A 272,747-nucleotide genomic window follows, 5' to 3' on the forward strand; every position below is an offset into this window, starting at 1 on the left:
CTCGTTAAAATTTCTACGGTAAAGTTAGGGGCTGTTTGCATCATTCGGAAAATGGCTGTGCTTTGCTTTGCATGCACATTTGTTTAGTAATTAGCTTTTTATAATACCTTTGCATACGGTTTTCATTTGTTGCTACTGTGACGTGAAAAGAGCTCACAGAACCCTTTTGTGCATTTCTCACTGTACTCCGTGCTTGCTAAACTGGCTAGAACCAGTGTAAAAATCACTTTGCTGGCTCGTTAGGTTTTGTGCATTTGGGTCTCTGTCTTTCTCTGGCCATCCCCCCCCCCCCCCTTCACTCCAAGGGTGAAAAGAGGCAAGGGCAGGAGAGAGCAGAGCTGGCCAGCAATGTACACAGATGCATAAGTACATAAGTATTGCCATACTGGGAAAGACCAAAGGTCCATCAAGCCCAGCATCCTGTTTCCAACAGTGGCCAATCCAGATCAAAAATACCTGACAAGATCCCAAAAAAGTACAAAACATTTTATACTGCTTACCCCAGAAATAGTGGATTTTCTCCAAGTCCATTTAATAATGGTCTATGGACTTTTCCTTTAGGAAGCCGTCCAAACCTTTTTAAAATTTCACTAAGCTAACCGCCTTTACCACATTCTCTAGCAACGAATTCCAGAGTTTAATTACACGTTGAGTGAAGAAAAAATTTCTCTGATGCTGATGGTTTCAACTGCACACTCAGCCCTAATTTACTAATGCATGTTAATAACTCACTATGCATCAGTGCATATTAACACACGCTAATTTGTTAAGTGCATAGGGGACCCTTTTATTAAATGGCCTTAATGCATGAATGGTGGGAAAAAGGTCAGGCTATCCAAAGGATGGAATCAAATGTTTTTTATAAAAAAACAAAGTTTATTAATCCTTAAACGAATGAATGATATAATAATAACACATTAAAATTGACTCGACACAAACGTTGTGTTTCGGCCAAAAGGCCTACATCAGGAGTCTATAAAACATAAACAAACGATAAATAAATGAGTAAATTGATAAATAAATTAAACATATAAGAATATTAAAATGAAAAATGTTAAAAATATTGAAATAAAAAATATTAAAAGAATTAGACTGAAAGAGGAACGTATATAGATTGTCAAAAAATTATATATTATACAACACAGAATTATACTGAAAGGAGAACATATATAGATTATTAATAACATATTATTGCCACAAATAAAATTATATAATCAATGCCACAAATAAAATAATAAATAAAATTATATAAACTTGAAGCTTATTAAAAACTATACATTTAAATGACCTTTATAAGGAAAAAACATATATATAAATATATATACATACATGGGAGTAAGAGGTAATATATTAAATGACTTTTGCAAAAAAACAAATATATGTATATACCTACATGGGAATAAGAAATTAAGTGAAAAAAACTGACCTTATTAGTCAAATTGAGATTAAGATTGTAAATTCAAAAGTAATCTCGTAACGCAGCTAAAAGATTCCAAAGATCTGTAAGTAAGATCTTAGCAATGGTCTGTAGAAAACAAAGAAAATTTAGATAGAAAAATAAACCATATAGAAGTATGAGTAAACATTTATGAAAAATAATAGACATGTATGGCTATTAGGTAACACTAAACAGTCTTGATTAGACAAACGAAAAAACTTAATGAGACAAACGAAAAGAACGAAAAAAACGAAAAAGACTTTTTAATATGACTTGCCTAATCGAACCTTTATAACACTGGTTCGGGATTAAAACATCACAGTAACCCAAAATGTATATAAAAAAAGGTAGTTAAAACGTGGCAAAAATTATTATATAGAAATAGCCATTGGGACACACCGGATAAGAACGTCATTGCGTGAAGAAGTGAAATAAACCTTTATACCTCCCCTTTGGGTAGTCCTTGTTCCCGTCCCCATCATCTGGGTCACTCCAGACATTCGTCAGCACATGACACCCCTTCAGTACAGCGACAAGAATTTCAATCAGTATCCCGTACTAATCTTTTTTTAGAAGAGCTATGGAAGAAGGATACCAATCCTGCACCACAAAGAATGTTTCAAAACAGGTCATTCCAAAGAGGAAGAGGAAGAGGAAGAGGAAGACCCGGTCCATTCCAGCGGTACCAACACAGGGATCAATCCAACAATCGATTTCCCTACCGAGATTAGAAGAATCGACTCCCATTTTTAATTTATCCAGTCATGACTTATCAGAGGTTGAAGAAAGTATTCTTAAGAAAGGGTTATCATTTGTACCCACAGCTGGATACAATGCTTTCAACACACGTGTTGATCTTTTCAAATTCCAACGTAAACTACAAATCATACAAACATTTTCTAAATCCATCACTCCTTACCAGGATGTATCGGTGGTCAAGAAACCATCAACATGCCTCCAGGACAATTACACCCTCTGATAACAGCGTTCCATTCATGCGTAGAAAAAGATATTAAGAAATTTGAAAGGAACAAAAAACCACGACACTACAACATTAGTACAACTGAACATCGGGTTATCAGAGAATTAGCAAACAATCACGACATTGTCATTAAACCCGCCGATAAAGGTGGAGGAATTGTGATCATTAACAGGACCGATTACATTAATGAAATCAAGAGGCAATTGAATGATCGCGAGTTTTATGTGCCTCTGGATAAGGATCCCACGATGGACATACAAAAGGACATTAAAGAACTTATCGATATTGCATCCAGGATGGGTTTTATTACACAGAAAGAGAAGGACTTTCTACAAGTCTTACACCCAACTATTCCAACCATCTATGTATTGCCAAAAATACATAAATCACTCATTAACCCTCCTGGGAGACCAATTATTTCAGGCAATGGATCAATATTAGAACCCTTGTCCATATTTGTTGATTTTTTCTTGAGACCGTTTGTACCGTTAATACCATCATTTATTCAAGATACTACTCATATGATAAACATCTTGCAGGATTATGAGGGTCCACTTATAGACACTATACTTGTCACCATGGACATAGAATCATTATACACTAATATTCCGCAGTTGGAGGCTCTCAGAATTATTGAAAATACATTACAAGACAGATCTACACACAGACGCATTCCAAATCATTTGATTTTGACATGTGCAACTATTGCACTGACACAAAATTATTTTGGTTTTGAAAGGAATTTTTATCAACAAATTAAAGGCACAGCCATGGGCTCAAGTATGGCTCCCGACATAGCCAATCTTTATGTCGGAGATTTTGAAAAACAACATTTGACATCACACCCATTCAAAGAACATATTAAGATCTATCGTCGATACATAGATGACATTTTCATTCTATGGCAAGGAAGTGAAGATACTCTACTTTCTTTTTTTGACTGGATCAATGCCCAGGACCCTAATCTCAAATTCAAGTCTGACTACAATAATCACCAGATCAATTTTTTGGACCTCACTATTCGAAAAGATGATTATTTATTCAACACAACCATATATAAGAAACCTACTGACCGGAATACTTTTCTGCATTATTCCAGCTATCATAACCCCAAATTGAAAAGTAATCTACCCTTATGTCAGTTTCTCCGTCTTCGCCGGATTTGCACAGATTTTGAGGAATTCAATATACAAGCTGCATCCATGAGCAATAGATTTTTCGCTAGAGGGTATCCTCAGAAACATATTGAAGCTGGATATACCAAAGCATTAGCCCAGAATCGTGAAGAACTGCTTCAACCCAACCGACAAAAGAAGAACCCAGATATTGTATGTACACTCAAGTATTCTTTTTTATCTAAGCACATTGCCAAATCTATACGCAAACATTGGCATATCTTGGAGGGCCTTGATTGCTTCAATAACAAAGATTTAGTAATCGCATATTCAAGAAACAGAAATTTAAAAGAATATTTAGTCCCTTCTACTTTGCCAGATATAAGGGATCCTTTAGATAGCCTCTATTTAGGACATAGAAGATGTGGACGATGTAGTGTATGTGACCTATGCATGGAGACCACTTGTTTCATTCATCCTATCACCAATAAATCTTTTGTGTTAAAACATTCTTCAAATTGCAATACTTCTCAGGTTATTTATATCATTCAATGCCCATGCTCTTTGTTATACGTGGGCAAAACTGTTAGATCCATTAAAACACGCATCATTGAACATAGAAGCTGCATATCTAGGAACATCCAATCTGCACCTCTAGTTCAACACTGGCATACGACTAATCATACCATAGCAGACATCAAGTATCTTGTGTTTAAGACATTTAATAACAAATGGAGGGGAGGTGACCTTGATAAACTTATACTACAGGAAGAACAAAGATTAATCTATGATCTTAATACCCTTAGTCCCAATGGCCTAAACAATGAGATAGACTTTCGTCCATTTTTATAGTCTGAACACCTCTCTAATTTTAGCTTGAACACCTTCTTTAATTCAGTCATTGCCTATGTTTTATTAATGTAAATATAGATATGGTATTATTATTATTATTTTCTCATTTATATAGTTTTTCTAATTATAATATTTATACACAATGTACAAACATTTGGTTTCATTTCATATTCAATATTGTTTAGCCACAATTGAATTATTATCTTGTGCACATTTTTTATGTTTGTGTCCACATATTTATTGTATATCATGCTTTCTTTTATATGATATCATTTATTTTGCCACATATTGTATATCATGCTTTCTTTTATATGATATCATTTATTTTGCCACATATTACGTTTGTCATGATATCATTTATATTTTGCCATCCATTGTTTTTGATATTATACAACATCCTATGCATTTATTATCCTTATTGATTTTATCATATTTCTATACATACATGGGACATAGTACTAATTCTAAATTCATTTATTCAAAAAATATATTCACCCTTTTTCCTTATTTTTATCTTTGTTATATATGTATATATTTCATTTAATCTCTCTCACATTTATTTCTATGATGTTTCACAGCATTTTCATCCATTCAATTGACTTACATTGTCTAACTCACGCATGCGAGATGCTTGGACGGCTAAATAGTATGGTTATTTCACCTTTTCACGTAATGACGTTCTTACGTACGATAGACGCATGAATGACTGTAGAGCGATCTTTTTCCTTTCGTTTATTTCACTTCTTCACGCAATGACGTTCTTACGCACGATAAACGTATGGATGACTGTAGAGCAATCAGCTGGTACCAGCGTCATCCATGACTTGCTAGTTTTTTTCGCGCCTTTTTTGTTACTTAAACTGCCATGGAATTTAGGTTTTCCCTTATTATTTACTTTGAGATCACCACGCCAGACGGTCCATTCACATAACGGTCTTTCTTAAGGTATGTGACTTGAGCTCTTTTCTCTTTTTTAATACATGCGGTTCGCGGCTTTCACACCGCCGCGTTTTGCCACACATTTTTTTATTATCACCTATATAATGTGGAGTTTTATAACATAAAATATGGAGGTTCTTTTTCAATGTATTTGCAGCCAATGTTATGGTTTGAGCTTCCTGGATGTTTCAACCCCGGAGCAGGTCTGCATAAACGGTTCAATAGGCAGATCATAGACTTTCTTTTTCTTTCTTTTTCTATCTAATTATATTATCCGGTGTGTCCCAATGGCTATTTCTATATAATAATTTTTGCCACGTTTTAACTACCTTTTTTTATATACATTTTGGGTTACTGTGATGTTTTAATCCCGAACCAGTGTTATAAAGGTTCGATTAGGCAAGTCATATTAAAAAGTCTTTTTCGTTTTTTTCGTTCTTTTCGTTTGTCTCATTAAGTTTTTTCGTTTGTCTAATCAAGACTGTTTAGTGTTACCTAATAGCCATACATGTCTATTATTTTTCATAAATGTTTACTCATACTTCTATATGGTTTATTTTTCTATCTAAATTTTCTTTGTTTTCTACAGACCATTGCTAAGATCTTACTTACAGATCTTTGGAATCTTTTAGCTGCGTTACGAGATTACTTTTGAATTTACAATCTTAATCTCAATTTGACTAATAAGGTCAGTTTTTTTCACTTAATTTCTTATTCCCATGTAGGTATATACATATATTTGTTTTTTGCAAAAGTCATTTAATATATTACCTCTTACTCCCATGTATGTATATATATTTATATATATGTTTTTTCCTTATAAAGGTCATTTAAATGTATAGTTTTTAATAAGCTTCAAGTTTATATAATTTTATTTATTATTTTATTTGTGGCATTGATTATATAATTTATTTGTGGCAATAATATGTTATTAATAATCTATATATGTTCTCCTTTCAGTATAATTCTGTGTTGTATAATATATAATTTTTTGACAATCTATATACGTTCCTCTTTCAGTCTAATTCTTTTAATATTTTTTATTTCAATATTTTTAACATTTTTCATTTTAATATTCTTATATGTTTAATTTATTTATCAATTTACTCATTTATTTATCGTTTGTTTATGTTTTATAGACTCCTGATGTAGGCCTTTTGGCCGAAACACAACGTTTGTGTCGAGTCAATTTTAATGTGTTATTATTATATCATTCATTCGTTTAAGGATTAATAAACTTTGTTTTTTTATAAAAAACATTTGATTCCATCCTTTGGATAGCCTGACCTTTTTCCCACCTTTTTTATTTTTCCTTTTATTTTTCCTTTCACTACCCGTGGGATCTATTGAGTTCTCCACTGTATGTGGATTCTCTTTAGTCTTAATGCATGAATAGCATACAGAAACAGGCTACCAGAGAAACACATTAGTGTTTTACAGTATTTTACCTGGTTTAACACACTAACCTGCAAGTTACCAATTTTTTAAAAATATTTTTCAGAGGGGGGCATGTAGAGGAGGTGTCCCTGTGTTATCCAGCTAGCATGTGTAGAATTATGAGCACAGTCATGCACTGTGGAAAGGGTCAAAAGGCCAGAGATTGATAAGCCTGTGTGACTCTGGAATGAGCCTGTATGACACTGGAATTTGTGATCTCTGGAATTTATGATCTATTATGATACCCTTACAGGCAAGCAGGCTTGGGAAAGAAACTAGTAAAAACAACAGGAGAATGTGGATTAGCAACTTAAGGGAAAATAGATGGTGAGAACAGAGAACAGAATGATCTCTGAGGAAGATAAGTGCTAAAGTAATGTGAAGCATTGTTTAACATAAAAGTATATAAGCAGCTGAACCAGACCATTACTTTGGAGAGACAGGTTCAGATAATACCTTTGTATAGCAGAGCCCGTTCTCCCATGAGAAACTATTAATTATATCTGTACCTTTATATATCTGTACTTTGGTAAGTAAATAAAAAGAATTAACTCTCTCATATGCACGTAGCCCTGGTTTCTTTTATCCACCCAAATTGTTGATGGCTGGTACATGCTAATTTCGGAGGGGTACAAAGGGCCTAAAAACACATGTACACTGGATAACACAGAGTTAAAGAGGGAGGTAGTAAGTTCTCCTGCATTAACTCTATGCAGGTACAGCGCACTAATGACAACTAATGATCCAAGGTAGTACATTTTAGTAAGCAGGCTCCATGGATAATAGGACTTGCCCTATTTAATATATATTAAACCATACAAACATGCATTATTACTTTAACATACATTACTAAATGAGGCGACTTGTGATGCTGCAAATAGGTTTAAGCATGAAATGTTTATTTATTTATGACATTTATACCCCACATTAGCCCGAAATAGTCTCAAGTTCAATGTGGCTTACAAACAATAAAGTGAATAAAACAACAATGTACGGAATATAACCCAAATTACAATAAGTTCAAGAAGCAAATAAATACATGTGTAGTAAGTAACCAGGGATTTAGAATCTCAAGGACAAACAACCAATTAAGGGTGGATAGGTGAGAGCATAATTAGGCAGGACTAGATGAGAAAGAAGGAAAAAGGATGAAATGAAATTACGAAAAGAGAATGGATAAGATTCAAATAGAGTTCTTTGCATTCAGAAAGGCCAGACTGAAGAAGTTAGGTAATCATCCGTAAACTTGATTGATTTAGGAAGAGAAACGGGCAGGCTGGTGGGCAGGCCTAATGGTGTCCTATCCTAGTCCCCTCCCCTTACCTTACTCTACTGCCCTGGTGGTGTAGTGACCTCTATGGGGCAGGAAAGGGGCCCTTTTCCCTCCCCGGAGCGCTGCCCTGCATTCTGTTCCCCTTGCAATGCTGATGGTCCCAGTGCCGATTCAAAATGGCCGCCGAGAGTTGAATCGGCGCCGGGACCATCAGCAAGGGGAACAGAATTCAGGGCAGTGCTCTGGGGAGGAAAGAGAGGGCTCTTTCCTGCCCCGAAGAGGTCACTAGACCACCAGGGCAGTAGAGTAAGATAAGGGGAGGGGAGGATAAGTTAGTTGCATGTGTAATATTCTACGGATGTTACTAGAGCCTACAGTGTTTTCAGAGGCCCTGGGGGGGTGGGGGTGGGGATAGAGGCCCCTGCCAGTGGACTGGAGAATTGGGATATCCCTGGGTGGGAGGAAGCTCAGCCCAAGGGGAGCAGTGTTGAAATAAGTTACAGAAAGAAGGTGTTTCCCTGTGGAGGGTGACCGCAGGGGTGCAGTTGGAGTTTAATAAAAGAAGTTGTAAGGACTCTGCAGACTGTGACATTTTGCAGGAAGACCTTAGGAAATTGGAAGACTGGGCGTCCAAATGGCAGATGAAATTTAATGCACATTGGAAAGAATAATCTGAATCATACTTACCTGATGTTAGGGTCCACCTTGGGGGTCAGCACTCAAGAAAAAGATCTAGGTGACGCTGTCGATAATATGCTCAAATCTTCTGCTCAGTGTGTGGCAATGGCCAAAAAAGCAAACAGGATGCTAGGAATTCTTAGGAAAGGGATGGTGAATAAGACCTAAAATACTATAATGCCTGTGTATCGCTCCATGGTGCAACCTCACCTTCAGTACTGCGTTCAGTTCTGGTCGCAGTATCTCAAAAAAAAGATATAGCGGAATTAGAAAAGGTTCAAAGAAGAGCGACCAAAATGATAAAGGGGATGGAATTCATCTCGTATGAGGAAAGGCTAAAGAGTTAGGGCTCTTCAGCTTGGAAAAGAGATGAATAAGGGGAGATATAATTGAGGTCTACAAAATCCTGAGTGGTGTAGAACGAGTAGAAGTAAATTGATTTTTTTTACTCGTTCCAAAAGTACAGAGACTAGGGGACACTTGAGGAAGTTACATGGAAATACTTTTACAACAAATAAATTGGAGGAAAAAAATTTTCACTCAACGAATAGTTAAGCTCTGGAACCGGAGGATGTGGTAACAGGGGTTAGTGTATCTGGGTTTTTAAAAAGTTTGGACAAATTCCTGGAGGAAAAGTCCATAGTCTGCTATTGAGACAGACATGGGAAGCAACTGCTTGCCCTGGGATTTGTAATTTGGAATGTTGCCGAAGTTTGAGATTCTGCATGGAATCTTGTTACTCTTTAGGATTCCAGAATCTTGCTATTCTTTGGGGTTCTACATGGAATGTTGCTACTATTAGAGATTCTGAATAGAATGTTGCTACTCTTTGGGGTTCTACATGGAATGTTGCCGCAATTTGGGTTTCTGCCAGGTACTTATGACCCGGCTTGGCCACTATTTGGAAAACAGGATACTGGGCTAGATGGACAATTGGTCTGAGCCAGTATGGCTATTCTTATGTTCTTATGTTATGTTATGCGAAGGCTTTGGTTGACTGTACCCTGGCCAGGACCCTTGGGAGTATTGGGGGATCCTGGAGTGCAGGAAATAAATATAGGCTAACTATAAGAGACCTTGCTGCCACATAAGTAGTAACGGAGATGGGGAGTGAGTTCCAGGTGGAGAAGGGGATTCCAACCTGGAAGCAGGATTAGGACAGAGGAAGCCTGTCCAAGGCCGGAGTGTAGCCCTGAGAGCTGCACTGCTGGAAGGAGGACAGTCTAAAGAGTCTGTGCCTGCAAGGAATTGGACTAGAAATCAGGAATATTAGAAACAGCCTTGGATTTATTCCTGTCACGAAAGAATGGGTAAAGGACAGGAGGGATGTAAATATGTACTGCTGTGAATTACCTTGAGAAGGAGGAAGAGAGGTCAAGATTACCGCAACTGATCTTGAACAGAAGAGTTTGAAGTGCTGACTGCTGGTTGAAAAATGTTTCAGTAAAGTTATTTTGCATTCTACAAACTCCTGGAGTGCAGCGTGTTACATAAGTACATAAGTATTGCCGTACTAGGACAGAACACTATAATCTCTACACAGTCCGCACAGTCTTAACAAGATAAACCTGCAAAAGCTAGAAGACAAGGAGGTTCTAGCAAGAAAACAGGGCAATTCAAAGGTTCAGGAGCTCGCTGTAGAGCGAACCAGTGAGAGAGCCCAAATATTAAGATTTTTTTAAATTTTTTTTATTTTTATTGCATTTGTATCCCACATTTTCCCACCTATTTGCAGGCTCAATGTGGCTTACAGAGTTTGGTTATGACATAATCATTCCATGATATCAGATACAATTAGTAATGTACAAAGATTAGGTGAGGGAGGAAAGAAGGAAGGTGTTAGGCAAGATATAAGGTGGACTGTAATAATTGGGTGAGTTGGTGAGGTTGTTTTGTAAGGCTATGGATTCTCTTTGTAGGCCTTGTTGAATAGATGTGTCTTCAGAGATTTACGGAAGGTAGTTACTTCATCAATAGCTTTCAGGACTGTAGGTAATGCATTCCACAGCTGCGTGCTCATGTAAGAGAAGGTGGTGGCGTGTATCAGCTTGTATTTTAGTCCTTTACAGCTGGGGAAGTGCAGATTGAGAAATTTGCGGGATGATCTTATGGCGTTTCTGGGAGGCAAGTCCACAAGGTTTAGCATGTAGATTGGGGCGTCTGCGTGGATGATTTTGTGTACAATCATGCAGATAAGATAAGTGCGAAATCAAGAAATTGTTACCTATCTTAGTACATAAAAAGAAACAATTTTGAAAAAGTGTATAAGAAAGATATTCGAGACTAATGAGGATTTCCGCGTGAAACCGCACTGGGAGAACAATACCCAGCGGTGTAGCGGAGCGGTGCAGTTTACAAAACTTCATAACAGCACCGGGGATCTGAAGTCTAGTTTATTTTGTTAAGACTGTGCGGACTGTGTAGAGATTATAGTGTGCTTTTGGGTACTTAAAACATTGAGTTGAGCTGATTAAGCACAATTGTGGTGGAGTAATTCAAAACGTACTAGGACAGACCAAAAGTCCATCAAACCCAGCATCCTGTTTCCAACAGTGGCCAATCCAGGTCACAAGCACCTGGCAAGATCCCCAAAAAGTACAATACATTTTATGTTGCTTATCCTAGAAATAAGAAATGGATTTTCCCTAAGTCTATTTTAATAATGGTCTATGGACTTTTCCTTTAGGAAGCCAGTCAAATCTTTTTTAAACCCTGCAAAGCTAACCGCCTTTACCACATTCTCTGGCAACGAATTCCAGAGTTTAATTACACATTGAGTGAAGAAAATGTTTCTCCGATTCGTTTTAAATTTACTACTTTGTAGCTTCATCTCATGCCCCCTAGTCCCCCCATATGTTTGGAGAGAGAGTGAAAGCGTTACTTCTGGACTGAGAGAGGTATCACCATAAAGGTCTCTTAAAACTCCCAACACCCTTGACCCACTGCCAATGTTAGCAGATAAATTTAGCTAGATAAGACAGGCCACCAAAACAGCTGCCCTAAAATTAACTACATAAGTTTAAACAAAACATTTTGACCCGTGGTATTCAGCAGTCAGACTTAGCTGATTAAAGATACCTGGATAACTTTAACCCACCATGTCCCAGTAAATACCGGCTTAATGTTTTATTCTGAGAACTGTAAACTACGTTGGTATTATGAAAAGGCAGAATATTGTAGTCCAAAGTGGCACAGAAACAATTGTTCTTATCACTAGATTCTACTTAACAGTATAAAAATGGCAGTGATAAGAATAACCGTATTTTAAGACATGCAGTTATCTCTGGAGCTTCTATGTGCTCATTCTTTTTCAAGAAACAGATAGAAAAGTTAACAAAAAAAAAAGTGATGGTGCTTTAACTGAACTTATCCAGCTGATGGAAACTAAGATACCCTTCCTCAACAGCATCTTTACTAATTAGTAGGAGAATGATTGGCTCCTAAGAACAACTTTAAAAGCTTCAGTGTATTTCTTCCTGGGTAAATAATTATCTATTAATGGGCTACGAAAAAATGTATCTAGTCTTTAGAGGACTCTTTCTTTAATACTAGTAATGAAGGCCCGTTTCAGGGAGAAATGAAACGGGCGCTAGCAAGGTCCTCCGCTCCCCCTCCCCCCCGACATAGGCCCCACCCATCCCCGGTACGTGGATGCTGCCCCCCCCTGCAAAATCGCCAACCCCCCTCTACTACCCTCCCCTCCTGTTACCGGAGTCCCAGCCGTAGAAGTGAAAGGCAAGGTAGTGCAGAGATTCTGGTGCCTTAATCCGTTGTGTTCGCTATGAGCTGTGCCCTGATTGGCTGGTCCCACCCTTGAGGGCGGGAGCAGCCAATCAGGGCACAGCGCTCATAGCGAACACAACGGAAGGCAGCAGAATGTCCGAAGTACGTTGCCCTTCAGTTCTGCGGCTGGGACTCCAGTAAGAGGAGGGGAGGGTAGTAGAGGGGGGTTGGCGATTTTGCAGGGGGGGCCGACGTGCACGTACTGGGGATGGGCGGAGCGTATGTCGGGGAGCGGAGGGGCGTTGGGCGGGTGGAGGCATGGGAGTGGTTTGGAGTTTTTGGAGGGGGGTGATGTGCACGGCCTTGTGTGAGAGGGGGGGTGAATTTTTTTGGGGGGGCAACGCGTGCCTCATTTAAAGACAGATGAAGCAATGGGCTTCAGTAGCTTAGTGTAGTTGTGTTCATTATGTCCCGCCCCCGACGTCATAACGTTTTGACATGAGGGCGGGGCAGAGTTAGATGGTTTGTAAAAGTGGTTACAGAGCTTCAAACTTACGAACTCTGAAGCCACAAAGTTTAGAACGTTGAGGTTGCTTTTTATGTGCAGATGGGGCGTGGCTGAGGGCGGGTCTATGAGTGAGGGTGAGAGTGAGTGGTCCACATAGCCTAGCCTACAAAGAGTACAGGAGTTCAGTACTTCACTGCCACGGAGTGAGCTTCAGAACGTTTGAGGGGGGATTTTATTTATATAGATTTTTCCTAGCAGCGTAGGCTTGGAAGGTTACCCTCCACAGCTAGACCCAAGACAATAAAATGAAAAAGTCTCCAGAGCAGTTATGTTTAAAAGAGGAAGTTTCAGCAATGGATACTGGCTTGTGATGAAAAAAGGAAGTTCTGTCTGTTAAAACCGATATCTCTGTAATGAAGAGAAATGTGATCTGCATATTTATTTTATTTTATATATTGGGATTTATTAACCGCCTTTATGAAGAAAGTCATAACAGCAGGTATATGCATCTAATTATCCCAACTGCCTGTGTACCATGCATTTGTTCCCATCATATATCTTCTCTTGGTCCCTCAGTAATATGGTAAGCTGCATTGTAGAACATCTTTAGAATCATATCTATATAAGAACATAAAAGTAGCCATACTGGGTCAGACCAATGGTCCATCTAGCCCAGTATCCTGTTTTCCAAACAGTGGCCAAGCCAGGTCACAAGTACCTGGAAGAAACCCAAATCGTGGCAACATTCCATGTAGAATCTTAAAGAACAGCAACATTCCATGCAGAATCTCAAAGAATAGCAACATTCCATGTAGAACCCCAAAGAACAGCAAGATTCTGGAATCCTAAAGAGTGACAAGATTCCATGCAGAATCTCAGAGTTGCAACATTCCATACTACAAATCCCAAGGCAAGCAATTGCTTCCCCTGCTTGCCTCAATAGCAGACTATGGACTTTTCCTCCAGGAATTTGTCCAAACCTTTTTTAAACCCCGATATGCTAACCGCAGTTACCACATCCTCCGGCAAAGAGTTCTAAAGCTTAACTATTTGTTGAGGGAAAAAAAATTTCCTCATATTTGTTTTTAAAGTTCTTTTTTGTTACATTTGTACCCCGTACTTTCCCACTCATGGCAGGCTCAATGTGGCTTACATGGGACAATGGAAGGTTAAGTGACTTGCCTAGAGTCACAAAGAGCTGCCTGTGCCTGAAGTGGGAATTAAACTCAGTTCCTCAGGACCAAAGTCCACCACCCTAACCACTAGGCCACTCCTCCACACATGAATTTCCTTGACTGTCCCCTAGTCTTTGTACTTTTGGAACGAGTTAAAAATCAATTTACTTGTATGTTAGTTGAATGTTCTAATTCATGCTTATTAGGTGTATCATTAGTGTTATGCTAATATTGTATTATATCTCTGGTATTTGAATTTCAGTGCTGTTAAATGTGTATATTTTCGATACTGTTTCACGGTAGTTCTATTATTAGGTTTCAATGTACTGTTTTCAGGGGTTTTTTTTTCCCTTATTGCATTTATATTTATTCTTGGTTATTTTACTATTGTTATGCTGTTAACAAAATTGTAAGTTTTATGTTAAACTGTACCTGCTGTACACCGCCTTGGGTGATTCTCTTCTTAAAGGTGATTAATAAATCCCAGTAAACAAATATGCTGCAAACATATTATAATTAGAAGGCCAATTGGAGGTTAGTGGCCATTCCCTTGGGGAAAAAAATAGAACCTCCATGTACCTAATTCTTGCCATATTTAAAAGCAATCTAAGAGAAGTGCTGGAAGCCCCAGAGGCTGCATGACATTCTCTAAACTAAAATGGGGCTTGTTTGTGTAGGAAAAGTAAAGCTGGGTTTAGGATGGGATTATTAACAAGCCTTCTGAGAATGCCTTGTTTTTTTTGTTTTGTTTTGATTCCTCATTGAGGGGCCCTTTTACAAACCTGCGTAGGGGCCTTTGCATGTCCAGCGTGTGCAAAATCGGCATTACCATCCGGCTATCACGTGCCCCAGGGGGTATTTCTGACTTTGGCATTCACCAAAAACATGCGGTAGGAAATATATTCTACTTTCTACCACAGGGTACTTACCTGGCGGTAAATGGCAATGGGCGTGTGCTGCATGCTTACAGCCCGGACAGCACGTGAGACCTTACCGCTAAGTCAATGGATGGCGGTAAGCAGGGCTGCCGAGAGACTGGGCCAGGCCCGGGACAAGGCCGCCCCCGCCCCCCCCCCTGAGGTCGCCGGGCCCCCCCTCCACCCGCCACCGGGCCCTCTCTCCACCCCCGGGCCCTCTGCACTGACCTTAAGCGCCTCACCTTCGAAAGCGCAGCAAGCAGCAGCAGACCACTCCTTCCTTCTGTGGCCCGCCCTCACGGAAGTTACGTCAGGCATGGGCGGGGCACGGAAGGAAGGAGTGGTCTGCCGCTGCTTGCTGCGCTTTCGAAGGTGAGGCGCTTAAATTCAAAGCCAGGGAGCGACGGAGGGCGGGCGGGCCGGACTGCGGCGGTGGCGCCGGGCCCTCCCCGGAGGCCTGGGCCCGGGGAACTTTGTCCCCCCCCCCTCTTGGCGGCCCTGGCGGTAAGGCCTCAGGCCGAAAATGGACGCACGCTGGTTTTCATTTTGCCGAATGTCCATTTTCCGGCCCATTTTAAAAAAAGGCCCTTTTTCCAGGATGAGTTAAAAAAATGGCCCGGTGCGCACCCAAAAGACGAGCATGCATTGCTGCAGGCCACGTTTTGCCGCGGCCTAGTAAAAGGGCCACTAAATGGAGAAAACTACTTAGTTTTTGTTTTTTTTGTTTTAATTGAAAGAAGTCTTTATTAAGAATTAGGTGACAAAACCACTTACAAACATTTAAGAAGCAGCAATCTCTTTACAAGTAACCATTGAAGCAGGATTGAAATCCTTTAAAGCCAGTATGGCGCATAAGAAGACTCACCCCCAAAGTAGGTCACATTACCCAATAAACTTCCGTATTTATGCAGTTTATCCTGAGTACCCCTCCCAACTCGCCAAAAGAAAACAAGCAACATAATTTTTTTTTTTAAACGCCCCAATTTATTTATAGACCTCAACAGGAACAGTTGGCCAAAAAAGGGTGCCAAATAGCTTCCCATTTAGATAACGTTTTACAGCGTTGAGCCCAGAGCCTCTCCATTTCACACATATACCAAAGCTTATTAAGCCACTTAATAATTGAAGGAACCTGCGGAGATTTCCATGAAGCTGCCAAAGTAACCCTGGCCGCCAGCATAGCGTGCCAGACCAACAAAGATTGTGAAGTGGTCAGGCCAGGTGGTTTCTTTGGAAAAAGAAAAAACTCAGGAGACCACTTTATTGGCTTAGAGAGCCACCTCTGGAGACTGTATTGCACCGACTTCCAGAAAGCACGGACTTTAATACAAGTTCACCAAAGATGCCCCATGGTGCCTTCTTGCCCACAGCCTCTCCAGCACAATGAGGACACTTGAATCTGATAGAGACTGGTCACTTTGAATTATTCTTAATATGATAAAGAGAATTCTTGCATGACGGTCCATATGTTATATGTGTTTTGATGAATCTGGAGTGTTGCCACGATTTGGGTTTCTGCCAGGTACTTGTCACCTGGCTTGGCCACTGTTTGGAAAACAGGATACTGGATTACATGGAGCATTGGTTCGACCCAGTATGGCTACTCTTATGTTGTTATCAGTGGCGTACCAAGGCAGGGGGGGGGGGGTGCAGGGAGCATCTGTGCGGCTGTCAGCTCCGCCTGTTCTCTTCTCAGTCTGATGTTACTTCCTGTTCTAGGGCAGAGGGAGAAGGGAACCAGAAGGTAGGAGCAATGCATCCGGGAGGAGGTGTTTGGAGGTGATGCACCGGGGGGGATGTTGCACCCGGGGGGACGATGACACTGCATCCGGGGAGGGGGTGCGCAGCGACGATGCACACCGGGTGTCAGCCCAAGGAACACCACTGGTTCTTATGATGTTTCTGACCAGGGTACAGTGTTCTTGCTTGATTATCTTTGCAGGTGCAAAATTATTCATCAATGGAACAGCTACTTATTTTGTGATCCTTATCAATTAGAGTCATGTTTAAGAGGTTATCAGCCCAGAGTCTCTAGGGGATTAGGGCATTGTTGTTGATGTTTTTAAGGTTCTTCTTCTGGCTTTCCAGTATAGTAGGATTGCTTGTGTCCTTTTTAACTTTCCATTTTATTTACCTTGAGCCTTTTCCTCCCCTCTCTGCCCAAAGGTGTATTCAGAATAGGATATATCCGGTTTTTGTTCCAATTTAATATTGCATTTATTTAGATTTTGCTCACACTTTTTTCAGTAGTAGCTCAAGGTGAGTTACATTCAGGTACTCTGGATTTTTCTCTGTCCCAGGAGTGCTCACAATCTAAGTTTGTACCTGAGGCAATGGAAGGTTAAGTGACTTGCCCAAGATCACAAGGAGCAGCAGCGGGATTTGAACCTGCCACCTCTGGATTACAAGACTGGTGCTCTAACCACTAGGCCACTCCTCCACTCTACTTTCTTACATTCAAGAGAAATTTCAATTAAGGGGAAGCTTCATGCAAGCAAAACTAAGGGGTCCTTTTACTAAGGCGCGCTAGACAGTGACCGGCGCTGCAAGTAGCACATTTGTTTGTCGCATGCTCTGGTCACTTTCTAGTCCAGTTTATAAATGGCTGCGATTGGCTTTTTTTTTAATGGCCACACGCTAATTTCCCCATCAGCGCACGGCTATTACTACCTTACAGCCACCTAAGGGCTCCCATGCTACTCTTGTACTAATCATGTAGCACACAATAATGTGCCCGTGTTATCCAATCAGCATAGGCACGCCTACTCTCTGCCCCCCACATGCCTCCCACACTGGAAAATAAAAAATACCTCAGTGCATCCCGCGGTAGTGCCCTTTTAGCACACGGTAGGCCTACCACGGCTTAGTAAAAGGACCCCTAAGTGTTAATCTTTTTCCTGTTTTGGAGGGGGGGAGGAGGAGCAACAGAGGCGGAAGAGGAAATGCATGCCCACCCAACCTACCCATTGGCACATCCAAAAATTGTGTTTGGCTACCCCCTGACTATTAACTAACCAGGGTTGCCAGATGGGCGGTTTTCCGCAACCCGCCGTGGGAAACTTTTGCCCGCAGCGGGTTGCGTTTTTTTGGGCTTGTTTTTTTTTTCCGTGCGGCTTTTGGGCGGTTTTTCGGCCGGCGGGGGTGGGGCTAATGTCGACAGAGGCGGGGTTTGGTGACGTATTGGGCGGGGCGATGACGGTGGGGCGGGGCTGATGACGGCGGGGGTGGGGCTGATGACGGCGGGGGCGGGGGTGGGGGTGATGACGGAAGGGACGGGAGTGATGACGTCGGGGGTGGGGTGTGTACGGTTTTTGGGCGGGTTTTGGGCTGTTTTGGGTGGGAATTTTTTGGGTGGCAACACTGTAACTAACAACTAACCATTAGATCACGAAGGAGCAAGAGGGGCACTCAGGGAGGACAAGGCCAAAGCAGACAAAGTAAATGAATTCTTTGCTTCAGTCTTTATGGAGGAAGACGTAAGAGATCTACCTGTACCAGAAAGGGTGATGATGCAGAGGAAATGAAAGCAATCTCGGTGAACCTGAAAGACAAACTGAGCCAAATTAGCAGTAGTAAATCACCTGGACTGGATAGCATGCATCCAAGGGTACTAAAAGAGCTTGAACATGAAATTGCTGATCTGCTGTTAGTAATATGTAACCTGTCATTAAAAGTTGTCCATAGTACTTGAAGATTGGAGGGTGGCCAATGTGACTCCAATTTTTAAAAGGGGTTCCAGGGGTGATCCAGGAAATTACAGACCGGTAAGCCTGATGTTAGTGTCGGGTAAAATAGTGGAAACTATCAAACATATAAAAGGCAAGTGACCGACTCACTTGCAAATGCGCAGTAGAGTCACTCAGAATGCTAAGAGTGTAGAAGTCCAAGCCCCGCCTCCACCAGCACCCAATAGGGAGGAGGGCTTGGACATGGGCGTGGAAATCGGAGGAGGAGGGAGCAGGGAGGGAAGAAGGGGGCGGAACTGAGGGAAACACGCTGGGGGGAGGGCAGGGGAGAGAGCAGGGTTGGTGGACCCGGGGGGGGGGGGGCCATAGGAAAACAAAAAACTAGCCCGTTGTTACGGGCTTAACGGCTATCAAACATATAAACGGCAAGTGACCGACTCACCTGCAAATGCGCAGTAGAGTTACTCAGAACGCTAAGAGTGTAGAAGTCCAAGCCCCGCCTCCACCAGCACCCAATAGGGAGGAGGGCTTGGACATGGGCGTGGAAATCGGAGGAGGAGGGAACAGGGAGGGAAGTAGGGGCGGAACTGAGGGAAACACGCTGGGGGGAGGGCAGGGGAGAGAGCAGGGTTGGTGGACCCGGTGGGGGGTGGGGGGGCCATAGGAAAACAAAAAACTAGCCCGTTGTTACGGGCTTAACGGATATCAAACATATAAACAGCAAATGACCGACTCACCTGCAAATGCACAGTAGAGTCACTCAGAACGCTAAGAGTGTAGGTCCAAGCCCCGCCTCCACCAGCACCCAATAGGGAGGAGGGCTTGGACATGGGCGTGGAAATCGGAGGAGGAGGGAGCAGGGAGGGAAGGAGGGGGCGGAACTGAGGGAGGGCAGGGGAGAGAGCAGGGTTGGTGGACCCGGGGGGGTGGGGGGGGGCCATAGGAAAACAAAAAACTAGCCCGTTGTTACGGGCTTAACGGATTCAAACATATAAACAGCAAATGACCGACTCACCTGCAAATGCACAGTAGAGTCACTCAGAACGCTAAGAGTGTAGAAGTCCAAGCCCCGCCTCCACCAGCACCCAATAGGGAGGAGGGCTTGGACATGGGCGTGGAAATCGGAGGAGGAGGGAGCAGGGAGGGAAGGAGGGGGCGGAACTGAGGGAGGGCAGGGGAGAGAGCAGGGTTGGTGGACCCGGGGGGGTGGGGGGGGCCATAGGAAAACAAAAAACTAGCCCGTTGTTACGGGCTTAACGGCTAGTTATAATGAATAAAATTAAAGAACACATAAATGGGTTTAATGGGACAGAGTCAGCATGGTTTCAGCCACAGGAAGTTTTGTCTCACCAATTTACTTCATTTCTTTAAAAGACGTGAATAAAAATGTGGATGAAGCTGGGCAGGTTGATGTAGTGTATCTAGATTTTCTGAAAGCTTTTGAACAAAGCTTCTCATGAGAGACTCCTAATAAAATTCAAGAGTCATGGGATAGGGGGCAATATTCTGGTGTGGATTAGGAATTAGTTATTGGACAGAAAGCAGAGGGTAGGGTTAAATGGCCATTGCTCTCAATGGAGGAAGGTGAATAGCGGAGTGCTGCAGGGAACTGTACTGGGACTGGTGCTATTTAACATATTTATAAATAATTTGGAAATTGGGAATGAGTGAGGTGATTAAATCTGAAGATGATACAAAACTCTTCAAGGTTGTTAAAACACACGCGGACTGTGAAAAACTGCAGGAAGAGACCTTAGGAAATTGGAAGACTGGACATCCAAATGGCAGATGAAATTGAATGTGGACAAATGCAAGGTGGTGCACATTGGAAAGAATAATCCGAATCATAGTTACCTGATGCCAGGGTCCACCTTGGAGGTCAGCGCTCAAGAAAAAGATCTGGGTGTCATTGTAGATAATACGCTGAAATCTTCTGCTCAGTGTGCGGCGGTGGCCAAAACATGATACTAGGAATTATTAGGAAAGGGATGGCGAATAAGACCGAAAATACTATGATGCCTTTGCATCGCTCCATGGTGCGTCCGTAGCTTGAGTATTGTGTTCAGTTCTGGTCACCGTATCTCAAAAAAGATATAGCGGAATTAGAAAAGGTTCAAAGAAGAGCGACTAAAATGATAAAGGGGATGGAACTCCTCTCGTATGAGGAAAGGCTAAAGAGGATAGGGCTCTTCAGCTTGGAAAAGAGACGGCTGAGGGGAGATATGATTGAGGTCCACAAAATCCTGAGCGGTGTAGAATAAGTAGAAGTAAATTGATTTTTTACTCGTTCCAAAAAGTTACATGGAAATACTTTTAAAACAAATAGGAGGAAATGTTTTTTCACTCAACGAATAGCTAAGCTCTAGAACTCTTTGCCAGAGGATGTAGTAACAGCAGTTAGCGTATCTGGGTTTAAAAAAGCTTTGGACAAGTTCCCGGAGGAAAAGTCCTGGCGGTAGACATGGAGAAAGCCACTGCTTGCCCCGGGAATGGTAGCATGGAATGTTGCTACTAATTGGGTTTCTGACAGGTACTTGCAGGGCCGGTCCTAGGGTCTCTGGTGCCCCCCTGCAGACTATGAGTTGGCGCCCCCCCCCCCCCCCGCCCAAGCATCTCCTTTCTCTCTTCTCCCACTCTGCCCCTGTCCAGCGATTCTCCTTCACCCCCATCCCCCTCCCATTTATGGCCACCTGCCCGCCCTCTTCTCCTCCCAACATCCCCCTTTTTCTTCTTGCCACCCTCCGTGGTTTAAGTCGTTTTTAATTTAACTCCGTCCCAGCGGCTGCATCATTTCAAAGCCCTGCCCGTCTCTAGCCTTCCCTCCCTTCGTGAATTCATTCCCTCAGAGTCCCGCCCTTGAGGAAATGACGTCAGAAGGCAGGACTCTGCAGAATGAACTCACGAAGGGAGGGAAGGCTAGAGACGGGCAGGGCTTTCAAATGACGCGGCCGCTGGGACGGAGGTAAATTAAAGATTTTAACCCCCCAAGGGCGGCACGGTATGGCGGCGCAGTGGCGCCCTTGAAGGCAAGCGCCCCCCTGCGGTGCTTACCCCGCTTACTGGGTTTGACCAGCCCTGGTTACTTGTGACCTGGATTGGCATGGACCATTGGTCAGAGCCAGAATGACTGTTCTTATGTTCTAAACAGCTTCTTCCAGCCTCCTATAGGCATTACTTATATGCTGAAATATTTTTCCCATTAAAGGGATTGCTTCTTTAGGAGATGGAAAATACTGAGAGTGAGTAAAGGCACACTGCATTGCTTCTGAGAGAAAATGTATGTGTTCTCCCTGACCCCTCCCCCAGAACCACCATCACGTCTTCCTCTGATTGAAATACCACATTCTAACATTAACCAAAAGGGGAGCAGTGAAGTGGAAAATAAGGGAGAAGAAGCTGAAGAAGAAAAATCTGACTGATGAGCATCACAGGGACTTTTCTGTGCATCACTGCCATGGCCACACCGGAAAGCTCATTTCTTCAGTAGTTCCCACTGTTATCAAGCTGTCTTTCAATTTACTGACTTACACAGCGCTTTTTCATTTCCTCTTCACCCCTCCAGTGGTGGAGGAGTAGCCTAATGGTTAAAGGAGCAGGCTGGGAACTCAAGGAAGCCCAGCTCAAATCCCACAGCAGCTCCACTGAAGAAAGAGAGTTACCAACCTCCATACCTTTTACTTCCTAGTGGTTGTTGATACTACAACTTCAGGGTTTTGATCTCTGTTAGGATGCTGTCACCTCTTTCAGTTCCAGGGATTCGATACAGTTCTTTAGTTCTAGGGAAGGTGGAGTTGGAAGTGTCAATTCTGCAATCTCTGGAAATCTGTGTCCAGTTGTCATCTTTTTATAGTGTTATCTTTCCTTCAGCTGCGTTGATGAAAGAAACATTTCATCAACGCACCTCCACAAGTACAAAAAACTTAGATTGTGGTCTCACTAGGGACAAAGTACCTGTATATAACATGTAAACTGAAGAAAGATGGTATATGACCACCTACGCTTCCACCTTTTCCTACATTAGCGCACAACTGTGGAATGGTCTACCTAAATTTGTGAAAATCACCCCTGATCATCCGACCTTTAAAAAATACCTTAAGACCTTCTTATTCGGGAAAGCTTACGCTCCTGACCCGCCCCGCACTGCTGTCTATTTCCCCACCTCTGCTATTACTTACTAACCTCTTTCACTACAATACCATTGACTGTTTGTTGTAGACTTGATGTATGCGTTCTGTAAATTCCTGTAAGCCACATTGGGTCTGCCCTTGGATGGGAATATGTGGGTTATAAACGCTATAAATAAATAATATCAAGCACTGGTGCAAATATATAGCCTCCTGCATATACAGTATGGAGTCCCCCTGACCATAAGAATTCTTTACGTTACTGTCTTATCACTATTTCTAGAAGCATAAAATCTGTGTTTTGCTATGTGCTTTTCTGTCCCAGGTCCAGTATAATAGAAAGACTGCCATATGCCTCTCCACCCTCGTCTCTCCCTACACTCCTTCCCAGGAACTCCGTTCACTAGGCAAATCTCTCCTAGTTGTACCCTTCTCCTCCATCGCTAACTCCAGACTCCGTTTCTTTTATCTCGCCGCACCTTATGCCTGGAATAGACTCCCTGAGCCATTACGTCAAGCTCCATCCCTGGCCGCCTTCAAATCCGGGCTAAAGGCCTACCTGTTTGATGCTGCTTTTAATTCCTAGCTTGTCACCTGCTCGTAACATGTCCTATCTGTCTGTCCTACCCTTATCCCTTATTTGTCCTGTCTGTCTGTCCTGATTTAGATTGTAAGCTCTTTTGAGCAGGGACTGTCTTTTCTTAATGTTCAATTGTGAAGCGCTGCATACGACTGGTAGCGCAATAGAAATGATTTGTAGTAGTAGTATATAGAACAGAATTATTTTCTCATATTTTTTTTTTCAGTGGCTTAACCATAACATCTAAGGGGGTCTTTACAAAGGTGCGGTAGCGTTTTCAGTGTGCGCTAAATGCTAGAAACATCCATAGGAATATATGGGCATCTGTAGCGTTTAGCACATACTTATTTTTAGCAGACAGTAAAAACGCTAGCGCACATTTGTAAAAGGCCCATTAAATTTGTTAACCAACTGCCTTGCTAGATAAATGAATGATGGAAGCAGGCATCTGAATTTTCTTTTATTAAAAGACTAGTAAAAAAGGCCCATTTCTGAGACCAATGAAACAGGCGCTAGCATGGTTTTCATCGTAGTGTTTATGTTTGAGAGAGTGTGTGAGTGTGAGAGTGACTGTGTTAGAGAGAGAGACAGAGTGAATGTGTGAGTGTGTGTGTGACACAGAGTGAGCCTGTCTGTGTGAGAGTGTGTGTGTGAGAATGAGAGTATGTGTGAGAGAATGATAGTGTGTGTGAGAAAGAATATCAGTGTGCGGCACAGGGCCCCCCTCCGTCTCCCGCCCTCCTTTCTGCCTCCCTCCCTCCCTCCCTCCCTTCCTTCCAACGTTTAGGCTGGCTCGTTCGCTACCTCGCTCCCACATTCAGGCTGCTTTTCTCCCTCGCTTCGTCCGGAGTCTAAGGGCTCCGCCCTCGACGTCATCGCGTTGTGACGCAAGGGCGGGGAGTTCGCGATTCGATTGACGTCACGTTTGTAGCTTAGGAACGGGTTGTGTAGATCGGTCCCTTAATTTGCTGGTAGCGATGCGATGCGTCAGCACTCCGTCCTCGACATCATCACGTTTGACGCAAGGGCGGGGCAAACCCTCATGGGTGAATTTCCATCAACAGTGATCAAAAACAGCGAAGATGACGCAAAAAAAAGAAAAAAATAAGAAAAAAATATGTAATTAAAAAAAGTATCCAAAAACAAAAAAGAAACAGTGGAAGATAAAGAATAAAAGATAAAAATTAAAAATAAAAAATAAATAGAAGGAACTGCAAAAAAACAGAACTGTGGACGGATAGAAAAAATGAAAAAAAAGGGGAAAAAAAGAAAAAAAAGAAAAAAAGACGACACACCAATAGTAAAAAAACTGAATGGATTTATTATGGTAATATGACTCGACACAGCTGTGTTTCGGCCCAACTGGCCTGCATCAGGAGTCTAAATAAAACAAATAAAATTTAAAACATATCAATTTCAAACAACATTAATAATATATAATAAAAGACAGAAAATTAAATGAGCTGCAAACATCGATTCACTGCATTTTCTAGGTGTGATTTTAGAAAGGAAACAAAAAAGGAAGATAAATGGGAAGGAACAAGAAAAAATGCATGTTTTTAAATAGACTAGTCGTGTAATTAAAATTGCTCATCATTGAGTGCTTATTTCAAAATCAATTTTATATTGTTGCTGATTGAACAAAGATATATATCTTTAAAAAACTTAATACATAAATGAAATAAATATAAGGATTATTGTCTGCTTTTATCAACATCAATATGCAATTTACGACAGAATTAACACAACTTATCAAGGTCCCAATTATTATGTATATATAGTTTTTATATTAATCATCAATCGTTTAAATAATAAAATCCTTATAGAACTTAAAGTGCTATAAAAAGCCATAGTATTCAATCCTTATTTAAAAATAAAAATGGTTTTAATTTTACCTGTTACACCATGAATATATTTTCTGGTAATATCAGTATTTCTTTGAAGAGTATTCTATTGACCAATCCTTTATACGAAGACACTCTACCTTTAAAACGGCTGTGTGCACGATCTGACAAAAATCTATATAACAAGGGAAGGAAATATTCAAGCCGTAAAGGATGATCTTATCGATCTTGCAGTTTTATATAGAGAGAAAATAATTAAAACAACCTCCATCTAAATCTGAAGAGTTTACTTATGTAGGTAAAATAGCTTTCTTTGGCTATACAACAAATAGCTTGGGCTGAAGCCTCACTGCTGACTGAACTGCACAGGGATTTATTTGCCGACTCAGAAACTTTTCCAGCTTCACATTATTTATTTATTTATTTATTTATTATCCAATTTTTTTTTCCTGCCCAAAATGCTCAGCTCTGTCAAAGAGGCCGCTGGTAGCACTGGGAATTCATCAGGAGCAGATATAAAAGTCAGGATGTTTTATAACCACTCTCCAGCCTTTCCTGCTAGATGTAAATATTGCCATTATACTGGCAGGGATTTCTTTTTCCTTTTGCTTTTCAAACTCATAGGTTTATTGTATTTCTAATAACAAAGGAAGGAAAATGATAATTTGGGAAGCCTGTTTAGGATAGGACTGATGACTTTGCATAATCAGGATCTTTCTTCCTGTGTGCACACTGCTGTTCAATAGAGTTGGCCACACAGGCAGCAGAAGACGATGTGTGCTTACATGTTTCTCCTCCGTGGTGTACCGAGGGCGGGGCGATGGGGGCAGTTCGCCCCGGGTACACACTGCAGGGGGGAGTTGCAGAAAGGAGCCGCGTGGCTGTCGGCCCTGCCGGTTCCCTGCTCCCTCTGATGTTACTTCCTGTTCTGGGGCAGGGAACTGGCAGAGCCGACACAGCTGCTTCCTGCACCCCCAGGAGGTAAGAGCAATGCACCCGGGGAGGGGGTTGGAGGTGATGTGCAGTAGGGTTACCATTGGTCCGGATTTTCTATTTTTGAGGGCATGTCCGGGGCGTTCGGCGAGTTTTGCCCGCACGCATGTTTGTCCGGATTTCTGGACAAACGGGTGGGCGGGCAAGCAGCGCCGTGGGTCTTCTCTCCCCTCTCCTTCCCTTACTTACTATCTGCCCTGGTGGTCTAGTGACCTCGTCTTCGGGGCAGGAAAGAGCCCCCTCTTTCCTGCCCAGAGCGCTGCCTTGCCCTTCATCCTTCTCGGTCTTGGCTGGGGATTCAAAATGGCCACTGAGAGTTGAAGTCTCGCGAGGCTGCTTCAACTCTTGGCGGCCATTTTGAAACCCCAGCCGAGACTAAGAAAGATGCAGGCAAGGGCAGGCAGCGCTGTGGTCCAAATGAGAATCCTCGTTTACGGGCCTGAAGCAAGCATTCTACCAGGGGGGGACTGCCCCAGATGCTAAAGATCTAGAATTTGATGACTTCCGAAATCTTTTTGTGAAAGGTCTGCCTGACCAACTTAAATTGCACATTGCCTACAGGCCTCAGTCCTCAGGACAAGTGGAAAGAGCTAATCGCACCATCATTACCATTCTGAAGAAGTATGTGTCATCTTCAGGTAAGGATTGGGACATGAAGTTACCATTGGTCCTCATGGCTATTCGTGCCACACCCCACCGTTCTACAGGAGTGTCACCTTTTGAGATGATGACAGGTAGGGAAATGATGTTACCAATTCATTTGCTGTACAGGACTAATGATGTGAACTTGTCCAGTGCTGCTACCTCTCATGAGTATGACACTCATTTGCGTCAACATTTGCAGAGTGCATTTGCCTTTGCCCAAAAGAACTTGGAAAGTAGCGCTAGAGGTAGAAAAGCCTACTATGATCAAGGGACTACCTCCAAAGAATACCAAATTGGCGACAAGGTATTCTATTTCAATTTTGCCCGAAGCAAAGCTAAAGAAAAGAAATTTCTGCCCAGTTGGTATGGTCCATTCCCTATAGTGAAAAAAGCTTCACCTATGGCTTACCAAATTCGCCTCAAGAAAAATTCTCAAGGTGAAGATGCCCTTAAATGGGTCCACATCAATCAGTTAAGACTGTGTCATCCCAGTCATTTTGCCCCACATGCGCGCATTGTTGAAATGACCCAAACTAACCATGAAGCAAAATAGCTTCTTCTTCTTTTGTTTTTCAGCTACAGAAACAATTTTGAAGATTCGGAGCTGTTGCCAACCTGATTGACCCTGTTCCCATACCTGATGTCATTCTTCAAGATGTTCCTGACTCCCTGCTTCCCAATCCATTTGTGGTTTTGAACATTTCTTCCCTTTGTTCCTCATGATTTCCATTGTCTAGGCATGACTATTGGATTTTCTTTTCCCAAGAAGTTTTCTTCTTGTTTGGGGAGTTTTTTTTCATTTTTTTATTTTTATCTTGTCAGATCCAGTTGTTCCTGAAATTGAAGTTCTGGATGTGTTTCGCGGACATTTTATTGACTTTCTTTTGAACTGTGTCCAATTCTTATGTTTTAAGACTTTCTTCATCATCACCATTACGTGGACCATTTTGTACCTGTTTGTTGTCTTCTTGGTGCGAGAAGTTGTCCATTTACACCTCATCATTCATCAAGGTCCATCACCATTGACTTTGCTATATTTTGTGGAGGTCAATCATGAGTAACTCTCCACTACGCAACATCTTTGTTTAATTATCAAGTTCTGTACTAACTTTTGCTGATGCTTTTGCCATGCATTATGTAGTATAATAATTCGATGTTGATTATAGTTTCATGTTTTAAGACCTTATTACTAACACCATATTATTTGTTCCAGTATTCAGTAATTTGCTGTATTAGCATTTCTGAATTTACTTTTGAACATTGTTATATGATTGCATGAAGTATTTGCTTCTAGTTTTCATTTTTACAGAGTGTTAATTTTGAGTTGCTGATATTTACTGTTTAAGCTTCTCTCTAGTCTGACCATGAGTCCTGGTTCTAACCTGTCTAGTTGTATTGTTTGTTAGGTTGGAGAAGGCATTTACTCCTTTGTAGTAATTTCCATCTCCAAGGGGGGGAATCTGTAGGAGTATTTACCTGAGATCTCACCTTTGCTGGTCGGCCTATATAGCCATTGGACCAGAGGTACGCTTCCCCTAGATACGTCCAAAATAATTGCTATTTAGTAGTGTTCTGTCAGCTAAGTACCTCTGGATATATTAGGAGTGGTCCCCCTGTATATAGCATACCTACAGTGACAGATGCTGAGTTCTTTCTCAGCTAACTGAGGAAACGAAGATGCCATATGAATAAGATGCACAATATCTCTTCTGAGCATTGTCTATGTCGAGAAATGAGAGAAATGCTAGGCTCCTAAGTTGCTTTCAGGCACGTTAGTAGCAAAAGCAGTCATCTCTGGGCAGATCTCCACGTCAGAGTCAGGATCTATAAGTTTGAAGAGTTTCTCCACTACTGGAGATATGTGGTCAGGTTTTAGAACAAAGTCTGGTCCTGACAACCACGTGGTTTCTGCTAGACAAGATGCTGGCACAGCTCTGGTGGTGCAATCTGCTGTTAAGGCAATAGGGTCCTTTGTGAAACGGATCAAGACTCCTATTAAACTGTTAATCATGTAAAGCCCAGAAAGCAACACATTGTTTAGTGAGATTCCCTGAAATTGAGCATTGGAATCGAACACAATACTGATCTGGCCTGGTTTTTGTGAATGATACACACCAAAGGTAAGTAAGTATCACCATTCTTAATTGTCTTTTAATGGTGGAGCAGGCTCTACATGGCTATTATCCAACATGTCCTGCATGAACATTGTAAAATGCTGTTTTCTCTCTGGTTTCTTTCTCAGATTCTGTTGTAATGAGGTGAGACAAGAGAGAGCTTGCTCTCTGTTCTGGGTATCTTTAATGGCAACAGAGCCACCCAGCTGTTGGACTCATCCTTGTAGAATTCTTTATCCATAATTCCCAAGAACTCTCGGTCTTCTATTGAGAGAACTGGTTTATCATCATCCTTGGTGACTTGGAACACCGAGTTCCCCAGATGTTCTTCCAAATCTGGCGGAGAGGTGTCCTGACAACTGGTTGTGCCGGGGGGCTAGTTCTTCCCAGTTGTAAACCTCTCTCACATAAAGATGGTCGTGACAAGGTTTAAAAAATGTGGTGCGCCCATTTTCTAAGACGCATGTTTTGTAGACATCTACATGTGGAAGGGAATTTTCGAAAGGGATGTCCAAGTTGCGATTTGGACGTCCTTGCAAAATGGCGAAATCTAGGGGCGGGGAAACCCGTATTTTTGAAACCAGATGGACGTCCATCTTCCTTTTCGAAAATACCGTCAGGAACATCCAAATCCTTAAATTTCGCCGTCCTTAGGTTTGGATGTCGCTAGACACGGACATTTCTGATTTTCGTCGATTTTCGAAAGCAAAGATGTCCATGTCAAACACGGCCAAATGCAAGCCATTTGGTCGTGGGAGGAGCCAGCATTTGTAGTGCACTGGTCCCCCTGACATGCCAGGACACTAACCGGGCACCCTAGGGGACACTGAAGTGGACTTCATAAATTGCTCCCAGGTACATAGCTCCCTTACCTTGTGTGCTGAGTCCCCAAAACCCACTGCCCCCAACTGTATACCACTACCATAGTCCTTATGGGTGAAGGGGGGGGGGCACCTAGATGTGGGTACAGTGGGTTTGCGGTGGGTTTTGGAGGGCTCGCTGTTTCCTCCACAAATGTAACAGGTGGGGGGGTATGGGCCTGGGTCCGCCTGTCTGAAGTGCACTGCAGTACCCACTAAAACTGCTCCATGGACCTGCATGCACTGTCATGGACCTGAGTATGACATATGAGGCTGGCATAGAGGCTGGCATGACATATTTTTAAAGATTTTTTGAGGGTGGGAGGGGGTTAGTGACCACTGGGGGAGTAAGGGGAGGTCATCCCCGATTCTTTCCGGTATTCATCTGGTCATTTCGGGCACCTTTTTGTGCCTTAGTCGAAAGAAAACCAGGTCAGGGTGAAAACGTCCAAGTGTTCGTCAGAGGCATCCTTGTTTTTTTTTGATTATGGGTCAAAGACATCCAAGTGTTAGGCACACCCAAGTCCCGCCTTTAGTACACCTCTGACACGCCCCCTTGAACTTTGGACGTCCTTGCGACGGACTGCAGTTGAAGACGTCCTAAATCGAGCTTCGATTATACCGATTTGGATGTCCCTGGGAGAAGGACGTCTATCTTCCAATTTATGTCAAAAGATGGACGCCCTTCTCGTTCAAAAATGAGCCCATTGGTCTCCTCAGTCTGCTGAGGTAGATATCGCCTAATCACCCACCCCAGGGCAAGTCGATAGGCATATGGAGCATCAGGTGGTCCTTCACGTACCTCACATAGTCTGATCAGTGGTGGTGCGTCTCTTCCCAAAAAGAGTAAAATCTTGGCATTTGGGTCCAAAGGCTGCAAATACTCTGCTATAGGCTGGAGATGACTATGGTGTTGCGCAACCTCTGGTGTGGGAATTTCCTCCCTATTATTGGGTATTTGATTGCATTCAATGAGAGTCAGTAGATGGGTCCTGATGTTGCCATCCATTGCCTCTGTCACATATCCACTTGCTCTTTTCCCTTCACTCGCCATTTATATGTTTGATAGTGATATTTTGAACTTTGGAGTCTGTTTTGTTTTTGTTGGGGACATTATTTGCCTTTGAGTATGGGATGTTCTATTATTATTGAATTACACTTTTACACATTGTTACATCCCTTATTATTGTTTGGAGTTTTGGAATACTATCTTTGTTATTTTATTAACTTCTAAAGTGAAGCATTCTACTTCTGCACTACACCCATTTCTGTGGGAGCCTTGCTGGTTGGTCTAGGAATGTTCCATATGAATGAATAAGCCCTTCAATCCGTTCAGAACGCTGCCGCACGTCTTATATTCCGCCAGAACCGATATACTCACATCACTCCTGTCCTCAAGTCACTTCACTGGCTTCCGATCAGATACCGCATACAATTCAAGCTTCTCCTCCTTACCTACAAATGCACCCGGTCTGCGGCTCCTCACTACCTCTCTACCCTCATCTCCCCCTATGTCCCCGCCCGTAACCTCCGCTCACAGGACAAATCCCTCCTGTCAGTTCCTTTCTCCACCACTGCTAACTCCAGGCTCCGCTCATTCTGCCTTGCCTCACCCTTTGCCTGGAACAATCTTCCTCAACCCCTACGCCAAGCTCCCTCCATACCCATTTTCAAATTTCTGCTTAAAACTCACCTCTTCAATGCCACGTTCGGCACCTAACCTCTCGTGAAATATAGTATTACCTACCAGACGGACTCTACACTTGTCTTTAGATTGTACACCTGTCTTTTAGATTGTAAGCTCCTTGAGCAGGGACTGTCCTTCCATGTTAAATTGTACCAGGTCAGGGTGAAAACGTCCAAGTGTTCGTCAGAGGCATCCTTGTTTTTTTTGATTATGGGTCAAAGACGTCCAAGTGTTAGGCACACCCAGGTCAGGGTAAATTGTACCAGGTCAGGGTGAAAACGTCCAAGTGTTCGTCAGAGGCATCCTTGTTTTTTTTTTATTATGGGTCAAAGACGTCCAAGTGTTAGTGGTAGTTTTAGTAGGTGGCTGAAGCTGACGACGGCTAGAATATAATTAGAAGTGGCCAATTAAAAGACAGAGCTCAGTGGCCAATCAGAGCTGGGTTTGAATATCCACTTTAGGAGTTGACTAATGCCCTATGATGCTTGTTATCTTCTAATGGCTGTGGCTGCAGCTAGCTTGCAGACGTCAGATGCTGCAAAATCTTCTTTTTGAATTGTGTGGACAGTAACCAGATGATCTCATTTTGAATTATTTTCTGAGGTAGGTAGCGCAAGTTATTGCATTAAACAAAGAAGGCCCTACTTATTCAAGGGACTTGTTAAAAACATATGAGCCATCAAGAAATGTGTTTGCTTCTCAGAAAGGCCTTCTGCCTGTGCCAGGGGACATTAAACTTCAAGTAACATGATCAAGAATGTTTAGAACGATGGGCCCAAAATTGTGGAACGTTTCTACACTGGAGCTGAGAGTGGAGGAGTAGTCTAATGCTTAGTGCACTGGCCTGAGGAAACCAGGTTTGATTCCTACTGCAGTTCCATGTGACCCTGGGCAAGTCACTTAACCCTCCATTGTCCCAGGTACAAAAAAACATTGTCAGCCCACTAAAACTGGAATTTTAATGTGCTATCAGCTGATGAAGCACAGGTAACAACAAAAACAGTATGTCATACTAAACACCAACTTACATAAATTGGGATATCCATTCCTCCTGCTCACATTTCTTAAAAGTCAAGGCTACTCAGGGTAGGCTGCTGGGATTCACGCAACTGTTAATTACAGTTCAGTGATATGTTACATTTATGCAAGTTGATTGTCACACAATTTAATTAAATACCTCTGCTACTGTAGCCTGGTACAGTAAAGATGTTTTCTCTTTCTTAAATTTCCTCTACTCTGCTACTGCTATAGTGTCCCATATAAATGCACTCAATCTGCAGCCCCTCACTACCTCTCTACCCTCATCTCCCCTTACGCTCCTACCCGTAACCTCTGCTCACAGGACAAATCCCTCCTCTCAGTACCCTTCTCCACCACCGCCAACTCCAGGCTCCGCCCTTTCTGCCTCTCCTCACCCTATGCTTGGAATAAACTCCCTGAGCCCATACGCCAAGCCCCCTCCCTACCCATCTTCAAATCCTTGCTCAAAGCCCACCTCCAATGTCGCTTTCGGCACCTAACCATTGTACCTCTATCCAGGAAATCTAGACTGCATAAATCTTGATTGACTGCACTTTTTGTCCTTTAGATTGTAAGCTCCTTTGAGCAGGGACTGTCCTTCTTTGTTAATTGTACAACGCTGCGCAACCCTGGTAGCGCTTTAGAAATGTTAAATAGTAGTAGTAGTAGTGTATGGGCTGCCTGGGTGGTAAGGCTAAGCACCCCGAAAATCTCCTTACTTCTTTCCAAAGAGACTATCAGCCTTATTTTCGAAAGTGATGGGCGCCCAGATTTTGACCCAAATCGGGAGATAGGCGCCCATTTCGCAAAGGCGCCGAAATCGGTATAATCGAAAGCCGATTTTGGGTGTCTTCAACTGCAATCTGTCGCAGAAATGGGCAAAGTTGATGGGGGCGTGTCGGAGGCATGGTGAAGGCGGGACTGGGGCGTGTTTATCAGCTGAGGAGAGATGGGCGCCTTCGGCCGATAATGGAAAAAAGAAAGGCGTTTTTAGCGCGAATTTGGGTCATTTTTATTGGACCCTTTTTTTCACTAACAAGTCCCAAAAAAGTGCCCTAAATGACCACATGACCACCGAAGGGACTCGGGGATGATCACCCCTGACTCCCCCAGTGGTCACTAACCCCCTCCCAGCATAAAAAAAAGAACTTTAACAACTTTTTTTCCAGCCTGTATGCCAGCCTCAAATGCCATACCCAGCTCCATCACAGCAGTATGCAGGTCCCTGGAGCAGTTGTTAGTGGGTGCAGTGGACTTCAGCCAGGTGGACCCAGGCCCATCCCCCATACCTGTTACACTTGTGGTGGTAAATGGGAGCCCTCCAAACTGCCCCCAAAACCCACTGTACCCACATGTAGGTGCTCCCCTTCAGCCTTAAGTGCTATGGTAATGGTGTAGAGTTGTGGGTAGGGTTTTGGGGGGATTTGAGGGGCTCAGCACCCAAGGGATGGGATCTATGGACTTGGGAGGTATTTAATTTTTTTTTCTAATTGTTACAAGTGCCCCCTAGGGTGCCCGGTTGGTGTCCTGGCATGTGAGGGGGACTAGTGCACTACGAATCCTGGCCCCTCCCACGACACAATGCCTTGGATTTGTTCGTTTTTGAGCTGGGCGCCTTCGGTTTCCATTATCGCTGAAAAACAAAACTGCCCAGCTCAAATCCAATGCATTTGCCGGGCACAAACCGTATTATCGAAAAAAAAGAAGGGGCCCATTTTTTCGAAAATACAGTCTGTCCCGCCCCTTCACATACCCGTTCTCGGACATAGACGCCCATGGAGATGGGCGTTCGCATTCGATTATGTCCCTCCACGGGGCCCATTTACCTAGGCGCGCTGAAAAATGGCCTGCGGTAGTGTGGACGCATGTTTTGGGCACACGCAGAATCATTTTTCAGCGCACCTGTAAAAAAGGCCTTTTTAACATGTTTGCCGAAAATGGATGTGTGGCAAAATGAAAACGGCCACGCATCCATTTTGGGTCTGAATCCTTGCCACCAGCCATTGACCTAGCGGTAAAGACTCACGGGGTATCCGGGCAGAAATGACCTACGCACGTCAAATGCCACTTGGCATGCGCCCAATACTCACATCAGAAAATAAAAATTATTTTTCAGACGCACGTATCGGACACGCGCCAAAAATGAAATTACCACAAGAGCCATGTGGTAGCCAAGCGGTAACTCCATTTTGGCGCACGTTGGGCGTGCATAGACGCTTACGCGGCTTTGTAAAAGGGCCCCTATATGGGGTGAGAAGTATCCCACCTCCTCACTATAGCAAGCCAGCAACCGGGTTTTGGGTCTGTCACTTGCCCCAGTCTCTGAATCCTTGCTCTTTGCAAGCGCCATGAATGTCTAACTGGATGGGTATAGACGGGCTGATTCTCTTTCCTCGGGGCAAGCTGCAGGCATTTGGCAGAAAGTGGACTCTCCCTTGACAGGTATCGTCACCATCAACTCACTCTTATGGGCTGACAGAAAAGAAGGCTGCTAGCCACCAGCTAGATACAGACACTGATTAGGAACAGCAAATGCTGTATATTTTCCCTTACTGTTGCATATTATTTTCACTTGCATGGGCTGAGAGGTAGTCAACGGAGATTAGCTCTGTCACTGACTTTAAAATAATAGAAGGGAAAAAGGATTCATTATGTAGTGGGGTTGTCTGTGGCATTATTCAAGATTATTACTGAGCAAAATAGTGTTCTTTTTATTTACAGCTGGAAAAGCAAGGAAGAAATATGAAAAACTAGTAACTCAGCAAAATTCTGGTGTATAAAATAAGGCAGCTGAAACTAGAATTTATATATTCTATGCATAGCAACTCTAGAAGAATTATCACAATTGCCTACAGATATCAATAATATATTTACGTTCATTCTATCAATCAAAATAATAGCCTGGAGATCTCAAACAGAAGGCTTTTTACATTTCCTTGGTATCTACGTGGTAATGAAAAAAAAAAAGTGCATAAGTATTGCCATACTGGGCCAGACCAAAGGTTCATCAAGCCCAGCATCCTGTTTCCAACAGTGGCCAGTCCAGGTCACAAGTACCTGGCAGAAACCTAAACAATAGCAGCATTCCATGTAGAACCCCAAAGAGTAGCAACATTCCATTCAGATTCTCAACTAGTAGCAACATTCCATGTAGAACCCCAAAGATTAGCAAGATTCCATTCAGCATCTCAAATAGTAGCATAAGTACATAAGTATTGCCATACTGGGACAGACCAAAGGTCCATCAAGCCCAGCATCCTGTTTCCAACAGTGGCCAATCCAGGTCACAAATACCTGGCAAGATCCCGAAAAAGCTCAATACATTTTATGCTGCTTATACCAGAAATAAGCAGTGGATTTTCCCCAAGTGCACCCAGGGCGGACCGCACCCACCGCCCCCCCCCCCCCCCTAGGAACGCCACTGATGAAGAAAAATCTTTAAATGAAGAGTCAGCTTACCAGGCACATCTGAAAGACAGACCTGGTTAAAAAAATGTCAGACCTTCACATGTGATTATAATCCTTGTGTTACTTTTCACATCTAGATTTAAAAAGAGAAATACAGTCATTAAACTAGCCCTTCGCAACCGTCTCCTGAAGGCACACCTAGCCACTTGGTTTGTCAGGATCCCACAATGAATATAATTTATACAATGAGTCTCCAAAATTTGCAAATTTATTTCATGCATATTTATTGTGATAATCCTGAAAACCCATCTGGCTAAGGTTGTGTTTCCAGGGAAGAGATGGGAAGTGCTGATGTTAAAGTATCAAAAGGCTCTATTCTTTCAAGGAACTTTCCTTACTTTGTAGTAGCTCATTTTATTGGGAGATTTTGCTCTTATCTATATTTCCAAATCCCATCTAACCCAAAATCCGTGGGTCTTCATCTTTCTGCATTGGCATAGAAGGGTGTGGAACTGGTCAACAAAGGGTTAAAGTCTTTAAAATTGAAAAATAGTAGAAAATGTTGTTAATTTATATAAGGCTGACTTGTTCTCTCACCCTTCACCCTTAACTTTAGGATTGTCCAGGCACTACAGGCAATAGCTAAAAGATAAGCTGACTGTTGAGGATTATTTTCTTTTCACCTTTCTCAGGCACCAAAGTGACCTAAAGACCTACCTCTTCAGGAAATTCTATGAGTAAAATATTTCTTTATTTATTTATTTGTACTTGTATCCCGTAATTATCCAAAAACGAGTTTCGATTCAATGTGGCTTACATTTAACAGTTGTTAGAGATTATATTGATTCAATTTACATTTATCAGGTTGTATGATGCTGTGTTTTACAGTGGTTGGCAAGATAACTATTAGTGCATATGGAATAGTCATTGGGTTTCTTCAGGGCCGGTCCTAGGGTCTCTGGCGCCCCCCTACAGACTATGAGTTGGCGCCCACACGCCCCCGCTCCCCCCCCCCCCCGGCATCTCCTTTCTCTCTTCTCCCACCCTGCCCCTGTCCAGCGATTCTCCTTCGCCCCCATCCCCCGCCGCCCTTGGTGCTTTAAATCTTTAATTTAAATCTTTAATTTACCTCCTTGCCCCGTCTCTAGCCTTCTCTCCCTTCGTGAGTTCGTTCTGCAGTCCCGCCCTCAAGGAAATGACATCAGAAGGCGGGACTGTGGAACAAACTCAAGAAGGGAGGGAAGGCTAGAGACGGGGCAGGGCTTTCAAATGATGTGGCTGCTGGAACTGAGGTAAATTAAAGATTTAAAGCAACAAGGGCGGCGCAGTGCCGCAGCACCACAGCGGCGCCCTTGAAGGCAGGCGCCCCCCTGCGGCGCTTACCCCGCTTACCGGGTTTGACCAGCCCTGGGTTTCTTGAGAACATACGTCTTAGTTCATTTCTTAAATGAAAAGATGCGTTTATTTATTTGCTGCATTATACCCCACATTATTCCACCTATTTACAGGCTCAATGTGGCTTACATTGTGTTGCAAAAGATATAATTATGAACAGAGTAAGAGGTTTGTTCTAATTTAACATATTACCATGCAAGAATTGAGGAAGGTATGTCTGTAGAATGATTTACATAACTCATACGAAGAAGCAGTAAAATATAATGATCAAAAATGATAATATAATTAATATAATCAATTCAGAGGGATCAGTAAGTGGTTGGTTTAGATATGGAATAATTACGTCGTTAAGAAGGATTCTTATTGTAAGTTTCTTCGAACAAGTGCGTTTTTAATAATTTCCTGAAATCTGTCAAGTCCCGTGTTATTTTTATAGTATTCGGTAGTTTATTCCATACTGAAGAGGTAGGTCTTTAGGTCACATTGTAAAAGGACCCCTAAGTGACTTGCCCACGATCACAAGGAGCAGCAGCGGGATATGAACTGGATTTCCCTTACGGACATGAATTATATCTAGGTATCAACTCTAGTTCCTTGTCTACTACTGCACTCATGAAAATAGATTTATTTAGTTAGGGGTCCTTTTACTAAGGTACGACGAAAAATGGGCTGCGCTATTGTAGGCTTCTATTGCAGTGTTTTATTTATAGCGAGAAAAGGATCATGACAGCCTTGTGATAGTCTACTACTACTAATAGCATTTATACAACGTCATAGGCGTGCATCCACTGACGTCACAGTGTTTTTCTTTTGGTTCCACAAGAACTTTTTAACACTACTGTTACGAGCAGGACACGCACGTGGCACATTTCCCACACATGTGCAAATGCAAGCAGACTGCTTCACTGAGAAGTCTCCCCCATGCAACGACAGCTCCAGGCCTGCTGGAAAGTATTGAACGTTGAAAGGTAGGTGCTCCATTCTGTGCATTGCACAAAAGCGTTTCTGCATCGCACGGAATGCTCATTTTAATACTAATGAGCTCGTTGTAATACATTTGCATAGGATTATCGGTAGCTGCTACCATGAACAGTAAAAGCGACGCAGAATCCCTTTGTGCAAGACGCTGAATAACATGCGTGCTAGACTGGCTACCACCAGTCTAAATGAAACATTGCAAACACGGTAAGCTTTGAGCATGGGAGCCTGGGTATGGCTGCTTTAAACTTTTTCACCTCCCCCAAGGCAGTGGGAGACCTATAGTGAGTCCTAAAGTGCTGGTAGACCACACCCATTCAGTGGTGTCCAACCTATTGGCATAGCTCTATAATTAACTCCTCTAACTCTTGCTGCTCAGCTGTGATATCTTTATGCATCTGGAAGAGGTGTGGTTGCCTTAATTGTTGTTTTTATTTATGTATTTATTTATTTATTTATTTTAGGACATTTATACCCCGCCGGTTTGCAGCCCCAAAGCGGCTTACAATAAACCAACAATTACAGTTACATTTCAATAGGGCGGGAGAGCAGAATGAGAAGGGAAAGGTAAGGGAGACAAAGATGGGCAGCAGAAGTCCAGGTGGGCCAAGAGGGATGCTGGAAATCCAGCCTAACAAGAACAGGTCCAGCAAGGCGAATGAAGATCTGAAGAAACAGCAGCAGCATGTAGAGGCAGGACGATGCTGGAGGCAGGCTTCCTCTGCGACGGAGTCAGTGGCGCAGGAGTCAAGATGGCGGACCAAACGGTCATCCTCCGCAGCACCAACCGCTTTTTCTTTCTAACTAGCATTTCTCTTCTGGTTATTCTTAAACACTGTCTCTGATCTTTTGGAAGAGGTAAAATTCTGCAGAATAGTTCTGAATAATAAAGGACAAAAATTAAATAAGCAAGGAATTGCCTAACACATGGTTCAATGAGCATTCTTAATGACATGATAATTCCTTACTTTGCCTCTTCTCAGGTTTCTTTTTTTTTTTTAATATAGATGACACATGAATACTTATTAATCTGAACTTATCTTGAATTGCAGTACTTTCGAAGCCTGTTTAATTGGGCTGTCATTAAAAGATCTTTGCAAAGTTAATGCAAACACAAGGGATCATAAAAAGTGGTATTCATGGATGTTATTGCATAATTCCACAAAAATGATTAAAGACAGAAGCAGTCTATCAAACTGAAAATCAAAATAATATCTATTTCTAGAAAGCTTTTAAATGTGAAGGACAAGCAACATTCCATATTAATCTAAAATCCTTCAACAAAAACAGCTTGACACCAGTACCTTATTGCATCTTGGAAAAATGCTTGCTGAAAATAATATGCTTTTTCGTTTTGCATGAAATGTTGCAAAGTGAGGGCTTCTTTTACAAAGACGCGGTTAGCGATTCCACACGGCAAATGAGAGGAAGCCCATAGGAATTGAATGGGCTTCCTCTCATTTTGCCACACCGGGAATCGGTACCACAACTTTTGTAAAAGAGGACCTAAGTAAATTGCTTTCAAATCATCTGGAAAGGAATTCCAAATAGTCGGTCCTGTGATAGCAAACACCAGGCACAAGTCTCAGAAAGGCACATTTGATAAAAAGATGGAAAAAACAATTCAGATCTGATGATCTCAATGCGCAGGGAAGTCTATAGCAGAACTGATACCGAATTGCTTAGCACCTTAAATACATGGACAAGATTTTAAACTGAATCCTCCAGAAAACTGGAAGCCAGTGAAGTTCAAAAGATACTGGAGAAATTTAGGGGCCCTTTTACTAAGCCACGTAGGCACGTACGCGCATCCTACATGCGTCAATTTGGAGTTACTGCCCGTTTATTACATGGCCGGGTGGGTAATTTCATTTTTATGCGCATCCAGTACGCGCGCCAGAAAATTATTTTTCTTTTTCCTGCGCGCGGTGGAAACCGGGCGGTAATCGTCTTGCTACGCATGTAGATGATTACCGCATGGTACTGTGTTGGACCTTACCGCTAAGTCAATGGGTGGCCAGTAAGGTGTCAGAACAAAATGGAGGCGCGCCAATTTTTATTTTTGCCGCATGTCCATTTTCAGCAAAAATTTTAAAAAGGCCTTTTTTTTTACAGGCGCGCTGAAAAATGGATCTGCGTGCACCCAAAACACGTGTCTACAGTAGCGCAGCCCATTTTTCGGCATACCTTAGTAAAAAGGACCCCATTGTCTGTTCTTACAAACACCAGTCAATGCGCAACACTGCTGCATTTTGAACGAGCTGAAGGACCTTCAGGGAAACTGTTGTAAAGCCCAAACGCATGTTTACTGCAGCAAGAAATGGCTTACCACGGGGCGTGCTGAGGTGTCCTATGCAGTGGCGTACCAAGGGGGGGGTGGGGCAGTCCGCCCCGGGTGCACGCCGCTGGGGGGGTGCCGCGCACCTGTTGGCTCTTCGTTTTCATGCTCCCTTTGCCCCGGAACAGGTTACTTCCTGTTCCGGGGCAGAGAAGAAGCATGGAACAATGGAGGACAGGCGGCGGCGGCACCCCCCAGCGGCGTGCACCCGGTGGGGGGGGGGGTTCCTTCACGGGGGTGTCCATTCGCCGGGGGGTGTCCGCGCTGCATCGGGGGGGCGCTGCACCCAGGGGGCGGGGCGCATCGGCGATCCGCCCCGGGTGCCAGCCTCCCCCCCAGGAACGCCACTGGACAGAGCCATCAGGTAGCAAGGCAGTCAAGCTATGCTGAGAAGGAGAAGAGGTTCAGGCTACATTACATCAATGATAACAGTTTTTAAACAAACAGACAAGTGTGTCTGCACTAGCTGTGAACTATATTACACATAATGCATTGCTCCTCTGACTTACAGACAGATCTGCAGCAACGCATTAAACACATTTCAGGAACCTACTATAACTAAGGCAAGGCTGTCAAAGGACAGAACACCAGCGGAGCCGACAGCCACACGGCTGGTCCCAGCATCAGGTAAGAAGAATGTACCCGGGGGGGGGGGGGCTTGGAGGTGATGCGCCAGGGGGGGATGATGATGCACCAGGGGGGGACGCTGCACCCGGCGGGGGGGGGGGGGGGGGTCGTGCTGCACCAGGGGAGAATGGACGACACTGCACCCGAGAGGGGGTGCGCAGCGACGATCCACCCCGGTTGGCAGCCAACTAAGGATCGCCACTGATTGAGGAATAAGGACTGGATCCCTGGTCTCCTTGGCACACAGTCTTTTGCTCTAACTGCTAGGCCACTTCTTCTCCTCTGGTAGCTTTTGCTGGAGGATAAGCAGACATTTACTCAGCTTCAATTCTGTGTAGTACTGTCTTTCATAAATTTGGCCCATTTCGAACACACTAGACACCTCATCATTGCACTGAATCAATGTGGGATGGATTGGTAGAGTGACAGAGCAATAAAGAACCATCCAGCCAGTAATAGCAGTCGGTCCACAAGATTTACTTGCGTTGTATTCTAGAGCCAGGTGACTGCAGCGTTCAACGATAAAACAACTAGCAGTGGACAGGAATTTTCTCTCTACTTCAATTTTTTTTTCCTGAAAGCAGCTGTACAATGCAGAAAATAAAAAGTCCCAAACACTCTGAGCTACATTTCTACCAAGAATATGTAACGGTACTGTTTAGACAGCTGTTGTGACAAGACAAAACCTTTTCAAAAATGCAACCATTTCTTTCTCAGCTTTGCTGAGCTACTGCTTCATCAGATCCTCGTCTTTTGCTCTTGAAAAACCTATATATCCCCAGAAATGTATAAAGTGGGTCAGGTATGGACTTAACACACACTAACGATGGCCCTCTGAGAAAAGTTGCATTGGCTCCCAGTCAAAGAACGGATCATCTTCAAAATCTGCACCTTAGTCCACAAAATCATATACGGCGTAGTCCCAGAATACATGACAGACCTCATAGACTTACCAATAAGAAACAAAGTCAGATCGTCAAGATCCTAACTAAACCTACACTACCCAAATTGCAAAGGACTGAAATACAAAACAACTTACGCAGCCGGCTTCTCCTACATAAGCGCACAACTATGGAATGGGCTCCCAAAAGCTGTGAAAACAATCCACGACCACTTGAACTTCAGGAAATCACTAAAAACCAACCTCTTCAAAAAGGCCTACCCCAACGACCCCACGTAGCCCTCTTCACCTACCAACACAGCATGACTATGATCGAACAGGACATAGTAACATAGTTACATAGTAGATGATGGCAGAAAAAGACCTACACGGTCCATCCAGTCTGCTGAGGAGGAAGGAGGTGTTTTAGAGAGCTCTGCTGACTTCCAGTGGAAAGGGAGTGAGACCTAGCTCCCTCCCCAAAGATGAGGAGGGTCCCTGGGGAGAAGGCCTCAGGAAAGTCCCAGGCTATGGGGCCTCCTGGGGCCCGGGACCAGAAGGCCGAAAGGAGTGGCTCTCTCCCTGGTTTGACTACCGGGAGAAGGGAAAGGAGTCCAGTGGACCGAAGGGAGAAGCAGCCCAGTGGAGGCCACCAGAGCATTTCCCCCTCCATGGCCCAGCTTGCGGAAGGTAAGCGAGAAGACAGTGGAGGGGGGAGGAAAATAGTACAGGCCCCAGAAGGGCGCTTCCAAGGAAGGGAGAAGGAAGGGCGATGGAAGTTTGCCAGAAGCCTTTGCTGGAGGCAGCTGAGAGTGAGAGTGAGGAGAGTGGATCGTCAGATGAGGAGTTCCTTGAAGTGAGCTATGACCCTGATGATCCAGCAAGTAGTGTGGTAAATATTGTAAGACGAATTAAGCTGGTGGAAAAAGAAGTAGTGGAGCTAGGAAAACGTCTGAAAATGGCAAGAACTATGTGTAAATTTGCCCCAGCGGAGCACAGACAAATGTATGTTAAAGAGGAAGCCCACCCCTAGAGTGACATGTCTTATATAACCTCCCTATCAACCCACTCATTACTTTACCTCACCCATTTCTATTCTTCTATCACCTTCTCCCACTACTCCAACCAGAGTTACACCTAATCACACTGACCACCCTTCAACATCTTCTGTGACTGTTCTCTTGTGCTTGACTGCTTAAATATTTTAAATTTAAATGCTTTACTTTTTGTCTATTAGATTGTAAGCTCTTTGAGCAGGGACTGTCTTTCTTCTGTGTTTGTACAGCGCTGCGTACACTTTGTAGCGCTCTAGAAATGTTAAATAGTAGTAGTAGTATATCAAAGTTGTTGGGGAAAAAAGAACACTTGTTGAACTGTTTAAAAAAGGGCTCTGTGAATCCTTTGAGGGAGCTCTATGTTAACCGAGAAAGGATGGCTTCAATACCACAGTCTGGGGGTTCAGGAACACTACAGTTGCAGCAAGCTTCAGTGTCTTCAGCAGCATTAGACTCAAAAGAGTTGTCTGGGTTCAGAGGTGACCCCACTTTAAAATACATGAGACAGTTGGCAACACAGTCCAGAGCACTTACCCAGCAGCCAGAGGATAAGGAGGCAGCGGCAGGACATGGCTCTGAGGTGGGGGCTGGAGTAGAGATCCTACCTGTGGAGGGGAGGACAGAACTCAGTAACTTTTCAAAACTCCAGATAATGGAGGCAGCAGAGGGAGACGCAGGTAGCAGCCTGTTTTCTACAGAAGTGGTGGTCGAAGTCTCAGAGGGCTTACCTGCAGTTGTGCAAACAGCAGAGACAGTTGCCGTGAAGGAGGCCCTGTTGGAAAAGGGTCAGCAGAGGCAGACTCCGGTATTTTTGGCCGGGTCTGCAATGGCTGAAGTGGAAACCGAAGCAGCATGGCATCTGGAGAAGCCCCGCCCACGAAGTCCGGGAGCAGGGGAGGTCTTCCCTGAGCATGGAGTAGCTGGCGGTTTACAGGAGAGGGGTCGGAGAGAGAGGAATAGGAGCGGGCAGCAGCTGGGAGCTCATTTGACCAGCTGTCCATTACAAGAGGTGAAATCGGGGGGTGCTAACAGCCAGCCTGTGGCGGAATCAGGAACAGACAAGCCATGCCCCCGGGAAGCGCCAGCCATTGGGAGAACGCAGGAGGGACTGCACCAGAAGCGGACATGGCAAGTCTAACAGATGTGCAGCGGGTGGTGGAGCAGACCTGCCAGCAGGACGGCTGGGAGCGAGGAGCCAAGGGGAGTGGCGGAGTTCCGGAGGCTTCGCCCCTGGTGCCGGAGGTTGGAGGGAGTTCGGGGGCAGAGCGAGCAGGGAGTCTGGTATCGCCAGCTGCAGACCTGACTGGGCAGGTGCCAGAGTATCGCCAGGAGACAGAGGAGAGGAGGCGATTAGCCCAGAGGCTGGAGCCTGCAGTGGCAGGGACGAGCAGGGACGTTCCAGGAAGTGGAGATGGGCAGGACAATCAGTTGGAGGCAGCCCAAGCCGCAGAACTGACTATGGACGTTGCTGGATGTTTGTCTGAGAGGGAAGGGGACGGGGGACAACGGGAGGGGGAGGGGGCGGTGGATATTGAGGAAGGGAGAGGGATGAGGGGAGGGGCAGAGGGACAGAAGGGGGGGGAGGCAGAGGGAAGGGCTGGAACAAGTGTGGAGGGGGGGCGGGGGGGGGCTGGGGTCCAAGTCCTTTGCGGCAGTAGTCCAGGGAGGGGGAAGGAGGGAGGGGGGAAATCGGGTGGTTTTGAGGGCCCAGGGAGGGGTTGGGGGGGAGCGGGGACAGGGGGTGGACAGCTGCCTAAGCGGCGAAATGTGGTACAGCTCAAATGGATAGGGGAGGGGGCAATGCCCTCCAGGGATCGGGTCTTGAGGCTGGTGATGGGGATGGGGTTTATACCCGAGGACTTTTACGCGTGTATACACCCCATCAACATCCCAGAATATGACTTGAGCTTCATGACCCAGAGGGGGATGGAAATATTCTGGGAAAGGTACGAGGGGGTGAGGGGAAAGGGGGAGTGGCGGGACCTCAGGGCCATTCCAGTCAGCAAGCCGGACCTGGTGCAGATCACCCTGCTCGTGAGAAATGAGTCTATCTCTGGGGCAGATTTAGCCTACTGGCTACAGAGGTACGCGGAGCTGAGATCCCCACTTACAAAGTTACCGGATCCAAGCAGGGTTTGGGCAGGAGGTTGGGGAGTCCTGGTCAAATTGAGACAGGAGAGCCATGTGGTCCAGCACATTCCTTCGGCTGCCTTTATCGGTCGTGACAGGATACTGTGCTTTTACAAGGGGCAGCCGCGGCAGTGCTTCAGATGTGGTTCGTTTAGGCACTTCAGCATGTCATGCCCAGTGGTAAAGTGTGGAAGATGCGGGGATCAGCATGCCACAGAGGACTGCACCGCGATCAGGTGCAACCTCTGCGGCGGGTTAGGCCATGCATATCGGAACTGCCCTAGGGCGGCCCATAACGAGTGGATATGTGGGGGAAGGGACGGGGAGGGGGGGTAATGGAGGAGGGGATAGGGCAGGGGGTGATAGGCAGGGAGGGGCAAGGGGGGGAGAAGGAGGGGATGCAGGAGGGGGGGCGGCAGGGGGCTGGGTCAGGAGTGGAGCAGGGGGGAGAGGGGGAGTGGGTACAAGTGCCACAGAGGAAAGGGAAGTTTCGGAGGGGGGGGGAGACTAGGGGTGGGCAGGGAGGGGTCGCTGCAGGGGAAGAGGGGGGGGAACAGATTTCAGGTGTTGGAGGAGGAGGAGGAGGATAGGGAGGTTGGGAGGGAGGAGGAAGAACAGGGGGAAGGAGAAGAGGTGGAGTTAATGGAGGAAGAGGGGGCGGCAGGGGGGATTGGAGAGGGCAAACGGAAATATGAGGAAGCACTGGAGGAGGGTACTGGTGGTAGGAAGAAGGGCGGGAAGGCTCGGGGGAGGGGGAGGGGTGAGGGAGGAGGAAGAGGGAAGGGAGGGAGGGAGGGGAAAGGGGAGTAAGAGGAAAGCTGAGGGGGCCGGGCAGGTGGTGAAGGCCCAAGTGCAGGCTTGGGGGGACAGAGTGGAGCTAGAGGAGGATCTGGAGGACTTGGAGGACTTGGGGGAGGTGGAGGACTCGGAGGAGGAGGTAGGGGGCGGGGGTGAAGAGGGGAGAGGGAGGGATCAGGGGGTGGGTCCGGATAGAGCAAAGAAGAAAGGAAGGAAGAAAGGGGGAGGGGGGGGTAAGGTGCAGACAGGACGGCTGCGGGGGGGGGAGGGGGATCTGGCAGGGGATGATGTAGACCGCATAGCAGAGGACCTGCTTCAGGGTAAGAAGGGGGTATCCCAGGAGATAAGGAAAGAAGTTGGGAGTGAGCAGACCCGTGACTCGCAATGAGGATGACAGGCTTAGTGTTGACATTTGCCACGCTGAATGTGGCCAGCATCGCCTCTCCGAAGAAGCAGGGTTTAGCGTATGACTGGTTCGCGAGGGTCCAAGCAGATTGCTTCCTGCTCCAGGAGACTCGGCTGCGGTCCATTGAGGTGATCAGGCGGGCAAGGCGGGCCTGGAAGTGGGGTCCCTCGGTGTGGGGGTTGGCGGGGGAGAGGTATGGTGGGGTGGGGATCTTATTTAAGTCCCACCGGGTGAATATTCAGCGAGTGGTGGAGCTGGGGGTGGGGAGATGTCTTGTTGTGGATGTGATTTGGGAGGATAGAGCACTGAGGGTGGTGAATGTGTACGGGCCCCAAAGCAAGAAGGAAAGGGTGCTCCTCTTTGGGAAGATCAAGCCCTACCTATACACTTCGCGCCAAGTAGTCTGGGGGGGAGATTTTAACACCATATTGCGGAAAAAGGATAGTGGTGGACGATCGGTACAGGTGGGCTATGACGGGGTGAGGCTGGCAGGGATCATGCGGGAGGCGGAGCTGGTAGACGCGCATGTGGCCTTCTGTGAGGAACAGGAGGGGTTCACGTTCTTTCGAGGGCAGTGTAAAAGTAGAATCGATAGATTCCTGGTAAAGAAGGGGGTTTGTCTGGGGGGTCCACGAACCGTGGACGTGGACTTTTCAGACCACCATATGGTCCTCCTTCAGGTGGGGGGGGCGGCAGCGCAGAGGCCAGGGAGGGGGTTATGGCGACTAAATTTAAAGTGGTTAGGTAGCGAGCAGGTGCGGGAGGAGTACCGCCGGTTTTTGGAAGATCAGGTGTCAGTGCAGGGGGCATTTCAGTCATTGGGGGAGTGGTGGGATACAGTGAAAAGACAAACGCGGGGATTCTTTCTCAGACAGGCGAGAAGGGAGGGGAGGGAAAGGACAAAGTTGGGCATGGCAATAAAGAAAAAGAGGGACACATTGATTTCACAAGGGGGGAGGGAGGAAGAAATACATGATCTCCAAGCACTCCTGGAGCAGGTACAGTACAACCGCTACACCTCCTTGGTGTATGAGCGGGACTTCGGGAAAATGTGTAGCCCGGACCCCTTCGCATGCTGCCGGGAGCGGAGGGCGCGCAGGGTGATGGAGGGGGTGCAGGATGCACAGGGGGTCCTGCAGGACACCAAGGAGGGGATTCTGGGGGCAGTGAGGGACCACTTTGCGGCGTTCCTTTCAGCCCAGCAGATTGATATGGAGCAGATGGAGTGTTATGTGGAAGGAACCCCGGGGATAGGTCACGGGGGACCCCAGCTTCAGGCCCTCTTGAACCCGTGGACAGAACAGGAGGTGGAGGAAGCCATCGGGGCGCTCCACAGGAAGACCTCGCCGGGGCCGGATGGGCTAACAACTGAGTTCTACCAGGCCTTTAAGGAGCAGCTGGTGCCGATCCTGGTGAGGGTATGGGGGGCAGCCCAGTTGGAGGGTTCCTTGCCTAGTTCCTTGACAGAGGCGGCTCTTATCCTACTAAGTAAGGGGAAGGACCCGGCGATGCTGGCCAACTGGCGGCCTATAGCACTGCTTAATACGGATCGAAAAATCTTCGCGCGAATGCTATTCCAGAGAATGAGGCAGGTGTCTGGGGATTTGCTAGCAGCCTCGCAAGCATGTGGGGTTAAAGGGAGAGGGGTCTTGGAAGCTGCAGCGTGGGTGCGGGAGGGGGTAGAACGCAGTAGAGTGGGAGGGCATGGTAGGCTGTTGGTAACACTCGACCAGGAAAAAGCGTTTGATAGAGTGCAGTGGGGTGTCCTATGGAGCATTCTGGAGCGCTATGGGTTTCCGAAGGGTTGGATAGAGCAATTACAGCTACTCTATCGGCATGCGGGGTGTTTTCCCCTGGTTAACGGGTGGAGAGGGCAGGGGTTTGAGGTAGGGGCAGGGGTCCGACAGGGGTGCCCACTCAGCCCGCTGTTGTATGCATACGCCATCGACCCTTTTATAAGACGGCTGGAGAAGGGGGGGGCGGAGGGGCTGGAAGGGGTGGAGGTGGGGGACAATAACCAGTTAAGGGTCGTGGCGTATGCAGATGACGTTACAGTGTGGGTAGCGGACCAGAGGGAGGGAGGTAGTTGCAGAACCTGATCCAGGAATACTCGCAGGCAACAGCGTCGCAGGTCAATTTTCAAAAGTCCAATAGCCTGTGGGTTGGGGATCAGGGGCTGCAATTTGAGTTGGGAGGTAGGTTTCCTACAGCTGTGGAACGTATACGGGTCTTGGGAATATACTTCGAGAAGGGGGATTATAGGCTCTACAACTGGGATAGGTGTCTCCAAGAAGTGAAGGGGAGGGTGGATAGATGGAAGGGGTGGAAAATGACCATGGGGGAGCGGGTACAGCTCATCAAGGCACACTTAGTTCCTTTGTTTCTGTTCGTCAGTTACATCTGCCTGCTGCCGGAGAGCCAGTACGCGGCCTTGTATGGGGTGTTCTTCCGGCTGCTCTGGGGCAACAGGACGAATCCGGTAAAACGGAATGTTACCTATCTGCCTAGGAGGGAGGGGGGGGTGGGCATGATAAACCCAGTCCTGTTTTTCAGCGCTTTGTTCCTGCAGTTCAATCTGGGGAGGGCGGTAGGGCGGGAGCCACCGGGGTGGGCTAGGAGTGTCCTGCAGTGGTGGCCGAGATATTGGGACCTATGGCGGGAGGGGGGGAGGGTAGTGGCATTGCGAAGGGGGGCTCCGGGGGGGGTGAGTTATTGCAAGACCCTAGTGAAATTGGTGAGGGTGTGGGGGCTGACGGTGGGGGAGGTGAAGGCAGGACAACGGGGGGTCTGGATGGACAGAGTACGGGCGCAGGTGTTCTCAGCTCCTCTGGCGCTGAGGGACGCGCCGGCCCCACGGATGCAGCAGGGGTTACGGTTGATTGCTTCGAACCGCATCCCGGTGAAGTATAAAGACCTGGCGTGGCTGTCCTTTCACGGTAGACTGTACGTCCGAGGAAATTTGAAATATCGCAATGTGCGGGATAGAGGGTGCCCACGGGAGGAATGTGCTGGAACTGAAGAGACGATGGAGCATTTCCTGGTGAGGTGCCCATTTACAGTCCAGGTCTCTGACCGGGTTTCCTCGTTGCTGCAGATCCCCAGTTTCCGCAACTACAGCTATGCGGACTGGGTGTATGGCCCAGAGGGTGGAGAGGGACGCGGGGATCCGGTAACACGCTTTCTGATTTCGGTGATATTGCGGTACTGCCTCTGGATGGCGCGCTGCAGGGTGTCCCTGTACCAGGAGGTCCGGCCGGCGGAGGTAGTCAGCTGGGATGTGGTAAGGGCGGTGCAGGAAGCGGCGAAGTGGGAAAGGGTGGAAAAAGGGGTGGGGGTGGCTTCGAGGTGGTGGAGACACGTGAGGCTTAAGCCGCCATGAGGGGACATGCTTCCCAGGGGATTGTGTGCCAGTTGTCTGAAGGGGTTGTGGGGGGTCGGGGGGGGGGGGTTGATCCATTGTATTATTGAGGAGGGGGTGTACATAGATAGGCAGACCATGTCTAGCTAGGAGCCTGGGGTTTGATTTGCATGTCCGGTTTTTTTCTTTGGTCTTTCTAATAAACAGTTTCCACTGTACTATTGAGGAGGGGGAGGGGGTGTACATAGATAGGAGGACCGTGTATAGCTAGGGGCTTGTTTTTGATTTGTATGTTATTTGTTTTTAGTTTTTTCCAATAAAAAGAGTTTTCCAGTCTGCCCAACAACATAACTCATATGTGCCAATTTTGTGTATACCCTACTTTGATTTGTACCTGTGCTCTTCAGGGCACAGACCGTATAAGTCTGCCCAGCACTATCCCTGCCTCCCAACCACCAGCCCCGCCTCCCAACCACCGGCTCTGGCACAGACCGTATAAGTCTGCCCAGCATTATCCCCGCCTCCCAACCACCAGCCCCGTCATGCAATCTTCATCCATTTCGACCCGCCACTTATACCTCATACGATCACTATACAACTTTGTATTTGTTATCCACCGACTGGGCAAACGCCTTCGACGGTATATAAGCCACACTGAGCCTGCAAATAATTGGGAAAATGTGGGGTACAAATGCAATAAATAAAATAAATGCATATTTTGCAATCTAAGGAATAATCTTATTCCAGTTAAGGGCCCCTTTTACCAAGCTGTGGCAAAAGGGGGCCTGCGATGGCATCGGTGCATGTTTTTGAAACACACTGAAGCCCCCTTTTACCGCAGCGGATAAAAGGTAGGTCTTTCTTTTCTTCAGGAAATGGCCGTGCAGCAAGTGAACGGCCATTTTGGAGGGGGGGGGAGTCCTTACTGCCACCCATTGAGGTGGTGGTAAGTGCTCCCACGCCAACCCAGCAATAACCTGGCAGCGCGCGGCACTGCCCAATTTCCGCCAGGTATACGAGACATGATGGCCCTCTGGGGGTAGGAACTACCACTGGGCAGCTGCGGTAGCCCCAGGGCCGCCGAGAGGGGGGACAAACCTCCTCGGGCCCGGCACTGCCGCCGCAAACCAGCCTGCTCGCCTTCTGTCGCTCCCTGGCATTGAATTTAAGCGCCTCACCTTCAAAAGTGCAGCAAGCAGCGGCAGACCACTCCTTCCTTCCGTGTCCCGCCCTCGCCTGACATAACTTCCGCGAGGGCGGGACACAGAAGGAAGGAGTGGTCTGCCGCTGCTTGCTGCGCTTTCGAAGGTGAGGCGCTTAAGGTCAGTGCAGAGGGCCCGGGGGTGGAGAGAGGGCCCGGTGGCGGGTGGAGGGGTGGCCCGGCTACCTCGGGTGGGGGAGGCCCGGGGGCGGCCTTGTCCTGGGCCTGGCCCAGTCTCTCGGCGGCCCTGGGTAGTCCGTCAGTACTTCCTTTTTAGCAAGCGGTAAACCCGCTTTTTAAAAGGGCCCTTAAATGAGCAGGTAAAAAACCATGCATAACACTTAAAACAAAATACCTGCTGACGGTGGAAATACACTTCAAAATGAAGAGAGAGTGGGACAAGAATGCAAAAAAAAAAAAAAGTGGCATTGAACAATAAAATCAGTCTAAAGGTTCTAACAAAAGCATTTTGTGAAACTTATTGTCTCTGCAGTAAGGTGCACTTATATCCAGAACAGTAGGGATGTGCTACGCCAAGGGGGTTTCCAAACCCCATTTGATTCGTCTTTGGATATGCAAACATTCTTCACCTTCGTTTCATTTATCCCCATTGAAGTCTATGGTACAAGCAATTTTACAATATACCAGTGTGGCTTTGCATCAGTTTTCATGGAAACTTGCAGAGAAGTTGAGGTAGGTGTATGTCACAGAGGCAACAGCACTACAAGCAATCAAAAGAGTCACCAACATCCAACAGCACCAGAAGAGGGGCAAAAGGTATTAAGAGTGACAGGAAGACTACAGACTTCTATCAAAAGGGGACAGCAGCACAAAGAGCCGAATGAAGACCCCAAAGGCTTTGGAAGAGGGTACAGCAGTTCCAAAGTTGGTAGGAACAAAGGCACCTTAAGGGGAATAAAATGTCAGGAATACACCAAGGCACTGGCAGATGAGTAAAGCAGCCAACCCCGAAGGCAGTGTAAGTGCGTTAAAGCATCAATTATATTGGCTAGAAGGCGCAGATGATCAGAACAGGGCCAAAGCAGAATCTGGATTAGCTGGAAGACCTGTCAATTGATTGACCATAATCAATTATTGAAGTTAATTGGCACTAATCTGCTCATTATTCTAGAACCCCAAGCACCTAAATCACATTTACTATGTTACTCTTTGGGGTTCTACATGGAATGTTGCTACTCATTGGGACTCCGGAATCTTGTAACTCTTTAGGATTCCAGAATCTTCAGAACTTTTAGTACAAGAACAGTGCTGGGCAGACTTCTACGGTCTGTGCCCTGAGAAAGGCAAGGACAAATCAAACTTGGGTATACATATAATGTATCACATACCATGTAAAATGAGTTTAGCTTGTTGGGCAGACTGGATGGACCGAACAGGTCTTTATCTGCCGTCATTTACTATGTTATGTTATGTTACCAAGATAGGGAAAGGGAATGGGCTTGATCTGCTGCCTTTTTGTGGTTACAGTCTTGGTGGTTTACATACAGGTACTTATTTTGTACATGGGGCAATGGAGGGTTAAGTAACTTGCCCAGAGTCCCAAGGGGCTGCAGTGGGAATTGAACCCAGTTCCCTAGTATCAAAGTCCACTGCACTAACCATGAGGCTACTCCACTACAAGAAAGGCTGAACACCTTAAAATAGTAGAGGAGGGTCAATGCAGTAGAAGAGCCCAGATGGCAGGAATGGGGTAGGTCAGCCAAGATGTATGCTTCCAAGTTATAGTACTGACACTGAGGACCTTTGTCCCAGCATAGGAACCTGTAGTGAAGACCCCCCCCCCTGGGCTAGGAGAAGAATTCACAGACTGCTTGCATAAGAGCCAGTAAGATTTGGATACAGAGCAGAGGATGCATTGTCTTGAAGGCACCAAAAGCAGTGAGATGAGTTGAAAGGGCAGCCAGAGATGCCAAGGGGAAGTGATTTTTGAGAGGGAGATGTTAGTGCATGCCCCCAGCCCCATCCCACTCTGTCTCAGCCTCACCCACTCCACCCCAGTCCCCCTACTCTGCCTCCTGGCTCCAGCCCCGTCCCACCTTACTCCCTCGGCCATTTTAGGACATGACAACAGGCATGTACGAGAACTAAAGATTTATTTTTATTTGTTTTATTTGTCATACCGCCAATCACCACAATGGCAGCAAGGCAGTTTACAATAAAAGCTTGAGGTGAGCTATGTAGAGAAAGAGAAAAAAAAAACAGAGAGGATGCTGAAATGTTAAGTAGTAGTAGTGTATATCTTCAACATTACAAAGGAAAGGCTTGATTGAAAACCAGAGCTTAAAAAGCTTTTTAAAAGTTGAGGATGAGAATTCAGATTTCAGTTCAAGCGGTAGAGTGTTCCAGAGTTTAGGTCCAGCATAAGTGAAAACTGTAGCACAGGTGGTATCGAGCCTAATAATGGAAGGGGAGGGGAGGTGAAGGACAGTTTGTTTGCTAATACCGGGAGGAAACATAGGGACTAAGCAAACTGGAAATGTATTCTAGAGTTGACAGTATTAGGCCCTTATAAACCAATGAAAGTAACTTGTAGTTGATAACAACTTCAGACTCGGAGCCCTCCCCTTTCTGCTGAAGATTTTGCCATAAGCTTCTGTTTGAAAATTCAGATATGGTTTTCCACCACTGTCATCTCTGGTCCCCTCCCCTCATGCTGACAGCACCACTGTGATTAAAACACCAGTGTCTTCATTCTCTGCATTTGATCCCCCTTCTATGTCACAGGTGGCCAAGGTCACTTCTTCCCTTAATCCATCATCTCCCACAGATCCCCTTCCTGAACATCTGCTTATATGCCTTTCCCAGCCATTGCTACCCTTTCTTTAATCAATGGTATCTTCCATTCTAACCGCTGGAATTTTTCCTGACTCCTGGAAGCAGACTGTGGTGTGTCTTCTACCTACATAAGTACATAAGTATTGCCATACTGGGAAAGACCAAATGTCCATCAAGCCCAGCATCCTGTTTCCAACAGTGGCCAATCCGGGGCACAAATACCTGGCAAGATCCCCAAAAAGTACAAAACATTCTATACTGCTTATCCCAGAAATACTGGATTTTCCCCATTACGAACCGGGCTTCAACTTCCTGACAGTCAGCTTCAGAACGTTGGAGGTGCAAATTATTATAGTAAATGAGGTAGAGATGCAAAATGATTACTAGCGATAATGATTGTTAGAGGGAAAGATAGATTTCGAGTTAGTGGCGAGAGTCAGGTTAACAGGTTACATTATGGTTGATATGTCTGACTTGGTGATCCCTGGATTCTTTGTAGAAGAAATTTTTGAAGAAGTTGGCTTTGAACTGTTTCCGGAAAATCAGGTAGTTGTTTATATTTCTTTTTTTTTGTTTTGAGTAATCTTTTTATTAATAACAAGCAGAACGTTCCAATACAAACAATAAGCATATACAGTCAAAGTTCAAGCTGTAATAATACTAGCTCATTGTCATCTGTAAGATACCTTGCATTTGTTGCTCGCTCTAATGGAAATATGGTTGCCCATTTCCCACTTAACACATCAAAACATAATTGCGAGCTCTAATCTCCTGCTCATTAATTTTCCATTTTATTCTTCCTATCCCCCCCACCCCCAGTCCCCACAACCTCACTACTCCCCGTACCCCTATACTCCCTCCTCCCCGCCCTCCCCCTGTCCAGGACTCATTTTCATTAAGAAGAATTAGGACCCACAGCAGAAGAACCAGCAGAAGTACTATTCAAAGGACGATCCGGAATGCATTCCAAGCAACGCTTCCAGATACCATTGTATTCCTTAGATGCCCTATTTACCAAGTTCGCTGTTCTTCGAATCATCCACTCTGCCATCTAGTGTAGATGCCCATACCATTGTTCAATGGGTGGTGGGAGCTGACTTGTCCATTGCTGTAATATTACCTTCTGTTACATGTGTCCATGTCCCACAACCCCATTGCTTTTCCCTTACTTTTAGTAATGTAGGCATTGTGGAATATTCTGTATTGGATCTCATGTTTGGCGTGACCTTAAAGGCCAGTTCGTAGCATCTAGACAATTCATGTTCAGATACTTCTCTCCCCAACCGCGTACTCCATTCCTCCTACTGCATACTAAAAAACCGTGAAGGCCTACGTTCCCTTCCCTCTTTGTACCATAGCGATAGCGAATTTTGTACACCAGGTATTTGCATAAACCATTGATCTAGGGCTGTGAAGGAAGCATAGTTGCCTCTCCTGCTCTTTAGGGATTCCAAATAATGCCTCAGCTGCAAAAAGGAGTAAAAATACTTTTGAGGGATGTTCCATGCTTTTTGACACTCAGAGAAAGTGGGACACCCACCTTTTCCCAGTTCGACCACTTGCCCAATATATCTGCAGCCCCCTCTTAACCAACCCACAAAGGGAGGCCCTGGCAATGAAATTTATTTATTTATTTATTTATTTATAGCATTTATACCCCGCTCTTTCCCACTCGATAGCAGGTTCAGTGCGGCTTACAATGTATGGGTACAAAGTGTCGCAGAGATAACACAATCTATGGGTACAAAGTATCATAGAGGTAATACAATATATGGGTAAAAAGAATCACAAAGATAATAGGATTGTATAGAGAAGGATGGGATGAAGATAGGTGGGGGGGGGGGGTAGAGGCATGTTTAATGTTAGAGGTGTGGATTTTGATCGTAAATTAAGTTGGGTTGTTTGGATAGGCTTGTTTGAAGAGGTATGTTTTCAGCAGCTTTCGGAAGCGTAGGTATTCATTTGTTGTTCAAATGAATCTTGGTATGGCGTTCCAGAGTTGACTGCCTATAACGGAGAAGTTGGATGCATAGTAGGTTGTGTATTTGAGACCTTTGCAATTAGGCAGGTGAAGATTGAGATATGTTCGAGAGGATTTGGACCCGTTCCTGGCTGGAAGGTCGATTAGATTGGTCATGTAGCTTGGAGATTCTCCGTGGAGGATCTTGCGGATCAGTGTATGGGCTTTGAAGTTTATTCGTTCTTTAATCGGGAGCCAGTGGAGTTTTTCAGAAAGAGGTGTTGCACTATCGAACCGTGATTTTCCAAAAATAAGTCTGGCTGCCGTGTTTTGGGCGGTTTGGAGTTTTTTTAGGATTTGGGCTTTGCAGCCAATGAAGACATTAAAGACCGAAACTGCCGCCCCTCTACCTTCCCAGATCCCCGCAGGTGCAAATTTAAAGTGTCCTGTATGAATTTCGTGGACCCATCTCATAAGTGCTGCTACATTATACAAATGTAGATCTGGCAATCCTACTCCCCCTTTTTTACGGTCTCTAACCAGTTTGTTATATCCTATTCGTGCTCTTCGGGCTCCCCATATAAAGAAAGATATAACCCTTCTATAATTCAATCCATCCTTTTGTGTAACCCACAACGGCATCATCTGCAGGGGATATAACATTTTTGGCAGCAATACCATTTTTGTCAATGCTACACGTCCCAAGAACGAAATGGGTAAATCCCTCCACCTATTACATAAGACCTTAATGTTGTCCAACTTCTCAAGTACATTTTTTTGTGTACATTATATTGGTGTCTAGATGCAAGTAAAACCCCAAATATTTCACGGCTCCCCGCGTCCAGGCTAAGGGGAAATCAGGCTGCTGCCTGCACCTGCAGTTAGTTGACAATGCCATGGCTTTGGACTTGGCAAAATTGATTCTGAGTCCTGAGAAGCTGCCAAAACTTTGTATTAGCTGCACCAGTATAGGTACAAGGGGGCGGGGAAGAGGGCCACTAGACCACCAGGTTGGGGAGGCTTGATTTGCAGCCCACTGGGTCACCAGGGCTTTTGGGGGAGGTACGAGGGGGGTTAGGATCTCCAGCCCCCTGAGAACTTGTGTCAGGGGGGTTGGAGGGACTGGAGATCCGCCAGTCCTCCAGCCCCCATGTTGCTAGCTTGTGGTTAGGGTTTGGTGGGGCACTAGGCCACCAGGACCTTGCTGTTTGGGGTCTTGTGGTTCCACGGATCTCCAGCCTCAGTGTTTGACAGATCTGGGCTTTTGACAGCCTGGACCTGTCAAACAAGTATGGGAGATGCGCTCAGGCACAGTCCTCCCACGCTTTACCTTACGATCAGAGATAATAGCGCGCATAAATTTGCCTGCTATTATTTTTCATCATAGGGGTGGTAAAGCCCTGCGCTGTTCCAGAGTTATTTTTAGAATGCTGTTTGGAACAGCGTGGTGCATTAGATCATCTGGGCATAAGTAAAGTTCATAGCACTTTAGATAAGGGACACGTGGCCTTACCGGTAGCATTAGATCTTTCGATGGCTTTCGATCTTATCATCAACTTCTCCTCTCTCATTTAACTGAACGACATAGGCAGCCAAGCTCTAACATGGTTCATATCTTTTTTGCATCATTGACACTGACCTGTGGGGTCCCACAAGGCTCAGTTCTTTCTCCACTATTGTTTAACATTTTCTCAAGTCCCTGGAGTGGAGGAGTAGCCTAGTGGTTAGTGCAGCGGACTTTGATCCGGGGGAACTGAGTTCAATTCCCACTGCAGCTCCTTGTGACTCTGGGCAAGTCACTTAACTCTCCATTGCCCCTGGTACAAAATAAGTACCTGAATATATGTAAACCGCTTTGAATGTAGTTGTGAAAACCTCAGAAAGGCAGTGTATCAAGTCCCATTTCCCTTTCCCTATTTGAGATTCTACATGGAATGTTGCTACTATCGAGATTCTGTTGCTACTATTTGAGATTCTAGATGGAATGTTGCTACTATTGGAGATTTTAGATGGAATGTTGCTACTAATGAGATTCTGTTGCTACTATTTGAGATTCTACATGGAATGCTAATGTTGCTATTCCACTAGGAACATTTCATGTAGAAGCTTGCCCTTGCAGATCAGCAACGCGGCCGCGCAGGCTTCTGTTTCTGTGAGTCTGACGTCCTGCACATACGTGGAGGACGTCAGACTCACAGAAACAGAAGCCTGCGCGGCCGCGTTGCTGATCTGCAAGGGCAAGCTTCTACATGGACTGTTGCTAGTGGAGGAGTAGCCTAGTGGTTAGTGCAGTGGACTTTGATCGTGGGGAACTGGGTTCAATTCCCACTGCAGCTCCTTGTGACTCTGGGCAAGTCACTTAACCCTCCGTTGCCCCTGGTACAAAACAAGTACCTGAATATATGTAAACCATGTTTCCCATTATCCTTTTTGCTACCCCATATCCATTCCTTTCCATCTTTCTACGCCTACCTCCCAACACTCATTTCCTTCTAAACCCAATTCCTCCTATGTTCAACTTACTTATCCGTTAAGCCCATTAATTTTGCGTTTACCACAAACTGTATATTCTTCTTCAACGTTCTAATTCTTTATATTGTTACTATGTAAGCCGCATTGAGCCTGCCATGTGTGGGAAAGTGTGGGGTACAAATGTAATAAATAAATAAGTATAAGGGTCTCTTTAGTTGCCTGCTGCAGAAAAATCAGCATGTCATCTGCGAATAAGTTAATTTTATATTCTTGCGCTCCCACTTTGATGCCCTGCAGTTCTCGTGATTGTCGTATTTTACACGCTAGCGGCTCTAGTGCCAGAACAAATAGCATGGGGGATAGGGGACACCCCTGTCTTGTGCCCTGCTCCCACCGAAATCTCTCAGTAAGGCTCCCATTAACTAATATTTGTGCTGTTGGTGACTTATACAAAGCCCTGGTGTCCATCAGAAATTCCCCGAATATGCCGAACTGGGGCAGGACCCAAAAGAGGTAGTCCCACAATACCTTATCAAACGCCTTTTCAGCGTCCAGACTAGTGATTATGGCGTCTCCTTCCTTCCCTTTTGATTCCGGCATAACCTTCAATACCCGTAGAATATTGGTAGAGGCATATCTCCCTGGGTCAAAGGCCGTTTGGTCCCCCTGCACCAGAAGTGGTAACACTTTTCCCAGTCTAGTTGCCATGACACTTGCAAAAACTTTCACGTCCTGGTTAAGCAGTGATATAGGTCTATATGAGCCCAACTGTTCCTCGTTTTTGCCCGGCTTTGGCAGGACTACTATGGTGGCATGCGTCAACTGGCCTGTTTGTTGATGCAGTCCAAAAAGGGCGTGGCCAAGCTCCGCAAAGGGGCCAGTTATTTGATCTCCCAAAATTTTGTAGAATTCTGCTCCCAGTCCATCTGGCCCAGGTGCTTTCGCCAGTTTTAGCTTTTTTGATAGCTTGTTGTATTTCAGCTCCCTGAAATGGGACATTTAAAGATTCTAGCTGCTGAGACGATAGCTTTGGTATATTCAAACCCTGGAAGAATTTTTCTCTTTCCCGCGTATCGCTCTGCCCCGCATCATACAAGGCTTTATAGAAATCCACAAATGCCTTTTGGATATCTTCCCCTTTTTTTTAGTACATTACCAAATTTATCTTTAATACTTGCAATTATTTTTTTGGCAGACCTGCTCTTTACCATTGCTGCTAGCAACTTCCCTGTTTTGTTGCCCCACCTATGCAGATTGTATTTGTACAGCTGCACATCTAAGCTAGCTCTCTGATTCAGTACCTCGTTAATTTGTTTTTTAAGCTGCCAGAAGTTTTCTCTGCTACTATAGCTGCCAGCCCGCGTTAGCTCTGCTCTCACTACCTGGATCCGCCCTAGTAAATCAATTAGCACGCGATCTCTCTCTTTACGAGTACGGCTAGTGTATGCTATTATCTTGCCCCTCATTACTGCTTTCCCCGCTTCCCAAAATATCACCGGGTCTACCTCGGACGCACTGTTAGCCTGCAAGAACTCCTGCCATTCTCTTACGAGATATTCCTGGAACTTCAGATCTAGATATAAGGCAGGATTCAGTCTCCAACTAGCTGCCCGATTCTGCCCCTTGCAACCTCCCCAATCTACCCATACCATGCTGTGGTCCGATACTACGCCTGCCTCTATCCCTGCCGCCCAAATTAGGGACAGTGACGAGGCAGGCAGCAACACATAGTCCAGCCGCGCCTGCACCTTGTGCACCCTGGAATAGAAAGTATACTCATGAGCATCAGGGTTCAACACGCGCCAAGCGTCAAGGACACCCAGCTCCTGTGTCAAAAAATGTATTCCCTTTCCACTCGCTTCTCTATGCCTAGGTTTAGGGGGGGCTGCAGTCTATAAGTGGATCAGCTGTGATGTTACAGTCTCCGCCCACTACCAGTTTATATTCATTCAATGGCGCCAGCGCAGCCAACACTTCCGAAAAAAATTTATGGGAGTACACGTTTGGGGCATAAATCAAAGACAATGCCATTTTGACACCCTGTATCGTCCCCACCCATATTACATATCGTCCCTCCGAATCTTGAATAATTTTGTGTTTAATGCACACCAAAGATCTATGGACAAGGATAACCACTCCCCGTTGTCTATTATTGTAAGAGGCAGAGGCCAGATCCCCCACCCAGCCTTTTTTTTAGCTTCATATGTTCTGGTTGGGAATGGTGCGTCTCCCGCATAAGCAAAATATCCACCTTCAGGCGTCTGCTATAACTCAGTATTTTCGTGCGCTTAATGGACGAGTGTATACCATCTACATTTAAGGTAGCTATCCTGATACTACTCATCCTTTATCCCATACTAGTAAAAAAGGCCCGTTTCTGACACAAATGAAACGGGCGCTAGCAAGGTTTTCCTCGGAGTGTGTATGTTTGGGAGAGTGTATGTGAGAGTGACTGTGTGAGAGACAGAGTGAAAGTGTGAGTGTGTGTGTGTGAGAGAGAGAGTGAGTCTGGGTGTGAGTGTGCTTGTGAGAGAGTGTGTGTGTGAGAATGAGAGTGTGTGCAAGTGTGTATGTGAGACACAGTGTGAGAGAGTGTGTGTGTGTGTGTGTGTGTGTGTGTGTGTGCGAGAGAGAGAGTGTGTGTGAGACACAGATTCTCTGTGAGAGTGAGTGTATGAGACCAAGCGAGTGTGTGAGTGAGTGTGTGGCACATAGAGAGTGAATGTGATACAGTGTGAGACAGAGTGTGTGAGAGTGAGAGTCAGAAAGACATTGTATATGAGAGAGAGAGTGTGAGCCCTGCCCTCCCAATCCATGCCCATCTATCCCCTGCCCCCTCCATTCATCCTTTTCCAGCAATTCCCTTCTCTCCCTGAGCCCTGCCCTCCCAATCCATGCCCATCCATGCTCCTCTGTCACCTGCCCCCTCCATTCATCCCTATCCAGCAATTCCCCTCTCTCCCTGAGCCCTGCCCTGCAATCCATATCCATCCATGCTCCTCTGTCACCTGCCCCCTCCATTCATCCCTATCCAGCAATTCCCCTCTCTCCCTGAGCCCTGCCCTCCGAATCTTGAATAATTTTGTGTTTAGTGCACACCAAAGATCTATGGACAAGGATAACCACTCCCCGTTGTCTATTATTGTAAGAGGCAGAGGCCAGATCCCCCACCCAGCCTTTTTTTTAGCTTCATATGTTCTGGTTGGGAATGGTGCATCTCCCGCATAAGCAAAATATCCACCTTCAGGCGTCTGCTATAACTCAGTATTTTCGTGCGCTTAATGGACGAGTGTATACCATCTACATTTAAGGTAGCTATCCTGATACTACTCATCCTTTATCCCATACTAGTAAAAAAGGCCCGTTTCTGACACAAATGAAACGGGCGCTAGCAAGGTTTTCCTCGGAGTGTGTATGTTTGGGAGAGTGTATGTGAGAGTGACTGTGTGAGAGACAGAGTGAAAGTGTGAGTGTGTGTGTGTGAGAGAGAGAGTGAGTCTGGGTGTGAGTGTGCTTGTGAGAGAGTGTGTGTGTGAGAATGAGAGTGTGTGCAAGTGTGTATGTGAGACACAGTGTGAGAGAGTGTGTGTGTGTGTGTGTGTGTGTGTGCGAGAGAGAGAGTGTGTGTGAGACACAGATTCTCTGTGAGAGTGAGTGTATGAGACCAAGCGAGTGTGTGAGTGAGTGTGTGGCACATAGAGAGTGAATGTGATACAGTGTGAGACAGAGTGTGTGAGAGTGAGAGTCAGAAAGACATTGTATATGAGAGAGAGAGTGTGAGCCCTGCCCTCCCAATCCATGCCCATCTATCCCCTGCCCCCTCCATTCATCCTTTTCCAGCAATTCCCTTCTCTCCCTGAGCCCTGCCCTCCCAATCCATGCCCATCCATGCTCCTCTGTCACCTGCCCCCTCCATTCATCCCTATCCAGCAATTCCCCTCTCTCCCTGAGCCCTGCCCTGCAATCCATATCCATCCATGCTCCTCTGTCACCTGCCCCCTCCATTCATCCTTTTCCAGCAATTCCCCTCTCTCCCTGAGCCCTGCCCTCCCAATCCATGCCCATCCATGCTCCTCTGTCACCTGCCCCCTCCATTCATCCTTTTCCAGGAATTCCCCTCTCTCCCTGAGCCCTGCCCTCCCAATCCATGCCCATCCATGCTCCTCTGTCACCTGCCCCCTCCATTCATCCCTATCCAGCAATTCCCCTCTCTCCCTGAGCCCTGCCCTCCGAATCTTGAATAATTTTGTGTTTAGTGCACACCAAAGATCTATGGACAAGGATAACCACTCCCCGTTGTCTATTATTGTAAGAGGCAGAAGCCAGATCCCCCACCCAGCCTTTTTTTTTAGCTTCATATGTTCTGATTGGGAACGGTGCGTCTCCCGCATAAGCAAAATATCCACCTTCAGGCGTCTGCTATAACTCAGTATTTTCGTGCGCTTAATGGACGAGTGTATACCATCTACATTTAAGGTAGCTATCCTGATATTACGCATCCTTTATCCCATATGTTATGTATGTATTCCAAACAATTTCCTGGAAAAACCTTTCTGAGGGCGGTCTCCCAGCTCGCCCCGCTGTGGCTGACATAACGTGTCCCGGACATAAGAAATCCCCCTTCCCTCCCCTCTCCTAATCCCAACCTTTTTCCCTGCCCCCCCCCCCCATCCCCTCCTATTTCCATATCTTCTACACATGCGCTTCCACTCACCCACAAGCACATTATACAGCTCCATAGTACCCTGCCCATGCCCCTCCCCATCCATCCACACACTCCTATCTACCTTCCCTTCTCACACCCCAACTGCTATGTGTACTCTCCACAGGCCTAAATGGCACTTCTCCCCTGAATCCCCAACTCTCCCCCCTCCTCCCCCCAGCCCCTTAGTTATAGTATCCCTTATTGTTACCAGTCCGATCTAATACATGTTGAAAACACAACTAGATTTAACGTTACTCAGACAGAACACGAAGTCCTTAACAAACTGTGTCTTCCAGCACACCTGTGGACATAACCTGTTTTCTGCCAGGAGTCTGAGCTGTTCTTGAAAGACGTCCGCGTACATTCTGCTGCTAGTCTCCAGTCTCGAACAGACGGCTTATATGACGTTTTAACTCTTTTTGATCAGACTCCAGTGGCTCAGTCCTGCACTTATATCCACTGCTCTTAACATCCAAAATGCGCCCCTCACATCCCCATTAGCACTCTTCCGTTGGAGGCAGCTTTTCCACAAACATCCGCAGTTCCTCCGCTTTAGTCAGTGTGAGTGTTCGATTTTCGTGGGTTAGGCGCACTCTGGCAGGGTATGGAAAGGTGAATTTTACTCCTCTCGAATACAACTGGGAACAGTAAGGCGCCAATAGTTTTCTGTGCTCCGCCACTCGCGCTGAAAAATCCTGAAATAATAGCAAGCGAGCTCCCTTGTATTCCACTGATCTGTGCTTTCTGAAGAGCTCCAGAAGTTTTGATTTTACAGCGTAATTTAAGAATCTCACTATTACCGGTCGGGGTCGTGTGGCACCATCTTTCTTAGGTCCCAAACGATGTGCCCGTTCCACATGCACCGACCCCATTTCAGCGCTAAAACCCAGCGCCTGTGGCAGCCATTTTTCAGCAAACTCCGCAAGGGCAGAGTCAGACGGGTCTTCCGGCACTCCTACGATCCGCAGATTTTTCCTTCTGCTTCTGTTCTCTTGGTCGTCTACTTTCTCAGACAGGGTTCTCGCTTGCTTTTCCAGCTCGATGATTCTTACCGCCATCGCTTCCGCCCTGTCCTCCTGTGCTGCCTGTCCAGCCACCGAGTCCTTGACCTCTTCCACGCTGGCATGTAAATGCCAGCTTTTTATCGAGGAGCTGCGATAGGTTCTTCATTGACACCTGGACGCTATCCTCAGGTCTTGTTCGCTGTTGCTCCGGTGGGGACCCGCTCGTCACCATTTTGCCTGGATTGGGTGTTGTCGGGCCTCTTCCTGATCGAGCTGCTTTCGTCTCAGCATATCACCACATTTTAACCACCAGTTCTCACCAGAAAGAATGGGTTCCTTTCCCTCGCGATTTGTGTAATCGGTTCCACCGTTAATAGGGCGAATTTGCTGTATTAGCAGGCTTGTTTAGCCAGGAAGGAGGGGGAGATGAGCCAAAGGCGTCTTCTCAGGTCGAAACCATCACGTGACCCCCCGTTTATATTTCTTAAGGTCTTCGGGAGTATGTTCCAGTTTTGCTTGACTTGTGAGCTGATAAGTACCGTAGACCTTTTCAGTTGGGGAAGTGAAGTGTTAGGTAGTTCTTTGATTCCTGGTTGATGTTGGGTAGTGGTAGAATTAGAAGGTCTGCAATGTAACTGAGGGCTAGACCAAAAATAATTCCGTATGCTAGTGTACAAAGCTTGAAAGTTATTCATTCTTTCACTGGGAGCCAATGTAAGGCACAGAGTAGTGGGGTGGCTCTGTCAAAGCAAGATTTTCCATGACTCAGCCGTGAGGCAGTATTTTGTGCAGTTTGTCGTTTTTTCAGGGCCTTATCTTTGCATCCAGCATAGATCCCATTACAGTAATCTAGGTGTGCCAAGGTTAGTGTTTGCACTAACATTCTGAAGATTTTTCTTGGAAAGTATCCTCTAATGTGTCTAAGTTTCCACATCTCAATGGCATAGGAAGGGGGGGGGGGGCGGGAGGGACGGTCCGCCCCAGGTGTACGCCGCTGGGGAGTGTTGGCTCCGCTAGTTCCCTGCTCCCTCTGCCCCGGAACAGGTTACTTCCAGGGTTGCCAGGTGGAAAATTTTTTTCCCACCCAAACCAGCCCAAAACCCGCCCAAACTCAAACCCCGCCCCTGACACCCCCACCCCCGCGTCATCACCCCTGCCCCCGCCGTCATCAACCCCGGCCCTGCCTCCCTCATCATCGGCCCCGCCCAGAACATCACTAACCCCGCCCAAAACGTCACTAACCCCGCCCCCCGCGGCCGAAAAAACCGCCTGAAAACCGCCCAAAAGAAAAAAAAGAAGCCCAAAAAACCGCAACCCGCCGCAGGCAAAAATTTCCCGCGGCAGGTCACGGAAAACCGCCCAATTGGGCGGTAAAACCGCCCACCTGGCAACACTGGTTACTTCCTGTTCCAGGGCAGAGAGAACAGGGAACCAGCGGAGCCGACGCAGCTCCCAGTGGCGTGCACTCGGAGCGGACCGGTCCTCCCGCCCCCCCTTTCCTACGCCACTGGCGTGAAGAGCTCATAAACTCAGGTACTCTGCCAAGAATAACTCCGCCTCCTCGGGGGAAGGGGAGCGAATAGAGAAGTCACTTTGAGTTCCGGGAAAGGCGGATTGGCTGAAGTGGCTGTCCGTTTGGCCGTCGGAGGCGGAGCCTCGGGAGCTGGGAGTGCAGCTCTCGGCGTCGCTCTTCGGGAGTACAGCGCTCTGCCAACTGTTTCGACAGCGAGAGTGTCGATGTGCCGAGGGGGGTGTCGTGCTGCACCCCAGGGAGGGAGGGGTGCACAGCGGCGAACCGCCCCGGGTGGCAGCCGCCCTTGCTACACTACTGCCACATCATTCAGAATATTTTCATGACTACATTTGTTATTTGTTGTTCGAAGGATAGGCTTTGATCAAGTATTTATGCCTAGGACTTTCAAACTGTCAGATATTGGATGGGTAAACCTATTTAGAGTAATGCTGGAGAAGGTGTCCATGCAATAGGTAGATGTGAGGATTAGGAATTGAGGGTTTTTTTTTCTATTTAATTTGAATGCAGATGCCCAGGATTCTAGAAGAATATTCACTCCTTGGTTTATTTTGGTTTTGATTTCTTTTGTGTCCTTGTCAAAAGGGATGTAGATCAATACATCGTCCACGTAGATGAATGGCTAGAAGCTGTTTCTTGCTAGTGTGTTGGCTAGTGGGGTCATGATCATGGTTGAAGAGTATAGGGGAGATCAGTGATCCTTGTGGGACTCCGTATTCTGCCGTCCACAGGAGGGAGAGTGTGGTGCCCATCTTTACTTGGTAGGACCTGGAAGTCAATAATCCTCTGAACCATTTTAGCACTTCTCCACCAATACCGATTTTGTCCATAATTCTTATCAGGATCATATGATCAACCATGTCAAAAGCGCTTGATAGGTCAAATTGTAGCAATAAGATTTTCCTGCCTATGCTGATCTCTCTTTTATAGTTGGCTAGTAGCTATGGCATGGCCTGAATCCCGATTCAGATTTCTGGAGTATGGAGAACTTATTTAGGTATTCCATGAGCTGTTTGGCTACTAGGCCTTCTGTGACCTTGGTCATTAGAGGTGTAGATGCAACTGGTCTGTATTTTGAGACCATTACTTTAAAAAAAAAAAACATTTATGTTGTCCAGGGCACTCCCCACCCATTACCCCTCTCTCAACACACCCACCTCCTGACTAAAGAATCCCAAAATTCCCAGAATGCACCACATAGGGCAGAGTGCTGCCATTTTGAGGATGAGAGCTCTAGAAACAGGAGTGAGCTGGCATGGCTCCTACATCATTTAAAAGCATGAGGTCTGGGGGGCTTGGGTAAGAAGTCAGGGAGGTCCTCACTAGAAACCAAGGACTATTTTTTTTACCACATACAGCTAGATTCTATATATGGTGCCTGAAAAATCCATGTGGAAAAAAAATATGCCTAAGTGTATTTTCTAAAGTACACCTAAACTTTATATAATAGGCTTAAATTTCCACATGGTATATAGATTACGCTGATTGTCTCTCTATGAGACCATATTTGGTCACTTCCATTTAGGCCATGTTTTACTTGGCGTAAATCCCGATGCCTTTATTAGGAGCATAGTGGATGTATTCTATAATAATGCACATAGATTTTAGAAATGCCCATTCCACGCCCATAACCACGGCCCCTTTTCAACTAAATGACTTGGAATTCACATGCATCATGTTACAGAATACATTTGGGGGCCCTATTACTAAACCGCGTTGGTGCCTACACGTGCACAACACGTGTCAATTTGAAACTACCACCTGGCTACTGTGCAGTTAAAGCGTGAGATCTTCCCGCTAAGTGAATGGGTGGCGGTAAGGTCTCAGACCCAAAATGGATTTGCACTCATTTTTATTTTGCTGCACGCCCATTTTCGGTAAAAAAAAAAAAAAAAAAAAGCCATTTTTTTACTGGTGTGCTGAAAAATGGATCTGTGCGCGCTCCTACACTAGCGCAGGCCATTTTTCAGCGCGCCTTAGTAAAAGGACCCCTTAGCAAACTGTGCGTGTAAATCTTAATTAGTGCTAACTAGTGCTAATTGCTTGTTAACATCCAATTGACAGCACTGATTAGCTAATTAACCAATTAAGTTACACACATTATAAAATATGCTTCAATTTCCGCGTGGAAATTAAGGCACAATATATAGAATTTCAGGGAATATGTGCAACCTTTTCTGTTTGGCTAAAGATACATAGATAGAAAAGTATTGTGAAGAAACAGTGTGTTTTAAACTTGTAAAATGTATTGGATATTTTCCTGCCTAAATTAATTCTGAACAGTATTTCTTTAGTTTGGTCAGCAGATGGTGCACGTTTATGCTTCTCGTTCTTTTAGTTGGCACACAGATAATAGGAAGACAGTGTTGCCAGGGCTGCGGGTTTCTCGCCCAATTGGGCTCCTTTCCATGAGCCGCTGCAGCATTTTCACGCCGCATGCGGGTTGCGGGATTTTGGGCGGCTCTTTTCACCCACTGCGGGGTTTCCCACAACCGCGGCCAGTAGAAGCCCCACGGAGGCGGGCTTAATGACGTCATTTGTATGCAAATGGCCTCATTAATATTTATTAATGATGTCATTCACATGCAAATTGACTTTGTGCAGTTGTGGGCTGGTTTTGGGCGTGACAAATTTTTTTCCATCTGGCAACACTGTAGGAAGTGTCTGTAGTGATGTAGCAGAGGCGTAGCCACGGGTGGGCCTGGATGGGCCTAGGCCCACCCAGTTTGGGTTCAGGCCCACCCAGCAGCGGAGCGGAGGGAGCAGGCAGCGCTGATCCTGCATCTGCCTCCTTCTCTCTGACGGCAGCGCTTCCCAGACGCTGCCTCCGCTGCCACGATCTACCTCCTCCCTCTGTCTCACTCAACAGCAGCGGTAGCGTCATGATTCAAACACGCTGCCTCCTGCTTCTAACCCGGAAGCAGAGGAGACGCTTCCGGGTTAGAAGCAGGAGGTAGCGTGTTTGAATCGCTACCGCTGCTGTTGAGAGTGAGACAGAGGGAGGAGGTAGATCGTGGCGGCGGAGGCAGCGTCTGGGAAGCGCTGCCATCAGAGAGAGGGCGGGCAGGTGGAATGGGAGGGAAGGATGCATGGGGGTGAAGGAGAATCGCTGGACACATGGATGGGAGCGGGAGGGGAGGGGAGAGAGGAGAGTCACGGGATGGATGGATGGAGGTGGGGGTCAGGGGAGAGAGAATTGCTGGGGATGGAGGTGGGGGGCAGGGGAGAGAGGAGAATTGCTGGGGATGATAGATGGAGGTGGGGGGCAAGGGAGAGAGGAGAATTTCTGGGGATGGATGGAGGTGGGGGTCAGGGGAGAGAGGAGAATTGCTGGGGATGATGGATGGATGGATGGATGGATGGAGGTGGGGGGCAGGAGAGAGAGGAGAATTGCTGGGGATGGATGGATGGAGGTGGGGGACAGGGGAGAGAGGAGAATTGCTGGGGATGGATGGATGGATGGAGGTGGGGGGCAGGGGAGAGAGGAGAATTGCTGGGGATGGATGGAGGTGGGGGGCAGGGGAGAGAGGAGAATTGCTGGGGATGGATGGATGGAGGTGGGGGGCAGGGGAGAGAGGAGAATTGCTGGGGATGGATGGATGGATGGAGGTGGGGGGCAGGGGAGAGAGGAGAATTGCTGGGGATGGATGGAGGTGGGGGGCAGGGGAGAGAGGAGAATTGCTGGGAATGGATGGATGGAGGGGACAGGGGCAAGAACAGAATTGCTGGGGATGGATGGATAGGGGCAGGGGAGAGAAGAGAATTGCTGGGGATGGGTGGAGGGGAGAGGAGAGTTGCTGGACATGGGTGGATGGAGGGGAGGGAAGAGGAGAGAGGAAGGTTGCTGGACATGGGTGGATGGAGGGGAGGGCAGGGGGCAGAGGAGGGTTGCTGGACATGGATGGATGGAGGGAAAGGCAGGAGAGAGGAGGCTGCTGGATATGGATGGAGGAGAGGGAAGGGAGAGAGAAGAAATGCTGGACATGGATGGAGGGGTGGGAAGAGTGAGGAAGGAGATGAGATGAGGGAAAAGGAAGAGAGGAGAAAATTGCACATGGATGAAGAAAATAGGCAGAAGCTGGATCCACTGGACAGTCAAGTCTGCGGAGGACCCAGAGCAAGAAATGAAGAAGAAAGGCGGAAAGTAAAGAAATAAATGGAAAGGAAGCCCTGGAAACGGAGTAAAGAGGACAGATAGCAGCAGAATCAGATACTGGGCCAGTATGATCAGAAAAACAAAGTCACCAGACAGCAAAGGTAGAAAAAAATCATTTTATTTTCATTATAATGATTGGAACATGTCCACTTTGAGAATCAGGTGCTCAACATTAAAAGTTTATATTTATTTACTTATTTATGGCATTTTATCCCACATTAAACATGAATTAGATTGGAACCTGGGATCATTTAATGTTTTTTTCCTGGAGAGAGTAATGCATTGCCTCCTCCACCCCCCAGGCTCTCTCCCCGGCTATAGCCAGCTCTGCAATTTTGAAGGGAGGTGCACAGGTGGACAGGGGGGGGGGGCGCAGAAGTGAACCGGGGAGAGAGCCTGTTGTTAAACATTTACCAGCACACCACTGTCTAGTGCCCACCCATCCAACCTGTTGGCCCACCCAAAAATTGACTTCTGGCTACGCCACTGTGATGTAGCCTGTTTTTATTTCAGACTTGACTGTTCTGGGTTCTGATTAGCCTGGAGTTTGAAATTACCCAGCAGATGCTGTCATGCTGTTAGCGCATGCTAAGCTTTAGTAAAAGGGTCTCTATGTGCATTACTGTTGGGTGGCTTAGTGAAAATTAACCTCAATATCACTCCTTCACAAATTCAGAAAATCTTTCATTTTGTAGTGAAAGTATTTATGACTAACTAATTTTTCCACATCTAAAGAAAGAACAAGCAATCAGTTGGCTGAATCATGGAACAGACGATTTGTTTATTCAGTTTGCATAAAATTCAAATTTTGTCTTCAGTGATGAGAGATTTTTCATATGTCACGTATCACAAATAAAAAAAAAGCTATAACTTGCACGCTGAATTATGTGTTGGTGAAAAGTCTATCAAACAGAAAGCTTTATTAAATATTTACAATATATTTTTTTTTAAATTGTAGTAGTATGTTTCAATATAAGATATAAAAATATAAATGCACGTGATGATCATACAGTACTTGGAGGGCTTAGTTAAATCACCAATTAATTACACGCCTTTGGGGATTTTATTTGATAAATATGAACTTTTTGTTTTCCAGCAGCGGGGGGGGGGGGGGGGGGGGGGGCCCACGACAGTTGATACGCAAGGCCTGCTTGATGGGGAAAAAAGTGATCATACAAGGGTGGTTGAGCGTGGCCCCACCAGACTTCTGGCACTGGAGGAACAGATTCCACGAGCTGTTGTTGCATGAGCGCAGGGCGGTGGGACCCTCCCAAAAGAAAAGAACACGTTTCCTGGAGATCTGGGGTCCTTACATTCAGTCCTTGTCTCCGCGCCCGCGAAGTTTGGTATTAAATGGTTTATAATAGGGGGGGGGGGGGGTTCTCTTTCTCTCTCTCATGGGACCCATTGCCGCAAGGATACTGTGGCAGGGGATTATTAGTTTGTGGTGTATAATTGAACGGAAAGTGTGGTTAAATAAGAGAGACTGGGAATGTAATCTAAGCCAATGTACTCTTTGGTGTTGCTAAAGGATGGGGGGATGCGGAGGGGGGAGGGAAAGGGAACATTAACCATGAAAGTGGCAAGCAACAAAACGAACATGTTTAGTTTTTTGCTTGGGATGGGAGACGGACAATGGGTGGGCTGGGGGGTGAGAGGAGGGTGGGGAGGGGGGGCATAAAACCCCCCAAAAAATCATTGTTTTGTTAATTTGTATTTGATTGGTGTGAACAAGTCTTTAAACCATATTTGTTATAAAAACAAGCTGTGAGTTGTTTGCACTGTGTTCTTTAATAAAAACCATTGAAACATAAATGCACGTGGTTTCTTCCAGATCCAATATTTTGTCTTGAGCGTTTACAAGACATTATAAAAAGTAGGAAAGGAAGATATGTAGGAAGCAAAATTATAAGACTCAGAGTGGAAGCCAACATCTGAGAATAATTCATGTTGGGCCTGATTAATGACTTAACTTCATTTCCAAAGAATCTGGTTTCACTTTCAAAAATACGTAAAGAGGATAGAGTTGGTCCAGAAGGTGGCTACTAAAATGGTCAGTGGTCTTCCTCATACGGCATATGGAGACAGATTTAAAGACCTCAATATGTATCGCCGTTACGGCATAACGTAAGCCGCATTGAGCCTGCAAATAGGCGGGAAAATGTGGGATACAAATGCAACAAATAAATATTTTGGAAGAACAGTAGCATAGAGGAGATATAATGGAAACATTTGAATACCTCCTTGGCATGAATGGCACAGGAGGTGAATCTCTTTCAACTGAAACGAAGCTCTGGAATGAGGGGGCATAGGATGAAGGTGAAAGGGGATAGACTCAGGAGTAATCTAAGGAAATAATCAAGGAAAGCGTGATGGATGCATGGAACAGCCAGTGGCGTACCAAGGGGGGGGGGCGGTGGGGGCGGTCCACCCCGGGTGCCTGCCGCTGGGGGGTGCCGCGGCACGCACCTGCTCTGAGTTCGCTAAACTTCGTCGCTCATTCGCTGCAGCTCCCTCTGCCCCGGAACAGGTTACTTCCTGTTCCGGGGCAGAGGGAGCTGCAGCGACGCGAAGTTTAGCAAACTCAGAGCAGGCGCACCGCGGCACGCCCCCCCAGCGACATGCACCCGGGGGGGGGTGTCATTTCGCCGGAGGGGGGGGGAAGGTGTCATTTAGCAGGGGGGGGCGCATCGGCGCTCCGCCCCGGGTGCCATCCAGGCCAGGAACGCCACTGGGAACAGCCTCTCAGTGGAGGTGGTGGAGACGAAGACTGTATCTAAATTGAAATGGAGAGAAAGGGATATAGACAGTATGGCTGGGCAGACTTGATAGACCATATGGTCTGTATCTGCTGTCATTTTCTATGTATCTCCAGAACAAATGAATGCACTAAAACTCCGCCTCCACTACGTACCAATGTATCTCATATATATTCATTGTAGAGTGGACAGCCTGAAAAAAACTTGCTGTCCCGCTTGGGCAGGTTTGGGAACTAGTGACTTAAAGAAATGTGGGGGAAAGTAACAAAAAGAAAAACAGAAATATTGAACAAATGCTTTTGAATGGTAGGTTCATATCTGAAAAATATCAAAGGGGCCCTTTTACTAATCTGCGTAAGGTTCTAGGCGCGCCCAACGTGCGCCAAAATGGAGTTACCGCCCAGCCGCTGCGTGGCTCTTGCAGTAATTTCATTTTTGGTGCGTGTCCAAAAAAAAAAATTTTTATTTTCGGGCACGCATATCGGACGTGCGCCAAGCGGCATTTGACACGCGTAGGTCATTACTGCCCGATTACCGTGTGAGACTTTACCGCTAGGTCAACGGCTGGCAGTAAGATATCAGACCCAAAACGGACGCGCGGCGATTTTCATTTTGCTGCACATCCATTTTCGGCAAAAATTTTAAAAAAGGCATTTTTTTTGCAGGTGCGCTGAAAAATGATTCTGCGCGTGCCAAAAACACGCACCTATACTACCGCAGGTCATTTTATTTATTTATTTATTTATTTATTTGCTACATTTGTACCCCGCATTTTCCCACCTATTTGCAGGCTCAATGCGGCTTACATTATATTACAAAAGATATAGTTATGAACAGAGTAAGAGGTTTGTTGTAAATTAACATATTACTACGTAAGAAATAAGGAAGATATGTCTGTGGAATAATTTACATAACACATAATAAAAAAAACAATAATATATGATGACCAATAATGATAATATGGCTAATATAATCAATTCAGAGGGATCAGTAGGTGGTTGGTTTAGATATAGAATAATCAAGTTCTAAGGAGGATTCTTATTCTAAGTTTTTTTCAAACAAGTGTGTTTTCAGTAGTTTCCTGAAGTTTGTCAAGTTATGTGTTATTTTTATAGTGTTTGGTAGTTTGTGCCATGCTTTTGTGCAGAGGTATGAGAAGGTAGACGCATGTATCGATTTGTATTTGAGTCCTCTACAATTAGGGTAGTGGAGGTTCAGGAAGGTACGCGATGAACTGTTGATGTTTTGTGCCGGTAAGTCAATTAGTTCTGACATGTATGAAGGAGCTTCTCCACGGATGATTTTATAAGTCAAGGTGCAAATTTTGAAGGCAATACGATCCTTTAGTGGAAGCCAATGCAATTTTTCTCTGAGGAGTTTGGCACTCTCATATTTCGCCTTACCAAATATGAGTCTAGCTGCGGTATTTTGTGCAGTCTGAAGTTTCTTAATAGTTTTTTCCTTGCATCCTACGAAAATGGAGTTACAATAATCCAGGTGGCTTAATACCAATGATTGCACCAGCGTACGAAATACTTCCCTTGGGAAAAAAGGCTTCACTCTTTTCAGCTTCCACATCGCAAAAAACAATTTCTTTGTCACATTATTCACATGTTTGTCAAGGGTGAGATTTCGATCAATAGTAACACCCAGGAGTTTCAAGTTGTTTGCAACAGGGAGAGTGTGGGATGGTGTGTTTATATCAGTGGCGCGCGCCTGCTCTGAGTTCGCTAAACTTCGTCGCTCGTTCGCTGCAGCTCCCTCTGCCCCGGAACAGGTTACTTCCTGTTCCGGGTCAGAGGGAGCTGCAGCGAACAGAACGCGCGAAGTCAGGGAACTCTGAGCAGGCACGCGCTGCGGCACCCTCCCAGCAGCGTGGACCCGGGGGGGGGGGGGTCCACGCTGCATCGGGAGGGGGGTGCTGCACCCGGGGGGGCGGGGCGCCGCCCCGGGTGTCCGCTCCCCTAGGAACGCCACTGGTTTATATTAGTGTAATTAGTCTTGTTAAAAACTGCGATGATAAGATAAGACATTGGGTTTTTTCTGTGTTGAGTTTTTCAGCGCACCTTAGTAAAAGGACCCCTAAGTTTGCAAAAAATTAATGCTAGAGTGTGTGGTGCACAAATTAAGACCCGCATATAATAATAAAAAAAGGAAAACTCAAGGGCCATCACTTCTAATCCAACTATCGTCCATATCAGAGCCCAATACTATAATTGGTTTCTCATATAGACACTGGGGGAAACCAATACAGTGAGATAAAATTCCATACAAAACGTTTTTACTTGGAAAAAATAACTCACTGTTCAGCAACCACCCCCTCCCCCCCCACGGCAAACTAAACCACTAAAGCAGTGATTTTCAACTTTTTTAAAACTCAATTCACACTGACAAGGTGTTAAAATTGTCAAGGCACACCATCGGTTTTTTAAGTGTTTGAAGCTTGATATCTACTGACAGGGCCGTAGCGAGGAGGGCTGACACCCGGGGCGGGTTGCCACTGCGCACCCCCCCCCTCGGGTGCAGCACGGCGCGCACCCCCCCCCCCCTCCGCGATGCACCCCCCACCTCCGGAGCGAATTCTTACTTGCGGGGAACGGGCGGGAGGGCCGATCCGCCCCGAGTGCACATCACTCGGAGCTGCATCGGCTCCGCTGGTTCATTGCTCTCTCTGCCCCGGAACAGGAAGTAACCTGTTCCAGGGCAGAGGGAGCAGGGAACCAGCGGGGCCGACACCCCCAGCGCGTGCACCCGGGGCGGACCGCCCCTCCCGCCCCCCCCCCTTTCTAAGCAGGGTCTACTGAACAATAAGACTGACAAATTACTCGAAAGCATCATTTAAGAAGCAGCATTCTTTGAAAAATAAAAAATATATATTTTGGATGGTTATCTTCCTCTGAGCTGCAACATATGTAACCCACACTGAGCCTACAAATAGGTGGGAAAACGTGGGATACAAATGTAACAACAAATAAACAAACATTTAACAGTGTACCCTGGAAAAGCTAATATTAATACTAACATAATGCTATTGGCCTCTTTACCTCCCCCTATCTGGGCTTGTGTGGGGCTTTTCCTGACCTCCCTGTCTCCACCAGGCACATTCTCCATCTTGCCCATCTCAGCACTTGTCTTTCTGTTCCCCTAAAGAACAAACTCATCTTTCTACCTCGTTCATTCTTTGTCATGAGATATTGCACAAATTCAGCACCTCATCCCTGAACTGCTGCCATCTATGTAATCACCCTCCCATCTCTGCAACAAGCTTCCTTTCTTCACATTTCTGCCTCCATCCACCCTTGCAGCTCTCAGAACTACAAAGCCTCTTGCCTTGGGGCATGAACTTCTGAACATCTACTGGCTGTGAGTAAACTATCTACATTTATTCAATTTATTTAGTTTTGTTACATTTGCACCCCCAGCTTTCCCACTCATGGCAGGCTCAATGCGGCTTACATATTGTATACAGGTACTTATTTGTACCTGGGGCAATGGAGGGTTAAGTGACTTGCCCAGAGTCACAAGGAGCTGCCTGTGCCTGAAGTGGGAATCGAACTCAGTTCCTCAGGACCAAAGTCCACCACCCTAACCACTAGGCCACTCCTCCAATAAAGTAAGTTTCAGAAAAAGAAAGCAGACTTCTGGGTGTTTTGATGTGCCGAGGTTCAGTGCCGTAGCAAGGGCAGCTGACACCCGGGGCGGGTCGCCGCTGCACCCCCCCCCCCCCGTGGGTGCAGCATGGCGCACCCTCCCCCCTCCGGAGCACACCCCCCCCCTCAGAAGTGCACCCCCCCCCCCGGAGCGCGTACTTACATAGGAAAGCGGGTGGGAGGGCCGAACCGCCCCGAGTGCATGTCACTGGGAGCTGCGTTGGCTCCTCTGGTTCCCTGCTCTCTCTGCCCCGGAACAGGAAGTAACCTGCTCTGGGACAGAGGGAGCAGGGAACCAGCAGAACCGACACCCCCCCCCCCCAGTGGCGTGCACCCGGGGCAGACCGCCCCACCGCCCCCCCCCTTCCTACGCCACTTCTCAGATATTAAAGCCTTAAGAATATTACGTTTTAAGAGGCCTTGACAGGGATAGTGAATCCTAGTAATCAGTGGCGTAGCCAGACCTGACATTTTGGCTGGGCCCAGAGCTAATATGGGTGGGCACTATATATATATATATATATATATATAGGCATGAGTAGAGTGCCCTACTTCTAGCATTTTTCCTCTCTCTCTCTCCTTTCATCCAGCATTTCTCCTGTTTCTCTCTCCATCTGACCAGGGTCTCCCCCTTGCTCCCTTTCCTTCTCCCCAACAGCTTGTCTCTCCCCTGCCCTTTTCCATGTCCCCTCTTTCTCCCACCATCTTTCTCTCTGTACCCCTCTTCTATCCAGCATCCCAACTCTTCTTTCTTTCCATCCAGCTTCTCCCCTCTCCCCTCCATCCAGCATGTCCCCTTTCTCTCCCTTCCACCAACATCTTCCCTCTCTCTCCACCTTCTGTCCAATGTCTCCCTCCTTTCATCCATCTCCTCTCTCTTCCTCCTTTCATCCAGTGTCTCCCCTTTTTCTGTCCCCATCCAACATCTTTGATCTCTCTCCCCACCCCTCCACCATGCAACATACACCCTGACACACTTTCTTCCTCCTCCCCTTCCAAACAAAATAGTTTTTCTATGCTCCTCCACCCAGAAAAATAATGCCATGTGCTTGAGAGATCCATGAATACTGCTGTAGATGACATTAAAGCCAAGATGCATAAACATCACAGACTACTTAACACACCCAACCCAATGTGGATAAAAAGAAGCTTTACCTTAGTTCCCCAGGCACCCAAACGGCTGCTGAGCTCACCAGGGAGCTCAACTGCATCCCTTCTACACGCTGCCACTGTGAGCAGCCGCCCTCAACAAAAGAAGAAAGTGAAGCGCAGGGCTGCCGCCGCAGCAGCCTTCAGGCACGCGCTGTTGGTCTGCCGGTCCTCAGCCCTCGGAACAGGAAATTGACGTCAGCGGGGGCAGAGAATGGCAGAGCCGACAGCGCATGCCTGAAGGCTGCTGCGGCCCCGCGCTTCATTTTCTTCTTTTGCCGAGGCTGCTCACAGAGACGCAGCGGCAGCGGCAGTGGTAGCGGCAGAGTGGAGGATCATCGCAGACTTGGCAGGTGAGCGGGCGGGCCTGAGCCAAGATTGGGTGGGCCTGGGCCCACCCAGGCCCACCCGTAGCTACGCCCCTGCTAGTAATACCCAGTGTACCTGAATGTAACTCACCTTGAGCTATTACTGAAAAAGGTGTGAGCAAAATCCAAATAAATAAATATATACATTTCCCTAAAATTGAAGGAGTTTATTCCTCTTTCTCCTCATAATGTGAGCTTGAATATTATACTTCAGTTCCCCTGTTTTTCATTGTTACTTTTAACTATTTATTTTTTTCATTTGTTTTTGAGATATAAATGGATGAAAACGTCATTAAAAAAAAAAAAAGAACATAGTAAATGTCGGTGGATAAAGACCAGTCCTACTTCTCAACTATTGGAGTCGCTATCAAAGCCCACTCCAGCCCTTGATCCTGATCTGTTTTTGCCATTTACGGGACCCAAACCATAGAAGCCCACCTGGCATCGGTCTTACTTCCGAACCTCTGAAGCTGCCATCAAAGCTCATTCCAGTTATGAGGTCATTTAAGTTTTGCTTTAATTGGATTCCATCTTTTTTCTATATAGTGATCCTCAGTGTTATTCCATGAATTCTTGAATTTTGTCACTGTGGGACGGCATTCCAGGCATCTACCACTTTTTCTGTGAAAACATATTTCCTGACACTGCTCCTCAGTCTCCCACCTTGCAACCTCAGCTCATGATCTCTAGTACTACATGTTTCCCCGTCTCCAGACCAGTGGCGTAGCCATAGGTGGGCCTGGGTGGGCACTTAGGGCTCAGGCCCACCCAACAGTAGCACATGTTTAGTGGTAGCTGGTGGGGATCCCAAGCTCCGCCAGCTGAAGACTTCCCCCTGATGGTAACGAAAACGCTACTCTCCACAATAACGGCACCTGCGCATGCTCAGTTTTCAGTGCATGCCTGCTGCAGACTGCCAAAACGGAAAGAAGCGTTTTCTCACCAGCTGAGATATTTTTTGAGTGGTGGTTGAGGAGAGGGGGAGAGAACACTTGGTGCCTACCCACTTCTTGCCTAGGCCCACCCAAAATCTGTTGTCTGGCTACGCCCCTGCTCCAGACATGCCAAGCCACACACATTTGGGCCCCTTCCTGATCTCATGCATTGGCTCCCTGCTCGGGTTGCCAACCAGCTGTTTTTTTGACGCTCTAGGCTCCCCGACCCCACGGTCTAGCAACTCTCCCTCCCTTCCCTCCCATGGGTCCCGTAGCTCTCCCTCTCCCTCCACTCCACTCTGATTTCAACAGCATCTCCTCCTCCCTCCCCTCTCACGATGGTCCTTGAAAACCAGCAAGTCACGGGCAGTGCTAAAGATGCGCTGCTGCTTCCAGCTGCCCCAGGCATTCTCTCTGCTTCGTCTTGCCTTTTTTGGTGCAATTTCTTTTCAAGAGACCAAGCAGAGAGAAGGACCAGGGCAGCCAGAAGCAGCAGCGCATCTTTAGCATTGCCTGCGACTCACTGGTTTTTGAGGATCGGGGGGGGGGGGGGGGGCAAGATGCCAGACTACCGGTGGGGGGAGGGAAGAGGAACAAATGTTAGACCCATTGTTGGGGGGGGGGGGGAAGAGGAGAGGTTCCAGATCTACGGAGGGGGGGACCAATAGGAGGCAAGATTTGGCTACCCACGCGCGCCTTTTTTTCTCGCTCTCACTCTCTCCATAAACTCTGCAGGGCCTGCTGTGCCCTGCGGCAGCCGCGCTTCTCAGCCAGAGAAGTGACTGCAAGGTCAGAGGTGTTGGATCTGGTGGCGGGTCCCCTCCTGATCCCTTACATGGTCTGTAGCCCCGCCCAGTGCATCCCAGGATGCAGTGGGCGGTGCTGGGCGCCGCCATTTTGGGTGTCGACTGACTGGAAGAGGAGGGAGGCAGGCAGGCAGGCTGCGTCCCTCCTCCAACACAAGGTAGGGGGGCCGGGGGCCGGGACGGGGCCAGGACAGGGCTAGGGGGCAGTGTTGCCAGGTGGGCGGTTTTACCGCCCAATTGGGCGGTTTTCCGCGACCCGCCGCGGGTAATTTTTGCCCGCGGCAGGTTGCGGTTTTTTGGGTGGTTTTTTTGGGCTTCCGGGCGGCTTTTTGGGCGGCTTTTTGATTTTTTTCGGCCGCGGGGGGCGGGGTTAGTGACGTTTTTGGGCGGGGTTAGTGACGTTTTGGGCGGGGCCGATGACGTGGGAGGTGGGTCCGATGACGTGGGAGGCGGGGCCGATGATGGGGAGGCGGGGCTGATGACGGGGAGGCGGGCCCGATGACGTGGGAGGCGGGGCCGGTGACGCGGGGGTGGGGGTGTCAGGGGCGGGGTTTGTGTTTGGGCGGGTTTTGGGCTGGTTTCTGGCCTGGATTGGGCTGGAAAAAAAATTTCTACCTGGCAACCCTGCTAGGGGGGTGTCACGACACCACGAAACACCAGGGAATTTAAAGACAACGCTGATGGAGCAACGATTTCTGGGGGTTTCGGGGGCTGGAGACCCACCAGACCTCCAGCCCCCCCCCCCCCCCCCCCCGTTGATGGATCGACGATTTCTGGGGGTTTCGGGGGCTGGAGACCCACCGGACCTCCAGCCCCCGTTCGCGTTTGCCTTGGGGGGGAAGGGGGGCCTGCCAGCATGCAACTGCATGCTGGACAGGGCTCACCATTCCTCCCCAATGATCTGCAAAATCTAACGCCAGCTCGGAGCTGGTGTTGATTTTGCTGCGGCCAGCGACCCAATCTTTGGCACGCTGGTCGCTGATCATTGGGGATGAATGCGTTAAGCGCCAATTAGCATGCATTTGCAAGCTAATTGCGCTAGAAGCCCTGTTTAGCATGCATTTGCATGCTACTTGCGCTGAGAGCCCTCGAGTGCGCTGTTTCAGGCGCTCGAGGGCTCTGATCATGGGTCGGCTGCAAACTCTGGTGCTAGTATGGCGTTAACAGCCTCTAGCGCCAGAGTTTGCTTTTGATCATGAGGGCCTCAGTGTTTGTTCCCTGTTTATTGGCTATTCTGTAGCTTTTTGTTCTGCCCTTTAGCTTTCCCTTCCTTGCCCAGTTTCCTGCCTTGCTGCCCAAGTTCCTCCCTTTCCCCTCTGACCCTCAGTCCCTGTGCTGCCTTGCTGTTATCCAGTCCTGCCCTGTCCAGCAAGTCCTGCCGGCCACCTGAAGCCCAGAGCTCAACTCTGGGTGAAAAGTGGCCAAGTGCAGGTGAAGCCTAACCACTTGCCTGAGATTTGCCTAATCTCTGGTGTGGGGTGGTTTTGCCTGCCACTGCCGCTCCTCGGCAATGGCCCAAGGGCTCACAACCCAGATCCTGCTTTGAAAACGTGACAATCTTCAAACATGCCAGCTTGTGCAGCAAACGGATGTAAAAAGAGGAAGTATAATAACAGAATAACTTTTCATAGGTAGATTAGTAATTTGTTATAAATTGTAATCAGTGTGTCATTTGGAGGGGCTGATAATAGGAACACCCTAGAACGTGTTGTATTGGTGAAGAGATTTTTTTTCTCCTGGTAAAGGGCCACTAAAACAGACATTGTGTTATGAGAAGCAGGTGCTCAACATTCAGAATTTCTATCTATTTACTTATTTATAACATTTATATCCCACATTAAACATGATTTAGGTAGAAACCTGGGAGCATGTCAAATCTTTTTTTTTCCCTTCCTGTGCCTATATCAAAAGAGAGAGATGGTTTGTGAAAACTTGCTCCTTTTGTGGGTGGATGGATGGATTATTAATTTGTGCTAATTATGATTATGATTATGGTGCTGAATGTGCTAATTATGTTGCTGCTGATTATGATGATTACAATATTAATATTCATATCGGCCTTATTAATATGTATACTATTGGGCTACTTTGGGGTTGGAAAAAATTTTGCTATCTGGCAACACTGCATGGAGGACAGTTGCTGGATGGAATGGATAAGGCACACAGAGAGAAGATGGGTGGTGTACATGGAGAGAAAAGAGTTACCAAATGGACAAGGAGACTCTGGCATGACAGTTAAGAGAAGACAGGGAAAAGCAGAAACCAGAACCTGAGACCAACAGCATTCGAAAAATAAAATGATGAGGCAACCAAGCTAATTTTCTTTTCGATTTATTGATTACATTAGAATATTTTTTTTGGAATGTGCATCTTCCAGATCTGGATTTAGATATGGCTGGAGCCTGTGTGAGAAAGCAACCTCAGTCACTGGCCTTCAGTCTACGGCACAACAGTGGTAAATCTCCAGGTTTGGGCTGGGCCACCCTTGGCGTCTCTGGAAAAGATTAGTGTTTCAAGTATTTAAAGGTCTGAATCATATTCCCCCCTTTCATATTGACGTCTTTTAGCACAAGATCCATATCGCATACATACATAGAGGCTCAAAACCCTGTGATATCACACACACACACACTTTTACAAGTTAGTAAAACAGGTATTAAATTCAAATAACTCTTGTTTTGACCTCGCCTCTTAACTCTAGCCTATCTTTGATTGCAGTGGCACGCAATCCACATGTACTAGACTACTATAAATCAGACACACAAGAGGCACCACTACGACCACTATTAAGTGCTGCTTCATTAAAACGCCCTCGACAAGAAAAGCAAAGCAACTCGCAGAGAGCTGCAGGAGAAGGCGCGCGAGGGCAGCGGCTTCTTCCCGTGTCCCGCCCGGCCGCCGCCGCCGGTTGCCATGGTAACCAGGCCCAGAGGCGGGATTGGTTGCAGCTCCTCCCACCCCGTGTAAGTGGAAGGGAATGGGAGGAGCCAGGTCTCTTGTCTCTCTCTTCCAGTGGCCGGCCCGGCACCCTTCTCTCTTCTTCTCCGCTAGCGCTATGGCTCCGGCGGCCGATAGGCCTGGCTACTGGGGTTCCCCCACGTCCACGCTGGACTGGTGCGAGGAGAACTATGCCGTCACCTTCTACGTCGCCGAGTTCTGTGAGTAAAAGCGCCGCTCGGGACCCCCCCCCCCCCCGCCCCCTTTCCCATACTCGCCTCACCCCTTCTCCTTCCCTCGCGTCGGGGCGGGAGACGGCACGGCTCGGGCCTGGCACGGACAATGCAGAGAGCCTGCCTGCGATGGAGCCATCTGCTCCCTGGGCGGGGGTGGGGAGGCAATAGGGAACAAGGGGGAAAAAAAACCAGATCGCAGCACGGGTAATGGAAAACAGATTTATTTGTTGCATTTGTATCTACTACTATTACTTATCATTTCTAAAGCGCTACTAGACGTACGCAGCGCTGTACACTTGAACATGAAGAGACAGTCCCTGCTTGACAGAGCTTACAATCTAATTAGGACAAGAGTAGCAAGATTCCAGAATCCCAAAGACTACTACGACTACTTCTTATCATTTCTGTAGCGCTACTAGAGGTACGCAGCGCTGTACACTAGAACATGAAGAGACAGCCCCTGCTCGACAGAGCTTACAATCTAATCAAGACAGACAAACAGGACAAATAAGGGAAAATGACAAAGAGTAGCAAGATTCCGGAATCCCAACGTAGCAAGATTCTGTGCAGAATCCCAAAGAGCAACAAGATTCCGGAATCCCAAAGACTACTACGACTACTTCTTATCATTTCTGTAGCGCTACTAGACGTACGCAGCGCTGTACACTAGAACATGAAGAGACAGTCCCTGCTCCACAGAGCCTACAATCAGGACAGACAAACAGGACAAATAAGGGATGACAAAGACTAGCAAGATTCCGGAATCCCAAAGAGTAGCAAGATTCTGTGCAGAATCCCAGAGAGTAGCAAGATTCCGGAATCCCAAAGACTACTACTACTTATCATTTCTGTAGCGCTACTAGACGTACGCAGCGCTGTACACTTGAACATGAAGAGACAGTCCCTGCTTGACAGAGCTTACAATCTAATTAGGACAGACAAACAGGACAAATAAGGGAAAAGGACAAAGAGTAGCAAGATTCCAGAATCCCAAAGACTACTACGACTACTTCTTATCATTTCTGTAGCGCTACTAGAGGTACGCAGCGCTGTACACTAGAACATGAAGAGACAGTCCCTGCTCCACAGAGCCTACAATCAGGACAGACAAACAGGACAAATAAGGGATGACAAAGACTAGCAAGATTCCGGAATCCCAAAGACTACTACTACTTATCATTTCTATAACACTGCTACACGTACACAGCACTGTACACTTGAACATGAAGAGACAGTCCCTGCTCGACAGAGCTTGCAATCTAATTAGGACAAACAGGACAAACTAGATAAGGGAATATTAAAGTGAGGATGATAAAATAAGGGTTCTGAACAAGTGCATAAGGGTTAGGAGTTAAAAACCAGCATCAAAAAGGTGGGCTTTTAGCTTAGATTTGAAGACGGCCAGAGATGGAGCTTGACGTACTGGCTCAGGAAGTCTATTCCAGGCATATGGTGCAGTAAGATAAAAGGAATGGAGTCTGGAGTTAGCAGTGGAGGAGAAGGGTGCAGATAAGAGAGATTTACCCAAGTTCCCGGGGAGGAGGGTGGACAGGTACTGAGGAGCTGCAGAGTGAATGCACTTATAAGTCAATAAGAGGAGTTTGAACTGTATGCGGAAACGGATAGGAAGCCAGTGAAGTGACTTGAGGAGAGGGCTAATATGAGCGTAACGACCCTGGCGGAATATTAGTCATGCAGCAGAATTTTGAACAGATTGAAGAGGAGAGAGATAGCTAAGTGGGAGACCTGTGAGAAGCAAGTTGCAATAGTCTAAGCGAGAGGTGATAAGAGCGTGGATGAGGGTTCTGGTAGTGTGCTCAGAAAGGAAAGGGTGAATTTTGCTGATAAAGAAATGACAGGTTTTGCAGTCTGCTGAATATGTGCAGAGGAGAGGGAGGAGTCAAAGATGACCCCAAGGTTACAAGCTGATGAGACAGGAAGGATGAGAGTGTTATCCACAGAAATAGAGAATGGGTGAGGAGGAGAGGTTGGTTTAGGGGAAAAGATGTGAAGCTTAGTCTTGGTCATATTTAGTTTCAGATGGCGCTGAGACATCCAGGCAGCAATGTCAGAAAGGCAGGCTGATACTTTGGCCTGGATTTTGGCTGAGATTTCTGGTGTGGAGAGGTAGATCTGGGAGTCATCAGCATAAAGATGATCTGAAAACCATGGGATGATATCAGAGTACCAAGGGAAGAAGTATAGATGGAGAAAAGAAGCGGTCCCAGGACAGATCCCTGAGGTACACCAACTGACAGTGGGATAGAAGTAGAGGAAGATCCACTAGAGTATATACACTAAAGGTACGCTGGGAGAGATAAGAAGAAAACCAGGAAAGAACAGAGCCCTGAAAACCAAGTGAGGACAGCGTGTCAAGGAGTAGGCTGTGATCAACAGTGTCAAAAGCAGCAGATAGAATAGAGGAGACCTTTGGATCCCACATTTTCCCACCTATTTGCAGACTCAATGTGGCTTACAATGATACATCATAGCAATCGTCAATCAAGAGTATCAAGAGTAGATAAACAATTGGTTATATAAAGAACAGGTGTAACATAATGGATATAATCAATTCAAAAAACATATCAGAAAACAGTAAGATTATCAAGTAATTGGTGATGTTAGAGGTCCTATTGTTGATCATTATGGTAAGTCTTGTTAAAAAGAAAAGTTTCTAGTGATTTTCGAAAGTTGAAGAGGTCATGAATAGTTTTCAGATGACGTGGCAATGCATTCCACAGCTGTGCGCCAATGTAGGAAAAGCAGGACGCATGTACTAGTTTGTATTTTAGGCCTTTACAGCTAGGGAAGTGAAGGAATGTGCGTGCTGGTCTTTTAGCGTTCCTGGGTGGTAAATCAATAAGGTCTGACATGTATGCCGGAGCGTTTCCATGAATGACCTTATGAACCAGAGTGCAAACTTTGACGACAGAACGTTCCTTAACTGGGAGCCAGTGGAGCTTCTTTCTTAGGGGATTTGCACTTTCGTATTTTGACTTTCCAAATATGAGTCTAGCTGCGGTGTTCTGGGCTGTGAAGTTTCTTGATGATATATTCTTTACAACCAGCATACAGCGCATTGCAATAATCTAGATGACTCAATGTCATTGATTGTACCAGGTTACGAAAGATGCCTCTTGGGAAGAAAGGTTTTAGTCTTCTGAGTTTCCACATTGACTGAAACATCTTCCTAGTTGTATTCTTAACATGGCATTCAAGTGTAAGATTACGATCAATGGTTACTCCAAGAATCTTTAAGATGTCTGAGACAGGAAGGGAAAAGTTTGGAGTTGTTATGGAGGTGAATTTGCTTGTGTTATGTTGTATAAGGCACTGCGTTCTTTCAGCGTTAAGTTTTAATTGAAAAGCATTCACCCATGAATGCATAATTTGGGAGCTTTGGTTGATATCCATAATTTCCAATAGATTACATTTGAACGGGATGTAGATCGTTACATCATCCGCATATATGTACGGATTAAGGCCTTGACTGGATAATATCTTGGCCAGGGGCGGCGTCATTAAGTTGAAAAGGGTTGGGGAGAGTGGAGATTCCTGGGGAACTCCGCAGTCTGGTGTCCATAGAGCTGACGTATTCGAGTTAAATTTTACTTGGTAAGATCTTGTAGTTAAAAAAACCTCTAAACCAATTGAGAACGTTACCTCCAATTCCATAGTAATCCAGAATATTTAATAAAATTTTATGGCTTATCATATCGAATGCACTGGACATGTCAAACTGTAGGAGGAGTATGTTGCTGCCGGTTGCTATTGATTGTTTGAATTTAGTGAGAAGAGTAATTAATACTGTTTCGGTACTGTGGTTTTCCCGAAACCCTGATTGGGAATCGTGGAGAATTAAGAATTTATCTAGGTGTTCGGTGAGTTGTTTGGTCACCATACCTTCCATTAACTTGGTTAACAGGGGAATAGACGCTACTGGGCGATAATTGGTTAAGTCATCTGCAGTTTTTTTTGGATCCTTGAGTATAGGGGTGAGTAAAATATTTCCTTTATCCTTTGGGAATAGTCCATTTTGTAGCATATAATTCATATGTAGCGTAAGGTCAGATATGAATTGTTGAGGAGCTGAATTTAAAAGTTTGTTAAGGCATATGTCTAGTTTGCAATGGGATTTGGCAAACTTCTTAAGCATTTGGGAGATGGAATCATCCAAAAGTGTATCGAAGTTAGTCCAGGTTCTGTCTGCTGGATGTTCACCGGGTAGTGGGTCTAGACAAACAAGAAATTTTACGAAGTCTGTGGAATTAATAGGTAACGTGAGTCGTAACTTAACAATTTTCTCTTTGAAGTAGTTAGCAAGATTATCTGCTGAAGGGATGTTTGTGCTATTAGAGGTAATCGGTGTGGTGTCTAATAGGTTTTTCACTAATTGGAAGAGTTTATGTGAATTATTGTTTGGCCCAATTTCATTTTTGTAGTATGCTCTTTTGGTTCATCTAATAGTATATTTGTATTTTCTTTGTAGATATTTCCAAGCATTGAATGTGGAGTCATCATTCTTTTTGTTCCATGCTCATTCTAACCTTCTAACTTGGGTTTTTAATTTTTTCAGTTCTTCATTAAACCAAGTTATAGAGTTTTTTTTCTGCATGAGGTTCTAGTTTGTAATGGTGCTATGTTGTCTAAAATGCTTCTGCATCTGTTGTCCCAGTCTTGGAGAAAGTGAATAGAGTTCGTTTGAATTGACCATTCATCAATGTAAAATAGTTGCCAAAATGTAACCGGATTAATTTGACCTCTTGTAGTGTATGATAAGCGTTCCTTAATATGGTGTGAGTTATTTCTTCGCCATTGGAGGAGAAGATTTAATTTGTGATGGTCAGACCATGGTACAGCTGTCCATTTTGTAGATGATAGTAGAAGAATTAGGTCTGATGAGAATTTGAGTGATGATGTCTAGTGTGTGTCCTTTAATATGGGTTGGTTCCATATTTGGCCAATGAAGATCCCATAATAGGAAAAGATCCATGCGTTCAGGTACATTAACAGAGTTAGAGTCTTCAAGGTGGAGGTTAATATCACCTATTATAATTAGGTTAGAGGTTGACATACACGTATTCCATATAAAGTCCATAAAATGTGTTTGACAATCAAACCAGTTTCCAGGAGGTCTGTAAAACAGGACTATATTAAGGTGGTCGAGTAGGTTTATGTGATTAATTCTGACAGAGGCTATTTCGAGTTGGGGAAGTATTATTCAGATATGGTAGTAACAGTAAAGTGGGATCTATGGATTATGGCTATAGGGTTATTCCATGCCAAGTGGTCTAAACCTTCCCACCATCATGTCTCCAATTTTGTTCAAATTTTATCTGTTGCGCAAGTCAGGTGTTAAAGGAAGTTTCCCAAAATTTGAGGTCTCTGACTGCAATAGTTGCAGATCTAGACCCCCTTTTCTGAAAGGTTGTCTTTCCATGAGCGCGCGACATTTACCAAAATGCCATTTTGGGGGGCCTAATAAAATCCAAACACATTTATAAGAATGGCTAAAAAATTCAAATCCTGTACAGTTCTTGATGCTAATTCCGATGAAATACATTTTAACATTATGGATTCAAAATCCAGTCAAACAAGTTGACTCAAAGTGTGCATCAAAATTGGTCGCGACTCATCGGAACATATTTGGACCAATATTCAGACTGCAACAACTTCCATGCAAACAAAGATACGGACTTGAAATTTTGAACAAGCATTATGCTTGTGCTGGACATTTTGCAACTAACCAGCATCTATAACCGCCCTGCAGGATCTCTTCAAAGTTGGCACTGTCAGCGCAAATGGTAAATACCCAGAATTACCCCCACAATATTTGCTTGCCAAACTACTATCATATTCTTTCATTATCATGTTACCCAAGATCTTCTGCTATTACTAAATATACATTCTCTCTAAAACTGCTATATATTTCTTATATATCTCTTACTATGTTTGATTGTTAAAATAATACCATGTTTTATCATTATCACGTTACCCAAAATCCTTCTGCTATTACTAAGTGTATACTTTCTCATGTATTCTCATTATTCATGATTTATTGTAAGCCACATTGAGCCTGCAAAGAGGTGGGAAAATGTGGGATACAAATGCAACAAATAAATAAAATGTACCAAAGTTCAAAGCCAATTATTAAAAAAGAGTCTGCCTGAATCAGCGTGTGAACAGTATCATCTGAAAGAGAAAATTGTGCTCTACAACACTGATATGTTTTTGTTTTGCAATGCCACCATTAAGTAGCCATTTCCATATCATCAAGCTGATCAATCCATAGACTGGTGGGTTGTGTCCATCTACCAGCAGGTGGAGATAGAGAGCAAACTTTGCCTCCCTATATGTGGTCATGTGCTGCCGGAAACTCCTCAGTATGTTCTCTATCTCAGCAGGTGGTGGTCACACACAGCAGCAGCTCTGGCTAGGCCTCCAAGCCTAATTTTTAGGTTTTGTTGAGTGCCTGGGGTTGAGGGCTCTTCTTGAGCAAGTGCAAACCTGGTGGTGCCAGGTCCCTCCTTTTCTCCCCCCTCCCGCTGGCTCCGTTAAAAAAAAAAAAAAAAAAAATTTTGAACGTCCTTAAAGGCGTTTATTTCGACGTTTATTTAAACGTTTCTTGCAGCTACTCACTGGGACACCAGGTCGTTACAGCTCGGAGCGGAAAGCAGGTAATTTTTACCTTTTTATAGCGGGCAGGGGGTTCCCCGATTGCTCTCCACGTGGCATATGGCGTCGGAGGGCGCAAAGAGTCGCTCCCCGGATCGCTTAGGCACTTCTAGAGGGGATGCGGGGGTCTTAAAGTCTGATTCGCCCTTGTTGGGTGACAGTTTCGTGACCGATGAGTGTCCCGGTCCTTCCTCCGGCGTGGCGGTTTTTCCCGCCATAAACGCCCATCCCCCGCTCCTCGCCTCCGCCATCTTGGCCGACCACGCGGCTCGGACGGCTTCTTCGTGGGCCGCCCTTGAGGGAGACATTAATGCCATGAACGCCCTTAATTTGGGCGACGGCACCAAAGCGGCTAAAGTTAAGCGTCGTTTTTCCCGCGCGGCTCCTTCGCGGAGTGTCGCACCGGACGCCATTTTGGATGCGCAGCATGTCTCTCCCCCGCTCTTGCGAGCGCCGGTTGAGGGTGCGTCTAGGGCTGTAGCCCAGGCTGCGGAAGTGCACAGTCTGGGGGGTTTCTCCCCCGAGTTTGTTTTGCTGCTGCATCAGGCCTTCCTTATGCAAAACGCTGCCCCTGCTCCCTCGTTTGGTAAAGAGGTTGAGGTCCCCGGAGGTAAACGCCCTCGGGTTGATTCCCAGGCCTTGGAGGACCTTGTCTCCTCCGATGTAGATGAGGGCAGCGTATCTGAGTTCTCCCAACGGTCCTTTGTGGATTCCTTGGAGGAGACGGATCCCCGCTCGGTTGGAGCGGATGACCCCTCTGCAGCGCGGCTCAGAGGATTTGCCCAACCTGTTAGTGCAGGCCATGGGCATTTTGAAGATTTCCTCTCCGGAGGACGTCTCTCCCTCAGCCCCTGTTGGCTCTGCCATTATGCTGGGGACGAAGCGCCCGCCTAGAACCTTCCACGTGCATGATGCCATGCACACCTTAATTTCGGCTCAATGGGATGTCCCGGAAGCGAGCCTTAAAGTGGCTAGGGCTATGTCCCGCCTCTATCCTTTGCCTGAAAGTGAGCGTGAGGCCTATCTGTGGCCTACCGTGGATTCTTTAAGCACTGCGGTGACTAAGAAAACGGCTTTGCCGGTGGAAGGTGGCACGGCCCTAAAGGACGCCCAAGACAGAAGATTGGAGGCGGCCTTAAGGTCGTCCTTTGAGGCGACTGCTTTAAGTTTGCAGGCCTCGGTTTGCGGTTCCTATGTGGCCAGGGCGTGCCTGACTATGGTGCAGCGGGCTTCCCCCTCGTATCATTCCTTGAGGGCTGATTGGCCGGCCCTGGAATCGGGCTTAGCCTATTTGGCAGACTTGCTGTATGATGTCTTGAGAGCCTCAGCTAAAGGCATGGCTCAGACAGTCTCTGCGCGGCGGTGGCTTTGGCTGAAACATTGGTCTGCTGACCACGCCTCTAAATCCCGCCTGGCTAGATTGCCTTTTAAAGGCAAGCTGCTCTTTGGGGTCGAGCTGGACAAAATCGTGACCGATCTCGGCACGTCTAAGGGCAAGAAGTTACCAGAGGTCAGGGCTCGGGCTAGTACTCGCCCTGGTACCTCCAGAGGACGGTTTCAGGAAGCCCGTCGGTACCGCCCGGGCAGGTCGGGCTCCTCTGCCCCCTCTTCCTTTAAGAGGAACTTCTCCCCCAAGCAGCATTCATTTCGCAGAGACCGCCGTCCCGGAGGTGCTCCCTCCGGTCCTCCCCCAGGGTCTCGTACCCAATGACGGGGCCTTGGTCCACGCCCCAGTGCAGATTGGAGGACGGCTGTCCTCGTTTCTGGGCGAGTGGACCACAATAACTTCTGACGCTTGGGTGCTGGAAGTCATCAGAGACGGCTGCAAGCTAGAGTTCTGCCGACCCGTAAGAGACGGGTTTGTACTCTCTCCCTGCAAGTCTCCGGTCAAAGCTGTGGCAGTGCAGCAGACCTTGGACAACCTGATCCGCCTGGGTGCGGTCGTTCCGGTGCCAGAAAATCAGATTGGCAAGGGACGTTACTCCATTTACTTTGTGGTACCAAAGAAAGGAGGTTTTGTCCGGCCTATCCTCGACCTCAAAGGGGTCAATCGGGCCTTGAAAGTGCGGCACTTTCGCATGGAGACTCTCCGCTCTGTTATAGCGGCAGTGAAGGCAGGAGAGTTCTTGGCTTCCTTGGACATCAAGGAAGCATACCTGCATATTCCCATCTGGCCTCCTCATCAACGCTTCCTGCGTTTTGCAGTCCTGGGACGACTCTTCCAGTTCAGAGCCCTCCCTTTCGGGTTGGCTACTGCTCCGCGGACCTTTTCCAAAGTAATGGTGGTCATCGCGGCCTTCCTGTGAAAGGAAGGAGTACAGTCCATCCTTATCTGGACGACTGGTTGATCCAAGCCCCCTCTAATGCAGAGTGCGGCAAAGCTGTGAACCGGGTGGTTGCTCTTTTGAGCTCCCTGGGGTGGATCATCAACTGGGAGAAGAGCCAGCTGCGCCCGACTCAGTCCCTGGAGTATCTGGGAGTTCGATTCGACACCCAAGTGGGCAGAGTGTTCCTGCCAGACAGTCGGATTGTCAAGCTTCAGGCTCAGGTGGACTAGTTCCGAGTAGCCTCTCCTCTTCGGGCTTGGGACTATGTGCAGCTGTTAGGCTCTATGACGGCCACGATGGAAGTAGTGCCCTGGGCCAGGGCTCATATGAGACCACTACAACACTCTGTTGCAGCGCTGGACTCCGATGTCGGAGGATTATGCTGTGCGCCTTCCCTTGGACCCAGCAGTGCGCAAGGCGCTGAGCTGGTGGCTGCAGACAGACAAGTTGTCTGCAGGAATGCCTCTGGTGACCCCAGAGTGGATTGTCGTCACGACAGACGCCTCTTTGATGGGCTGGTGAGCCCACTGCTTGGGAAGGACAGCGCAGGGGCTCTGTTCTCCTGCAGAGGCAAGTGGTCTATCAACCTCCTGGAACTCAGAGCCATTCGGTTGGTGTTGTTGGAGTTCATCCCGGTACTGGTGTTGAAGCCTGTACGGGTCCTGTCGGACAATGCCACGGCTGTGGCCTATGTCAACCGCCAGGGAGGTACCAAGAGCGCCCCTCTAGCCAAGGAGGCTATGAATCTATGCCAGTGGGCGGAAGCGAACCTGGAGCAGCTTTCAGCGGCCCACATTGCCGGAGTCATGAATGTCAAGGCGGACTTTCTCAGTCGCCATACCTTGGAGCCCGGAGAGTGGCAGCTATCTGCTCAGGCGTTCTTGGACATCACGAAGCGCTGGGGCCAGCCGAGCCTAGATCTGATGGCGTCATCGGCCAATTGCCAAGTGCCGCGCTTTTTCAGCAGAGGACGGGACCCTCGATCCCTGGGAGTAGATGCTCTTCTCCAACAGTGGCCGACGCAAGAGCTTCTCTATGTGTTCCCGCCCTGGCCCATGTTGGGCAGGGTGCTAGACCGGGTGGCAAAGCATCCCGGCAGGGTAATCCTGGTGGGTCCGGATTGGCCCAGACGTCCCTGGTATGCGGACTTGATCAGGCTTTCAGTCGACGATCCTCTGCGACTGCCAGTGGAGCAGGGCCTGTTACATCAGGGTCCCGTGGTGATGGAGGATTCCTCCCCCTTTGGTCTTACGGCCTGGCTATTGAGCGGCAGCGTCTGAGAAAGAAGGGCTTCTCAGACAAGGTCAGCGCCACTATGCTGAGAGCGAGGAAGCGCTCTACTTCTACTGCTTACGCCAGGGTTTGGCGTATCTTTGCAGCATGGTGTGAAGCAGGCTCACTTTCTCCCTTCACTGCTCCAATTTCTTCAGTGTTGGCGTTCCTGCAAGAAGGTCTGGACAACGGCCTGTCGCTCACTTCCCTGAAAGTTCAGGTAGCGGCTCTGGCTTGCTTCAGGAGCCGCCTGAAGGGTGCTTCCCTGGCTTCTCAGCCAGATGTGGTGCGCTTTCTCAAGGGAGTTAATCACCTGCGCCCTCCTCTGCACTCAGTGGTGCCTGCGTGGAATCTCAACCTGGTGCTAAGAGCATTGCAGAAGCCGCCTTTTGAACCCTTGTCGAGGGCATTTCTGAAAGACCTGACGTTGAAAGCAGTCTTTTTGGTGGCTATCACTTCAGCCAGAAGAGTTTCCGAGCTCCAGGCACTCTCATGTCGAGAGCTTTTTCTGCAGTTCACTGAGGCAGGAGTGACTATTCGCACAGTGCCTTCCTTCCTGCCCAAGATTGTTTTTCGCTTCCATGTGATTCAGCAGCTCTGTCTCCCTTCCTTTCGTAGGGAGGTCTACCCAGAGGAATACTCTGCTCTCAGTTTCTGGATGTGAGACGAGTCATCATCAGATACTTGGAAGTGACCAATGATTTCCGGAAATCGGATCATCTTTTTGTCCTGTTTACAGGTCCTCGTAAGGGTCTGCAGGCTTCTAAGCCTACAGTGGCAAGATGGGCAAGGAAGCCATTGCAGCGGCTTAAGGTCCGTCTCCTTGGAAGAGATTTGCAAGGCGGCATCTTGGGCTTCGGCCCATACCTTTGCCAGGCATAACCGCTTGACTGTGGCTGCTCGGGCGGAGGCCCGGTTTGGAGCTTCAGTGTTGCGGTCAGGGATTTCTATGTCCCGCCCTGGGTGAGTACTGCTTCGGTACATCCCACCAGTCTATGGATTGATCAGCTTGATGATATGGAAGGTAAAATTATGTATCATACCTGATAATTTTCTTTCCATTAATCATAGCTGATCAATCCATAGCCCCTCCCAGATATCTGTACTGTTTATATTCTGGTTGAATTTTAGGTTCAAGTTTAGCCTTCAGTTACTTCAGGAGGACTTCGTGTTCAAGTTCTTCTTTCACTTGGATTCTTCAAGAGTTGAGACGAGTTTGTGTTACAGTGAGCTGCTGCATTCCTCTCCCCTCCGTTTTACGGGGCTGGATTGAGATTTAAATTCTGCCGGCACTCCCTCCCGCTTCGTGCGGCTGTAGGGCAGCTTTGTACCCCTCCCGCTTCGGCGGTGTTAGGGTCAGTCAGCTCCTCCCGCGGTTGCGGTTGCAGGATAAGCCAGATCCCCCCGCATCGGCGGGTGTGGTGTCCCTCCCCCGCTCCGCGGGGATGAGCTGGACGGATTCCCCTCCCCCACTTGTGTGGGGATGAGCTGGGTTATTTCCCCTCCCCCGTTTCGGCGGTGGTGAGCTGGGCAGAGTGTCCCTTCGTGGGTGTAATTCTCTAAGTGCTGAGTCCTGCGGATGGAGCTTTGATATCGACATACTGAGGAGTTTCCGGCAGCACATGACCACATATAGGGAGGCAAAGTTTGCTCTCTATCTCCACCTGCTGGTAGATGGACACAACCCACCAGTCTATGGATTGATCAGCTATGATTAATGGAAAGAAAATTATCAGGTATGATACATAATTTTACCTTACTCAGGTCAAAGTATGTTATATTTAGTACGCTTGATACGCTAATTTTTCTTCATTTCTAGGAAATTGAGTCTTAATAGTCGCTTTTATTGATATAATTATTTATTCATTCGTATTTTTCCAGCCTCTATGCCAGCCTCAAATGTCATGTCCAGCTCCCTGACAGCAGTATACAGGTCCCTGGAGCAGTTTTTAGTGGGTGCAGTGCACATCAGGCAGGTGGACCCAGGCCCATCCCCCCCCCTACCTGTACACTTGTGGTGGTAAATGGGAGCCCTCCAACCCCCCCCCCCCTCAAACCCACTGTACCCACATGTAGGTGCCCCCCTTCATCCCTAAGGGCTATGGTAGTGGTGTAGAGACGGGGATAGTGCTGGGCAGACTTATACGATCTGTGCCAGAGCCGGTGGTGGGAGGCAGGGCTGGTGGTTGGGAGGTGGGGATAGTGCTGAGCAGACTTATATGGTCTGTGCCAGAGCCGGTGGTGGGAGGCGGGGCTGATGGTTGGGAGGCGGGGATAGTGTTGGGCAGACTTATACGGTCTGTGCCAGAACCGGTGGTGGGAGGCGGGGATAGTGCTGGGCGGACTTATACGGTCTGTGCCCTGAAAAAGACAGGTACAAATCAAGGTAAGGTATATACAAAAGTGGCACATGTGAGTTTATCTTGTTGGGCAGACTGGATGGACCGTGCAGGTCTTTTTCTGCCATCATCTACTATGTTATCAGTCTGGTCGTGCCATCTCAGGTGAATATTCCAGCTTAATAAAATCTTTTAAAAAGTGTGTTTATCATCTGTTGTACCATTTAATTATAGATGTCAGAAGACAAGAAAAATGAAGAATCCTTGGCTCCCTGTTCAATTGGGAAACATGCTGGTACATCAAAGTGCCACGTAATCTTCTATGCTAAGAAGGCAGGATTCAAACCTTTTGGGGATTTCACAGAATGTGACCAGAAATTGCTTCTTATGCGTTCAGAAGTAAAACTTGATGACGATTCCGTCATTTGCTTTCACCATGAATCCCTTTTCCTAAGTGAATATCAAATCCATTCAAGAAGAAGAATCATAATGTAAGAGCTGGACTTAGAGTGATTGATATTGAAACAGCTGCCAAACTTTGTGACCCAAATAAAAAAGAAGTGATAAATATAAAACCAGGTCAGAAGCTTTGCCCTGCCTGCAAGTCGACACTAAATAAAAAGCTAGAACCATCAGCGTCATCATCATCCCAATCTGAACAAAAATTAGTGATGCTGAACAAATAGATCACAAATCTTCAGCCTGGGCAGTATGTTTCAATATCAATCACTCTTAAGTCCAGCTCTTACATTATGATTCTTCTTCTTGAATGGATTTGATATTCACTTAGGAAAAGGGATTCATGGTGAAAGCAAATGACGGAATCGTCATCAAGTTTTACTTCTGAACGCATAAGAAGCAATTTCTGGTCACATTCTGTGAAATCCCCAAAAGGTTTGAATCCTGCCTTCTTAGCATAGAAGATTACGTGGCACTTTGATGTACCAGCATGTTTCCCAATTGAACAGGGAGCCAAGGATTCTTCATTTTTCTTGTCTTCTGACATCTATAATTAAATGGTACAACAGATGATAAACACGCTTTTTAAAAGGTTTTATTAAGCTGGAATATTCACCTGAGATGGCACGACCAAACTGATAACAGTGCACAATAAATGATTGGACAATTAACAAATAAAATACGAATGAATGAATAAATAATTATATCAATACTTTTAAGCGACTATTAAGACTCAGTTTCCTAGGAATGAAGAAAAATTAGCACATCAACCAGCTTATAATTGAAAAAGAAAAACGCCTATATTGCGACCCAAATCGGGAGATAGACGTTTATCTCACAAAAACTAATAAAGCGGTATAATCGAAAGCCGAATTTGGACGTTTTCAACTGCACTCCGTCGCGGATGCGGACAAAGTTGATGGGGCCGTGGTGAAGGCGGAACTGGGGCATGGTTATCGGACGATCAGAGATAGGCGCCTTTCGCCGATAATGGAAAAAAAATATGCGTTTTTAGCGAGAATTTAGGGCACTTTTCCTGGACCCTGTTTTTCCACGAATAGGGCCCTAAAAAGTGCCCTAAATGACCAGATGACCACTGGAGGGACTCCCCCGTTTCACAACTTTTTATGTTCACCCTCAAATGTCATACCCACCTCCCTGGCAGCAGTATGCAGGTCACTGGAGCAGTTATTAGGGGGTGCAGTGGACGTCAGGCAGGTAAACCCAGGCCCATCCCCCCCCCACCTGTTACACTTGTGCTGGTAAATGGGAGCCCTCCACACCGCCCCCCCAAACCCACTGTACCCACATGTAGGTGCCCCCCTTCACCCCTTAGGGCTATAGTAATGGTGTAGACTTGTGGGTGGTGGGTTTTGAGGGGGATTTGGGGGGGCTCAACACCCAACGGAAGGGTGCTATGCACCTGGGAGCTCTTTTACCTTTTTGTTTTTTTTTTTTGTAAAAGTGCCCCCTAGGGTGCCCGATTGGTATCCTGGCATGTGAGGGGGACCAGTGCACTACGACTCCTGGCCCCTCCCATGAACAAATGCCTTGGATTTATTCGTTTTTGAGCTGGGTGCTTTCATTTTCCATTATCGCTGAAAAACAAAAACGCCCAGCTCACAAATTGTCGAATAAAACATGGACGTCTATTTTTTCCCAAAATACGGTTCGGTCCGCCCCTTCACGGACCCGTTCTCGGAGATAAACGCCCATGGAGATAGACGTTTTCGTTCGATTATGCCCCTCCAAGCGTACTAAATATAACATGCTTTGACCTGAGGGTGGTTATAGATGCTGGTTAGTTGCAAATCTGGCAGTATTATGTCTAGCACAAGCATAATGCTTGTTCAAAATTTCAAGTCCATATCTTTGTTTGCATGGAAGTTGTTGCGGTCTGAATATTGGTCCAGATATGTTCCGATGAGTCGCAACCAGTTTTGATGCACACTTTGAGTCAACTTGTTTGACTGGATTTTGTATCCATAATGTTAAAATGTATTTCATCGGAATTAGCATCAAAAACTGTACAGGATTTGAATTTTTTAGCCACTCTTATAAATGTGTTTGGATTTTATTAGACCCAAAAATGGCATTTTGGTAAATGTCGCGTGCTCATGGACTGACAACCTTTCAGAAAAGGGGGTCTAGATCTGCAACTATTGCAGTTAGAGACCTCAAATTTTGGGAAACTTCGTTTAACACCTGACTCGCACAACAGATAAAATTTGAACAAAATTGGAGAACATGATGGTGGGAACTTTTTTTTTTTAATTTTAGACCACTTGGCATGGAATGACCCTATACCTCCTCCTCTTTTTCCCTTCTTTGTCCAGTGGGTAATTTTGTAACCAGGGGGGGCATATGTCAAGAATTATTGGGTCTTTAGGATCATGAATCCATGTCTCGCTAATAAAAAGATCAAGGTTGTCTGAAACAATCCAGTCTGTTATAATAGTTGTTTTATTGACTGCTGATCTGGCATTTATATAACCCAGTTGGATTGGTTGGTAGGATTCGGTAAGGGTCGAGGATGTATTAATTTTTATTAGCTGTCTATCCTCTTGGAGTCTAGTTTTATTTTGTCCTTTTTTTCCTTTAAATTGGTTGTAACCATAAGAGTTAGATTTTCCTTTTAATTGGTAATTACTCTTCTGGTGTGGGGTATTATATTTAGGTAATCTACAAGAATTAAGTATAGTGGGTATACTGTTCTCTGTGGGGGTGACGGTCAATACGTGGGAGATCAAGGATGGGAAATACAATATTATGGTCAATTTGGTAATAATCATTTTGCCTTTCCATTTTCCATTGGAAAATCATTGAAATCCGTGTATGAACGCCAGATCTTACGGATTGTGGTCTACCTTAAAAAGGGAGTCCAACTGCCGCAACTACTGACGTGTCCACTGTTCAGCTCAAGGAGATTGTTCTCAGGGAGGTCGGATGAAAACAACCTCCCTGATTAGTTTTCAATCAAACCTCGTCCTCGGTTCATCTCTTCTTTGGCGGGTCCCGCCCCCTATGACATGAAGTTCTGAGTGGGCAGGACCCGACAGTGAAGGACCGAAGATGTCAGCGGGGCCCCCTGCAGATGACAGCAGCCGTCAGTGCGGGGACTACCTGGAAGAAGCAAGGTTAAATGGCCGCTGGCAACAAAGAGAGGAATCCATTGCAGGTATATCAGTCACCACGATTCCACTCCCTGTGGGTACCGTTCTTTTTTTGAAGTCTCAGTTTTTCATTGAGCTTCAAAGGTCATATAAACAATAGAAGAAAAATGAAGTGCAAACTGTACAAATGGTACCTAATCCCAGTAACAAAAACGGTACTGGAATAGGCAGGCCATCCACACCAAAGGTGGCTATATTTAACCAAGGGCCTGGGTGAAAAACTGATTTTCTGGTCTTGTGTACATTTATTTTTAGTACATTTATACCCCGCCATTTTCCCACAAAAGCGGGCACAATGTGGCTTACAAAATTACAAAGTTACATAACAAGAAGGGTAATAACTGTGTGAAACAGGTTCAATCAGGTGGAAGAAGGTGTGGGCTGAGTGATACAATTGGGATATGCCTTCTCAAGCAGAAATGTTTTTAAGGATCTCTTGAAAATTTGATGATCGTCAATCTCCTTTAAGGTCCTAGGTAGACTGTTCCAAGTCTTAGGGCTGACATAGGTGAAGGATGAGGAAAGGAGCAATTTATATCGAACAGATTTATAGCTTGGAAAGAGTAGGTTGCGGTAAGATTGAGCGGTCAAGGAAGCAATGGAAATCGGTGTGATCTGTTTTTTTTTTACCTTGTTCCAATTTGCATGAAGCAGTAGTTGTAACCCTAAAGGATGGCATGTGGGGAGGGAGAGGGGGTCCTGGGCTCCACTGGAACTCAAAGGGTGTTCAGACTGGGTGTGCTGTGGAATCCCTTTGCCCTAAGCACACCAGGGCCTTCAAGACGGGAACAAGTTCTTTATTCATGAAAGATCCGACATGGACCGTGTTTCGGTTTTGATCCTCTGCCCACCCATCCCCTGCTCCCTCTGTCTAGGGAAAGGATTCTTTAGCTAACTTTTTTGTTCAGAAGATACAAACACTGCATAGCTCTTTTACTTCTTTTAGTTATATATATATTTATTGTATATGAATGTATTCTTAATTGTTCTTTAGTTACCAGGATACCCATATAATTTAGCCAAAGATCCATGCGCAAATTATTTTGGCAAATTGGTGCTAACAATAATTGATGTTAACAAGCACTTAATTGGCAGTCATTAGGAGTTGCATGCAGATCTGTCGCAGGCCCTATTTTGTAGCATGCATGCTTAATTTTTGTAGTGCACAACTCCAAAGGAGGTGTGACCATGGGAGTGGCATGGGCATTTCCAGAATTTTGGCACGGTGTTATAGAATTTACCTGCATTTGTGCACCAAACTGCCATTACTTGAGCTTGAGCATTTACACCAGTCTTTGGCAGGCGGAAACGCTAGTGCCCAAACTAAGGCTCAAAAGGCGCACTAAGCTAGTATTGTAGAAAGGTCATTCCGTGCAAAAAGCTAAGTTACCTGTAGCAGGTTGTATATCATAAAGGCCATGAAAAGGTGCAAACCATACATGTTTCTAGTTTTTATTTTAATACTAGTAAAAAAGGCCTGTTTCTGACACAAATGAAATAGGCGCTAGCAAGGTTTTCCTCGGAGTGTGTATGTTTGAGAGAGTGTATGTGAGAGTGACTGTGTGTGAGAGAGAGTGAGTGTGTGTGAGACACAGACTCTCTGTGAGACTGAGTGTATGAGACCAAGAGAGTGTATGAGTGACTGTGTGACACATAGAGAGTGAATGTGATACAGTGTGAGACATAGAGTGTGTGAGAGACAGTTAGGCATATTTTCAAAGCACTTAGCCTTCCAAAGTTCCATAGAAACCTATGGAACTTTGGAAGGCTAAGTTCTTTGAAAATATGCCTCAGTGTGTGACAGTGAGAGAGAGAAAGACATTGACTGTGTGAGAGAGCGTGTGTGTGACAGAGATACCTCCCCCCCACCTCTCTGGTGTCAGGCCCCCCCCCCCCCCCCTCTCTCTCTCTGGTGTCTGAGCGTTACTGTGCAGGACGCTGAGCTCTGGCTGTGCTTCAAGGAACTGACCAATCCTATTTAATAGAATGCACCTCCAACATTCTGAAGCCGAGAAACCTCGTTTGGTTGGTCACTTCTGCTTGTGACGAACCCGGAAGTACGTGATGTCAATTCAGGAGATGGATACAGAGAGCAGGAATGCCTCAGCCATGCAGTCAGCTTCAGAATGTTGGAGGTGCGTTTTATTATATAGGATAAGCTATTTTGCTTTTCTTGAGCTGGGAGCAGACATAAGAGTTGCAAGAGAATTATAAATGTGCTTTTTCTGAAAAATACCTTTCTAAGGCTGTGGTCTGACATTTGACCTATGCTAACTTGTGATAAGTTGCTGGTCAGCAACTAAGAGCCAGAGCTCCTATGACTAAGGACATGTGCAGTATCCAGATAAACAATCAGAAGAAGTAAGTACATAAGTACATAAGTAGTGCCATACTGGGAAAGACCAAAGGTCCATCTAGCCCAGCATCCTGTCACCGACAGTGGCCAATCCAGGTCAAGGGCACCTGGCACGCTCCCCAAACGTAAAAACATTCCAGACAAGTTATACCTAAAAATGCGGAATTTTTCCAAGTCCATTTAATAGCGGTCTATGGACTTGTCCTTTAGGAATCTATCTAACCCCTTTTTAAACTCCGTCAAGCTAACCGCCCGTACCACGTTCTCCGGCAACGAATTCCAGAGTCTAATTACACGTTGGGTGAAGAAAAATTTTCTCCGATTCGTTTTAAATTTACCACACTGTAGCTTCAACTCATGCCCTCTAGTCCTAGTATTTTTGGATAGCGTGAACAGTCGCTTCACATCCACCCGATCCATTCCACTCATTATTTTATACACTTCTATCATATCTCCCCTCAGCCGTCTCTTCTCCAAGCTGAAAAGCCCTAGCCTTCTCAGCCTCTCTTCATAGGAAAGTCGTCCCATCCCCACTATCATTTTCGTCGCCCTTCGCTGTACCTTTTCCAATTCTACTATATCTTTTTTGAGATACGGAGACCAGTACTGAACACAATACTCCAGGTGCGGTCGCACCATGGAGCGATACAACGGCATTATAACATCCGCACACCTGGACTCCATACCCTTCCTAATAACACCCAACATTCTATTCGCTTTCCTAGCCGCAGCAGCACACTGAGCAGAAGGTTTCAGCGTATCATCGACGACGACACCCAGATCCCTTTCTTGATCCGTAACTCCTAACGCGGAACCTTGCAAGACGTAGCTATAATTCGGGTTCCTCTTACCCACATGCATCACTTTGCACTTGTCAACATTGAACTTCATCTGCCACTTGCACGCCCATTCTCCCAGTCTCGCAAGGTCCTCCTGTAATCGTTCACATTCCTCCTGCGACTTGACGACCCTGAATAATTTTGTGTCATCGGCGAATTTAATTACCTCACTAGTTATTCCCATCTCTAGGTCATTTATAAATACATTAAAAAGCAACGGACCCAGCACAGACCCCTGCGGGACCCCACTAACTACCCTCCTCCACTGAGAATACTGGCCACGCAATCCTACTCTCTGCTTCCTATCTTTCAACCAGTTCTTAATCCATAATAATACCCTACCTCCGATTCCATGACTCTGCAATTTCTTCAGGAGTCTTTCGTGCGGCACTTTGTCAAACGCCTTCTGAAAATCCAGATATACAATATCAACCGGGTGTAGGTAAAACTGTAAGCTAAGCAAGAGGGTGCAGGGGGCTAGTATGATGACTGTGCATACCAGGGTCATAGGTCAACCCATATCAAATGAAAACGTATGCTTATATGCATGACAGGCCCTAACTACCAATAGAATAAGGGAATAAAATGATAGAATCTGATGGAACATGATTCATAACAGAATATTCTGGAAAGATGCATATCCATTAGGTAGGAAGGGTAATTATAATTAAGATAATGAAAAAAGGAAGAAAAAGTATTTAAGAGGAAACAGAACTGAGGATGGCGAGCCTCAGTGTGTCCACTAGCAGGTGGACATATTGACAGCCCCCAGGGGAAACTTTGTTTTTATTTGCTACATATTATACTGTTTTGAGAGTTTATTTGTTACTATTTCAATAAGTACTAATTGGCTTCTTTGACATTTGAATAAACATTTATTATGTCTAATACTTATTTAGTAGCCAGAGTTTTTCTTGCCTGGAATTCTGCTTGGGGGAGTAAAAATTTACTCGAGGCCAGGAGATCTCCAGAAGGTTACTTCTGTCTCTTAGGCAAGACAGAAATACGTTTGAAAGTAATCTGGGATGAAAAAAAGGGAAACGGGCAAAATGTATATGCAGAAAAAACATATGTTTGTTCATATAAATTTGTTATGAATGGATTGTTTTATTGTGGTTTTTATTCTCAGAATTGGATGCTTTTGGTTTGCCGTGCTTTCCTGTCAAAGAAATGGAGTTCCTGTAGGTTATTTTAAAGTTTTGTGTATTTTTAAAGAAATGTAAACCGTTCTGGTTTGTGTATGCTATTAAGAAACGGTATAGAAAATAAATAAACGATAAAGTGAACAAGGTGTTCTCCGAGGACAGCAGGCACATATTCTCACATGTGGGTAACATCCACAGAGCCTGGTGCAGACTCTGCCAAGTGCACTGTCACTTTAAATCTTTGAGGCAGTGCCCCCACGGCGCATGTGTGAGTGCCTTCCCATCTGACATGTATGTGCTGGACCAGCAGAACAGTACTCAAGCTAAAAAGACAACTCCAAGGGGAGGTGGGAGGGATCTGAGAATATATGCCTGCTGTCCTTGGAGAACACCTGCTACAGGTAAGTAACTTAGCTTTCCCAAGGGGCAATCGGGTGTAATATTCTCGCACGTGGGACTCACTAGCTACCACGTTCACAACATAAATTAATTTTGCTACTAAATATAGTACAGCGCCGATTATCAGGACTATCCTCTGCAGGGACGTGGTCCAGATGATCATAAATCCGGATGATTGGACATATCTGCTTTAAAAAAAAAAAAAAAGCCCACAATTGGAATGTTTATGCTGTAAAATAGTTTTATTTTCAACAATAAGTTGGCAGAAAACATTACAAACTACAGTACGGTAGTACATACAATACTGTATTTGTGTTTAAAAAAGGGAAATACACTGTAATAAAGTATTTAAAAGTACAGTGTATGTATATACACTACCGTATTTCTATGTAAAAATGAAGTACAAAGTACAGTTGTAATACAGTACTGTATTTCTGTTTAAAAAAAGGAAGTAATTCTTAATTGCTTCAAGGCCGATTTTCGTTTCTCTGCTGCAGGATCACGTAGTCTTTTCAGTCAAAGGAGCTGGATCGCACTGCTTTCTTCCTGCTTTTCCAGGCAAGCCATTGCTATATTTAAACACTCAAAGGCTTCTGCATGTGTCTGTCCCACGTCAGCATTAACCTGGCGATCTTAATTAGTTTCTGATTCTTCATGTTCCTTGTCCTGTACTGATTCCATGATTTCATAATCTGTTATGATCTGATAACCCTGGATCATTTGCATCACTGCATATCCATTCACTGACATTCTCAACATCACAATTAGAGCAACTAGGTGTAGAAGATCTGCAATGTTTTCAAGGACATCAACTTCTCCCTCTCCACGTCTTTCTGATTTTAGAATTATGTTCCACACATTTTTCATGGTTTGGTTTTTAACCTGGTTCCAGCATCCGCAAATCTTTTATGTTCAGTTCTCTTATGAATTAGATCATACCACGTTCATTTTCTGTGTCTGCCAAAATAAGTTTTTGTAGCAGTTATTCTCCGAGGCTGCTTGTTCTCCCAACTGGGTTGACGTCCACGGCAGCCCCCACCAACCGGAAGAAAACTTCACGGGCGGTCCCGCACGCAGGGCACGCCCACTGCGCATGCGCGGCCGTCTTCCCGCCCGTGCGCGACCGTTCCCGCTCAGTTTTTTTTTCTATTCCGCGCTGGAGAGAGACATGTCATTGTCTCTCTCTGTCAGCCCCGGAAACCGGATTGCGGCCTAGCCGTGGTTTTTCTCTCTTTGCGTATGCGTTCGCGTATTTCTTTTCTATCGTTAAAAAAAAAGAAAAGTGTCCTTGTCGTTCTTAGCCGCGATGGCTGCGCGGTCGTTTTCTTTTCGGGTGTGCTTTTCACCGCCTCCATCGACTACTTTGACTTTGCCGACGCGATTTTTCCGTCGATGTCCTCGAAGGTCCCGAGCGGATTCAAAAAGTGTGGTCAGTGCGGCCGGCAGATCTCGCAAACCGATACCCACGCTTGGTGCCTCCATGCCTCGCCCCGGAGCATAATACCAAGACCTGCACCTTGTGTCTCGGCTTAAGAAAGCGGACACAGGTGGCAAGGCAAGTTCTTCGGGACCGTCTTTTCGGAACTTGCGCCGGCCCTTCGACGTCGACGGCCGGATCTTCGGTACCGATGTCGACGAAATCGGCGCCGACTCTGAAACCGACCCCAGGAGTACAGGTACTGTTGGCCCGCCGGCCTGCCTCATGACTCGGCGGTCATGGACTCTGCTCTCAAGAGAGCACGGAGTTCGAGGGATACTGCCTCGGCACCCCCGGGGCGGGAGTTTCGCACTCTGGACTCGTTTGGGAGGAAGGCCTACCAATCTTCCATGCTCATGACCCGCATCCAGTCATACCAGCTGTACACGAGCATTCACATGCGGAACAATGTGAGGCAACTGGCGGACCTGGTCGACAAGCTCCCTCCGGAGCAGTCCAGGCCTTTTCAGGAGGTGGTCAGGCAGCTGAAGGCGTGCAGAAAGTTCCTGTCCAGGGGTATCTATGACACCTGTGATGTGGCATCTCGAGCTGCGGCCCAAGGTATAGTGATGCGCAGACTCTCCTGGCTGCGTGCCTCTGACCTGGACAACCGCACCCAGCAGCGACTGGCGGATGTCCCTTGCCGGGGGGATAACATTTTCGGCGAGAAGGTCGAGCAGTTGGTGGACCAACTACACCAGCGGGAAACCGCTCTCGACAAGCTCTCCCACCGGGCGCCTTCAGCATCCACCTCTGCAGGTGGACGTTTTTCCCGGGCCCGGCAGGCTGCTCCCTACGCCTACAGCAAGCGTAGGTACACCCAACCGGCCCGAAGTCCTCAGACACAGGGACAGTCCTAGCGCGCTCGTTCCCGTCAACAGCTTGCGCCTAAGCAGCCCCCTGCGCCTCCACAGCAAAAGCAGGGGACGGGCTTTTGACTGGATCCATGGGAACATAGCCGCCATCAAAGTGTCCGTGCCGGACGACCTGCTGGTCGGAGGGAGGTTGAAAGCTTTTCACCAAAGGTGGCCTCTGATAACCTCCAACCAGTGGGTTCTCCAAATAGTGCGGTGCGGATACACCCTGAATTTGGTCTCCACTCCACCAAATTGCCCACCGGGAGCCCAATCCTTCAGCTCCCATCACAAGCAGGTACTTGCAAAGGAACTCTCCGCCCTTCTCAGCGCCAATGCGGTCGAGCCCGTGCCACCCGGGCAGGAAGGGCAGGGATTCTAATCCAGGTACTTCCTTGTGGAAAAGAAAACGGGGGATGCGCCCCATCCTAGACCTGAGAGGCCTGAACAAATATCTGGTCAAAGAGAAGTTCAGGATGCTTTCCTTGGGCACCCTTCTACCAATGATTCAGAAAGATGATTGGCTATGTTCCCTGGATTTAAAGGAAGCTTACACCCACGTCCCGATACTGCCAGCTCACAGACAGTATCTCCGATTCCGTCTGGGGACATGGCACTTTCAGTATTGTGTGCTGCCCTTTGGGCTTGCCTCTGCACCACGGGTGTTCACGAAGTGTCTCGTGGTGGTTGCGGCGGATCTACGCAAGCTGGGAGTGCACTTGTTCCCGTATCTCGACGATTGGCTGGTCAAGAGCACCTCAGAGGCAAGAGCTCTTCGGTCCATGCAGTGCACTATCCACCTTCTGGAGCTGCTGGGGTTTGTGATAAATTACCCGAAGTCCCATCTCCAGCCAGTCCAATCTCTGGAATTCATTGGAGCACTGCTGAATTCTCAGACGGCTCAGGCCTTTCTTCCAGAAGCAAGGGCGCAGAACCTTCTCTCCCTTGCCTCTCAGACCAGAGCGTCTCAGCAGGTCACAGCTCGGCAGATGTTGAGACTCCTGGGTCATATGGCCTCCACTGTTCATGTGACTCCCATGGCTCGCCTTCACATGAGACCTGCTCAATGGACCCTAGCTTCCCAGTGATGTCAAGCTACCGGGAATCTAGAAGATGTCATCCGCCTGTCCATCAGTTGCCGCAATTCACTGCACTGGTGGACCATTCAGACCAATTTGACCCTGGGACGTCCATTCCAAATTCCGCAGCCCATGAAAGTGCTGACAACAGATGCATCTTGCCTGGGGTGGGGAGCTCATGTCGATGGGCTCCACACCCAGGGACTGTGGTCCCTCCAGGAACAAGATCTTCAGATCAACCTCCTGGAGCTCCGAGCGGTCTGGAACGCGCTGAAGGCCTTCAGAGATCGGCTGTCCTACCAAATCATCCAAATTCAGACAGACAATCAGGTTGCAATGTATTACATCAACAAGCAGGGGGGCACCGGATCTCGCCCCCTGTGTCAGGAAGCCTTCGGGATGTGGCGTTGGGCTTGCCAGTTCGGCATGCTTCTCCAAGCCACATACCTGGCAGGCGTAAACAACAGTCTGGCCTACAGACTGAGCAGAGTCATGCAACTGCACGAGTGGTCACTCCATTCCAGAGTGGTACGCAAGATCTTCCGAGAGTGGGGCACTCCCTCGGTGGACCTTTTCGCCTCTCAGACCAACCACAAACTGCCTCTGTTCTGTTCCAGACTACAGGCACACGGCAGACTGGCGTCGGATGCCTTTCTCCTCCATTGGGGGACCGGCCTCCTGTATGCTTATCCTCCCATACCTTTGGTGGGGAAGACCTTGCTGAAGCTCAAGCAAGACCACGTTACCATGATTCTGATAGCGCCTTTTTGGCCCTGTCAGATCTGGTTCCCTCTACTTCTGGAGTTGTCCTCCGAAAAACCATGGAGATTGGAGTGTTTTCCGACTCTCATTTCGCAGAACGAAGGAGCGCTCCTGCACCCCAACCTTCAGTCTCTGGCTCTCACGGCCTGGATGTTGAGGGCGTAGACTTTGCTTCGTTGGGTCTGTCTGTGGGTGTCTCCCGTGTCTTGCTTGCCTCTAGAAAGGATTCCACTAAAAAGAGTTACTTTTTCAAGTGGAGGAGGTTTGTCGTTTGGTGTGAGAGCAAGGCCCTAGAACCTCGTTCTTGTCCTGCACAGAACCTGCTTGAATACCTTCTGCATTTATCAGAGTCTGGTCTCAAGACCAACTCAGTAAGGAATCACCTTAGTGCGATTAGTGCTTACCATCATCGTGTAGAGGGTAAAGCCATCTCTGGAGAGCCTTTAGTCGTTCGATTCATGAGAGGCTTGCTTTTGTCAAGGCCCTCTGTCAAGCCTCCTGCAGTGTCATGGGATCTCAATGTCGTCCTCACCCAGCTGATGAAACCTCCTTTTGAGCCACTGAATTCATGCCATCTGAAGTACTTGACCTGGAAGGTCATTTTCTTGGTGGCAGTTACTTCAGCTCGTAGAGTCAGTGAGCTTCAAGCCCTGGTAGCTCATGCTCCTTATACCAAATTTCATCATAACAGGGTAGTACTCCGCACTCACCCTAAGTTCCTGCCAAAGGTGGTGTTGGAGTTCCATCTTAACCAGTCAATTGTCTTGCCAACATTCTTTCCCAGACCATATACCCGCCCTGCTGAACGTCAATTGCACACATTGGACTGCAAGCGAGTGTTGGCCTTCTATCTGGAGCGGACACAGCCCCACAGACAGTCCGCCCAATTGTTTGTTTCTTTCGACCCCAATAGGAAAGGGGTCGCTGTCGGGAAACGCACCATCTCCAATTGGCTAGCAGATTGCATTTCCTTCACTTACGCCCAGGCTGGGCTGGCTCTTGAGGGTCATGTCACGGCTCATAGTGTTAGAGCCATGAAGTCAGCCACTATTGAAGAGATTTGCAAGGCTGCGACGTGGTCATCTGTCCACACATTCACATCACATTACTGCCTTCAGCAGGATACTCGACGCAACAGTTGGTTCGGGCAGTCGGTGCTGCAGAATCTGTTTGGGGTTTGAATCCAACTCCACCCTCCAGGACCCGATTTATTCTGTTCAGGCTGCACTCTCAGTTGTTCTTCGTAGGTCAATTTCTGTTATGCCCTCGCCGTTGCGAGGTTCAATTGACCTGGGTTCTTTTTTTGAGTGAGCCTGAGAGCTAGGGATACCCCAGTTGTGAGAACAAGCAGCCTGCTTATCCTCGGAGAAAGCGAATGATACATACCTGTAGCAGGTGTTCTCCGAGGACAGCAGGCTGATTGTTCTCACCTACCCTCCCTCCTCCCCTTTGGAGTTGCGTTTTACTCATTCCTTTGCTTGTCATTCAACTGAGCGGGAACGGTCGCGCACAGGCGGGAAGACGGCCGCGCATGCGCGGTGGGCGTGCCCTGCGTGCAGGACCGCACGTGAAGTTTTGTTCCGGTTGGTGGGGGCTGCCGTGGACGTCAACCCAGTCATGAGAACAATCAGCCTGCTGTCCTCGGAGAACACCTGCTACAGGTATGTATCATTCGCTTTTCCTGTAAAGTCGTTTCAATGAAACGATAACTCCTTGATCCATTGGCTGCATTACAGATGTCACATTTGGTGGCAAAAAAAAAAATGCACTTTGCATCTACCTTCTTCTGGCTCTAGGCTTTCTGCTGTAGGATGTGAAAGTACATTGTCCAACAATAAAATGACATTTCCATCTTTTTCTGTACAAAGGTAAAGTCTTTTCCCCTCCGGTATGAAGCAAGTGTCGCGTTGTACCAGTCAAAGAAAACCTTGCAACTCGTCCAGGCTTTTTTGTTTTGTTTTTTTGGGCTTCTGTAGAACAGTGGAAGGTTATGTATGGTTTTGAATGCATGCGGATTTTTAGATTTACCAATCAGCAATAATTCCAATTTATGACAACCGATTGCATTTCCCCCAACCAACAGTGAGACACGTTCTTTAGATGACTTGAATCTAGGAGCAGATTGCTCCTTGCAACTAATCAGTGATGTACTGGGGATCGATTTCCAATTCAGACCCGTTTCACCTGCATTATAAACATAATGAGGGTCATAGTTCGTGTTAAGTTCATTAAGTTGAACAAAAAAGTCATTAGCTGCTGGTAAATATGCAGAAAGTTTTTCACCATGGATTTCAATGTGCCTTATTCCATGACGATGTTTGAAATTTCGAAGCCATCCAGTGCTGGCTTTGAAGTCTGAATCCACCTGCAGTTGCTTATTGAAAAACATCACCTTTTTGGCAAATAGCGGCCCCAGTTTGGATGGCCCAATGATCTTTTTTGCAGGAACCAAAGATATAGAGCTTTATCTACCTGTTCAGTAGATGACTTTTCATGTTTTTTCTGGAACAACTCCCTCTTTCAAGAACTGAGATGTAGTTTACACAATAGCATCGCTTTGTCTTTTTATGTCAGGTATTGTTGAGGTTCTGTGTAATCCTGTCCCTTGCCCCTGGGGAGGGGAAAACACTTCAGCCCTAGAGGCTGGAATAAGAGAGACAATCAGACTTAGGTATAGGCGCAACCAGTAAAACTTTTTTTGGTATCTGTCTAAGCCAGTACAAAATAATTGTTTTCTCTGGAGCAGGTTGTCACACAGTAGCCACACGCACAGACTGAATAACAAAACTGCTCGACAAAAACTTTCTTAGCCATCGCATATATACTGTTGTAAGTTTCATTCTCCTAAATCATGTGATTTCTCCTAAACTAACTTGTGATCATATATGAATTTTCCTGTTTCCTTCCATCACGCAATATAATAATATACAAAATGGCAATTTCCTCCATTGTATCATCCTCTCCTACTTGTGTTCACATGCACATTTTGTGGCCATTGGCTAATCCCTTAGTAAAGCGTGCTCACAGTGTGCCAAAACCATGTAGGAAACAAGTATGAAACATCTGATGTCTATCACGTCCCTCACCTCCGGTCCAGCGGGATGCTCCGGCGGCACGGGAATGCCCGCCATCGTAGCGGGTCCGGCCTCCCTTCCGGCAATGCTGCGCTCGCACTAGTGTTGCCAGCGTTCCGGCAGCACCGTACACACCGCTGCCCTTTCAGCACTCCGTCTCACAGGCTACCCTGGGCCGTGGCCACACCCTCTGTTCCGTGGGGATTGGTCTCCTCTGTGGGCAGGCTACTCCTCCTCTTTCCCTCACTGCCATTGGTCTTTTGTTTGCTCTCCTCCCTAACTGGTGCCTGCTGACGTCAGACGCCAGCACTATTTCAAGGAAGTACCTCCTATGCTGCATTGCTTTGGCTTCTAATCGGTAATCGTTCCTCTGCTCTGTATTTGTTTGTGCTTCTGACTCCTGACCCAGCTAGTTCTGGTCTACTCTCTTGTCTGCTGCCTGCCTGTACGACGCTGCCTGAACCCGGTCTACTCTCTCGTCTGCTGCCTGCCTGTACGACACTGCCTGGACTTGGATCTGTACCCTCTGCTTTCCGTCAGCAGGCCTTCTTGGCACCCCGCCTCTGGTCTCTCAGTGTAAGTCCTGTCGGCCGCCTGCACCTGGGGGCTCAACCCCCGGAGAACGGCGGTCACCACAGATAAACATCGGGGTTGCTCGGCCGCCAAGCAGAATCCGGGGTCGAATCCCTCACCCGGGTCACTGCTCGGCACAGGGACTCACAAAGTTGACAATGTCCTTCCTCTCTGAACACATATTTCTGTTGGAACATCATGAAATTTGCAGGGTACTCAATTTCCCATCACCACCAAGGTTATCTGCCATATATGGGCCACATAGCCTCAGTTTCTCCTGTCACCTTGACATGTAGCATGTACTTTCCATTTACTGAGAAAGCACTGTAGCTTACTTACATGCAGCTGCAGGAAGAGACTAAAAATATGCTGATAACGTCAAGGCTAGGAAAACAGGTCTAGCAGGGCCGTATTACAGGCCAAGTATAGGAAGGAATATACAGTTCCTACACCATATTCTTCTGACAAATTTTTCCCTGATGCTCCCTTTCTTAATTTCTCCACAATGTTCTCCACAATGTTGAGCCTGCCATGAGTGGGAAAGCGCGGGGTACAAATGTAATAAAAATAAATAAAAATGTCAATTTTTGTCTATTAATGACAAAATGTGCCTTTTAAACCATTGGTCTAATGTTTGGCAATTAAAATTCAATGCGAAGAAATGCAAAGTGATGCACTTAGGGAGTAGAAATCCAAGGGAGACGTATGTGTTAGGCGGGAAGAGTCTGATAGGCACGGACGGGGAGAGGGATCTTGGGGTGATAGTATCTGAAGACCTGAAGGCGACGAAACAGTGCGACAAGGCGGTGGCAGTAGCTAGAAGATTGCTAGGCTGTATAGAGAGAGGAGTGACCAGCAGAAGAAAGGAGGTTTTAATGCCCCTGTATAAGACGTTGGTGAGGCCCCACCTGGAGTATTGTGTTCAGTTTTGGAGGCCGTATCTTGCGAAGGATGTTAAAAAAATGGAAGCGGTGCAAAGAAAAGCTACGAGGATGGTATGGGATTTACGTTCCAAGACGTATGAAGAGAGGCTTGCTGACCTGAACATGTACACCCTGGAGGAAAGGAGGAACAGGGGTGATATGATACAGACGTTCCAATATTTGAAAGGTATTAATCCGCAAACGAACCTTTTCCAGAGATGGGAAGGTGGTAGAACGAGAGGACATGAAATGAGATTGAAGGGGGGCAGACTCAAGAAAAATGTCAGGAAGTATTTTTTCACGGAGAGAGTGGTGGATGCTTGGAATGCCCTCCCGCGGCAGGTGGTGGAGATGAGAACGGTAACGGAATTCAAACATGCGTGGGATAAGCATAAAGGAATCCTGTGCCGAAGGAATGGATCTTCAGGAGCTTAGTGAAGATCGGGAGGCGGGGCTGGTGGTTGAGAGGTGGGGATAGTGCTGGGCAGGCTTATACAGTCTGTGCCAGAGCCGGTGGTGGGCAGCGGGACTGGTGGTTGGGAGGCGGGGATAGTGCTGGACAGACTTGTACGGTCTGTGCCAGAGCCGGTGGTTGGGAGGTGAGGATAGTGCTGGGCAGCCTTATACAGTCTGTGCCAGAGCTGGCGGTTGGGAGGAGGGGCAGGTGGTTGGGAGGCGGGGATAGTGCTGGGCAGACTTATACGGTCTGTGCCCTGAAGAGCACAGGTACAAATCAAAGTAGGGTATACACAAAAAGCAGCAAATATGAGTTATCTTGTTGGGCAGACTGGATGGACCGTGCAGGTCTTTTTCTGCCGTCATCTACTATGTTACTATGTAAGAGAAACCTAACACCTCTATAACAACTCTATAAGGAAGCAGTAATTAACTTTTCTGGTTCCTAGTTCTGTTGGTATTAACACTTTGTTTTAACATTTAAGTGTCAGGGCTGCTTGCTATTTGTAGAAATCTATAGGTCTTACTTTGTTTTCAAGAAAAAAACGCTTAGTGTCAGTTTCTGTTATCCTGTTAGTTCTAAATTCAAAACAAACTTAATCATACTGGAATGTGGACCAATTAATTTCCTAATAGCTTAAACACATTCTGAAAGTGACACTTAAGAATTTTTTTAGCAAGCCTGTCATGAAACAAACTTTTATCTAGAGACCGTATACACAAAGGGCAAAGTAACATGGAATTTGTATCAGGTAAACAACAGATCTGAACACCTACTAAGGCACACTTGTTTAACTCTACAGGGGGTCAGAGCAGACCCTGCCCCTGTCTTCAGATTAGAGGAAAAAGTAATTTGCTCTTGCCAGCATGGCTGAAAGAGGAGCAGAGAAATACAGTGGAAAATGCAGGGAGAGAGAGGAGAAAGGAAAAGATCATGAATAATATTAGCCCTTAAATGTCTCTACTAAATTCAGTTAATGGAGAGGAGGCACAAACCGCGTAGTTTAGGATTTAAGCAGTCCAGCACTCAATCCTCAGGTAATCTTAGAAATACTGAGGAGTAGAGATATACATTTCGTTGATCCTGTCAGTGCCCTATATATTAAGCACAAGTCTTTTAGCTGTGTTATTTTTTTTTTTCTAAAGTTCTACCCTCCTCTACACTTTACTTAAACCTGTCAAACAACAAGATGCCTCAAAATACATATGAGCTGCACAAAGGTAAACAGAACAAAGAGGGTTTCTTTTACTGCTTCAATTCAAAGGTGTAACCAATATTTAAACTTCACAAAACAAACTTGTTTCCTGTAGTGTTTTCCCTAATTTACCTAATGCCTGAAATCTCTCAAGGGCACTGCTCTGCAGAGAATCTGCACCCCCAGTTTGGTCAGTAGATCTCTCCCTAGTAAGTTAATGGGAGAATCCGGGGCATACAAGAATTTTGCCTCTATTTGTTCTCCCCCCCCCCCCCCCCCCCCCCAATTCTAAATTCAAAGGCACTGTATATCTTAATTCTTGGGACTGTCCAGAGAATCCTATTGTGCTGGTAGTTTCTGAGGAAAGGGGAAATGGGCATGTGCTTTGACCCGAGCCTATGGTAGATATTGTAGCCCCTGTGGCACAGTAGCTAGTTTACCCTCCACAACAGGATCTTCTAGCCCAATCTCTGCCCACAGAACCTGCTGCTGAGCTAGTCACTGGAGCCCTGAACTTCCCCTGGGATTCCCTGGGGATCGAAAAATCCCCCTTCCCAGTGCCTGATATCTGGGGGCTGGACCTGCATCTCGCTGTCTCCTGGTCCCGCAGCCTCTGCTTACGTGTCCTATTTGCCCACAGCTCCAACACTGGAACTGTGAGAAATCTGGTTTCTGTGTGTAGTCTGTCCTCACTGTACCTTGCTGAATCTGTCTGTGCTCTACTATATTTCTTAGTTTTAGTACATTCTATCCACAATTTCAAAGCTGTTAGAATTTCTTTGTCCAAAACTGCCTGACTGAGGCCAATTAATGCTCAGATTTTTAGTTCCATTAACCCATTTCTGGTGGTACTTTAAAATTTCATTTCTATAAGCTGGCACTGCCGTGGAGACCTGCTCCAATGCATGTCTGCATAACTACAACTAAACAGATTCTAATCTGAAGTCTTAGAATGAAGAGAGAGAGCACAAATAAAAGAATACAAAAAACAATCCCCACAAAACGATGACGTACTTACCACGCTGTCTTCTCACCGTTCGCCTATCGCCTATCCGGTTGTGCCTCGCCGGACGACTACGTTCTTTAAGGTCCAAACACTTTTCCTTTGGTCGGTCGCTTGTCGAGGCCCACTCACTGGATATTAGCCGTTGCCACACGTGCACTTGTTAGCAGACGGCCGACTCTGGTCCAGTGCCGCCGGGCGGTCGAAGTCCACTCAGGTTCAACCAGACACGGGTTCAACCGAGATGAAACACCACTTTGTTTGTGCTTTTCGTGCCCCGCCTCCAGAGTCTCTAATCACGGCTGGGCACTACTCACACAAATACAATCCCCTCGACCGGTACCTTAAAAGAACCAGACAACTGGTAGCACTATTTAGACTGCAACAAAGACAAAAAGAGACCAAGGAAGCGCTTCCTGGGGTTAACACTAGTTTAATTAATTATCCAAAGATTAGGATAAAAAAATTAAGAAATAGTCATAGAAATAGTCTAGAATATGACAGAAATGAGAACATATATAGAAATGGAAATTGCAATGGAAAGTGGAAGCAGGACATTCTTTCAAACTCCCTGGCTTGGGAGCCAAAAGAGATGTACACTGCCCAACCTCCTATCTGGCAGAGAAATATTATATAGGGTTTCTTTTCCTTTACAAGACAAAAAGGGAGCACAAGGGGGAGGGGTTGTCACACCCCCTTAGTTAGCACCTTACAGTCAGTCAGGATCTCTAGTATCAATAAAACACACAGCATCTGTTTATATTTCCTTTTGAAGATGCATTTGGTCTGTTGTCCAAATGTTTTGGACCTCTTCTATTCATCTATACATACTACTACTACTACTACTACTACTACTTATCATTTCTATAGCACTATTTCTCAAACCTTTAATTAGTATTTCCCCTATTCTGAAAGAGGAGAGAAAAGTTAATTACTGCTTCCTTATAGAGTTGTTATAGAGGTGTTAGGTTTCTCTTGTCAGGGAGATAGTGTTTGAATTGTTCTAGGCAGAGAAGGAAATAAGGTGTTACCTGATTCGTGGTTGTAAAAGGGTAATTCTGTCCTGGATAGTAGCCTTACTTCCAAGGGCATGGGAAAGAATTCTGTCTCTTGGCCATATTCAAAGGGAGAGATTCTCCCCCTTCTGCAATAATATTTTCTTATCCAGTCCTTACTACAGGATTTCTATCTCTCTCTCCTCTGTCACAAACAGGTTCCGCCCCCACCACAGTACCGAAACTGTCCTAGTCACACTCCTGGCCAAATTCAAGCTAGAAATAGCCACAGGTAAAAGTATACTTCTCCTCCAGTTCGATATGTCGAGCCCATTCGACATGGTAAACCACATTATACTACTAAGACTCCTTGGCCATTTCGGGATTGATGGAAACATACTTAACTGGATAAAGGGTTTTCTAACCACCAGAACTTACCGAGTAAAATCAAACTCAAACATATCATCACCGTTGAAAGCTACCTGTGGAGTTACCTCAAGGATCACCATTATCACCAATACTCTTCAACATGATGATGATCCCACTGGCAAAGTCCCTATCCAACCGAGGCCTCAACCCGTTAATCTATGCAGACGACGTCACTATCTACATCCCCTTCAGTCATAACTTTGATAGAAATAACCAATGAAATCAATGACAGCCTGAACATCATGAACTCCTGGGCAAACTCATTCCAACTGAAACTGAACACTGAAAAAAACACATTGCCTCATCCTCGCATCTCAACATAACAAGTACAAACCCACAACCATAAACACCCTAGAACACACCCTCCCTTCCTCAGACAGCCTAAAAATACTCGGCGTCACAATTGACCGCAACCTTACCCTTGAAAGCCAAGTAAACTCCGTAATAAAGAAAATGTTTTACTCAATGTGGAAACTTAAATGAATAAAACCTTTCGTCCCGAGGGAAATCTTTTGAAACCTAATACAATCAATGATCCTAAGCCATGCAGATTACTGCAACGCAATCTATGCAGGATGTAAAGAACAACTCGCAAAAAAACTCCAGACCGGCCAAAACACAGCTGCCAGGCTGATATTTGGTAAATCACGATTAGAAAGTGCTAAACCCCTTCGAGAAAAGCTGCACTGGCTCCCAATCAAAGAACATATCACCTTTGTCCACAAAATTATCTACGGCGTAGTTCCAGGATACATGACAGACCTCATAGATCTACCAACCAGAAACAGAATCGGATCATCACGATCATACCTAAACTTACATTACCCAAATTGTAAAGGACTTAAATACAAAACAACTTACGCATCCACCTTCTCCTACATAAGCACACAAAACAACTTACGTATCCACCTTCTCCTACATAAGCACACAATTATGGAATGGACTCCCGAAAGCTGTAAAAACAATCCATAACCACCTAAACTTCAGAAAATCACTAAAAACCAACCTCTTCAAAAAGGTTAACCTCACCGATCCAACGTAAATCCCCACGTCCAGCAGCACAGCTCAACCAATGATCGTACTGGACAATATACAATCTTCATTCCATACATCCTTCACGTTGCCTGACACACACCTACCTCATTTGACCACAATACCAGCGGCGTACCAAGGGCGGGGCGGTGGGGGCGGTCCACCCCGGGTGCACGCAACTGGGGGGGGGGGGGGGGTGCCGCGCGCCTGTCGGCTCCGCTGGTTCCCTGCTCCCTCGCCCCGGAACAGGTTACTTCCTGTTCCGGGGCAGAAGGAGCCAGCGGAGCCGAGAGCCGAGCAGCTGCTCCCCGCAACTAAAGATGCACCCGGGGGGGGGGGGGGGGTGTGCGCATCGGCGATCCGCCCCGGGTGGCAGCCGACCTAGGATCGTCACTGCACAATACAACCTTGTATTTGTTATCAACCGACTGGCGAACGCCTTTACGATACTACGTAAGCCACATTGAGCCTGCAAATAGGTGGGAAAATGTGGGGTACAAATGTAACAAATAAATCTGCAAAAGCCACCACTTTAAATGACTGGGAGCCTATACTGAGCCCTTCAATTTCCAGGTGAGAATGAATTTCTCTAATCAAGGATTTAATTTTTTTTTATTTAAAACCTTTTAGTCCACACTATCTCCAGGTCTAGGCAGTGTATATATTTTTTATAATGTTTAGTTTAATGATGCCTGCTGGTCTGCATCTGGTTTCCTCTACAGGTGGTGTACCAAAGTAGAAAAGGCTTTGAGAGAGAAGTTTTCTCCTTTCGTTTTTTTACATTCAACAGAACTGTTGAAGGCTTGTATAGTGAATTCATGCAGCTTTGTTTATCTACTTGTCCTGTTGCCCAAATGCTAAATCTGTTTTCTTTTTCTACTGCAGGGAACACAGTCAGTAACCTGATTATGATTCTACCTCCAGTCTGTGGTGCAATTCAGATGATTCGAGATGGCCTTGAAACCCGCTATTTAGTGGCCTTTCTAGGTCTCGCAGGTACGTCTCAAATTTGTCTTTTACTGCTCAACTCCTGAAGGATCAGGTCAATCTTCTTTCATTTACCTAATAGCATGGAGAAGCAAATTTTCACTTGAACACTTAAGACATCCATCCTATATAGATTCCTCAAAATAAGAACATAAGCATGGCCATACTGGGACAGACCGAAGATCTGTTTCCAACAGTGGCCATTCCAAGTCACAAGTACCTGGCGAGATCCCAAAAGACTAAAACAGATTTGATGCTGTGGATTTTCTCAAGTCCATCTTAATAATGGCTTATGGACTTTTAGGAAATTATCCAAATACTTTTTAAACCCCGATTGATTGAATGATCTTTGACTTGTTCTGGTTAGTTATCAAAATATTTTTATTTATTTAAATATATCTTCTCCCTCAACAAGAAGTATGAATTGTGCGCACAAGTGGGCTCCATCATTGAATGATTCTGGGATAGAAAAGGTCTCCCAGAGCTGAGAACTAAAGTTGTAAGCATGAGCAGCCCTTTTTTACATGCAGAGGTCTCCTCAATTCTGTTTTCTTTGCTCTGCTAAATGGACAGTATGCAAAGTTCTCTTACCCTTTTTTTCTATGACTTTTACTATTACGTTCTGATGTTTTAAAATCATTTTATCTTTGAGAAAAAACCCACTTTGAAAGCCTGAACAAAGGACCATGGCACAGGTAAAGCCAGGCTTCCAGTTCTGCACGAGCTTCATAGATAATGTAAACTGACACCTATAGACTTTGTCTTATCTGAATCTGACATCTCTGGGAATACTCCAAGGACTGCGGCCCAGATGCACTAAACTTTAACGACCCTTTAACGAAGAAATTTTCAACCGTAGCATGCATTAAAGGCCATTTTCCGACGACGCTAGCAGCTAACGAGAACGGAATGCAAACGAGTCACTTCCAATTGTAATGTGGAGAATTCGGAATGCACTAACCATACCGACGATTGCACCAAATCATTTACCGCAATATATTTAACGTGAAATCAGAACTGTCGTTAAGGCCTGAGCTGTCATACTCCTCGCTAAGAAAGTCATAGTAGAAGATAATTTGCATCTCTGTGGACAGCAGCTCACTGTAAATTGGCTGAAACCAGATATGAAGCAGAAACTGACAAAAGCTACAGGCACACAGGACAATCTCAAATAGCGAAAGGATCAGGAGGAGGCAAAGGCGCTCGTCAGGAGCGTCCTGTATGGACGGCCTTGCCCCCCTCCCCCCCGAGGTCCCCGCTGCTCCCCGCTTCCCCCTGCATGAAAACTCAAAATTTTAGCAGCCCCAGTCCCCCTCCCTTCCTCTCTTCCTTTCTCTGTACTGTCCCACAGCTCCGCCTCCTGCCATCCGCCGCCCCCCCTCCGATGTCTTCGCCGCCGACCCCCCCCTTCCACATTACCGGGCCCGCGCAGTGCCTCTTACCTCTGTGTGAAGGCGCTGCACGGGCAAGAAGATCATCTGATCGCCGCAAGTGAGTCTTCAGGACGTCTCCTTCCCTGACCTGGGCCCGCCCCCGTCTGACGTAAGAAACCTATGGCGCTAAGGTGCCATCGGGCTCATCGGCATTCGACTAGTTTGCACCGCGTCTTAGTGGCTTATTTATTACCAGGTTCTCTGGCATAGTTTATCCTAATCCTATTCACACAAGGGGATATAGCTTTATATCAGAGTACGATCAATACATACAATTTACCATAGAGTACTCCAATAGATAATTCTGATAAGCATAAACATTTTTATTGTTACCTATATATGTACATATATTATCAGGAAGACGCACGGTTGTGAAGTTTGGGGGCGGGACTCTGGATCCCCCGCCTAGACAGCAGTCCCGTGGTAAGCAGCCATTAAGCTATTGCAACTTGCTTCTTACAGGTCTCCCACTTAGCCATCTCTCTCCTCTTCAATCTGTTCAAAATTCTGCTGCACGACTAATATTCTGTCAGGGTCGTTATGTTCATATTAGCCCTCCCCTCAAGTAACTTCACTGGCTTCCTATCCATTTCCGCATACAGTTCAAAATCCTCTTATTGACCTATAAGTGCATTCATTCTGCAGCTCCTCAGTACCTCTCCACTCTCATCTCTCCCTACATTCCTCCTCGGAAACTCTGTTCACTGGGTAAATCTCTCTTATCTGAACCCTTCTCCTCCACTGCTAACTCCAGACTCCGTTCCTTTTATTTTGCTGCACCAAATGCCTGGAATAGGCTTCCTGAGCCGGTACATCAAGCTCCATCTCTGGCCGTCTTCAAATCTAAGCTAAAAGCCCACCTTTTAGATGCAGCTTTTAACTCCTAACCCTTATTCACTTTGTTCAGAACCCTTATTTCATCATCCTCACTTTAATATTCCTTTATCTCTTGTTTGTTCTGTCTGTCTGTCATAATTAAAAAACATAGTAAAACATAGTAGATGACGGCAGAAAAAGACCTGCACAGTCCATCCAGTCTGCCCAAGAAGATAAATAAAACATCGAGCAGGGACTGTCTCTTTATGTTCAAGTGTACAGTGCTGCGTACGTCTAGTAGCGCTTTAGAAATGATAAGTAGTAGTAGTAGAAGGTTAAAATTCAGACAGGTTCTTGAGATATTGAGATGATTTGGTATGGGTATGTGTTATTGAATTGTTACAGGTCACGGGGAGTGGTTCCTCCTGAATGAAGTAAACCACGAAATGCGGTCTCGCGTTGAGGAACTAAAGTTATGTCATTAAATTGACCTTGTTAACGGTTTTTCATGGAAGCCTTCTAGCTGCCGCTCAGTGTTGCCACGCAAACAGTCAAGAATGATATTCAGTTGTGGGACATACAAGTGAGCCTTGACCGTATTCCAAGACTTATCGTCATTCTATGCATTTGGAGTTCTATTTATTAGGAACAACAGTCACTTTGGCTCTGGGATTACAACAACGCGGGCTGCCATGTAAAAGCGGCTTGTGTTTTCTACGTCGGAACTTTTTGATTCACGTGTGTGGGAGGAACATTTTGAAATATCATCAAAAGTCAAGGGAAGATTGGACTCTAAAGTGCAAATATTGCAATGTAATTTTAGTGTGATGTAATGTACGAGTACTCTGTGACGCTGTGGATGACGCTGTGAAAGGGTTGCGGAAGTGAGTCCCATGAAAACTGAGGGATATTGTTGATGATATATGTACATATATAGGTAACAATAAAAATGTTTATGCTTATCAGAATTATCTATTGGAGTACTCTATGGTAAATTATAGTTTAGCCTAAGCCATTTCTAGTTCAAGGCAGCACTGTAAGCCATTCTATGCAGAGATACCTTAGCTCATTTTGTTCACCAATTCAGATACTAGACTCTGTATTGTTACCTCCTGTGAGCACAAAGACGCTCCATTCGACCCCAGTTCTAGTGACAGTAGCAGATGAAGCTTACTCATTAGTTCCCCTGCCCTTGCTGGGACAGTCTCATTCATTCTCGCAGCAGATGCTTAATGTCGAGGGCTACTATAAAGACATTCCAGAGGTAGAACATCAAGATCACACTTCAACACAGGCCTCTTAAGCTATGTGTGACTCCTGTGCAGAAAGCTACAAACTTTCAGGATTCAGATGCAAGACAGCCACTCTTTACCACCTACTTCATGATCGGAATGTTTACAGCTCCTTATGCATTCCCCCAGAGGGTAAAGAGCTCTCTACACTAGTTCTCAGCTCTGGGAATTGATTGTGCATAAACCTAAGGTACAAGAGCTTCTCTTAAGGAGATGAATTCCTTATCCGAGGTGGCAAGGAATTGGAGGGGATTCCTGTAGACTGTCATCTTTTATCCACTTCAGATTCAGAACCACACGGTAGAAATTGTTTATCTGCTCCTTCCCCAAGGTTAGACAACTGTAAATGGATTAGAGGATTAGCCAAGTCCTGATTATATAGTAACATAGTAAATGACGGCAGATAAAGACCTGTGCGGTCCATCCAGTCTGCCCAACAAGATAAACTTATTTTACTTGATATGCAATACTTTATATGTATACCCGAGTTTGATTTGTCCTTGCCATTCTCAGGGCACAGACTGTATAAGTCTGCCCAGCACTCTTCTTGTACTAAAAGTTCTGAAGCTAACTTCAAAGCCCCTTAAAATTTACACTCGAGCCCATCCCTATCTATTCAGTCATGATCAGAGCGTAGACCATAGAAGTCTGCCCAGCACCAGTTTTGCTTCCCAATTACCAGCGTCGCCACCCAATCTCCACTGAGATTCTGTGGATCCATTCCTTCTAAACAGGATTCCTTTGTGTTTATCCCATGCATGTTTGAATTCCATTACCGTTTTCATCTCCACCACCTCCTGCGGGACGTTTCCACCACCCTCTCCGTGAAAAAAATACTTCCTGACATTACTCCTGAGTCTGCCCCCCTTCAACCTCCATTCATGTCCTCTAGTTATATCACCTTCCCATCTCCAGAAAAGATTTGAGGATTAATATCTTTCAAATATTTGAACATCTGTATCATGTCACCCTTGTTTCTCCTTTCCTCCAAAGTATACATGTTCAGGTTGGCAAGTTTCTTCTCGTACGGTTTGCAACGTAAATCCCATACTCCAGAAGAATCATTCTCGTGAGGGGAGGAGGTCTCCACAGGGAATTCCTTCTGATACTATTGTGATGAAACTATTTTTTTTTATTTGTTACATTTGTGCCCCACATTTTCCTACCTATTTGCAGGCTCATTGTGGCTTACATAGTACCGTGAGGTGTTAGTCGCCTCCGGTGATGAAACAAATACAAAGTGATGTTATTATCAGAGATTCATGTGTTACAGACACATTAGGGGAATCGTAGAGAAGAAGAGTTATACAGTGTTCATTATGGGCTTCGGTTTCATTGTGTTGCTGGGTTTAGGCACTTAAGTTGGGTCAGCAGGGTATGCCTTTTCAAACAGGATGGTCTTTAATGATTTCCGGAAGCTAAGGTGGTTGTACGTTGTTTTTATGGCTTTTGGTAGTGCATTCCACAGTTGCGTGCTTATGTAGGAGAAGCTGGATCCGTAAGTTGATTTGTACTTGAGCCCCTTACAGCTAGGGTAGTGAAGATTTAGGTATGTTCATGATGGTTCGATTGTGTTTCTGGTCGGCAGGTATATACGGTTGGTCATATATCCCGGGGCTTCGCCATAGATAATTTTGTGGACCAGGGTGCAGATTTTGAAAGTTATACGTTCTTTGATTGGAAGCCAATGCAGTTTTTCTCGGAGGGGTTTGGCGCTTTCAAATCGTGATTTTCCAAATATAAGCCTGGCTGCTGTGTTTTGAGCAGTCTGTAGTTTCTTTGAGTTGCTCTTTACATCCCGCATAAATTCCATTGTAGTAGTCTGCATGGCTTAGTACCATTGTATTAGGTTACGGAATGTTAACCTCGGAAAGAATGGTTTCACGCGTTTGAGGTTCCACATTGAGTGGAACATTTTCTTGATTATGGAATTAACTTGGCTCTCGAGTGTAAGGTTCCGGTCGATTATGACATCGAGGATTTTCAAGCTATCTGAAATCGGGAGGATGTGGTCTTGGGGTGACTAAGTTTGTGGGTATGTTCGTATTATATTGGGATGAGAGGATGAGGGAGTGTCTTTTTTTTCTGTATTGAGTTTTAGTTGGAATGCATTTGCCCATGAGTTCATGGTGTCCAGGCCAAGGTTGATTTCGTTGGTGATTTCTGTCAGATCATGTTTGAAGGGGATGTATATTGTAACGCCGTCTGCATAGAGAATGGGTTGAGGCCCTGGGTGGTTAGGAAACCCTTGATCCAACTGAGTACGTTTCCAATAATCCTGAAGTAGTCTAGGAGCCTTAGTAGTATGTTATGGTTTACCATATCAAATGCACTGGACATGTCTAATTGGAGAAGAGGTATGCTTTTGCCTGTTGCTATTTCCTGCTTGAATTTGACCAGGAGGGTGGTTAGCACTGTTTTGGTGCCATGGCGGGAGCGAGATCCTGATTGTGATTCGTGTAGTATTGAGAATTTGTGTATGTAATCAGTGAGTTGCTTTGTTACCATACTTTCCATCAGCTTGACCGCTAGTGGGATAGATGCTACTGGGCAGTAGTTGGTGAGTTCATTTGTGTTTTTCTTGGTGTCTTTTGGTATCGGGGTGAGTAGGATGTTGCCATTTTCTTTGGGAAAGAGACCTTGTTGGAGCATGAAGTTTAGGGATATGAGATCTGTTGTGAATCGATCAGGGGCGGATTTTATAAGGTAGCTGGGGCAGGTGTCCAGTTTGCAGTGAGTGTTGGAAGCTTTGCTAAGCGCATGGGGCAATAGTTTTGGTGGTGAGGAGAGCGAATTTCGACCAGGTTCTATCCGCTGGGTATTCTCCTGAGGTTGGGTCCAGGCCATTGATGAAGTTTTCAATATCGGTGGTGTTCTGAGGAAGATTATTTCGTAGTTTTACAATTTTTTCATTGAAGTATTTGGCAAGTTCGTCTGCCAGTGGGATGTCTGAGTTGGTTGTGATGATCGGGGTAGTGTCCAGTAGTTTATGTACGAGTTGGTATAGTTTCTTTGTGATCTGGTCCTGTTTTAGTTTTATAGTATGACCTTTTGGTTTGTCTTATTGCATATTTGTATTTTCTGTGTATTTGCTTCCAAGCGCTAAGTGTGTGATCGTCTTTTATTTTTGTCCATGCTCGTTCGAGTTTCCTGGTTTGTGTTTTTAGATTTTTCAGTTCGTCGTTGAACCATGGCACTGGATTATGTCTATGTGAAGTTCTTGTTTGTAGGGGTGCTATTTCGTCTAATATGCTTCTGCATCTTATATCCCATTCAGAAAGGAAGTTTGTGGAGTCCGTTTGTGTTGTCCATTCATTGTTATATATCTGTTGCCAGAATGTGTTTGAGTCTATTTGGCCCCTTGTGGTGTAGGTTGTTCTTGTATTCGATATGAACCCTTTTTCCGCCATTTTAGGGATAGGTTTAGTTTATAATGGTCGGTCCAGGTGTTTCTGACCATTTAATATTTGTTATTACCAGGTTCTGGTCAGTAGACAATTTGTATGAGATGAGGTCAAGCGTGTGCCCTTTAGTATGGGTTGTTTGCATGCGTGGCCATTTAAGATCCCATAAGTGGAGGAATTCCTTGCATTCCCGTGCGTTGGCAGAGTTTGAGTCTTCTAGGTAGAGGTTAGTGTCTCCAAGTAGTAATATGTTGGAATTGGATGCACAAGTGTTTGAGATGATGTCCATGAAATTTGACTTTTCATTCCAGTTGCCTGGTGGTCTGTAAAACAAGATACAATTCAGGTGTTCAAGCAGGGATTTGTTGTGGATTCTAATTGAGGTGATTTCAAGTTGGAGTGTTATGGACTTGGCAGTGGTTTCAGTTGTGAAGTGGGTTCGATAGATTAGTGCTATGCCTCCGCCTCATTTTTCTTTTCTGGTCCAGTGAGTGATTTTGTATCCTGGAGGGCATAGGTCAAGGATTATGGGGTCTTTTTGATCATGGATCCAAGTTTCATTAATGAAGGTATTTCCTGTCTGAGGTTTGTTCAGTACATATCCCAGCAGTTTTCCTTGTCTCAAGAATAGGAGACAACCTAGGCCTGTCTTTTTGTACTTTTAAACTTCATAGAAGCTTTGAAGCTCAGTGAACAGTCCCTGTACATGAACAACAACTTTGCATGTGGCAAACTGTAGTTGCTATTCAGCCCATCTCTAAAAAGCTGGCTTTAAAATATACCGTTCGGCCAATTCCAGGATTCAGCAAAGTACAGCTTTCTCATGCTTCTGTAGTAGTTGACTTAGTATTAAAACAGAGAATTTTTTCCAACATGCCTCATGGAAAAATCCTAGATCGTTGGAGAGAGAAAATGTTTCAAGGAACTGTGTTATCGGCAAGGATTGGGGCTCATCAGTTATTCATGATGCAGTACCATCCTTTAAGACAGTACAGGGGTTTTACTATACTCAGTCTACCCCTACCCACCCCATCCCAGCAGGTCTGAGCTGGTGACCATTCTTTCTGAGGAAGAGGAGTGTGGAACACATTTTATGCATTTGGTTTTATGATGTCTTGACACCTCTTCTAAAATGTTTAGCCTAGGCCAGTATTGCATGGGTTATGGGATGATTACTCGTGGAGGAATTCTGGGCTCAGTATCAAATTTTTGTAAAATTATGCAGCCTTTATTTGTTCAAATAGCACAATATTTTTGTGTAGTAATTTTGTAATGTAGTACAGAAAAATATTATTCAGATGCATAATTGTTAAAATTCTTCACAAAATACCCCATCATAAACTGTGGTCCAAATCCCCTGCTCCAAGCTTGACGCTCTCCAGCTCTTCCTCCCCTTTGGCTTGAACCCCTCACTAGCTTGATGTCTCCCTTTCCTCCTTCAGGGTCAGACCCCCAGCTTGCTTTCTTTCATGTTCTTGGTCAGTCTCTTCCCTGCCTTCTGCTTCCACCCTAGTTTTCTCTTTTCTTTCTGCTCCTCAGCAAAAACCTCCAGCTTGCTTTCTTTCTATTCTAATTCCCATTCTTGACCCCCCCCCCCCTTCTTCATTGCTCTTTCTGCTTCCTATTTCACCATCCAGAACCCCTCATTGCAGGTCCCTCTCTTTTAGGTGACCCTCTTATTCTCTAATGGGCTCCCGTTCCAGGTTTAAAACAAAAACTTTTTTCTTCATTGGGGGAATCCTACACAGCACATTTAATGAAAGTCAATTGGATCCCATACGCACTGAAAATGACTAACGTAAACTGCTTTTTTTTCAAATCGCGTAACTGCTGTTCAACATGTTAATAACTTGAATCCAGATCTCCAAACAAAATCCTGACAGAAGCCCCAGTTTTGCATACAAGCTGCTTCAGGGGGAACTTCCATAACTTTCACAGTGATAGATCTGTACCAACCTGGAGTTGGAAGACTGTCAAGAGTATTTTCCAAGTCCTCCATTTTGTCCTCACAACTCAAGACCTTTTGTTGCAACTTGGCACAAGCATCCTCCAGGACTTTCACTTGGTCCTCCAGGTCGCTCGTGTGTTGCTGCTGACATTGCAGATCACGGCGAATTTCAGCAAACTGATCATGCAGCCGTTCCAGCTTAGTATCGATTGGCTGTAGTCGTCTGTCCAAGACAGGTTACATAGCTGCCATCACCTCTGCCACCACTTCTGTGACCCAGGCCGAGCTAAGTCCCGCAGTGGTGGGGCTTGCCGGTGCTGCCATTTTGTTTTCTCCTCCTCGGGGCTGCTCAGCACCTTTGTGCAGCGATTTTGACGCCATATGTGCTCCAGTTAGTTCAAAAATATTACACTCTGGGTAAATGTGTCTTCCGATTACCAAAAAGTCATTTAAAAAAAGCAAAAAATAAAATAAAATAAAATAGCTTGTCTGAGCAGGAAGACTGGGAGGACTGCGTCCTCTCACGGTCATAGCACCACGTGACCCCAGTTTGAATGTTTATATGGTTGGGGGAACCTGACATCACAGGTTATTGAGCAGTCTTTGGTGGTATTCTTTGTGGATAGTGCTCAATTGTCTATTCCATATCATCATGCTGATCAATCCATAGACTGGTGGTTTGGCGTACCTTTGCAGCGTGGTGTGAAGCAGGCTCACTTTCTCCCTTCACTGCTCCAATTTCTTCAGTGCTGGCGTTCCTGCAAGAAGGTCTGGAGAAAGGCCTGTCGCTCAGTTCCCTTAAAGTCCAGGTAGCGGCTCTGGCTTGCTTCAGGGGCCGCCTGAAGGGTGCTTCCCTGGCTTCGCAGCCAGATGTGGTACGTTTTCTCAAGGGAGTTAATCACCTGCACCCTCCTCTGCGCTCAGTGGTGCCTGCGTGGAATCTCAACCTGGTGCTAAGAGCCTTGCAGAAGCCGCCTTTTGAACCCTTGTCGAGGGCATCTCTGAAAGACCTGACGTTGAAAGCAGTCTTTTTGGTGGCTATCACTTCAGCCAGAAGAGTTTCCGAGCTCCAGGCACTCTCATGTCGAGAGCCTTTTCTGCAGTTCACTGAGGCAGGAGTGACTATTCGCACAGTGCCTTCCTTCTTGCCCAAGATTGTTTCTCGCTTCCATGTGAATCAGCAGCTCTGTCTCCCTTCCTTTCGTAGGGAGGACTACCCAGAGGAATACTCTGCTCTCAAATATCTGGATGTGAGACGAGTCATCATCAGATACTTGGAAGTGACTTTTTTCAGACACCCTTCAGCTAATGATTCATTTAATTATATCTTCAACAGCCAACCTAAGATCTGAGTGTAGTGATTTTAATTAATCAGAGTGGACATGAGTTAATCTTCCTTAATTGAAATCTAAACATGTATACCCTTTAGGAGAGATAAGACAGGAAAGATATTATAGACATTCAAATACCTAAAAGGTAGTATTTAATGTTCGGAAAGCAAAACAGTTTCAGGGAGCAAAAAGGTTATACGATATGAGGCTTCAAGGAGGGTAGACTGAGGAGAAAAATTAGGAAATATTATTTCATGGTAAAGGTGGTAGAAGTGTGGAATATTTTCCCCAATATGGGTGGAGGCTTTCAAAGTATTATGTAACCACATGAAATCCTTAGTTGCTAAAATTCAGGAGAGTAGAAAGCAGAAATGTTAATATGAAATATTAGTAGTGCTCAGGATAATGCCGGCTGGATTTCCTGATAGACCCAGCAGCCACTTCTTACGAACACATTAGGAGTGCTGTCTTTTCAGTGCAAGGTCCACTACTACTACTACTTAACATTTCTAGAGCGCTACTAGGGTTACGCAGCGCTGTACAAATTAACGAATAAGGACGGTCCCTGCTCAGAAGAACTTACAATCTAAAGGACGAAATGTCAAGTTGGGGTAGTTGAGATTTCCTGAGAAGAGGTGTAGTGATTAGGTGCCGAAGGCGACATTGAAGAGGTGGGCTTTGAGCACTGATTTGAAGATGGGTAGGGAGGGGGCCCGCTCAGGGAGTTTGTTCCAAGCATGGGGGTGAGGCGAGGCAGAAAGGGCGAAGCCTAGAGTTGGCGGTGGTGGAGAAGGGTACTGAAAGGAGGGATTTGTCTTGAGAGCGGAGGTTACGGGTAGGGACGTAAGGGGAGATGAGGGTAGAGAGGTAAGGAGGGGCTGCAGATCGAGTGCATTTGTAGGTGAGTAGAAGAAGCTTGAACTGTATGCGGTATCTGACCGGAAGCCAGTGAAGTGACTTGAGGAGAGGGGTGATATGAGTATATCGGTTAAGGCGGAAGATAAGACGTGCGGCAGAGTTCTGGATGGACTGAAGGGGGGATAGATGGCTAAGTGGGAGGTCCACTACATTGGAACAAACTACCACAACCGCTCCGTCGTCAGATGTCACTGTAAATTTTAAAACCGAATTGAAAACGTTTCTATTCTCAGACGCCTTTGGCACTGCTACCTGAAGCGTTGTTGGTCCCCTGGGTGAGCCTGAGCAACTTTTACCCTTCCTAATGTAATTTATACTATCCTATTGAAATTGTAGTTCTTCCCTCTTCATCCCTGTATGTACTGCCTGGTTACTCCACGGTTTGTGTCTTTTATTTTTATTAAATTGTAAGCTGCCCAGATACCACTGTTTGATGGGCGGGATAGTTAAACTTGGAAACTTCGGAGGCAGTAGGAAAATGTTTTATAGTTTAGATTTGTAGTAGGGAAATGATGTGAGAGGATGGAATCAGAAAACTGGCCACCTTGCTTCTGATGGGTACAGGCCTGAGGATATAAAACACTTTGAACAAACAGAGCTCCTATACATTGTAGATGTGTGCTTGCAATATTCTTGTTCAGTTGTGGTGCTTTTACTAATGCCTTGCATTTTAATTTTGATTTAAGCCGTTGGACTGGGGTCTTGGTTCTTCCATATGACACTTCAGTATGAAATGCAGGTAAGTGGTTACCAGTTCATAATTTTTATTGCTTTGGTGTACATCACCATTGGAGAAGGAAAAATGCAGTATGAAACTAGGAAATTCCTTTTTCGTCTTGCTAGACTAGTCCAGACCAATGAGTTACGTTGCTGTACCAGCAGAGAGAGGCAGAGAAGCTGAACTCTTCAGTGACCCCACCGATACAAAGAACGGTGCAGCCTGGAACTTGTCAGTATTTTCTGCTTCCAGCAAATGATGCAGGTTGGACTGGTGCGGCAGGATATCTTTAGTGCGGGCGTGATCCCAGGGTGCAGTCCACAGGCTGTGACTCTCAAGAGAGTCCTTTAGCCAGTGCAGATTACCAGGGATTGGTCCATGGACTTTTTTCCCTGGTTGAGCCCAAAGGGATCTGAGCCTTTGCCCACTAGAGGCCAACCAATTTTCAGATTCGGCACCAAACTGACTCTAAATTCGGGTTCAGGTTTTTGCCAAGAATGGTCTGTGCATTTTCGGTGGAAGACAGAAACTGTAGCTCCATTCCCCCCCCCCCCCCCCCCCCCCCCCCCCACCAAAGACCTACCTTGTAAAGGACCTTATGGTGTCTTCGGGGCAGGAGCATCCCCGAATTGCTCCTATCCCCTTCCGCAGCAGTGAAAAAAATGGCAGCAGCTATTCTGGAATTGGGAATAGCTTGAGCATTCATCCTCCCTCTCTTCAGGGCTCTACTGCAGAAGTAGTTTTGTGGTTTTCAGAGTTAAGGCTGCCATTTATTTTTCATAAAGTCTTTCTTTTTAACAAAAACAAATTAGAGGCCGACCATATTTCGATTGTGTGGTTTTGGATTTGGCACTGAAAGCAGACTGAAATCTGGGTTCAGTTTTCGACCTGTGCCTTTTTGGCCGAAACCTGAAACTCACTCTCCCTGTCCCCATCCCATCCATAGGTCCTCGCTGGCCTGGCGGTTTAGTGGCGTCTCCAGGGGCAGGAGCGAACCCCACTAGTTCCTGCCCCATGCTGCTGCTCCATCACAGTGGCTGTAGACACTTTCCACAACAGCCTCGCGAGACTGTCGTATGCAGTCCTGGCAGCTGTTTTGCGATTAGAACCATCAGAGTCTTCTACCCGTGCAGTGGAACTGCGATACGGGACTGGAAAAAGTGGGGTTCATTCCTGCCCCCGAAGACACCACTAGACCACCTAAAGAAGGCCTGGGGTTACGAGGGAGAGGGGTCGCTGCTGGGTGGGGTGCCGGCTGGGGGGAGAGGTTTTTCTGATTGGGTATGGGGGCGGGAATTTTATTTATGGTTTTTCTGTCAAATCCAAGTGGCCAATTTCGGTCACAGTTTCAGCAGAAACCGAAAATTTGGGGGAGAGAGGGAAACTTCAGGGATAATTCAATGGTTTTGTTGCATTGTTTTACTTTATTAGAACATTTAATGTATTAGTCCTGATAATACTGTGCATGTAGTGCTTCTGTCTGGAGCAGACAGAGATATTACATAGTATTTTCTGTTTTGTACTAATACTCATGGTACGTACCTTAAAAATAATTTGTAGTGTTGACTTTTCAAAGATTTGAACTGCAGTTTTACAAGCTAGAATATTATACAGAGCTTGAGTTCAGATATATTTTGTTAACCAAAGATGATATTTTAACTCGGAAGTATATGTACAATGGTGTTCAACTTGACATAAACCACTTACATTGTATTAACACCATAAGAACAGTAAAATAACTCTTGAAAAATACACAGTGAAAACAATATGATAAACTTTGAGATAAACAAATTAAATCCTAGCAATAATATGACAGTGTAAGAAATGAATTAAAACAGCACAGTAAAACATTCGTATATGTTGGTGCACTTTGAATGTTTTAGTATCTTTTGGGGGCCAATCCAAAGAACTGTGTACAGATGTCTGAGAGACAAGGAAGAGAGGATCATACAAAGATTTAATAACTGGCTGTATGCTCTTTTATTTATTTAGATTTTGCTCACACCTTTTTCAGTAGTAGCTGAAGGTGAGTTACATTCAGGTACACTGGATATTTCTCTGTCTCAGGAGGGCTCATAATCTTAAGTTTGTATCTGAGGCAATGGAGGGTTAAGTGACTTGCCCAAGATCACAAGGAGCAGCAGCGGGATTTGAACCGGCCACCTCTGGATTGCAAGGCCGGTGCTCCAGTCTCCACTCCTCCACTCTATTGTAGCACAATGAGGGCAGCAAAACATGTTATGACAGCAGGTTGTCACTCTGTAATTTATTTATTTATTTGTTGTATTTGTACCCCACATTTTCCCACCTATTTGCAGGCTCAATGTGGCTTACATAGTACTGTCAAAGGCGTTTGCCCAGTCGGTTGATAACAAATACAAGGTTGTATAGTGATCGTATGAGGTATAAGTGGAGGGTTGGAAGGGATGAAGATTGCGTGTTGTCCAGTACGATTATAGTAATGCTGTGCTGCTGGGTGTAGAGGTTTACGTGGGGTCGTTGGGGTAGGCCGTTTTGAAGAAGTTGGTTTTTAGTGATTTCCTGAAGTTCAGGTGGTCATGGATTGTTTTCACAGCTTTTGGGAGGCCATTCCATAGTTTTGCGCTTATGTAGGAGAAGTTGTTTTGTATTTCAGTCCTTTGCAATTTGGGTAGTGTAGGTTTAAGTAGGATCTTGACGATCTGACTTTGTTTCTTATTGGCAGATGTATAAGGTCTCATGATTCAAAAATAACAACAGGGTTATCGTATAATAAGGCACAGGTGTGTGTATATAACTGGAGGAAAAAGCCTCGAGAAAACTCCTCTTGTATGCAAACAAATGCTTTAGTCTGAGTTGGACTTCCTCATCAGCTGAAAAAACCTCCAGGTGTTACAGGTTAAACAATAAGCTTTTCAACTTGCGAACGTCAGCAAGATTGAGCGGAGAATACTTGGTCTGTGATCCTGATGCAGAGAGGATTTGAAACGCTGGCCGCCATAGATCACAGCCAACGTGCACAGCCTATGTCTACAGACGCGGAGGTTAAGACCATTGAAGGACACTAAAAGCTAAGTTGAAAAGCTTATTGTTTAACCTGTAACACCTGGAGGTTTTGTGGACTAAGGTGCAGATTTTGAAGGTGATCCGTTCTTTGATTGGGAGCCAATGCAACTTTTCTCGAAGAGGTTTGGCACTTTCGAAGCGTGTTTTGCTGAATATCAGCCTGGCTGCTGTATTTTGGGCAGTCTGGAGTTTTTTTATGAGTTGTTCTTTGCAACCCGTGTAGATTCCGTTGCAATAATCTGCATGGCTTAGAACCATTGATTGTATTAGATATCGAAAGGTTGCTCTTGGGAAGAAAGATTTTAATCGTTTGAGCTTCCACATTGAATAGAACATTTTCTTTGTTACAGAGTTTACTTGGCTCTCGAGAGTAAGGTTGCAGTCAAGTGTGACGCCAAGTATTTTCAAACTGTCTGAGGTAGGGAGGGTATGTCCTAGAGTATTTATGGTTGTGGGTTTGTACTTATTATGTTGAGAGGAGAGGATGAGGCAATGTGTTTTTTCAGTGTTCAGTTTCAGTTGGAATGAGATTGCCCAGGAGTCCATGATGTTCAGGCCATCGTTGATTTTATTGGTTATTTCTGTCAGATCATGTCTGAAGGGGATGTAGATTGTAACATCATCTGCGTAGATGAATGGGTTAAGGTCTCGATTGGATAAGGACTGTGCCAGTGGAATCATCATCAAGTTGAAGAGTATTGGTGATAATGGTGATCCCTGGGGTATGCCGCAAACTGCTTTCCACGGTGGTGATATATTTGAATTTGATTTTACTTGATAAGTTCTGGTGGTTAAAAAACATTTGATCCAGTTAAGTACATTTCCTTGAATCCCGAAGTGGCCTAGTAGTCTTAGTAATATGTTGTGGTTTACCATGTCGAATGCGCTCGACATATTGAACTGGAGGAGGAGTATGTTTTTGCCTATGGCTATCTCCTGCTAGAATTTGGCCAGGAGGGTGACTAGGACAGTTTCGGTGCTATGGTGGGATCGGAATCCTGATTGTGAATTATGTAATATTGAAAACTTGTCCAGGTATTCCGTAAGCTGTTTAATCACCAAGCTCTCTATCAGTTTTACTACTAATGGGATAGACGCAACTGAGCGGTAGTTGGTGAGATTGTTTGTGCTTTTCTTGGTGTCTTTTGATATTGGGGTGAGTAGGATGTTGCCATGTTCTTCAGGGAAGAGACTTCTTGTTGTTACATGAAGTTTAGGTGGGATGTGAGGTCTGCTATGAAGCGGTCAGGGGTGGACTTGAGTAGATGACTGGGACATGTTTGCAGTGGGTCTTGGGGAACCTGTGAGTCGCTTGCGTAACTGATTCGGTGTTGAGGAGATTAAATGTACAAATCCGGTCAGCTGGGTAGCCATCGGAGGTTGGGTCCAGATCGTTGAAGAAGATTTCAATGTCGGTGTTGTGGTGAGGAAGTGTGCTGCGTAGTTTTATTATTTTTTCGTTAAAGTAGTTAGCGAGTTTGTTTGCGGGTGGGATGTCTGTGTTGGTTGTAGTGATAGGGGTGGTGTCTAGTAACTTGTTTACACGTTGGAATAGTTTCTTCATATCTTTGTAATCTGGTCCTAATTTGGTTTTGTAGGACTGAAACCTTTTGGTTTGTTTTATTGCATATTTATATTTTCTGTGTATTTGTTTCCTTGCGTTGAGTGTGTGTGTTCATCTTTTATCTTTCTCCATGCTCATTCAAGTTTTCAGGATTGTGTTTTGAGTTTTTTTAATTTGTCATTGAACCATGGTATAGTGTTCTGTCTTTTTGATATTCTTGTTTTTAAGAGTGCTATTTCATTTAGTACGCTGTTGCATCTGTCATCCCAGCGGTTGAGATAAAGTATGGAATCAGTATGTGTTGTCCATTCATTGTCGTATATTTGTTGCCAGAATACTTATGGATCGATTTGCCCTGTTGTAGTGTAAGTTGTACGTTCTGGTGTATGGTTTGAACCGTTCTTCCGCCAGTTTAAAGTTAGGTTCAATTTGTAATGGTTGGTCCAAGGTGTTGCTATCCATTTGATGTCTGTTATTAATAGGTTATTATCTGTAGACAGTTTATGTGATAGGAGGTCCGATGTGGGTAGTTTGCATGTGGGGCCATTTAAGATCCCAAGACTGTAGGAAGTCTTTACATTCACGTGCGTTAATGGAGTTGGGGTCTTCTAGGTGAAGGTTAATGTCGCTTAGTAGTAGTATGTTGTTTACACAATTGCTTGATATGAAGTCCATGAAGATGGGCTGGCTTTCCTTCCAGTTGCCAGGTGGTCTGTAGAACAGCACGCAAATGAGGCAATTTCTAGTTGGGGTGTTATGGAGTCGGCAGTGGTTTCGATGGTGAATTGTTCTCGGTATGTTAATGCTATGCCTCCGCCTCTCTTTTCCGATCTGGTCCGGTGGGTGATTTTGTAACCTGGCGGACATAGCTCAAGGATTATGGGGTCGTTTTGGTTGTGGATCCATGTTACATTGATAAAGATGAGATTGAGGTTTTCTGAGGTGATCCAGTCTGATATTGTTGTTGTTTTGTTAATTACGGACCTAACATTGATGTAACCTATCTGTATATTTTGGTATGGGACTGCTAGGTTTGGCGTTATGTGGATTTTTGTTAGTTGTCGTTCCTTGGGTGGTGTGTGTTTGTTGTGGTCTTTCCTCCCATTTTGTTGGTGATGTCCATGTTTAGATAGTTTTCCTTTAGTGTGGTGAGTGTCAATTTGGTGGAGTGTGGAATGTTTGATCAGTCTTTGGTGGTTTTGTAAGATGGGTATGAAGTAATGTTCTGTGAGTGGAATGGATAGTGCTAGGTGGATCAGTGAAAGGGAATAGATTACCAGAAGTATTTTGATTGTGTTCATTTTGATGTCGGTTTAGGATAGAAAGGTTACTCACAGTCAGATGCTCAGGAGTGAAGTCCTGGGCATAGAGCACTGTGGTTCTAGACACTGTTTTGCTGGTTGGAGGCAGGGAGGCTCCCTGTTAAAGAGGACACGAGTCCCCAATCTATTCTTTTGTTTTGACAGCCACCTCTGTTTTATGCAGCGATTGTTCCAATTCCTGTTTGCTGATCTCACAAGGTTTCTGCATTCAGGGTCAGTTTTGTACCTGCCACATGGTCATGAATCGGACTCCTGTCCTTTCTTCCATACAACAGGTTAGGTGTGCAGATAATTTTTCCCGTGGTTCTAAGGGTAGAGCTGTTTCAGTGTAGTTAGAAGTCAGATGGTTGTGATGCAGGATGAGCAGGCAACTGGCGCAGGCAGGGGCAGTCCGGGGCTGGATATCAGGAGAGTGCAGCACTCAGTTCCAAGGATGCAGTGGTTCCGCCGGTTCCCTTGGTTCAAAGGGTAAGCTGGAGGTAAAGTCTGATGGTTGTGGAGCAGGATGAGTGGCAACTGGAGCGGATAGGGGCAATTCACGACTGGATGGCAGGAGAGTGCAGCACTCAGTTGCAGGAAGTAGAGATTCCCCCGGTAACAGTGCTCAGTCGATGATTGGCAGGGGCAGCAGTCATCGATCGCCTCCGCTCCGTGCGCATCACTCCCCTGCTGCACCGCACCGCTTGGTCGCGCAGAAGTCGGAGTGCAGTCGTAGTTCCCGCTTGCCGCCTTGTCTTTGGAGCTCCGGTATCAGCTGTTCCTAGTTCTGCTGCTACAGGGCCGCTGTTGCGCTGGGTCGGTGTATGGTCGAGAATTCTTTGCGTGGTCTCGGCACGGTGAGGCTCGGTTTCTGGTCTCTCCCTCGGTGGGCAGACGGGTGGGAGGACAAGCTCGTTCTAAAGAGTGGTTGCTTGGGGTGGGGGCAGAGCTGGACCGCAGGTGCCGCGGTCGCCGCCGGTTAGGTTCCACTTGGTCCTCCGTGGGGAGAGGGTCACCTGCTCTCCCTGCTCCGGAGGTGCAGCGGTGTTGCTTGAGGCTCCTCCTGGGACTCGGCGGTCGGATCGGCCTCGAACGCCGGTTGCCGCTTGCTTACCAATGTCGTTTCCACCAGTCGCCGTCGGCTAGGTTCCACAAGGTCCTCCGTGGGGAGAGGTTCACCTGCCACTCCCCTGCTGCACCGCACCGCTTGGTCGCGCAGAAGTCGGAGTGCAGTCGTAGTTCCCGCTTGCCGCCTTGTCTTTGGAGCTCCGGTATCAGCTGTTCCTAGTTCTGCTGCTACAGGGCCGCTGTTGCGCTGGGTCGGTGTATGGTCGAGAATTCTTTGCGTGGTCTCGGCACGGTGAGGCTCGGTTTCTGGTCTCTCCCTCGGTGGGCAGACGGTGGGAGGACAAGCTCGTTCTAAAGAGTGGTTGCTTGGGTGGGGGCAGAGCTGGACCGCAGGTGCCGCGGTCGCCGCCGGTTAGGTTCCACTTGGTCCTCCGTGGGGAGAGGGTCACCTGCTCTCCCTGCTCCGGAGGTGCAGCGGTGTTGCTTGAGGCTCCTCCTGGGACTCGGCGGTCGGATCGGCCTCGAACGCCGGTTGCCGCTTGCTTACCAATGTCGTTTCCACCAGTCGCCGTCGGCTAGGTTCCACAAGGTCCTCCGTGGGGAGAGGTTCACCTGCCTCTCCCTGCTCCGGAGGTGCAACGGTGTTGCTTGAAGACTCCTCCCGGGTTTGTTGATATATCTTACTTTGTATCATATTGCTGTTAATGTGATTCTTCACGCAAGCACCACATTTCACTTTAATGTTTGACATCATCTGATTTTCATATTCAGGTTTTCTCTTCTGTTTTCTTTTAGCTTTTGGATGAATTGCCAATGATCTACACCTGCTGTGTGTTTGTCTACTGCCTGTAAGTGCTTATGGAAAATCCTTTATAAATCCTGAAATGTACCAGTCAGTTGGGTAGGTACTGACCTGTCACGCAGCCCAGTCTCTGGAGGGAGATTTTTGACCTCTCACTACAAGTTAGTGGGTATATATATTTTTTTATTGTTTTCTTTTAGTTTTGCTGCTTCTGGTTTTAAATTTGCATCGCAGAGACCAACATACATCATAGTAACATAGTAGATGACGGCAGAAAAAGACCTGCACGGTCCATCCAGTCTGCCCAACAAGATAACTCATATTTGCTGCTTTTTGTGTATACCCTACTTTGATTTGTACCTATGCTCTTCAGGGCACAGACCGTATAAGTCTGCCCCGCACTATCCCCGCCTCCCAACCACCAGCCCCACCTCCCAACCACCGGCTCTGGCACAGGCACAGACCATATAAGTCTGCCCAGCACTATCCTCACCTCCCCAGCCCTGCCTCCCAACCCCGGCTCTGGCACAGACCGTACAAGTCTGTCCAGCACTATCCCCGCCTCCCAACCACCAGTCCCGCTTCCCACCACCGGCTCTGGCACAGACCGTATAAGTCTGCCCAGCCCTATCCCCGCCTCCCAACCACCAGCCCCGCCTCCCGATCTTGACTAAGCTCCTGAGGATCAAAATTTGCATCCTAGGGTACGTCTAGTAGCGCTTTAGAAATGATAAGTACCGTAGTAGTAGTAGGTTTTTCTAATATCTCCTTCCTAAGACGTGGATCACTTGGCAGCTTGATAAAATGGTGTTTCTCCAATGACAAGCAGGCCTTTCCGTATTCTCACATCTGGGTGGCGTCATCCCACGCAGGCCGGTGTGGACGCTGACTAACAAGATTGATTTATTGATTTGGATTTTTCTCACACCTTTTTCAGTAGTAGCTCAAGGTGAGTTACATTTAGGTATACTGGGTATTTCCCTGTCCCCATAGGGCTCACAATCTAAGTTTGTACCTGAGGCAATGGAGGGTTAAGTAACTTGCCCAAGATTACGAGCCAGCAGCAGTGGGATTTGAACCAGGCACCTCTGGATGTCAAGACCAGTGCTCTAACCACTAGGCCACTCCTCCACTAGCAACATTCCATCTAGAATCTCAAATAGTAGCAACAGAATCTAAAACTAGTATTTATTTAGATTTTTCTCACACCTTTTTCAGTAGTAGCTCAAGGTGAGTTACATTCAGGTACACTGGATATTTCTCTCACAATCTAAGTTTGTACCTGAGACAATAGAGGTTAAGTGACTTGCCCAAGATCACAAGGAGCAGCAGTGGGATTTGAACCAGCCACCTCTGGATTACCAGAGTGGTGCTCTAACTACTAGGCCACTCCTCCACTAGCAACATTCCATCTAGAATCTCAAATAATAGCAACATTCCAGAATCTCAAAAAGTGGTGAAATTCCATGTAGAATCTTCAATAGTACATTCCATATATTTTGCTTGCACCTTTTTCAGTAGTAGCTCAAGGTGAGTTACATTCAGGTACACTGGATATTTCTCTGTCCCAGGAGGGCTCACAATCTAAGTTTGTACTTGAGGTAGTGGAGGGTTAAGTGACTTGCCCAAGATCACAAGGAGCAGCAGTGGGATCTGAACCGGGCACCTCTGGATGTCAAGACCAGTGCTCTAACCACTAGGCCACTCCTCCACCCCACAATTGCAGGAATTTCTAGTAGCATCCCACGGCGCATGCTTTGATGCCTCCCTGCCTGATGCACGAGCTTGGGTCCCTCAGTCTTCATTTTTCTGCAGAGCAAGGGGGATGCATCATCGTGTTCTCCTCACAGTGCATTTTTTCTGTGATTTAGCAGTGCCTTCCTGTGTGAGTATTAATGTCCCTTTTGCAATCTTTTATTCTTCCTCTTTATTTTATTCTGTTACCTCTTACGTTTTTAAGTATTTTCGGCTCTTCCTTTCTTTTTGCAAGTTGCTAGACCCGCTTAGGCTAGAGTACTGATCTCAATTTAGTGTTCAACAGTTTTTATTGATGACATTGCAAAACAAAATCCACATTCTAAAGGTTACCAACACAATCCTATATAAATACATAGGTAAAACAGTTTACTACTTATAGTCATCAAGCTTTTATCATGTTATTTTCCCCCTCCCACCCCTTTCTCTGCTATATATCCACCTGTTAACATTTTATATTTAAATCTATTATTAACAATCCAGATATACATCAAGAACCTGCAGCAAAACAAATGAAATCAGGTATACATGACGCAACATACACACCTGCAACATGAACCTACAAAGGGGACCTTGTTTCTGATAATCCCATATTAATAAACTTATTGCCTCTACCGTGAGCTACTTTTCAACTGGGCAGAATAATATATCTTTTGTATTGACCCCCTTAATGCTCCATTCCAGCAGTTGTATGATAAACATATCAGTGCCAATACTTTGCAAACTAAGATAACTTTCTCAAATTTACCCAGTCGACTAAAAGGAGATGTTAGCACCTGACGAACAGCAAAACAATTATCTTATCATCTAAAGTGGTTACTGATCTCAATTTAAACTCTGCCCCTTTTTACAGTTCACAATTGAGGAGTTTAATTTGGCCGTAATTCTTTTTTTCGATGTCTAAGAAGACCCCCCCCGTGATTTCAAATGGTGTGCCCAGTGTAATCGGGTGATTTCTGTGATGGACCAGCACTCTTGATGCATCGGGTGCCTTGGGTCTGACCATGAGCCTAACTCTTGTTCTCTCTGTTTGAAAATGAGTTGAGGGAATAGAGGGCGTGTCAGGTCCAGCAGGAGAGACCTTTTGGCTCCTCCAAGGCCAATCCGTCAATATCGGTACTGGAAGCATCGACCTCGATGGCTACTAAGACTTCAACAATCACTGGGAGTGCACCGGCATCAAGGAAGTCTCTACCTCTCTCGACATCGGACACTGAAAGTAGGCCCCGGGACCGGTCAGCATTAGACCCGACACCGAGGTCACGTACAGATTTGATATTTTTGATATTTTCCTCGTTAGTGCCGAGGGACCATTATGCATGAGTGTCAGGTTCTCCCTTCCAGTCCGGCACTAACATCTTCTCAGGCTGCATCCCACCTCCACTTGGAGTTGTATTCTTTAGCTTTTTTTACATGACTGAGGGACCCATGTTCGCTTATCAAGCGGGAAGGCACCAGTGCATGCGCTGGGGGATGCTGCTAGAAATTTCTGCAGTTATCTTGCTAGTCAGCGTCTGCACTGGGCTGTCTCAGATGACTTCACCCAAATGTGACAATATTTGGCCTGCTGTCTTGCAGAAATAGCCTTTTATAAAGTTACTCGAACTATCTGCACATATGCCTATGTGACAGGTCCTTTTATATCTGAAGCTAAGTAGCTTTTATTATAAATTTATATTAAAGTAAGAAAAAAATTTGTAAGGATTATTAAATTTTGATACTGACCAATGACGATATCAGTGAATCACTAGACTGTGACCTAGTGTGAAAAGAGTCACTGCTGAGGTTGTGTTACATAAGTATTGCCACACTGAGACAGACCAAAGGTCCATCAAGCCCAGCATCCTGTTTCCAACAGTGGCCAATCCAGGTCACAAATACCTGGCAAGATCCCGAAAAAGTACAATACATTTTATGCTGCTTATCCCAGAAATAACAGTGGATTTTCCCCAAATCAATTTAATAATGGTCTGTGGACTTTTTCTTCAGGAGGCCATCCATACCTTTTTTAAACCCCGCTAAGTCTTTACTACATTCCAGAGTTTAATTACACGTTGAGTGAAGAAATCTTTTCTCCGATTTGTATTAAATTTACTACTTTGTAGCTTCATTGCATGCCCCCTAGTCCTAGTATCTTTGGAAAAAGTAAACAAACAATTCATGTCTATCCGTTCCACTCCACTCCTTATTTTGTAGACCTGTATCATATCTCCCCTCAGCCATCTTTTCTCCAAGCTGAAGAGCCCTAGCCGCTTCAGCCTTTCCTTATAGGGAAGTCATCCCATCCCCTTTATCATTTTCGTTACCCTTCTCTGTACTTTTTCCTAATTCCACTGTATCTTTGTTGAGATGGGGAGACCAGAATTGAACACAGTATTCGAGGATCGATACAAAGGCATTATAACATCCTCACTTTCGTTTTCCATTCCTTTCCTAATAATACCTAACATTCTATTTTTCTTTCTTAACCGCAGCAGCACACTGAGCAGAAGGTTTCAATGTATCATCAGCAACGATGCTGAGATCCCTTTCTTGGTCTGTGACTCCTAACGTAGAATCTTGCATGACGTAGCTATAATTCGGGTTCCTCTTTCCCACATGCATCACTTTGCACTTGCTCACATTAAATGTCATCTGCCATTAAGACGCCCAGTCTCGTAAGGTCCTCTTGTAATTTTTCACAATCCTCCTGCGATTTAATGACTTTGAATAACTCTGTGTCATCAGCAAATTTAATTACCTCAGTAGTTACTCCCATCTCTAGATCATTTATAAATATGTTAAAAAGCAGCGGTCCCAGACAGACCCCTGGGGAACCACACTATCCACCCTTCTCCACTGAGAATACTGACCATTTAACCCTACTCTCCATTTTCTATCCTTTAACCACAATAGGATGCTACTTCCTATCCCATGACTCTCCAATTTCCTCTGGAGCCTTTCATGAGGTACTTTGTCAAACACCTTTTGAAAATCCAGATACACAGTATCAGGAGCGTAGCTAGGTGGGGCCACGGGAGCCTGGGCCCCTGCAAATTTCATCCGGGACCCTGGTTTTGCTGGTGGCTTTCCCCAACCCCTACCAGCTGAAGCTTTCTGCAGCGCTGGTCTCCGGTGCAGCCGTGTTCGCTGCCCTGCCCTTTCTTCTTGCTGGCGTCCTCCTGTGCACGCTCCTTTATGTGAAACTGAGCATGCAAAGGTATTTGCCTTTGTGGGAGGAGTAATGAGACAGTGAGGGGGAGGGGCGAGGCGGCAGACTAAAATGCCCCCCCCCCCCCCCCGCACCTTGGGCTCTGGCCCCCTCCCACTCCACACTGCCTCATCCTCTCAACCCAACACAATAACTACAAACCCACAACCATAAACACCCCAGACCACATCCTCCCTATTTCAGATAGCCTAAAAATACTCGGTGTTACAATTGACCGCAATCTTAAACTTTAGAGCCAAGTAAACTCCATTACAAAGAAAATGTTCCACTCAGTGTGGTACTAAGCCATGCAGACTACTGCAATGGAATCTATGCGGGATGTAAAGAACAACTCGCAAAGAAACTCCAAACCGCCCAAAACACAGCAGCCAGGATGATATTCGGTAAATCACGATTCGAACATGCCAAACCCCTCTGAGAAAAACTGCACTGGCTACCAATCAAAGAACGTATCACCTTCAAAATCTGCACCCTGGTCCACAAGATTTTCTATGGCGAAGTCCCAGGATACATGACAGACCTCAGAGATCTACCAACCAGAAACAGAACCGGATCATCACGAACATACCTAAACCTCCACTACCCAAACTGCAAAGGACTCAAATACAAAACAACCTATGCATCCAGTTTCTCCTATATAAGCACACAACTATGGAACGCACTGCCAAAAGCTGGGAAAACAATCTACAACCATCTTAACTTCAGGAAATGACTAAAAACCAAGCTTTCAAAAAGGCGTACCTTACCAACCCAACATAAAGACCTAAACTCTGCAACACAGCAAAACCAAAGATTGTATTGGGCACTATATAACCTTTCCTATCTTTGACCCTAATGTGCCTGAAACATACCTACCTTATTCGACCACAACATCACCTTGTATTTGTTCCTCTACTGGACTTGGCGAATGCTTTTACGGTACTATGTAAGCCACATTGAGCCTGCAAATAGGGAAAATGTGGGATAAAAATGTAACAAATAAATAAAATAAATAAATGTGCAGGCAAGAACCCAGAGAGTGTGAGTGGCTCACAGGGAGCAACTTCTTGGCTCTTCGAAGGCTGGACCATTGACTTTGGCACCGGCTTCATCATCGACCTTCATGACTGCTCTAACTCTGGCATCCACTTGGAGTGCACCGGCATCGAATGGGTCTCCACCTGCATCGACACCAGGTGTGTTTGCAGGCCCCAGGACTGGTCAGCATCAGACCCGACATCGAGGTCTTCGACACCGGTGCCTCACCGGGCATCACTGTTGATACCTGGGCAGGCAGAGCTTTCCCGGAGTCTGGAGGTAGAGGTGCTCCTTTAAGCTCCTCAAGAGTGGGGACTTCCTTCCACCACAACGAGGTCAGCACGGACACCTTCTCCTGAGTATGGTGAACAGTCTGATTGGAACCGCTAATGAGTCAGATGAGGATCCACATTACTTCTCGTAGGAAGAGACTTGTGAAATTCCATTTTATCCCTCTCCTCTTCAAGAGAGACGGAAATTTCCTCCCAAAGGTTCTCTCATTCATCAGTTTTGTAAGAGAGATGGCAGAGGAGCCCAGGACAGAGAAGTTGAGAAAGCTGTTCTTCCATGAAAGCAGCTTCCGACGACAGCATGGGCTCTACCATCTTGTTGTTTCCTATTTTGGCTTTATTTGTGCCCTCCCCCCCCCCCCCCCCCCCCCCATTTTTGCTGCCATAGTTCCAAGTGAGTGCATAATATATTTGTCCATATATCTTGTGCACAGAGCACAATTACAGATTCTTTCCCGCTGTCCTTTGTATAATTTGCTCCAATTATCTCCACATAAAATATCAAGCCCAAGCAGCCTAGTGATTAGTGAAGCAGACTTTGATCTTGGGGAACTGGGTTCAAGTCCCACTGCAGCTCCTTGTGACTCTAGGTAAGTCACTTAACCCTCTATTGCCCCAGGTACAAAATAAGTACCTGTATATAATATGTAAACCACTTTGATGCTAAAGAAGAGATTTAATTTACTTAGACTAGACATCATATGAAAAATGCCAGTGCCAGCCAGGATGTCACCTCTGTGGAGCAGCACTTTACTAAACCAGAACACTGTATCAATGATTTTATGATGAGAATACTAAAAGGAAACTTTTAAGACAATCCAGGAACGTAAGACCTTTGAAGTCAGAATGATAAATATTTTGACACCCACCAGACAGGACTTAATCTGGGTTTTCTAACCCATTATAAATCATAAAATTCTACTGCTTTGTCGCCCTCTTTATCACCATGCATATCTCCCTGTCCTTCATCCACCCAGCTCTCCCTGCCTCTCACCTAACCCACCCCACTCTCATCCTGTGAGAGTTAGTCCAATAAAAGAGGTCATCTTATTTTCCTTTCTATGTTTTATTTTATTTCTATTGATTACCTTTAAAAGTGGACTAACACGACTGCCATATCTCTCTACTCAATTGTAACCACAGAAAGGCGGTATATCAAGACCCTCCCCCCTATCCCTTAACCATGTTTAGTCTTTATAATTTCATACTTATTTGAAGTTGGGATGAATTGTACATTCCAAATGCTAATCCATAACTTTTGGATTAGAATATGTTTCCTGTCTGATTCAGGATATAATACAATATGTCTTAATGCCTGCTTGTAGGATTTCAGCCTACCTCAGTTTTGATTTTTCAGTCTTGTCTCAAAACCAGACAGAGCAGATACGTATGTGGAAAACAATATTTAATAAATATAGATCAATAAAAAATTAGCAAGCCCGACACAGGCTGTGTTTCGCCCAACTGGACTGCATCAGGGGCTACAAAACAAACAGTTATATAACAGAACAAATATGAACAAGTAGAAACAAAATAATAATTATATTCCATTACCGTAATTTCATACTCGGCTGATAATCATAGAACACCATGATAATACAATTCAATACATAAAAAATGAATTAAAATATCAAAATAATATTACGAAATTCTTAAGTACACAAATTAAATGATAGATGTAAATTAGACAGTATATATCAATAACATACCATTCAAAGATAGACAATATATATATGTGTATGTATATTAATAAACAGAATTCAAATAAAATACACATTATAATAATAGTCAAAAATTGCATAATATATTACACACATAAAAATATAAAAATAAATTAAAAAGCCAATGAAATTTATGCTGTGGCATATATTTCATTGGCTTTTTAATTTAATTCATTTTTTATGTATTGAATTGTATTATCATGGTGTTCTATGATTATCAGCCGAGTATGAAATTATGGTAATGGAATATAATTATTATTTTGTTTCTACTTGTTTATATTTGTTCTAATTGTTATATAACTGTTCGTTTTGTAGCCCCTGATGCAGTCCAGTTGGGCGAAACACGGCCTGCGTCGGGCTTGCTAATTTTTTTATTGATCTATATTTATTAAATATTGTTTCCCACATACATTGTATCTGCTTCGTTTGGTTTCCATCTTGGAGTTTGCAGATCGATTACCCTTGCTGTTTTCTTGGACCTTGTCTCAAAACCATCCAGAGTGGCAGTTTCCTACCTCTATTGTGGAGCATCTGCAAAGCTCATTTTCATTAGATCAACCGTATTAAACTAAAATATTAAGTAGTAACCCTGTAACAGCAAACCATGGAATTGGGTTCTATCCCACCATTTTAAAATTTTAAAACAAAAACATAAGACAGTACAGGAAATATTGCAAAACAGAGCCATATCAAATTGTAGATTACTGTCCAAATGTTTTGTGCTAAATGTTCTTTTATCGTTTGTAATCTCACCTAAAGCATGCATATTCCAGTGTCAGGTTTATCAGAAATGGGGTGGGGGGAATACGGGATTAAGTTCTCATCTTTGTCTCACATAATGTCCTTTTGCTTTGTTTCAGATATGAATGTTTCAAGCACAGAAACTCACACAACTACATTCTGTTTTTTATATTAGTCCTTTTCAGTTTAATAGTAACAATAGTAAGTATAAGGTTTTTTTTTTGTTTGTTTGTTTTGGTGTGGTCGAAGGAAAGCCAAACTGATTTAGAATATTCATTCTTAACCTGTGTTTTGTACTATAGAATATTGTTCAGATGCTTGTCTGCACCATAACAGTAAACAAACTATATATCTGTATCAGGGGCGTAGCCAGACTTGCGTGGGAGGGGGGTCCACAGCTCGAGGGGAGGGGGCACATTTTAGCCTCCCCTCCCGCCGCCATTGTGGCCCCCCCCCCCCCCCCCCGTTTCTGCCGACCCCCCTCCCGCTGCGAACCCTCCCCCGCTGCCGCCTACCTTCTGTTTTGCTGGCAGGGGACCCCACTCCCCGCCAGCCGACGTCCTCTCCCGTAGAACGCAGCGGCACTGCCTGGCAGAGAAAAGTCTTCTTCCTTGCATGCTGACGTCCTGCACGTTGTACGTGAAGGACATCAGACTCGGAGAACAGTTCTGTTCTCTGAGTCTGACGTCCGGACGTCAGCATGCAAGGAAGAAGACTTCTCTGCCAGTGCCGCTGCGTTCTACGGGAGAGGACGTCGGCTGGCGGGGAGTGGGTTCCCCCGCCAGCAAAACGGAAGGTAGGCGGGGGCGGGTTCGCCGGGAGGGGGTCCCCACTGAAATCTACGGGGGCCCAGGCCCCCTCAGGCCCCACGTAGCTACACCACTGATCTGTATGTGTGTAAAATATAGTTTAACCTTTCCCTAAAAATTTCTTTTATTGGGAGGACAGTTTTCAGAGCAATCTTTCTTTTTTTTTTTCTTGAAATGGCTAACAGTACATGTATGCTTCAGGGCAAATTAAAGAGGTGGTTGAGTTGTTTGAGTGGCATGTTATTTATTATTTATTTATAGCATTTCTACCCCGCTCTTTCCCGCTCAATAGCAGGCTAAGTGCGGCTTACAATGTATAGGTACAGAGTATCACAGGGATAACACAATTTGAGGGTACAAAGTATCAAAGAGGTAATACAATGTATCACTTCGATAATACAGTTGTGTAGAGAAGGGTAAAAGGAAGAGATGTGGGGGAAGGATTGAGGTATGTTTAATGTTAGTGGTGTGGGTTAGAGTCGTAACTTAAGTTGGGTTGTTTGGATATAGTCTTGTTTGAAGAGGTATGTTTTCAGCAGATTTCGGAAGCTTAGAAGTTCGGTTGTAGTTCGGATGAATCTTGGCGTTCCAGAGTTGACCGCCTAAAACTGAGACGTTGGATGCATAGTAGGTTTTTATAGGTCAGGGGAAGTAGACAGCAGGAATATGTATTTGGATTTTGAAATGTGAATATGCTTCTTAGCCTCCAATTTACTTGTTTGCAGGAACAGCAGATCAAAAAATTATATATAAATTAACTTTTTATGTGTAAAGGGCCCTCCGTTTACTAAGCCGCGCTGTAGGTTTCGCAAACTTGTTAGCACGCGCTTAAAAGTTAGCGCATCTGCAGCAAGGCTTAGTAAATAGGGCCCATAGGCAGGTAGCTTCCCTTTGAAAATTAGCTGCAAAAGTTTGTACGAACCTTGCAATAATGTGGGCTACTCAGACTTGCCCCTTGTGTGTGTGTGCAGACATTTAATTTACAATGAACATGTTAACTGTCTCTTAAGTTTTCTTCTTTTCATCTTCACAGGTTTACTTAAGATGGAAAGAGCCTGTATTTCATCAGGTTAGTTATTCCCAGACACGTAAATATAGAGGGGGTGGGGGGAGCCTTTATTCTGCACAGGCTAATAAAGCATTAGAAGTATGAGGAACTCAATTCCAGTTCTAATTTTGGGGCTAATGTACTTTCTTTATAGCCATGCACTGAAAGCTCATCTCACTAACCCAAATATAACATAAAAGTTTTGTTCTCTGATGCTGTAAGCAAATAGCATGCAAATTACAACTGTGTTAAAAAGCGGGTGCACTATCAGGAAAGAGAAAAGTGCACGGTTAGATGCAACCATTTGCACCATCATGAGTAAATAACTCCCCTCCTATCAGTGCTTATGCAGCGTTTGGCTCACACTAACACTCAGGTGGGAAAATGTGGGATACAAATGCAACACTCCCATGGGGTGGAGGAGTAGCCTAGTGGTTAGTGAAGCGGGCTTTGATCCTGGTGAACTGGGTTGGATTCTCACTGCAGCTCCTTGTGATTCTTGGCAAGTCACTTAAACTCTCCATTGTTACAGGTACAAAATAAGTACCTGTATATAATATGTAAACCGCTTTGTAACCACAGAAAGGCAGTATATCAAGTCCCATCCCCTACCCCTATTTAAAACAGTGTAGACTCCTAGCTCCTTTCCTGCTTCCCTTCCCTCATTCCCTGACCCACACAAAACTGCAGTGGTGGCACAAGTGTACGCCCCAAAATCCCCACCCCGACCCCTACCTCTACAAATGACCACAATGGCCCAAGTGAGCCTCCTGTCCCTCCCATATACCCGTTGCTTTTACCTCTGCACTGCTCTCTTGAAAAATGGCAACACTTGACCCCACGTGCTGCATCGGGATCATACAGGATAGGATTGGCCTGCCAAATACAATTATTGCTGTATGTGGCAGACTAACACAGAGCGTGGGATCAGGAATCACCGTTTTGAAGATGATGCCGGACGCAAGAGCAAATGTGTGGTGGGAGGTATCAGGGAGGGGGCCCACGATCTATCTGTGTCATTTTTGTGGGCAGATGGGGAGGGGCTACTTGGGTCACCGAGATCATTTGTGGGGTTCCAAAGGGGCCTCACTTGGAGTATATGAACCTTTTTGTGGGTCAGGGGATAGTGTTAGGGTATCTGGTAGCCTTTGCTGATTTTTGGTGATCTGAGGTAAAGGGCTGCACTTCATTTAAGATCTCCCTTTCTCTTGCACTGCATCTTTACACCAGCCTGAGCTGGCATAGATTCATTGCTAAAAAAAAAAAGAGTGAATTTAAAATTTCCGTGCAAATGTTTAGTTACCTACCGGTCTGAAAAATTTGCGTTTTATGATCCCTCCCAACTAGAGACATTTATTACATCTAGAAGGACAGTTTGATTAATTTCTCCAACTAGTAATAATGTTTGAAATTGGAAGTAGTGTCTAACACATACGTCCGTCTACTCTTTGTAATTTGATTATTTGCCTGTTATATTACTACTACTACTAATACTACTATTTAGCATTTCTATAGCGCTACAAAGCGTACGCAGCGCTGCACAAACATAGAAGAAAGACAGTCCCTGCTCAAAGAGCTTACAATCTAATAGACAAAAAAATAAATAAAGTAAGCAAATCAAATCAATTAATGTGAACGGGAAGGAAGAGAGGAGGGTAGGTGGAGGCGAGTGGGTTACAAGTGGTTACGAGTCAAAAGCAATGTTAAAGAGGTGGGCTTTCAGTCTAGATTTAAAGGTGGCCAAGGATGGGGCAAGACGTAGGGGCTCAGGAAGTTTATTCCAGGCGTAGGGTGCAGTGAGACAGAAGGCGCGAAGTCTGGAGTTGGCAGTAGTGGAGAAGGGAACAGATAAGAAGGATTTATCCATGGAGCGGAGTGCACGGGAAGGGGTGTAGGGAAGGACGAGTGTGGAGAGATACTGGGGAGCAGCAGAGTGAGTACATTTATAGGTTAGTAGAAGAAGTTTGAACAGGATGCGAAAACGGACTTATATTGGTTTGAGGAGAGTTTATAAAATAGCATGTTTTTTTCTGATATTATAACCTCAATTTGCCAATTTTCTCATCAAGTTTGTGTACTTGTAAAATTTGAAATTTAATAAATAATTATTTTTAAAAAAGAGTGAAATAACTGCTCTTTTACAACATTTTGCACGTTTTGCTTCCTTCAGCACAGTGGTTTGTACTGATTCTCCTACACCAGTCTTTCTTGCTGCATTTGTGAGTAAGATTAGTGCAGGAAAGTCAAGTGTAAACCCCTATGCTAATGGGTAACACAGCTTACTGTATCATCCCCTTTGTTTTTTTACTTTAGAAACATAGAATAGAATTGAGTTGAGGCCTTGTGTTGAGAGCTTTTCAAACTGAGTCACAACCCAAATAGGATTGCAAGATATCCAAGGTCACAACCCCGAATGGTAAGCCCCCACCCCCACCCCCACTCATCAGCCCATGCCTCTCAACAAGCCTATGCTATAGATAGGGCTGTAGAGGTTGACAGCAGTGTTGGCTGAGATGCTGAAGGAGCGTCAGAAGCAGTAGAATGGGTGAAAGATACAGTAGGTCTCCGGGAGGTCACATGCTTTTCTGTAACCATTAAAATTGGGTCACAGCCACAGAAAATCTGATAAGCACGGAGTCAGAGCATTGAATTGTGAGCTGAGAGAATTCCTAGGGCATGCTAATACCATGGTAGGTGGCATCAGAAAGCAAGTTGCTTTGCTGTGCTTTACTCATTTGATCAAATTGTAATTCTGCATTTGCTCAAATATAAATTATCTAATATAATAATTTGCTCCTCCAACATTCCAATGTGTCTCACTGGGATCGTAACCACCTGCTGACGTCACTCCTCCAACGTTCTCCGTCCCCCCCTCCCTCCCAGTTCCATGGGACCCTGGAACTGAGAGGGAGGGGGGACCCTGGAAATGGGAGGGAGGGAGGGGGACACTGGAACTCGGAGGGGGGAAGGAGGGAGGGGGGGGCCTGGAACTCGGAGGGAGGTGGAGGGGGCAGGGGAGAGAGGCTGCACATGGATGGATGGAGAGGGCAGGGCACAGAGGACATTGCCTGCATATGGATGAATGCAGGGGAGAGAGCATAATGCAGGGGAGGGAGGGGACCCTGAAACTCGGAGCGAGGCAGGGAGGGGACGACCCTGGAACTCAGAGGCAGGGAGGGGATGACCCTGGAACTCGGAGGCAGGCAGGTTAGGGAGGGAGGGGACGACCCTGGAACTCAGAGGCAGGGAGGGAGGGGACGACCCTGGAACTCGGAGGGAGGGAGGAGGGGACAACCCTGGAACTAGGAGGGAGGGAGGGGGGACCTGGCACACACTCTCATGCTCACACACACACTCTCTCACAGACACACTCGCACCCAGTCTCACTCTCTCTTTGTCACACACACACACACTCGCACATTCACTCTCTCTCACACACACTCTCTCAAACATACACACTCCGAGGAAAACCTTGCTAGCACCCGTTTCATTTGTGTCAGAAACGGGCCTTTTTTACTAGTCCTAAATATAAGGCTCGTTTTTAAGACTAATGTAGGCCAGTGTTTTCATCAAAAGGTTGCATCAGGGTGTTCTATAATGGGTAAAGCATTCTTTAAAAAACACCAACAAAAGGGGTGTGGCATAGATCTTAATTCCTAAATGATTTCTACATTGGGCCTACATCAACTTTGTATCCTCTTAAGAATTAAGGGTTACTAGATCAGCACACATTTAGTGAATGGATTTTTTTTTTTTTCATGTTTTGTTTGTAAGTTTTTAAGACTGGTGTTTATATACCACCATAAGCTATACAATTGATAACAGCTTACGTAGCTTTCTGAGTTATTTTTCATCCTGTTTTTTTGACATGTATATGCTTTGAACACATCCTAACAGTTGTTGGTTCTATGAAATTGTTTGGAGTTTTTATTATACTCTATACGCTATTATTGAATGAATAGTTCCTTTGTGTCACCACCAGATCAGTCCAGTGTGTGAGTTATGGCCATCAACCAACAGGTGGAGATAGAAAGTACAGAATTGTGTTGACCCTGTAAGGACCCTGTGCATTTCTCACAATCTAGTATTTTCCTATCATCAGCAGGTGATGGATGGTGGTTATGAAACTTTCAATTTTGTTAACAGCGTAACAATAGTAAAATGAACAAATATAATCATAAATACAATATGTGAGGTAAACTTGAAAACAGCAAATTGAAACCTAATAATAGGATTACCGTGAAATAGGATAAAAAAAATATTCACATTTAACAGCACTGAAATTCAAATAACAGAGATGTCAGTATAATACTAATGAAACGTCTAATAAACACACATTAGAACATTCAAATAACATAGCTATGATACTAGTGCTTTTCTACAATACAACTTACCATATTGCTGAGGGGCCAAGTGTAGATATCTAGATAGGGACAAGATGCTTGGTAAAGAGTCAGTCGGGATAAATAGATGGGTGGCTAAACTCAAGGCAAGTTCTTTGTTCAGTTAAACAAGATATAAGGAGCTGATCTGAGTTAGTGTAGCAAGCTAGTCCAGGTGCAGAATGAATGTATAGTCAGTCATCCTATGTATTAAAGGCTTGGGAGAAGAGCCAGGCTTTCACCTGCTTCCTGAAGTAGAGATGGTCTCGAGTTATACGTAGCCCCTCTGGGAGTAAATTCCAGAGCGTGGGGGCTATTGCTGAGGAGGCTTGCTGGCAGAGTATCACATCGTACAATTTCTTTTGATGACGGGACAGATAGTGATGGTCCTTGAAGATGGCCTTAGAGGTCTCAAAGAATTGTAAAGGTGTGTAAAGGATTAAACTTATTCTCTAAGTACTCTGGCCGATTTTGTCTAAGGGCCTTGAAAATCAAACATAAAGAGTTTTTAAATTTATCCCTGTAAGGTACTGCCGTTTGCAGCCTTCTTTCAGTTGTGCTGCAGCATTCTGGATTAGTTGGAGCTGATTCAAACTCTTTTTGGTTTGACAAGTGTATAGGGCATTACAATATTCTAGTAGTGATGTTATCTTGGCATGGACCACTGTGATCAGACTCGTCTTTTCAATATATGGAGAGAGATTTCATAGTTGCTGTAGGTAATAGAGACAATTTTTAAAGGTTGTTTGAATTTGCGGGATCAGAGTGAATGATGAGTCCTAGCAGTATCCCAAGATTCCTGACCTGTGATTTCAGGGAGAATTCATACTTTCCAAAAGCTATTGTGAAGTCAGGTGTCACAACTGTCAGGAACGGTGAGCCCTTGAACCAAAGCCGGAGCTTTGGCAGACAAATCACCGGGGCTGGCACAGGCAGGAATCAGAACAGACTGGACTAGGATAAACTAACAGAGGTAACTAAACATAATGGACAACGCAAGAACCGGATCCAGACGAGACAAGGAAAAGAAGGCAAAGGGCCAGAACTGGAACCCAGACAGGACAAGGCAAGACTCAGAACTGGATTAAAGCTGAGACTGGGACCCAGAAATGCAAGACAAGGCAAAACACGGAAGTAGATTAAAACTGGGTCCGGACAAGGCAAGGACTGGATCCGGACAGGACTAGACTGAAAGAGAAGACAAAGCACAACTAGACAGGCAAGACAGGGTAGGAGCTAGGCAACAAGAATAACAGAAGCAAGACAATAAACAAGGCAGGGACAGGATTCAGGATTCTCAAACAGGCTTGGATGGAACAGGATTCAGGATTCTCAAACAGGCTTGGCTGGAACAGGATTCAGGATTTTCAAACAGGCTTGGCTGGAACAGGATTCAGGATTTTCAAACAGGCTTGGCTGGAACAGGATTCAGGATTCTCAAACAGGCTTGGCTGGAACAGGATTCTGGAATGGGCTTGGCTTCGCTGGAACAGAATTCTGGAACAGACTTGGCTTGGTTGGAACAGGATGCTGGAAAGGGCTTGACTGGAACAGGATTCTGGAATGGGCTTGGCTTGGCTGGGACAGGATTCTGGAATGGGCTTGACTGGAACAAGGTCTGCTTGGCTTGACTGGAACAGCATTCTGGAACGGGCTTGATTGGAACAGGCTCTGCTTGGCTTGGCTGGAACAGGGTTCTGTAATGGGCTTGGCTGGGACAGGATTCTGGAGCGGGCTCTGGCTTGACTGGAACAGGATTCTGGAATGGGCTCGTCTTGGCTTTGAACAGGATTCTGGAACAGTCTTGGCTTGGCTGGAACAGGATTCTAGAATAGACTTGGCTTGACTGGAACAGGATTCTGAAACGGGGTTGGCTTGACTGGAACAGGATACTGAAACAGGCTTGTCTTGACTGGAACAGGATACTGGAACGGGCTTGGCTTGGCTTGATTGGAACAGGATTCTGAAAGGGTGGAGCAGGATACTGAAAGGGACTTGGCTTAGCAGGGAACTTGGACAGAACTAGCTCAAACATAGAGCAGGAGCAGAACCTGGCTCAAACACACAACAGGAACAGAGCTTGGCAGAAACAGAGCTCAAGAGCCAGGAAGCAAACAGCAGGCAAAGGATTAAGCAGACTAAGGGAAGACAAACAAAGAAGCAATGTTCTTACCAGCACCCACAGCTGGAAAGGCCAGGCAGACTAAGAAGCAGCAGACAGGTGCATAGCAGTGAAGTAATCAGGGACGATACTGGCTTCTACAGACTCTCAGAATTAACAGACAAGAACTACACACACAGGAAGCAGAACAGGGAAAACAAGAACAGAGCTTGGCTAAACACAGAGTTTAACTATAGCAAGAGTCAAAAGCAGGGCTAGACTAAAAGCAGGAGCCAAGGGTAGAGTCAAACAGATACAGACAAGGGCAGGGTGTGGCTCTAGAGCCAGGCTTTCAGGATCAAGGTACAAAAGCAAACACACAGAAACAAAGCAAAGCATTGAAACACAAGACTCAAAGAAACACAGAACAGACCTTCAGGAGCAAGATTCTCAGAAACAAAGCCAAGCAGGGAAATGATCTAAACAGGTAACACAAGATTAAGAGATGTCTTGCAAAGGCAACGTAGGAAAGCTCCCTAGGTGCTTATAAAGGAGTAGGCTGATGATGTCACAAGTAGGAAATGAAGCAGAAGCAGGGAGATCAAACCCAGCCTTGTCCTTAGTTTCCAAATACTGAAGTTGCTGTCGAAGCCCACTCCAGCCTATCCAAATCTGTCTTGCCAATTGCAGGATACAGACCGTAAAAGGAGTTTGTCAAAGCCCTCTCTAGCCCATCCTAAATCCTTTATCTTACACTTTCTAAGGCACTGCCTATCCAACTGGAACAGCTTTAGACTTTTTATAGATTCACCACACACAGGCCGATATAAGTGTTTGCTTTTGTTTTTATGTCAAGATCAGCACACATCACTCCGGTGCTAAAGCTCCACTAGTTGCCTATTAGGCATTGAGTTATCTTTAAAGTTCTTGTTTTGATACATTAACGTGTATATGGGAAGGTACCTGTATATTTTAGTCATGTTTTAGGGATGCATTGCCTGAGGCAGTCATTAAGGACTGAAAGTCTGAAGCAGTTGTGTTTACCTTTTCCTCCGATGTATCGTCATGCTGAAATGAGAGCATGTGCTTTCTCTGTTACTGGACCCTCACTTTGGGATAATCTTCCTGGTTATTTAAGATTATGCGATAACAGTTCAAGCGACTCTTAAAAACTCATTGTTTTTAAAGGCTTTTCTAGAGGAATAAAGGATGCTGAAGTGACTGATGTGAGTCTGTGAAGGGATGTATGTCATTTAGATTTTGTTTTGATTGTACTTTTAAGATGGTGGTTCTATTTTTTTTGTTTATTGCTTATGTATGTTTTATTGTTACCCGCTTTGGGTTAAGGCGGGATACAAATGTAAAATAAATAAATGGAGAAATATCTTATTGTCATTATAAGCAAAAATAAAGGCGTATAGCGCAGCACTGAAATCTACAATATAGCATTGCAATAATGCAAGCTCTGGAGCAGTGACAAAAACATATCAAACATATAAACGGCGAGTGACCGACTCACTCACAAATGCGCAGTAGAGACTTCCCTCTCTGTCCCGCCCCCGCATCAATACGTGATGACGGGGGCGGGACAGAGAGGGAAACTGCGCAAAGCTGCCGAGGTCGCTACCGCTCCCCCCCCTCGCCCAAGGTCGCCACTACCCCTCCCCCCACCCGGTGTCGCTGCCGCCAGCCCTCCACCCGGCCCAGGCCCTCTCTCCGCTACTGAACTTACATCCATTCGCCGGAACGCAGCAGAGCAGATCAGCTGAGCTGCCGTCCGCCTTCCTTCCCTGCCTGTGCCCTGCCCTCGCTGACGTTACGTCACACGAGGGCGGGACACAGGCAGAGAAGGAAGGCCGACGGCAGGTCAGCTGATCTGCCTTGCTGCATTCCGGCGAATGGATGTAAGTTCAGTAGCGGAGAGAGGGCCTGGGTGGGGTGGAGGGCTGGCGATGGCGACTCCGGGGGTGGGGGGAACGGTAGCGGCGACCTGGGGGGGGGGGCCAGCGTCGACCTCCGAAAGCCCCAATACCAGCCCGTTTTAACGGGCTCAACGGCTAGTTGAATATACCCCCCCCCCCCCCCCCCCGATCTCCTCCTAACAAAGAATGCAAAACAATATAAACCTCTCAAGTTTGCTATTGTTTTCATTAGCGTTTGTTATTATTTTGGACATATCAGCATGGTGGCAAGCTCTGCCTACTGGCTTCAGCCCGGATAATGGGCAAAGCACACCCCTGCCGTCTCCTGTCATTAAACCTCCTTGGTTGCTGCTGTAACCGAGGATCGGGCGCTTCCTACCTGCGGCTGCCAATGGGGAGGGGAAGAGCAACAGACACTGAAAGAAGTCTGAGTCACGTAATGTCGTTGGCAGTTCAGTTTTATGTGTTGCCACAGTAAAATGTCTTTGGGATTAAGGTATAAAAGCTTAAAGTACTGGGAGAGGAATAGAGGAGCTAGGAAGAGTGAAGGAGTTTGAAAAGGTTTATTGGTTGGGAGAGAGAATGTCACTGTAAAGAGCTGGACGTGTCCGACTGCTCTAGAAGGAACAAAGGCTTAGTGAGGCAACTGAGAGTGTAGCTGTGTGAGTAGAGAATAAACAGGCTATGAGGGTTTGATGGAAGAGAAGATCCGCCAGCAAGCGGAGAACTCAAACGCCCCACGGTAAAAACAGTAATGTACAAAAAGTGGGAGAGCGACCAAGGATACCAGAAACTGGAGGATGTTCTTTAATAAAAACTTTATTGAAGGTTTGAAGACTCGACACAACGTCGTGTTTCGGCCGTCAGGTCTGCATCAGGAGTCTGCTGTGCAGAATGCTGCCGAGCAATGATGATGGAAGTCCTTTGGAGATCTTACAGCAGTCTCTTGCACGGAGTATTACTGAATAGCAATAAGGATGGTTCTTCAAAAGTAACGTAGTAGTCTTTAAAAAGACTATTTGGGAAAGTCCGTCAAAAGCGCTGCACGCACTACTAGTAATGCAGATGAAGAAGTCTTCAAACCTTCAATAAAGTTTTTATTAAAGAACATCCTCCAGTTTCTGGTATCCTTGCCTGCTTATAATTGAAAGAGAAAAACGCCTATATTGTGACCCAAATCGGGAGATTGACGTTTATCTCCCAAAAACGAATAAAGCGGTATAATCAAAAGCCGAATTTGGACGTTTTCAACTGCACTCCGTCGCGGATGTGGACAACGTTGATGGGGGCGTGTCGAAGGCGTGGTGAAGGCGGAACTGGGGCGTGGTTATCTGCCGATCAGAGATGGGCGCCTTTCGCCGATAATGGAAAAAAAATATGCGTTTTTAGCGAGAATTTAGGGCACTTTTCCTGGACCCTGTTTTTCCACAAATAAGGCCCCAAAAAGTGCCCTAAAGGACCAGATGACCACTGGAGGGAATCGGGGATGACCTCCCCTGACTCCCCCAGTGGTCACGAACCCCCTCCCACCACAAAATATGCCGTTTCACAACTTTTTATTTTCACCCTCAAATGTCATACCCACCTCCCTGGCAGCAGTATGCAGGTCACTGGAGCAGTTATTAGGGGGTGCCGTGGACTTCAGGCAGGTGGACCCAGGCTCATCCCCCCCCCCCCCACCTGTTACACTTGTGCTGGTAAATGGGAGCCCTCCAAACCGCCCCCCCAAACCCACTGTACCCACATGTAGGTGCCCCCCTTCACCCCTTAGGGCTATAGTAATGGTGTAGACTTGTGGGCAGTGGGTGTTAAGGGGGATTTGGGGGGCTCAACACCCAAGGGAAGGGTGCTATGCACCTGGGAGCTCTTTTACCTTTTTTTTTTTTTTTTTTTTTGTAAAAGTGCCCCTTAGGGTGCCCGGTTGGTGTCCTGGCATGTGAGGTGGACCAGTGCAGTACGAATCCTGGCCCCTCCCACGAATAAATGTCTTGGAGTTATTCGTTTTTGAGCTGGGCGTTTTCGGTTTCCATTATCGCTGAAAAACAAAAACGCCCAGCTCAAAAAAAGATAAACGTCCATGTTTTTTCGATAAATACGATTCGGTCCGCCCCTTCACGGACCCGTTCTCGGAGATAAACGCCCATGGAGATAGGCGTTTCTGTTCGATTATGCCCCTCTTGGTCTCCCACTTTTTGTACATTTATGAGGGTTTGATGAAATCGGGGAGAGAGCATGGACTGTGCTGGGGGAAGGGAGCTGAGAGAAAGAGACATGATTTGGGAGAGAGGAAGTAGAGCAGGCAGAGATAACATAAGCTGGGACAGACCAAAGGTCCATCAAGCCCAGCATCCTGTTTCTAACAGTGGCCAATCCAGGTCACACATAACCTGGCAACATCCTAAAAGAAAAAGGATGCAGAGGAAAGAGGAGCTGAAAGAGATGGAGCGTATCTGTGTAGGACTGAGATAAGAGGGGCAGAGAAAAAGGAGAGAGGAGAGGTCATGATGGAGGGAAGTGACATGAAGATGACAAGGGTGAGAAGTGGCAGGAAGGGGTGACACTAGAAGAAAGTGGAGGAGTGGCCTAGTGGTTAGGGTGGTGGACTTTGGTCCTGAGGAACTGAGTTCGATTCCCACCTTCAGGCACAGGCAGCTCCTTGTGACTCTGGGCAAGTCACTTAACCCTCCATTGCCCCATGTAAGCCGCATTGAGCCTGCCATGAGTGGGAAAGCGTGGGGTACAAATGTAACAAAAATAAAATAGATACTATTGGAGATTCTACATGGAATGTTGCTACTATTGGAGATTCTACATGGAATGTTGCTACTATTGGAGATTCTACATGGAATGTTGCTATTCCACTAGCAACATTCCATGTAGAAGGCTGCGCAGGCTTCTGTTTCTCTGAGTCTGACGTCCTGCACATATGTGCAGGACGTCAGACTCACAGAAGCAGAAGCCTGCGCGGCCACATTGGTGATGTCAAGGGCCGACTTCTACATGGAATGTTGCTAGTGGAATAGCAACATTCCATGTAGAATCTCAAATAGTAGCAACAGTGGAGGAGTGGCCTAGTGGTTAGGGTGGTGGACTTTGGTCCTGGGGAACTGAGTTCGATTCCCACTTCAGGCACAGGCAGCTCCTTGTGACTCTGGGCAAGTCACTTAACATTGCCCCATGTAAGCCGCATTGAGTGAGCCTGCCATGAGTGGGAAAGCGCGGGGGGTACAAGTGTAACAAAAAAAAAAAAATGAAATGAGAGAGAGACAGCCTATGGGGAGTCAAACACGTAAAGAGAAATGAAAGAAATAAGAAGACTGGAAAATAATTCACAAGATTGAACATGAAGGTAGAAAGGAAGCTTAAGAGAAGACCAAGAATAAACAGAGACAGAGGATAATAAGAAACTATAGATGCAAAAGTAAACATTATCTGTGCTAGCTGGGCTGGGTCAGTATTTTGTCATTCTTCTCCAGCCCTGCGGGCACCAAGATAAATTAAGTTTATTTTACTGAAAGACGTGGGGAAGTAGAGGGAGTTTGGCAGTATATGAATCTGACTGAAAATGTTTTGTAATGGAGAGGACCTATAATTAGTCTCAAATTGAAAGAGAAACGGAAAGGAGCATGTTCCTTTTTCACAAAAATAAAATCATCATCCTGCCCTGGTAAGGATAGGCCAGGCTGGACTGGAAGGGATATGACTGTGGTATAGATAGGCTGGGGGAGGGAAGAGAAGGAAAATGAAGTGTAATAAATTGGTGGAGATGAATTGGGGAGAAAGAGAGACTGAAGGGACATTCAGTGCTCTTGTAGCCATGAGTAGCGAATGGCATAGGGATGGGACAGGGACAGGGACAGATCCAGCGGGACGGGAACAAATTTTGTCCCCTTGTCATTTTCTACTTTGAAGCCTGTGAACTGGAGAAGGTAGTGACGGCAGCTGGCCTTGCTGAGTTTAAAGGGGGTCTGGACAGATTCCTGAAGGAAAAGTCCATTGATCGTTATTAAATTTTGGGTTTTTTGCCAGGTTCTTGGGGGCCTGGATTGGCCGCTGTCGGAGATGGAGTGCTGGGCTTGATGGACCTTTGGTCTTTTCCCAGCGTGGCAGTGCTTATGTACTTATGTATATATTTATGTTTGAGTGATGCAAATGATGATATGTTGATTTTTTTGGAAAAACAAGCAAACATGCTGGCCACAACTAGCAAAATTTGTATGGAGGATCCTGTACATTCCTGCTACCGGCACATCTTCTAAGAAGACATCTTCTATTGCAGGAAGGACTGTGGAAGACAGACAGGAGATCTAGACTGAATCCTGAGATTGTTGATGACTTATTCACCCACAGATTAAAAAAATCATAACAGTGCTTCATAGGGTATATTTTTCCCCTCTAGGGCATACAGAACAGGTTGTATTTTGTACACCTGGACATCAAGAGAGTGGATTAGGATTCCTTGGGTTGGGGTTGGAAGGGTAGAGGGTGAGGGGGATTATTATAGTTGCTCGTTGTTATTGTTTTCTATTTATGATTCATAAACAACAGTTGCACAGCGTATTCCTTTATAATAACATGATTTAAATATTTATATTATTATTATTATTATTTATATTATATTTTAAATATCATAAGTGTTCAAGGGTTCTGCAGATGAGGACAGAGCCCACGGGGATGGGACTGGGACAGAACCTGCGGGGATGGGGTGGGGTTGGAGACAGAACCCATGGGCACTTGATGGGGACAAACTTTGTCCCCTTGTTATTCTTTAGCCACGAGTCCTCCTAGTGTTTGCACTACCTGTATCTACATCTGTTGTCAAGATGGTGACTATTTTCCTTGCTGTGCTCACCTCGCCCTCTGGTGGCCAGAACCAGTGGCTGCCATAGACTGTCTTGTTGTTTCCCTACACATTCCAGACTTTCATTCTAGTTCGGTCCAGATATTCTAGCCCGCCAGACTTGGTTGGAAGTTTGGCAGCTAACTTCACCCTTAGCTGCCTTGAGATTCCTGCAGCTTGAGCCTCAGCTGCTGATTGCCTTTATTAGGCACCTGGCCCTTTCAGCAGGGCCTTTGCATTGCCAAGGGTCTCGAAGTAACCGGTGTGCAGTTGCACTCTTGCCTTGTTCTGTTCTTTGCTTATTTCTTGGTGCCTGTGTGTACTTTAGCTTTGTCCTGTTCTGTGTTTAGATCTTGGTGCCTGTGTGTACTTTAGCCTTTGTGTTCTCTGTTTGCTAGGTTCTGCTTTCAGTCTAGCTTTATTGCTTGTATGTATGTCTTTTTTAGTGGCTGCTTGGCAGCTTTCAGTCATTGCCCTAGTTCTTGTCTGTTTATCCTAGCTTTGTGTCCTGTCTAGTCTGTCTTGTTTGGTTCCCTGTTCACCTTGGGCTTCTGCCCAACCCTGGTTAGTCAAGCTTGTCTTAAAGTCCTTTACCCTGTATAGTATCCGTTCTTCCTCTGTTTGTGGCTGGTTGTCTTCAGCTTCAGTTCCCCTCCTGCTTGTGTCTGCCCTGCTTGCTTTCAGTTTCCTTCCAGCCAAGCCTGTTTGGAAATCCTGATTCCTATCCTGAACCCTTTTTTGGCCAAGCTTGTTTAAGAATCTTTTCTAGTGTGAGTTTTCTTGGTGTTCCAGCCTGCTTGCTCCAGTACCAGCTTTCCTCTAGTTCTGCCGGCTGCCTGCACCCAGGGGCTCAACCCCTGGGGAACGGCAGTCAAGTGTAGGTGAAGCCTAGTTCCAGTCCAGAGTATTCCAGTCCGTGTGTTCCGGCTTTCTTATCTGTGTCTGCAGTCCCTGCCTTGCTGGTGTGCTAGCCCAGTGCTGGTTGGGGGGTTTTGCCTGCCGCTGCCACTCGGCAGTTGTCCAAGGGCTCACAATTCCTGTTTTCCTGTGAGAGACCTAACAAATATGGCCTGGCCAGTTGTGCCCATGTCCCTGCCATACTTTTTGCAGACATGATGGTGTGTGCCGAGTTGGCTCCTATGATCATATGTATACATGTGAACACACCCATACCAGGCCACACAGAGAAAAGAACCCACAAAACAGATGTGTGTGTGTTACAGCTGCTATTCAATCAAAACTTTTACTTGATTAAATTTCTCTGTTAAAAATTTTGATTGGTTTGTTTAGCTCTTATTTGTATTTTATTTGTGCTACTCTACTCTTTCTTGATATTTTGTTTATGGTATTGTAAGCCTTGCCTGTTTTATGTATTGTAAGATACATTGAACTTGAGTATGTTCGGGATAAAATGGGGTATAAATATCAGAATAAATAAGATATTTCATTTAGGGCCCTGTTTGCTAAGGCGTGTTAATGTTTTTAATGTGTTTACAATTAGCACGTGCGCTAACCGTGTAGGTGCGTACACAGTTAACACGCATTAAAAACATTAACGCTCCTATAATGCGGCTTAGTAAACAGGGCCCTCAGGGCTCAGATTGTTTGTTTTCTCGATCCATATGTTTGAAATGTCTGCGTTTGCAGAACAATGTTGAACTGCCAGAGGCAGGCCAAATTATTTATACGAAATCAGATTTCTGATTGTGTGTGATGTGCCCTACAATCCGCAAAGCGCTTTTTTCTGAATATTGAGAAACTGCCAAAATGAGAATGAAATGCTGATTTGTGACAACAGTAGACAGAGAGGGAGGGGCATCTTTTGTTCATGGGGATGGGGGTTAATCATGTGTGGGTAGAAGCATTTTAAAAAGGAAGAGCTTTATTTTACTGTGTCTGTATGCTGTAGATGCTGGAACTGCTGCTCCATAAATATGCAACAGGCCATATGGGGGGAGGGGGCAGGGTGCTTAATTTTTCTAGAACCTTCTGTTTGATCTGACCCATTTTGAAATGTGTGTGTCTTGACCTGTTTCTTTCCACCCCCAGAATTTCCCTTGTTCCTACTCCTTCTGAATATATTTCCACTCCTTTTTTTTTTTGTTACATTTGTAACCCGTTCTTTCCCACTCATGGCAGGCTCAATGCGGCTTACATGGGGCAATGGAGGGTTAAGTGACTTGCCCAGAGTCACACCAATGTGGCCGCGCAGGCTTCTGCTTCTACGTGCAGGATGTCAGACTCACAGAAACAGAAGCCTGCGCAGCCTAGTGGAATAGCAACATTCCATGGAGAATCTCCAATAGTAGCAACATTCCATGTAGAATCTCCAATAGTATCTATTTTATTTTTGTTACATTTGTACCCTGTGCTTTCCCACTCATGGCAGGCTCAATGCGGCTTACATGGGGCAATGGAGGGTTAAGTGACTTGCCCAGAGTCACACCAATGTGGCCGCGCAGGCTTCTGCTTCTACGTGCAGGATGTCAGACTCACAGAAACAGAAGCCTGCGCAGCCTAGTGGAATAGCAACATTCCATGGAGAATCTCCAATAGTAGCAACATTCCATGTAGAATCTCCAATAGTATCTATTTTATTTTTGTTACATTTGTACCCTGTGCTTTCCCACTCATGGCAGGCTCAATGCGGCTTACATGGGGCAATGGAGGGTTAAGTGACTTGCCCAGAGTCACACCAATGTGGCCGCGCAGGCTTCTGCTTCCGTGAGTCTGACGTCCTGCACATACGTGCAGGACGTCAGACTCACAGAAACAGAAGCCTGCGCAGCCTTCTAAATGGAATGTTGCTAGTGGAATAGCAACATTCCATGGAGAATCTCCAATAGTAGCAACATTCCATGTAGAATCTCCAATAGTAGCAACATTCCATGTAGAATCTCCAATAGTATCTATTTTATTTTTGTTGTACCCTGTGCTTTCCCACTCATGGCAGGCTCAATGCGGCTTACATGGGGCAATGGAGGGTTAAGTGACTTGCCCAGAGTCACAAGGAGCTGCCTGTGCCTGAAGTGGGAATCAAACTTAGTTCCTGAGTTCCCCAGGACCAAAGTCCACCACCCTAACCACTAGGCCACTCCTCCACTCCTTTATTAAGTGCACTATCAAATACCTTTTTATGTCTGGAACTTTATATACCACCGTTTGTATCATCACAGCGGTTTACAATTGGCAGTACAAATATAGGATTTCAATCAGCTTAGAATAGAGAGAGCAGCACAAGAGAAACCTATCCAGAAAAAAAAAAAGGTTTAGTCTATGCCCAAAGCTAGTATCCCAAACCCCAGCCAACACTCATCCATGGATCCACGAAAACTAGGACAATAAAAAGAAACTAAACTTCATGGTGGCTTTGAGAGAACCATTGAAACATTGCCTATGAATTTGCTGTAACCAAAATGAAATACCATGAGACATTTATTTATTTATTTTTTTAGTCACTGATGTAAATGGTTGTATTTTTAATGATAATGGGGGAGATCTTATATATGGTACCTAAAACAAAATCGGCATGGAAATCAATGCCAACTAAGCGTATTCTATAAGTGGCTCCTAGATTTAGGCGTGGTATATAGAATATGCTTAGTTGATGTCTCGTGCCTAAAACTGTGCCACCTCCATTTACACAAATGAAAACATGGCGTAAATCCCGGCGTGTAGATGTAGGTACACCGGGCCATATTCTGTAACTACACATGTACATTTCGGAACAATTAGGCATGAAAGCCTAATTTCCATGTCCATAACCACGCCCCTTTTTGCCTGCGCGCATTAGAAGGCAGGCGCAGTTCATTACATAGTTGTGCGCGTAAATTCTAATTATTGCCAATTAGTGCTCATTATTGCTTGTTAAGAACTGTTATCACTATTGATTGGCTTGTTAAGCCAATTAAATTGCGTGCATTGTTATAGAATACGCTTGGATTTTGGCACGGATCTCTAGGCGTGCTATATAGAATCCTGGGGAAAGCGTGTAAAACAATTCCTATAGTAGAACAATCTTATCTGACCATTCCAGCTACATGTTCCCAGGATAAGTTGGGCAACGGCTACCAAGTGCAGTAATCTAAGTGACCCGTTTGTTGTTGATTTATTTTGTTTTGGAAGTTAAACTGTAGTGTATTTTGTTTTTTGATGTCAAGCACTAACCTATTGTCTCTTTTCCCCCCTCAGGTCATGTATGGCTTGTTAGTTTCTTGTCTAGTGCTACGATCTGTTTATATAGTTACCTGGTAAGTAATAGTTCAACTTAACGGTGGACTTCGTGCATTAATTCTATATATATATATTTCATTGTGTTTATCAATTTTCCCTTACAGGGTATATCCTTGGCTTAGGGGTTTAGCTTATACATCTCTTGGTTTATTTTTAATGGGATTCACTCTTTGGAACGTGGACAACTTTTTCTGTGATACGTGGAGGTGAGCTTGTTCATATACTCTCTACCATTCCTTTCAGCTATGGATGTTTGCCTTTAAATTTGTTCATGATAAACATTTTGAAAGTTCAGTCTTTTTTGCTTAAAAAAAAAAAATTTGAAGACGCTTCGAACTTCACGTTCGTTAAAAATTGTAGTGTGTGGAAATAGAAAACATGGTGGAATTCCTGGTCTCACCTCTGTTTCTCTAGAATCATTTTCAGAAATGTAGTAATAATCTCTGTTGTTTTGTTGAAAATGTTTTATATATATTAAAAATGTATAAAAGGATATTTATTAATTACTGTTGTAAGAAATGCGGTTAAAAGGGTCAACATTAATGGCAAATGAACCCCCTTGAGCTGAGGCTCATTTAAATATTATATAAGGGCCCTTTTATTAAGCATCAGTAAGCCCACCGTCGGTTTACCGCATGCCAATCTGTCCTATTTTTATAGCACTGGAACTTAACTGGCGGTAATCAGGCAGCGCCATACGTTGCTCAGTTACCGCCTGGTTAGTACGGGACCCCTTAACACCGTCTCAATAGGTGGCAGTAAGGGCTGTCCACCAAAATGGCTGTGCGGTAAATTCTTCACTTACCGCACGGCCATTTCTTTTTCACAAAAATGAACAGCCCTTTACCCGCTGCAGTAAAAGGGGGACTTGGCGCACGTCAAAAACACGTGCTGATGCTAGCACAGGCCCCCTTTTACCACAGCTTAGTAAAAGGACCCCATAGTGATTCGGAAAATGTTAAAATTATTAAAATTAAATATTGCATTGTCCAAAGTTAGAATGAAGATTCTGTGCCAGAGCCGGTGGTGGGAGACAGGACTGGTGGTTGGGAGGCAGGGATAGTGCTGGGCAGACTTATACGGTCTGTGCCAGAGCCGGTGGTGGGAGACGGGACTGGTGGTTGGGAGGCGGGATAGTGCTGGGCAGACTTATACGGTCTGTGCCAGAGCCGGTGGTGGGAGGCGGGACTGGTGGTTGGGAGGCGGGGATAGTGCTGGGCAGACTTATACGGTCTGTGCCAGAGCTGGTGGTGGGAGGAAGGGATAGTGCTGGGCAGACTTATACGGTCTGTGCCAGAGCCGGTGGTGGGAGGCGGGACTGGTAGTTGGAAGGCGGGGATAGTGCTGGGCAGACTTATACGGTCTGTGCCAGAGCTGGTGGTGGGAGGAGGGGATAGTGCTGGGCAGACTTATACGGTCTGTGCCAGAGCCGGTGGTGGGAGGCGGGACTGGTCGTTGGGAGGCGGGGATAGTGCTGGGCAGACTTATACAGTCTGTGCCAGAGCCGGTGGTGGGAGGCGGGACTGGTGGTTGGGAGGCGGGGATGATGCTGGGCAGACTTATACGATCTGTACCAGAGCCAGTGGTGGGAGGTGGGACTGGTGGTTGGGAGGCGGGGATAGTGCTGGGCAGACTTATACGGTCTGTGCCAGAGCTGGTGGTGAGAGGAGGGGATAGTGCTGGGCAGACTTTATATGAACAGGACAGGTACAAATCAAGGTAGGGTATACACAAAAAGTAGCACATATGAGTTTATCTTGTTGGGCAGACTGGATGGACCGTGCAGGTCTTTTTCTGCCGTCATCTACTATGTTACTATGTGTACTTTAAAACTCTATTAGTATTCTCATGCACTGTCTTTAGTAGCTTAAGGCAAGTTATATTTCAGCTACAGTAGGTATTTACAACATAGCTGAGGTAATGAGGGTGAAGTGATCTTGCCTAAGGTCACAAGGAGTGTAATTAGGATTTGAACCAGGTCGTCTGTTTCTCAGCCTATTGGCATAACCGATAGGTGGCTTCTCCAAGGTGCATAAGTAATGAGTTTCAGAAATATTTTAGATACATGTCTTTTAGATAAGAGTAATTACAGGAAAATGACCTCTGTTTTCTTCTAACAGGGGAGCTCGGCAGAAGATGCCCTCAGCCCTGGGAGCCGTCACACAGTTTCATGCATGGTGGCACATTCTAACAGGCCTGGGTTCCTACTTGCACATCCTGTTCAGGTACCAATAAAGCAGTGATTCTCTTGAGCAGTGGCAAAATTTAAATCTAACCAATTTTTCTAGTTGAATAACTTTGATAGTGTGTTACAGTGCTGAGAACTATGATTAGATTGTCAATTAAACCCTGATAAGAGCGAGATTCCCCTTAATAAATAAATTGGACAAAAAGAATATATTTTGATTATTCTGGGAAGAGTCCTGCCATCAGCTACAAGAAAGTGTCTGCTGAGGCCTGAGGCCCGTGGCGTGTGCCCGAAGGGGAAGGTCCCCCCCACCCCCCCCCCCCCCCCCCCAGAGTGAGCGAGGAGCAGGCTACTATGCTCCTTTTCGTGGGGAAGCGGAAAGATGATAGGAACAAGACTAATCCTGCCTTGGTACAGGGACTAATGGACCAGCACGGTGCCAAAGGTTATGACTGTATCGACAACAACGGTGCATACGAGTCTGATCTCTAACTCCTGAGTCTTCCCTATCTTTTCAGCGCCATAGCCCACCTCCACAGCCTGCTGTTTTACGTGAGATAGACAATGCTCCTAGATGATGAGGGAGCATTGCCGTTATTGCAACCCTCCTTTCCATCTCCTGAATTTCTGATTCCAGATGAGGGAAGTACGCCTTCCAACAGCAGTTAAAATACCTTCACCGATTTTCTTTATTTTCTTCTTCACCAGTTTCTCAATCACAGGAGATTACATTAAAGGATTTAATGATGGCTATAAATAGAGTTGAGAAGTCGTTGCAGGATAATTTGACTTTTTTTTTTTTTTTTTTTTTTTAGTAGTTATGCTGTTGAAGCTTCAGCAAAATTTACTGAGCATGAAGCCAAGTTTAGTAATGCATCTTTAAATGGAGAAGCTTTTCTTGGTTGCGGGGTATATAATTTGTTGGGTCTTGAATTGGTTGAACGGGGGTGGGGGGGTGGGGGGGAAGGGATGGGGTAATGGTTAAAACCTTTGGTTGATGACGGCTTGGCCATGTTGATGACATTTTGATTGCCTTGCGAATGTTATATCTTTGTTTTTGTATTTGACTCTGTCATCAATAAAAATTGTTGAAACATAAGTGGAGAAGCTTGAAAGCTCAGCTAGGGCTTGTAACCTGCGCCTATTGGATTTGCCAGTAGCTCACTTTTTATCACCTCGAACTTCTTAAATTGTATCTGAAAGACGTTCTTTCTATATTGGTTGATAGTTTGGTATTAAATAATTTGTATTATTTCTCTAGAGGCTCTAGAGTGGTAAATAAAGAAGGGGAGAGTGATACAATAGACTCTCCAGATACGTTTGGATTTAGCTAAATTTTTGACATTGCAAGAGATTTTTTTTTATTTGTACCCCGCGCTTTCCCACTCATGGCAGGCTCAGTGTGGCTTAGGTACTTATTTGTACCTGGGGCAATGGAGGGTTAAGTGACTTGCCCAGAGTCACAAGGAGCTGCAGTGGGAATTGAACTCAGTTCCCCAGGACCAAAGTCCACTGCACTAACCACTAGGCTACTCCTCCGCTAATTAACGAAATGCCTACATTGTTATGAGGATGTAGAGAAACTGTGGCTTTCTTTATTTCTAATTTTCTTGTAACTTTGAACCTGTTGTTTCTCCTCGATGTGGACTTTAATACTATTTGATTTTCTTTAAGGATATTTTTCGTAGTTGCATTTTTCTTTATGTAACATATTTGAAAAAATGTGAAATAATAAGTGAAACTTTTATTCAGTAACTGTTGTCACCTCCTTGAACAGTAATACACTCACCTAAACATTTCCTAAATTGTTTGGCCCCTTCTTCCTTACAGAAGTGTTTCAAATGTTCATTTGATGGAGACTGTGCGTAAATAGTTCTGGTTGCAACACTTCAGGAGGTGTTCTTGGCTTTTATTTGGCCAATCCAAAAACAAAATCTTTTTATCAGCAGTGAGTTATATCATCCTACCAGCAGATGGAGGCAGAGAATCTCTGAACTGTTTCAGTGACATTTTACCAATATAGGGAGCGGTATAGCCCGAATATCTCAATATTTCTTACTTCAACAGATCAGGTTAGATTTATTATTTGTGTTCTGCCCATATCCAAGGCGGATTACAATAAAAACATCCATAAAATATATAATAAACAAAATACAAAAATCAGAACACATCATAAGTGCATCACACAGTCAAAACAATGAAATCTTTTAAGATGACACAGGTTGGATTGGTGCAGCAGTTTGTTCCTTGTGAGTAGGCCTGTCTTCCCAGGGTGGAGTCCATGGAGGGGCATAATCGAACGCGAACGCCCATCTCCATGGGCGTCTATCTCCGAGACCGGGTACGTGAAGGGGCGGGACAAACCGTATTTTCTGAAAAAAAATGGGCGTCCATCTTTTTTCCGATAATACGGTTTGTGCCCGGCAAATGCATCGGATTTGTGCGGATTTGACCTGGGCGGTTTCGTTTTTCAGCGATAATGGAAACCGAAGGCGCCCAGCTCAAAAACGACCAAATCCAAGGCGTTGGTTCATGGGAGGGGCCAGGATTCGTACTGCACTGGTCCCCCTCACATGCCAGGGCACCCTAGGGGGCACTTCTAACAATTTCAAATAAACAGTTAACTACCTCTAAAGTCCATAGCTCCCTTCCTTTGGGTGCTGAGCCCCCCCCAAAACCCACTGCCCACAACTGTACACCATTACCATAGCCCTTATTTTTGAAGGGGGGCACCTAGATGTGGGTTCAGTGGGTTTTGGGGGGCGGTTTGGAGCGCTCCCATTTACCACCACAAATGCGACAGGTGGGGGTGGGGGTGGGCCTGGGTCCACCTGCCTGAAGTGCACTGCACCCACTAACAACTGCTCCAGGGACCTGCATACTGCTGTGATGGAGCTAGGTATGACATTGGAGGCTGGCATACAGGCTGGAAAAAAAATGTTTCTGAAATTTATTTATTTTTTTTTTGGGTGGGAGGGGGTTAGTGACCACTGGGGGAGTCAGGGGTGGTCATCCCCAATTCCCTCCGGTAGTCATCTGGTCATTTAGGGCACTTTTTTGGGACTTGTTCGTGAAAAAAAGGTCCAAAAAAAGTGACCCAAATTCGCGCTAAAACCGCCTTTCTTTTTTCGATTATCGGCAGAGGACGCCCATCTCTCCTCGGCTCACCATGCTTCCAACATGCCCCCGTCAACTTTGGCCGTTTCCGTGACAGATTGCAGTTGAAGACGCCCAAAATCGGCTTTCGGTTATACCAATTTGGACGCCCATGGGAGAAAGACGCCCATCTCCCGATTTGGGTCGAAATATGGGCGTCTTTCTCTTTCGAAAATAAGCTAGATGGTCTAGCCATGACCTGAGTTTCGCTTCCAGAGATTGATCTACAGACTTCCACTGGTCAAGCTCGGAGGTGCCTGCCCTTCCGAAGCCCTAAGCTCTAGCCCACGGGATTAGCTGGTGAGGATGGCCAGCACTGGTCCCATGGCGCCTTGGCTGGTAACTTGTATATCCCTTCCCTCTGAATTTACCCTCGGAAACTCCCTTCTGCAGACTAGTAAGGAAAAAAGGGGGAATGCTTGTTTTCCTTGGCAGCTGCCTGCCACAAACTTATTTATAAAAAGAACAGAAATTTAGGTCAAGGCTCAGCAGGAGATTTCTCTGCTTTGTTGCCTTCATTATTCAGGTAGGCAGCTGCTGTCAAGAAGGGCAGGCCCGAATGGAAAGCTTGGTGAATCAGAGCTCGACATTTTCAGTCCCAGGGCTTCCCCTCTGAGAAGGGAAAAGGTATCAGAGCAGGTACTAGACCAAAAGAACCTTGAAAGCTCTTCATGCTAGAGAGCATTTGTACAGCGCTGCGTAACCCTAGTAGCGCTCTAGAAATGTTAAGTAGTAGAGCTCTTTAGTGTTATGGAATTGGGGGGGGGGGGGGGGTGGGGGGGGTTGCAGCAGCCATATTGGCACTTATACCAGGCAGCCAGCAGCTATCAGATGCATGGCCAGCTCCTAATGCCCCGTCTGAAGTGTGTTTTCAGCATTTGGGGTTCCCCATGGGCTCATCAGAGTTGACAGCGTGTTCTGTCTCTCCTCTGGGAGATTTGAGTTTGGCAGTTGCCCTGGCCATTTCGGCACTGGACTGCTAAAATGCTCTCTAGCATGAAGAGCTTCAAGGTTCTTTTGGTCTAGTACCTGCTCCGTTACCTTTTCCCTTCCCAGAGGGGAAGCCCTGGGACTGAAAATGATCCAGGCCCCCTCACCTGTTTCTAGAGGGCACTGGAAGAGGTTAAAGGTTGACCCTCTGGACAAATGGGGTGCATGCTGGCCCCTGCAGCTTTTGAAAGACCCAGGATTATGGGGGGGGACCCTACCTGAGCTTATCCCCGTGCCCTCTTGCTCAACCAGTTTGCAGTGGCGTTCCTAGGCTGCCTGACACCCGGGGCGGATCGCCGATGCGCGCCCCCCCCCCCCCCCCCCCCGGGTGCAGCGCGGCCACCACCCCCCAACGAAATTACACCCCCCGGGTGCATTTTTACCTGCTGGGGGGGGGGGGGGGTGCCGCGCGCCTGTTGGCTGAGTCAGCTCATTCCCTCCCTGCTGCTCCCTCTGCCCGGAACAGGAAGTAACCTGTTCCACGCAGAGGGAGCAGCAGGGAGGGAACGAGCGGACTTGGCCAACAGGCGCGCGGCGCCCCCCCCCCCCCCCTTGGTACGCCACTGCCAGTTTGTCACCCAAATTATAATTTTCAACTCCCAGATTGACTAGCTCATTAAACAGTTTGATAAATATTGTCAAATCCTTTACTGAAATCCAGGTAGACCAACATTTACTGCAAATCCCACCCCACTTTCCACGCCTAAATCTACCACTCTCTTGACTTGAAGAAAATAAATCGGTAATGTTTGGAAAGCTTTTTGGTTTTCTTTTGTAAAATAATATTGTCCATCATCTGTAACTCGCTAGTGTTAACATACTCCACTGTTTTATTCAGTAGTGCTTTTGTTACCTTTCTCACCTCTGATAGATACTACTACTACTACTACTATTTAACATTTCTAAAGCGCTACCAGGGTTGCGCAGAGCTGTACAATTAACAAAGAAGGACAGTCCCTGCTCAAAGGAGCTTACAATCTAAAGGACAAAAAGTGCAAATCAAATTGGGGGCAGTCTAGATTTCCTGGATAGAGGTACAATGGTTAGGTGCCAAAAGCGACATTGAAGAGGTGGGCTTTGAGCAAGGATTTGAAGATGGGTAGGGAGGGGGCTTGGCGTAAGGGCTCAGGAAGTTTATTCCAAGCATAGGGTGAGGCGAGGCAGAATGAGCGGAGGCTGGAGTTGGCGGTGGTGAAGAAGGGTACTGAGAGGAGGGATTTGTCCTGTGAGCGGAGGTTACAGGCGGGAACGTAAGGGAAAATGTATGCGGTACCTGATTGGAAGCCAGTGAAGTGACTTGAGGAGAGGGGTGATATGAGCATATCGCTCTAGGTGGAAGATAAGACGCGCAGCAGAGTTCTGAATGGATTGAAGGGGGGGATAGATGGTTAAGTGGGAGGCCAGTGAGGAGTAGGTTGCAGTAGTCAAGGCGAGAGGTAATGAGAGAGTGGATGAGAGTACGGGTGGTGTGCTCAGAGAGGAAAGGGCGAATTTTGCTGATGTTATAGAGAAAGAAGCGACAGGTCTTGGCTATCTGCTGGATATGCGCAGAGAAGGAGAGGGAGGAGTCGAAGATGACTCCTAGGTTGCGGGCAGATGAGAGGGGGAGGATGAGGGTGTTATCGACTGAAATAGAGAGTGGAGGGAGAGGAAAGTGGGATTGGGTGGAAAGACAATGAGCTCGGTCTTGGCCATGTTCAGTTTCAGGTGGCGGTTGGACATACTAAGATACATGACTATATTTCTGCTTCTTCCTTGTTCCCAGCCTTATAAAGTATCTGTGGTTCACTCTTGATACTTCTCTGTTTTAAAGTGATAAGTTGGATAAAACTGTGAAGTAAAGTCATACTTTTTGCTCATTCAGTATTGTGGGATGTACTACATCTGGTTTGTGCCAGTAAATTGAATACTGCTTCCTCAAATGTTTCAGTAATTCAATTCTGGTCGCCACATCTCAAAAAAGATATAGTGGAATTAGAAAAGGTGCAGAGAAGGGCGACGAAAATGATAAAGGGGATGGGACGACTTCCCTATGAGGAAAGGCTAAAGCGTCTAGGGCTCTTCAGCTTGGAGAAAAGGCGGCTGAGGGGAGATATGATCGAGGCCTATAAAATAATGAGTGGAGTGGAACGGGTATATGTGAAGCGCCTGTTCACGCTTTCCAAAAATACTAGGACTAAGGGGGCATGCGATGAAGCTACAATGTAGTAAATTTAAAACGAATCGGAGAAAATGTTTCTTCACTCAACGTGTAATTAAACTCTGGAATTCGTTGCCAGAGAATGTGGTAAAAGTGGTTAGCTTAGCAGAGTTTAAAAAAGGTTTGGACGGCTTTCTAAAGGAAAAGTCCATAGACCGTGATTAAATGGACTTGGGGAAAATCCACTATTTCTGGGATAAGCAGTATAAAATGTTTTGTACATTTTTGGGATCTTGCCAGGTATCTGTGACCTGGATTGGCCACTGTTGGAAACGGGATGCTGGGCTCGATGGACCTTTGGTCTTTCCCAGTATGGCAATACTTATGAGTACTGATAACCTGCATTACCTGAATTTTGTGTATATATGTCACATTGGAATATAGACGCTGAAATACAAAATCTCAAGCCCTGTCAGTGTGGGTGGTATTTGGTTTATTATTTGAACTCTGATGAAAGGGCATAACTAATCATTTATATGTATGGCAATCCTAGTACCTGATTAAAGACCTATACTGGATGGGGATGGGCGTTTGGTGGCATATGAGGCGCTACAAAGCAAGCTAGGTACACACTGGGGAGACAGGTTTGCATACACCCAGATCAAACATTATATTTTAAGTCTGAACCAGTCAGCCCTCCAAGTAAAACTAGATGGGAAAGTGCGAGGCCAATTTCAAAAATTAGAGGGTACGGGAGTGACAGTATCGGCCCTTCGTAGAGAGTTAGTACACCTGTCTGCACCCAGCAGTTTTCAGTCAATTAAACTGCAGTGGGAAAAAGAGTCAGGGGGACAATTAGGAAATTGGGATGTAGCTACTACTTTGAAGAGGGTCCCAGCCCTCACAGTGGATGAGCGATTACGGGAATGCGGATATCGAGTAGTCATGAGAGCTCACTTTACCAAACAACAACTTGCACATATAGACCTAAATATAACGGATAGTTGTGACAAATGTAATATGACACCACACACACTATACCATGCATTTTGGGGGATGGAGACGGATCCAGAGATACATGACCACTATACTGGGAGAGACAATAGGAGGATCTTGGGACCATTATGTTTTAGACACACCAGCGGCTTTTCGTATTAAAGATAAAGGGGCAAAGCTCTGGTGTCGTAAAATCTGCCTAGTGGCAAAGAAGACTATTTTGCAGTATTGGGTCTCGCCGGACCCTCCGGCCTATTGGCAGTGGAGAAATCAAATTCACTTGTTAGCAACATGGGAGGCCAGAGAAGCGAGGAGATCTCCAAAAGGGAAGAAGAATTTTATGCGAATTTGGAATTGGTACATACAGAAATTGAGCCCACGAGGCCGCAGTATGCTACTGAACCTCACTTGCTAAATGTAAGATGGGACCGGGTGTAACGACCATCTACTAGAGAGAGATGGATTGGCTCCTAGAGGGTGTGGGGGGGAGGGGAGGAATGGGGGGAGGGGATAAAACAGTAAAAAGGTTTTCACTGTTCCTTGTTTTAATACCGAGTTTGCATATCAAGAGATGTAAAGTATTTATGTTTTTGAGATGTCATCAATAAAAATGTTGAAACATAAAGACCTATGTGTAGAAACAAATCTTTATGCATCCTTTGGAAATGATATAATGGATAATCCATATTTTTTTTTCCTTTAGTTTATATACGAGAACACTTTATCTGAAGTACAGACCAAGGGTAAAGGTGGGTTATTTTAATAGGATTTATTTACAGCCTTTCTGAAGAAATTCACCAAAGCAGTGTACAATAAGTCAAAACATATTAGGCTTTTTAAAATATATTTTGCTTTTTAACTCCTGCTAAAAAAAAAATCAAGTCATCAAATAAGCTTCCAGAAGAAACAGGCCATGACGTGCATAGGGACCCCAAATGCATTTAGCTTTTTTTTTTTTCACTGACACAATTTGTGAAAATGATAATTACATAGACACTTGGTATATTGTATGGCTCAAGGTATAAACCAACTGTTAGAATATGTATAAAAATCCTTTAATGCCTTGCCTGGTATTTAGTTTTTAATCTGAAGAAGGGTTGCCTTCAAAAGCTGATCAAAAAAACTTATTAAGGGGCCCTGTTAAAAAAATGAGTTGACACGCAGCAGTGGGCTTGCCGTGCGCCAATCTAGAAACCACCACAGGAGCCCGGCAGCTGTTCCCACCCCCAATGCGCGCCATTTCCGGTGCTACAAAAATATTTATAGCGCCAGTTCTTACCTGGTAGTAATCGGGCAGCCCTTACCGCCACCTCGGGTGGCAGTAAATGCTCCCCCCCCCCCCCTCCCCTTCCCCCCACAATGGCCATGTGGCAAGTGCTTCACTTAACCACATGACCATTTCTTTTTGAGAAAAAGAGACGGCCTTTTACTTGCTGCGGAGAAAGGGGGCCTCAGCGCACATCAAAAACACGCACTAACGCTAATGTAGGCCCCCTTTTACCGCAGCTTAGTAAAAGGGACCCTTAAGTTAGTCCAATAAAAAAAGGTGTCGTATTTTCTATGTTTTCTTTTTTATTTCTATTTATTACCTTCTATTAAGTGAAATAGGCACATAAAAGTATAGTACAACTCACTGTACGCCTTCAAAACACGTAGCTTGCAATACTTATAAGTGTTCCAAGCTACATATTTTGAAGGAGTATAGTGAGTTGTGTTATCATAGTCTATTGACAGTTAGTACTTTACTGAAGATATAGGAACATAGTAAACGATGGCAGAGTAAAGAACAGCATGATAAGTGGGAGGACAGGGTTTGAACTGAAAGTCACAGTAGTCTTGAATTGACTTTTTCCCATTTCCTTGTGTCATATATATATATATATATATTTTTTTTTTTTTGTTACATTTGTACCCTGCACTTTCCCACTCATGGCAGGCTCAATGTGGCTTACATGGGGCAATGGAGGGTTAAGTGAGTTGCCCAGAGTCACACCAATGTGGTCGCGCAGGCTTCTGCTTCTGTGAGTCTGACGTCCTGCATGTCCTACATGAAATGTTGCTAGTGGAATAGCAACATTCCATGTAGAATCTCCAATAGTAGCAACAGAACCTCAAATAGTAGCAACATTCCATGTAGAATCTCCAATAGTAGCAACATTCCAAGTAGAATCTCCAATAGTATCTATTTTATTTTTGTTACACTTGTACCCTGCGCTTTCCCACTCATGGCAGGCTCAATGCGGCTTACATGGGGCAGTGGAGGGTTAAGTGACTTGCCCAGAGTCACAAGGAGCTGCCTGTGCCTGAAGTGGGAATTGAACTCAGTTCCTCAGGACCAAAGTCCACCACCCTAACCACTAGGCCACTCCTCCACATATGATAGATGAGGCAGATTTTCAGTTGGAGTTGTGACCTGCGTAAGTTAAAGCCAGTGCAAGTGTAGCTTAAGTCTTGATATTCATTACTGCTATACATATATACATCTCGAACCTAATCCACACCACTAGTACTACCCACACTCCAATCCTTTCCCCACATCTCTTACTATCGTCCTACTCTATTTAACTATCGAGCGGGAAAGAGCAGTTTATAAATGCTATAAAATAAATATAAGCAGTGGTTAGTTTAGGCCTGCTATTTCCTAAACTAAACGGATAAATAGTGGTGAGGGGAGGGGGAAGCTTATCAGTGTGGGTTACCTTTAAGTACCTCCCCACATTTCCTTTACTGTTAACCCCAGTTTAATAGTAACTAGATTTGATTGCATAAAATGGGACCTATGCCTCTGTTCAGCATCTTCACCATGTTCACCATCTGCCCACTGTGTCCCCGTCTCTTCCCCCCCCCCCCCCCCCCTTTGTTCACATGTTGCTGGCCCTGGGGTGGGAGTGCAGGAGAGAAGAAAAAATAAGGGGGAGCATCTCTCCCCTTCCCCATAGTACTGCATCTCGTTCTCCCCCTCCCCAGATCCAGCTTTTTCCCTCATGCGTCCCAAGTTTCTCTTTCCCCTCCCCTCCCCCCCTGTGGGTCTCTCTTTTCCCCCCCCCCCCCCCCCCATCCTTGCTCTTGCTTCCTCCTTTCCCTTTGGTCCAGCATCACTCCCCCTCCTCTCTCCACCCTTTTCCCCTCCCCCTGTAGTTTGGCATCACATCGCTCTCCCTCTTCTCTCCACCCACCCCTTTCCCTTCCCCTGTGGTCTGGCATCGTTCTCCATTCTCTCCACCCCTCTTTCCCTTTCCCTGTGGTCTTTCATCACTTTCCCTCCTCTATCCATCCCCCTTCCTCTTCAGTCTGGCATCACATCAACTTCTCTTCACCCTTCTTTCTCTTTCCCTGTGGTCTAGCATTGCTTTCCCTCCTCTCTCCACCCCCTCCTCGCTCTGCAGGCTTCCAAACCCGCCGGCAGCATCAGTGATGTGGGCGCTGCCTTTGGCCTGCCCTAGAAGCCTTCTCTGTACAGCTTCCCGCATAGGTGGGACGATGTACAGTGAGGGCTTCCGGGGATGACCGAGGGCAGCACTTGCATAGTTGATGCTGCTGAGGCCTGGAATTTTAAAGGCCTGCAGCAGGCGAGGGGGGGGGGGGGTGAAGAAAGTCAGGGGAAGGGGGGTATACCCATGGCAGCACTCCCTTATGATTTGCACCCTTGGTACGCCAATTCCTCATGAAATGTTTCGTGATAAAGGCGGCGGGGGGGGGGGGGGGGGGGGGGGGGGGGGGGGGGGGGGAAATACCAGACCCCTGGCTGCAGCACACAAAAGTGCTGTTCACCAACTATAATCATCTCTTTGAATGGTGGTAGCCAGACTCAGATATATTGTGTGTCCTATCCTATGGTTTAGCACTTTAGTTGCTCTTAGGGATAGAGTGATGTTAGTCTGTGTCAGAGCTGGTGGTGGGAGGCGGGGTTGGTGGTTGGGAGGCGGGGATAGGGCTGGCCAGACTTATAGGGTCTGTGCCAGAGCTGGTGGTTGGGAGGCGGGGTTGGTGGTTGGGAGGCGGGGATAGGCCTGGCCAGGCTTATAGGGTCTGTGCCAGAGCTGGTGGTTGGGAGGCGGGGTTGGTGGTTGGGAGGCGGGGATAGGGCTGGCCAGACTTATAGGGTCTGTGCCAGAGCTGGTGGTTGGGAGGCGGGGTTGGTGGTTGGGAGGCGGGGATAGGGCTGGCCAGACTTATAGGGTCTGTGCCAGAGCTGGTGGTTGGGAGGCGGGGTTGGTGGTTGGGAGGCGGGGATAGGCCTGGCCAGACTTATAGGGTCTGTGCCAGAGCTGGTGGTTGGGAGGCGGGGTTGGTGGTTGGGAGGCGGGGATAGGCCTGGCCAGACTTATAGGGTCTGTGCCAGAGCTGGTGGTTGGGAGGCGGGGTTGGTGGTTGGGAGGCGGGGATAGGCCCGGCCAGACTTATACGGTCTGTGCCCTGAAGAGGACAGTACAAATAAAAAAGTAGCACATATGAATTTATCTTCTTGGGCAGACTGGATGGACCGTGCAGGTCTTTTTCTGCCGTCATCTACTATGTTACTAAGTTATGTTACTCTGTATATCACCACTAAACAGATCATTCTGAAGCCTGCCCTTCCTCTGCCCATTTCAGGCATTGGAGATGGGTTTATGGCCTGATTACTGTCCATATAGAATATTTATTTATTTATTACATTTGTACCCCGCTCTTTCCCACATACAGCAGGTCCAGTGCGGCTTACATAGTAAAAGAAAGCATCTTACATGGTAAAGAATACAGTAAAAACAAGGAAATGTAGGAACAGTATTATAAATTGTGATGACTACTTACATTATGAAAAGCATTATAAAGGACGTGAAAAGAATATAATGAACTGAGAAAAAAAGAAAAACAGTGGCAACAGTGTCTCGGAATATATTAGTTAGAATAAGGAAGGTAGACAAGGATATGATAGGTGAAAGGGAAGGAGGATTGAGGGAAGAAGATGAGGGATTGAGTATAACATTGGGATCAGAGTAAGCGTCAACGTCTTAGCAAGAGTATCGTAGGTGATCTGGTGGAATTAAGCTGGTCCATTAGGGTAAACTTGCTTGAAAAAATGGGACTTTAACATTTTCCTGAAAGGTAAATAGTTATTAATAGCTCGGATGGGTCTTGGGAGAGCATTCCAAAGTTGACTACCCAGAAAGGAGAAACTGGATGCATAGTATGTTTTGTACTTGACACCTTTGCAGTTTGGGAGGTGTAGATTGAGGTATGTTCGCCATGACATACATTTTCATCAGCCACTGGGATTACTTTGGGTAGATCTTTGATTAGTGAGAGTATTGCGACTGTCGTGGAAGCTCAAGCATTGCATATCGAGTCTTGTTTCTCAGGCTTGGGTTACAGGTTATACATAGATGCTTAATGATTTAAGCAACTCTCTAGTAGTTCACTGTGTAACCTTTTGGTATGAACTCAGATTCATTTTTATTTGCTAAAGAAAATTGCTTGTTATCTGGTAACAATGTGAGCTAGAAACTTAGGGGCAGATGCTCAAAACTCCGGCACTGTTCACTACATCACTGGAAGAATACGGCCACAACAGCGCTACAACACAGCTCCCTAATGCTTAGGCGCGATGTCCGCGCTGAGCTTTAGGGAGCTGTTTTGAAGTTAGGAGAAGGATGGCGCCTGGCACCTGCGCTGAAGAGTTGTGTGTCAATCACAGCTCTTCAGCGCGTTCCAAGGGGGAGGAGGGAAGGAGGAGGAAAAGCTGCCGGTTGGGTCAGTCTTCTGCAAGGTACTTTCTAGAGACCCCGCTTTTAAAGTTTTAGCAGTTTAGTACTTGTAATCCCCACCTCCACTCCCAGCAGCAGATTGGCAGGCGGGAGGTCGAGTGGAAATGTCAGTGTCTTGTCATGCAGGCGTGCCGCAATCTGGCGCTACATGGCTCCTCTGTCCTGTGCTTCGGGCATCTGCTCTGCCTGGAGTTCACGGCTGGTACACGGCCTTGTGAATCTCGCATACACCGAGCCGGGCGGGGAGATGTGCAGGCACCTTGTAATGTCAGCTCGGAGATGACGTATGTCCTGCAGTGATAAGGGTGCCCTTACTAGCTGCGCTGTTCATTGTACATGGGAGGGAACAGGAAATTTCCTCCTCTGCATATATTTGAATGTCATTTGAGCTGTTCTTCAGCCCGTGTGGTAGTTCCCGCATTGTTTACCTCTGAGCATGGCGCTTTCAAATGCAGGTGGTAGTCTGGCGTTAACGACCTCTAGTTGCCTGCATTTGATTCTGAGCATCAGGGCAATACAGCTTTAATGACCAGAACCATTTCACAGTGCTAAAGCTTGCGACAAACAAATCATTCTTTTAGGATTCCTGATAAGGTAGTAATACGTTCTTGCCAAACAGATGCCCCCATTTATAAGTTAAGGTTTTCTGCTACTCGTGGGACATGTTAAACAAAATAAGTTCTGGTTTGCATTGAGTTTGCACTGAAAGAATATCCCTAACTTTTCCCCTTTTGACAGTTCCTCTGCGGAATATGGCCTGTGATCCTGGCTGAGCCACCCAAGAAACTGTGACAAACCAAGAAAGGACCCTGCAATGGAAACGTGAGCTGCTAGCCTGACTGAGAAGACAGACATTCCATGATTGTTTTGACACACAGTGTCATAGTTATGCATTAACACAAAGGTTCCCCTGCACTAAAGTGACTCCCTGATAGATGGTTATGTATGTATGTATGTTACTGCCAGTTACTGCGCACACAAGTAAACAGAGGTCACATTTTGGGGGGTAGTATGTGCTTTGTATTTCAGATCGTTAAGGCATACATTTATTCTTGTATATTTTGAACTGCCGGGAAGGATAAGTTTGGCTTTTCTTTCTTTGCTCTGTATCTTGGAGGTGTGGGTACATAGTGAGATTGTGCTGGTCACAGAAAACTAACACTTTTTTTTAGGTTGGGTTATCTCTATTTTGTTAAAGTCAATTTGGTGTATCATTCTTTCTTGTAGAACTGAGATCGGCAATGATTTAATGAAGCTGTAGAGTGTAGCAAATGGCCAGATGTGTACCGTTACCCAGGTGGCGGGGTTTGAACTGACTGTCTAGTCTCCTCTGCCTCAGGGCTTTAGGCAGCTAATGCATAACTGGCAGAACACAGGATCGGAATTAAAAGTGTGTTAGTGATGTTAAGCATGGGCAGCTGAGCTGCCCTGTGCTGTGCCAAAACAAAACTGGGCTTCCAGACGGACATATCTGAAGTTTGGGGAAATATATGACGATAATGCCAAAAGCCTCCTGCTAACAAACAGTGCCTGATTTATTTTCTAAGCAAAATTTTTGTGCCTCTTCAGCTCTTTTGACCTTCATAATGAAATTGGTCTAAGGAGGCCAACACATTAAGGGCAGCTTATTTTATTAGTAGCCTGACAATATTTTTATTGCATACATTTTATTTTATTACATTTGTACCCCGTGCTTTCCCACTCATGGCAGGCTCAGTGCGGCTTACATGGGGCAATGGAGGGTTAAGTGACTTGCCCAGAGTCACAAGGAGCTGCCTGTGCCTGAAGTGGGAATCGATCTCAGTTCCCCAGGACCGAAGTCCACCACCCCAACCACCAGGCCACTCTTCCGCTGTTGCTACTATTTGAGATTCTACATGGAATGTTGCTATTCCACTAGCAACATTCCATGTAGAAGTCGGCCATTGCAGATCACCAATGTGGCCGCCCAGGCTTCTGCTTCTGTGAGTCTGACGTCCTGCACATACGTGCAGGACGTCAGACTCACAGAAACAGAAGCCTGCGCAGCCTTCTACATGGAATGTTGCTAGTGGAATAGCAACATTCCATGTAGAATCTCCAATAGTAGCAACATTCCATGTAGAATCTCCAATAGTAGCAACATTCCATGTAGAATCTCCAATAGTATCTATTTTATTTTTGTTACATTTGTACCCTGCGCTTTCCCACTCATGGCAGGCTCAATGCGGCTTACATGGGGCAATGGAGGGTTAAGTGACTTGCCCAGAGTCACAAGGAGCTGCCTGTGCCTGAAGTGGGAATCAAACTCAGTTCCTCAGGACCAAAGTCCACCACCCTAACCACTAGGCCACCCCTCATGATTATCTCTTTAGTAAGGAAACCTTTAAACCAAGAAAAACATCTGCAGCCTTTACTGACAACGCAGGGGTCAATATTCAAAGCAAGCTAACCAGTCTCTTACCTAGTTAACTGGCACTGAGCAGGCCTGCAGGGAATATTCAGCAGCAGTTACCCAGATAGTGCTGCCGAATATCCCCCTCTAACTGTTAAAGCCAGGAAGTGGTTATTGTGTGATGTGTTTGCAGTCCAGGGGCAGGGTTGGCACGTTACTGGATAAGTGGTGATACTCAGCCCTACGCTGGCTAAGTTACCTGGACAAATAGGACCATATAAATAGCAGTCTTGTCTTTTAGCTGATTTAACTTAAATGGTTAAAGGCTGAATATCTGCACTTTTCCAGTTAAGTGCTGGCTGTCCGCACATACCTGGATATTTAATGCTGGTACCTGGATATGGCCCGGCATTGAATATCTGGGCATAATTTCAGCAGGAGCGGTCGGTCAGCAGGGTGTTTTTTTTTTTTTTTTGGGGGGGGGGGGGGGTGGTCGTTTTGTTTTTCAAATGCTGACCTCAGTGTCATCGGTGTGAGTGCATGAATTGCACTGGCTGTGCAATTCGTTGGAGGGCTTTCCATGCTGATTGGCCATTGCTACAGAACACCCGAGGCCCAGAAGTACTTAAATGTCTATGAACCATTTCAGAATTCACTGAGGCCTTCCACTGCAAACTCTTAAAATATTAAAGTGGTGCCTGTTGGGAAGCAGTAGAGGTTCACAGGTGCTGCCCATCAAGGAGCCCCAGTGGTGTGCTGGGATAAACACATAACCAAACACACGTGGCAGCCCCAGCACTCATCCAGCTGCTGCAGTGCTGCTGTCCCTTTCCTCTTGCTGCTGGCAATGCTCTACCGTTGCCACCTCCAGCATGCGTGAATTGGCAGATCCAGAAATGGCTTGATCATCCTATATGAGATGGACGAGGCAGTGGTAGGAGCACAGTAGCAGCAGAAGGAAGGGGGACAAGGACACCAGTGCTGTCAGTTGGGGTGTAAGTGCTGGAGCTCAGTGGCGTTCCGACGCTGGCTGACACCCGGGGCGGATCGCTGATGCGCCCCCTCCCCCCCAGGTGCAGCGCGACACCCCCCACCCCGACAAAACGACACCTCTCCCCCCCCCCCCCCCCGGGTGCACGCCGCTGAGGGGGGGGGGGGGTGCCGCAGCGCGCGCCTGTTGCCCTGTCTCCGAGTTTGCAATTCACATGTGTTCACTGCTCCCTCTGAGTCTGCCCCGGAACAGGAAGTAACCTGTTCCGGGGCAGACTCAGAGGGAGCAGTGAACACAAGCGAATTGCAAACTCGGAGACAGGGCGACAGGCGCACGCGCGGCACCCCCCCAGCGGCATGCACCCTGGACGGACCGCCCCCCCCCCCCCTTGGTACGCCACTGCTGGAGCTGTTGGGTATCTGATAGTTTGATTTATTTTTCCCCCTAGTTCTTATTTCCTTTTATTAGTTTGATTGGCCTCTAATTGGCTAGGGCCTTTGGTGTCTATAAACAGTCAAACGCGTAAAATATACCGACCTTTTCTGAAAGGAAATGTGAATACGAAATAGTCATGAAAATGAGTAAATTGGTGTTCACCGTAATACAAACTTTCCCATTTCAAGATGAAGGTAATTCTGTTAAGAGCTATAGATAGGTCAAGCTTGAGAATAACCAAACTATGCAAATTAATTTTTCTCAGACCAAATATGTCATGAATATATTTGCTAGGTATCCTGTTTGGCAGCTGAGGACCAGTACTGCTTAGACATGTTGTCCTGGCTTGCATTTATTTCATTTTGTGCCTTCTTAAGATTAAATTATATTTTCAGGAAAATACTAGGTAAAATACTGGCTGCTTCTCCCTAAATTAAAAAGCACATTGACTTTTTAAGTAATGAAGTTTTATTAAATTATATTTTCAGGAAAATACTAGGTAAAATACTGGCTGCTTCTCCCTAAATTAAAAAGCACGTTGACTTTTTAAGTAATGAAGTTTTAGCCCCCAAATTGAAATTCCTGCAGGTTAAGGAAAGTATAACATTTGGCAAGCAAAATCTTCTAGTATAGGGATTTTTGCACAAACATGCAAGATTTAAGGATTGAGCAGAAGTTCCATAATACTTTTTGCACAAATGGGTTATTTTCTTGTGACATTTTATTTTCCTCTTCCTGGAAACTCCATCCTTGCATGGATTTTGCAGCACAAAAACTTAAATTCTGTCCCTTAGTCTCTCTCCCTTCCCGAGTGACCTGCCATTTAGAGAGACAGACAGTGAATTTCCCCGAGACAGCAGTTCTCCGGATTACTGAGGTGCTTTACTCTTCAAACATGCACTAAATTGGTGTATTTCTCTATCCAGATGTTTTTCAGGACTTAAGTGCATTTTCCAGTTTTTTCATTTGGTTTTGTTAGTTGTAGTTTTTATTCTGTTCTTCTGCTAGCATATGTTATCCGTGATACAAGGATATCTATGAATAAGCTATGGCTTTCCGCCGGAGCCTCGGAGAACAGAATGGAAGTTTAACAGCACCACGTAGTCCCTCACATAGACTTTAAAATTCTGTGGAAATGCCTGTGAACTGTGGTTTATAAGAATACTAGTAAAAAAAGGCCTGTTTCTGACACAAATGAAACGGGCGCTAGCAAGGTTTTCCTCGGAGTGTGTACGTTTGAGAGAGTGTATGTGAGAGTGACTGTGAGAGAGAGTGAATGTGTGTGTGAGTGTGTGTGTGTGAGAGAGAGTGAGTCTGGGTGCGAGTGTGTCTGAGAGAGAGTGTGTGTGTGAGAATGAGAGTGTGTGCAAGTGTGTATGTGAGACAGTGTGAGAGAGAGTGTGTGTTTCACACAGATACAGTGTGTGCGAGAGAGAGTGTGTGTGTGAGACACAGACTCTCTGTGAGACTGAGTGTATGAGACCAAGAGAGTGTGTGAGTGACTGTGTGACACATAGAGAGTGAATGTGATACAGTGTGAGACATAGAGTGTGTGAGAGACAGTGTGTGAGAGTGAGAGAGAAAAAGACATTGACTGTGAGAGAGAGAGAGAGAGTGTGTGTGTGACAGAGATACCTCCCCCCCTCTCTGGTGTGAGGCGCCCCTTCCCTCCCTCTCTCTGGTGTCAGCCCCCCCCCCCCCCCCCCCTCTCTCTCTGGTGTCTGAGCGTTACTGTGCAGGACGCTGAGCTCTGGCTGTGCTTCAAGGAACTGACCAATCCTATTTAATAGAATGCACCTCCAACATTCTGAAGCCGAGAAACCTCGTGTGGTTGGTCACTTCTGCTTGTGACGAACCCGGAAGTACGTGATGTCAATTCAGGAGATGGATACAGAGAGCAGGAATGCCTCAGCCATGCAGTCAGCTTCAGAATGTTGGAGGTGCATTTTATTATATAGGATTCAGTGCTTTACCTTGCTGGACACATTCACTAGGGGGCCCTTTTACTAAGCTGCTTTAGATGCCAATTTGCATGGTGTCTTAAAATTGCGAACCACAGATGTACTCGGGCATCCTGCAGGAAGTGCCATTTTGGCGTGTTGTAATCCACTCGCTGAAAAATGCTTTTCTATTTTTGGCGGGAGGGGTCATATCAGGGTGCATTCCTGCAATAATCGGCGCATCTCTTTTACTGTGTACTAACGGGTTAGCACAGGATTACCGCACGAGTCCTTCCTGCCCTACAACATTAGCACATGGCCATTAATACAAGAAAATGGAAGATTTGGCCAGTTTAGCGCTGCAGCAAAAATGGCCTTAGCACACGGAGGGGTGGGGGGGGAACCTATGCAAGGGCCCACTAAGGCCACTTTTTTTTACCAGAGCTTAGTAAAAGGGCTCCTGTGAGAGGCCTACGAATAAGTCAAATATTATGCTAAAAATTAGTTTTGATTCCAAAGGAGGGATCCATTTTAGAGCGTTGCACCAAGAATTTCATTTAGGACTGAATGTGAAATCACCTATTGTGTGTTTAACTTGGCTGTTAAAAAGTGTCTTCTAATATTAAATGTGTACGCTGGAGGAAAATCACATTTAATTAGTTTTTCTGAAGAAATGCTTTATCTTATAAGTGGTGGCAACTTCATTAAAAGGCTGAATATTCTTTTAAGCAGACACATGATAAAGAAAAGCTATAGATATATATTTGTTATTTTTATGTGAACTTTAATTGTACTTAAATTACGAATCAAGTTTAAAATATGATTTTTCTAGACTGACTTTATAGTTTTTTAAATTTTTTGAAACCCAGTTATTATGAATAATCTCAGTAATGCTGAAAAAGTTGGTTTGTTTTACCTTTAAAGGAATTTTAAAGTGGATATATACCTATCGGTGTTTTATTTGTAAGGTGTTTTTTTTCCCCTGTTTCTTTTGAAAGTTAAATTTGTATAATTGTAATAGTTTATGCTAGAATAAAGTAGTGCGGTTGCCACGTTAGGCCATAAATAGAAGAAAAACAAAAAAAGGAAGATAAGATGGTGCCTTTTTGTTGGACTAATTAATACATTTTTTTTTTGTTTTGTTTTGATGCTTTAGAAGGCAGAACCTTCTTCCTCAAGTCTGGATCATGCACAAATGAGAATATCAAAATATGTAAAAGAGGCAGTCACCTTTTGCACATTCCTGACCTGAGGAAGAAAGTTCTGCCTTCTAAAGCTTGTCAAAAAATGTATTAAGTTAGTCCAATAAAAAAAAGACGTCACTTAATTTCTCCTTTTTTTATTTTTGCTTTTTTTTTCTGTTTATTGTTTACTGTACTGTTGATATGCTGTCTTTCAAAATCAAGCAAAGCAGTTTACAATTCAAAAATAAAGCATCAAACAAAGGAACTACCGATAGGAAGGAAAAGAAAATACAGAGAGAGAAGATTACTTTAGCAGTATAGGGAAGGCCAGCGAAAGGTTTAGGAGTAGTCATGACTTCCACCGTTGATTTATTACCTTTACTAGCCGTAAAAACGGGCGAGATTTCCAGCTACCCTCCTCGCCGCCACTCCCTCCCCCCTCCGTGCCGGGCCCCCTGCACTGACCTGACAGCGCCTCTCACCTCCGCGTGAAAGCGCTGCAGGCAGCAGCAGATCGCTCTGCTGCTGCCTGCAGTGCTTCCAAACGGAGGTGAGAGACGCTGTCAGATCAGTGCAGGGGGCCCGATGCGGAGGAGGGCGGGAGTGGTGGGGGGGGAGGGTGGAGGTTGGTGCGCGCGATGTTCGTTTCCAGGCGGCAGCGCCCGACAGTGACTCCGACTCCATTTCCCTCTCTGTTCCGCCCTCTGACGTCATCACGTCTTTTGACGCGAGGGCGGGACAGAGAGGGAAGTCTCTACTGCGCATTTGCAGGTGAGTCGGTCACTTGCCGTTTATATGTTTGATACTAAAAGACAGTACTATTGTACAGTAACTGTGGCTCCAGAACTGTGGTATTCTAATGCAGGACTGAAATCAGGTTTATTTTTGCAGACTTACTAAAATATGGAAATCAACCTGGTCCATGAACAAAAAAATGTACGTATGTAAATCTAGTGAATATTCATTATGTTTTGTGGCCCTTGGAGGGACTAGAGTTGTCCTACTTCCATGTTACCGACTGACAGTGCAATGCATGGAAGCAGCCACTTGCCTTCTCTGAAGGCTATTGCTATATTTTATACCACATCCATTTAGCTAGGGCTCTTCATTAATGAATGTGTTTAATTTGATTAACAACTTTTCTCTATAAAAAATAGTTTATTGACCTTGTTCGTTTCTTGTCGTTGAGGCCCGTTAATAAATAAGTGGACTACCTGACGACAGCAGTGGTTAACAGTATTAATCCTCAAGACCTTTCCGTCTTGTGGAACAAAAGCTGTAATCTTATTTCTTGGCTTTGTAATGCCAGGACTTCAAGCAGTGAAAAAGCAGTTGCCACTTTGAAGAGTACCATGACAGCGTTACAGTATGAAACGGCATCCCTTTCAGATCTACCTCTGCCTTTCGTCCTAGATGTTCTAAATTGAAATCACATTCTGCAAATAAATCCAGTGATTTGTTGTTGTTTTTTTTTTAACTAGGTACGGTTTCAAAAGAATTTGGCTAATCTGTATTGAAGCACAAAGTGTATGAAAAAGTTTCTGTAATACCATTCAATATGTATTCATAAATTCTGGTTTCGGAACTACATAGTTCAATGTATCACTCAACAGACGAATGTTAAAAATAAAATTGTAGGCCTGTGTTTTGCAATATATTTTGGGTGACTTGTGCGTTACTTATATTTAGAGGAAATGTAGCAACACACACTCAAATTGATACATATGAATGCCCCTAATTTTCTCCAGTTGTGCAGATACAGAATTGCTTTTGCCATTGATTCTGTCCATTTTTACATTTTCTTGCAAACCAGCACTATTGTTATATTCCATAAAAGGCAATTAAAAGAAAATGGTACAGAACTAAAAGGTTCTTCTGCTGAGAAAAGAATGAAAATTATTAGACTGCATCAAGTACATCATTGACTTTTTTTTTTTTAACGTTTAAATCTCTTTAAATCTTCTAACCTATTTAAAATTTTAAATCTACTAACCTTTAAATGTACTCACTCTGCTGCTCCCCAGTATCTCTCCACACTCGCCCTTCCCGTACACTCCGCTCCATGGATAAATCCTTCTTATCTGTTCCCTTCTCCACTACTGCCAACTCCAGACTTCGCGCCTTCTGTCTCGCTGCACCCTACGCCTGGAATAAACTTCCTGAGCCCCTACGTCTTGCCCCATCCTTGGCCACCTTTAAATCTAGACTGAAAGCCCACCTCTTTAACATTGCTTTTGACTCGTAACCACTTGTAACCACTCGCCTCCACCTACCCTCCTCTCCTCCTTCCTGTACACATTAATTGATTTGATTACTTTATTTTTTATCTATTAGATTGTAAGCTCTTTGATCAGGGACTGTCTTTCTTCTATGTTTGTGCAGCGCTGCGTACGCCTTGTAGCGCTATAGAAATGCTAAATAGTAGTAGTAATTATTATACATTTTATACAAGCATATCACTTGCAAAAGAAAAATTCCACTATGGTAATAATTCTAAGGAAATTATCTGTACACAAATTAAATAATTCTACAGTTTCATATAAGTCCACTACCAGAGTCCAATAGTCCTATAAAGGAGACAAAGGAAAATAATCTTTACATCAAATTGAGTTTCAGACGGGTTTCTATTCGGTTTTTCTTATATAAGAGCTCTTCTAGCTGTTATAAAGGAGGACAATTGGTCCGGATCAAAATATACATATTTCACTGACTGGTAGGAAATTAAACATTTACATGGGTATTTAAGATAAAATGTTGCTCCCATTTGGAGTACCTCCTGCTTCATTTGCAAAAAACTTTCCGTCGCCTTTGCGTTTCCCTCGCTAGATCTGGAAAAACACGAGTTTGCAAACCACGAAAAATTTTATCTTTCTTCTGAAAGATTTTTTTAAAGATCCAGATCTTGTCATAGGGTAACGCTACTGTAGCCAACAAAGTATTAGCTGTTATTTGCTCTGTATCTGACATTTCGAGCAAAGCTGAAACATCAAGTGGTTGATCATTTTGAATATTATTCCTTTGTTGACTGTCCAAAACCCTCACAGGAATATAAAAGACCTGTGAAAAGGGTGGTATATCATTGTCTTCTATTTCTAATATTTCTTTAAAGTAATTTTTCAACATTTCTCTAGGTGAAATTAAAGGTTGTCGCGGGAAAATCATCATTGTCTTCTCAATACATTTTTTAAAAAATAATCAATCATGGTCTACCGTTTAAAATGAAGGGGCAATATTTGTGCACAAAAGAGACTGAAGAAAATATAGGCAGGGAAGGGCAATTTTAAATTTGTTTAAAATGTATTTCAGCATTTAGATTGAGCTTATAACATTGTCTTTTTGGTCCACATTCATCCAGATTTCTCTTTTTGGGTGATGTCCTCCGGCAGCAATGTTAACGGGGTTTTCTTATGCCTTGCGCCGAGGTCAGCTCCATCGCAACCTGGAAGCTCTTGAAGCTGGACAGAAGAGCAGTCAGAGAGAGACGGTTTTCATACCACTGCAGCTTTTGGAGTACCTCCCGGTGTACCCATTCTCCCCCAGGGGAATCTGTAACCAGAGCACTCTGATGATTCAAAATGGGGAATAAGCTTCCATGGAACTGGTGAGCAAGCTGGTTAAGCCAACGGTTGTAATTTCGGACACACTGTGGGAAGCTTTAAATACTTTGAATTCTTCTTTGAGCAAGGTGGTGTTTTTTTAAGTTTTCCTCCGATTTAAACTCTGTATCGGGAACATTGAATGTCTAGGCCCAAGCACGGGACCAGCAATCTGCCAAAGTGGCCACTTTAGAGCTCTCATTAAGGGGAAAAAAAATGGAGAATCAGTTGAGGAAAAATACTTGCAAGGTTCTTGAACTTTCCAAGGTCACCTTTGATTGCACCTATTGAAATGGCCAGGAAATATTTCAGGGAAATGCTTAAATTGCAAGGAGAGGCTCTACTGCCAATAGTGAGAGCATACTACCAGGTACTAAGAATGGAACAGGACACTTGGACGACTTTACCTGGTCCTTTTTTTTTTTTACGACCTAGCCACAAAAATGTGCCCTAAATGACCAGATGACCACCGGAGGGAATTGGGGATGACCTCCCCTTACTCCCCCAGTGGTCACTAATCCCCTCCCACCCTCAAAAAAAAAATGTAAAAAAATATTTTTCCAGCCTCTATGCCAACCTCAAATATCATACCCAGCTCCATGACAGCAGTATGCAGGTCCCTGGAGCAGTTGTATTGGGTGCAATGCAGTTCAGGCAGGCGGACCCAGGCCCATCCCCCCCACCTGTTACAATTGTGGTGGTAAATGTGAGCCCTTCAAAACCCACCAGAAACACACTACCCACATGTAGGTGCCCCCCTTCACCCATAAGGGCTATGGTTGTGGGGAGTGGGTTTTGGGGGGCTCAGCACACAAGGTAAGGGAGCTATGCACCTGGGAGCAATTTCTGAAGTCCTTTAGTGCCCCCTAGGGTGTCCTGTTGGTGTCCTGGCATGTGAGGGGGACCAGTGCATTACGAATGCTGGCTCCTCCCACAACCAAATGGCTTGGATTTGGTTGTTTATGAGATGGGCGTCTCGGTTTCCATTATCGCTGAAAATCGGGGACGACCATCTCTAAGGTCGACCTACATTTCACGATTTGGGCGTCCCCGACCGTATTATAGAAACATAAGATTATCTTATTTCGATAATATGGGTTTCCCCACCCCTTCGCCGGGACGTCCTGAGGAAAACTTGGGCGCCCCTTTCGAGTATGCCCCTCCACGTAAAAAGGAGTGGCCAGTAGGAAAAAGGAGGTGATGATGCCCCTGTATAAAACTCTGGTGAGACCCTCATTTAGAATGTTGTGTACAATTCTAGAGACCACACCTTCAAAAACATATAAACAGGATGGAGTCGATCCAGAGGGCGGCTACTAAAATAGTCAGTGGTCTTTGTCATAAAGTGCATGGGGGACAGTATTAATGATCTCAATATATATATATATATATACTTTGGAAGAAATGCGGGAGAGGGGGAGATATGATGGATACATTTAAATGCCTCCTGTGCATTTATGCCATGTAGGTGAGTCTCAACTGAAAGGAAGTTCTGGAACGAGGGGGCATAGGATGAAAGGGGATAGACTCAGAAGTAACCTAATGAAACACTTCACAGAAAGGGTGGCGAATTCATGGAATGGCCTCCCGGTGGAAGTGGTAGAGACAAAACAGTATCTGAATTCAAGAGAGCTTGGGATGAGTACATAGGATCTCTAAGGGAGTGATAGGGAGAGTAGATGGCATGAATGGACGGACAGGATAGGCCATATGGTCTTTGCCTACATTTTTCGGTGTTTCTATGAGTGCTCACTGCATACTCAAACCAGCATGCTCCGATAGAATTTCTGACTGTTGGAGTCCCTCCAACTGAAATTGCCGCATACAGGTTGCTTTTGTCCATGACTGTGTTGACGTAACATTTTTCCATGGAAAGAGTTAATGTCAGTTTATTCTATTACGAGCAAGGTTTTTGATATGTTATTTGCCTGGTTCTGTTCAGTAGACTTGAAAATAAATCCAGATAAAGCTAATCTATTGTGGATAGATAATACTTTGCAAAATAGGCCAAAATGTTTCCTAAATTAGCAAGGGTTGAGAGAGTCCCTAAAGAAGAGGTAAGATTATGATTTTGTTTATTTGGATTTTGATTAATTGCCAACTCATGGTGGCAATTCAAGTGTAAGCAATTTACAATTTTTTAAAAAACATATAAAACTTAAAATCAAAGAAAAAGGAGCACCAGTCAAATGGCAGGAAAGGCAGCAAAGATAAAGCATCAATACATATATATAAAACAATTCAGATGCCACTGAAACCAGCTCTGAGACTGACCTTTTTTTTTTTTATTTGTACCCTGCGCTTTCCCACTCATGGCAGGCTCAATGCAGCTTAGGTACTTATTTGTACCTGGGGCAATGGAGGGTTAAGTGACTTGCCCAGAGTCACAAGGAGCTGCCTGTGCCTGCAGTGGGAATTGACCCCAGTTCCCCAGGACCAAAGTCCAGCACCCTAACCACTAGGCCACTCCTCCACTGTTGCTACTATTTGAGATTCTACATGGAATGTTGCTATTCCACTAGAAGTCGGCCCTTGCAGATCACCAATGTGGCTGCGCAGGCTTCTGCTTCTGTGAGTCTGACGTCCTGCACATATGTGCAGGACGTCAGACTCACAGAAACAGAAGCCTGCGCAGCCTTCTACATGTAGAATCTCCAATAGTAGCAACATTCCATGTAGAATCTCCAATAGTATCTTTTATTTTTGTTACATTTGTACCCCGTGCTTTCGCTTTCACACTCATGGCAGGCTCAATGCGGCTTACATGGGGCAATGGAGGGTTAAGTGACTTGCCCAGAGTCACAAGGAGCTGCCTGTGCCTGAAGTGGGAATCGAACTCAGTTCCCCAGGACCAAAGTCCACTAGGCCACTCTGAAGTGGGAATTAAACTCAGTTCCCCAGGACCAAAGTCCACTAGGCCACTCCTCCACTGTTGCTACTATTTGAGATTCTACATGGAATGTTGCTATTCCACTAGCAACATTCCATGTAGAAGTCGGCCCTTGCAGATCACCAATGTGGCCGCGCAGGCTTCTACATGGAATGTTGCTAGTGGAATAGCAACATTCCATGTAGAATCTCCAATAGTAGCAACATTCCATGTAGAATCTCCAATAGTATCTTTTATTTTTGTTACATTTGTACCCCGTGCTTTCGCTTTCCAACTCATGGCAGGCTCAATGCGGCTTACATGGGGCAATGGAGGGTTAAGTGACTTGCCCAGAGTCACAAGGAGCTGCCTGTGCCTGAAGTGGGAATCAAACTCAGTTCCCCAGGATCAAAGTCCACCACCCTAACCACTAGGCCACTCCTGTTTTAAAGAGTGCTCCAACCGCAAGGTCAAAGGCAGGTTGTTCCAGAGATATGGGGCAAGAAAATAAAAGGCCAAGCTGCTTGTAATTTCCCAACGTGCCTGGGATGAAGATGGAAGACTAACCTGTGATTGTTAAGAGACTGTAAACATCTTGAAGGAAGAGAAGGGGTACTACAGCATGATAAGTAGTCAGGAGTACCCTCTCGTAGTGCCCTAAAACTTTAAATTGTAAAGAGAATCTGTAAACGCTGAAAAAGAGGAATCACTGAATCTCAACGTTTAGCTCTGCAGAGAACCCATGCAGCCTATTCTGTAGAGATTGTAGTCTCTTAAGGCTAGAAGATGGAAGACTAGCCTATATAATATTGCAATAATCAATACATGTTGTTATATAGGCATGATAAAAGAGTGTGCAAAGCTGTGTTATTACGAACTAACCATAATCTGCGTGGATGTTAAAAGTATGAATGAAGCACCTGTCAGCATTAGCCTAACTGAGGCTTCAGGGCCTACCCTGTGTCAGCCAAAGGCCTCTGGGAGAGCAGCTCTGACATTCTCCCTCCCCCCTCCTAGTCTGTTCCCTGGGAATGTCAGTACAGGATTGATTTATTGCATTTGTATCCCACATTCCCCCACCTATTTGCAGGCTCAATGTGGCTTACATAGATTTGTTAACATTGTCATTTCAGGATATCAGATACAGTTAGTAGTGTGTAGCGATCAAAGTAACGTAGATGACGGCAGAAAAAGACCTGCACGGTCCATCCAGTCTGCCCAAGAAGCTAAATTCACATGTGCTACTTTTTTATTTGTACTGACCTCTTCAGGGCACAGACCGTATAAGTGTGGCCAGCCTATCCCCGCCTCCCACCACCAGCTCTGGCACAGATTGTATAAGTCTGCCCAGCACTATCCTCGCCTCCCAACCACCAGCCCCAGCACAGACCGTATAAGTCTGCCCAGCACTAGCCCCACCTCCCAACCACCAGCTCTGCCACCCATTCTAGGCTAAGCTCCTGAGGATCCCTTCCTGCACAGGATTCCTTTATGGAAGGAAGGGAAGAGAGAAGAAGGAAGAGAGTGATTGGGTAGTTATAGAAGGTGGGCATTCCTAATTGAGTGGGTTGGTGAGGTGACTTATTAAGGTGGTAGGCTCTCATTGTAGGCCTGGTTGAAGAAGAACGTTTTCAGAGATTTTCGAAAGATAGTTATTTCGTTGATTGCTTTCAAGGCTGTAGGTAATGCATTCCATAGCTGCGTGCTCATGTAAGAGAAGGTGGTGGCGTGCATCCGCTTGTATTTAAGTCCTTTGCAGCTGGGGTAGTGCAAGTTGAGAAATTTGCAGGATGATCTTGTGGCGGTTTCTGGGAGGTAGGTCCACTAGGTTTAGCATGTATATTGGGGCTTCTGCGTGAATGATTTTGTGTACAATCGTGCAGATCTTGAACGCAATGCGTTCCTTAAGTGGGAGCCAGTGTAGTTTCTCTCTTATGGGGCTTGCGCTTTCATATTTTGTTTCAACACCTGTGCGTCTGAGCAATAAAACAGACCAGATTCAGTGCACAGGAAAACAATAGAAATAAACCACTGTCTCTATAAACTGTGCTTTCACAGGAATTCACACCTCCTTGGTAAAACTAACCAAATTATATCACAGGCCGGTGCCTGGAAAAATAATTCGGTCATTTAAACCCAGAGAGGGACAAAGAAAATCACACACACAAGCATACACAGACACAAACCTTCAGACACAGGTCCACACATCTCATTCCTATCTTCAGCCATTCCACACACATCCCCCTCCTTAGCCATGACAGAAGGACAGATACACAAACAGAATCAGAAAGACAGGCAGACCCTGAGACATACAGAAGCAATCCTGTATTATCTTTCTGCCTTAGGTGCTGTAAGCCTATCTCTAGATAAAATACCTTTTGCTAAGCCACACTTGTGTGTTGTATTATTGTATTACAAAACTCAAAGCCCCTAAGAAGTGGACCTGGGTCCAAGGAAGGGAACCAAAGCCAAAGCTGACATCTAACCTCTGGGGACATAATGGATGTCTTCTTTTCCCACGTACGGGCCTGTGATATAATTTGTTTAGTTTTACCAAAGAGGTGTGAATTCCTGTGAGGACACAGTTTAAGGAGACAGTGGTTTATTTCTATTGTTTTCATGTGCACTGAATCTGGTCTGTTTTATTGCTCGGAAATACAGGTGTAAAAACATCCAGAGGCAGGAAACATCCTGTACTGACATTCCCAGGATCAGACAAGGAGGCGGGAGGGAGAATGTCAGAGCTGCTCTTCCAGAGGCCTTTGGCTGACACAGAGTAGGCCCCGAAGCCTCAGTTAGGCTAATGCTGTCAGCACCGATGAAATACGCTGAGTAAGGATAAATGTGAGTCATTATCCCAAGCTAATGAAAATGAGGTTTCCGGAGCAATGGGTATCCCTGAGAGAGCTAAAGATGGAGGAATAATATCGTAGTTTGACAACCAACGTACAGTTTTATCAGCATTTAAAATCGGGTGGTGATCCTTCAGCCAGAGGGCTACCTTATAAAAAAAAAAGATTGTACAGGTGTGAGATCAATTGTAGGTGAATCGGAGTTAAAAAAAAACAACTAACTAACAGAATATCATCTGCATAAAGATAAGAAGAAACACCACAGGACTGAATCATCGATGCTAATGGACCAAGATAAATATTAAAAGAGAAGAAAGTAGAGACCCTTGAGGGACACTGCAGGATAGAGGTAGAATTGGTGAAGAGGTGACAGAAGCATCCACAGTAGAGACAAAAAAAGAACAGTTGTGTAAAAAAAAAAAAAAAACGGAAGAAGCTAGAAGAATGGTCTAAGATTTGGCAATTAAAATTCAATGCCAAGAAATGCAAGTTGATGCACTTAGGGAATAGAAATCCACAGGAGACGTATGTGTTAGGCGGCGAGAGTCTGATAGGTACGGACGGGGAGAGGGATCTTGGGGTGATAGTATCTGAGGATTTGAAGGCGATGAAACAGTGTGACAAGGCGGTGGCCGTAGCTAGAAGGTTGTTGGGCTGTATAGAGAGAGGTGTGACCAGCAGAAGAAAGGGAGTGTTGCCTCTGTATAAGTCGTTGGTGAGGCCCCATCTGGAGTATTGTGTTCAGTTTTGGAGGCCGTATCTTGCTAAGGATGTAAAAAGAATCAAAGCGGTGCAAAGAAAAGCTACGAGAATGGTATGGGATTTGCGTTGCAAACCGTACGAGGAGAGACTTGCTGACCTGAACATGTATACCCTGGAGGAAAGGAGAAACAGGGGTGATATGATACAGACGTTCAAATATTTGAAAGGTATTAATCCGCAAACGAACCTTTTCCGGAGTTATGAAGGCGGTAGAACGAGAGGACATGAAATGAGATTGAAGGGAGGCAGACTCAAGAAAAATGTCAGGAAGTATTTTTTCACAGAGAGAGTGGTGGATGCTTGGAATGCCCTCCCGCGGGAGGTGGTGGAGATGAAAACGGTAACGGAATTCAAACATGCGTGGGATAAACATAAAGGAATCCTGTTCAGAAGAAATGGATCCTCAGGAGCTTAGCTGAGATTGGATAACAGAGCCGGTAGTGGGAGGCGGAGCTGGTGGTTAGGAGGCGGGGATAGTGCTGGGCAGACTTCTACGGTCTGTGCCAGAGCCGATAGTGGGAGGCGGGGATAGTGCTGGGCAGACTTGTACGGTCTGTGCCCTGAAAAGACAGGTACAAATCAAGGTAAGATATACACAAAAAAGTGGCACATTTCTTGGGCAGACTGGATGGACCGTGCAGGTCTTTTTCTGCTGTCATCTGCTATGTTACTATGTATGTTGATAAAAGCCAGTCTATGAAGAAGACAATGGTTAACAAGACTGAAAGCTGCAGATAAATCAAGAGAGACTAAAAAAGCAGTGGAACCTCTTTCCAAATTATATCATAATTCACCGAATAGAGAACTGATGATTGTTTCTTTACTGTGGCCGGTGTGGAATCTAGATTGCCATGGATGAAGGACTCGTCCTGTGAGAGAAGTTGATCAAATACAATTTTCTCTGTCAACTTAGAAAGAAAAGGAAGCATTGATACAGGACGATAGTTGGATGAAACAGTAGGATCAAGAGTTGTTTTTTTCAAAACTGGGCAGACAGCCGCGCCTGTTTCCAGGAAGGTGGGAGCGAACCCATTGATAAACTATGGGGCTCATTTTCAAAAGAGAAAGACGTCCAAAAAGTGTTATAAAGACTATTTGGATGGCATGTTGGAGCATTTTGAAGGTCCGGGATTAGGGCGTGCCTAACACTTGAACATTTTACAGCCACAATGGAACAAAATGAAAACGTCTAGGGGGAAAGCTTCAATGTTTTGGTCTAGACCTGCTTTCAGAACGAATAAGGAACAAAAAGGTGCCCTAAATGGCCAGATAATCACTGGAGGGAATCGGGGATGATCCCTCCATTTACTCCTCCAGCGGTCAGTGACCCCCCCCCCCCCCCTCCCAAAAATGTGATTAAAAATATTACTTACCAGCCTCAATGACAGCCTCAGACATAATAGCCAGGTCCATTAGAGCAGCATGCAGATCCCCGGAGTATTGAAGTGGTGGGTGCAGTGCACAAGAGACAGGTAGACCCAGGCCCATACCTCCCCCCCCCCCCACTACCTGTTACATTTGTGGTGGAAACTGTGAACCCTCCAAAACTCACCAGAAACCCACTGTACCCATACATAGGTGCCTCCACCCATAAGGGCTATTGTAGTAGTGTAGTTGTGGGTGGTGGGTTTTGGGTGGGTTTTGGAGGGCTCAGCAGACAAGATAAGGGAGCAACGGTGAGATGTGTACCTGGGAGCATTTACAGTGGTGGAAATAAGTATTTGATCCCTTGCTGATTTTGTAAGTTTGCCCACTGACAAAGACATGAGCAGCCCATAATTGAAGGGTAGGTTATTGGTAACAGTGAGAGATAGCACATCACAAATTAAATCCGGAAAATCACATTGTGGAAAGTATATGAATTTATTTGCATTCTGCAGAGGGAAATAAGTATTTAATCCCTCTGGCAAACAAGACCTAATACTTGGTGGCAAAACCCTTGTTGGCAAGCACAGCGGTCAGACGTCTTCTGTAGTTGATGATGAGGTTTGCACACATGTCAGGAGGAATTTTGGTCCACTCCTCTTTGCAGATCATCTCTAAATCATTAAGAGTTCTGGGCTGTCGCTTGGCAACTCGCAGCTTCAGCTCCCTCCATAAGTTTTCAATGGGATTAAGGTCTGGTGACTGGCTAGGCCACTCCATGACCCTAATGTGCTTCTTCCTGAGCCACTCCTTTGTTGCCTTGGCTGTATGTTTGGGTCATTGTCGTGCTGGAAGACCCAGCCACGACCCATTTTTAAGGCCCTGGCGGAGGGAAGGAGGTTGTCACTCAGAATTGTACGGTACATGGCCCCATCCATTCTCCCATTGATGCGGTGAAGTAGTCCTGTGCCCTTAGCAGAGAACACCCCCAAAACATAACATTTCCACCTCCATGCTTGACAGTGGGGACGGTGTTCTTTGGGTCATAGGCAGCATTTCTCTTCCTCCACACACGGCGAGTTGAGTTCATGCCAAAGAGCTCAATTTTTGTCTCATCTGACCACAGCACCTTCTCCCAATCACTCCTCGGCATCATCCAGGTGTTCACTGGCAAACTTCAGACGGGCCGTCACATGTGCCTTCCGGAGCAGGGGGACCTTGCGGGCACTGCAGGATTGCAATCCGTTATGTCGTAATGTGTTACCAATGGTTTTCGTGGTGACAGTGGTCCCAGCTGCCTTGAGATCATTGACAAGTTCCCCCCTTGTAGTTGTAGGCTGATTTCTAACCTTCCTCATGATCAAGGATACCCCACGAGGTGAGATTTTGCGTGGAGCCCCAGATCTTTGTCGATTGACAGTCATTTTGTACTTCTTCCATTTTCTTACTATGGCACCAACAGTTGTCTCCTTCTCGCCCAGCGTCTTACTGATGGTTTTGTAGCCCATTCCAGCCTTGTGCAGGTGTATGATCTTGTCCCTGACATCCTTAGACAGCTCCTTGCTCTTGGCCATTTTGTAGAGGTTAGAGTCTGACTGATTCACTGAGTCTGTGGACAGGTGTCTTTCATACAGGTGACCATTGCCGACAGCTGTCTGTCATGCAGGTAACGAGTTGATTTGGAGCATCTACCTGGTCTGTAGGGGCCAGATCTCTTACTGGTTGGTGGGGGATCAAATACTTATTTCCCTCTGCAGAATGCAAATAATTCATATACTTTCCACAATGTGATTTTCCGGATTTAATTTGTGATGTGCTATCTCTCACTGTTACCAATAACCTACCCTTCAATTATGGGCTGCTCATGTCTTTGTCAGTGGGCAAACTTACAAAATCAGCAAGGGATCAAATACTTATTTCCACCACTGTATATGAAATCCACAACAGTGCCTCCTAGGGTTCGTCATTGCTCTCCTGGGATGTCTGCAGGACCAGTCTGCTAAAAATGCGGTCTCCTCCTACATCCCAATGGCTCAACTTTCTATGTTTTTCACTTGTACAGGTTTTTTTTTGATTTTGAAAATGGCCTGAAGACATAAACACACAGAGCACAGAACTTTGTTACAAATGGTTTTTTTTTTTTTTTTTTTTGGGGGGGGGGGGGGGGGGGAAGACGTTTGCACTTTTGAAAATGGCCACATTTCCTATTTGGATTTGGGACATTTAGTGCAAAACATTCAAAGTCCGACTTAGAAGTTCTTATTGAAAACTAGTATAAAAGGCCCGTTTCGGTAGGCAATGAAACGGGCGCTAGCAAGGTAATCCCCCCCCTTGCAGCGTCCTTCCTGTCTCCCCTGCCCCCCCCCTGCAGCCACCCATCTGGTCTCAGGACCCCCTCCCCACCAACCCTCCTCTGCCCCTGCAGCCACGCATGTGCAGCGACTCTCCTCTCCCCCTGCCCCCCCTGCAGCCACCCATGTCCAGCGACTCTCCTCTCCCCCTGCCCCCCCCGCAGCCACCCATGTCCAGCAACCCTCCTCTCCCCCTGCAGCTACCCATGTCCAGTGACCCTCCTCTCCCCTGCCCCCCTGCAGCCACCCATGTCCAATGACCCTCCTCTCCTTTCCCCTTGCCCCCCTGTAGCCACCCATGTCCAGCAACCCACCTCTCTCCCCTGCCCCCCCTGCAGCTACCCATGTCCAGTGACCCTCCTCTCCCCCGCCCCCCCCTGCAGCATCCCTTCTGTCTCCCCTGCAGCCACCCATCTGGTCTCAGAACCCCCTCCCCACCTCCCTCTTCCCTGTCCCCCCCCCCCCCCGCAGCCATCCATGTCCAGCGACCCTCCTCTCCCCCTGCAGCCACCCATGTCCAGCGACCCTCCCCTCCCCCCTCGGTGCATCACCCAAACCACTACCCCCCCCCCCCCCAGCGCATCACCCAAGCCCTTATCTCCCCCCCTCGGGCACATCAATTCCCTCGCCACCCGCAGCCGCCAATACTAACGCTGTCCGGCTACTGCTGTGTCTCCTGTTGAGCAGCAGCGGCCGGTACAAAAAGAAAAAAAGCCAAAAAAAGATTTTAAACCTGAAACACGGCTCCATAGACAGCCATCTGGCATTGGCTGTCATCCCTGCAGCCGCTCCTCCTCTCCCCTCTGACGTCGCTGCGCTCCTCCGGGGTCTTCTTGCAGGGGCAGTGACGTGGAGGGGAGAGGAGGAGCGGCTGCAGTGACGACAGCCAATGCCAGATGGCTGTCTACGGAGCCGCGTTTCAGGTTAAAAATCTTTTTTTGGCTTTTTTCTTTTTGTACCGGCCGCTGCTGCTCCATAGGAGAAGCAGCAGCAGCCGGACAGCTTTAGTATTGGCGGCTGCGGGTGGCGAGGGAGTTGATGTGCCCGAGAGGGGGGTAGGGGCTTTGGTGATGTGCCGGGGGGAGGGTCTTGGGTGATGCGTCGAGGGGGGGTAGGGGCTTGGGTGCTGTGCCGGGGCGGAGGGGCTTGGGTGTTGCGCTGAGGGGGGGCACTGAAAGCTGATTGGTAGGCAGTGGGAGGAGTATCCCTACTCCTCTCCCTGCCTGGCTCGCAGTTTTGCAGGGCAGGGGCTTGGGTGTTGCGCCAAGGGGTTGGGGGCACTGACAGCTGTTTCCCTTGCCTTGGAATCAGCTGTCAGTGACATCACTGACGTCAGTGCATTCTAAACTGCCTAGCAGACCACCTCCGAGGGAGCCACGGTACCAGGCACATTAGAATGTTGGAAGTGAGAATTATATAGGATGCTCTTCCACGTGTCACCAGCTGAAAAGCTGAGGACAAGAGATCAAGATCAGAAAATTTCAACCATGCTGGAGGAATGGGTTCAATTAGTGATGGAAGAAGATTCAGTGAAGAAGGTCATTTCTTATCAATGCTTAATAATAGTAAATTGAAAGAACACCACTGAGAAATTAAAGAATTACAGAGAGGGGACACAGGTGTGGATTGACTCTACTCCACTCCCTTGAAATTTGGCCATCCCTGTGGGAGTGGGGGGCAGTATGCAGGTTCCTGGGGGGGGGGAGGTATGTGTGTGTCAGTGGAGGAATAACGAAGGCATGGACGTCCTTCTTTCAAACATTTTGGACGTCCTCAACTGCCCCCCACAGGAATGGCCAAATTCCAAGGGAGTGGAGGAGTGGCCTAGTGGTTAGAGCACTGGTCCTGCAATCCAGAGGTGGCCAGTTCAAATCCCACTGCTGCTAATTGTGATCCAAAATCCAAGTAAATAAAGGGGGTGTCAGAGGCATAGCAGGCATGGATGTCCTTCTCACAAACATCCACATTTTGGACGTCCGGTTCGATTATTCCCCGCTTTATGACAGGACGCGACAAGCAGCCCTACGCACATGCGTGCTGTTCGTAGCCTAGCACGTCTGATTAGTACGCATGTGTCCTGGCTACTTAGCTTCATTTAACTACGCTGAAGCGCCGCTACACTGCTGCATATATCTGCATACATTAACTTCTGATCATGCCATAGCGCAACACCGTGCTACTACGGCGTTGGAAGAGCGGTATTTCCAGAGCGCTACCTAAAATAGGGCCAGGGAGTGATCATCTGCCTGTTAGATTGTAAGAATTGTGAAGTAACAAAGTTTGTGATTTAATATCAATGTGGTCTACAGATTATTGGGATCAAATTTTGTCAATATTTGAGTATCATCTGGTGCGCGTGTGCGGTGTGGTGTCAAATCTATACTTTGAATAATACCAACTAACGGGACCGTGAAGATGTTAAAAAGAGGAGTTGACAATATGGATCCCTGAGGAACTCCACATTGTAAAGGAAATGGAGCAGAAATTGAATCCTGCCAATCCACAAAACATTCCATCAGAGAGATAACGGTTTGTACTGGTTTTGATCTTACCTGAGAGGCCAATTTCTGCTAATCTATTTTCCACTAAGTCAAAGGCTGCAGAACGATCTGACAAAATAAGCAACATTATGGAGGGTCTTTTACAAAGGCACGCTAGTTTTTTTAGTGCATACTAAATGCTAGAGCCACTCAGTGGTATACCAAGGGTGGGGCAATGGGGGCGGTCCGCCCTGGTTGCATGCTGCAAGAGGGTGCAGGGAGCAACCGCATGGCTGTTGGCTCTGCCCGTTCTCCGCTCCCTCTGACATTACTTCCTGTTCCAGGGCAGGGAACCGGCAGAGCTGACAGCCGCACGACTGCTACCTGCACCTCCCAGGAGGTAAGAGCGATGCGCTTGGGGGGTGGAGATGATGCACCCGGGGGGGGGGGTGATATGCCAGGGAGTGCGCAGTGGCGATCTGCCCCGGGTGGCAGCACACCTAAGAACGCCACTGGAGATGCCCATAGAAATATATGGGCATCTCTAACGTTTAGCGCACGCTAAAAATGCTAGCGCGTCTTTATTAAAAAAAAAAAACCTATATTCTTTATGAAGATTCAGTTTTTTCAGTGAAATCAGTAAGATGATTAAATGCAATCTACTCTGCAACTTTTGCAACATATGGAAATTTAAATATCAGGTGATAGTTTGATAGCAATAGTCTTTTTTTTTAAATGCTTGGATGAAGATATGCAATCTTACAATAGTCAGGGACCAAACGATTTGTCAAACTTGAAGAAATCTTATAAGAACAGCATAAAAAGCCTGTCAAAACTTTTCAGTGTTGAAATGAAAAAAGCCGCTGTGTTGGACCACCGATCAACCGGCAATTGTCAGTGACATGATACAAACAGGCCTTTGAGCTGAAACACAGCCGTGTCGGGTTAGCTTGTCAGAATTAAAGACTCGTTGACCATCCTCTTTGAGTTCTCCTCACTTTGTTCTTCCGTGCTCACGTTTACGTGAGGGACTTTTCCTCCTCTCTTGCTTTGTCTAACAGAACAGTGGCACCAGATGGGCTAGGTCTTAGGATCTGGCAGCTCCACTGAATCTGTTCAATCATTCTGTTGTGATAGGGATGATTTCAGAGGACTAGAGAAGGGCAGACAGTGCCCCTCTAAAACCTCCTATGTAAAGGTCCCTTAGTTCAGCGGAAATTAAGGAAAAGTCTGAGCTAAAGACAGTTTGGCCATACTGAAGTAGGGAAGGACGTCTTTATCGGGCATCATATTCTGTTTCTTAAATCTCAGTTTCAAGAACATGGCTGATCAGTTTCAAGAGAACCCCCCCCACCACCACCACAAACGGCTCTTTTCTGTTCTGCAAGATAATTAAACTCTGTGTTGTAATTTCGGTAATTAAAGTTAATTGATTCTAGTTTCTAGTTCATCTGGCATTCGGTTAAGAGAGTGATTTGAGACAGACACGGTAATGGTGTTACTAGGGATAGGAGTTTTGTGCAAAGACTACACATAGGCCATGAAATGTTTCCCAACACCACAGCCATCCTGTAAAGGAAAATGCCTAAGACAATCATAAAGAATCATAATACAGCATCTTTTTCTTTGTGATTCTCTCTTATCCCTTGATATGGGCATTTAGTGCATTGCAGTGGCGTTCCGAGGGGCGCTGACACCCGGGGCGGATCGCTGATGCGTCCTGCCCCCCTGGGTGCAGCGTGACCCCCCCTGCGAAGGGACCCCCCCACCCCGGTGAAAGAACCCCCCCCCCAGTGCACGCCGCTGGGGGGGGGGGTGCCGTGCGCCGGTCAGCGTCGTTGGTTTCCATGCTCCCTCAGTAACAGTAACCTGTTCCGGGGCAGAGGGAGCATGGAAACCAACGACGCTTACCGGTGCGCGGCACCCCCCCAGCAGCATGCACCTGGGGCGGACCGCCCCCACCCCCCCTTGTTACGCCACTGGTGCATTGGTCAGTCTTTTTCATGGTGGTAGACTGCTCCGATTGTGGTTTTTACGAACTTATGGGCTGATGATTAGAAGCAAACGCAGGCACTAGAGGCTGTTAGCACCATACTAGTATTTGCGTTTGCTACTGCCTCATGCTCAGAGCCCCCCCCCCCCCCCGAGTGCGTGAAACAACGCACTCACGGGCTCTGAACGCAACTAGCATGCAAAACAGGGCTCTTAGCACAAGTAGCATGCACATGCATGCTAAACCTATTCATCCCCAATGATCAGAGACCAGCACGCCAAAGCTTGACTCGCTGGCCGCAGCAAATCCTAAGCCAGCTCGGAGCTGGTGTTAGGGTTTGCAGATTATTGGGGAGGAATGGTGAGCCCTGTCCGGTATACATTTGCATGCTAGCAGGCTCCCATTCCCCCCAATGCAGCAGCCCCCCGCAGGAACCTCGACCCAACTGATGAACCTTACCCCCCCCCCCCCCCCCCGCGACAGGGAGCTGGAGGTCCGACAGACCTCCGTTGGGTCTCCAGCCCTCCAACCCCCTCCAGCATTCCTGAGATGTCCCTGGTGACCCAGTGGGCCGCGGTCAATCCCCACCCACCCACCTGGTGGTCTAGCGGCACTTCCCCACTCCCCTACATTAGGTTGGAGGAGAGAGGTGGCCTCCCTCTTTCATCGGCACTGCCTGAAAAATGGCGGCATCCAGCCCTGCCCAGTGCATGCTGGGATGTGCTGGGCGGGGCTTTACACTATATAAGGGAGTTTCTCCCTTACATGGTATGAAGCCCCGCCCAGCACATCCCAGGATACACTGGGCAGGGCTAGGCGCCGCCATTTTGCAGACAGAGCCGATGGAAGAGGAAGGAGGCCACCTCCCTCCTCCAACTTCAGGTAGGGGGTGGGGGGATTGACTGCGGCCCACTGGGCCACCAGGGACTTCTCAGGAATGCTGGGGGGGGGGGGGTTAGGGGGGCTGGAGACCCACCAGACCTCCAGCCTCCCCTGAACCTGTGTCGCCTGGCTCGGGGCAGGGGTAGTTGGGGTCTGGTGGTCCCATGGACCTCCAGCCCCTGTGTTTGACAGGTCTGGGCTTTTGACAGCCCAAGCCTGTCAAACAAGTGTGGGAGGATTGTGCCTGAGCACATGCTCAAACACAATCTTCCTGCACTTTTACCCCATGATCAGAGAGAATTGTGTGCTTAAATTTGCATGCAATTATCTCTGATCATAGGTGTGCTGGAACAGTGCGGGGCTTTTGATCATCTGCCCCATTAGTTTGGCACAAGTATCCTGTTTTGATTGTCTTTGTCATATACTGTCATGTCTTTTAATAAAGATGCAGCCAAGTTGTTCCCACTTAATCCCCAAGTGAGTGTGTAGTTATTTATTAATTTGTGTTCAGAGTGTTAAGGGGCCAGGACAAGTTGTCACGGTTGCTTATGTTATAGGTTGTTAAATATTGTTAAATATTGCAGTTCTGGTCTCCTTATCTCACAAAAGATATAGCACAAATGATAAAGGGGATGGAACACCTCTAATATGAAGAGAGGCTAAACAGATTAGGGCTCTTCAGCTTCGTAGAGAAGAAATGTCTGAGAAGAAGATACAATAGAAGTTTATAAAATCATGAGTAGGGTGAGTGAAATGGTTAAGATGGGGATAATTGTTCAACCATAAAACTCTGGAATTGTGTAATTAAACTCTGGAATTCGTTGCCAGAGAATGTGGTAAAGGTGGTTAGCTTAGCAGGGTTTAAAAAAGGCTTGCCCGGCTTCCTAAAGGAAAAGTCCATAGACCATTATTAAAATGACTTGGGGAAAATCCACTGCTTATTTCTTGGATAAGCAGCATAAAATGTATTGTACTGTTCTGGGGTCTTGCCAGGTACTTATAACCTGGATTGGCCACTTGGAAACAGGATGCTGGGCTTGATGGACCTTTGGTCTGTCCCAGTGTGGCAATACTTATGTACTTATAAACAATGCTAAAACAGGGCACACCATGTAATTTACAACCTGCATATTGAAAACAAATTGTAGAAAGTTACATCAGTTGGCTGAGGACATGGTCAATGTAACTAAGGAAGAGGGGGTTCAAAAGAGGTGCGGCTAAACTCCTGAGGAAAAGGAAATACAGGAGAGCCACTGCTTCACATGCGATATAAGAAGTAGATCTGCTTTGTAAGGATCTGATTGGTACTTTTAACCCAGATTGGCCACTGTTGGAGATAGGATGCTGGGCTTGATGGACCTTGGTCTGACTCAGCATGGCTTTTTTTAATGTTCTTAACAGGAAATTGCTTCCATTGTGATTTGGAGTTTTCTGCCAACTGTTCTTGCCTTCCCCTTTCTCTGGCTCCCCATATAGAGCTGCACTCAGGGCTGGTCTTAGGCAGGGGTGACAGGGGCGGTCGCACAGGGCCCCACGCTCCTAGGGGCCCCGCATCTCAGGGTCGCTCATTGCCAGGGTCGCTTTACTCATACTACCCCTCTCCTCAAGACCCTTCACTGGCTCCCTATCCGTTTTCGCATCCTGTTCAAACTTCTTCTACTAACCTATAAATGTATTCACTCTGCTGCTCCCCAGTATCTCTCCACACTCGTCCTTCCCTACACCCCTTCCCGTGCACTCCGCTCCATGGATAAATCCTTCTTATCTGTTCCCTTCTCCACTACTGCCAACTCCAGACTTCGCGCCTTCTGTCTCGCTGCACCCTACGCCTGGAATAAACTTCCTGAGCCCCTACGTCTTGCCCCATCCTTGGCCACCTTTAAATCTAGACTGAAAACCCACCTCTTTAACATTGCTTTTGACTCGTAACCACTTGTAACCACTCGCCTCCACCTACCCTCCTCTCTTCCTTCCCGTTCACATTAATTGATTTGATTACTTTATTTATTTTTTGTCTATTAGATTGTAAGCTCTTTGAGCAGGGACTGTCTTTCTTCTATGTTTGTGCAGCGCTGCGTACGCCTTGTAGCGCTATAGAAATGCTAAATAGTAGTAGTAGTAGTAGTAGTAGTCTCTTGTAACCAGAGCTAATATTGTGATGTCATAATGCCTCAGGCCACCAATAAGAGCCAACCTCATCAGTGATGTCACAATGGCTTGATTGTCCTATACTTGGCTCACTTTTATTACATAGCTCTTTGAGCAGGGACTGTCTTTCTTCTATGTTTGTGCAGCGCTGCGTATGCCTTGTAGCGCTATAGAAATACTAAATAGTAGTAGTAGTAGTAATCTCAGGCACGTCTGTCCCCCTGTCTCGGAACACCTCCCTGCTCCATACCTTAATGTTCATCCACATTTCATTAGAGAGCATCAGGCAGTTGTAGCAATTTTCATATCCTGCAGGCTGCCGAGCCCAGAGCCTCCTCGCTGCAGCATCCTGCCCCCTTTTGATGTCACTTTCTGCTTCTACAAGGGTGGGATGCAGCAGCAAGGAGGCTGTGGGCTTGGCAGCTGACGGGGTATGAAAATCGCTGCTGCTGTCTTCTGCTCTCTACTGCAACGTGTTGGATGAACATCAAGATATGGGGTGAGGTGGGGTTCCGAGAGCTCTAAACCTCCTTTTAAACTCTGATAAATTATGGCTTATAGTGGCGGGCGCAGGTGGGGGTTGCGGGCTGCAGGCGAGGGTCTGCACAGGGCCCCACAATTACTAAGACCAGCTTTATATAAACATTCTGTCTGGAAAAAACAGACACAACCTTCCAAGCAGCACATATTTTTTATTTTTTGTTACATTTGTATCCCGCGCTTTCCCACTCATGGCAGGCTCAATGCGGCTTACATAGGGCAATGGAGGGTTAAGTGACTTGCCCAGAGTTCCACTAGCAACATTCCACGTAGAAGTCGGCCCTTGCAGATCACCAATGTGGCCGCGCAGGCTTCTGCTTCTGTGAGTCTGACGTCCTGCACGTACGCAACATTCCATGTAGAACTCGGCCCTTGCAGATCACCAATGTGGCCGCACAGGCTTCTGCTTCTGTGAGTCTGATGTCCTGCACGTACGTGCAGGACGTCAGACTCACAGAAACAGAAGCCTGCGCAGCCTTCTACATGGAATGTTGCTAGTGGAATAGCAACATTCCATGTAGAATCTCAAAGAGTAGCAACATTCCATGTAGAATCTCCAATGGTATCTATTTTATTTTTGTTACATTTGTACCCCGCACTTTCCCACTCATGGCAGGCTCAATGCGGCTTACATGGGGCAATGGAGGGTTAAGTGACTTGCCCAGAGTTCCACTAGCAACATTCCATGTAGAAGTCGGCCCTTGCAGATCACCAATGTGGCCGTGCAGGCTTCTACATGGAATGTTGCTAGTGGAATAGCAACATTCCATGTAGAATCTCCAATAGTAGCAACATTCCATGTAGAATCTCCAATAGTATCTATTTTATTTTTGTTACATTTGTACCCTGCACTTTCCCACTCATGGCAGGCTCAATGCAGCTTACATGGGGCAATGGAGGGTTAAGTGACTTGCCCAGAGTTCCACTAGCAACATTCCATGTAGAAGTCGGCCCTTGCAGATCACCAATGTGGCCGCGCAGGCTTCTGCTTCTGTGAGTCTGACGTCAGACTCACAGAAACAGAAGCCTGCGCAGCCTTCTACATGGAATGTTGCTAATGGAAAAGCAACATTCCATGTAGAATCTCCAATAGCAGCAACATTCCATGTAGAATCTCCAATAGTATCTATTTTATTTTTGTTACATTTGTACCCCGCACTTTCCCACTCATGGCAGGCTCAATGCGGCCAATGGAGGGTTAAGTGACTTGCCCAGAGTCATAAGGAGCTGCCTGTGCCTGAAGTGGGAATCGAACTCAGTTCCTCAGGACCAAAGTCCACCACCCTAACCACTAGGCCACTGCTTTTTACAGTATGACAGAAAGAAAAACACATGTACTTTGTCTAGGACGGATTTGAGAACCAGACTTTAATTTCATCAGGAGCACATTGGAAGAGAGATCCACTGTGCTCCTGGCCAACTACACTTCTCTTGTCCCACAAACCTTTCATTTCACCTTGGAGTACAAATACAACAGAAGTTCGTAGACTTAATTTTTGCTTGTGCTGACCTCTATCTCTCTCTCTCCTTCCTTCCTGAATGTCTCTGTACTGAGGTCAAGCATGAACAGAGGGAGGAAAGCTAGACTCTGTTAAGTCCTTTCTATCTGAGGACCGCAGCCTCAGTGTGCTGGCATAGCTGATAATGTGTGGCCACATTCTGTCCATGCAGCAGCCTCGTGAAGCATGCACACTTTAAACTGCAGGTCTTACATACATGAATGAAAACAGAAATGGTAGAGAGAGCCCTTGAACAAAGCTAAAAGCATGACACAAAAGTGTGTGTTCTCAACATAAGATTCAAGCGCACACATTCGGGTAATTTTATACAGCATTGTTTTTGCATGTATATGTATACATGTGTAAAATGCCTCTGATGAAATGACTTCTTCATGACTATTGGTTGATACCTTAGGATCAAATCAACTGTATCCACGAAACTCCCAAGATCTGCACAAACACCCATGTACTATGTCCACAGCACCTCAGTGGCACCGCTCAGGGCTCAAGCTTGATGTACCCCAATCATCATTGATACTTAATATATCACTATTTTTGTGTATATGTTTTGCACTTTTTTAAAGTATAAAACCATTAGTTCTGTCTCTATATACGCTTATGCGTTTTTACCTATCTTAATGTTATGCATTTTCACTTATCTTAATATTCAACCGTTCCAAACACCAGGGGAATCTCTGTCTAACATGTACCATGTTTCGCCTGTTGGATTTTTCAAAAACCGTCCCCAGGGATGGTCCTTGAAAAATCCAATCCAACAGCGAAACATGGTACATAACATGGTAGACAGAGATTCCCCTGGGATGCTTCCTGCCCACAGGAAGTTACATCATAGAGGTAAGACACAGCCCAAGAAAGACCCAGGGGGGCGTCTGTTTCAATCGCTCTCTCTGCCGGCGATATGCACCCTTGAGGCTTGGGGGACGGGTAAGAGAGATGCTGGGCCGTACAGGGATTGGAGGAGGGGGGTTGGCGAGACAGACCCATGGGCAGGGGAGTTGGCAGGTGGCTAAGAAAGGGAGGGAAGGAGGGTTTACCACTGCAGGGAACCCCACTAACTACCCTTCTCCATTGAGAATACTGACCATTTAACCCTACTCTCTGTTTTTTATCTTTTAACCAGTTTTTAATCCACAATAGGACACTACCTCCTATCCCATGACTCTCCAATTTCCTCTGGAGTCTTTCATGAGGCGCTTGGTCAATAGCCTTTTGAAAATCCAGATGCACAGTATCGACCAGCTCACCTTTATCCACATGTTTGTTCACCCCTTCAAAGAAATGTAACAGATTGTTGAGGCAAGATTTCCCTTCACTAAATCCATGTTGGCTTTGTCTCATTAATCCATGCTTTTCAATATGCTCTGTAATTTTCTTCTTTATAATAGTCTCTACTATTTTGCCCAGCACTGACATTAGGCTCATGGAAAAAAATATATGCCTAGATGTATTCTCTAAATCATGCTTATATTTGATAGAATTGGCTTAAATTTCTGCACAGTATATAGAATACGCCAAGCGCCTCTCCATGCGACCAAATTTAGTTGCGGCCATTTACGCCATGTTTTACTTGGCGTAAATCTTGATGCCTAAATTAGATACAGAGCGGGTGTGTTCTATAACGTGTATAGATTTTTGAAATGCCCACACCCCGCCCATGGCCATGCCCCTTGTCAACTATCTGCACCATGTTACAGAATGCACTGAGGGCCCGTGATACCGATTCCCGGTGCGGCAAATGAGAAGGAGCCCATTCAATCCCCTCCTTAAGGCCCCACCTTAATGGGGGCGGTGCCACTGGGTCAGCAACATGCCGGTACTGTTAGTGCGGGGGAGGGGGAGGGATGGCTATGGTAAGGGTTGCTCCCAGGTCAAATCCCCTTGCCCTGATTGAGCTGCAATTTTTTTGAATACCATTTGGCGCAGAATACCCCCGCTGTAAGTGGTTAACTCACCGGCAGGGGAGAAGAGCAGTTTTTATAGCCACACCTCAGGGAGCTCGGGTCAGTTTCCTTCACTCCTCGGAGGCGGCGTTTGCACCCTCCCTCTCCTTATCTTGCCGGGTACGTAGTCGTGGTCCAGGGCTACTGCTTTTGGTTTTCTTAATGTTATTTGTATGACATTTCCTGTTCTAGGGGTTTATAATTGTCACAGAGCTAATTTGTCTATCTGTGGGGTAGCAAATAGTCCTGCAGTTCACCCAGCGGTGAAATTAAGATATTTTGTGGGTCTCATGACCCCCAGCCTAGTAGCAAGGGGGTCCGTGCTGGAATGGCGGGGAGGAAAACAACAATAACCTGGCAGATGGACAAGCTGCTTAGCTCAGCGGGCAGAAGTAGAGGCTGTCAAAGGACGAATCACCACCGGAGATGTTAATCCAACAGTCTTTATTGTAATATTAAAAAAGAGGACCCGACACGGGCTGTGTTTCGACGCACGCAAGCGTGTACGTCAGGGGTCAAACAGAAAACTCTAGAACGGAGCACAGGGCCGCAGTCCTGCTATAGTTTAAAGCTGTGGACCGTACACAAATACCGTTGCAATCAAAGCAAGATGACAAGTTTCTTACAATGACTGTAGGAGCAAAATTCACAAAAGACTCACTAAGGAGGTTTCAGTACTGTGCCCCATCCAAAAGTCTGATTGATTGGCTTAAAGGACATGTATTTTATGTAAATACTTGAAAAGTTGCCCAAGTATCAATTTCTCTACAACTTAGGAGAAAAATGGTAGGTTTGAAACAGGCTGATTTACTGGACAATATGATTTTTGTTTCCATTATGAGACTGGTTGTTTCTTCTAATCATAGAAACAGCATCAACATTTTGTAGCTGTTACTGTATGTGATTGAGCAAAACTGTGAGTAGAGTAACATAATTTTGAGGCGTATTTTCAAAGCACTTAGACTTACAAAGTTTCATAGAAACCTATGGAACTTTGTAAGTCTAAGTGCTTTGAAAATGAGCATGATAGTAACATAGTAGATGACGGCAGAAAAAGACCTGCACGGTCCATCCAGTCTGCCCAACAAGACAACTCATATGTGCTACTTTTTGTGTATACCCTACTTTGATTTGTACCTGTGCTCTTCAGGGCACAGACCGTATAAGTCTGCCCAGCACTATCCCCGCCTCCCAACCACCAGCCCCGCCTCCCACCACCGGCTCTGGCACAGACCGTATAAGTCTGCCCAGCACTAACCCTGCCTCCCAACCACCAGCCCCGCCTCCCGATCTTGACTAAGCTCCTGAGGATCCATTCCTTCTGCACAGGATTCCTTTATGCTAATGTATAATGTATTCTCATAAACTATGAAATCTAACTAGAAATATTCTCTTTCTCATTTCCCTCTAGGAATTGAAGGATGCCCTGAGCAGGTACAAGTTAGTTTTCTGCCCTTTTCTATGTGGCTGGATGAACATACCTCTTCAACAAAGCCTACCCCGAGAATCCATAGTGTAATTATAACACTTCACCACTCCAACCTTCCCTGAAACTCTTCTTTATATAACTGTTTGATTAGTTCTCTTTGTTATCCTGATCTTTTGGAACACCAACTGTATTCTTTACCCTGGAATGGCAATGCCATAACAGCTTTGTGTAAGCCACATTGAGCCTGCAAATAAGTGGGAAAATGTGGAATACAAGGAGTGCAGGAGTGGCCTAGTGGTTAGGGTGGTGGACTTTGGTTCCTGGGGAACTGAGTTCAATTCCCACTTCAGGCACAGGCAGCTCCTTGTGACTCTGGGCAAGTCACTTAACCCTCCATTGCCCCATGTAAGCCGCATTGAGCCTGCCATGAGTGGGAAAGCGCAGGGTACAAATGTAACAAAAATAAAATAGATACTATTGGAGATTCTACATGGAATGTTGCTACTATTGGGGATTCTACATGGAATGTTGCTATTCCACTAGCAACATTCCATGTACAAGGCTGCGCAGGCTTCTGTTTCTGTGAGTCTGATGTCAGACTCGCAGAAGCCTGCGTGGCCACATTGGTGATCTGCAAGGGCTGACTTCTACATGGAATGTTGCTAGTGGAATAGCAACATTCCATGTAGAATCTCAAATAATAGCAACAGTGGAGGAGTGGCCTGGTGGTTAGGGTGGTGGATTTTGGTCCTGAGGAACTGAGTTTGATTCCCACTTCAGGCACAGGCGGCTCCTTGTGATTCTGGGCAAGTCACTTAACCCTCCATTGCCCCATGTAAGCCGCATTGAGCCTGGCATGAGTTGGAAAGCGCGGGGTACAAATGTAACAAAAATAAAATAGATACTATTGGAGATTCTACATGGAATGTTGCTACTATTGGAGATTCTACATGGAATGTTGCTATTCCACTAGCAACATTCCATGTAGAAGGCTGTGCAGGCTTCTGTTTCTGTGAGTCTGCGTCAGACTCACAGAAGCAGAAGCCTGCGCGGCCACATTGGTGTGACTCTGGGCAAGTCACTTAACCCTCCATTGCCCCACGTAAGCCGCATTGAGCCTGCCATGAGTGGGAAAGCGCAGGGTACAAATGTAACAAAAATAAAATAGATACTATTGGAGATTCTACATGGAATGTTGCTACTATTGGAGATTCTACATGGAATGTTGCTATTCCACTAGCAACATTCCATGTAGAAGGCTGTGCAGGCTTCTGTTTCTGTGAGTCTGCGTCAGACTCACAGAAGCAGAAGCCTGCGCGGCCACATTGGTGTGACTCTGGGCAAGTCACTTAACCCTCCATTGCCCCACGTAAGCCGCATTGAGCCTGCTATGAGTGGGAAAGCGCAGGGTACAAATGTAACAAAAATAAAATAGATACTATTGGAGATTCTACATGGAATGTTGCTACTATTGGAGATTCTACATGGAATGTTGCTATTCCACCAGCAACATTCCATGTAGAAGGCTGCACAGGCTTCTGTTTCTGTGAGTCTGACGTCCTGCACGTACGTGCAGGACGTCAGACTCACATAAGCAGAAGCCTGCGCGGCCACATTGGTGTGACTCTGGGCAAGTCACTTAACCCTCCATTGCCCCATGTAAGCCGCATTGAGCCTGCCATGAGTGGGAAAGGGCAGGGTACAAATGTAACAAAAAAAAAAGTGCAATAAATAAATATTACAATAAAGACTGTTGGATTAATATGTCCGTTGGTGCTTCGTCCTTTGGCAGCCTCTACTTTTGCCCGCTGTGCTTTCCTGTCGTAGAGGATCTTCCTGTCTCGCATTTCAAGCTGTTTAGCTTGGCAGCAGCATTTGATTTGTTCAAATTAATTTGTTTGCATTGCAATTTTGTATCAGCTCAGGTGATGATAAATTATGTTTGTTCTAAGTTTTTGGACAAAATAAACTAAGCTGTGGCTTGTTTACTTCCATACTGTTGCTTTTGTTCTTGTCATTTTTTGTCAACATTATTACTTGGAGATCGGTAAAGCTAATAGAGGCGGAGACTAAAGGATAAAGTGGGCGGGGCATAGGCTGAAGGTAAGAGTTTAATTGGAGGTTATGACACGCTGAGCAATGGCAGTCGCCAGTAGCGTAGCCAGGTTGAGGGCGCCGGGGGAGCGGACGGCGGACTGCCCACGGTGCCGGCGCATATTTTAATCACGGCAGATCATGTGAAAATAGGCACCGGCGCCATCGAAAATCCATTTGGGGGAGCAGCAGCTCCCCTGACGACCCACCTAGCTACGCCTCTGGTACTAGTCCCCATTCCCCATGTTAGAAGGTATTACCTTCAAGACCTAATAAAAAAAAAAATGCATTGTTAGTTTAATAAAAATCTTTGTTTTGTTTATATCTAATATGTTTCAGGTGAAAAACGTCAGGAAGTATTTTTTCACAGAGAGAGTAGTGGATGCTTGGAATGCCCTCCCACAGGAGGTGGTGGAAATGAAAACGGTAACGGAATTCAAACATGCGTGGGATAAACATAAAGGAATCCTGTTCAGAAGGAATGGATCCTAAGGAGCTTAGCCGAGATTGGGTGGCAGAGCCGGTGGCGGGAGGCGGGGATGGTGCTGGGCAGACTTATACCAACTGTGCCAGAACCGGTGGTGGGAGGCGGGACTGGTGGTTGGGAGGCGGGGATAGTGCTGGGCAGACTTATACGGTCTGTGCCCTGAAGAGCACAGGTACAAATCAAAGTAGGGTATACACAAAAAGTAGCACATATGAGTTTATCTTGTTGGGCAGACTGGATGGACCGTGCAGGTCTTTTTCTGCCGTCATCTACTATGTTACTATGAATGAAAAAGATTACATGACTAATTACTTGTAGCTGCACAAGATAGTAAAAGGGCATTGGAAGCCCCTGCAAAGACATGTTCCTCTTGTGTTTGCAAGAGCCCTGATAAGATTGTCTGCCTTCCTGGTTTCAGATCACAGGTTATCAGAAAGCTGACCCCTTGGCTGGCTGCCAGGCTAAGTAACTTCTTCATCTGTAGTCCTGGTATGCTCTGACATAGTAACATAGTAGATGACGGCAGAAAAAGACCTGCACGGTCCATCCAGTCTGCCCAACAAGACAACTCATGTGTGCTACTTTTGTGTATACCCTACTTTGATTTGTACCGGTGCTCTTCAGGGCACAGACCGTATAAGTCTGCCCAGCACTATCCCCGCCTCCCAACCACCAGCCCCGCCTCCCAACCACCAGCTCTGGCACAGACCGTATAAGCCTGCCCAGCACTATCCCCGCCTCCCACCACCGGCTCTGGCATAGACCGTATAAGTCTGCCCAGCACTATCCCCACCTCCCAACCACCAGCCCCGCCTCCCACCACCGGCTCTGGCACAGACCGTATAAGTCTGCCCAACGAGATGCACTTTTTATAAACAAAGTATCTGGCAAGAGGAAGGGATTTGGGACAGTCAGGCCATACCAATGTGGCTTTAAACAGAGCTAAGGTCAGTACATTCCTATTCCTATGTAGTGCTGTCCGATTCACGATTCGAATCGATTCACCGATTCATTTTGGGCAATCGATTAGAATCGATTTGTTTTGGGAAAAATCGGACTTTCCCCTCCTCCCCTCCCGCCATCGCCCAACCTGCTGCTGCTGCTTTTTCTAGTTAAACTCACCACAGGGCCGGACTCTGTATTGGTACATGGCTGCCAGCTGTGCCCCGTAACAGGAAGTGGGACATCCAAAGAGGGAGGACCGCAGCCGCGCTGAGAGTCCGGCCCTGGGGTGAGTTTAGCTTCTTTTGCTGCTGCTCCTCATCTAAAAAAGCAGCAGCAGCAGGGGTGTCAGGGTGGGACGGGGCCAACAGAGAGGGGACAAAGGCTGGATGAAAGAGGTGAGGGAAGGAGAGAGGGAAAAGGCTGGATGGAAAGGGGACAGAGAAGGTGGGCAGAGGCTGGACTGAAGGGGAGAGAAGGAGAGCAGACCATGGATGGAAAGAGGGGAGAGAGAAGCAGAGGCTGAATGGCTGAATGGAAGGAGGAGAAAAAAAAACAATACCCTGGATGGAGAGGGGAGTAGGCGGGCAGATGCTAATGAACGGGACGAGAAGGGAGGGAATGCTAGATGGAAGAGGCGAGAAGGAGGGCAGGATGCTAGATTAACGGGGGGCGGAGGGCGATGGCAGCTGGAAGAGGGCGAGAAGGAGGGCAATATGCTAGATGAACGTGGAGAGAAGGAGGGCAGATGCTAGATGGACGCGGGCGGAAGGAGGGCCAGATGCAGATGAACGGGAGAGAAGGAGGGCAGATGCTAGATGGAAGAGGGGGAGAAGGAGGCAGATGCTAGATGAACGGGGAGAGAAGGAGGGCAGATGCTAGATGGAAGAGGGCGAGAAGGAGGGCAGATGCTAGAGGAACGGGGAGAGAAGGAGGGCAGATGCTAGATGGAGAGGCGAGAGGAGGGAGATGCTAGATGAACGGGAGAGAAGGAGGGCAGATGCTAGATGGAAGAGGGCGAGAAGGAGGGCAGATGCTAGAGGGAGAGGGCGAGAATGAGGGCAGATGCTAGCATGAACGGGGGAGAGAGGAGGGCAGATGCTGCGAGGAAGAGGGCGCGAAGGAGGGCAGATGCTAGATGAACGGGGAGAGAAGGACGGGCAGATGCTCGATGGAAGATGGCGAGTAAAGTGAGGGCAGATGCAGATGAACGGTGAGAGAAGGAGGGGCAGATGCTAGATGGAAGAGGGCGAGAAGGAGGGCAGATGCTAGATGAACGGGGAGGGAAGGAGGGCAGGATGCTAGATGGAAGAGGGCGAGAAGGAGGGCAGATGCTAGATGAAACGGGGGGAGAACGGAGGGCAGGATGCGAGATGGAAGAGGGCGAGAAGGAGGGCAGATGCTAGATGGAAGAGGGCGAGAAGGAGGGCAGATGCTAGATGAACGGGAGAGAAGGAGGGCAGATGCTAGATGGAAGAGGGCGAGAAGGAGGGCAGATGCTAGATGAACGGGGAGAGAAGGAGGGCAGATGCTAGATGGAAGAGGGCGAGAAGGAGGGCAGATGCTAGATGAACGGGGAGAGAAGGAGGGCAGAGGCTAGATGGAAGAGGGCGAGAAGGAGGAGCAGATGCTAGATGGAAGAGGGCGAGAAGGAGGGCAGATGCTAGATGAACGGGGAGAGAAGGAGGGCAGATGCTAGATGGAAGAGGGCGAGAAGGAGGGCAGATGCTAGATGAACGGGGAGAGAAGGAGGGCAGATGCTAGATGGAAGAGGCGAGAAGGAGGGCAGATGCTAGATGAACGGGGAGAGAAGGAGGGCAGATGCTAGATGAAGGGGAGAAGGAAGAGGGATAGATGGAAGGTGGCGAGAAGGAGGGCATATGCTAGATGGAAGAGGGCGAGAGGAGTGCAGATGCTAGATGAACGGGGAGAGAAGGAGGGCAGATGCTAGATGGAAGAGGGCGAGAAGGAGGGCAGATGCTAGATTAACGGGGGAGAGAAGGAGGGCAGATGCTAGAAGAGGAAGAGCAGGAGAGCAGACAGATGGAAGGAAGAGAGAGAAGGAGAGCAGATGCTGGATGGAAGAGGGCGAGAAGGAGGGCAGATGCTAGATGAACGGGGAGAGAAGGAGGGCAGATGCTAGATGGAAGAGGGCGAAGAAGGAGGGCAGATGCTAGATGAACGGGGAGAGAAGGCGGGCAGATGCTAGAGAGGAAGAGCAGGAGAGCAGACAGATTGGACGGAAGAGAGAGAAGGAGAGCAGATGCTGGATGGAAGGGGAGGAGACAAGGAGAGCAGAGCATGGATAGAAAGGAGAGGGGAAGACAAGATAAAAAGAAGGGAGATGCTGGTCCTGGGGGAAGAAGGACAAGAGGGAGGGGGACAGGAGGAAAGGAGGATTTAGAGGAGAAGCTTAACATCAAGAGGGACAGAGACATAGAGATGCAATGCTGGGGAGGGGATAGGTACCAGAGGGGTGCTGCTGGACAGGGCAAGAAAAAAAGATACAGAGAGGCAGGGGCGTAGCCACGGGTGGGCCTGGATGGGCCTAGGCCCACCCAGTTTGGTTCAGGCCCACCCAGCAGCAGGAGCGGAGGGAGCAGGCAGCGCTGATCCTGCATCTACCTCCTTCTCTCTGACGGCAGCGCTTCCCAGACGCTGCCTACCGCTGCCACGATCTACCTCCTTCACTCTGTCTCACTCTGAACAGCAGCGGTAGCGTCGCCATTCAAACACGCTGCCTCCTGCTTCTAACCCGGAGCGTCTCTTCTGCAGAGGAGACACTTCCGGGTTAGAAGCAGGAGGTAGCGTGTTTGAATCGCTACCGCTGCTGTTCAGAGTGAGACAGAGGGAGGAGGTAGATCGTGGCGGAGGTAGGCAGCGTCTGGGAAGCGCTGCCGTCAGAGAGAGGGCAGGCAGGTGGAATGGGAGGGAGGATGCATGGGGGTGAAGGAGAATTGCTGGACACATGGATGGGAGCAGGAGGGGAGGGAGAGAGGAGAGTCACGGGATGGATGGATGGAGGTGGGGGTCAGGGGAGAGAGGAGAATTGCTGGGGATGGATGGATTGAGGTGGGGTGGGCAGGGGAGAGAAGAGAATTGATGGGGATGATGGATGGATGGAGGGGGGGCAAGGAGAGAGGAGATTTCTGGGGATGGATGGACGGACGTGGGGGTCAGGGGAGAGAGGAGATTTGTGGGGATGATGGATGGATGGATGGAGGTGGGGGGCAGGGGAGAGAGGAGAATTGCTGGGGATGGATGGATGGAGGTGGGGGGCAGGGGAGAGAGGAGAATTGATGGGGATGGATGGATGGAGGTGGGGGGGGACAGGGGAGAGAGGAGAATTGCTGGGGATGGATGGATGGAGGTGGGGGCAGTGGAGAGAGGAGAATTGCTGGGGATGATGGATGGATGGAGGGGGGGGTAGGGGAGAGAGGAGAATTCTGGGGGATGGATGGAGGTGGGGGGCAGGGGAGAGAGGAGAATTTCTGGGGATGGATGATGGATGGATGGAGATGGGGGGCAGGGGAGAGAGGAGAATTGCTGGGAATGGATGGATGGAGGGGACAGGGAAAGAACAGAATTGCTGGGGATGGATGATAGGGGCAGGGGAGAGAAGAGAATTGCTGGGTATGGATGGATGGAGGGAGAGGAGAGTTGCTGGACATGGGTGGATAGAGGGGAGGGCAGGAGAGAGGAGGCGGCTGGATATGGATGGAGGAGAGGGAAGGGAGAGAGAAGAAATGCGGGACATGGATGGAGGGGAGGGAAGAGCGAGGAAGGAGATGAGATGAATGGGAAAAGGAAGAAAGGAGAAAATTGCACATGGATGAAGAAAATAGGCAGAAGCTGGATCCACTGGGACAGTCAAGTCTACGGAGGACCCAGAGCAAGAAATGAAGAAGAAAGGCGGAAAGTAAAGAAATAAATGGAAAGGAAGCCCTGGAAACGAGTAAAGAGGACGAGATAGCAGCAGAATCAGATACTGGGCCAGTATGATCAGAAAAACAAAGTCACCAGACAGCAAAGGTAGAAAAAAAATCATTTTATTTTCATTATAATGATTGGAACACGTCCACTTTGAGAATCAGGTGCTCAACATTAAAAGTTTATATTTATTTACTTATTTATGGCATTTTATCCCACATTAAACATGAATTAGATTGGAACCTGGGATCATTTAGTGTTTTTTTTCCTGGAGAGAGTAATGCATTGCCTCCCCCAACTCCCAGGCTCTCTCCCCGGCTATAGCCAGCTCTTCAATTTTGAGGGGAGGTGCACAGGTGGACGGGGGAGGGGGGGGCGCAGAGGTGGACCGGGGAGAGAGCCTGTTGTTAAACATTTACCAGCACACCACTGTCTAGTGCCCACCCATCCAACCTGTTGGCCCACCCAAAAATTGACTTCTGGCTACGCCACTGCAGAGAGGGGAGATGTTCAACAAGGCAGGAAGATGTGGCAGGGACACAGAGGGGAGTTGAATGATGGACATGGACAGAGAAGAAATGCCAAATTGACCAGAAGACCCTTGCAAGAGTTAAGAGAAGACAGGAAAGTGGAAACCAGAGACTGGGTCCAACATGATTACGAAAATTAAAAGACCAGACAACAAAGGTAGAAAAATGAATTTTATTTTCTATTTATTGATAGTAGCCTTAAAGAACTGAATTGAACTGAATCAAATTGAAACATCGATTCATATGAGTGAATCAAACCAAAATATTTTTGGCTGAACCAGACAGCACCACTCCTACGTTCACGAAGATCAGTTTGTGGTGTGGGTTCAGATGGTAATACTGTCTCAGATTACTGTAATTCATTTTGGGGTCCTTCCACTAATGCTGCGGTAAATGGAGGGCTACGATAGTGCCAGCGCTGATGCCCCCTTTTACCAAAGCAGGTAAAAAGCTGTCCGTTTTTGGGAAAACAAATGGCCACGCGGTAAGTGAACTATTTACCGCGTGGCCATTTTGGCGGGGAGCCATTACTGTAACCCATTGAGATGGCGGTAAGGTCTCCTGCACTAAACCAGAGGTAACTGGGGAAGTGTGTGGCGCTACCCAATTAACCACTGGTTACGTTCTGGCGCTACAAAAATAGGACATGAGGTGTGCTAGGGGTGGGAAATGTTGCTGGGTTCATACGGTAACCGATGGCAGTTGCATAATGGCGTGCGGTCAGCCCGCGGTGGGCTTACTGCTGCTTAGTAAATGGACCCCTTTATTCACGGATTTCCCTTAAATTCCAGACAAGGCTTCAGCTATTGCAAAATAGGGCATTGAGATTTGATTTTTTAGACAAAAGAAATATGACCCAACTGCTGATGCGATATTGGCTCTCTATCCAGACCCGTATTTTGTTTAAAGTAGCTTGTCTGATTTTTAAAATATTTCAAATTCAAGCATAAGTTTATTTAATTTGGTTGATGGTACCTATTAACAATCAAACTTGTAAGTTGTCTGAAAGTTGCTTAATAAGGGTATATACTGAAAGTGAATTTTGAAGTTTGTCTTTTCAGGTGTTGAAAATTTGAAGCACTTTGTCTCTGTATATAGGTACATAAGTATTGCCATACTGGGAAAGACCAAAGGTCCATCAAGCCCAGCATCCTGTTTCCAACAGTGGCCAATCCAGATCACAAATACCTGGCAAGATCCCCAAAAAAATACAAAACATTTTATACTGCTTATCCCAGAAATAGTGGATGTTCCCCAAGTCCATTTAATAACGGTCTATGGACTTTTCCTTTAGGAAGCAGTCCAGACCTTTTTTTAAACCCCGCTAAGCTAACCGCCTGTACCACATTCTCTGGCAACGAATTCCAGAATTTAATTACACAGTGAATGAAGAAATGTTTTCTCCGATTCATATTAAATTTACTATTTTGTAGCTTAATTGCATGCCTTGTAGTCCTAGTATTTTTGGAAAGAGTAAACAAACGATTCACGTCTACCCATTCCACTCCACTCATTATTTTATAGACCTTTATCATATCTCCCCTCAGCTGTCTTTTCTCCAAGCTGAAGAGCCCTAGATGCTCTAGGTGGATACATAGAGAGATGCAGCAGTTCTGACTTCCTTAATGAAAGTATGACTTCATCTGCAGAGCAATAATGGCCTGAAATAGTTATGCACTGTTAGCATTTGGTGCTACTTCAGCCTCTCTCTTTCGATAAGGAGATATATGGGCAGCACAATTCAGGACTTCCAGACCTGTCCTGTTGTACCCCTCGAATATACATGAGATAGAATTTGCACGAGTTAGCTACTCAGTATATGTATATCCTGCATATTGATTGTGAATATCCTGAGGAATCACCAGGATGGTTTGGGAAGCTGTGTTCTAATGTACAGGAAGGCTCGGTACTGTGTTTTGGAAAGGAAGAGACTGGAAAATAACAGCAAAAATTCCTTATGCCCATAATCTCAGTTTCAGTAAAGTCAATATTAAAAAAAAAAAAAAACAGCAAGCTTTAGGTATTAAAAGTCCTCCAACATTTGTGTTCTTCAATATTTCCATTTCAGCCCAAGCCTTTGGATAGGTGCAGCTTTGCTGCCATCTAGTGACCGGTAACTGGAATTGGCAGATTTAAAAATAATCCTTGATTCCATTTTCATCTCTTTTTTTCAGTAAGGAGGGGGAAATGGGACTTGATATACTGCCTTTCTGAAGTTTTTGCAACTACATTCAAAGTGGTTTACATATAATCAGGTACTTATTTTGTACCAGGGGCAATGGAGGGTTAAGTGACTTGCCTACTCCTTCACTAACAGCATTCCATATAGAAGCCTGCCCTTGCAGGTCAGCAATGTGGCCATGCAGGCTTCTGTTTCTGTGAGTCTAATGTCTTACACATATGTGCAGAACGTCAGACTCACAGAAACAGAAGCCTGCGCAGCCGCATTGCTGATCTGCAAGGGCAGGCTTCTACATAGAAAGTTGCTAGTGGAATAGCAGCATTCCATGTAGAATCTCAACTAGGAAAAGGGATTTGATATACTGCCTTTCTGAGGTTTTTGCAACTACATTCAAAGCAGTTTACATATATTCAGGTACTTATTTTGTACCAGGGGCAATGGAGGGTTAGGTGACTTGCCCAGAGTCACAAGGAGCTGCAGTGGAAATCAAACTCAGTTCCCCAGGATCAAAGTCCACTGCACTAACCACTAGGCTACTCCTCCATGCCAAAGTACAACGTTTTACCCCAAGGCACAGACCCAAGTATGAGAAGAAAATAAACTCTCATTGGGCAATTTGCTTAATTTCTTTGAAAACGTGAATAAGCATGTGGATAAAGGTCAGCCGGTTGATGTAGCGTATCTAGATTTTCAGAAAGCTTTCGATAAAGTTCCTCATGAGAGACAAAAAATAAATAAAGTAAGCAAATCAAATCAATTAATGTGAACGGGAAGGAAGAGAGGAGGGTAGGTGGAGGCGAGTGGTTACAAGTGGTTACGAGTCAAAAGCAATGTTAGAGGTGGGCTTTCAGTCTAGATTTAAAGGTGGCCAAGGATGGGGCAAGACGTAGGGGCTCAGGAAGTTTATTCCAGGCATAGGGTGCAGCGAGACAGAAGGCGCGAAGTCTGGAGTTGGCAGTAGTGGAGAAGGGAACAGATAAGAAGGATTTATCCATGGAGCGGAGTGCACGGGAAGGGGTGTAGGGAAGGACGAGTGTGGAGAGATACTGGGGAGCAGCAGAGTGAATACATTTATAGGTTAGTAGAAGAAGTTTGAACAGGATGCGAAAACGGATAGGGAGCCAGTGAAGGGTCTTGAGGAGAGGGGTAGTATGAGTAAAGCGACCCTGGCGGAAGATGAGACGGGCAGCAGAGTTTTGAACCGACTGGAGAGGGGAGAGGTGACTAAGTGGGAGGCCAGCAAGAAGCAGATTGCAGTAGTCTAAACGAGAGGTGACAAGGGTGTGGATGAGGGTTTTGGTAGAGTGCTCGGAAAGAAAGGGGCGGATTTTACGGATGTTGTAAAGAAAGAAACGACAGGTCTTGGCGGTCTGCTGGATATGAGCAGAGAAGGAGAGAGAAGAGTCAAAGATGACCCCAAGGTTCGAGCTGAGGAGACAGGGAGAATGAGAGAGCCATCAACAGAAATAGAAAACGGGGGGGGGGGGGGGGAGGGGGGAGGGGGGTTTGGGGGGGAAAATGAGAAGCTTAGGAAATTGGAAGACTGGGCATCCAAATGGCAGATGAAATTTAATGTGGACAAATGCAAGGTGATGCACATTGGAAAGAATAATCTGAATCACAGTTACCTGATGCTAGGGTCCTCCTTGGGGGTCAGCACTCAAGAAAAAGATCTGGGTGTCATTGTAGATAATACACTGAAATCTTCTGCTCAATGTGCAGCTGCGGCTAAGAAAGCAAACAGGATGCTAGGAATTATTAGGAATGGGATAGTGAATAAGACCAAAAATACTATAATGCCTTTGTATTGCTCCATGGTGTGTCCACATCTTGAGTATTGTGTTCAGTTCTGGTCGCCGTATCTCAAAAAAGATATAGCAAAATTAGAAAAACTTCAAAGAAGGGCGACTAAAATGATAAAGGGGATGGAATCCTCTCATATGAGGAAAGACTAAAGAGGTTAGGGCTCTTCAGTTTGGAAAAGAGACAGATGAGGGGAGATATGATTGAGGTCTCCAAAATCCTGAATGGTGTAGAATGAGTAGAAGTAAATCAATTTTTTACTTGTTCCAAAAGTACAAAGACTAGGGGACACTCGAGAAAGTTACATGGAAATACTTTTAAAACAAATAGGAGGAAAATATTTTCAACCAATGAATAGTTAAGCTCTGGAACTCTTTGCTGGAGGAGGTGGCAACAGCGGTTAAAAAAGGTTTGGACAAATTCCTGGAGGAAAAGTCCATAGTCTTCTATTGAGACAGACAAGGGAAGCAACTGCTTGCCCTGGGGTTTGTAGTATGGAAAGTTGCTACTCTGAGATTCTGCATGGAATCTTGTCATTCTTTAGGATTCCATAATCTTGCTATTCTTTAGGGTTCTACGTGGAATGTTGCCACGATTTGGGTTTCTGCCAGGTACTTGTGACCTGGCTTGGCCACTGTTTGGAAAACAGGATACAGGGCTAGAAGGACCATTGGTCTGACCCAGTATGGCTACCCTTATGTTCTTATGTTGGTAAAAGGGCCCTATTAGAGTTAGGCGATATGCCTTATTGAATAGTGCACAGCCAGATGCATGTGCAAATTCTAATGAGTACCAATTAACTTCAACAATTGGTTCTTAGCCCCCAATTATTGACAGCTAAGGGCTCATTGCTCAATTAATTTGCGCACACACCTTGGGTGTGTAAATCTGGGTACCATATATGGAACCCAGGGGATAATGTCAATCACCACCTGCTCAATATCACATGACGTCAGAAAAAAATTGTGTTGTGGGGACAAAAAAATGAATAAAAGATATTCCTTTTCTGTGTGGAGTGGAGGAGTAGCCAAGTGGTCAGTGCAGACGGCCTTGATCCTGGTGAACTGGGTTCAATTCCCACTGCAGCTCCTTAACCCTCCATTGCCCCAGGCACAAAATAAGTACTTGTATATAATATATACACTGCTTTGATTGTAACTACAGAAAGGCAGTATTTAAAGGTCCATCCCTTTCATTGTTATTGTTCAAACCTGCCGGAGCAACAGTGGTTAATTAAAAAAATCCAGTTTTGCTCATGTTGCCAAGGCAGCTGCCAAATAACTGTCCGTCGCAATGAAGGCTGTACCTGCTGCATTAGTGTATAGAGGAATATATTTAAAAGCATGCTGGGCTGCTAAGCAATGTGATACCAAGGGTTCCGATGTCTTCTGCACCCCCCCACAATAATATCTATGCTCTATAAGTTCAGTTCTTAATGCATGGGAAGTTTGACCCACATACAATAAAGAACATGAGCTTTGCAGTGCAATGTGATACATTTTATAGTCCGTAATAACCATCAAGTTCTACTCGGATTACAGAATTAAGAAAGACCAGGCAATTCCTGGAGAATTACAAATTACAGTAGTACATAGTAAATGACGGCAGGACCTGTACGATCCATCTAGTCTGCCCAACAAGATAAACTCATTTTACATGGTATGTGATACTTTATATGTATACCACAGTTTGATTTGTCCTTGCATTTCTCAGGGCACAGACCGTAGAAGTCTGCCCAGTACTGTTCTTGTACTAAAAGTTCTGAAGATTCTGGAATCCTAAAGAGTTACAAGATTCTGGAATCCCAATGAGTAGCAACATTCCATGTAGAACCCCAAAGAGTAACATAGTAACATAGTAAATGATGGCAGATATAGTAGACCTTACGGTCCATCCAGTCTGCCCAACAAGATAAACTCATTTTACATGGTATGTAATACTTTATATGTATACCCAAGTTTGATTTGTCCTTGCCTTTCTCAGGGCACAGACTGTAGAACTCTGCCCTGTACTGTTCTTGTACTAAGTTCTGAAGCTAACATCGAAGCCCCTTAAAATTTACACTCCAGCCCCTCCATATCTATTCAGTTATGATCAGGGCATAGACCATAGAAGTCTGTCCAGTACTGTTCTTGTACTAAGTTCTGAAGCTAACGTCGAAGCCCCTTAGAATTTACACTCCAGCCCCTCCATATCTATTCAGTCTAGATCAGGGCACAGACCATAGAAGTCCGCCCTGCACCGGTTTTACTCTCCAAATACCGGCGTCACCACCCAATCTCCGCTAAGATTCTGTAGATCCATAATCAACATGATAAAAATTTCTTGAACAAAAATGTTTTTAAAAGGTTTTCTAAATTGACTGTAGCTGGTTAAAAGTCTTAACTGAACCTGCAAAGTGTTCCAGGTCCAAGCTGCTAGAAATGAGAAAGTAATACTGTTTTCAAACAAGCATTCTTCAGACTCAGATATTGTAGCAATAAAGGATTCCTAGATACACATAAGCCTATTGGAATTGGAAAACCAATTAATTTGTGCATATAAGATGAACTATTACCATATAAAATATTTAAAATCATGACACAGTTTAAACTCGGGCCTCTATTAGCAAGCACTATAAATGAATTAATAAAGTGGTAACCTGGTCATTAACATACGCTGAGATTACTAGGTAATTCTGGAGACAAGGAGCTGGGCATCATGACTCCTAATATCTTTAGACCCATTTTAATTTCACACTTAAAACTATGATTACTCAATTTCAGGATGTTATCATTCCAGACCTCTGAAGTTTGTCCAGTCATTAAAAACGTATCCCCCTGTTTACTAAGCTGCATGACAATGCCGACATAGTCCATTCAAAGTGAATGGGCTGCGTCGGCAATATCGTGGCTTAGTAAACAGGAGGGTTAGTTTTTTCTTTCTTCATTTTCAAACAGTGGGACCATATCCAATTCTCCAGCAGCTCAATACAGTCTGCTACCTGTTTAGATACCAAATCCTCTGACTAACTGGTAACAATACACTAATTAACTAAACGCCCAGAAGAACAAACAAATATCCTTCTTGAGTCTAAATAATACTCACTACTAAATCTCAGAATTATAATCAAGAATTCTCAATTACCATCTCCATACAGAGATCCAAAAAGTGAATTTTCTATTAATATGTGCAGTCCATACCCAGTCCAACCATTATATCCCAAAACTCCAAACTGCACAGAATACAGCCGCCAGACTCATATTTGGAAAAAACTAAATATGAAAGCACAAAACCCCTAAGAGAGAAACTTCACTGGCTCCCACTTAAGGAACGCATTGCATTCAAGATCTGCACGATTGTACACAAAATCATTCATGCAGACGCCCCAATCTACATGCTAAACCTCGTGGACCTACCTCCCAGAAACGCCACAAGATCATCCCGCAAATTTCTCAATTTGCACTACCCCAGCTGCAAAGGACTTAAATACAAGCTGATGCATGCCACTACCTTCGCTTACATGAGCACGCAGTTCTGGAATGCATTACCTACAGACTCGAAAGCAATCAACGAAACAACTATCTTTCGAAAATCTCTGAAAACATTCTTCTTCAACAAGGCCTACAATTGAGAACCTATAACCTCACTATAAGTCACCTCACCAACCCACTCAATTATGAACGCCCACCTCTATACTACCATAATCACTCTCTTCCCTTCCTTGATCATTACACATTACTAACTGTATCTGATATCCTGAAATGACAATGTTAACAAATCTATGTAAGCCACATTGAGCCTGCAAATAGGTGAGGGAATGTGGGATACAAATGCAATAAAAAAAAAAATTTAAATATGCGGTAGTGTCACAAGGGAACCATCATAGCACATTAAATGTTCCATCTCCTTATATAGTGTATGTACATAAAGCTAAGTCAACCTGTGCCTCACTCAATATTGACTAGTTTTTTAAAGCAAATTTTAAACATCTAATTCAAGCATATATTCACACATGTGTTACAATCTAGCATATATGATTAAGTCAACAAAGATACCCACGTTCGTACCCTGGCTGCATATCAGGTAAACTGAGCACCCACTTTACATGGGACACTGATTATATGTGGTTCAGCCCTAGGAGATGAAGTGTAATAAGCGCTAGAGAGAATTAAATTAAACGTGACATCCTCCGTTTATACTTCCCTTTGGGTTGCGGCGTGCTCGTGCTCACTTTCCCCTTGTCCCACTCGTGAGTCATTCATCCTATTCAATCTTTCATATTCAGTCAGTCAATCCCCTTTAACTCTGTCCGAGTTTTGCGATGCGTCTTCAGAAAGGGAAATAATCATTTTCTTTCAAAACCAGTATCGGACACAAACCCCGAATGGGTCACCGGGTTTGTGTCCGATACTGGTTTTGAAAGAAAGTTTTGGATCTCTGTGTGGAGATGGTAATTGAGAATTCTCGATTATAATTCTGAGATTTAGTAGTGAACAGTACAGTAATGTCATCAGCATAACTGAAAGACGTATAACCAGCTTGACCTAGACAGTGTCCCAAAGAGCTCATTAAAATGTTAAATAATGAAGGAGATTTGGCGGGGGGGGGGGGGGGGGATCCCTGTGGGACACACAGTTTACTTGCCACAAGTTAGATTATCTAACGCAGTAAGAACGATTAAAAAAAAACTATCTCCAATTCCAAATGAGCTGAGGACTGATATCAATGATCTACTAAGTGGAAGGCACAGGACAAATCAAACTGTAACAGGATTCCCTGTGCCCTCGGCTTAGCAAAGATCTTCCCTCAGCCCATAGTGTCCCTATAACACTTTCAGTACGAAACCTTCTGTGAAAGCCTGATTGTGTACAATGCAATAACTCAAATTTCTCCAAATATGATTGTAATCGAGTGGTTACGTAACCTTCCATAATTTTAGTGAACAGTGGAATGGATACCACAGATCTGAAATTTATGTCATCCTGCAGATTTTTGGGGATAGATGTTAACGTGGTAACATAGTAAATGATGGCAGATAAAGACCTGTACGGTCCATCCAGTCTGCCCAACAAGATAAACTCATTATACATGGTATGCGATACTTTATACGTATACCCGAGTTTGATTTGTCCTTGCCATTTTCAAGGCACAGACTGTAGAAGTCTGCCCAGAACTGTTCTTTTATTAAAAGTTCTGAAGATTCTGGAATCCTAAAGAGTTACAAGATTCTGGAATCCCAATTAGTAGCAACATTCCATGTAGAACCCCAAAGAGTAACATAGTAGCATAGAAAATGACGGCAGATAAAGACCTGTATGGTCCATCCAGTCTGCCCAACAAGATAAACTCATTATACATGGTATGCGATACTTTATACGTATACCCAAGTTTGATTTGTCCTTGCCATTTTCAAGGCACAGACCGTAGAAGTCTGCCCAGCACTGGTTTTGCTTCCCAATTACCAGTGTGGATCCATTCCTTCTAAACAGGATTCCTTTGTGTTGAGTCTGCCCCCCTTCAACCTCAATTCATGTCCTCTAGTTATTTATTTATTTATTTATTTTATTTTTAGCATTTGTATCCCACATTTTCCCACCACTTTGCAGGCGCAATGTGGCTTACATTTGCCGTAATGGCGGTTGCCATTTCCGGGTAACAGAATTACAAATGATATTGCTTTAAGGTGCATACATACATGGTAACATACATGGAACATAACATATATGGAATAGTTCTACTCTAGTTCTACTGCCTCCCTGTCTCCAGAAAAGGTTCATTTGCGGATTAATACCTTTCAAATATTTGAACGTCTGTATCATATCACCCCTGTTTCTCCTTTCCTCCAGGGTATACATGTTCAGGTCAGCAAGTCTCTCCTCGTACGGTTTGCAACGCAAATCCCATACCATTTTCATTGCTTTTCTTTGCACTGCTTCCAGTCTTCTTACATCTTTAGCAAGATACGGCCTCCAAAACTGAACACTCTTTTCGGATCTTGCCAGGTCTTTGTGACTTGGATTGGCCACTGTTGGAAACAGGATACTGGAATTGATGTACTTTTGGTCTGTTATAGTATGTCATTATTTATATTCTTATGTTTATTTAAAATTTAATATACTGCCTTTCCCAAGGGCGTCACATGCCGCTATCACCGCACTGTGCAAAGTATAATGTTAGCAGATGTAAATGCCAAAAATCAACTGGGTCAATTTTCAACAACAAAAAGAAAATGCAAAGGCCCTCCAACCTCCCCCTTCTGGTCTCGATTCCCATCCCCCTGTTATGGGATTCCAAGCCCCCACCCCCCAACCACGCAAAACCCCTCCACTCCTCTCCCACCCCTCCAACATGCAGGATAGGCTCCTACGGGCCAGTGGAGGCAGAAGTGAAGCCCGCCCACTCCCACCCCTAGTGGCTGCCTTTCTAAAATGGCTGCAGTGACCTTTCACAGCAGCTTTGCGGTACTACCAAAGTACCAAGAGGCTGTCACCAGAGACTGCAGCAGCCATTTTGGAAAGGCAACCACTAGGGGGGAATGAGTGGACATCGCTCCTGCCCCTACTGCCCCCACTGAACCACCAGGGATTGCTGGGAGGTCTGGGAGGGCTTAACTTGCACGTTGGAAAGGCGGGAGGGAGTAGGGGGTTGGGGAAGGGGGAGAGGAGCTTGGAGTTCAGTGATAGGGGGAGGGGATTGGGACTGGAGAGGGGCAATCAGAGGGCCTCTGCAATTTTTTTAATGGTTTTTTTTTTTTTGCTATGCATGTCCCAGGCGATATTCAGCCAGGCCCATATAGCTAAGCATCCACTTTTTTGATGGACGGTCAGAGCCAATATTCAGCGGCATTGTCTGGTTAAGTGGTGCTGAATATCAGAGGTTGGGCGATCCTGAACAATTTAAGTGGCCAGGAGCCTCTCCTGGCTGCTGAAATCACTTTGAATATCAGCTCAAACATATTCAAATCACTAAATTGAAAACATTTTTTTTTCTACCTTTGTTGTCTGGATATTTTATTTTTCTAATCGTGTTGGTCTCAGTCTCTGGTTTCTTCTTTCCTCTGTTTTCTTTCCAGGGTTTCCAGTCCCCCCTCCTCCTCTGTTCAGAATCTCCCCCTCACTCTTCTCTGTCTAAGGTCTGCTCTCTCTCCCTCTGACCAGTATTTCCCCCCCCCCCCTCTCTATCCCTCCATGCTCAATATATCGCTCTCTCTCTCTCTCACTCTTCCTTCCCTGTTTCCAGCATCCCCCTCTCTATCTGTGTACTTTTAATGCAGATTTTCAAGTAACATGTTAAATCATATTTATGCTTTTAACTGTTTCTAATATTAAAAAAAAATGTTCTACTTATTACATCTTTGTGCAATAAAAACAAGGAATAAGTTGTAGCATTCCTTTATTCTTCCAGTGATCATCTGGTCATTTAGCCACATGTATGAAGAGTCCAGCTCTGCCCTGTCCCGTGTGGCACCAGTTTGTTTTGCCGCTGCTGCTCATCTAGAGAAGCAGCAGCGGCAGGGATGGGTATGTGGGGGGGGGGGGGGGGGGTAGAAGAGAGGAAATGGTTCAGGTGGCGGCGGGAAGGAGGTCAGGATTTTCTGCAGCACCCCTGAGGGTGGATATTTTAAGTTGTAATGTTAACCAGAAGTTAAACTTTAATGTTTTTTAAATCTTTTCTTTTTTTGGAGGGGGGGGGGGGGGAGTCTGGGAGGCAGCAGAGGTTATGGCCACAGTGGTCATGAAGTCAGTGCAATAGCAGGAATCCTGGGCCGGCAGGATTTGCAGGGAGCCCGGAGAGAGGCTGCAGAAGCCTTCACGCCTGCGCATTGATGTCCACAGACACTGGCAGGGACACCAGATGTAAATAAAAGTATGTTTATAAGAGAAGAAGGGTCCTGGGAAATTGTGGAGGATGTGGGCTGTGACATTCTTGGTGCGGTGTCTGTGTTCTAAAAGCTGATATCTGTCACCCATATAAAGTGAATTTGAACATTAAGAATTGGGGTTTTTGTGTGATTCTCCGAAGAACTTCTTAGCAACATTACGTCAAGGATTAAAATTGAAAAGCAAAATATATTTATATATAAAAACTCTGGTTTTGTGTGTCTTATTTGGTTAAGGTTTGAGAGAAACTGTAAGATTAAGGGAGGATTTAAGCCAGGACTTGCAAGTGTTCTGAGAGAAAAGGAAAACTTGATCTGGTTTAAGATTGAATGCCTCCAAGAAAAGTGATTTTCAGAGAGTGCCACGGAGTGAAGCTGTATAAATCTTGGAACTTTTCCTGAAGTCTGATTCTTATATTCAGTGCTTTTTTTTTTTTTTTTTAGGAAAAAAGGTCCCGGTACTCACAAAGTGCCAACCTTATGGGCGGGGTCACTATGGCTCCACCCCTATATCAGCCACACCCCCACAGTAGCCATGTCCATTTTACCAGCCATGGAGTTATCAAAAGCCATAAGAAGCATCATCTTCAGTTCAGAAAATAACTCAAAACACATCTTTTCAAAAAATTCTATAGCTAACCACACAAGCCACACATGTCGTCTTAAGTTAAAATTGTAAAACAACACTGTAACCCACTTTGAAGATAAACTTGCTTTTAGATAATAGTGGGATACAAGAATGCACAACTAAATAAATAAATAAAAAAGTACCATTGAAAATAATACACATGTCCCCAGGCCCAACAAAAGAACCCTTATGATTGACCATAAACAAAAAAATCAGCTGAAACCCCTCCAAAACCAGACTCTGGCATATTGGATAACACCAGAAAAACAAAATATGTTCCCCTTGCTATAAAAATAGCAGACATAAATTTCAAATATTCCATTCACTACATTACAAATTAACAACTACGAATAAAACAAAATTAGCACAACTACCAAACTACTTTATCTTAAAACTAGTAAAAAAAAGGTCCATTTCTGACACAAATGAAACGGGCGCTAGCAAGGTTTTCCTCGGCTCCCCTACAGCCACCCGTGTCCAGTGACCCTCCTCTCCCCCTGCGCCCACTGCAGCCACCCATGTCCAGTGAACCTCCTCTCTCCCCTGCCCCCCTCCTGCCACCCATGTCCAGCGACCCTCCTTTCTCCCCTGCCCCCCATCCAGCCACCCATGTCCAGCGACCCTCCTCTCTCCCCTGCCCCCCCTCCAGCCCCCCTTGTCCAGTGACCCTCCTCTCTCCCCTGCCCCCCCTCCAGCCACCCATGTCCAGCTACCCTCCTCTCTCCCCTGCCCCCCCTGCAGCCACCCATGTCCAGTGAACCTCTTCTCTCCCCTGCCCCCTCCAGCCACCCATGTCCAGCGACCTCCTGCCCCTCTGCAGGCACCCATGTCCAGCGACCCTCCTCTCTCCCCTGCCCCCCCTCCAGCCACCCTTGTCCAGTGACCCTCCTCTCTCCCCTGCCCCCCCTCCAGCCACCCATGTCCAGCTACCCTCCTCTCCCCCTGCAGCCACCCATGTCCAGTGAACCTCTTCTCTCCCCTGCCCCCTCCTACCACCCATGTCCAGTGACCCTCCTCTCTCCCCTGCCCCCCCTGCAGCCACCCATGTCCAGTGAACCTCTTCTCTCCCCTGCCCCCTCCAGCCACCCATGTCCCAGCGACCTCCTGCCCCTCTGCAGGCACCCATGTCCAGCGACCCTCCTCTCTCCCCTGCCCCCTACAGCCACCCAGCGACCCTCCTCTCTCCCCTGCCCCCCTGCAGCCACCCATGTCCAGTGACCCTCCTCTCTCCCCTGCCCCCCCTGCAGCCCCCCATGTCCAGCGACCCTCCTCTCTCCCCTGCCCCCCCTGCAGCCCCCCATGTCCAGCGACCCTCCTCTCTCCCCTGCCCCCCCCTCCAGCCATCCAGCAACCCTCCTCTCTCCCCTGCCCCTGTTGTTCTTTGCATCCCGCGTAGATTTCGTTACAGTAATCTGCATGACTTAGGACCATTCATTGTATTAGGTTACGAAAGGTTTCCCTTGGGAAGAAAGTTATATGGCTAGCACACGCTAAAAACGGTAGCGCACCTTTGTAAACAGGGCCCAAAGTTGAAAAAGAGCTGGAAGCACATAAATGCTACTGTAATCTACTCTGCACATACATCAGACTTATAGGGTCTGTGCCAGAGCTGGTGGTTGGGAGGCAGGGTTGGTGGTTGGGAGGCGGGGATAGGGCTGGCCAGACTTATATGGTCTGTGCCCTGAAGAGGATAGTACAAATAAAAAAGTAGCACATATGAATTTATCTTCTTGGGCAGACTGGATGGACCATGCAGGTCTTTTTCTGCCGTCATCTACTATGTTTACTATGTTTATATCACACTTGAGGACTGTTCTGGAAAAACACGCTAGGTATTTTTCTGATTCACTAAAAAAAAAGTGTGGAAATTAAATAAAGCTGAAGTTTTGTTTAAATTTATATTTACTTAGGCATTGCCATTCATTAGAGGATCCAGCCACCTAGACTAAAAGCAAGCCAAGAAGGAGAATTAGTTCTTAAGGGTTAATAATATTGTAAGGAAAGCAGAATCTAGTAAGAAGTGTTGGTTTGAGATCCATTCGTGCTTACCTTATGTGAGGTGAAAGGGTTCCTGAGTAAAAGTTCTTGAAGCTTATAGTAACTGTAAGAAAGAAGGAACTTACACATATACTGTGAAAATTCAGCTGAATTTATTTAAAAGGGAATTTATGCTTAAAATAAATTTATAAGATGTTCTACTTTGTATTTTGAACAGTTTCAAAGAGTTTAAACAGTTAATTTAAACCTAAATCTTCATAATATCTGTTGACTTTTATTATCATAGCGAGTGTAACACCTTTTCTCTGTCTGTACTAACTAATTTTGAATATTCCTCCTTCTTTCTTAGAGGGGAAATGGGACTTGATATACCACCTTTCTGAAGTTTTTGCAACTACATTCAAAGTGGTTTACATATATTCAGCTACTATTTTGTACCAGGGGCAACAGAGGGTTAAGTGACTTGCCCAGAGTCACAAGGAGCTGCAGCGGGAATTGAACTCAGTTCCCCAGGATCAAAGTTCCCCAGGATCAAAGTTCACTGCACTAACCACTAGGCTACTCCTTCACTCCACTAGAGAGAAGAGAAGGATGAGGTTTTGCTTTTTTTTTTAATTTTATTATTTAAATGAGGTGGCTCCTCCAATTCCAGGGCACCTGGAATCGGAGGTAGGGTATTATTATGGATTAAGAACTGGTTGAAAGATAGGAAGCAGAGAGTAGGATTGCGTGGCCAGTATTCTCAGTGGAGGAGGGTAGTTAGTGGGGTCCCGCAGGGGTCTGTGCTGGGTCCGTTGCTTTTTAATGTATTTATAAATGACCTAGAGATGGGAATAACTAGTGAGGTAATTAAATTCGCCGATGACACAAAATTATTCAGGGTCGTCAAGTCGCAGGAGGAATGTGAACGATTACAGGAGGACCTTGCGAGACTGGGAGAATGGGCGTGCAAGTGGCAGATGAAGTTCAATGTTGACAAGTGCAAAGTGATGCATGTGGGTAAGAGGAACCCGAATTATAGCTATGTCTTGCAAGGTTCCGCGTTAGGAGTTAAGGATCAAGAAAGGGATCTGGGTGTCGTCGTCGATGATACGCTGAAACCTTCTGCTCAGTGTGCTGCTGCGGCTAGGAAAGCGAATAGAATGTTGGGTGTTATTAGGAAGGGTATGGAGTCCAGGTGTGCGGATGTTATAATGCCGTTGTATCGCTCCATGGTGCGACCGCACCTGGAGTATTGTGTTCAGTACTGGTCTCCGTATCTCAAAAAAGATATAGTAGAATTGGAAAAGGTACAGCGAAGGGCGACGAAAATGATAGTGGGGATGGGACGACTTTCCTATGAAGAGAGGCTGAGAAGGCTAGGGCTTTTCAGCTTGGAGAAGAGACGGCTGAGGGGAGATATGATAGAAGTGTATAAAATAATGAGTGGAATGGATCGGGTGGATGTGAAGCGACTGTTCACGCTATCCAAAAATACTAGGACTAGAGGGCATGAGTTGAAGCTACAGTGTGGTAAATTTAAAACGAATCGGAGAAAATTTTTCTTCACCCAACGTGTAATTAGACTCTGGAATTCGTTGCCGGAGAACGTGGTACGGGCGGTTAGCTTGACGGAGTTTAAAAAGGGGTTAGATAGATTCCTAAAGGACAAGTCCATAGACCGCTATTAAATGGACTTGGAAAAATTCCGCATTTTTAGGTATAACTTGTCTGGAATGTTTTTACGTTTGGGGAGCGTGCCAGGTGCCCTTGACCTGGATTGGCCACTGTCGGTGACAGGATGCTGGGCTAGATGGACCTTTGGTCTTTCCCAGTATGGCACTACTTATGTACTTATGTACCCTGAGGTACATCTTGCCAATGTGCTAGGTCATTATTTCAGATCTAAATTGTAGGTTAAGTTAAGGTTAGCTCAAATAGCAAAAAAAAAAAAAAAAAAACACCCAGACATGGATCATAAAATCAAATACTTATACTTTCTGGGTGTCAAATCATCTGATCAGAAAGACACAGCTAAATAACCCAAACGTCCTTCCAGAGACCGACGGCTGGTACACTGTGCAACCCCAACCCTCAACTATCACCTGAGTGAAAAGACTACACGTCCCAGGATGCTTTACCAGGCTCCGGCCCCCTCAACGTGGCGACAGCCCCGCCCCCTGGAATCAGAGGGGAGGAGTTAGCGTTGTTGGGGAAAGCAGGAGGAGGGCAGAGATCCAGCACTGGCATCTGGAGAGCGCTGCTGCAGCAGAGATCCTCCCGGGGGACTGGCAGACAGGTGAGAGGAACCTTCTCGTTCACCTCCAGTGCAAAATCAGAGCCGTTTGGCAGCAGGAGAAAGAATCGTAACTCCCCAAATGCAGACAAAAATGCACTGCTTGAGCAGAGTTTCCCGACAGAAGAGGGGGGTTTAGTCTTCCGATTGCAGGGAACTCCGCCTGGGCTCTGGCTTTTCAGGGCGAAATGTGTGAGGGAGGAGAAGGCAGTATATAGCTGAAGCGGTGTGTTGAGCCCCCCCGGGCAGGAGAGCTTGTCTGCTTTTACAGGGGGGGGGGTCTTCGTCCATTGATCTAGCTGCCTTTTTGCTGGTGGCCGTGTTTGGCTTTCGGTTTGCGTGCAAGTTTTAGTACGGCGCTGTTTACTACAATAGGGCAGCCTGACCGCAGGGGGAACAGAAGTGGCTTTTGTTAACGCTCTGCTATAAAATGAAGACACAAAAGAGAAACCAGACGAACGTGTTGCGAGAATAAAGGGCGCGTTATTGCCTTCCAGAATGCTGAGATATGTGGGACTGATAGGTTTATGCGTGTAAGGGGGGGAATGCACGTTTAAAATAACTGAATAAGGGTCGTGTGTGGCTATTAGACGCCGGTCTGGCACTGGAATGTACACGCTGGAAGAAGATCTGTTTTCCGTTGCTCTGGTGTAGCCTTAAAACTTAAGAAAACGAAAGCAAATAGGTATGAGAATCCTGATCTAGTCCCTCAGACTATTCTGCACAGAAATTTCAGCGGTTTTGCATGCCCGGTAAGATCGTCCTCATGGGAGATCGTTTGACTTTTTTTTTTTGTCAGAGCACCCACCGTCTTGCAATTTTGCAAATTAAAACATACAGCAACCATGGTTGGGGAGGGAGAAATAAAACTGCATTGAATAGTGAAAAGGAATCATCAGGTTTAAGCAGCGGTCAAAAAGACAGTGTCAGCTTCCCTTATCTGGTTAGCTAAACAGTTGCATCAAAGAATGACTTAATTACCATGTGCTCGAAAACTTGCTCTGGTAATCTTGTCAGCAGGGACAATCGGTAGCTCCCACTCAGGGCCGCCGAGGGGGGGGGGGGGAAGGGGGGGACAAAATTCCCCAGGCCCGGCGCCAGGGTCTCTCTCCTTCTCCTGCTCCCAGGCCGCCGGCACTGCAGTCCCCAGTCTCACCCCGCCTGCCCTCGGCTCCGTCGACAGCCCCCCTCTGTCTGCCACCGGGCCCCCTGCATTCAAATCGTCAGCGCCTCACCTCCGTGTGAAAGCAGCAGATCGCCTCGCCTCCCTTCGGGCCCTCGCTCACTGTGTCCCGCCCTCATCTGATGTAACTTCCTGTTTCCGCGAGGGCGGGACACAGTGAGGGAGGGCCCTGAGGGAGGCGAGGCGATCTGCTGCTTTCACACGGAGGTGAATCGCTGATGATTTGAATGCAGGGAGCCCGGTGGCGGACGGAGGGGAGCTGTCAATGGGGGTGGGCGGGTGGAGACCGGGGACTGCGGTGACAGTGGTAGCGATTGGGGGGGCAGTGGGGGGGGCCGGGGGCGGCCTTGCCCCGGGCCCGGCTCAGTCTCTCAGCGGCCCTGCTCCCACTCAGGGCCGCCGAGAGACTGGGCCAGGACAAAGCCGCCCCTGGGGCCCCTCCTCCACCCGCCACCGGGCCCTCTTTCCACCCCCCGGGCCCTCTGCACTGACCTTAAGGAAGTTACGTCAGGCGAGGGCGGGACACGGAAGGAAGGAGTGGTCTGCCGCTGCTTGGTGCGCTTTCGAAGGTGAGGCGCTTAAGTTCAACGCCAGGGAGCGATGGAGGGTGGGCGGGTCGGGTCCCCCCTGGAGGCCTGGGCCCGGGGAATTTTGTTCCCCTCCCCCCCCCCTTCTCGGCGGCCCTGCTCCCACTTTAAAATGTGTTTCTTTTCCCTGCTGAGTGTGGTCACACCCACAGATCTGGTCACAATGCAGGTCTTTCAGGAAGTCGTGGAGATTCTGCATTGTTGCAGCTTGGCAGCCACAGATGTTGTGGTCAGATTGCTCTTTCTTGGGCATGCTTTTGATTATAGTAAGGTAACTTGCCCAGAGCCACAGAAAATCCACCAGGGGAGCTGGACTTGTTCCTTTGGCACTTCTGTATCCTCACTGCCCTCCTCCGCCCTTTTCTACCTTGCATGAAGCCCAGTCAGGGGATTTTGACTGGTGCTGGAGAACATCTAAAGCCTTTAAGATGGATTTTAACATTTCATGTAGGTGTGCTGTGTCTTATATACCGGACCCCCTCCTTTTGCAGGTCTCCGTGCTGTATGAGCATTATACACGGGGCCCAGTTCCGTATGACTTTATTCTTGTAACCCACTTGACAGCAGTTTGTGCTGTTAGTGAATATTAAGTGAAATAAATTGATTGATTCGAACTAAACCTTATATTAAATATTTGGTTTGTTGTCTTATTTCTTGGGCAGGGATTTCCATTTTCTTCGTAGCAGATTGCTCTCTGCAAAAGCTGTCAGGTATTTGAATGTGCGATGACCTAGTTTTGCAGATAAACCCCATTTTTGTATTCTGCTGTCTCCACTAATTGTTATAATCCATCTGGAGTGGAGGAATTACCTAATGGTTAGCGCAGTGGACTAAGAACCTGGGGGTCTGGGTTCAGTTCCCCACTGTGGCTCCTTGTGATCTTGGGCAAGTCACTTAACCCTCCATTGCCCCTGGTACGAGAACCTAGAATGAGGGAGATGCAGTAAGCATTGAGGTAGTGACAGCTGTTCTGTAAAATACTGCACAAAAAAAAAATACCATGGCATTCTTTAATCAATGAGCATATAAATTACTGCCACATAATTGATTTGGCTCAGGCACCAGTAGGAAGTGTGGTGTTTAAAAAAACAAAACAAAGGCATCTTCCGTCCTCCCTCCTGAGCCCTTTGAAGAGACTATGACCAGACCCCCTACCCGCAATTAAGATTTCCCTAGTAAAACTCCAGACTTCGCGCCTTCTGTCTCGCTGCACCCTACGCCTGGAATAAACTTCCTGAGCCCCTACGTCTTGCCCCATCCTTGGCCACCTTTAAATCTAGACTGAAAGCCCACCTCTTTAACATTGCTTTTGACTCGTAACCACTTGTAACCGCCTGCCTCCACCTACCCTCCTCCTTCCTGTACACAATAATTGATTTGATTTGCTTACTTTATTTTTTGTCTATTAGATTGTAAGCTCTTTGAGCAGGGACTGTCTTTCTTCTATGTTTGTGCAGCGCTGCGTACGCTTTGTAGCGCTATAGAAATGCTAAATAGTAGTAGTAGTAAACTAGTGTGTCATCCCCACACACACACATTTTCCTGGTAGTTATTTTACTTATTTGTTACATTTGTATCCCACATTTTCTTACCTATTTGTAGGCTCAATGTGGCTTACATAGTACCAGAAAGGCGTTTGCAGACTCCGGTGTGAACAAATACAAGGTGATGTTGTGGTAAGATAAAGTTCATGTGGCACAGCCACTCTAGGGAATCGTACAACAGAAGAGTTGTGTTATGTCCATTACGTACTTTAGTTTTGTTGTGTTGCAGAGATCAGGCATTTATGTTGGATCGGTAGGGTATGCCTTTTTAAACAGGTTAGTTTTTAGTGATTTCCGGAAGTTTAGGTGGCCGTATGTCGTTGTCACGGCTTTTGGTAATGCGTTCCACAATTGTGCGCTTATGTAGGAGAAGCTGGATGCGTAAGTTGATTTGTATTTAAGTCCTTTGCAGCTTGGGTAGTGCAGATTTAGATATGATCGTGTTGATTCTGATGTGTTTCTAGTTGGTAAGTCGATCAAGCCTGACATGTATCCCGGGGCTCCTGGAGGGGGGGCTTTGCCATATAAAAGGAATGTTCCCTTATATGGTAGCAGGCCCCATGTGGTGCACTGTACAGGGCAAGGTGATGCCATCTTTTAAGATGGCACCAGAGGCAGGAGCAGGTGGGCATCGCTCCTACTTCTGTGAGGTCTGTTGGATCAGCTCAAGGGTGGGAGCGTGCCACTAGATACCAGCCCTCCTCCCCCTGATATTCAGCTGGCAGCGGGTGTTAAACCTGGATTTTCAGGCAACTGGCATTAAATATCCGGGGATTTTTGGCTGCTAAATACTTAACCAGTTAAGCCGATAAGTTATAGCAGTTAAAGATAGGACCACTAATCTTATCTGGTCTGGCACTGAATATCCACGCTTAACCAGCTAAGTTGTGTGACATAGCCGAGTTCGTGGTGGGCACGAACCATGAATATCCACTGAAGATAACTGGTTATCTCCTGCTGAATATTGGAGGGTAGCCACAAATTACTATTTTAACCAGTCAGTGGCCATTTCTGATGTTTAAATAGCACTGAATATCGGGGGGGGGGGGGGGGGGGGGAGCAGGGACAGTTTTTTTTTTTGGAGGAGAGGGGTTTGGTTCTGGGGGAAAGAGGGGGTGGGCCACTAGACTACCAATGAACTGTGGGTGGGGAGGGGGTTAGGTCAGATCATTGAGGAGGGGGGGTTGCTAGACCACTGGGGGAGGAGGCACATGGGGCAGGGTGATTAGGGAGGGGAGAGGGGGTGTCAGTAGATACTCACTCTTGTCAACTAACCCTGCTACGCTGCCACGGACCTTCGTGTTATTTTTCCCCACAGTAGTCGCATGGGCAAAGCTTTTTGATTTTTATTTTGCACGTCCCAGGATAGCAAATGCAGTGCAGTAAGGGTTTCTGTGCAAGTTTCATTTATTAAAATTTATATTCCGCACTTATCCAGAGCGGAGTACAAAACACACATAATAAAAAGTACATCCAAACAAGAACGTACATACAGCAGTCAAAAAGCAATACACAAATCATGTCCACTGGAGCCTGAAATCAAATTCAGTCTGAAAATTGCTTCAGCAAGTGCTGTTTCAATACTCTTTTGAATAAGATCTGCAGACAAGTAGGGCAGGCCCAACCACCAGGCAAGACTAGATGGTTGCCTAGGGCAGCGTCTTCTAGGAAGCGGAGAGGAAGGAGCAGTTAAAGCAAAACACCGGCATGAACATGCTTTCTGCATTGCTATCCCGCAGTAAAACCGAGTTAAAGCTGCAGTAACTATGCGGGAAGATTCTGCATCGGCCCCATCGTGAGCCGACTAGGGACGGAGAAAGTACCTGCACATAAATGTGAACCTCTGTGGTTGGGCGGTATATCGAATCCATGATCCTTTACCCTCACTCAGTGGCGTAGCTACAGGTGGGCCGGGGCCCACCCAATTAGGGCTCAGGCCCACCCAACAGTAGCACACGTTTAGCTGTAGCTGGTGGGGATCCCAAGCTCCGCCAGCTGAAGACTTCCCCCTGATGGTAATGAAAACGCTGTTCTCCATGATACCGGCACCTGCGCATGCTCAGTTTTCAGCACATGCCTGCCGCAGACTGCCAGGGTAGAAAGAAGCGTTTTCCCACCAGCTGAGATTTTTTTTTTTTTGGGTGGTAGGCGAAGGGGAGAACACCTGGGGCCCACCCACTTCTTGCCTAGGCCCACCTAAAATCTGTTGTCTGGCTACGCCCCTGCCCTCACTAGAATATTTTCCTGGCCATCTGTCCGTGCCTCTGTATGCTGTGTCTTTCTGAGCGAGTGACTTGTTTGCAGGGTAGGTGCAAGACTATTGGATGCTTTGGTTGAACAACTTTCAGCCTTGCGCCCTTCCCCCTCCCCCACCGCCAGTTTGTTTTCAGGTCCCTGACCAGTCGGCTCCCCCTCTAAGACTTCAAAGTCCACATCTGTGATCATTCTATAACAGTCCTATAAAACACATAATTGAACATCATCCCCCTAATTCTTTATATGGCGCTAAAATTTGTATGTGCAAACTTGGGCGCACTCCCAATTTGCGTACGCAATTTAATTGCTTAACTAGCCAGTTAGCGCTAATTGGGCGCTAACAGTGAATTATTGGCACTAATTGGCAATTAGAAATTATGTGCACGTAACTGTTCTGTAGAGATGTGCGTGTAATTTTTTTACATACGGGCCAAAGTGGCCGTGGGGGGGGGGGGATGGGCGGGCCATGGGCGCTCCTGGAATTTGCGCACAGTGTTACGGAATAAGGCTGATCCGTGCCTAATTTAGGCGAGAGGGTTTACACTAGGTTTCATCTGGTGTAGATCCTTGTGGCCAAAACCAGGCACAGATCCCAGCGCTAAGCTCTATTCTATAAACAGCGCCCAACTGTGAGCGATTTCTACAATAACACTTAACAGGTTTTTTTTTTTTACACCATATACAGAATTAGATCCCGTGCTTTTAAATATTAAACCTTGTTTTGCAGGTGAAGGCGGATGCTGATGGTTCTTTGAGTTTCTGTGACTGTCAGGAGGACGTGTGGTTTAGTTTTTACTGCAGCTGCTTCTTGCTTCCCCTCCTCCTCCCCCCCCCCCCTTTATACAAGCTGCTGCCCTAGGTGACTGTGAGGGGGATAATCAAACGGGGCGCCCATCTGTAAGGACGGCCCCATAAAGGGGCGGGGCAACTCGTATTATTGAAACAAGATGGATGTCCATCTTTTGTTTCGATAATACGTTCAGGGACGCCCAAATCATGAAATTTAGGTCGACCTTAGAGATGGTCGTCCCCGGTTTTCGGCGATAATGGAAAGCAAGGACGCCCATCGCAGAAATGACCAAATCCAAGCCATTTGGTCATGGGAGGAGCCAGCATTTGTAGTGCACTGGTCCCACTAACTGAATGTAAAAAGGCCTTCCCTTACCGATCCGGAAAGGAACGGGCATGCATGAAGGAAATTGGATGCAAATGAGCTGCTCTCTGTTAGCTCATTTGCACACGATTTCCTTCCTAAGGAGGGGAAGCGACAGCAGTTCAGGACATCCTTCCCTGCAATGGCAGTTGAGGACGTCCTTCCCTGGTCCAAAATGTGGATGTTTCTATGAGAAGGACATCCATGCCTTTTGCTATGCCTCCAATACCCTCTTTATTTATGTTTTGGATCACAAGTAGCAGCGGTGGGATTTGAACTGGCCACCTCTAGATTGCAAGACCAGTGTTCTGTGAAGTTGATGGTGAGCCACATTGTAGATCTGCAACACCGGTGGACAGATACGGTTTAACTGCATTGCCTTATGTTGGCGACAGATGGACACTGGCAGCTCATTTAAACTTCCAAGGCTTTATCTTTCAGGCTCTAAAAGCAGGCTTCAGCTATTCCTGAGTGTGTAATACACCTAGAGCTGATCTGGAGAACAGTACTGTATTGTTATGCATGTAACATGCCCTTGTAAACAATGTGCCCACACAAGTAACGCATGCTATACTAATGTAACATAGTAGATGACGGCAGAGAAAGACCTGCATGGTCCATCCAGTCTGCCCAACAAGATAACTCATATGTTCTACGTTTTGTGTATACCTGACTTTGATTTGTATCTGCCATTTTCAGGGCACAGACCGTAGAAGTCTGCCCAACACTAGCCCCGCCTCCCACCACTGGCTCTGCCACCCAATCTCGGCTAAGCTTCTGAGGATCCGTTCCTTCTGAACAGGATTCCTTTACGTTTATCCCACGCATTTTTGAATTCCGTTATTTTTCTAAGATGTGCTAATAGCAAAACTATCACTTTTACTTAATTTATTTAATAATTTATAACCTGCACATCTATAACCCCGAGCAGGGAACAATGCACATTTGTAATAATAATAGAGATTTCACAAAACATACACCATAATCTTAATATAAAACTCAAAATACAACATTGTCCAAGCAATCTAAAACTTGCCTCTAAGGAGGGATGTCAAATGCTTGCTGAAACAAAACAGTTTTAAAAAACCTTTTTTAAATCGTCCGTATTGTGTAAAGCTCGTAGCCGAGCAGGTAAATAATTCCGCAATATAGGTCCTGCAATACAGAAAATTGAGTTCTTATATTTATTGAAAAAGGCAGTCTTAAAAGAAAGGAACGTCGAGCACGTTGGAATATTCTGACCTCGAGGACCTAGAAGGCTGGTGTAAATGCAAATTTGCTGAAATCACAGGACAGATTTTATTGGTTATCACTTTAAAATGCCAATAACAAAATCTTATATTGCACTCTGTATGCAGTAGGCAGCCAGTGCAAAGAAACAAGCAGATGTAATATGTTCAAAATGGTTCATTCCCAAGGGAACACCTGCTGCTGCTGCTGCATTTTGTACAGTCTGTAAAGCATAGTAACATAGTAGATGACGGCAGAAAAAGACCTGCACGGTCCATCCAGTCTGCCCAACAAGATAACTCATATTTGCTGCTTTTTGTGTATACCCTACTTTGATTTGTACCTGTGCTCTTCAAGGCACAGACCGTATAAGTCTGCCCAGCACTAACTCCGCCTCCCAACCACCAGCCCCTCCTCCCAACCACCAGCTCTGGCACAGACCATACAAGTCTGTCCAGCACTATCCCTGCCTCCCAACCACCAGTCCCGCTTCCGACCACCGGCTCTGGCACAGACCGTATAAGTCTGCCCAGCCCTATCCCCGCCTCCCAACCACCAGCCCCGCCTCCCGATCTTGACTAAGCTCCTGAGGATCCATTCCTTCGGCACAGGATTCCTTTCTGCTTATCCCACGCATGTTTGAATTCCGTTACCGTTTTCATTTCCACCACCTCCCGCTGGAGGGCATTCCAAGCATCCACTACTCTCTCCGTGAAAAAATACTTCCTGACATTTTCTTGAGTCTGCCCCCCTTCAATCTCATTTCATGTCCTCTCGTTCTACCATCTTCCCATCTCCGGAAAAGGTTCGTTTGCGGATTAATACCTTTCAAATATTTGAACGTCTGTATCATATCGCCCCTGTTTCTCCTTTCCTCCAGAGTATACATGTTTAGTTCAGCAAGTCTCTCCTCATACGTCTTGTAACGCAAATCCCATACCATTCTCGTAGCTTTTCTTTGCACCACTTCAATTCTTTTTACATCCTTAACAAGATACGGCCTCCAGAACTGAACACAATACTCCAGGTGGGGCCTCACCAACGACTTATACAGGGGCATCAACACCCCCTTTCTTCTGCTGGTCACACCTCTCTCTATACAGCCTAACAACCTTCTAGCTACGGCCACCGCCTTGTCACACTGTTTCGTCGCCTTCAAATCCTCAGGTACTATCACCCCAAGATCCCTCTCTCCGCCCGTACCTATCAGACTCTCTCCGCCTAACACATAAGTCTCCCGTGGATTTTATTTTCATATTTTGGTAAACCCAAAAACAAGGCATTGCAATAAAAGTGAGGCATTACTATAGGCTTTGAATTACTAGATGAAAATTCTCAGGGTATAAATAACACGCTTGTTTTTAAGGGCATTAGTGCATGACACCTGCAAAAAAAAAACCCTTAAAAATCAAATTATCGCATGTTAATAAAAATACACTAGTATAGCATGGAGGAGGTGGGCATGGATTGTAAAAAACACGTAGAATGTTCGCATTATCCCCCAGATTCTATATAGCGTGCCTAGAGATCTGCGCTGAAATCCAAGCAGGTTCTATAACTATTACTACTACTTATCGTTTCTATAGCGCCACCAGACGTATGCGGCGCTTCACAATTGAACATGAAGAGACAGACTCAGGATGGATAAGGGTCAGGACAAACAGACAGGACACATAGGGATAAGGGACTATTGAAGTGAGGAAAATAAGATAAGGGTTACGAACAGATTTGAAGGCGACCAGAGATGGAGCTTGATATACCGGCTCAGGAAATCTATTCCAGGCATATGGTGCAGCAAGATAAAAGGAACGGAGTCTGGAGTTAGCGGTGGAGGAGAAGGCTGCAGTTAGGAGAGATTTATCTAGTGAACGGAGTTCCCAGGGAGGATTAACAATGCGTGTAACTTATCGGTGCTCATTAACATCACTTAAGCATTAATGGGCACTAATTAGAATTTACATGCACAAGTTATTAAGCGCATCCTGTAACGAAGTGCGCCAAACTTCTAACGTGAGTAGGCAAAAAGGGTGTGGTTATGGGTGGAAAAAATGGGTGTTTTGGGGGCGTTCCGATATTTTCGTGCATAGTTATAGAATATAGCCCAGTGTTCATAAATCTATGCCCTGTGATTTATGCCACATTTTCGTTAGTGTAAATAGTTTTAGGCCCTGAGATATCAACTAAGCGTATTCTATAATCGTCACCTATAGAATGCGCTTAGTCAGTGCCGATATTTAGACACCATATGTAGAATCTAACCCTATATGCGTGAAAATACAGGTGGCCAAATCTTACATGTTGTTTTTCTCCTCTGTGTCCTCAAACGGCTGAAGTTGTTTCTGTAACTGAGGTTCTGTTCCATCCATCCCAACTAATCGCAGCTGTCCACAGAAATATTTTTGGAGCAGGCCCAAAATGAGAGGAAATGCTCTTGGAATCGGCTGAAAAGGGCAGGCGGGGAAGAGAGAATTTTGTTACAGATTTACAGAAAAAGAAATGGTTATTTTACCAGCTTTCCCTCCTCTTTTCCTTTCACTCTGCTGTGGGACCTGGGTGGCATTTGGGATTTGGTGTGTACCGTTCTCCCCCTCCCCCCTCCAATTCCTCACTTCTTGTAAAGTACGCTCTGGGCCGATCCGTGAGGGTTCTTTTCCTAACAAGGGAGCTGGGAGCAAGCCAGTGGCACGTGGGGTTGTTAGAATGAAGACAGCAGAGTTTGACATTTTGCAATAACAAACACGACACAGGAATAATTTAGAGGAAAAGAATTGGTGCCTAATTCTGGGCTTTAGAGGGTTGAAATGAACTTGCTGCGACTGTTAGAAGGGGAAGAGGGAGGAGGGTGATTGTGTTTTGAAGTTGGAATGTCCTTTTGATAGCCAAAGGTGGCCATATAAAAAAACCAAAGAAACAAAACAAAACCCTGCACGATCTGTGTTCATCTTTCTGATTCATACACCGTATTTATTAATTGGCATTTAGCTGTGGGGGTCATTTATTTAAGACAAGGATTCAAACATATTTTGCAACTCTGTTAGAGCGATCTGCCCAGGGCCGCCGAGAAGGGGAGGGGCAAAATTCCCCAGGCCCGGTGCCGGGGTCAGACCGCCGGCGCTGCAGTCCCCGGTCTTACCTGCCTGCCTCTGTGGCTCCAGGCCCCCTTCATTGAAAGCGGCAGTCGCAGATCACCTCTCTTCTGGCCTTCCCTCCCTGTGTCCTGCCCTCGTCTGATGTCACTTCAGGTTTCCGCAAGGGCGGGACACAGGGAGGGAAGGCCAGAAGAGAGGCGATCTGCGACTGCCGCTTTGAATGAAGGGGGCCCGGAGCCACAGAGGCAGGCGGGGGGGGGGGGGGCGGAGGCGGTGCGGCCTGGGCCTGGCCTAGTCTCTCGGCGGCCCTGGATTTGCCCTGGCTAAGGGAGCCTTTTACTAAGGTGCACTCATGTTTTTAGCGCGCGCTAAAAGTAGACGCATGCTAAATGTTAGAGACGCCAACGCATTCCTATGGGCGTCTCTAACGTTTTAGCGTGCACTAAATACTTGAGCGCACCTTACTAATAGACCTCCTAAGTTATCCAAGCAGTCTGTGACCTCTTGTTCAGGCTGGGAAGATGCTTTCCCTCTGCTGCTGTATCTTCAAACAATACTTGTGGAAAGCAACGGCCGGGTAAATTTAAACTTTTCCTTCTGGTCTTGTACATTGGCATTAATATAAGCAGGAATGAATTTTTTTCCGTTGACTTCTAGTTGAATATTAAGTTACTGGGACATTTTATTTATTAGGATTTATTTACTGCCTTTTTGAAAGAATTCATGCAAGGAGGTTTACAGTAAGAATAAATCGAACATAAGCAATGGACAATTACAGCAGTAAAAATATTCAAATAACAATACAAAGTATGGCATAGTACAGTACTTACAATGTCAACACAATACGTAATAGAACATTTTAATAGCGTAGGGTATAAGCAAAGATGGAACATATAGATAGGTAAGAGAGTAAGAGGTGTTAAAAATATGGTGACTAATTTACAGAAAGTTGCACATGAGATCAGAGAGATAATTAAATGTTATCTCAGCTAGGGTGGGAGTGGATAAACATGTCCCGCTGCAGTATGTGCAGCCTGAGTCACTCCTAGTGTGTGTGAGTGAGACTAACAAGTTAGTTACTTCTTCCATTAAAGGCCTGGTTGAATAGCCAAGCTTTCACCTGCTTCCTGAAGTACAGATAGTCTTGTGTTAAGCGGAGTCTTTCAGGCAGTGCATTCCAGAGTGTGGGGGGCTACTCCAGAGAAGGCTCACTTGCAGGTATCACATCATGTAGTGTCTTTTGGAGAGGGTGTGGTTAGGGATACCCCTTTGGAGGACCTTAGTGTCCTTGGAGATGTGTAGAGGATCATCCTATTCTTCAGGTACTCTGGGCCATATCCTTTAAGGGCCTTGAAGATCAGACATAGAGTTTTAGATTTAGCCCTGTATTGTACTGGTAGCCAATGACGTTTTTGCAGAAGAGAAAAGGGAAATGGGACTTGATATACCGCCTTTCTGAGATTTTTGCAACTACATTCAAAATGGTGTGATGTGGTCACGTCGCTTGCAACCTTCTATTACTACTACTACTACTTAACATTTCTAGAGCGCTACTAGGGTTACGCAGCGCTGTACAATTTAACAAAGAGAGACAGTCCCTGCTCAAAGAGCTTAATTAGTCTTGCTGTAGCATTCTGAATCAATTGGAGCCAGGGGTGTAGCCAGACTTCGGCGGGAGGGGGGTCCAGAGCCGAGGTGAAGGGGCACATTTTATCCCCCCCGGGCCCACCATTGCCAACCCCGCCGCCACCACCAACTTTGCCCCCACCCTGGCCGACGACCCCTCTCGACCCCTACCGCCAACCCGCCGTCGCCTACCTTTGCTGGTGGGGGACCCCAACCCCCGCCAGCCAAGGTCCTCTTCTTCTCGCAAAAGGCTTCCTTCTGTTTCTAACGTTGTGCAGGACATCAGACTCACAGAACGAAGCCTTGCAGATCAGCTGTGAGTCTGACTTGCAGGACGTCAAAACAGAAGGAAGCCTTTTGCGAGAAGAAGAGGACCTCGGCTGGTGGGGGTTGGGGTCCCCCACCAGCAAAGGACGGCTGCGGGAGGGGGGGGTCGAGAGGGTCGTCGGCAGGGGGGTCCAGGGCCAAATCTACGGGGGCCCAGGCCCTCCCTGGTCCCACGTAGCTACGGCACTGATTGGAGCTGGTGCAGGCCCTTTGTAGTCAGACCATTGTACATTGCATTACAGTAATCCACACTTCTGGATTGCTATCATGGCATGCACAACTGGGATAAGATTTTCCTTCTCGATGTAAGGAGAGAGGCAACGTACTTGTTGCAAATAATAGAAGCAGCTCTTGAAGGTTGCTTGGATTTGGGGAATCAGAGTAAGTGTTGAATCTAACTGTATTCCAAGGTTCCTGACTTGTGATTTGAGTTTCTCTTTAGCACCTCAGGTCCCCTATATTCAAACAGACAAAACTAAGATTTTGTTTAATACAAACGAAGGTGATTCAGGAACTAAAACCTAATTTGATCATTGATGGGGAAAGCTTTACCCTCAATCAGTCTGTAAAGATACTGAGTATTACGTTGGATAGCGGTTTAATTCTGGAACCTCAGATAAATTCTCTTGTTATATATGAGAAGGTTAAGGGCTATTCGCAAAGTTTTATCAATTGATCAGTTCAGACTTGTGGTTCAGTTCTTAATTCTTAGTAGACTGGTCTACTGTAATATTTATTTGGGACTGCCAAAATATCTGTTGAAAAAACTACAAACAATCCAGATTGTGGCGGTTCGATTGATTTATTCCCTAAGGAAATCAGACAGAATTGCAACTTGTTACAGAAAACTGCGTTGGCTTTCCAGTTGAGGCCAGGATAACGTTTAAACTAGGATGTATGTTGTGGAAAATTGCGCAGGGATTAGTACCACAATATTAATATCTCTTGTACACTACGTGTTAGAAAGAAAGTTCGTAATTCTCTTCTGTGTGATTTTCCGAGTCCCAAGGGTATCCCTGGGAAGAAACGTGTTATATCTCTGCTTTCGTATTAGGCAAACAAGCTTTGGAAATCTCTGCCTATCAGTTTATGGTTTTTATTATCTTATGATACATTTAAGAAGGGTCTTAAGACCAGGGGCGTATCTGCGTGGGGCCTCAGGGGCCTGGGCCCCCGCAGATTTCGCCCTGGACCCCCCTACCGCTGCCAACCCTCCCCCTCCGTTGCTCGCCTACCTTCGCTGGCGGGGGACCCCAACCCCCGCCAGCCGAGGTCCGCGTCCTCCTGCCGGCTGCCTTTAAAGAATTCCGTCAGCTGGCGGGGGACCCCCAACCCCCGCCAGCCAAGCCGAGGTCCTTTCATTTCTTCCACTAAAGCTGGCGCCGAAAGTTTCTTTTGAGTCTGACGTCGTTGTACGTGCAGGACGTCAGACTCAGAAACAGAATTTTGCGGGCAGGAGGACGCAGACCTCGGCTGGCGGGGGTTGGGGTCCCCCGCCAGCGAAGGTAGGCGACAGCAACGGCGGGGGGAGATTGGCAATGGCAGCGGCTGGGGGGAGGGGGATCGGCAATGGCGGCGGGGGAGGGGGGGGGGGCTATAATGTGCCCCCTCACTCTGGCCCTGGCCCCCCCCTACCGCCGCAGTTCAGATACGCCCCTGCTTAAGACTTTATTGTTTTCTCAATATATGGATAGTGGATGTCAGCCTTGCTATATTTTCTTTAAACATGTTACATCCTAGGCGTGTTGTGTTCTGCAGCCTTTCTGTAATCCACTATGAGCTATGCAAATGGAATTAGCAGAATATAAGAAAAACTAGTAAGAAAGGCCCGTTTCTGAAACAAATGAAACAGGCGCTAGCAAGGTTTTCCTGCTCTCACCTCTCATGTCGGTGCGGTCCTCCGGGGTGTAGTGCAGGGGCAGTGACGTGAGAGGAGTAGAGGATGCAGAGCTGAGAGGCGATGGCTGCCTGCGGTGGGCCGCTTCGTTTTTAACACAGCTGATGTCAGATGGAAGGGGGGGGGGAGCGGTGGAGGCTTGAATACTGGGTGCGGCGACGTTGGGGGGGGGTGGTGGAGGGTGGTAGCGGTGGCAACGTGGGGGGGGGGGGTGTAGGACCGAGCGATGCGAATCGCTGTCATAGCCACGCCCTCGACGTCATCACGTTGTGACGCTGAGGGCGGGGCAGACACTCATGGGGAAAAATTCCGATCTATGCCACCTCGGAAGTTGCAGCTTCATTAGAACGTTGGGGTTGTGAATTATGTGCGGAAGGGGCGTGGCTGGGGCCAGGTCTATGAGTGACAGTGAGTGGTGCTGACAGCCTAGCCTACCAACAGTGCAGGGCTTCAGTGTTTCCCTGCACAGAGTGAGCTTCAGAAGTTGGAGGTGAGAATTATTTATATAGATAACTGAATCTATCGCAGAAGTGATGTGTCCTTAGGGCTCACTGTTAGGGTCTTATTAATCCCGGTGGTTTGCGGAAGCCCTTTTTATCTTGTTTTGGGGCTCTGCTGGACTAGGCAGCAGCTCTGTATTATATTAGTGTCTGCTAACGAGCTCTCTTGTATTCTGGAGCCTTAAGCTTCCAGGAAACAGTTCTGCACTCAATTATCCTATCGTTACTTATTCAATATTGCAGTCTGTGCACCTTTTTAAGATGTCTCTTTCCATCCTGCGGCATATGTTTACAGGATGCAGAATGTTTCAGGGCTGCTGTTTATACCCTTAGAGCAGCAAGCTTCCATATCCACCCCCCCCCCCCCCCCCACCGTGCACCTCCTCTATTCCTGAGTGTCCCTGACCAAGGGTTTTGTCCTCTTACCCCCCACCCCAGTGCTCTTTTTTTTTTTTTAGACAAAAATACACAGACACACAGTATATTTGCATTGAAAAAATAAAGCTGCAATATACGGAAATTAAATGGACCATTAGGTCAGTATATCATAATATTCATTGGAGCCATTAGGTCAGTTGGTTTTAAGATAACGCTGGCCAAGGTAATTTCTGCTGGCTCTTAAGCATCAGAAACTGGACTGTGTCATTAATCTTAAGTTGATGACTTCATTGTCTGTTCTTAATGAGGGTGCATTAAAGATTGATGGTGATCCCTTTTGCAGTAAGTGGGGTTTCGCTTCCCTTCCAGGCAAGAAAAACATGCTGCAGTTTCCTCAAAGCCGAAATTCGTATATTCCTTTTGTGGGGGACAACAATTCTCTTATGTATAAAAAGCAGAACAGCATATTTCAATTTGGAGATGGTGGCGAGTGAATACCGCATAACGTACAGTGCTGTATGTAGTCTGACTATATTTTATTTATTTGTTGCATTTGTAGCCCACATTTTCCCACCTATTTGCAGGCTCAATGTGGCCTACATAGTACCGTCAAAGGCGTTTGCCCAGTCGGTGGATAACAAATACAAGGTTGTATAGTGATCGTATGAGGTATAAGTGGAGGGTCGGAATGGATGAAGATTGCGTGATGTCCTGTTCAATCATAGTCATGCTGTGTTGGTAGGTGAAGAGGGTTACGTGGGGTCGTTGGGGTCGGAATGGATGAAGATTGCGTGATGTCCTGTTCGATCGTTGTCATGCTGTGTTGGTAGGTGAAGAGGGTTACTTGGGGTCGTTGGGTAGGCCTTTTTGAAGAGGTTGGTTTTCAGTGATTTCCTGACGTTCAAGTGGCCGTGGATTGTTTTCACAGCTTTTGGGAGCCCATTCCATAGTGTGCGCTTATGTAGGAGAAGCCGGCTGCGTAAGTTGTTTTGTATTTCAGTCCTTTGCAATTTGGGTAGTGTAGGTTTAGGTAGGATCTTTGACGATCTGACTTTGTTCTTATTGGTAAGTCTATGAGGTCTGTCATGTATTCTGGGACTACGCCGTATAGGATTTTGTGGACTAAGGTGCAGATTTTGAAGATGATCCGTTCTTTGATTGGGAGCCAATTCAACTTTTCTCGGAGGGGTTTGGCACTTTCAGAAGCGTGTTTTGCTGAATATCAGCCTGGCTGTTGTATTTTGGGCGGTCTGGAGTTTTTTTTATGAGTTGTTCTTTGCAGCCCGCTACGGAGCATAAGCTATTTTGGGGTAGTTCAGGGACTGGCAGCATGGCAGGGCCATAACTAGGGGTGGGTAAAGGGAGCTACGCAGGGCATAAAACCTCTTTGGGGGGAGGGGAAACATAACTAAAATGCTTCCATGGGTGAGCAGCCAGGAAGAAAGCTTCGCGTACCATCCAGGTTGTGGGGGTAGAGGGGAGTGCTGGAAAGAGGACTAGGAATTGGGGATGAGGGAGAGAGAAGTGAGGATCATAGTAGGAGTGGGACACAGTAGGAGTGGCCTAGTGGTTAGGGTGGTGGTCTTTGGTCCTGGGGAACTGAAACTGAGTTTGATTCCCACTTCAGGCACAGGCAGCTCCTTGTGACTCTGGGCAAGTCACTTAACCCTCCATTGCCCCATGTAAGCCGCATTGAGCCTGCCATGAGTGGGAAAGTGCAGGGTACAAATGTAACAAAAATAAAATAGATACTATTGGAGATTCTACATGGAATGTTGCTACTATTGGAGATTCTACATGGAATGTTGCTATTCCACTAGCAACATTCCATGTAGAAGGCTGCGCAGGCTTCTGTTTCTGTGAGTCTGACGTCCTGCAGGACGTCAGACTCACAGAAGCAGAAGCCTGCGCAGTCACATTGGTGATCTGCAAGGGCCGACTTCTACATGGAATGTTGCTAGTGGAATAGCAACATTCCATGTAGAATCTCAAATAGTAGCAACAGTGGAGGAGTGGCCTAGTGGTTAGGGTGGTGGTCCTTTGGTCCTGGGGAACTGAAACTGAGTTGATTCCCACTTCAGGCACAGGCAGCTCCTTGTGACTCTGGGCAAGTCACTTAACCCTCCATTGCCCATGTAAGCTGCATTGAGCCTGCCACGGGTGGGAAAGCACGGGGTACAAATGTAACAAAAATATATATGCTTGTCTGCTTCAGGTGCCTAATAGTGCAGACCAGGGGACTGGGTTTGATTCCCACTGCAGCTCTTTGTGACCCTGGGCAAGTCACTTAACCCTCCGTTGCCCAGGCATTAAAACTTAGGGGTCCTTTTACTAAGGTGCGCTGAAAAATGGGCTACGGTAGTACAGGCACATGTTATAAAACGCACGCAGATCCATTTTTCAGCGCACCTGTAAAAAAATACCACCTTTTAAAAATTTTTGGCCAAAAATGGACGTGCGGCAAAATAAAAATTGGCGCGCGTCCATTTTGGATTTCAGACCTTACCACCAGCCATTGACTTAACGGTAAGGTCTTCTGCGGTAACCGTATGTGGTAATCGCCTACGCGCGTCAAGTCGGAGTTACCGCCCGATTTTTGCCCGCGCATTAGAAACGAAAATATATTTTCTGGCGTGTGTAGCAGACGTGCGTACAAAATGAAATTACCACACAGGCTACGCGGTAGCCGGGCCGTACCTCAGAATTGACATACGTTGGGCTGTGCGTAGGTGCTTACACTGCTTAGTAAAAGGAGTCATTGGATTGTGAGTCCGCTAGGGACAGAGACAGTGCCTGTATGTAAATCGCTGGTTGTACTGCAGAAAGACGGTATATCAAATACATGATCCCTACTTTTACAACTAGTTAAGGGTTTGTTGCATGGAGTCGGTTAACAGAGGGGCAGGACTGGTTGGGAAGTGGGGCCCATCCAGCTGAAAAGAACGTATTGCCACCAGCTCTGAGCAAACTCACAACAAGGCTGGGCCCCAGCAGAACTGAGTACCAGGGCCGCTGGGAGGGGGGGGGGAATGGCTTGGGCCTCCAAGGGGGGCCCAATGCCGGGATCAGGCTGCTGGTGCTGTAGTCCCCAGTCTCACCTGCCTGCCTCCACGGCTCCGGGCCCCCTTCATTCAAAGCGGCAGTCGCAGATCGCCTCTCTTCTGGCCTTCCCTCCATGTGTCCCGCCCTCGTGGAAACCGGAAGTTACATCAGACGAGGGAGGAAAGGCCAGAAGAGAGGCAATCTGCGACTGCCCCTTTGAATGAAGCGGGCCCGGAGCCGTGGAGGCAGGCGGGGGGGGGGGGGGGGGGGGGGGGGGGGGGGGGGGGAGCAGGAGGCCTGACCTAGTCTCTCGGCGGCCCTGCTGAGTACATGGGCTGTCCAGGAACTGATGCCTCCTGCCAGCAGTGGAGGATACAGGTACCTGAGGAATACGTGTCTTGCCAGTCAGAGGAGCATGTACTGTGAGACAGGAAGGGGTATGGAAGAAGGGAGCCGGATCTACAAAGGGAGGAAGGCTGAGAGGACTTAAGCTGACTTCACACACCCCCATCACTTTTTTCCCATCATGTGAAAGAGGGAGTTGTCAAGCTGCCTTAAGGGCCTTAAGTTGTGTTATTTGCCCCTTAATGTGACTAAAGGGCTGTAGCACAGCTTGCCCTGCCCTTGTTATTGTTTAGGATACTGAGTTACATAGTAATCAGATGCAAAACATGCCAATTACATGAAGCAGTTCATTAGCATATGAGCAGTTCATTAGTGTATAAATCAAATCATGTCATGGCATAAAATCACAGTAAAATAACCCCTAGCCAAAGTTGTGGCCTGATGCTCCTGGTCCGGCGCTTGCTGTCCCCCCCCCCCCCCCGTTCCCCCCTGAATATTCCGGAAAACCAAATTTGCTGGGTATTGTATGAGGACTGGGGTTGAGAGCACCGCTCTAAGTCAGTAGGGTTGGTCCCGAAGGTGCTGACCAAAACGTTATAAGGTGGTACCTTCTTACCGGTACTAATTATGCTTTCTTGATTAACTTTCAAGTGCTGCATCAGCTCTGAAAAATGGAATAAGCTAAAGGTTGGCATTGGCTAGAAAATGTCCTTGAATGCTCTGGCACCTGACAGTGTTTCAAACGCTCAGTCTTCAATAAATTGTTAGTCTAGAATGTTCCACCAGGCCTCTTGTCATTTTTATTGTCGGAAAATATAAGTGAATTATAAAGTGCAGGTCTGATGAGACTGGAAAGGGGGGAAGTGTGGGTGGGGGGGGGGGGGGGGGGGGCGTTCGGTGCAGTAAGAAAACGACAGGCAGTAGACTTGTATATTTCCTAGTGAGTAAAAGTTTTATGGTTTGGAAATTTTGAGTTCCTATCAAGCGGAGAATTAATGTTAGAGACGGTGAACTGTTAAAGATACAAATGCAATAAATAAATGTCTATTCTCTTCTTACGTCCACTATCCATGATGTATTGTAAGCCACATTGAGCCTGCAAAGAGGTGGGAAAAATGTGGGATACAAATGGAATCCTATATATAATTCTCACCTCCAACGTTCTAATGTGCCTGGTACCGTGGCTCCCTCGGAGATGGTCTGTTAGGCAGCTTAAAATGCACTGACGTCAATGATGTCACTGACAGCTGATGCCTGGGAAACAGCTGTCAGTGCCCCCCCCCTCGGCGCAACACCCAAGCCCCTGCCCTGCAAAACCGCGAGCCAGGCAGGGGGAGGAGTAGGGAAACTCGCGGAGCGTGTTTCCCTACTCCTCCCCCTGCCTACCAATTAGCTCTCAGTGCCCCCCCCCCGGTGTAACACACAAGCCCCTCCGCCCCGGCGCAGCACCCAAGCCCCTACCCCCCCCTCGAACATCACCCAAGACCCTCCCCCCCGGCACATCACCAAAGCCCCTACCCCCCCTCTCGGGCACATCAACTCCCTCGCCACCCGCAGCCGCCAATACTAACGCTGTCCGGCGCTGCTGCTTCTCCTGTGCAGCAGCAGCGGCCGGTACAAAAAGAAAAAAGCCAAAAAAAGAATTTTAACCTGAAACGCGGCTCCGTAGACAGCCATCTGGCATTGGCTGTCGTCACTGCAGCCGCTCCTCCTCTCCCCTCCATGTCACTGCCCCTGCAGGAAGACCCCGGAGGAGCGCAGCAACGTCAGAGGGGAGAGGAGGAGCATCTGCAGAGATGACAGCCAATGCCAGATGGCTATCTACGGAGCCGTGTTTCAGGTTTAAAATCTTTTCTTAGCTTTTTTCTTTTTGTACCGGCCGCTGCTGCTCAACAGGAGATGCAGCAGCGGCCGGACAGCATTAGTATTGGCGGCTGTGGGTGGCAAGGGGGTTGATGTGCCTGAGGGGGGGTAGGGGCTTGGGTGATGCGCGGGGGGGGTAGGGGTTTGGGTGATGCGCCGTGGGGAGGGGAGGGTCGCGGGACATGGGTGGCTGCAGGGGGGCAAGGGGAAAGGAGAGGAGGGTCGTTGGACATGGGTGGCTGCAGGGGGGGCAGGGGAGAGAGGTGGGTCGCTGGACATGGGTGGCTACAGGGGGGCAAGGGGAAAGGAGAGGAGGGTCGTTGGGCATGGGTGGCTGCAGGGGGGCAGGGGAGAGGATGGTCGCTGGACATGGGTGGCTGCAGGGGGGCAGGGGAGAGGATGGTCGCTGGACATGGGTAGCTGCAGGGGAGAGGGAGGGTTGCTGGATATGGGTGGCTGCAGGGGGGGGCAGGGGGAGAGGAGAGTGGCTGGACATGGGTGGCTGCAGGGGAGAGGAGGGTTGCTGGATATGGGTGGCTGCAGGGGGGGGCAGGGGGAGAGGAGAGTGGCTGGACATGGGTGGCTGCAGGGGGAGAGAGGAGGGCCGCTGCACATGCGTGGCTGCAGGGGCAGAGGAGGGTTGGTGGGGAGGGGGTCCTGAGACCAGATGGGTGGCTGCAGGGGGGGCAGGGGAGACAGGAACGACGCTGTGGGGGGGGGGGGTTACCTTGCTAGCGCCGTTCATTGCCTACCGAAACGGGCCTTTTATACTAGTAAATAAATAAATAAAAACTGAGAAAGAACCTAAAATATTAGGTGTTTCCTTGGACTTTACATTATCATATCAATCTGGGATAAACACTTTTGACTAAAAATGTTTTTCTTTAAGTCACGTCAACTATGGGCTATTAGGTCATCTTAAAGAGAGTTTCAGGGTTATTGCATGAGCTGTGCTCCTTCCATTGTTGCATTATTGTAATTCCTTCTGTTATTCATTACCTTTGAAATTACAAGTAAAGCTTCGGTGCTTTGCAAAATACCGCTGCTAGACTTATTTTGTATAAAGGTAAATATGAAAGAGCTACTCCTTTAACTCCCTGCAGTGGTTTCCGATGAACCTCTTGTATCATGTTTAAGATCTCCTGTTTGATATTTACATTCTTTTACGGATCAAATACCGAAAGCGTTGTTATCTTCTAAATATCCCTTCTAATTTTTTTTTTTTTTTTACTGTGAGTGAATTGCACAAATTAAAGCTTGGTTTTCCTTCTTAAAAGGAGCCCAACAAAGGAGTTGGGAACTTTTTTTTCCCTTTTCGGGCAAGCTACGGTCTGGAATTCTGTCCCAGGACAGATAAGAGAATTGCCGTCCTATTTAGTTTTCGAAGAGCACTTGAAAAAACGTATTTGTTTTCAAGTTTTCAAACTAATCTTTTGGTTTTGTTTTTACTTTTAGGTAATTGTATCTGCTGTATAGTTCCCCCCCCCCCTATTGTGAACCACTTAAAATCTAAGCTACGGTAAAAATTGGCCTGCGGTAGTGTGGATGCGTGAAATTGGCGCGCGCTGGGGCCATTTTTTTTTTTACTACGGCTGGGAAGAAAAGACTTTTTAAAAAATTGGGCAGTAAATTACCGTGTGGTAAAAATGAAAATAGCGCATGACTATTTACTGCCTGAGCCCTTACTGACACCCACTGACCTAGCGGTAAGGGCTCACGATCTAACTTGCATCTAACTGGCTTCCTATCCGGTTCCCGCATACAGTTCAACTCCTCTTATTGACCTATACGTGCATTCACTCTGCAGCTCCTCAGTACCTCTCCACTCTCATCTCTCCCTACATTCCTCCCCGGGAACTCCGTTCACTGGTTAAATCTCTCTTATCTGCACTCTTCTCCTCCACTGCTAACTCCAGACTCCGTTCCTTTATCTTGCTGCACCATATGCCTGAAATAGACTTCCTGAGCTGGTCCGTCAAGCTCCATCTCTGGCCGTCTTCAATCTAAGCTAAAAGCCCACCTTTTTGATGCTGCTTTTAACTCCTAACCCTTATTCACTTGTTGAGAACCCTATTTTATCATCCTCACTTTAATATTCCCTTATCTCTTGTTGTCCTGTTTGTCTGTCCTAATTAGATTGTAAGCTCTGTCGAGCAGGGACTGTCTCTTCATGTTCAAGTGTGCAGTGCTGCGTACGTCTAGTAACACTTTAGAAATGATAAGTAGTAGTAATCTTGCAGCGTCTGCCATGTGGCTGTGCTCCCATTACCACGAGGAATGCCCCACGCTGTAGTAAATAGAAAATTTATTTCTTACCGCGGGAAAATAGCAGCGCCAACTTCAAAATTACTGCTGGGCTTCCATTCTACCCCGGTGTAGTGTCGATCTGGCGTGCGCCTACCTGTGCATCAGCCCTGCCGCTGCTTAGAAAAAGGGCCCCTTATTTTGACGAGCTGACTGTAACGGAACTTGGGACTTTATTTACATTTCTAAACCTCCCAATTTGGACACCTGCTCATGCGGTGTGCAACCAAATAATACATTGTTGCATCCAGGGGCGTAGTCAGACTTCAGAGGGAGGGGGGTCCAGAGGCCGAGGTGAAGGGGCACATTTTACCCCCCCCCCCCCAGCGCCGCTGACCCCCCATTGCCGAACCCCCCACCACCAACTTTGACCCCCCCTGCCAATGACCCTCTCGACCCCCCCCCCCCTCCCGCCACCAACCCACCCCCGCCATCACCTACCTTTGCTGGTGGGGGACCCCAACCCCTGCCAGCCGAGATCCTCCTCTTCCCAATCCTGTGCAAGGCTTCGTTCTAGTCTGACGTCCTGCAGACTAGAATGAAGCCTTGCGCAGGATTGGGAAGAAGAGGACCTCAGCTGGCGGGGGTTGGGGTCCCCCGCCAGCAAAGGTAGGCGATGGGTTGGCGACGGCGGGTTGACGGCGGGAGGGGGGGGTCGAGAGGGTCATCAGTAGGGGATTCCAGGGGTAAATCTACGGGGGCCCAGACCCCCGTGGCCCCACGTAGCTATGCCCCTGGTTGCATCATTAAAAGCAGAATAAGAGTTAAAAAGGGAACTAAAATGGAGTAAAACCCAAATTACCTAAATGCTTCTGTGAAAATCCAAGGTTTGCAACGGTTATGAGAATTTCAAGTGGCTAGGAATGGGTCTCGAGTCTTTTGGCCCAGAATCCCACAATAAGGAAATAATTTCCTTCTAGGCTTAGCATATTAAAGATGCTCATTTTCAAAGCACATAGACTTAAAATTAACTTAGGTTACAGTGTAACTTTGTAAGTCTATGTGCTTTCAAAATGAGCACCATATTATGTCTCTCGTGAAAAGCAATAAAACCCATCTTGAGAGAAACATGATGTTCCTTGTATAACTGTAGTTTCAGTTTATACTTTAGAAGCAGACGGCTTCGTTCATAAGTTCCTTTTTTTTCTTTAATTGGCATAATCAACATTGTGGTTTGAAATTTCACTCTAAAACCAATAGGCAGCCGGTATAGACTCTTAGTAACGGAGTATTAAGTGTACGAAGCTTTAAATGCAATAAGATGCAAGCGGATGTGTTTTGAATTACTGTAGCCAAATGTTCTCTTCAAAGATGTGCTCAAAGGCCTTGAAAAAGATTCAGCTCCAGACTGGCAATACAGTAAAAATATCTTACTTTTTGCATGGTCCATTTTTGGGGCTAAGATTATGCCAAACACCTTGACCTCAGTTTTAAAGACATCATAGTACTATCAAATGAGTATGAAGAGAATTAATTTCTTAACCCCAAGCACTTCGGTTTTCTGGGCACTGAAAAGAAGTTTGATTATAGCCAAGATTAATTTTGACAAGGAATGGTAAGTTTTGGTGTAAGAAGGCACGGAATATTGTTGCTAATTGGGTTTCTGCCAGATACTTGTGACCTGGATTGGCCACTGTTGGAAGCGTGATACTGGGCTAGATGGACCATTGGTCTGAACCAGTGCGGCTATTCTCATGCTCTTGTCCAGCACCGGTCTCCAGCACTGTCGCATTGCTTGCCCTGCTCTCTCTTCTCCCTTATTTCCTACACGCTCCTTTTAGTGAAACTGAGCATGCTCAATTTCAGTAAAAGGAGCGTGTAGGATGTGAGGGGGAAGAGAGAGCAGGGTAGGCAACGCGACGGCGCTGGTCAAGGCTTCAGCTGGCGGGGTGGACCCCCGCCAGCCAGGTATTTGCTGCAACAGTGGGCGGGGGACGGCAGACCAAAATGTGCCCTCCACCTCGGGCTCTGGCCTCCTACCACGAGGTCTGGCTACGGCCCTGCCACTCGCTTAGTGTGCAGAAACAAGTTACCACAAAGTGCTTTCCACACGCTTTGCTTTGTGTTTTTGTGTACATTAAGTGCACATTGGGGCTTAACTCCCATTAGTAGACTTACCCCTTAGAATCTCTAAGGGAGAAGGAAGGGATCGTAGATGGTTTGGATGGGCAGACTCAAGGAGGTTTGAAAACAGGAGACAGTATGAGCCTGTCTGGCCCCATTATGTGGGCTGAAGCCATTATGCAGAGCTTATTGCCCTATCAATTTAATTGTTTTGGGTGTACCAAGATGGCGGCAGCTGCATTGGGGAGACTCAAAACCTACTTGGAAAGAGTGGGTGGAGATTGGCTTCAACCTGGTGACATCATGCTGTCTGCTGTTATCAAACCTTAACCTCCTTGGGCAGACTAGATAGGCCACATAGAAAATTATGGCAGATAAAGACTGTGGGGCCTCTTTTATCGAGCTGCAGTGCCGACAGAGCCCATTCAGAGCGATAAGAGATGGGATGGGGCTTTGTAAAAGATGCCCTGTGTTTCTGTTTACTCCTGAAATCAACCAGACGTTAATTGTTCCTCTTCTGCAGCAGACTGGAGGCTGCTTTCAATTGTTTCCTAGCTATGGAGGTAAAATATTGTTCGCCTTTTCCTACCACATTTATCAGGGTTTTTTTTTTTTTTTAACAATTCATCTAATTGCAGTTGCAGTTTAGTAGAAAGGTGATACACTTAGGATAATCTCTCTTTTCCATATGCACGGAAATAAAGGTGTATATGATACCTTTTTTATTTTTTAGTTTGACTAACTTGATACATTTCTTGACAAGCTTTGGGACTTGGTTAGTTAACAGAGGTACTGAATTAACTTTAAAGTAAATAGTGTCACCTTTATTATAATACGTAAGAAATGCCCGTTTCGGGGAAAAATGAAACGGGAGCTAGCAGGGTAATTCCCCCTCCCCCCACACCGTCCTCCCTCCCTCCCGAGTTCCAGACCCCCCTCCGTGGCTCCCTTCCGAGTTCCAGACCTGTCCTCTCCCTCCCTCCGTCCGTCAGTGAGGCGGTTGCGAGTTTGTGTGAGTAAAGTTCGGAGCGCTCTCCCAGCAGCTGTCACTGTGGAAGTCGTGCGTTGTGTGTTCCCCGGCGCGCTCTCTGCGCCATCGCGTGTTGAGGCGAGGGCGGAGGTACACTGACTGGAGGCCCGCCCCCGCCCTCTACGTCATCGCGTTTAGACGCGAGGGCGGAGCTACAGTGACTGCAGGCCAAACCGGATATCTCGGGCGCCTCAAATAAAGGTTAACACATGCAGCATCCGCACTGAGCTGATGTCAATATTCTTTTATTTTCTTTTTCCATTTCTGCTCAGCCACTGCCAAACATTGAGAAACTTGGTCAATTTGCTCCTGAACAGTTCAGGCCCTTTAAGTCAAGAATCCTCCTCCGTTCATTGTGCAGTGTTTAGGAAAGGAGTGGGGCCGTTTGTTTTATACTTTGGCCTTGGTTGCTGGTATCCCAGAGCTAATTATAAAGCCCTTTGTGATTCACTGTTTATCTTATTCTTAAGTCCAATAATGCATGAGGGCAGAGCCCTTTTTTCATGCTTCAGTTGGAATAGAGTTCTAATCACATAGGCAGTTTGGTTTTCGTTGACAAACCCAACCCTTATCGCGGTGGTGCCCCTGATGTACTAATGGAGGAGGCGTTAGTTCAGTGGTTCCCAGGCCTGGTCCTGGAGGCACCCCGGCCGGTCAGGTTTTCGGGATGTCCACAGTGAGTGTTCGTGGGAGGAGTTGCATGCGGTGGAGGCAACGCATGCAAATCTTTCTCATAAATATTCATTGTCCCAACATACAAGGGTTATACTCAATTTGTAATTAGTACACTGTATTACCTACTTTAACCACTCACTAATTGCTCAATCATTACATATATTCCATCTCTTATTAATATCATTCTTTATTTAAAACATTTAATACATCAATAATAAATCTAACACTCCCAAATAAATATTGATCTTGCGCTGCAGTTCTTAAATCGCGTACTCCTACATCCACACACTATTTCACGGCGTTTAAGTTCCACGAGGCTCTGCAGTGCAAGATCAGTGTTTATTTTTGTACATATCCTTTCTTCATGAGAGACTGAGGTCCTTGATAATGGGTTTTGTATATCGGTGGAGGATTTTATGAATGGACAGTGATGGACTATAACACCGATTGAAGTAGTGGAGCGGGACAAAAGAACCCATAATGAAATGTTTTTGACTCTGTATATGTTTCTATAATTGGGGGTAGAAGAGATGTTATGTTGTGTTAATGGAAATGTTAAACGAGGTTTCACAGTGGTAGATTGGGAGTGTTAGATTTATTATTGATTTATTAAATGTTTTAAATAAAGAATGATATTTAATAGAGATGGAATAATATGTCATGATTGAGCAATTAGTGAGTGGTTAATGTAGGTAATATTCATTGTGGATATCCTGAAAGCCTGACTGGCTGAGGTGCCTCCAGGATCAGGTTTGGGAACCACTGTGTTAATTCAACCCTCAGGCAAGAGAAAGGGAGAAGGGGTGAAATGCCTCAGTTACAAGGTACAATTCTTTGTATTGCTGATTTTTGTGTGATTTGTTAAAAGTTAATTTATCTACCTTGGCCACCGTACGCATAACTTTGGATCAATATCATTGTTTCTGCATTGCAGCCTGGGTACTGGAAGTGTGTTATGAAGATGTTACTTCTAGTAAGATTAACATCATACAACACAATCTGGACTCCTTTTTGTGCAAGATTGTTGTCTAACTCCAAATTTGGTAGTGCAAATGTTTAATCACCTTAGTGGCACTGCAGTTATGACAGTGATAAAACACATCAATTGCATTGATTTTAATCAATCTGTGCTTCCATGTGTAGAACACGAAAAGGGAAAATGTGCCCTGAGAAAGGCAAGAACAAATCAAACTCGGGAATACATATAAAGATCACATACCATGTAAAATGAGTTTTTATCTTGTTGGGCAGACTGGATGGACCGTTCAGGTCATTATCTGCCATCATTTACTATGTTACTCTTTGGGGTTCTACATGGAATGTTGCTACTCATTGGGATTCCGGAATCTTCAGAACTTTTAGTACAGGAAGAGTGCTGGGCAGACTTCTACGGTCTGTACCCTGAGAAAGGCAAGGACAAATTAAACTCGGGTATAAAGTATCACATACCATGTAAAATGAGTTTATCTTGTTGGGCAGACTGGATGGACCATAAAGTCTTTATCTGCTGTCATTTACTATGTTACTCTTTGGGGTTCTACATGGAATGTTGCTACTCATTGGGATTCTGGAATCTTGTAACTCTTTAGGATTCCAGAATCTTCAGAACTTTTAATACAAGAACAGTGCTGGGCAGACTTCTACGGTCTGTGCCCTGAGAAAGGCAAGGACAAATCAAACTCGGGTATACATATAAAGGTATCACATACCATGTAAAATGAATTTATCTTGTGGGCAGACTGGATGGACCGTACAGGTCTTTATCTGCCATCATTTACTATGTTACTAAAAACACAACAAAATTATAATGGCAGCATCAACGCTTTTTTTTTTTCTGTGGATCCGTAATATGGGTTAGGCATAATCGAGATATTAGCAGAATCTGGCAGCTGAAATGAAATTTTTGAGATTTGATAAAGCATGTAGGATTTCTTTTACAAAGCCGTGCGGCAAATGAGAGGAAACCCATAGGAACTGAATGGGCTTCCTCTCATTTGCCGTGACGAAAATTGGTAGTGCAAAATATCTCCCATTCTTCACGGGCCCCTTGGCAAAAAATCCACATACTGAGGATAAATTAGCTCTATTAATGACAGTGATCTGCACAACCAATACTGAACAGGAAGCAATGATAATTAAAAAAAAAACTTATCTGTATACTGTAGCAACCTCAGTTGTGTGCTGATACCAATCACTGTTTACTTGATCTGCTATCGGAAGCCATTTTAAAAATCCGACATGGCACCAAGTTTCGTTAATCTTCTGTGTCGTTTGGTGATTATTCCGTGAAAAAAAAGTGTTATTAAATGCCAGAAATAATAGATCAATCAAAAATAAATGAACAGATTTCAGAAGTCACAATGGCAGCATCTGATGATCGGAGACGCCACGTCCCAGTCCAGTTAAACATCGTAATGATGTTGGTAAACACATGATGATTTTATTAGGAAAAAGCACTGGAATAATGATTAGAGGTACTAAAATGGAAGCACCAAGAACAAGAATGGTGTGGAATCATAAAACTGGATCAGATGATGGGGAGATACGACAGAGGTCTATAAAATACTGAGTGGAGTGGAATGTTAGGCGTGAATCGCTTGTTTACTCTTTTTTCCAAAAATACAAGGACTAAGGGGCATGCAATGAAGCTACTAAGTGCATTTTTACAGAAGTCAGAGAAAATATTTCTTCACTCAATGTGTAATTAAACTCTGGAATTTGTTGCCAGAAAATGTGGTAGAAGCAGTTAGCATAGCAGGGTTTAAAAAAAGATTTGGATAATTTCCTAAAAGAAAAGTCCATAAGCCATTATTAAGATGGATGTGGGGAAGTCCACTGCTTATTTCTAGGATAAGCAATGTAAGATCTGTTTTACTCTTTTGGGGGTCCTTTTACCATGCTGCGGTAAAAAGGACCCTGTGGTAGCGGCGGGGACCGTTTTTGCCGCACGCCAGGGCCCTTTTTACTGCAGTAGGTAAAAAGCCCCTAAAAAAAAAAAGACATGACCATGCAATAAGATTATTCTTACCACGTGGCCATGGGGGGGGGGGGCTTACCGCCACCTCAAGGTAACATGGTGGTAACCGGGCAACGCAGTTATCGCTGCACTACAAATTCTGGAATTATTTTCCATAGCGCCAGAAATGGCGCATGCTCAAGGCAGAACTACCGCCGGTTTCCGCGTTGGGCTGGCGGTAGTTCTGGGTTGCCCTGTGGTAACCCTTTAGTAAAAGGGCCCCTTGGGGTCTTGTCAGGTACTTTATGACCTGGATTGGCCACTGTTGAAGACAGGATTTGATGGACATTCGGTCTGTCCCACTACGGTGATGCTGATGTACTTTTGTTAATCTCTTTTGATTTCATTGGCTGCAGTTCGTATATTGCAAATCCTTTGTAAAATGTGCAGCTGTAGTAAGTGAGGCTTGCTGACCTGAACGTGTACACCCTGGAGGAAAGGAGGAGCAGGGGTGATATGATACAGACGTTCAATATTTGAAAGGTATTAATCCGCAAATGAATCTTTTCCGGAGATGGGAAGGCGGTAGAAACGAGAGGACATGAAATGAGATTGAAGGGGGGCAGACTCAGGAAAAAGATGTCAGGAAGTGTTTTTTCACGGAGAGGGTGGTGGACGCTTGGAATGCCCTCCCGCGGGAGGTGGTGGAGATGAAAACGGTAACGGAGTTCAAACATGCGTGGGATATGCATAGATGAATCCTGTGCAGAAGGAATGGATCCTCAGAAGCTTAGCTGAAATTGGGTGGTGGAGCAGGTGGGGGGAAGAGGGGGGTGGTGGTTGGGAGGCTAGGATAGGGGAGGGCAGACTTATACGGTCTGTGCCAGAGCCGGTGATGGGAGGCGGGACTGGTGGTTGGGAGGCGGGAAATACTGCTGGGCAGACTTATACGGTCTGTGCCCTGAAAAGGACAGGTACAAATTCAAGGTAAGGTATACACATATGAGTTTGTCTTGGGCAGACTGGATGGACCATGCAGGTCTTTTTCTGCCGTCATCTACTATGTTACTATGTCAATGCAAGATTACCCCAGGGAAAGTAGCTGCACATATTTACACGTGGTCAGACACAAGTTTTAATTTTGAACCTCTGTGTGCCAGTAAGCAGAGGTGCATATATGTGTGTTTTAATAAAATTTACATGTAAGTGTGAATTTGTAGCTCAGGTTGGCCTATTCTCCATCCTGGGGATTGCCCTTGAGATGTAGATTGCATAAAAAGAGATGCTTTGTTCCTGGACCCCTCATTGCCAAAATTTAAAGTGCTTTTAAAAACCTGGCTAATTCACTGGACCTTTTTTGAATTTGTTGCTTGAATACTTCTAGTTCTGTTGTTTTTTTATGTTGGTTTTTTTTTTTTTTTTTAATATCCCTCCCATTCCTTCTGTGTTCCGTTGTTTGTTTATGGCTGTTACTGTTGTGCTGTTACTACTACTACTATTTAGCATTTCTATAGCGCTACAAGGCGTACGCAGCGCTGCACAAACATAGAAGAAAGACAGTCCCTGCTCAAAGAGCTTACAATCTAATAGACAAAAAATAAATCAATTAATGTGTACAGGAAGGAGGAGAGGAGGGTAGGTGGAGGCGAGTGGTTACGAGTCAAAACAATGTTAAAGAGGTGGGCTTTCAGTCTAGATTTAAAGGTGGCCAAAGATGGGGCAAGACGTAGGGGCTCAGGAAGTTTATTCCAGGCGTAGGGTGCAGCGAGACAGAAGGCACAAAGTCTGGAGTTGGCAGTAGTGGAGAAGGGAACAGATAAGAAGGATTTATCCATGGAGCGGAGTGCACGGGAAGGGGTGTAGGGAAGGACGAGTGTGGAGAGATACTGGGGAGCAGCAGAGTGAGTACATTTATAGGTTAGTAGAAGAAGTTTGAACAGGATGCGAAAACGGATAGGGAGCCAGTGAAGCGACTTGAGGAGAGGGGTAGTATGAGTAAAGCGACCCTGGCGGAAGACGAGACGGGCAGCAGAGTTTTGAACCGATTGGAGAGGGGAGAGGTGACTAAGTGGGAGGCCAGCAAGAAGCAGATTGCAGTAGTCTAAACGAGAGGTGACAAGGGTGTGGATGAGGGTTTTGTTGGAGTGCTTGGAAAGAAAGGGGCACATCCCTCATTCCTATTATTTTTGGTTTGCTGCTCATTGTTTGGAGGATTGGATAAAGTGTTAGTATTGTGTTTAATGTTATTTTCTGTTAATTGTATATTTACTTTTTATTATTGTTCACTGTCCTGATAGACTCTGAATTGGCAGTATACCAAATATGTTCAAATAAATTTAAAAAAATGTTTGTGCCTGCATATACCTTGGGTTATTTTAGAAGAACCTGCATGAACTAAAAGCACTACTCTACACACTCAAGTCCCTTATTAAATTACTCCCTCATTTTATGTATTGGGAACCTAACAATAGTAAAATGACCAAATATAAGAATAAATACAATTAATGCAGTAAACTAGGAGACAAGCAAATTGAATCCTGATAACAGGAAATAAAATGTTAGGAATCTATAATTGTTCTCCTGTGCTGTTTTAATGTATAACAGAAACATGATACATGACATAAGGATAGCCATACTGGGTCAGACCAATGAACCATCTAGCCCATATCCTGTTTCCAACAGTGGCCAATCCAGGTCACAAGTACCTGGCAGAAACCCAAACAGTAGCAAAATTCCGGAACCCCCAAGAAAATCAAGATTCCGGAATCCCAAACATCAGCAAGATTCCATGCTACCAATCACAGGGCAAGCAGTGGCTTCGCCATGTCTGTCTCAATAGCAGGCTATGGACTTTTTCTCCAGGAACTTGTCCAAACCTTGCCGCTGCACCCACATCCTCTGGCAACAGGGTACAAAGGATTCATCATAATAGGCAGCACAG

At 46.0% G+C, this 272,747-nt stretch overlaps 2 protein-coding genes and 1 long non-coding RNA gene across 6 annotated transcripts in view; 2 read left to right on the plus strand and 1 right to left on the minus strand.

Moving 5' to 3' along the window:
- Positions 1–76,927: 76,927 nt before the first annotated feature.
- Positions 76,928–96,215, minus strand: LOC115468393. The gene is made up of 3 exons (XR_003941858.1): positions 96,083–96,215; positions 82,667–82,670; positions 76,928–76,939 (listed from the first exon to the last, which is right to left on the minus strand). It is a non-coding gene; the product is annotated as an uncharacterized LOC115468393 (long non-coding RNA).
- On the plus strand, positions 82,455–189,955 carry ACER3 (alkaline ceramidase 3). Of its 3 annotated transcripts, XR_003941857.1 has the most exons (13): positions 82,455–82,613; positions 118,351–118,461; positions 130,281–130,333; positions 138,086–138,138; positions 146,947–147,028; positions 148,670–148,705; positions 166,121–166,179; positions 166,267–166,368; positions 168,283–168,387; positions 176,336–176,381; positions 182,115–182,198; positions 189,192–189,236; positions 189,782–189,955. XR_003941857.1 is itself a non-coding variant. In XM_030200061.1 (12 exons), exons 1-11 carry the CDS (start codon positions 82,511–82,513, stop codon positions 182,166–182,168), a joined length of 804 nt encoding a protein of 267 aa, XP_030055921.1. In that variant the 5' UTR covers positions 82,455–82,510; the 3' UTR covers positions 182,169–182,198; positions 189,192–189,955. The 3 variants fall into 3 exon arrangements, 2 of the variants coding, with proteins under 2 accessions (XP_030055921.1, XP_030055922.1); XM_030200061.1 differs by having other exon boundaries at positions 189,192–189,955; XM_030200062.1 differs by lacking the exon at positions 189,192–189,236.
- A 49,730-nt stretch (positions 189,956–239,685) lies between these two features.
- Positions 239,686–272,747, plus strand: part of CAPN5 (calpain 5) — a 252,563-nt gene continuing 219,501 nt past the window's right edge. Inside the window, exon 1 of one of the 2 annotated variants that reach the window (XM_030200063.1) lies at positions 239,686–239,760. The gene's annotated coding sequence lies outside the window, so the exon portion shown is untranslated. The remainder of the gene's footprint in view (positions 239,761–272,747) is intronic. The other variant, XM_030200064.1, reaches the window with a different exon arrangement.

This window comes from Microcaecilia unicolor, chromosome 4 (genome assembly GCF_901765095.1).
Source record: "Microcaecilia unicolor chromosome 4, aMicUni1.1, whole genome shotgun sequence".
In the NCBI taxonomy this organism is placed as follows: domain Eukaryota; kingdom Metazoa; phylum Chordata; class Amphibia; order Gymnophiona; family Siphonopidae; genus Microcaecilia; species Microcaecilia unicolor.

Excerpts from the sequence above, each read along its gene's own strand:
- ACER3 (XM_030200061.1), top strand. The coding sequence starts at position 82,511 with ATGGCTCCGGCGGCCGATAGGCCTGGCTACTGGGGTTCCCCCACGTCC. Across the intron at positions 118,462-130,280 it reads GGCCTTTCTAGGTCTCGCAG|CCGTTGGACTGGGGTCTTGG; the intron begins GTACGTCTCAAA and ends TTTTGATTTAAG. Across the intron at positions 130,334-138,085 it reads CACTTCAGTATGAAATGCAG|CTTTTGGATGAATTGCCAAT; the intron begins GTAAGTGGTTAC and ends GTTTTCTTTTAG.